We start from the raw sequence: 288,358 nt of genomic DNA on the forward strand, positions 1-288,358 counted from the left end.
AGCAATCAGAGGGTTAGGTTCTAAGTGGCAATTAAGAATATGGGAAAAGATTTTAAAAAAATCTTCTCTCCAGAATTTCTCTAGACTAGGACAAGCCCAGGACAAATGAATCAGAGAAACCCCACCCACTCATGCTCAATGGCTTAGTGATATGTCCGGTTTAGACCTTGAAAAGATTCATTATTCACTTCTCAATTCAGACATAAAGTTTCATAAAGTGTGAAGACCTTTTCTTGAATACTTTTAATAACTCTTTAGATTAAGTTTATTCTTCTTTGTACTATAATCCCTTACTTTCAGCTTTTTTCCCCATCAGTTTTACAGTTTTTTATGTGAATTACATTATAGTTTGTTAGTAGGCTTTATTTTTTTCTTTTATATATATATTTTGACAGCTCTGTGGGATCGAACGTTCTGATTAATTTTTCTTTTACACATTGGAACGGTTGGCCTGGAGTTTTGTAGTGGGAGGGTGGGGGAGGAGGCTAACTTTATACAATTTTGTTTTGGGTGCTTTTTCCTTATTATTATGAATTATATATTAGATGTTTGTTTTGCACTGTATAAATCTCCATTTTGTTGATTTTTTTTGTAGCTGTATTGTAGAAACTCAAAAAAATTAATAAAACTTCAAGCCACTCCAAAACATCATCACTCCAGACCATATCTTAAAGTGAACTCCAACTCAATGTCAGTGGTTATGAATTATAAATATATTTCCAACAATAATATTACCCTACAATAAAATGGATTTGGGTGGCCAGGATCTGCATAACAATATTTACTTGATGGTTAGCAGCAGACTGTCTCTCTCCGTGACTTCAATTCATACTGACCAACCTTAGAATTCTGTTAAATATAAAAATGTTACTGTTCTGGTTGCCATGGCTACTTCTTGGGGAGCCTGTCAGCTCTTTAAGTTAATGAAACACATCTCCACTTCAAAATGAGTAGTTGGTATCAGACAATTGTTAAAAAGGGGAGTCATTTAGCATTTACTGAAAACAATTTTGCAAAATTTATTCACAAGCATTTCCTTACAGGAAACTGATGCATAATTATTCACACCCAGGAAGCTAACAGTAATCAAACAATAAGCCATAATAGTGCATGTTTTTGTAAAAATTGAATTAAACAACCCTTTATGTCCACTTTATTTGTATTGTTCTGGCAGGGGTATAATTCTATACAACTGAGCTGGATCAGGGATTATACAAGCATTCAATAAGTGCTCAATAAATCATGGAAGAAATATATTTATAAAGATATTGAGAACATCAACCCAGTAAATTCAGTTCCTGAAGGCTCCACATTTACTAGCCCTTCCAATAACTTCTTTCAAGAGATCTCCATCCATTTGCCAAAACGCGTCAGTATTGGTCACAGCAGTCAAATGATTCACACAAAATTTGAAACAAAATTCTTCTAAATCCTACAAAGAAAGTAGAGGATTAAATGATGGTAGCATAGGAAACACTGGAAATATTTTGAGAGATCATTTCCTAGATTAAATATTGCACAACAGTTGTACTTTACAGATCTAGAGAGAGGCAAAGAACACGATGTAACAACTTGCATGTCTGTGGGATGTGGGAGGAATCAAGAGCAGAATCAAGACTGCACCAGATTCTGGACAGAGCTAAGGTTGCAGAAGCACTACCTCTTGTGCCTCTGTACTACCCAACGTCATCCAAGACTAGGCCGCCATCATCTAAACTTGCACCAGGCTATTGTCTTTGAGGTGTAACAGCTCCTGATTAAATAAATGTCTTTGGAGTTGTCAATTCTCCTGTTCTGTTAACTCCTCCATTTCTATAGATCTGATATACTCCATACTCCTTCAGTTCCAATAATAATCATGACCTCAAGTCCCAAATCTTTAAACTCTAACTTCCTTCTCCAAATCACTTTATTTCCTCTTTGAAAAAAAAAATCTGAGCATTTTTTATTTCGTAGCCTTCATATCTATAATTAAATTGTGAGCAGTTTTGGCTCCTTATCTAAGAAAGGATGTGCTGGCATTACAGAAGGTCCAGAGGATGTTCCTAAGAATGATTCCAAGAATGAAAGGCTTAAGGTATGAGGAACATTTGATGTCTCTGGGCTTCTAATGCAGGAGTTTAGAAGAGTGATTGGCGGGGGTGACCTCATTGAAACCTAGTCAGCATGGCTTTGTCAAAGGCAGGTCGTGCCTTACAAAGAAAACCTGCAGCACAATGCAGGCCCTTCAGTCGACAAAGCTGTGCCAAACACGTCCCTACCTTAGAACTATCTAGGCTTTACCCATAGCCCTCTATTTTTCTAAGTTCCATGTAGCTACCCAGGATAGCCAACCTATTGTTTCTGCCTTCACCACCACCGCCGGCAGCCCATTCCACGCACCCATCACTCTCTGCATAAAAACTAACCCGACATCTCCTCAGTACCTACTTCCAAGCACCTTAAAACTACGCCCTCTTGTGCTAGCCATTTCAACCATGAGGAAAAGCCCAACTATCCACATGATCAATGCCTCTCATTATATTGAACACCTCTATTAAGTCACCTCTCATCTGTTGTTGCTCGAAGGAGAAAAGGCTGAGTTCACTCAGCCTATTCTCATAAGGCAAGCTCCCCAATCCAGGCAACATCCTTGTAAATCTCCTCTGCACCCTTTCTGTGGTTTCCACATCCTTCCTGTAGTGAGGCGACCAGAACTGAGCACAGTACTCCAAGTGGGGTCTGACCAGGGTCCTATATAGCTGCAACATTAACTCTCAGTTCCTAAACTCAATCCCACAATTGATGAAGACCAATGCACCATATGCCTTCTTAACCACAGAGCCTGATTGAATTTTTTGAGGATGTGACTAAACACATTAATGAAGGTAAAGCTGTAGATGTATATGGATTTCAGCAAGGCAATTTATAAGGTACCCCATGCAAGGCTTACTTAGAAAGTAAGGAGGTATGGGATCCAAAAGGACATTGCTTCGTGGATCCAGAACTGGCTTGTCCACAGAAGGCAAAGAGTGGTTGTAGATGGGTCATGTACTGCATGGAGGTCGGTGACCAGTGGTGTGCCTCAGGGATCTGTTCTGGGACCCCTACTCTTTGTGATTTTTATAAATGACCTGGATGAGAAAGTGGAGGGATGGGTTAGTAAGTTTGCTGATGACACAAAATTTGGGAGTGTTGTGGATAGTGTGGAGGGCTATCAGAGGTTACAGTGGGACATTGATAGGATGCAAAACTGGGCTGAGAAGTGGCAGATGGAGTTCAACCCAGATAAGTGTGAGATGGTTCATTTTGGTAGGTCAAATATGATGGCAGAATATAGTATTAATGGTAAGACTCTTGGCAGTGTGGAGGATCAGAGGAATCTTAGGGTCTGAGTCCAGGTATCTCATCATTTGGAATGGTGTAAAATCTTGTTTGGGAATGTTCTATACAGCACAGGGGTAGTTTTATTGCATTAAAACCCCTACAGAAACATAATGCTTCTGTTCAAAGGTAGGTTAGAACCCATCCCTACTGATCTAAGTCATCAAACTGAAACTCTGACCCTGTTTCTCACCCCTGCAGAACAGCATGCTGCTTGATCCAGGGTACTGAAAACATTGTTTACTTTACTGATTTCCAGCATCTGCAGAATTTTGTTTTGAACATTTCATGAACTCACCTTAGCGTCATATCGTACAGCTGCCGAGAGCAACAAAAATGCGTTCTCCACACTAATGTCCCTCTTGATGATCTCCTGGCACAGCTTCTTCACTCTTTTTTCACAGTAAGATGTAGCCAGATCCAGAAGGCCTATGAACAACAAGCTCAGTCAGTACTGTAAAACAATCTGTGTCAAATTCAGCTGGTGCCAATCCAAGCCATAAACTCGGAGCTAGGAAATCGAGGTTGTACAAGACGAAATCCTTGTCTCTGAGAAGTTACAAATCATGTACTCCACAGCAGGCTACACTGAAGGCTACATTTTGACAAAAGTTAGATCTGTACTAAGTGCAAAAAGAAACATAAACAGAAGATATTACCAAGCACTGAGAGAAGGGATATTATACATCACCCACTATATTACAATGATATGCCCCATAATACTGCAAAATTACATTTAAGCGTTGGAGTGGATGCAAAAAGAATTTGCAGAAAAGTTCAACACATGCAGTGCACAGATAAGAGATGACAAGGAAATGAGAGGTGTATATTTAGACTGTAATAGCAGAAGACAGGAACAGAATTAGGCCATTTGCCCTGTGGAGGCTGCTTCCATCATGGCTCTCATCTTGTTAGGCAGGCCATGAATTTGTCAAAGGCCTTCTGAAAAGCTAATTCAACAACATACAATCACTCTCCTTTGTCTATTTTGCCGGTTATTTCCTAAAGGAATTCCAATAAATTTGTTAGGCAAGATTTCCCTTTAAGGAAATCATGCTGACTTCAGCCTTTTAAAAAATCATGTGCCTCCAAGTATTCCAAAACCTCATCCTTAATAATGAACTCCAAAATCTTCCAAATCACTGAAGTCAGGCCAACTGGTCTATAAATTCCTTTCTTTTGCTTCCCTCCCTTCTTAAAGATTGGAATGAAAATGCAATTTTCCAGTCTTCTAGACCCATTCCAGAAACTAGTGACTCTTGAAAGATCACTACTAATGCCTCCACAATCTCTTCAGATACTTTTCTTCCCCAGATAATTCTCTCCTTTACAATAGCATTGGAGAGAGATAGGTACAGACAAATTAGAAAAGTATTTAATTAGAGTAAGGGGAATTATGAGGCTATCGGGCAGGAACTTGCAAGCTTAAATTGGGAACAGATGTTCTCAGGGAAAAGTACGGAAGAAATGTGGCAAATGTTCAGTAGATACTTGTGTTGAGTACTGCAACAGTACATTCGAATGAGACAGAAAGGATGGTAGGGTACAGGAACCATGGTGTACAAAGTCTGTAGTAAATCTAGTCAAGAAGAAAAGCTTAAGAAGCTTAAGAAAGGTACAGAGCTAGGTGATGTTAGAGATCTAGAAAATTATAAGGCTAACAGAAAGGAGCTTAAGGAAATTAGGAGAGCCAGAAGGGGCCATGAGATTGCCCTGGTGAGCAGGATTAAGGAAAACCCCAAGGCATTCTACAAATATGTGAAGAGCAAGAGGATAAGACGTGAAAAAATAGGACCTATCAAGTGTGACAGTGGGAAAGTGTGTATGGAACTGGAGAAAGTGGCAGAGGTACTTAATGAATACTTTACTTCAGTATTCACTATGGAAAAGGATCTTGTTGATTGTAGTGATGACTTGCAGCAGACTGAAAAGCTTGAGCGTGTAGATGTTAAGAAAGAGGGTGCGCTGGAGCTTTTGGAAAGCATCAAGTTGGATAGGTCATCGGGATCAGATGAGATATACCCCAGGCTACTATGGGAGGTGATTGCTGAGCCTCTGGCGATGATCTTTGCATCAATGGGGACGGGAGAGGTTCTGGAGGATTGCGGATGTTGTTTCCTTATTCAGGAAGGGAGTAGAGATAGCCCAAGAAATTATAGACCAGTGAGTCTTACTTCAGTGGTTGGTAAGTTGATGGAGAAGATCCTGAAAGGCAGGATTTATGAACATTTGGAGAGGTATAATATGATTAGGAGTAGTCAGCATGGTTTTGTCAAGGGCAGGTCGTGCCTTACAAGCCTGATTGAATTTTTTGAGGATGTGACAAAACACATTGATGAAGGAAGAGTAGCAGATATAGTGTATATGGATTTCAGCAAGGCATTTGATAAAGTACACCATGCAAGGCTTATTGAGAAAGTAAGGAGACATGGGATCCAAGGGGACATTGCTTTGTGGATCCAGAACTGGCTTGCCCACAGAAGGCAAAGAATGGTTGTAGACGGGTCATATTCTGCATGGGACCAGTGACCAGTGGTGTGCCTCAGAGATCTGTTCTGGGACCCCTACTCTTATGTGATTTTATAAATGACCTGGATGAGGAAGTGGAGGGATAGGTTAGTAAATTTGCCGATGACACAAAGGTTGGGGGTGTTGTGGATAGTGTGGAGGGCTGTCAGAGGTTACAGCGGGACATTGATAGGATGCAAAACTGGGCTGAGAAGTGGCAGATAGTGTTCAACCAAGATAAGTGTGAAGTGGTTCATTTTGGTAGGTCAAATATGATGGCAGAATATAGTATGAATGGTAAGACTCTTGGCAGTGTGGAGGATCAGAGGGATCTTGGGGTCCAAGTCCATAGGACGCTCAAAGCAGCTGCGCAGGTTGACTCAGTGGTTAAGAAAGTGTATGGTGTATTGGCCTTCATCAACTGTGGAATTGAATTTAGGAGCTGAAAGGTAATTTTGCAGTTATATAGGATCCTGGTTAGACCCCACTTGGAGTACTGTACTCAGTTCTGGTCGCTTCAGTACAGGAAGGATGTGGAAGCCATAGAAAGGGTGCAGAGGAGATTTACAAGGATGTTGCCTGGATTGGGGAGCATGCCTTATGAAAAGAGGTTGAGTGAACTGTGCCTTTTCTCCTTGGAGCGACGGAGGATAAGAGGTGACCTGATAGAGGTGTATAAGATAATCGTGTGGATAGTCAGAGGCTTTTTCCTAGGGCTGAAATGGCTGCCACAAGAAGGCACAGGTGTAAGGTGCTTGGGAGTAGGTACAGAGGAGATGTCAGGGGCAAGTTGTTTGTTTTTCTTAAAAAATGCAGAGAGTGGGGAGTATGTGGAATGAGCTGCCGGCAACAGTGGTGGAGGCGGATACACTAGGGTCTTTTAAAGACACTTTTGGATAGGTACATGGAGCTTAGAAAAATAGAGTGCTTGGATAACCCTAGTAATTTCTAAGGCAGGGACATGTTCAGCATAACTTTGTGGGCCGAAGGGCTTGTATTATGCTGTTGTTTTTTGTTTTTTTAACCCTGGGGTGTAATCCATCTGGTCCAGTTGACTTATCTACCTTTAGATCTTTCAGCTTTCCAAACATCTTTTCCTTAATAAGAGCAATTACACTCACTCTGTTTTCTGACAATCTTGAATTTCTGGCATACTTCAGGTGTTTTCCACAGTGAAGACCAATGGGAAAAGACTTATTGACTTTGCCATTTCTTTCTCCCCCATTACTACACCTCTCCAGTATCGTTTTCCAGCAGCATGATATCCACTCTCATCTCTCCTTTACTCTTTATACCTGAAGAAACTGTTGGTAAACTTTGTAAGAAAATGTTTAGAAAACAGGTAGTTTTAGGTGTCTAAGTAGTCCAGATCTTTAGGGCCACGAAATATAAATTTACAACAACCTTCTGGGCACCAGTGCACATGTGACACACTTTTCCATTATGTTGCTGGTCAAATTGAACATAGAAGAGAAACACTGGGGCTTAGTGGGAGGAGATGACTATCGGAAGGGCTCCAGAGGCCGTGAAAAGCCACTGCAGATGATCTTCTGAATGAGGGAGAGAGGCCACATTCAGCTGGAGGAGACCAGTTTCACTCCCTTCGCACAAACGTGATTGGAATATTTGAATATAGAGCTGTGAGAAAGGTGGATGTGGATTTGGGAGGAGAAGCCACCTGGAAAGGAGGGGGAAATTGGAGAAAGATCAGTAGTTTATTGGAAATTCTTTCAATAGGTAATAAATGCCTCCAATTGTACCAAAACAGAAAAGTGATTATTAATACAGCTAAGTAACAATGTGACAGAATAGAGATATGGAGGATCAGTTTGCTTCTGTTGTCCATACTCTTTCCTCTCAAACAGTGGGTTATTAGTTCAAGCCTCACACCATGATTTGATGATTCATTAAACTTCTGGGAAAAAAAAACATTCATAATTGATGTTCATAAGACAGAGCAGAATTAGGCTTTGTGGCCCATTGAGTCTGCTCTGCTATGCAATGGTGACAGGAACTTGCAAGGTTGATTAGGAGACATTGTGAGTAGGTAAAGGGATATCTAGAAAGACTTTCAAAAGGGAGATGGGGAAGTTCAGGGATGGCACATTTCTGTTAGAGTAAAGGGCAACACTGGAAGAATTAGGAACTCTGGCTAATGAGGCATACTGAGGTCAGGAAAGGGGAGCGGGTACATCAAGTATAGATGACTAGGATTAAGTGTGTCCCTTGAGCAGTATAAAGGATGAAAGAATACAAATAAGAACATTAGGAAGTCAGTTAGGGGATATAAAAGGATCAAACTCTAGCTGTGACTAGTGCCCTGGTTAAGATTTTTACTGCCATGCTATAAGTACTTCATTTAGCAGTTCTGTAAGAGCAGTCTGCTCTGCTTTCAGCATGTTTGGATTTGAGTTGAGATAAGGGGCCTTGTTGTTCAACTTGGGAATGTGGTCTCAGCCAATCAGGATGGTGGAATTGGGAGAATGCTGGGCAGAGAGGTTATTGTGACAGACACTGGTGTGGGTTGAGGTGTTTTTAGCGGTAGCTCGGAGAGGATGGGAGGGAAGACAATGCCAACCCTGTTGCACAAGGAGCTTTGTGCAGATGAATGGCTTCAAGGGGGAAGAATGGGACAACCCATTTGTTCGAAATGGATTTCGAACGACATTCGGAAGGTGGTGTATTATTTGACGCAGACTAAGGGTGAATTGAAGCCAACTCCAAGATGAGCTCCAACTTATGTGTACTTTTAACAGTTTAATTACGATGGGCCCTTTTGTTTTTTTTTAAACTTTCTTTTCTTTAATAACTGTTTGGTTAAGTTAACATTCTTAAATACACTTCCGTTATAATTCTATGCAGTGTACGACAACTGGCGACTGCATGGGAGCAGCAAGTTACACAGCATTCGCACGAATTGGAGTTCCGGTGGGCGTCTCATCCCAACCTCACGGATTTGGGGGGGGAGGGGGGGGGGGAGACACAGGTCATATCCACTTTAGACATTAACAAAAAGTGGTTTCCTCACAGCTGAGCCAGTGGCTGTTAGCAAGGGGCTAACGAGCCACCTCTCCAGAGATGCCCAATAAAAAGGGTTTCGCTTTCCCATGCCACCTCAAGCAGCATTCCTCTGGTGAAACATCAGCAAACTAATACTGATTCCCATAGCTCTAACTTCAACGGCAATCATTGAGCAGTCACACTCATTGTACCTACTGCATCCTCAGGAGGTAGGTTAACGGAGTCCGTGTAAAGGTATTCGAGAAAGGCACGGTAAACTGGATAGCTAAAGTGGTCGATTTCAATCACTTCTTTTTCATTCTCACTCCAGTAGGACTGAAACATAGTCCGGAAATGTTCACACCTGGAGTTAAACAGAACGAACATTTGCAAATTTTTAAAAAAAATTTTTTAATATAAAAACACACCTTAAATTCCAAAGTTAAAAAAAGACACTGGATGAATTTTCAAAGCAGTACCTAATTTTTAGAATAGCTTTATGAACATGGATGAATTTTCCTTCCACACAGAACTTTAAATCTGACGTTTTCAAACTGTCAAACTCCTTGAGCAGAGACTGGGCGACTGTCAGGTGATCATCATCTTCTATAGAGAATGACATGAAATGATACAGTTCAGTGCTCCACAACAAAATAAATTAGAGAAATACCTTAACAAACTAAGTCTGCCTTCAACAAATTTGTCTGGGGAAAGCTTTCCAAATGTACTGAAAACTCATCTAAATAAAGCTCAACGGAAAACAAACAGGAAAAATTAAGGCACAGTAATCTAATTATTCATAATGCAATAATAAAAGATAAAATATTAACTAGAGGAAATAAATTCAAATCGGAAATGCAAAAGAGAAATGAGGCTTTAAAAAAAATGTAACAAGAGGGAGAACATCTGAACTTCATGCAGACAGCACCCATGATGTGATTGAGCCTGGATTTCTAACAATATCTGTTATCTGTACAATCACGTTAACCAACAATGCTACTAATTACTTTTGGTAACAATTGGTTACTGGACCAAAATATTTAACAAGTTCAAGATAAATGCTATGTAATTTATAACTCAAATGTTAAATATTTCAGATTTTGAGGGTGTGCCTTCCTCTAATTCATCATGAGCTTACCAACGTGGAGGAAACGCCACATAACTGCTGGGGTCGCAAAGCAAGCAAACACATCATCTGTGCAGGAGAAATGCGTGAGGTGCGGGACAATCACCGACTGCCCACGACATAGACCCCACATGTACACTTGACCACTCTGGGTCTTTGCAGCTGAAGTATTAGTGAGATGGCAAGCTGCAATCTCTACAATCCTACCAAAAGAAAATAAAGAAAGTAACTGATAGGAAAGCAACAAAGCACAACATATTTCAGGCATTTTTCTATTGAGTTAATTCTTATAACTGGGTTTCCATATCCCTCACACATGCAGCTCAATGTGCCCAAGTATCTGCAAATTGCTCAAATATTTACATTGTTGTATTTGCTTCAACTTTCAGTATCACCTTTCATAATATGCTCATTTGGTGGTCAGTCAAGAGGTGAAGAGCATTCCATAAAGACTGCAGAGAAGCTCGGAGAGAAATTACAAGAAAGACTGATAAATTCACCTGACCAAGAAATTGGCTCAGCTTTAGTGAAAGGGGTTAAAGAACAGTCTTCCTTTTTTTTGGGGTGGAGAGGAACGATGAAGGCATTAAAACATGTAAACAAGGTGGGGGAAGAAAACAAGAATTTTGAACAAATCACTATCATATCAAAGATGATTGTGCATGGGCAACTATCCGTCAATGAAACTATCCACTTAATTTGTACTGACAACTGTATTTAAGTTGGTCTTAAATTTTGCTTACAAAGCATGAACTTTACAAGGCAGAATTCATTTCCTGAAACATGCCCAAATTGATATTTTTCTGCTTATAATCACTAATAACAAATCCTCAAGAACAAATTTAAATGAGATAAGAGCAGACTTTACAATCCAGTTCACTACACGAAGACAACTTTCGTGGCCTATTAATTTCAGCAGAAAAATTGTCTTGGTGCTGTTTGCTGCCATTTCAAGCTGTACAAATTTGAGCTGAATATTTAAAACTCTTGCATATTGATGCTTTTTTCCCCCATTCAAAAGAGCATCAGCATTACAAATGTGCAATTACATAGCTGAATTGTTAGGCATTTAATGTCATTTCCATTGATGCATTTTCAATGTCACATTCACAATACTTAGAATGTCTACAGCAATTTATTGGCAATCTCCGAGGTCAGAGATCACAAATCCAGCACATAAATAGCTGGATTGTCCAACCTGTTGCCCAGTGGTTACTCCAGTAACCACCAGGACTTGTCTTCATTTCCAATTGGAAAATGACCAGATTAGACCACACTTGCAGTGTGTGCAGTTCTGGTCTCTAAGCTATAGGTAGGGTGTTTTTGGGCTGAAGGAGATCCACCAAGATGTTGCCTGGAGCAAAGGAGGCAGAGGATTGTCTTGATAAAGATGTGTGGATAGGGCAAATTGTCAAAAACTTTCTCCCAAGGTAGGGGTATCAAAATGAAGAATGTAGGCTTAAGATGAGAGGAAAGAGTTTTTGAAAAGAAGAGGACCAGAGGGGCACGGATTTTGTTTTGTTTTGGTTGATATCTGGAATGCACTGTGAGAGGTGGTGGTGGAATCAGACACAATCACTACATGTGAGAGGGATTGAGAAAGAGTTAAATAGGCAAAACACAGAAGGTTTTGGGCTTAATGTGGGTAAAAGGGACTGGCATGGACGACATGAATGTGTTGACTGTTTCAGTACTGTGTGATTCCAGATGCTATGAATCTATGAGTAGAGTAGCTTGTCAGTTTCCCAGCTGGCTATTTTCTGATTGCCCAAAATGTCGACTGTACTTTTTTCCCCCCGTAGATGCTGCCTGGCCTGCTGAGTTCCTCCAGCACTTTGTGTGTGTTGCTCGGATTTCCAGCAAATGCAGATTTTCTCTTGCTTCAGTTAAATGATCATTTCTGTGCCACTGGGAAATTGAATCAGCAGCCCTTCCCCCACCATTCAGCAATCAGCCCTGCTGGGATATCATGGTGTTACTCCAAGAGGGAGGCCAGCTGATCGAGTCTGGGCTTCAGTGGGGAGGGGGGAGGTGTGAGGTGTGAATTTGGTGAGTACCATTCACGTAAAGGTCTGTCTAAAATACCAGCTAATAAGGCACAGGTGTATTTTATCCAACTAAAAGCATAAACTGACCAGTTCTTTTTTATATATAAAAGAAGTCTTCACATTTATGCTTTGCTTCAGATGAATGTCATGGAAAGTGCAATTTCTCATGTATCCTTTCCTGAGGTGGAGGAGGGTATAATGCTGCTTCCTATCCCCACAAAGGGCTCAGCTAAAAGATGCAATCGAAGATCTCCATGACAACCACCTGTGGATGACCACAGAGAGCACCAGAACAAGGGTGGCTCTCAAAAGTGCTGTAGGGTTAGCCTAGGAAATTTAGTCAGAAGCTTGCTGAGCGGCAAAAGTTGCAGCTACAACTTATAGGTGGATTATTCTGCTCAACACAGATTCCAGGCTGATGTTCCACAGCAACATTGAGCAAAAGGTAAACTGTCAAAGGAGAACTCCATTGGGCAAGACATTAAACTCAGATGGCCAAACCTTCCCACAGTGCTACTAAGTTTCTTTTTAAACCCTAGGACTTGCAATACCATCCCATTGCACAATTCCAGGAACTTACTGCTTCATTCTAAATGTACTACACACACTTTACCATACTCTTTATTTTCTATCATTTAACCTCAGAACTAAGGTCAATAATGTCTTCAGTATGCACCCAGATTTCTGAAACCAGGAATGATGGTCAATTTTTAATTTTATTAGAATTTTTAAAAAATTGGCAAACATTCCTGGTTTTAGAAAAGCAAATTCTCTTCCCATAGCTCTTTCTGTAATATCCTGTAAAATTTTTGTTTTTCACTATTTATCCAGTTCCCTTTGGAAAGTTACTGCTGAATCTGTTTCCATCATATCCTGCAGTGCATTCCAGATCAAAACAACTCTCAATACAATATTTTAATCATTTCCACACTTGATGCAACTAGAAATGAGACTAATAGAGTCCTGTTACAAACTGAATTAAATGTTCAGCTTTTACAAAAAGTATTGTTACCTTTCTTTCTCCAAAGCAATTAGCACCGGGACCATCTGGTTCAGCCTATTTCCAGAACCCAGCTGCCCCACTGCATTAGCACCCCAGGCATAAAGCAAGCCGTCATCTGTTAGTGCGAGTGTGTGAGCATAACCACAGGCAACCTGTAATCAAAATAACCTTCAATAAAACCCAAGAACACATTCTACAAAATAGACCCGAGATTAAATACATGGTACTGAGATGCACCTAGGAACCAACAGAAAGCATGAAATTTTGAAAACACTCAGTTGTCAAGCTGATTTGTATAATTTAAGATCACCTCAGATTTCACATATTATTATCAGAGAATACAGAAGGAGGATGAGAAATTACGAGGCATTTAGTGAATGGAATGAATGGATGGAAGATAAGTGAAGGCTTTGGTCTAGCACAGACCAAGAGTAAATAACCTTTTTATTTCTTCCATTATTAGATGCAAGTGCATTGTAAAAAATATTTTAGCTGAATGCTTCACAGAACAGACAGCAGGTATTTTAAGGCACCATCTCCCAAAAGCTACAGACTGGGTCCCAGTCACCATGACCATCTGTTGAATCAAACCCCCAGCCTGGATTTGCAGCTCTTTCAAGGTTGGACAAAGTCTGAAAGCAAAATGGCCTCACACAATCTCAGAAAGCCAAGCAAAATTCAAGGCGGCAAGTTAATTTTAACACAGGTTTCAACATAACTCCCCATACGAGGCAGTAATTGCTCACTATAAAATGGAAGACTGGATTCAAGAGCAGGAAACACTACGGAAACATTTGCAAAGTGATCTGGACCAGCTGGGACAATGAGTTGAAAAATGGCAGATGGAATTTAATGCAAACAAGTGTGAGATGTTGTCCCTTAGGAGGACAAACCAGGCTATGGTTTACAATATGAATAGCAAGGAACTGAGGAGTGTGGTAAAACAGAGACCTGAGAACACAGATCCATAAATCCCTGAAAGTGGTATCACAGGTCGATAGGGTCATATAGAAAGCTTTTGGCTTTCATGAATCAAAGTACTGAATACAGTTGGCCCTCCTTATCTGCGGGTTCCGCTTGCGCAGATTCAACCAACCACAGATCAGGAAAACTCGGAATTTCTTTCTCCAGCACTTCTTGTTTAGGCACGTACAGACTTTTCGCTTGTCATTATTCCCTAAGCAATACAGTATAACAAATATTTACATAACATTTACATTGTATTAGGTATTACAAGTAATCTAGAGGTGATTTAAAGTATATGGGAGGATGTGCATAGGTTACCGCGGATTGGGAATTGAAAAAAATGGAAGTTCTCCAAGTCTGAACAGGTACACTTGGCATTATTTAGCGTCAGTTAATCAAATGTTTGTCTTGGTATATTTTACCTTTCTATGCATATAAAACCTTTAAGAAACGTATGTATTTCAATAATTAAACCACTGCATTGCTTAGTAATAATTGTAGCTTTAATCGGGGCAGGGCCTTCACATGCTCCATTATTTTCACTTTATCCTTTAAAATTGTTCTGATTGTTTACTGACTGTAGCCTAACGGCTTTCCAATGACTGATGGTGTTTCACCTCTTTCCAATCGTTTTATTATTCCTTTATTTTCCAGTTGTGATCATTTTCCAGAACAGAAACACTTTGGCAGCGGGTCCCTAGTTGCGCCGGGTCCTAAAGTCCACCAACTTGAGCATCCGTTGAAGGGCTTGTATCTGTGCTGTAGTGCACTATGACTCCATATTTGATTTAAGGGCATTCAGAGGCAGAGAGCTTCAAAACCCTGAGATATCTACATTAAACGGTACTACATAATTTAGTCTCAACTGTCTTCCAATTCTGCAAAGTTATTTAATAGCACATAACAAAGAAAATATTATTCCAACAATTTATGCTTCACACAATAATTTTGAAGTCATTAGTAACCACAGCAGTAAGGTTTGTTGAATCGTATTCCAACTTTTCATATAACTATGCCCAGTGGCAAATTCAACTTAATATTTTTTCAAATAGTGTAACAATGGATTTAGTCACTCAAGCAAACACAGCTTAAGGTTGAAATTAACACTGATCGGGACTATAAGACACATAATGGATGCAAAAAGACACAAGGATGGTGTGCTGCCTGTCATGTGCTTGGGTCCAGGATATATCAGTGTGGCTGCAGGATATTCTTAATGGGGAGGTGGAGCAGCCAGAGGTCGTGGTGCATATTGGAACCAGTGACATGGGCAGAAAGGGGGAAGAGGTCCTATGCATTGAGTAGAGTTTCGGGAAGAGGCTGATGAGAAGGACCTCCAAGGTAGTAATCTCTGGATTATTTCCTGCACCACAGTTAGTGATTGTAGGAATGGAGTTATAGTACAGATGAATGAGTGGCTGAGGAGATGGTGCAGAGGACAGGGCTTCAAGTTCTTGAATCATTGGAATTTTTCTGGGGAAGGGGTGACCTGTACAAGAGGGACGGGTTACAGGTGAACTGGAAGGGGACCAATAACCTGGCCGGGAGGTTTGCTGATGCTACTCGAAAGAGTGTCAACAGTTTTACAGGGTGCTGCAAACCAGAACTCCAGGTCAGTATGGGAGGGATCTGACCAGAAGGGAGATGTTAGGAGAAGTACTGAAACGCAGGAATGATGGGTCACATAGTTTTTAAGTGTTTATAGTTTAATGCTAGGAGTATTATGGATAAGGGCAATGAGCTTAGATCATTGATCAGTATATGGAATTATGATGCTGTGGCCATTACTGAAACTTGGTTGAGAGAGGGGCACGAATGGATGATTAATGTACCAGAATTTTGAAGTTTTAGAAAAGATAGAGGAGGAGATAAAAGGGGAGGGGGTTGGGGTGCACTACTAATCAGGACAACTGCACTCGGGGGAGACATAATGGACGGGTCAGGGACGGAGTCCATTTCGTTGGAAATCAGGAATAGGAAGGGTGCAATCACACTGTCAGAACTGTACTGTAGTCCGCTCCCTCCAATAGGCAATGGGAAACTGAGAAACAGATATGCAATCAGATTAAGGAAATGTGTAAAAATAATAATATTCTTGTCATGGGGAATTTCAATTTCCCTAATATAAACTGAGACCTTCTTAGAGCAAGGAGTTTAGATGGGGCAGAATTTGTTAAGGATATCGAGGAAAGTTTCTTATATCAATATGTGAACAGTCCAACAAGAGGAGGGGGTTGTGCTGGACCTGGTGTTGGGTAATGAGCCTGGCCAAGTGACTGACCTTTCAGTGGGTGAACAGTTAGGGAAAGGTGACCACAACTCCTAACTTTCAGGATAGGTATGGTCCTTGTGGGAGAGTTTTAAATTGGAGTAGGGCAAATTAGAAGGGCATTAGGAAGTAACTAAGAGTTAACTGGGAGCAAGTCCACAGAGACATGTGGAGGGTGTTTAAAGATCAATTCCACTGAGTACAGCAAAGGTATTTTCCTGTAAGAAGGGCAGGGAAGGGCATGGATGAATTTAGTGAGGAGAAAGGAAAAGTATGTAAAACTTTGGAAGTTAGGATCAAATGAAGCACATGAGGATTATAAAGAAGCCAAAAAAGAACTAAAGAGGGGAATTAGGAAAGCCCGGAGGGGCCATGAAAAGTCCTTTGCAAGTAGGATTAAGGTGAATCCCAAGGCATTCCATACATACATCAAGAACAAGAGGGTAACTAGGGAGAGGGTGGGAGCACTTAAGGATAAAGGGGGGAACATTTGCTTGGATGCAGGGAATGTGAGTGAGGTATTTAATGAGTACTTTAAGTACTTACCAAGGAAAAGGATATGGAGGACCAGGAGATCAGTGCTGATTGTATAAATACATTAGGGCATTTTGAGGTCAAGAGGAGGAAGTGTTGGCCTTCCTAATAGGTATTAAGGTGGATAAGTCCCTAGAGCCTGATGGAATTTACCCCAGATTATTGATGGAGGAAAGAGACAGGATTACTGGGTCCTTAACTAGTGTCTTCTTAGCCCCCTCTATCCACAGGTGAGATCCCAGAGGACTGGTGATGTTGTACCTCTAATTAAGAAGGAAACAAGGGAAAATCCTGGGAACTATATACCGGTGAGTTTCACAACAGTTGTAGGAAAATTGCTGGAGAAAATTCTTAGGGATAGGATATATCAACAGTTGGCTTAATTAAGGAGAGCCAGCATTACTTTGTGTAAGACAGGTTGTGTCTTACCAGCTGGACTGAGTTTTTTTAATAAAGTGATGAGAGAGCTTGATGAGAGTAGGGCAGTGGATATTGTCTCCATGGATTTTAGCAGTGTGCTTGACCAAGTCCCTCATGAGAGGCTAATCCACAACATTAAGATGCATACGGCCAGCACAGAATTGGCTGTTTGGATTCAGAATTGGCTTGTGCATAGAAAACCGATAGTAGTGATTGAAGTGACTTACTTGAGCTGGAGGTCTGTAATTAGTGGTGTTCTAAACATAGATGGGTAGGTTACTAAGTTAACAGATGATACCAAGACTGGTGGAGTCATGGATCGTGTAGAAGACTTGCAAAGAATATAGCATAATATAGATCAGTTGCAAATATGAACAGAGAAATGACATGTGGAGTTTAACCCAGATACATTTGCCCTTAAGTAGGGCAAATGTAAAGAGACAGTACACTGTTAAGGGCAAGATCCTTATCAGTGTTGCTGAGCAGAGAGATCTTGGGATCCAAGTTCATTGCTCCTTGAAAATGGCTACACAGATCGATAAAGTGGTTAAGGCGGCTTATGGAATGCTTGCTTTTATTAGTTCAAAAGTCAAGAGTTTATGTTGCAACTTTATAAAACTCTGGTTCGGCCACGTCTGGAGTATTGTGTACAGTTCTGGTTGCCCCACTATAGGAAGGGTGTTGCGGCTTTGGAGAGGGTGCAGAAGAGGTTCACCAGGATTCCACCTAGTTTAGAGGATACGTGCTATCACGTGAGACTGAATAAACTTCAGTTGCTCTTTCTGTAGCGGTGAAGGCTGAGGGGAGATCTGATAGAGGTTTTTAAGATTATTAGAGGAATAGATAGAGTAGACAGGGAATTGGTTTCCCAGGGTTGAAATGTCTAATACCATAGGGTGTACATTGAAGGTGAGGGCAGAGCAGGCTCAAGGGGGATGTGAGGGATAAGTTTTGTACTCAGAGAGTGATGGACGCCTGGAATGGTGGTAGAGTCAAATACATTAAAGGCTCTTAATGGATATTTGGATGGGCACACGAATGTGAGGAAGATGGAGGGACATGGACATGATGTAGGTAGAAGGGATTCGTGTTTGGATGTTTTAGATTTGTTTTATAGCTGGTTCAGTACAACACTGTGGGCCAAATGGCCTGTTGCTGTGCTGTGCTGTGCTGTACAGTTCTGTGTTCTATGCCAATTACTACCAATCTAGTTGGAGCTCTATACTACAGGAAGAGTTGGATAAGTTTTATTTAGCTCTTTTAGATCTTCAAATGTGAAAGAGGCAAAGCACCTCAATTTTGAAACATTTTATCACTATGATTCCAGCTGTTAATGAAACATTATACTTGCACATAATGAAACAAAAATTACATGAACAATACCTCATATTTCACTTGGGCGGTCTCCAACCTGGTGGGATAAACACCAAGTTCTCAAACTCCAGTTAATGCTGTTCTCTGTGCCTTTTTTCCAATTTTCCCTTTCTTCCCCCCCCCCCTTCTCATGATCCAACTGGCCACCACCACCCAGTGTCTTTCCCCTCCTTATCCCTATCATGCACATGTTAATCTCACTAGTGTCCCTCCCCCCCCCCCGATTCTATGCTCCATTGTCCTTTATCATATGCCATCAACTTTAGCCTTTTTAGTCACTTCCACCTATCACCTCCCAGCTTTTGACATCATTCCTCCCATCATGTGCATCACCAGCTCCATCCCTGCTCCACCTCTTTCTATTGGCTACATCCGCTTTCTTTCCCAGTTCAAATGAAGGGTCTCAGCCCAAAAAGTCGATTCTCGATTCCCCTCCTTAGATACTGCCTGACCTGTTGAGTTCCTCGAGTGTCCTTGTGCTGCTGCATAATGAAACGCTTACCTACTGGATGTTAAGACTAACCATGTTACCTATGGAGGTAGTGTAAACAACTGTGAAGAAAAGTGCCTTGAAATATATTGTTTCATTAAATTACAATAATTAAGTAGTTTATTTCACTACCAGATTGTATTGTAATGAAATGGAAAAAAATAACTGTACATTTAATATGCATTCTAAAGTTCAAAGTAAATTTTATTGAAATACATATATACCATCATATACAGTTGCAAGGAAAAGTTTGCGAACCCTTTGCATTTACCTGGTTTTCTGCATTAATTACTCAGGGTTCACAAACTTTTTCTTGTGTCTGTAGAACTCCTGAGATTCATTTTCCTGCACGCATACTCAGCAAATCTATAGAATGGTAACTATAAAAGGATCAATGAAAGATCAACCAAAGTGCAGAAGACAACAAATACACCCTATCCTCGTCATATGCATCTTCAGACAATGCAGGTTCAGTTATGCGAGGAACCTATTTCTACCAACTTCTCCTTATATGTATCCAAAACTCAGTTATGCGAGGAGTACCACTTACCCGCCAATACAAGTCACGTGCGCACGCCTATCACAAGTATAAACCAATTCCTCTGCACAGTGAATACAAGGGATTACAGAGGTATTGATGAACTCCAATCATACCATCAACTTTGGACGATGGAAGTCATCAATGGCCTAATGAAGTCATCAATGGTCATCAATGACCTCACTGGGAGCTAAGGGCCGAAGAAGGTGGTTCTTGCTGGAATGCAGGAGGCTGAGAGATGACTTTACAAAGTTTTATAAAACTGTGAGGGCCATAGACAGGGCAAATAGACAGAATCTTTCTTATAGGATGGGGGATTCTGAAACTAGATCAGTGCTGATCAAAAAGCTTTAAAACCTGGACTTCTGTAACTCTCTCCGCAACTGGGAGACCACAGTCAGTAACAATTGGTAAATAACATCTCCCCCTTGCTGACAATCAACACTAGTGCACCTCAAGGATGAGTGCTTAGTCCACTGCCTTACTCTCCCATAGGTGTCACTGTGTGGCTAGGCACAGCTCAATTACCATCCATAAATTCGCCGATGACACGATTATTGTTGGCAGAATCTCAGATAGTGGCAAAGATGCGTACAGGAGTGAGGTATATCAGCTGGTTGAGTGGTGTCAATATCAGCCAGATGATGGAATTGATTGTGGACTTCAGGGAGGGAGAATATACACCAGTCTTCATTGAGAGATTAGCAGTGGAAGCACATTCCTAGCTGTGTTAGTTGTTAACGCTAACGATATATTTCACTATGTTTTGATATGCAGGTGATAAATAAATCTGAAACAGTATCTGGAAAGTGCGCAGCTTCAAGTTCCTCGGCACCAACATCACAGAGGATCTATCCCGGGCCCAATGCAGTGATGCAATCACAAAGAGGTCATGCCAGAGGCTCTACTTCAGTAGAATTTTGAGGAGATTTGGTATATCACCAAAGATTCCAGCAAATTTCAATAGATGTATGGTTGGAAAAGGAAAGCATTCTGACTGTTTGCATCACTGCCTGGTACTCTAATCAGCAGGATTGAAAGCGGCCTCAGGGCTCTGGGTCATGCCATCAGGGAGGAGATACAAGATCCTGAGGACCCCCCCCCCACATGTTAAAAACAGCTTCCCTCCCTTTGCCATCAGATTTCAGAATAGTTCATGAACTTATGAACATTGCTTCGCTATTCCTCTTTGGCACTATTTATTGGAATTTTGTAACTTATTGTAATGTCTTGCACTGTACTGCTACCATAAAGCAACAAATTTCATGACATACTGCCAACAATAACAAACTGGATTCTGAGAAATTCAGAGAATATTGCAAAGTTGCTTATCAATCTTTAGGTAAAGAAGTGAAAACAATAAAAATGACTATCATTGTTATTTTAAAAGAACAGTATCTGTGCATTTTTAAAGAATCTGAAGAGTCAGATGTATTCAACAATGCATTTTAGCAAAATTGCAGTTAGAGTACCAGTGGGTAGCTAAAATAACATCCCATGAAGAGTACAAAAATAACAATTACAGTTTAACATCACTGGCTATAAACAAAGGAAAATCCACCTAAAGGTGGAAACATATTGAACAAAAAGTATAATAATGAATATCAGCATGAATTTCAAAGGTTAGATTGTACTTAACCAATTTTAATAACCTTTTGAAGCATCCATACAGGATAGACAATACTAATGCTGTAGATAAACCAATTTGCAAATGTCTAGAGTATAAACAGAATAATGATTTAAGATTGGACAATGCAGATTCAGAAGACAGGCAGCAGAATGGGTTAGTTGCTGACTTCAGTACGAAAATCAGAAACGGTGAGTAAAAATAATGTACTTCACAATGGAGTACAGTTGTGGTTACTGCTGTGCATGATTTACAACAACCAATTTAGGTTTTGGAACCAAAAACACAGATTCTGAACTTGTGATGTTGCCAATTTATTCAGTGAGGTTGGTTGGTTTAGAATAGATCAGCTCAGAGAACTACAAAATGAACGAATACATGCATTTGCAGAGTAGGCATATGCCCAGGTAGTATATTTTCATAGGGGTCAGATTACTTGGAAAATGCACATCTAGATGGGGTAGAGAAACAAAAGGAGCTCAGAGTACAAATATACACCAAACATAAGAAATTATATTCCAGGTTAGTGTGGCATTCAGAAGAAAGTGATGTACAGTAAGTTACTGAAAATATGGAACTGGTCATCACAGGCAGTGGTTGAACAGTTCTATAGAGCTGTTAGAGAAGGCCAGGTGGTTAGATTTAGATGAGAAAAGAAAATTCATGCAGAACCCTGGCATAGACTGGTTGGGCTGAATGAGTTCTTTATATGTCAAACATCCTAAATAACAGCACAAAACACTTAAAAATACTTGGATATAATTACAACATAACTGCAAGAAATTTATTAGAACATGTAGCAGCCATAAAAAGCACAATAAAAATAATTACTTAATATCCAAGTTACTCATTTCAAAACATTTTATACAGTTCACATTTAAATTTAGCTAATGACACCTCAACTTGTTCCCATAATGCTGCTGTTGAAAAAACAATTAGCCTAATTAAAAAAAATTAACTAATATTTAAGTCAGGGAAATTAAAAAAAAGACAAAACATACATTAGAGATCATTTTGTCAGATGCAAGTAAAAACAAAATACTTCTAACCTATGGCACCATTTAAGCATAATAAAACCAAGCTGCATAGATTGATTGCACCAAAGTTGCTGGATTGGAAAACGATGTGTAAAGCAAGGTTGAATGGATCATAAATGTTCTTTAAAAACTGCCAAATAATTTTGAAACCTTTTTTACTTCATGCAACTAATCATTCAAATTAGTTTATGATTTAACAGGGCAACTTAAAATTCAGGTTGCACATTAGAGAAAAAGTTAATGTACATTCTCTAAATGAATAAAATAGTTTATAAGACCATAAGCTATACAAGCAGAATTCGGCCATTTGGCCCAACTTATTTGCTCTGACATTTCATCATGGCTTATCCTATTTTCCCCTCAACCCCAATCTCCTGCCTTCCCCTGTATCCTTTCATGCCCTGACCAATCAAGAATCTATCAACCTCTGCCTTAAATTAAGACATGGCCTCCACAGCCGCCTGTGGTGAAGAATTCTGCAGATTCACCACTCTCTGGCTAAAGAAATTCTTCATCTCCATTCTAAAAGTTCACCCCTCTATTCCGAGGCTGTGTCCTCCAGTCTTAGACTCTCCCACCATAGAAAACATCCTCTCCATGCCCACTCTATGAAGGTTGTTCACCATTTGATAGGTTTCAATGAGGTCTTTCTTCTGAATTCTAGAGAATACAGGCCTAGAGCCATGAAATGCTCTTCATATCACAAGCCATTCAAACCTGGAATCATTTTCATGAACCTTCTTTAAACCACTTCCAGTTTCAGCACACCTTTTCTAAGATAGAGGCTCAAATCTGTTCAAGTGAGCCTTCACCAGTGCTTTATAAAGTTTCAACATTACATCCTTGCTTTTATATTCTAGTTTTCTTGAGATGAATGCTAACATCACATTTGCCCTCCTCACATCACACTCAACCGGCAAGTTATCCTTTAGGGAGCCCTGCACAAGGACTCCCAAGTCCCTTTGCACCTCAGTTTTTTTTGCATTTTCTCTCCATTTAGAAAACAGCCAACCCTGTCATTTCTTCTACCAGAGTCCATGACCATACACTTCCCAACCCTGTATTCTGTCATTTCTTTGCCCATTCTCCTAATCTGTTTAAGTCCTTCTATAGCCTCTCTACTTCCTCCAAACTATCTGCCCCTCCACCTATCTTTGTATTATCTGCAAGCTTTGCAACAAAGCCATCAATTCCATCATCCAAATCACTGACGTATGATGTAGAAAGAATCAGTCCCAACAGACCCCTGTGGAACACCACTAACAACCAGCAGCCAGCAAGAAAAGGCTCCCTTCATTCCCACTGCGTTATTCATGCTGGAATCTTCCCTGTAATACCATGAGCTCATAGTTTGTTAAGCAGCCTCACGTCAGAGGCCTTCTGAAAATCCATTTACACAACATCAAGCAATTCTCCCTTGTCTATCCTGCTTGTTATTTCGTCAAAGAATTCCAACAGATCTGTTAGGCAAGATTTTCCCTTGAGGAAACGATGCCTACTTTATCATGTGCCTCCAAGTACCCTGAGGCCACATCCTTAATAATCCAACATCTTCCTAACCACTGAGATCAGACTAAATGGCTTATAATTTCCTTTCTTCTGCCTCTCTCCCTTCTTGAAAATGGGTATCTATTGTATCTTCTTGATCTCTATCGTATGTTTGTTCTTTTACTCAATTTCCCTGTGACTTTAAATGTTATGAGTTAATTTTTAAAAAAGCCAAAATAGACTAATTGCTCTTTCAATGGTGGCATTATGGGAACTCATTTTATGTTCAAATATTGAACACCTGTACTCACCTGTAGGACACAAATACCTTGCAAAGCATTCAACCTCCAAGGAATAAAGTGGTTTCCACTGATCCCTGATCCAATCTGGCCATTGCCATTGCTGCCCCAACCAAACACCTGTAAAGTGAGGAGGGAAATGCTCAGAATGAATGCAGACCTGGAAGGAGGCTATTGAGCCCAACATGCATGTGTTAGCTCTGAAGCAGTTTCACCACCCTGTCGTTTTACTTCAACATTGCGTTCCACCTTGTCCCTAAATATTTATCCAGTTCCTTTTTGAAAGTCAGGACTGAACTGCATCCACCGTGCTTCCAGACAAGGTAATGTGAATTACTGCATTAAAGGAAGTCTCGCTGGCTCCTAACTTTGCACCATGCCTGATACCTACTTCAAACCTTTGTACATCTTCTCTGTGGATTGTCACCTTCTCGTGGTGGTGAAGCTTGTGTGGTCCTGAGATCCCAAGAGCGATGCCATCTGCAGCCATGCTCCTGGTAGGGTCACCCATGGCATTAAGGTCGAGGGCAAGGTCCCTGACAAAGAACTATCCAACCAAGACCTCAATGGTGGAACATATGGACGAAGTTACTTTGAACTCAATGGCTGTGAAGGCGGACGAAGGCTGCAACAAATCCATCAACTTCAATCGTCGTGGTTTCCATGCCAAAGGAATCAGTTGGTTGATTTGTGAAGTATCGTGTGCTTCTTGGAGTGCAACATCAAGTACATGTTAAACAAATACACGCACAAGCATCTTCGCTCTGTGGAAACGGAATGTAGACCATCATCCTCGACCTCAAGGGATAGCCATGATGATCTTTGTACATACATTTAGTTTTATATTACTGGGAGTGTTGATAACAATGCCTCAGAGCCCTCTTCTGTGATATTCCTTTTTAGCATGAGGTGAATTGCATAGAAACATAGATCACATCCTTACCTTGGAACTATCTAGGCTGACCCATAGCCCTCTATTTTTCTAAGCTCTATGTACCCAGCCAGGGATCTCTTAAAAGACCGTATCATTTTCACCTTCACCACTGCCACCTGCAGGACATTCCACGCACTCACCACTCTCTGCGTAAAAAAAACAACTTACTTCTGACTTCTCCTCTGTACCTACTTCCAAGCACCTTCAAACTATGCTCTCTCATGCTAGCCATTTCAGCCCTGGGAAAAAGCCACTGACTACCCACATAATCAATGCCTCTCACCATCTTGCACACTTTTATCAGGTCACGTCTCATCCTCCAACGCTCTAAGGAGAAAAGGCTGTGTTCGCTCAACCTATAAGGCATGCTTCCCAATCCAGGCAACATATTTGTAAATCTTCTCTGCACCCTTTCTATGGTTTCCACGTCCTTCCTGTAGTGAGGCGAGCAGAACTGAGCACAGTACTCCAAGTGGGGTCTGACCAGGGTCCTATATAGCTGTAACATTACCTCTCAGCTCTTAAACTCAATCCCACAATTGATGAAGGCCAGTGCACCATATGCCTTCTTCACCACAGAGTCAACCTGCACAACAGCTTTAGTGTTGTATGGCTCGGACCCCAAGATCTTTCTGATCCTCCACACTGCCAAGAGTCTTACCATTAACACTATATTCTGCCATCATATTTGACCTACCAAAATGAATCACCTCACACTTATCTGGGTTGAACTCCATCTGCTACTTCTCAGCCCAGTTTTGCATCCTATTAATGTCACGCTGTAACCTCTGACAGCCCTCCACACTATCCACAACATCTCCAACCTTTGTGTCATCAGCAAACTTATGAACCCATCCCTCCACGTCCTCATCCAGGTCATTTATAAAAATCAGAGTAGGGGTACGAGAACAGATCCCTGAGGCACACCACTGGTCACCGGCCTCCATGCAGAATATGACCCATCTACAACCATTCTTTGCTTTGTGATCCAGAACTGGCTTGCCCACAGAAGGCAATGTCTCCTTGGATCCCATGTCTCCTTACTTTCTCAATAAGCCTTGCATAGGGTATCTTATCAAATGCTTGCTAAACCTTGCTAAAATCCATATACACTACATCTACGACTCTACCTTCATCAATGTGTTTAGTCACATCCTCAAAAGAATTCAATCAGGCTCATAAGGCACGACCTGCCTTTGAAAAGCCATGCTGACTATTCCTAATCATATTATGCCTTTCCAAATCTTGCCTCTCAGAATCTTCTCCATCAACTTACCAACCACTGAGGTATAGCACACTGGTTTATAATTTCCTGGGCTATCCCTACCCCCTTTCTTGAATAAGGAAACAACATCCACAACCCTCCAATCCTCCGGAACCTCTCCCGACCTCATTGATGATGCAAAGATCATCGCCAGAGGCTCAGCAATCTCCTCCCTTGCTTTCCACAGTAGCCTGGGGTACATCCCATCCAGTCCCGGTGACTTATCCAACTTTATGCTTTCCAAAAACTCCAGCACATCCTGTTCCTTAATATCTACATGCTCAAGCTTTTCAGTCCACTGTAAGTCATCTCTACAATCACCAAGATCCTTTTCCATAGTGAATACTGAAGCAAAGTATTCATTAAGTACCTCCTCTATCTCCTCCGGTTCCATACACACTTTCCCACTGTCACACTTGATTGGTCCTATTCTCTTGTGTCTTATCCTCTTGCTCTTCACATACTTGTAGAATGCCTTGGGGTTTTTCCTTAATCCTGTTCGCCAAGGCCTTCTCATGACCCCTTCTGGCTCTCCTAATTTCATTCCTAAGCTCCTTCCTGCTCGTCTTATAATCTTCTCGATCTCTATCATTACCTAGTTTTTTTTTAACCTTTCGTAAGCTCTTTTCACATTGACTAGATTTACAACAGCTTTTGTACACCACGGTTCCTGTACTTTACCATCTTTTCCATGTCTCATTGGAACGTACCTATGCAGAACCCCATGCAAATATCCCTGAACTTTTGCCACAATTCTTCCATACGTTTCTCTGAGAACATCTGTTTCCAACTTCCTGCCTGATACCCTTACTCCAATTAAACACTTTCCTAACTTGTCTGTTCCTATCCCTCTCCAATGAGATAGAATTGTGATCACTATCTCCAAAATGCTCTCCCACTGAGAGACCTGACACCTGACCAGGTTCATTTCCCAATACCAGATCAAGTACAGCCTCTCCCCTTGTAGGCTTATCTACATACTGTGTCAAGAAACCTTCCTGAACACACCTAACAAACTCCACCCCATCTGAACCCCTCACTCAAGGGAGATGCCAATCAATACTTGGGAAATTAAAATCTCCCGCCACAACAACCTTGTTATTATTACTCCTTTCCAGAATCTGTCTCCCCATCTTCACCTCGATGTCCCTGTTACCATCGGGTGGTCTACAAAATATACCTAGTAGAGTTACTGACCCCTTCCAATTCCTAACTTCGAACCACAGACACTCCGCAGACAATCCCTCCATGACTTCCTCCTTTTCTGCAGCCGTGACACTATCTCTGACCAACAGTGCCACACTCCCACCTATTTTGCCTCCATCCTTGTCCTTTCTGAAACATCTAAAGCCTGGCACTTGAAGAAGCCATTACTACCCCTGCACCATCCAAGTCTCTGTATGTAATGGCCACAACATCATAGGTCCAAGTGCTGATCCCCACTCTAAGCTCATCCACTTTGCTCATAATATCCCTTGTGTTAAAACAGACACATCTCAAACCTTCGGTCTGAGCATGTCCCTTCTCTATCACCTGCTTATCCTTCCTCTTGCACTGTCTACAAGCTTTCTCTATTTGTGAGCCAACATCGCTTTCCTCCGTCACTTCAATTACATTTGACATCTTGCGCAAGAAATGAAATATCAACTGTGGGTGTGTGGCCAGAAGATTTGGAACCTGGGAGTCTGAGGCTGTGGCTGGGGCTGTAGCAGGAGCACTGTACTTATAAGTTTCAGCTGGTTTTAGTAAGTTTAAACACAGAAACCAAATCTTGCACAAAAATTCTTGTGTTATGGAGCAAGAGTACGCTACCTCATTTTAGCCTTGGAATCATTGCCAGTAGCCTTAGAGCCTCACTTTTCCTTGTTACCTGTGGGAAATCTGTGCCTCACAGTAAATACTGGATGAACTCAGCAGGTCAGACAGCAGCTATGAAAATCTGTGCTGCTATCCTTTCTGAATAACAAGGACTAATTTTACATTAAATGTGCCCTCTGTTAATTGAATTTCCTGGCCGTGTAAATGATTTCTCTCTACCTACATTATTGCATCTAATTTTTTTTCTGTTCTATGAACAAAACTTTATTTTGTTCAAATCACACACAACCATAACTAACTGTTCAAGTCCCCCTCAATAAAATTAAGTGGAAGACAGAATTCCCTACTGCTCTCACAGGGCTCATTGACAGTGACGTTGCTGTTGGAACTGAAATGTTTACAAGACTAATGCAAGGTTCTGACCACAATTCAACAAATGATAGACAAACTGACTTCTATAAAGAGTGAAAGCATCTTTCATATCTCTGAGGGGTGCTTTTAAAATGCAACTACTGTTGGATTTGTAGGCAAGGATAACGGTCAGAGAAAGGAAATTAGCCAAATGGCCAGTTCATCTGTTTGGCAGTGCTGACTCAAAGATAAATGGTAGGCAGGATGCTGAAGAATTTCCTGTAAGTGTTGCACCAAAGCATCATCATCTATATATACACTGGATTGAAGTCTGAGATAAGATTTGATCCCATATCTCTCAAACTCCATTAGTCAACACACACAGGGTCCAATGAATGGCCAAAAAATAAAATTATTTTAAATGGTACAACTCTGAACAAACCTTAGCAGCAAAGGAACTCAATGTATTTACACAGCCAGTTTATGAAATAGATAGCAGTAGTGTTTTAACGTAGAGAGCATACACCAAGGATGGGTTTTACAACCATGGAAGTGCTTTAAGTATAGTCACAATTATAAAGTAGGAATAGCAACAAGCAACGCGCACAACACCAGCAATTAAAACAGTGATGAGATGTTCTATCCGAGTCATACAGCACAGTGTCATATAGCAACTAAGAGCACAGTGACCACCAAATACCTACAATGCTATCGCCACACCCCCCCCAACAACTGCTCCTCAGACTCAACCACAAACTCACAAAAGGAGCAATTTACAGTGACGTCATCCTACCACGTGGTAGGGAAACTGGAGCCCCTGAAGTAACAGTCACAGGGCAGACAGCACCCATGGTTAGGATTAAACATGGACCACTGAACCATTGAGCTTTTAGTTTCATGCTCCTTGCTGAACATTAACATGAAAACCAGGATTGAAGGAATAAATGTTTATATCACTGGAATCACTTTATCCTCATGATCTTTCCAGGAAGTGAATAATGAACACCTGCTAGTGTGCTGGGTCACAAAACAAAAATTACCTCTCCGTTGTCTGTTACAGCCATGGAGAACTGCTGACCACAAGCAATAGTGACAACCTTTCTGTTCTCCAGACCATGCACGACTCTTCGAGGTGTTGCCTGGGTTGCAGTTGATCCAAATCCAGACCCTGATCCAACTTGTCCAGAACTGTTGGAACCCCATGAATAAACCTGCCAGCAAAGCAAGTGAAAAATCATGAACACGTTAAAATATGCAAAGCAGCTGCATTCCACAGTAAGTACAAAACCTAAATAAAACTATGTCTGCCTTGGACCAGGCATTGTCACATGGGAAACTACTGATGATTCAGAGGCTCTAGCTTCCATAGAAAGAATAGCCCAATTTATGGAAAATTACTTACAGAATCAGTACAGCATAGAGAAAGGACATTCAGCCAATTCAGTCTATTCTGGCCCTTTGTAAGAGGAGCCGCTTGATCTCTTCCGCATTGAAGTTTAAATAGTTTTTAAAAAATTCTAACAGCTTTTTGAACACATTTGAGACTGCCTCTACAACTATCTCTGGCTATCATTCCAGACACCTGTTAGTTGCTTGTGTTACTTTTAGCTCTTTTGTCAATCACCTTCATTAAATGTTCCCTGATTTTTCACCCATCTGGCAATGGGAACAATCTTTCTCCATCCACTCAGTCAATACTCTTCATAACTTAAATACTGTAAGTCTGTCTATCAGATCTCTTCTCAACCATGCTTCCATGCTCCATCTTCATTCCTGTCAGATTCCATCATCTACTGCCTTTTGTTGCCTCTATCACTTCCCCACCCATGTCATTATTTCCACCCTTCCCTCCCTACTCTGAACTCCATCTGCCAATCACCCATTCTCACTTGGATTCACCTGTCCCTTCCCAACTCTTATCCCATCCCTTCCCCTCATCTCTTTATATTGGCCCTCTTCTATCAACTCTTAGTTTAGATCAGGGACTCCCAAACTTAGGTCCATGGACCCTTCGGTTAATAGTAGTGGTCAATAGCATAAAAAGGTTGGTCTAAATGAAAGGTCTCAAACCAAAACATCAACTGTCCATTTCCCTCTCTTGCATCTCCTTTTAGTTTCTGGTTTAAGAAGGCACTACCAAAGGCATACACCAGCTTATTGGCAGTTTGAAAACAAAGGAATTTGATTAAAAACATTACGAATAATTGTGGTGAACTATCTCCACAGTGAAGAGATAAGCAAAGGCAAAGCGAATTCGCGAGATCTGCCCTGCAGAATCAACACACGGAGTTTAAGCCCTGCTGGTTGGAGTGGATGATTTGAAGGGGAGAAGATGAGGGCTAGAGCAGTTCCAATGTCTGTCCAGATGGCCTGGGCACGAGGGTGGATCGCTTTAAGTGCCGAGTTGATTTGGAGAGGTTGAGAAAGACTTCTTTGACAGCAAAATCCAAGTCCAAAGCGAAATGCTGGGGGGTATGTTCTAGGCCCGGTGTGATTCACCACAGTGAGGCCGAGGTCCCAATGTGAGCTACAATCCACTTTTGACAATCTAAACGCAGCCCATATAGACTGGATGGGCAGGGTGTTGAGAGCTGGCCGAAGTTGGATCGCTGTGGGTGCCAAGTCAATTTCAAGTGGTTGAGAACAGCTTCTTCAGCAGCAACATCTAGGCCTGGAGTGATTCGCCGTGGCAGGGCCCAGGTCCTACTGAGAGGTACGATCCACTAGTCACACAAATGTTGGCCCAGATAGACTGGGGACTCCTCTCTCCATGACACTAAGTCCTGGCTGCTGCACTTCATATCTGCAAACGTTGTGGCGATTTGCCCCACCAATATGATGCACTGAATACTGAGGTTTTGGGCCTACTCTGGGGATTTGGATCTAAGGACTCAATTTAGTTTAGGATGCTGTTGGTGTTGCTTGCTTCTATTTGTATGATTTGAGTCTTTTTCTTCTTTCTCTGTCCACGCTGGAGAAAGGTCCTTATTTTTTTTAAACGTTATTTTGGGTTTCTTGCTTTGTAAACAATCTCAAGGTTGTATAACTTAAAAATTATTTGATAATACATGTACATTGAATACTTATAATTTCCCCTTTTCAGAGGAGATCAACCCCAACTTCGACAATAAATCCAGATAACTGACACCCCTTGTTGTAGGAGAGAGAGTTGCGAGGGCAGGTAACTACTAAATAGGGATGTGGATTGTGCTAATGTGGTAACTGGGAATCACAGACAAAACATAACTAGACATATGGAATGCAGCAGTGATGATGTCCAAGTTACAGGAATTTTACTGATTATGTTGCACCGTGCATCCATTGTTGAAATAGAAAATTAGATTTACTGTAGATTTCTGGCCAATAATTTTTCTCTGTAATCAGGACCTAGTCCATTACTTAAGTCTTCCTACAGCCACCATTCTGTTAACAAAATGAGGTTTAATGGTATTCTCATCAACTGAGAATGTAAAAGCTCTACCAAATTCTTGCTCAGGGAGATCATCTTTCACTGGTCTCCTGGTTTGCACCAAGTTTTTAATAAACTGCCTGTTATTTTGAACACCAACTCTGATCTTTCAGTTTTCTCCAACATCCCTCATCCCTGAAATTATTTTCGCAAACCTCTTCTGCACCTCTTTAGTATTTTTGCAGTTCTCCCAAGAGCAGCACCAGAACTGAATACCGTAACTGTGGCCAAACCATTTAAGTGCTCTTACCTTTCCTTACAATCTTGGGAGCATAGAATACTATTATATCTACTGTTACATAAATCAGAAGTGTGTCAGCTGGTGAGTAAACTTTGGAACAAGATGATGGATTTGAGTTACAAACCACTGTTACACTTCCATTTTATTCCACACTAAACAGATAGCTACCCTGAATCAGGTAGGTTTCCAGCAGACATATTAGTTAAAAATTGCCTCCAATCACACAGAACTCCAAGTCTATCTGAAAAGTCATTTATTGTCTTCCTGTCTTCACAATAGTAATAGCCATTTTATCCTGTGATATTTGTTTTTTTAGATATCAGAAATATGCTGCCCACCCACAATGCTCTGTCTTGTTAAGTGTGGCCGTTCACTTGTGGCCTCTCCTTCAGCTAAGCCGTTCTTCCGTGGTGAGCCCGCCAATCCCAGGCAAGAGAAGGACGCACACGAGCCCCACCGGCTGTCGCTATTAAACGCTGTCACGGGATTTCTAGCGTTTCTCCTGGTGCGTCTAAAAGGGTTGTTCCCCAGACCCTCTTTTATCCTTACTCACGGGGTCTCAGATGTCAATCAGGTTGGGATGATGCAATCCCTCAACCAGCCCACTCTGGTCGTCCCGAGGGCTTCAATGAATAGTACAGTACTCAATATACAATTCCGTTTCCATGAGACAATAGCCGTTATCAGGGGTTTTTGTTTCGCTGAGGCCAGGACACATTCCAAACCTTGAGGATTCTGCATGTCTCTCTCTCATTTCCTGGACCCCAGACCCGAATTAATAGCGATCTTGCAATTCTCGAAAAGGAGGGGGCGACTTTGTACCCTTCGGCCTCTCAACGTTGTGGCACATTCATAACACCCCCTTCCTTCAAAGATTTTTACCATTGGTAAAAATGAATTAATACAGAGTCTTACAGGATTTTAGAATCTAACACAATACAAGAGTTTTTTTTTCCACTACAGAGTAATACAGTTATACATTCAATTCAGCATCTAAACAGTTAGCGATTACATTGTCACTTCCTTTAATATCTTAACATCTTGTACCTTAATAAATTCTTGTAGCATCAGACTCCTACCTATTTTTATTCCTTTTCTTCAGCAAACAAAAACTAAAGAGTTGTGATCTTAGCTTACGTGCATACTACAAAAGTTCATGCAAATACTAATCTTTATGTTACTTCCAAACTTAACAGTCAATCTTCTATGGGGGTTGTCTTTATTATTCACATGCTTTGTCGAAGTCCCTTAAAACCGAATCCTGTTATTTAAAATGGCATCCCGTCAACCCTCGCCCCTTTTCCAGTTAACTCCCACGTGGTTAACTTGTATACCAGTATGGAATAAGCTTTTGCATGCTCCTTTCATAGGAGTTATTTTATCAACAATGTGTTCCAAACTTAGACCATTTTCCGAATTTCCACACAATTCTTTAATTTTAAGCTCGTCATTAATTTTATCTTCAGGACCCTTCATGCTATTAGTTTTCAATTTAAAATCTGCAAGCGATCTCTCTTTGTTCAAACAGCATTTCAAATTCTGCCTCGTCATAGCACTCTCTTGAATAACAATAGCGTGTGGGGCACCTTTACATTCCAAATCAACCTGTAATTGATTCGCAGGCACCGTGTTACCAAGCCATCGTCTCTGCAGCCTGGTTGCTGCTTCTGACACCAATCCAGACTTTAAATTTTCTTCAATTTAGGAACTACACTTTTCCCTTTTCCTTCAATAATAATATTCACCTCACCACCTTTTATCTCCTCACTAACTTTTAACACACCTTCGAACACAAACAACTGGGAATTCTTACTTCCCACCATTACCAAGGTTAACCCTTTCTTCACTGAACCAAGTCCATCTGACCCACAAGGACTGCATTCCTTTTCAACTGAATCAAGTACCTCGGACTTTTTCTGAGCTCCATTACTAGGTTTAGTATCACGTGCATCCACACCTTGAACACACTCAAATGGGACATTTGCCTCTTCCAGGCTTTCGATACCCGTACCCTTTTCAAATTCTAAATTCCCCTGATCCTCCCAGTTACTCTCTGGGCAACTCCCTTCCAGAGTAAACTCAACCCCGTGGCCTGAAACAACCTCATCTGCCAACCCAGCAGACTTCTTCAAGGTAATGGCATCCTTTTCATCTTGGACTGCCCTCATTTCATTATTGGGAACACCCTTAGAATTTTCAACTTCTTCAAACAGTTCTGCCAAACCAGACAGATCATCCATGTCCAACCCTGGACCTCTTAACAGCCTTATCTGTTTCTCATCTTTACTCTGTGCCTCTATAAATTTCCTCCTGGCTAAGGGCAGGACTACCTCCTCTCCCTTACTCTCTTTCACTTTCCTATTCTCTGTTTTACCACCCTCTAAACCCTCTTGGTACAGGGTCGGTAAAAACGTCTTGGCCAAATCATTACTGGCCGGATTTAAACTGGTCTCGTTCTCAGCTGCCTTTCGACATGCTGCACGTGGTCGCGCATGCGGGATAGATCTTTGAATCTAGGGGCGGGTCCGTAACACTTACAGGCTGGCTTGGCAGCTCCATGGCCGACCAAATGCCACCACCAGCTAAATCGTTACCCAGAAGGAGGTCTATGTCAGTTCTCGGGAATTCGGATCACACCCCTATTTCAACTGGTCCAGATACCAGCTCACAATTTATAATGATCCTATGCAAGTGCACCGCTTCTGTCCCTTTTCCTATGCTTCTCAAAGCCACCTCTCCAGTCTTGCGACCAAAATCCAGTACCTTACTGCTAATCAATGACAGCTTAGCTCCCGTGTCTCTCCAGATCTGCACTGGAACTGGTGTGTCTCCCTCTCTCACAGACATGGTTCCTTCTGAAATACATTTCTCAGACCCTTCTCGTACTCTGTCTACCTGGGGCTCTCTTGTTGATTTACTGATCACCACAACACATCCTGTAGGGACTGCTGCTTTCCATTTTCCTGTTTCCTTCCTTGGAGCAAGGCACTTGGATGCAATATGACCCGCCTTTCCACAATTTAAACAGGTCAAGCCAGGACCTCTCCTGCCGTCTTGCCTTTCCTCCTCCTTAATTTTACCACTAGCTCCCGGCAGGATCTCTGCCTCAGCCGGCGGGCTTTCTCTACCGTTCCCACGGTCTCTCTAGTAACTTTTATTCGAGGAAAACTTTGTCTTGTGGGTTAGGGTATATTCATCTGCGAACCTAGCAAATTCTGAGATGGACTTATTCGGCTTCTCATTCAAATACATCCGGATATCACCCGAAACACAACCTTCTTTTTTATTAGTTTTTTTTATACATTTCTACATAACTACAGATAAAAAAAACCCAGATCAAAATGAAGAACATTGATACAGTGCAAAAATGAACATACAATAACATGATACAAAGAAAGATAATTGAGAAAGCACCCAAATTGAAGACATGTAAAATTAGTATCCTCCCCAAGCCCCGCAACAAAAAAAAACTCCAGACCAACCACAACACAATATAGAGAATATAAATCAGGACAATCAAACCCCCAAAACTGTAAGTACACTTAGCAACAGAAGATATTGATGTCTACTACAAAAAAAAAAGGAGCTGAAAGCAAGGGACCGAAAAAAAAAACCTTAGTTAAGAGGAAGGTTATTAAAGTACTCAATAAAAGGTCCCCAGACCTTATGGAACTTTAAATCCGAATTAAGAACTGAATAATGAATTTTTTCAAGGTCTAAGCAAGCCATAATATCGTTAAGCGATTGAGCATGTGTGGGCGGGGCAACATCTCTCCATCTAAGGAGGATTAAACGTCTAGCCAGGAGAGAGGCAAAAGGTAATATTCGACACTTAGTCAAACTCAGACGTAAATCTGTCTCATCCCAGAAACCGAACAAAGCAATTAAAGGGTTAGGTTCTAGGTGGTGATTCAAAATATATGATAACGTTATGAAGACATCTTTCCAAAATTTCTCCAAGCTAGGACAAAACCAGTACATATAAATGAGAGAGGCCTCGCCCCTTTTGCATTTATCACAAAGCGGACTAATGTTAGGGTAAAATCGAGATAATTTAGATTTAGACATATGGGCTCTACGAACAATCTTAAACTGTAAAAGGCAATGGCAAGCACAAAGAGAGGTTGAATTAACCAATTTGAGAATCGAGTCCCAAGTCTCATCAGATAAGGAGGTATTTAAATCCTGCTCCCATGCCATTTTAATTTTATCCACAGGGGCACGTCGTAAGGCTGCTAATTTATCTCGAATAAATGATATTAAACCTTTACCTAGTGGATTAATGGGAAGAAATAAGTCCATAACATTTTTCTCAGGCATTTCAGGGAAGTTAGGAATTAAAGGAATAATAAAGTGTCTAATTTGGAGATATCTAAAAAAATGAGCATTGGGCAGATTGAACTTAGCAGAGAGCTGTTGAAAAGAAGCGAAGCAATTATCAATAAAAAGATCTTCAAAATGTCTAATGTCCCTCCTATACCAACCTTCCTTCCTGAACACACTTAAACTCCACCCCATCTCAACCCCTTACTCGAGGGAGATGTGAGTCAATATTGGGGAAATTAATATCTCCCATCACGACAACCCTGTTATTATTGCATCTTTCCAGTACCTGTCTCCCTATCTGCTCCTCGATGTCCCTGTTACTATTGGGTGGTCTACAAAAAAAAACACTCAGTAGAGTTATTGACCCCTTCCTGTTCCTCACTTCCACTCAGAGACTCCGCAGACAATCCCTCCATGTTTTCCTTGTTTTCTATGGCCATGACACTATCTCTGATCAACAGTGCCATGTTTCCACCTCTTTTGCCTCCCTCCCTGTCCTTTCTGAAACATCTAAAGCCTGGCACTCAAAGTAACCATTGCTGCCCCTGAGCCATCCAAGTCTCTGTAATGACCACAACATCATAGCTCCAAGTGCTGATCCCGCTCTAAGCTTATCCACTTTGCTCATAATACTCGTTGCATTAAAACAGACACATCTCAAACCATCGGTCTGAGCCCGTCCCTTCCCTATAACTTGTCTAACCTACCTCTCACACTTTCAACAAGCTTTCTCAATTGGTGAGTCAACTGCCCCTTCCTCTGTCTCTTCAGTTCGGTTCCCACCCCCTAGTAATTTTAGTTTAAACTCTCCCCAACAGTCTTAGCAAAGCTCCCTGCCAAGATATTGGTCCCCCTCGGATACAAGTGCAACCTGTCCTTTTTGCCCCAAAAGAGGTCCCAATGATCCAGAAATCTGAATCACTGCCCCGCTACAATACCTCAGCCACACATTTATCCTCCACTTCACCCTATTCCTATACTCACTGTCGCGTGGCACAGGCAGTAATCCCAAGATTACTACCTTTAAGGTCCGACTTCCCAACTTCCTTCCTAACTCCCTGTAGTCTGTTTTCAGGACCTCCTCCCTTTTCCAACCCACGTTGTTGGCACCAATATGTACCATGACCTCTGGCTGTTCACATTCCCACTTCAGGATATCATGGATGCAATCTAAAAAAAATCCCAGACCATAGCACCTGGGAGGCAAACTACCATCCGTGTTTCTTTCCCAGTGTCCACAGAATCACCTGTCTGACTCCCTAACTATACAGTCCCCTATCACAGCTACCCTTTCACTACCCTTCTGATCCACAAGGCTAGACTCTGTGCCAGAGGCACAGCCATTGCTGCTTCCCCCAGTTAGGTTTCCCCCCTCTGAACAGTAATCAAACAGGAGTACTTATTGTTAAGGAGGACACCCACAGGGGTACTCTCTAGTATCGACTCTTGCCCTTCGCTCTCCTTACTGTTACCCACTTATCTGCCTCCCGAGGCCCCAATGTGACTACTTGCCTATAGCTCCTCTCTATCCCTGGCCAGGAGGTGGTCATTGAATTGTATCTCCAGTTCCCTAATGCGGTTCGGAAGGAGCTGCAGCTCGACGCACCTAGCGCAGATGTGGCCGTCTGGGGGGCAGGGAGTCTCCGGACATCCTATATCCAGTACAGAACACCGGCCTTGGAGACATACTTCCTATTCTTCACAAGTAATTTAGCTCTTCTCGACCCATTATCGCCGTAGCCCTGTTCAGCCAAAGCCCTCCTACTCTGACCTCGACAGCCAACTCTACAAATCTGTCTTTTTACCGCTCTATAAAGCTGCCTTCTTTTTAAATTTCTTCCCGCTGGTTTAACTCGCTGAAGTCCATACACCTGCGCAGTCATGCCTCGATCAAACCCTTATGTTCTCAATATTTATTGCTTATTTCATTTTTATTGTTTTTTTTTCTAGTTTCTTTTTGCATTTGCACATTGGTCATTGTCCGTCCTACTGACTGTATTGTCTCTCTTGTATTTACTGTGAATAACCACAAGACAATGAAACTTGGTTGTATATGGTGACGTATATGTACTTTAAATTTACTTTACTTTGAACTGTGGTATACTTAAAGACAGTCCTTTCAAAGAGCAAGTACTAGCACAATAAGCTGAATGACCTCTCCAAGTTGCATTTGAGTTTATGAGAAGTATTGATAAGGAAACCAGATTAAAGCTGTTTTTCATTTCAACCTCTATGGTTGATTTTTATAATGCTCAAGTGTTTCACCATGTAGATGAAGTTGTATTATGAAACAATCAATGTTGTCACACTACATCAAGAAAATCACCTCTCACCTCTCCATCTGTTGTCAGAACCATAGAATGATTGGAGCCACAAGCCACCTTCACTACTCTCTTATTAGAGAACATGCTGGAAACAAGAAAAGGCAATGAGGCCGGACCACTCGTTCCATTTCCCAGCTGGTAGCTGTTGTTGAGGCCCCAGGAATAGGTCTCTCCATCTGCAAAGGGTACCAGGATTTATGACAAAGTAACTAATTTGCTCCAAAAACTATTCACAGATAAAATCTACAAGATCCTCAACCTGACTGAAAATCCAGATCTTTCATATTCCAAATAATCAATAGCTAAGTCAGTTTTTCAAAATCACATTTAATATCAGCAGCATTTGTTGTGAAATTTGTAGTCTTTGCAGCAGCAGAATAATGCAATTCACAATAGAAAAAATCAATTAAGTATATATGTTAAATAGTTACATTAACTAAGTAGTGCAAAAATAGAAATAAAAAAGTAATGAGGTAGTGTTTTTGAGTTCATTGAGTATGTACCTTCAGGCTTCTGTACCTCCTCCTGATGGTAGCAATGAGAACAAGGCCTAAACTGGGTTGTTCTTAATGATGAACGTCATTCAGAACATGACAATGTTCTTCATCATGGGGTCCTAAATGATGGTTGCTGCTTTTTTGAGGCGTCACTACTTGAAGATGTCCTGGATACTATGGAGGCTAGTGCCCATGATGGAGCTGATTAAGCTTACAACTCTCTGCGGCTTATTTTGATCCTGTGCAGTAGCCATCTCCCCTCCCTCCACCCACACCACACAGTGAGGCAGCCAGTCAGAATGCTTTCCACAGCACATCTGTAGAAATGTACGAGTGTCTTTGGTGACCTACTCCTCACACTCCTGATGAAATGTAGCTGCTGTCGTGCCTTCGTTGAAGCTGTATTAATATGTTGAGTCCAGAATAGATCCTTGGAGACATTGACAACCAGGAGCTTGAAATTGTTCACTCTTCCCACTTCTCTTATGAGGACTGGTGTCCCTTATCTTACCCTTTCTGAAGTCCACAATCAGTTCTTTGGTCTTACTGACACTGAGTGCAAGGTTGTTGCTGCGACACTACTCAATTAGCTAATTTTTCTTGCTCCTGTACACCCTCTCATCATCATCTAAAATTCTGCCAGCAATAGTTGTAAGGCCAGCAAATTTATATAAGGCTTTTGGGCTGTGCCTAGCCACACAATCATGGGTGTGAAGACAGAAGAACTGTCCATGAGGTGCGCCAGTGTTGACCGTCAGCAAAATGGAGATGACTATCCAATTAGATAGTCGAGGACCTAGTTGCTGAGGGAGGTTCTGGAGCTTTTCAAACAGAACTGCAGAAATGATTGTGCTTTTGGAGAGAGGGATCTTTTGTCAGGTTGAGCCCAAGGGTAAAATTGCATTTGATTGGTCCTGAGCTAAAATGGAGATTGCTCATCCGGTCAGGTGGTATCGGGGGGTGGGGGGGTGCTTTAGATCGACTGGGTTTTGCCTTTAAATAATTGGTGTTGTATGGGCATTCCTCCCCCCCACAACATTTTATAAAAACAAGATCAGATCTAGTACAGCAATGAACTGCTGTGCTTGTTCCAGAGAACACAAAATATTTTGTTAAATGCACTTGGAATTGTGGCTCCAGTAGTGGGTCCAGTTTGAGTGGTCATGGGGGATTCCCAGGATATGATTCTCTGTGCATGCAGTACATCTCTGAAGCTTCTCCTTTTCTGTCCAGTAATTTCTTCCCAAGACTGGCATCAGAACACAGGGACTCCGTGTTACAAACTACAGAAATCCAACTCTACACAAATTCTCCCATAAATTTTTCAAGATAGTAACAATAATAAAATGGTACATGGTATTCATCAATGGCTAGACATAATATTTGGTGGCGAGCATTTGGTCCATAACAACAGACGAGAAAGCTTGTTAAAGTCAACAACCATTTTATTGTGATAAACACCGAAACGGACCAGGTGCCATGACCCAGAGAGAGAACCCAACCAGGCTCATGCAGACACATCCAGCGGGTTAGTGGTGGCCAAGGGCCAACATGGTGCCAGTCGGTTCCGGTGCAGCACGACTGCCTTCTGCTGCTCAGACAACTGCACCCGATATACCACATCAGAGATGTGTTCAAGCATGTCTCCTGGCCCCTTCCAGTGGCTTCCCAGCCTGGGGGATAGTCCTTTGTTCTGGGAGAGGCAGTAGACTCATACCGGGGCCCTCACCATGTACTGGTGCCCTAGACTGGTGACCCAGCCCCATGCGTTACAGCAGTGCACGAACATTTCTACACCCTGCCTGCGCTCAGACCAGAAGCATTCGCACAGCTTGCCCAATGTCTTTGCAATTCCAGATGTCCGGCCCCCACCAGACCGCAGTGCGAGCCCCCAGGGTACCATCAGCTGCAAGAGATGGCTGTCACTGTCGGACTACTGCCACCACAGGAACAGCAAGTCGGTGCGCACCTCCAGCGTCCCCACGAGTATAGAGCTTTGGTCAGGGTCCAGGGCAGAGACCTCTGCCCACTCCGGCCGACGTCCCATGCTCAGCTATCCCTTTACCCGGGCCAATGATGTGACCTGGTCAAATTAGCCATCTAAGTTTACTATTGGCCTTATATAGAAGACAACATCAACAAGAGAAAGGTCCTCTTCAACCTTGCCCTCACTGTTTCGCAGGGCCCTCTCATTTAAAAAAAAAGTTTTGCTGGGAGACTCTGGAAAATGTGGGCCTTATCCCACATCTTGATGGAATAAGACATTGATGATGAAATTCAACGTACCAGTACAACCCTTGGTCCAGTCTGACAGACCATTTGAATCAAGATCTTAGAGCTGACACAATTTGCATGATCAGCAGTGCCTCTTCACTTGAACTGGAAATTAAACAACTATCTCAAACACTCTCATGTTCACAAATATTACTGAGAAAAATCGTCCTTATCCAGTCCTTCCCATATGTGACTCTTAAGACCAACAGCAACTTTGTTTATATTAAACTGTTCTCTGAAATGCTGCTGCAAGCTCTTCCATCTTATGAACAAACTGTTTTACTTTGAATCATTACATTTTGAGTAAACACGACACCTTCAAGGATGCCCCAGCTGAACTGATTGATATCCAAGCGATCACCTAGAAGTATTCATTCCCTGGACCACTGGTATATTACGACAACAGAAGCAGCATCTCTGAGCTGCTCTGTAGCAGGAGTACCCAAGCTGGGGTCCAGGGACCCCTTGGTTAATGAGAGAGGTCCATGGCATAAAGAAGGTTGGAAAACCTTGCTCTGTAGTAACTTACCAAGATTTCTTTTAATACCTCCGAAACCTAGTATTTCTACGAGTTAAAATGACAAATAACAGGACAATGAGATTAGCATTGCACACAAGCTTCCCACCAATATTCATCTGGACTGAGAGAAGTACTGCTGTTTCATTATCGTTACAGGATTCAAATCCTAGAGCTCTGTATTCACCAACATTGTGGAAGTGCCCACGGTACCCACCTAATAGCTGACAACCACCTTCTGAAGCATAGTTACGGACAGACAGTAAACTGGCTCTACCAAAGATGTTCTCATCAAAACAAAGAAGAGCTACAACTTAAGTTTACCTTCAGTAGCAAGTAAAATATGTGGTCCACTTCCATAACTGAGAGATATTATTTTCTTCCCACACAGAGCATCTATTTTCTTTGGTATTGTTATACTTTGACCATCTCCAACTCCTAAGCAGCTACTGCAATTCACTCCAAGAATAAATACCTGGAAGAGACAGGTTATATACAGTTAACAATGTGAGTTGGCAAACTAATTGTAAGTACACACCATTCGTGTCACAGAACACTTTCACCTTCTCCAAGCAGTCTGGCTAAACACCTCTTTCTCCAGCAAATGCAAATTTTCCACATTAATAAATCAATCAAAAATAGTGAGGAGAAAACCCAGATGTGATCAGCGGAAAATGGACGTATTAAAAATAAATATGTAAAAAAATTTATTAGAAAATAAATCTAGGAAAATTGTAGCTGAATTCTTAAATGTGAAAAGAAAAAAGATTAGTCCAATTTACTGCAGACTGATCAGTTTGATAAGAGTATTAGAAAATATTATGAATTATTAGTTGAAGAGTTAATAATAATTCCAAAGGGGAAGTTTACATCTGATCAATCATATTGAAATCTTTGAAAAGTTAACAATTAAGAGAATGAAATATGCACAGTATATTTAGAATCTAAAAAAATCTTCAAGATGTTGTATAGTACTCAAAATCTTGCATTTTATCCTAGTTCAGATGATGCACGTTTTGGTTGGGAGCTTATGTGTGTTTCCGGTAGAACTGCAGTCAGAACATAAGGCGTATGGGAATGTCATCAAATAGATAGGAACATGAATACCTTTACTCCAAGGATTTGAGATGGAAAAGGCTTAGGTTTCGAAAGTAAACTGGATGAGTGGGTGTATTTTAGAATTCAGGAAATTATGATCAAGAAATTGACAATTAAAGAAAAGACAGGATACAAGAGACTAGACTGTAAGGACTTTGATAGGTAGCATAGAGAAGACTAGTAAGGGAAAATGGGTGTACTTCACAGCCTGAGATTGGAAAATTTATAATGGGGACAAGGACAAATCCTGATGACTTAGTGATGTAACTTCCACAGTTTTAAACTGTGGCTATAGAAATAATATTCTGGATCCTACTTTCCAAAATTCAACACGTTCAGAAATGATTTCTGCAGTTTGGACGATAGCAAACATAACCACACTATTTAACAACAGATAGTGAAACTGGAAGTTACCAACATAGTATCAATAGTTGGTAAAATGAAGGAATCTACGTAGAACAGTTAACATAGAACAGGGGTGGGCAAACTTTTTGACTTGTGGGCCACAAAGGGTTCTAAAATTTGACAGGGGGGGCCGGACCAGGAGCAGATGGATGGAGTGTTTTGGTAATACACCTCATAAGAGAAAATAAAATATCATGGGATATGTAGAAAACATGTGCTTTAATTTCAATTGAAAATGAACAAATGCATTACAACAAAATATCTGTCTTTGAAGTCCCATGGTATTTAGCTATTTATTGAAATGACTTTTAAAACACTGAAAATTAAATGAATAAAATACAGCTTTTTTTTTAATAGTAACAGTTATTATTTTAAAGCACTGAAAATTCTGTTATCCTTCAAGATATTATCATCATCACTCTCCTCCTGTCTTTATTTCAAAAACGGTAGGAGATGCAGGTCTACTTGTCCTGCTCCTTCTTATTCAATTGTCCCGTGCCAAAACTCAACAACGACCAGCACAAGGACAGAACAGTGACAGCGCGCCAGTATGCGGAGCACGTTATTTGATCTGGAGTGCATTTTTTATTTTGAGAACTTACGTGCACCTGCGCACTACTCATGTCCATCACTTAACAGAAATGATATGTAACATGTAAGGCTTATTGAAAAAAATATTTTCAAATGCATTTTTTACATAACACAACAAAGAAACTTATTTTTAATTTCAGTGGGAACAGTGTTGTTGGTCTCCCTTTTTAGCCAGCACATCAAAGTCTGGATTTAGTTTTGTTGTGGCGATTCTCAGGATGGATCTGAGGTGTTGGTCAGTTAACTTGGATCTGTGGCTGGCTTTGTTGATGTTCATGACGCTGAACGCCTGTTCACACAAATAGGTCGAGCCGAACAAAGAGTAAAGCGCAAATGTGGAGTAATACGCTGCACCTCAACAAAGGTCAATGTATATAGAGTGTGTCATCTACTGGGAAAACGCCAGAATTGCGGGGAAAAAACGTTAACAAGGTTTATTAATATAATTTTATCAAGTTCTGCGGGCCGGATTAAAAAGCTTAACGGGCCGCATATGGCCCCCGGGCCGTGGTTTGCCCATGCCTAACATAGAATGATAAAAAGGAAATAAAGCTCTACAGCTTCTGATAGAGTAGATAAGAGGGAAACCAGCAGATGAAACTAGATTTATAAAAGGGTTTTGTTCATGTATCACAAAGAAGATTATTGAATAAAGTTAGAGCATGTGAATTTGGAGACATGGACTAATGCGGACCTTCAGCTGGTTAACAGATGGAAAATAGTTGGATAACAGACCCTTCTTCAATTGGGAGAATGTGACTACTGGGCACTTCAGTAATCAGTGCTTAGACTCCAATTATACTCAATCTATATAACTAATTTATTGTTGCTAACTTTCTTGATTACTTGCAGATAAGTGGGAATGCGAGTAGCAATAAAGAGGCTTCAAGGGGTTATGGAAAAGCTAAGTTACTGGGCAACAACAATGGAGGATATTTTTAAATTGGTGAGAGAATGGAAAATATTGACATCAGAGGAATTTAGGCATGCTTGTACATGAAAGTTACGAGAATGTGGTGTAGCAACAATTACAAAGACAGATGAAATGTTGGCCATTACTGCAAGAGGATTTGAGTACAGTTCCTCCCTCAGTTATGAACACCCAGCTTATGGATACCTATACAGTACAAACAAGCACTCATAAATATTACTAAATTTAAAAAGTCTTTAGTACATACGTACATTGTTTCCTGCAAACAGTAGAATTGTTTTTTTCTCTGTCCCCACTTTTAGTAATTGTTCTTTCTTTATCGGTCTAAATTTTACAAAATGGGATTGCATTGAGGTTTTGCCACTTTTTAGGGATTATTATTAATTATGGGACATTATGTGTTAATTCAAACTAGAATTCACAATAAAACTTTTTTTTACATGCAACTCCCCATAGTAATCACACAGCTTTGATTCTTCCAGTTTCACAGTGGGAGGCCACTTAAGAGACTTGCTTTGGAAGCTGACAAAGTCATCACTCATATTGATCATGTACAAAGATGTGCTAAAAAGCGCCCAGAGAAAACTTACACAATCATGGGGAGAATGTGCAAATTCCTTACAGACAGTGGCAGGAATTGAGCCCTGGTCGCTGGTACTGTAAAGCGTTGTGCTAACCACTAGGCTACCGTGCTGCTGATGGGGTGCAAAGGCAAAACTTTGATAGGTCAGTTATAATCTTGGCCAACAGTGCAGCTGGCTCAAAAGGGCTGGTAGGCGGGGGGGGGGGGGGGGGGGGGAAACGCCACATGATGACGTAGGATCGAAACGTGGAAATCCAGCTCTCCCGTAAAAAACTAGTAAAATAATGTTTAAGTGAAGAAAAGTTAGTAAATACTTTTTAAAAATTACTTATAAACTACTCAGGATTGTCTTAAGATATGCCTCCTAAACAGAAGCAGAAGAAAACTACTACTTTGAAGACAACACAAGTTGGAAAAGAATCAAGGCCGGCAGCCATGAAAGAGCCTCGGGCTCAAGTGCATTTTACCTCTGGCGATACAGAACAGGAAACTGCGGCAACATCAACCGTTTCCAAAAAAAAAGAGCAACAGGAATTGCGCATGCGTGAAGGAAGGGGCATGCGCAAACACGAGCAACCCAAACTACAAATCCCAGCTATGATCGGAACTGAAAGTGAAAGTGAATATCAGGTGGAATAAGATTCTCTGGATAAATCAGACGAAGATGAAGAGACAAACAAAGAAGAGCAACAGGAAGAGGTTGGTGGTGATATTGGAGACATAAAAAAATATTTGGTGCAAATAATGCATGAATTAAAAAACATTAAAAGTAATAAAAAGATATTAAAAATGAAATTATGTTTGATAAAATGATGAAAAGACAGGACAAAATAGACAAGAAAATTAAAAACTTGGAAGAAATAACGGGAGACACCATTGATAGAGTGAATAAAATGGAAGATAATATTTCTGCCTGGACATCAGAAAGAAAACGGTTGTTGGAAAAAGTGGATGTACTTGAAAATTTTAACAGATGAAATAATATTAAGATTGTTGGACTTAAAGAAGGTATAGAGGGAGAGGATCCAAAAATTTTTTTCCAAAAATAGATGCTGGAAATTTTGGAAGTGGAAGAAGGAACCCAGATAATTGAAATTGAAAGGGCTCACAGAGCTTTAAGATCAAGACCTCAAGTTGATCAAAACCCACGATCAATCTTGATAAAATGTTTAAGATATCAAGATAAAGAAAAGATCCTGAAGGCGGCTGCCGAACGCACCAGAAAGAAACGGGCCATTGATGATGGAAGGGAGAACAGTTCTTTTCTATCCTGATACAAGTTATGACCTTTTGAAGAGAAAGAAGGAATTTAACCCAGCAAAAAAAAGTTTTATGGGAAAAGGGTTATAAATTTATATTGTGCCACCTGGCAACCCTGATAATTTTTTTGGACGACGGAAAAAGAAGATCTTTTACTGATTATCGGGATGCGGAAGAATTTGCACAAGAACTCCCGAATATTCACTAACCACAGCCAAAGATTTAAAAGTGAAACGGATTAAAGATGAAGACAGGGACAGTGAATGGAGTTGATGGATGTTTAAGGACAGAAGAATATTTAAATATATTCTTAATTATATGATACAGGGGGAGAAAGGTAAAAATTTGAGAAATATTAATTAAGAGCAGTGACATTTTTTCTTCTTCTCATATATACATTTTTATGTAATGGGGCAGCTGAGGGAACTTCGGATTGATTGCTACGGGATTCACGTGTGTAATCATGGCAATTGCAATGACCCACACAACGGAGGGGGGTAATGTTGTGTTTTTTCTTTATTCACAACATTTGTAGGGGGGTATTTTGTCTTTTTTTTCTTTATAATCTATTTTTCTTTAATTTTTCTTTCTTTGCCTGGACAATCGGGGGGGGGGTAGAGATTCCCCAAGGTACTACGAAAGTTGAAAAGTTAGGTATTACTATAGACTGGAGTAACCCTGTTAAAAATAATGACTAATTTACTGTATTTTTAAAGTTTTAATGTTAATGGGCTTAATGGACCTGTGAAAAGAAAAAGAATTTTAACATACATTAAGAAAATGAAAACAGATATAGCTTTTAGCTGCATTCCATTTGAAAAAATTACTTATAATTTAACAGATAAATACGAAATATTTCTGAAAATTTGGCGCCCTTATTTACAAAAGATAGGATTAAACATATAGATGCTCCAAAGATAAAATTATTGGTTATTTGGGGAAAGAAATAAATATATATACTAAAGCTATTATGAACTCCGTGGAGCATGTGGGGATCTTCCGATATCCAGGTATTCTTTCTCTTTTTTTTTCTCTTTCTACAGGGATATGTTAGGGGGGAGGGGAAAGAGTTGATAATTTTTTTTCCCTTCTGTAGCCATTTGAAAATTCAATTTAAAGATTTTATAAATTAAAAAAAAAGGGGCTGGATGGCCAAGACCTGCTCCTGCTCCTTACAAACAAAAAAATGTAAATAAACTTTAGCACTCAGGATTGAAAGTTTAACAATTTCCAACATTTGCAGTGCTCTTATTTACACCTAAACTACATCCACGTGTTGTTCCTTTATGGTGCCATCCTGCATCATTCAGCCTTATATCACACAAGTGCTTCCTTTTCATCTTTCCTTTCCCTGCTGCTCAGAACCAATCACTTCTCTAACTTGTCCAGGTTCTGATGAAACGTGGCTTCTCTCTAGTCTAGCCTGAAACATTAATTATTTCAGAAATGCTGCTTGATACTTTTCTAGCATTTTCTCCTTCTCAAGAGGATGCAAATGGTATCAACTTCACGTGATCATAAACATCAGCGAGACACGGTGAGGTGAATGGTCTGTTTCTGAGTTGCATGTCCTTTTGAAAAACTCGATAGGAAAGATAATAATTAGCCTAGAAATAAAGGCTGTGCTGTCTTTACGACAGTTATTTAGTTTATAATATTTTCGCTTAGTAATTCATTCAATAGTATTTTCTAGTTAGAATTAGAAGTGTTTAAAGTGTATTCATTGCATGTAAAATATATCGGCATGCGATGACGTCACATCCGGTTTCGCCGCGTCTTGTGGGAAAACACCGGTTTGAAATCAGCGCGAGGGTGGGGGCTTTCCACGAGGCTCACCTGAGCACAAGCAGTTTTGCAGGCATGAGAAATCACAGTGAGAGCAACGCTGTAAGTTAATAGATAATCGATATATTGAACTAAGATGTTAATGCTGATCCTGTTACAGGTAACGACGGTAGATAATGTTTATGCTTTCGTTAGTTAAAGAGTCGCGGATAGTTTGCATGGAAGTGTATTTAAAGTAGTGAATGGAGCAGGTAAACTCTCCCTGTATACTGCACCTTAGTGTAATGCAGTTATAGTCACCTTTGCAAGTATTTACACTTGAAATGTGATATTAAGGAAGGAACAAATACTGTATCAATCTTGTATTGTTTTATCAACAGTTTTCACCATATGTTAATGTGAAGAGTGAACAGTAAATGGTTAATCTTACTGCGATCTGGTTTGCATTGGCTGTGGTTTATCCGGACGTTAAATTCGGCGTTTCGTTACACCCGAAGGAGAACGTTACAGTGAAAAAGCGGCATTATCAGGTGTTTCAAGTGCTGCAATGTCAGCTCAATCCAGCATCAAGTCGACGCCGCCCAGCGACAAGGGCAGTAAACCGACATCAAGTAAGCCCACCCGGGCGTTATCAGGTGTTCCAAGTGCTGCAATGTCAGCTCGATCCGGGATCAAGTCGATGGCGCCCAGCGACAAGGGCAGTAGAAATACATCAAGTAAGTCCGCACAGGCAAGAGCCAAGGCAGAAGCCGCCAAGGTGCGACTGCATTACGCCAAACAAGAGGCAGTTTTGAAAATGAAACTGGCCACCAAAGAAGCCGAAAGGGCCGCCAGACAAAGAGAAGAGGCTGCCAGAGAAGCCGAAATCCAGAAAGAAAGGGCCGCCAGAGAAGCCGAAGAGGCTGCCAGACAAAGAGAAGAGGCCGCCAGAGAAGCCGAAACCCAGTTGGAAATGACAAAAATATCGACAGAGTTGCATGTGCTGCAGCTAGAAGGAGAAGGAGAAGCTGCCAGGGTGGAAGCAGAGTACATAGAAGAAGCTGAAGGGTCGCGTGATCTGACCGAAACAAGTTCTGCTTTGGAAAGGACCAGACTGGAACGCACGAGCGACTATGTACAATATCAAGCAGACAGGCAGGCTCGTCTCCCCTCTCCATACCTATTCGATAACTTCCCCAGCTACGAGGAAGAGAATTTACCCTCGCGGCCCCGCGATGAAGTCAAGAATGAAAGAGCTGACAACCGATATACTTTGACACCAAAGTTACAAAGTTCGATGCGAAGAGACGCGGAGGTTGAATCCAGGATGGCAAATTCCATGAGAAACGTGCGTTCTCAGTCATATGGGCGCCAACGTACTTCTCCAGCCCGCATGCCGCTTGCAGCCGATCCCACGCTGCAGTATTTAGCACGACGGGATCTCGTCACTTCGGGACTGTACCAGTTTGACGATAAACCCGAAAATTACCGTGCTTGGCTCTCCACATTCACCAACGTGATTGACGGGGTCCAGCTCAGTGCAACCCAAAGGTTGGACCTAATGGCGAAATGGCTGGGGAAAGAATCACGCGACCAGGTGAGACGCATGCGTTCAGTGTACATCAACAAACCTGAGCTAGCCTTAAGCGAAGCGTGGGAGAGACTTTGGGAGAGATATGGGTCCCCCGACATTATTGAAGGGGCGCTATATCGACGTCTGGAAAACTTTCCTAAGGTGTCAGCCAAAGATCACTTTAAGTTAAGAGAATTCGGAGATTTACTCATGGAGATCCAAGGCGCCAAAGAAGATGGCTATTCAGCTGGTCTAGTATTCCTAGATACTCCATCCGGGATTAGACCAATTGTGGACAAACTTCCATTTGGGCTGCAGGACAAGTGGCTGACTGTTGCCTCAGAGTACAAGGAAGACCACGATGGTCGATTTCCTCCCTTTGAGCTCCTCACTAGGTTTGTGTGCAAGGAGGCGAAGAGGCGAAACGACCCTAGCCTTGTAGGTCCAGGAAGCAGTTCGATTTACACCAAGCCAGGCAGATCCGTTTCGAATGTTTTCAACATTGATAAACCCGTGTCAGTGCTCAAGACCGAAGCCCTTACGACTAACAACGACCCTGGCAAGTATTGTCCATTGCATAACAAACCTCACCCCCTGAAAGCATGCAGAATGTTTAGGGAAAAAACCCTTGAAGAGAGGACGGCTCTTCTCAAGGAGAAAAGAATATGTTTTAGATGCTGTTCCTCAACCTCTCACCTCGCCAGAGAGTGTACGATCGCCGTGAAGTGTCCGGAATGTGGCAGCCCAGATCACGTCGAGGCCATGCATCCCGACCTGTCACCACAAACCTAGAGCGCTCCTTCACCCCCACAACAGGACGGCGGGGAGGGAGAGGCTCACTCTAGGTCAATAGCTGTCAGCACGAACTGTACAGAAGTTTGCGGTCAAGCTCAGTCAAGTCGTTCTTGTTCCAAGATCTGCCTCACTAAGGTGTACCCTAAAGGAACCAAAGACAAGGCCATCAAAGCCTATGTGATTCTGGATGATCAGAGCAATCGTTCACTAGTCAGTCCAGAGTTCTTTAAATTGTTCAACATTGAGAGTGAGCGGTTCCCATACTACCTCAAAACTTGCTCAGGCAACATGGAAACCCAAGGAAGGAAGGCAGAAGGCATCCAGATCGAGTCCCTGGATGGTAAAGTCGTCATCTGTCTCCCTCCGCTCTTAGAGTGCAATGAAATCATGAATAACCGCGCTGGGATCCCGACACCAAGTGCGGTGCTACACCAGCCGCATCTCCACCACATCGCCAAACACATCCCAGAACTGGATCCGAAAGCGGAAATACTCCTGCTATTAGGAAGAGATGTTATCCAGGTACACAAGGTTAGGCAGCAGATCAATGGACCACTCAACGCCCCCTTCGCGCAACGTCTGGATCTGGGCTGGGTGGTGATAGGAGAGGTGTGTCTCGGTGACGTACACAAACCGATGGTTAACACACTCAAGACCAATGTGCTAGAGAGTGGCCGCCATTCAATCTTTCAACCCTGCCCGAGTGTCCCGTGCATCAAGGAAGCACAACAAGGCGTTAACAAGCGCGAGGCAAGCGACGAGTCGCTGGGCCAGTCAGTCTTCGCTCTAACGAAGTATGACATCAAACTTGCACAATCAGCTCAAGATACCATTTCTTTAAAAACCAAAGACACCAAGGTCTTCAGAGATGAAGCAAATAATGGGGTTGCCCCATTGCCAATCAGAGAACCACGCCAGCGCTCACCAGATAACAAAGAGCAGGCAGTCAAACGGTTCACGTCCTTACGGAAAACCTGGAAAAGGAAACCTGAGATACAGCAACGCACCCGATTGGCCCACGAGGTACTGTGCACCCTAATGGCAGAGGTCACAGCCATTATAAACGCACAATCATTCCTACCTGTGTCTTCTGACCCAGAAAACCCCTTTATACTTTCGCCATCAATGCTCCTTACACAGAAGGCAGGAGCACCTCCTCCACCAGGAGACTTCTCAGACAAGGATTTGTACACAAAGCAATGGAGACAAGTCCAGGCTCTGGCAAATCAGTTCTGGCCTCGCTGGAGACAAAAATATCTACCTTTGTTGCAACAGAGACAAAAGTGGACAGAACCCCACAGGAATCTGGCCAACGGCCAGAATCACTGTTACATTCCCTAGCGGGGATGGACATGTCAGGAAGATCGAATTGAAGACTACCGACCAAGGCGATGTGAAAATTTACCAAGGGCCAGTTACAGAAGTTATTCTACTTCTACCCAATGACTGATTAAGAGACTAAGTTTTGTACTCTGCTCATTGTGACCTTACGAAGGTCAAGCGGGGAGTGTGCTGTCTTTACGACAGTTATTTAGTTTATAATATTTTCGCTTAGTAATTCATTCAATAGTATTTTCTAGTTAGAATTAGAAGTGTTTAAAGTGTATTCATTGCATGTAAAATATATCGGCATGCGATGACGTCACATCCGGTTTCGCCGCGTCTTGTGGGAAAACACCGGTTTGAAATCAGCGCGAGGGTGGGGGCTTTCCACGAGGCTCACCTGAGCACAAGCAGTTTTGCAGGCATGAGAAATCACAGTGAGAGCAACGCTGTAAGTTAATAGATAATCGATATATTGAACTAAGATGTTAATGCTGATCCTGTTACAGGTAACGACGGTAGATAATGTTTATGCTTTCGTTAGTTAAAGAGTCGCGGATAGTTTGCATGGAAGTGTATTTAAAGTAGTGAATGGAGCAGGTAAACTCTCCCTGTATACTGCACCTTAGTGTAATGTAGTTATAGTCACCTTTGCAAGTATTTACACTTGAAATGTGATATTAAGGAAGGAACAAATACTGTATCAATCTTGTATTGTTTTATCAACAGTTTTCACCATATGTTAATGTGAAGAGTGAACAGTAAATGGTTAATCTTACTGCGATCTGGTTTGCATTGGCTGTGGTTTATCCGGACGTTAAATTCGGCGTTTCGTTACACCCGAAGGAGAACGTTACAAAGGCATAAACAGAATGGAAGACACAAAGACAATTGAGATTTGCAATTCAAACTGAACTGAGTAATTCAAAGAAACATTGGGCTGAATCTTCCACTAAATATCTGCCGGATCCATATGTCACTTACCTGTGCAACCATGAGGAAGTTTAGGAGTCTCTTGGGAACACATCCAAATGCTGTTGACCCACAAAGTTTACTGACACTGAAAGAACTACCACACTCTGACTCTGCACCCCTCATTACATCCAACTGTGCAGCATGAACTCTAGAGGTTTTCCAACATATGTCCATAGGTATTATTAATTATGGAACATCTTCAGGTGTTAATTCAAACAAGTAGTCGTCAAACAAGTACTGCGTCTGCAACAGTTAGAACTGCAGGCCTAAGCACTTGAGTGGAGAGGAATCCTGCAAGGGAGAGGAGTTATACAAGTTCTCCCCAGATTATGGCAGGTTTCCATTTCTGTAAACAATTCATAACCTGAACAGTTTGAAATGCAACCGTGCACCAAGTTTCTGCATGGTAGAAGATCTGCCTGCAGCCCCATAGCAAATCCATCCCGTTGGTCTCCCAAACACACATTCTTAAGTCCAGTCTCCAGATAAAGTCAGGCATTTGCAATTTGGGTAGGCTCAGCATTCGATTATTAGCACTTTTGATTTCATTGTTCTAATTTAGATGCATTTCATTTTAAATTTTACCAATTTTAAAAACTTTTATAGGATGACTGACTTTCTGTTTGTGGTTTTCAGATGTTCATATTAAAGCTTTTTGACAGTTGGTTCAACTTCGGGTATGGCTTCACCAAGTGAATGCATTTCAGTGAGGGTTCCAACCATACCTGCTCAGAACAGATTCAGTAAACACAAACAGCAAGGCAATTGAAATTGCTTAGGCCATTATGGATCCGTATATTAACAACTGAGATAGCATTTACATGAAATTAAAGGAACAGGACAAGGTTAAAGAGAAAGTAAATGAGAAAGATACTGAAAAAGGAGAAGAAGTAAATGTCCTCCCAAAGTTAGAACACCTGACTTATAGACACCATGTTACCATGTTCATACATGCAACCAGCAGAATGGATCTGTGGATTTACCTGCTATTACAGAAATCTACTGCCAGGCAGAAGATAAGGCATTTCAACAGGCTTTCTCTCCCCCACCCTCATACAAAGAGCCATGACAAACGGGGGCTGGGTTGAACCAAGCAAAGCTGGGAGCACCGAGCAGGTTCACTCGCTCGCTCACTCACAGAGTCAGCAAGGTCAGCTGGCAGTCCCTCTTCCTGCACCTGATCGCTCTCCCGTCACAGCTGCTTCTGCGAGCCTCTCCCACACATTGACGTGAACAGGCTCTGTGGAGTGGAAGCCTGTTGTAATACAAGGACTGTCTGTAATAATCAAAAATTACTGTGTTTATAGCTTTCAAAAATCTGGAACAAAAAGCTGATGAGACTGAATAATGGAACCACAAATGTATCCAGGCATTAGTCCTGCAGGTTAAGTTAGATTTTGGCTATCTCCCACAAAATTGTTTAAGAGGTCTGATGCCTGACAAGTGACTGAGAAATTCTGAAATGAGTCAAGGCAGGAGCACAGGTGGAGAGCCAGTTACCTTAATATCCTACACTAAAATACCACCATTTCATGACTTACATTGTTATCTTTTGTTACATAAACAGCCTCGGTAGCTGTGACGCCAAAGACGCAGGCTTGGTAAATCGATCTGCGCTCTTGTGGGGCAAGTAGACTGAAGACTGGCCACTTTCTAACATCCACCATGACTAGATTCCTAAGCAGACCAGATTAACATGATCCTCCGTGATACGATACAGTACCTGGAAGAGGGGGAGAAATTAATTCTGATCAGCGATGCTTAAAACATTGAGAAAAAAATTTACAATCAGAATAAACCTGACCCTGCAGAACCCAGTTAATCAAAGAAAATTTTAAGACTGCAGCATAACAAAAGTATTATTATTTCAATAGAAATAGCTTTCAAATGCTGCAAAAGTTCTTGTGAAATACTTTTTATTATTAAATTAAACGATGCTACAAAAATCCAAGTTTTTACTGCTCTAAATTATAAAAATGTGTGGTCGAGCTGAGATAGCATTTAACAAGACTACAAAAACAAATGTAGAAAGTAGAGCATTTGAAATATCCTAGGGCACTCCAGTAGGGTAAACACAAGTTGGTTCCAGCAGAAAGACATGTTAAATTATTTATAATAAAAATCAGTAGCACTTCTGCATGTACCAAAGATTATTGTGTAATCAGTGCTGTTGACAGGTTTAGTCTCAAAACCTCTGAGAATGGAGCCAAGTACAGATAAGCTACAACATGTTTGCGAAATTTAATGTTCTCCTGTTAAAATAATTTTCATTTAAAGCTTTAGGTCTTTTCCTCAGAGCAGTTGCAGAGCCTTGAGGACATTGATTCAGTGTGAGAAGTGTAAACACAGTAAAATTCTTCCAAAATACTGTAAATACATCACAAACTATATTACTGAAAATTCCACACGGGGGAGATGCAATACACAATGGTGAAGTGAGGCAAACAAACTGGAGAGTCAAAACAAATGGCAACATAAACTTTACCAGTATTAAATTCTAAATGCTCAAATAACAGATAAAATCATTATATTTGAACAAGAATATAGTGGGAAATGTTGGAACAAAGGATGATATAGCAACACACAAAATGCTGGAGGAACTCAGAAGGTAAGGCAGCACCTATGGAAAGGAATAAAGAGTTGACTTTTCGGACCGATATTTCATCAAGACTGGAAAAAAAAGTGGGAAGAAACCAGAATAAGGTTGGGGGGGGGGGGGGAAGAAGAGGAAAGAGGACAAACTGGCGGGTAATAGGTAAAGCCAGGAAGGGGGAAGTGGGTGGGTGGGGTATAGCATATGAATGTCTCTTCCACCACAGTTTGCAATGATTACCTACAGCAAGCAACCCTCACTAACCATGCCATCTTAAAATGAGATCTTCATAGGTCTTGGAATCAGCAGTCAGATTCAGTATTTCAGGCCTGGCATACTGAGTGCAATGACCTAACTCTACCTCTGTGCGTCTTGGCACTAGGACCTTTATAGTGGACATGTCACCAACACAAAAGCAACGAGTACACAGCAACTGCAGATGCACCATTTCAGACTGATTTAACTTTCCCCACTCTCAGTCAACAACATTGCAGGAAGACATAGCCCACCACTACCATCATCTCAAGGGCTAATCAGGGATGAGCAAAAAACACCAGCCTCAGCAATGAAACCCACATCCCAAAAGTGTGGTAACACACACACAAAATACTGGTGGAACACAGCAGGCCAGGCAGCATTTACAGGGAGAAGTGCTGCCGACGTTTCAGGCCGAGACCCTTCGTCAGGACTAACTGAAAGATACTACGAGATTTTGAAAGTAGGAGGGGGAGGGGGAAATCTGAAATGATTGAAGACTGGAGGAGGAGGGATGAAGCTGAGAGCCGGACAGGTGATTGGTAAAAGGGATACTGAGCTAGAGAAGGGAAAGGATCATGGGACAGGAGGCCGAGGGAGAAAGGAGCACCAGAGGGAGGTGATCAGGCACAGTGATGGGCAGAGAGAGAGAAAAAAAAACTAAATATATCAGGGATGGGGTAAGAAGGGGAGGGGCATTAACAGAAGTTAGAGAAGTCAATGTTCATGCCATCAGGTTAGAGGCTACCCAGCCGGTATATAAAGTTTTGTTCCTCCAACCCGAGTGTGGCTTCATCTTGACAGTAGAGGAGGCCATGGATAGGCATATCGGAATGGGAATGGGACATGGAATTAAAACGTGTGGCCACTGGGAGATCCTGCTTTCTCTGGCAGACAGAGTGTAGGTGTTCAGCGAAACGGTCTCCCAGTCTGTGTCGGGTCTCGCCAATATATAAAAGGCCACACCGGGAGCACTGGATGCAGTATACCACACCAGTCGACTCACAGGTGAAGTGTCGCCTCACCTGGAAGGACTGTCTGGGGCCCTGAATGGTGGTGAGGGAGGAAGTGTAAGGGCAGGTGTAGCACTTGTTCCACTGACAAGGTTAAGTGCCAGGAGGGAGATCGGTGGGAAGGGATGGGAGGATGAGTGGACAAGGGAGTCGTGTAGGGAGCGATCCCTGTGGAAAGCAGAAGGTGGGGGGAGGGAAAGGTGCTTGGTAGTGGGATCCCGTTGGAGGTGGCGGAAGTTACAGAGAATTATACGTTGGATCCGGAGGCTGGTGGGGTGGTAGGTAATAGGTGGTAGATGGTAGCCCAAAAATGTGGGTTGAGTGCGGCTGGATTACACACTGGGCTGGAGCTGGCTCCTCCCATTGTTGCTGCCCTCTGGTGCTCACTCAGTGGAAGAACAAGCTAGACCAGGACAACTCAGGGATCTGGGGTATACATATATTCTTTTCTGTTTGTGACTTTTCATAACCCTATCTGCAATTTGTGCTCTGTGCAGTGAGCTGTCGGTAACACGTTTTGCACCTTGGTCCCAGAACACTGTTTTGTTTGGCTGTATTCATGCATGGTTGAATGATAATTAAACTCAAACTTGAAAAATGAGTAGAAGACATCTTGCATCTCCTCATTTACATGAATGGCCATCATTATTTCACAAAGGAAACTCATTAGGTTGCATCCAAACACACAACACCTTTGTAAATGAGGGCATGCAAGATACCCTCAAAAAGAGTTATCTTTCAGATATACAAGCTTCCAAACAAGGATTTGGACCTAGTAATGATAAAGGAATGGCAATTTATTTCCAAGTGAGGAAGACTTACATCTTTAAGCTCTGCAGGTGGTGGGCTTGAGAGCTGTTGTTGCATTCACCCAGGAAAGAACAGAATAGAGGCAAAAGCCATATTGTAGTAGCTCTAGTAACACAAATTCACCACTACAGAAATCATACATGATTACCATAAAATCAGATATGTGAAACAAAAATTCACTCACAAAATTTATATATTGTAAACAAAAAATATATTTTACCCCTCAATTCTCACTTCTTGACACACACACAATGAGACTTCATGTCATGGAAAACCATAATATGGACTATTATCTATAAAAGCAAGCTCCCTGTAACATGGGAATTATTTGCATTCCTGGCTTGCGCCTTGAAGAAAATAAAGAGGCATTCTTGAATCATTCATGCAGCTCACCCAACCTCTGACCTACTCTTTAAGAGTTTCCATGCTGTGTAGCTGGCTCAAATGAGCCTCTGGACAACAGTGGCCACATCAACCCCATCCCACTCCCTGTCAGTGATTATGGGTGTCTCACAGTGGTGTCACAAAACATCAAAAATAGGTTGTCTAAATCTGTCTTGTAGCACATTGCCTGGAAAGTCCATGGTGCAAAAGTTACTTGCTATTTCCATCCCTATGGACTCAACACTTGGATACAAATTTGGTTTGGTGGAGTGGAGGGTTATTTTTCGGATTGGAGGCCCAGTCCCATAACCAGAGGTGGATTACAGGAATTGCAGTGCACTGCTGGGGTGAGTCATCTGTTTTTTTTTGTCAAATATATTAATGGTTCATATGAAATGGTAGCTGATATCATTGGCAAGTCTGTGGATGGCATCAAAATTAGTGGTGCAATGGATGGTGAAGGCTAGTCAAGGTTACAAAGAATCTAGGTCAACTGGGAAAGCAAGCAAAGAAATGGCGGATGGAATTTAAACTAAACAAATGTAAAGTGTTGCATTTGGGTTAGTTAAACTAGGGCAGGAATTACATAGTAAATATCAAGACCCTGGGGAGTGCTGCAGAACAGAAACCTAGTGGTACAAGTACAAACTAGTGATGCAGGTAAACCAGGTGATGAGGGAATAGGTGTTGGCACGTTTGGCTGCAGAAGATGGAACACTGAGTACAAACACTTGCACAAGACATCAGATGGATGCTCTACTGTTGGAAGGCTGCAATTAAACTGGAAAGGATATAAGGATGGTTTGGGATTGGAGAACTCAAGGAGAGAGTGGATAGCTGGGACTGTTTTCCCTGGAACAACAGAAGCTGAGGGTGGTCTTAAAGTCTAAAACTAGAGGGCATAGAGTTAGGATGAGGGTGTAAAGATTTAGAGGGCCCGGGGTATGTTATCTGGGAATGGATTCTAATGTCGGTTTCTTTACCAGACCAAATACTTACAGTATGCAACAATATCACGAAGCACTCTCCATTCGATTGATCAATAAGTGCGATATTCTAGATCTGAAAGACTGTCACAGCCGATTTCAATAAAAAATAGAACAGTGTAAACCAGTATTCAGATACAACCTACCGCAGTAAAACTAACAAGAGTATAACTGTGAAGTTAATTTAACACGAAAGAGCTATCTGGATCATCGGGGAAGGTGCGACCCGACTCGGGAGATGGGCTCAGTCCCTGCTTCCTTCAATGGTTCCTATTGTGACGTTCTCCACAAAACAAGGGCTGGAGTTGAAAGGTCATCGCAAAACAATTACTCCTGCAAACGGTCGACATTACCATCCTTTCTAACTTTATGCTTTGCTGCGCTTCCTGGACAAAGAGGCCGCACCGCTCCTGGTACTGTACCTCCTCTCTCGAGCAGCAGTCCTCCAGGGGGGAGCTGGTTCGCCGACTCCGGCTCACGTCGATCGATCCATCGCTCGGCCCTCACCGCCGCCTGTTTCCGGGTAGAGGAGTCCCGTGGGCCGTTGCTAGGGAGTCGGGGGATCTACCCGGATCCGTGCGATTCGCCCCCGTTGTGTCAGAAGCATTGGCCAGTTGCTTTACTCACCTCTTTCCTTACCATGGAAGCACCAAAGACTGCAAATGGAGGAACTCAGGGAGTCGAGAAGTGTGTGTGAGAGAGAGACTGATGGCCTAGGTCAGAACCCTGTGTACGACTTACGGCCCAGGCAACTAGAGAAGACAAGATTATAACAGGTGTACTGCTCAGAGATTTGTTTATATGCTAATGACATTCTCGTAACGCTTACCAGTCCCAGTGCAGGCTTGCCTAAATTATTATCCCTGCTGAAAGAATTCGGCTCCTACTCTGGCTATAAATTAAATTTACATCAAACCCAAACTTTAAATTTCAATTACGAATCACATGAAAACATTTTCAGAATGAGTAAATTCAAACGGAAAGGTAATATTAATTACCTAGGAGTGTAAATACCTGAAGACTTGTCTACTATCTACGAACATAATTATATTCCCATAAGGCAGACTTAAATAGATGGTCATTGCTGCCAATGAATATGTATAATCGAATAGAAGCCATAAAGATGAATGTATTACCTAGATTGTTCTTTCTTTTTCAATCATTGCCTGTTGAAGTACCTTTTAAGCAATTTAATGAATGGAAAAGAATGGTTTCAACATTTACTTGGGGAAAACAGAAACCAAGAATTAGATTTCAGACATTACAGCTGCCCAAGGATAAAGGTGGAGTTGCTGTGCCTTGCTTTGAAGACTGCACAGTCTGGTCTGTTGGTGTGACCCTAATTGTGAGGCAAAGTGGAAGGATTTAGAACAAAGTCTAATAAATATCCCTCTCCAATCTTTACTAGGGGATAAAACACTCCCAGAGAAGTATTTAAATAAACTCAGTGGACAACAGTCCCTCTAAACATCTGGTATAAAGAATTTAAAGACCCAAAATTTTAAAGAAATGTAAGAATACGTTGGGTGGCACATGACACCGAATTCCTTCCAGTACAATTGGATGATAGATCTACAAATCGGACAAGTAAGGGAATCACCTCATATGGTACAATATCCCCTATTAAGGGTTTGGAGTCCTTTCAACAACTCACAAAAACGTATCACTTACAGAAACAGGACTTCCTTAGATATCTTCAACTAAGACAATATTTCAACAATAATATTAAAAATATTGGAGAGAAAGGGTTAAGTCTGATTAATATATTCATTTATGTGTATAAAGGTAATATTAAAAAGAAACTCTATGGAAAAGAGTACAGTCGACGCTTCGGGCCGAGACCCTACATCAGGACGGGAAAACAAGATGAGCTGGGAAGTTGATTAGTGAAAGAAATGCAGGGCTGGAGAAGGGGGAATCTGATCGGAGGGGACAGGAGGCCTCTTGAAGAAAGAAAAGGGGGAGGTGTAGCATTTGTTCCGCTTGGAGAGAGATCAGTGGGGAGGGACGAATGGATAAGGGAACCGCAAGAGGATGATGCCTGCGGAAAGTAGAAAGTGGGGGCAGATAAAAAATGACGACCTGGTACCGACTACCCTATCCCTACTCGTAATACGTAATTTCACACACCTCCATCGGGTCATTCCAACCTTTCAGATCTGTACCCATGACTACAGACGTCCAATCCTGGCAACATCCTGGTTCATCACCTTTGCACTCTCCCCAACATGACCGCATTCACGTGTCTCCGTTTCCGCACACATTCCCGTTTAGTAGGTTCGTAAACACGGGAAAATCTGCAGATGCGGGAGGTCCAAGGCAGAAGGCACGGAAATGCTGGAGGAACTCAGCGCGCCGGGCGGCTTGAACAAACAGCCGAGACCCTTCAGCACCGAGAAAGAGGAGTCACAAGAAGAAGTGTGGGGAGGGGGATACAGGATGGATGAAACGGGGAGAGGTTAAGTGGGAAACTGATAGGTGAAAGAGTTCCAGGGCTGGAGAAGAATCTGATAGGAGAGGGTGGAAGGCCATGGAAGAAAGAGAAGGGGGAAGGAGCATCAGAAGAGGTGGTGGGCAGCTAAGGAGATGAGGCGAGAGAGGGAAACAGAAATGGGGAATGGTGGGGGGGGGGGGGGAAATGACTGGATCTAACCAGACTATGAGGAGTTTTTCCTCCAACCTGAATGTGGCCTCATCACGTCAGTAGGGGAGGCCATGGACTGACATATGGGAATGGGAAGTGAATCAAAATGGATGGCCACTGGGGGAGATCTCTTTTTCTGGTGCTCGGCCAAACACCAGTCTATGTCAGGTCTCACCGATATACAGGAGGCCGCACCGGACACAGTAGATGTCCCCAACAGACTCACAGGTGAAGTGCCGCCTCATCTTTAGCAACTGTTTGGGGCCCTGAATGGTGGTAAGGGAGGAGGTGTAGCACTTGTTTCCTTTGCAAGGTTAAATACCACAGGAGAGATCAGTAGGGAGTGACGAGCAGACAAGGGATTCATGTAGAGAGTGATCCCTGCGGAAAGTGGGGAGGGAGTTAAATCAACAGATGAGAACTAAATCAAGCTGGTAAAGGTAACCACGGAGACTCCTAGATTGTTGTATGCTGGACACTTAAGAACTTCAAGTACTGCAGGTCTACACCCATCAATGGGTTACTGGTTGGTGGAGGAGCTGGACTTGGTGCTGTCTGCTATAGAAAGGTGTGGGAGTTGGTGCGCGAAGGTGGCGTGCAGTCTTAACAGCAAGTGATCGTCTTGGGTCTCTTTTACTTGTGATCACATGATCCTGTTGGACACCGGTGATGTGGGGTGTTCCACGTCTGGTCCACAGGTCCAACGGCAAGGAAGGGCCTTGGTTGTAGTGTGGGCTCACCTGTTAGCAGTCACTGAGGAGGGAGGCGTTGGAGTCAGTGTGGCATGGTGTCCATGCTGCCCGCCTGTATTCACTTAAAAGACAAGCTGGATTGCGGTCATCAGCAGACTGCCGCGGGCTTGCTCTGGACTGGGACACTTGGGGTGTACTATTGTTGGTGCGACTGTATGACTAATGCTATGTGCCTTGGTACTGTGTTTTGCACCTTTGTCCCTGAGGAACACTTACATTTAGCTGTATTTATGGGTGCCCATGAATGTTTGAATAACTATTAAACTTGAACTGTAAGAATATACTTTGTCCTTTTGTTACATATGACTCCAGACCCACAAAAATGGTTGAACTTTAATTCTTCCTCAGTTCGTGTACAAACAGAGATGGGCTGCACAGTAAGTGCCAGGATAGCCCAGGCTTGTGACCAAATTTAAGAGAAAACTTTGAATGTAGATTCTTGCATTCAAACAAGCCAAGTCAAACTGAAAACAGCTGAACACTATTTATGTGCTAAATTTTAAAAGTACCTGTATTATTACATGCAGTAAATCTGAGATAATACTTCTAAGCTTCACCGAACAAATCTGCAACGATAATATAAAAAGACAATTCTTACACTATAGTTGCTGTTACATGCCAATGGGTTGGGCTCCCCTGGATGCCTATACATCACATTAATCAGCAAAACATTTAAATGGATGGGGAAAACATTAAGCTGTGATAAATCTTCATACCAGTACACAGGTGGGGCAATTCCAATAGTAATTCAGAAACTCATGGATTTAAACATTCTAGGAGATGGAATGAAGACCCAAGAAGTTGAATAGTAATAGTATATATCTGAAACTTGGTAACATCAACAGGTGACATACAGTTTAGTGTAAGTGAGAAGGTTATGGTACCCTCTAAATTGGATCAGCAAGAAAGCTTTAAATATGTAATGAAAAGTTTTATACTTTAAACTTCATCAGAGATCAAAGAACAGCATGAATGTTCAAATATCTTTAAAGAATTGACAATATTAAGCAGAATTGTTTAATTTTTTAAACAAACCAAATAAAGCTTCTTTCTAAAATCTAAAAAAAAAGATGTTTTAGGACAAACACCTGTTATTTTTGACATTAAAAAAGGGAAACTACATAGTCAACCCTGCAGTTAACTAATGTTGAAGCAGAAATATTGTTACAATATAGTAGAGATTAAAATAAAATAGAAAGTAAAAATACAACAGTGTGGAAAGATTAAGAGAACTCCAATACTTGCTACTTGGCAGAATGGTCTTCATCACTACTTGAACTGATGGTCACTGCCCATCAAATCTGAAGCCATTGTTGCCTACAGCACATCCTGACAGCTCGATTAAACAATTAGAGTGCAACTAATGCCAATTAGCTGCTACATTTCACAAGAAACCATTCTTCAGAAGTACTTTGTTGGCTGTAAACAGCTTTGAGATATTCATGGGCAGCAGGAGGCCCATATGAATTCAAGTCCATTCTCAGCAATTGACAACAACTTCATGATTTCTCAGGACACAGTTCATGCTTATATAATTAAAAAGAGGAAATATTGCTTATGAATGGTGAAATAGAACTGCATTGAACGTAACTGATTTTATGATAAGTGTAAATCAAATGTAAAATGAATCCATTATTTTGATGGAAATCTGTGAACTTTTCTTCCAACATAAACTTCTAGAGGGTTTATTTTCTCCTGGCCGTATTGGCAGAACTATTTAATTTAATTTTTTCTCTGCACTGATTTTCTTGTGGTGCATTTCCTTGAGACTGAGCCAAGACTGCCACAGCAATAGCCCTGGAACAACCAGCCACACCCCGTTGAAGAAAACCAGGTAGACCCAGAGATAAAGCCAGTTGCTGGAATTGAGGTTTGGGCTTCCCATGAGCCACTCCGGGCAGAAGGTCATCCAGCCACCATACAGTTCACAAACACACAGTGTGATCTGCACAAAGTGCCTGAAATGAGAGAACAGAAAGCAATGCTTGTTACTTAGCAACGTATGAGGAAAGCAAGGTGCGGTGAAAAACAGAAACCAGGAAACATCAGGCGTATCTGTGGAGACAGATCTAACAACTCAAGAAGAGAAGTGGTACAGGGCAAGGAAAAGAAAGGAAGGTGAAGTTTGAGTTATCACAGACTTTCCTGCTGCTTTCTTCCCTGGCTGGGAATTTGCATCATATCTGTTCATCTTCCAGTCATGGTGAAAAAGTAATCAGCCTTAAATGTTGTCTCTGATTCTCCTCTCTCTCTATACCCCCACCCCCAACACCTTGCAGTGAGTGCTTCAGGCATTTCAACTTGAAGACTTCGGTAATCTTACGTTTCCAGAAAGCACCAGTTTTAGTTTATCCTAGTTGGCAACTGGCACCAACTAGACATGTTCCAAAAATAGCTAAAATATTATCTATCAATCTGAAACTTAATGAGACAAATGCTGGAGTATGATATGTGCCCACCTTTCTAACTTTTCATTGCATTTAAAAAAAATCTGATTATACTTAAGGATAATTGAAGTTGTACATATCATCTGGAAATGATGTGCTTTTATTATGTAACAGAGAGTCAGCTCCAGTGTCAGAACTTCTAATGATGCAGTGGTTGGATCTGACTAAGGACACACCTTGCAGCTGCTTTTCCATACTCTGTCCTAGACTGTAGACCCAGGCAGTGGAACCCATCCCTGGGATTATACCTGCTTCACCCTCTTAGTGGGTAGATGACACATTCACTGTTTGTGAAACATGACAAGGAGTTACTGGAAAGGAAACTATTATAATCAATGCTTAACCAGAGGCAAAAGGTCTGCACACTTTTTTACTATTTCAATAATAATCTTTTAATTATTGGAAGACCTGATATCTGCTCCTATGTTCTGATGTGAGCCATTCACAAACAGAGTGATTACGTTCATGTAGTTTCCAGTAAGGGCAGAGGAATGTTGTTTTATCTTACTATGGAGGATGAAAGGAACGATGCATAGTTGGGAATGTGGTCTCACTGGTTTAGCAGGTAAAAATACTTCTCAATGAATATTGAGAAAGGTTGGTCCAGGCCCCAGAGTGTATTGAAGTGATTGAACCCAATGTTTGGATGATGATTTAAACGCCGGGCCAAGTCAGAAAGTTGGGTACAGGCCAAACTGAGGTGCGGGGTCCAGGTGCCAGAGTGTATCAAAGTGACTGAACCTGAGGTGGGGGATTATTCCAGTTAAGATGGTGCCTGTGTACAATGCTCCTTTGGTCAACATCTTCTGGATAGATCATGAAATCATATACTTTTAAGTCTTCTACATTTGCTTTTTTTTTTGTCTTGGATGTGATTCTGGAACTATTGGAGCCTGTGACTTGCTGTTTGGAGATTGAAGATTCCAGGAGGCAGAGACAGCATGTGAGAACATCATGGTGGGCAGGTCATAAGACAGGGTGAAAGCCAAAGTTGGACTCCATTTCACTGATTAAAGCGACAAGGGAGATTGAATCAGAGGCGAAGGCAGAAGTTTGGAGACTGTTTAGGTGTTTCAGGACATTGCAGTGTCTGAGGGGATCTGGGAGGTAGAGGCAGCATGCACAAACCTCATGGTGGGCAGGGTGATGTTTGACTCCATTTCACCGATTAAAGGTTACATTGTTTACCCACTGAAGCAACGAGGGAGATTGAAACATCAAGGCAAATGTGCAAGGTGAGCACTGGCTGCCTGCCCCTGCGCCTGGAGAATGTTGCCCAGGTTTTTTGCGTTTTGGATGTGGACTTGGACTGCAGACTTTCTTTGGTCTTACAGTTTTTTTTTGTGTTGTGTTTTGGCCTGATCTTTCTCTTTTTTTTGTGTGGGAGGAGGGATTTGGGGATTGATGTGCCTGTTCCATTTTTTTACAGAGGGTTTTGGATGTTGATGACTGTGCTTCCTCTTCTTTCTTAGTTTCATGGTTACCCAGAGAAGACAAATTTCAGAGTTTTATACTTAGATAATAAATGAACCTTTGAACCTTCAGTTTGCTGCTCTGAACTAAGGGTCTATGGCCAGGACTGACTTTGTGAACTTCAGTTCAGAACACTATTTGTTCATAAGATTTGTTTTTTTTACTCCTGCACATTGGGAGGTTGAGCTTTTTAAAAAATGCTTTTTCCTTTGTGTTTCTTTGTTTCATGGCTGCTTGTTAGGAGGTGAACCCCAATGTATACATACTTCGATAATAAATGTACCTTGAATGTTATTATTGAACTATAAATATTCTGGTCACTGAATTATACGAAAGATATCAACAAAATAGAGAGAGTAAGGGGAAGATTTACTAGAATGTTAGCTGGGTTTCAGCACCTAAGTTACAGGGAAAGGCTGAACAAGTTAGGTCTTTATTATTTAGAGTGTAGAAGGTTGAGGGGAGACTTGATAGAGGTATTTAAAATAATGAGGGGGATAGATTGAGTTGACATGGATAGGCTTTTTCCATTGAGAGTAGGGAAGATTCAAACAAGAGGACATGAGATGAGAGTTAGGGCTACCATTTCTTCAATTTGGAATATTGATTTACAACCTCATTTTATCACTGCAATTTTTGGTATACCAAATGAAGATGATAGTCGATTCTCCCCTTCAATTAGACGAATGATTGCCTTTGTAACATTAATGGCCAGGAGATCTATATTACAAAATTGAAAAGTAAATCCTCCTACCACATTTCAGTGGTTCTCTCAAACTATTTCTTGTTTAAGTTTAGAAAAAATTAGAAGTACTATTTTTGATTCATCAATTAAATTTGAAGAAACTTGGGGACCGTTCATTCGACACTTTCATATGAATTAATTTGACTTATTCCACACCTTTACTCTTATTATTCTTGTTCTGGTATGGAGTTCCGGAGTTTTTGACACTATCATGTACATATAAACTATTATTACTGCCCATGTTAGTTTAGGTTTATTTTTTTTATTATTTCCTTAAATATACATTTTTTCTTATATTTTATATATTTTTTTCTTTTGATGATTATTCTTAATCTTTTCATGTATAATCAATATAGATTAGATTGATTATTGTATGATCCTTTTTCACTGATAGTTTAATAAGATATTGTTATCTTGTTACTAATTTAATTTCAAATCTATTGTATTCATAACCTATTTAATATAATATTATGTTATGGTTTTTTTTAAAAACTAATAAAAAGATTGAAAAAGAGATGAGAGTTAGGGGGAAAAAGTTTAAGGGTAACACGAGGGGGGAATTTCTTTACTCAGAGAGTAGCAGCTGTGTGGAATGAGCTTCCAGTAGAAGTGGTAGAGGCAGGTTCGGTATTGTCATTTAAAGTAAAATTGGATAGGTATATGGACAAAAAAGAAATGAAGAGTTATGGGCTGAGTGCGGGCCAGTGGGACTAGGTGAGAGTAAGCGTTCAGCACGGACTAGAAGGGCTGAGATGGCCTGTTCCCGTGCTGTAATTGTTAAATTGTTATATAAATACCCGGACAGCCTTTGGCTGGATCCGTACTGCTATCCATTAAGTGTCCATTAAGTATCCTTTGGTGCTTTCATTCAACATTGTTTTTCACCTCCCACTGAGGTATATTTGCTAACGCATGGGTGTGGACTTCCCTGTTTTCAGCCTTTTACGAGACCAAAGAGCAGTAAATGTACAAAATACAAGAGGAGCCAGTACCCTCAGCACCACAGCCCTAAGGAGAGTCATATGGCACACAAGCATGCCCATTGGCCAGCTCATCAACGTGCTGCCGAGCGAGCTGGTCCCATTTGTCTGCATTTGGCCCACAGCTCTCTAAACCTCCCCCATCCATGTACACATCTCGGTGGCTTTTAAACAGGTTGCTGCTGTCACAAAGATAAAGGAACAGAACCAAAGGCAATCTGTGAGAGACAGAACTCAACATCTTAAAAATGGATTTGTCAATAATAGACACTTTTCTAACAAGAAAAAGCAAATTAATGTGAATTTTGGTGAGTTATTCAACAAAGATGTTACAACTTTGACATTTTGTATAATATGGCAATCTTCTTACCTATAATATTTATCCTTCACAATTGCATAGATAAGAACCAGTGCTAAAAACCCGTCCAGCACCACTGTCAGGATTTCTAATGAAACAATGGTAGGATCAGAGTAAAGCCATCTTGCATCTGCTTTTCCATATTCTTGCCCTGGAAGCACACAGACATTAAACCCAATATCCCCTGGGGTTACACCTAGACATGCAGACACACCAATGACACTTTCGGCAAAACATAACAAGGCATTACTGGAAGGATCACACATTTTAATATACAGTCGGCCCACCTTATCTGCGGATTCCGCATGCGCAAATTCAACCAACCGTGAATCGCGAAAACCCGGAAGTGCTCTTCCAACACTTGTTGTTTGAGCATGTGCAGACTTTTTTTTCTTGTCATTATTCCCCGAACAATGCAATATAACAACCATTTTACATAGTATCTACATTGTATTAGGTATTACAAGTAATCTAGAGATGATTTAAAGTATATGGGAGGATTGCGTGGGTTATCTTGGATCAGGATCGAAAAAAATCTGAAGTTCTCTTACTAAGTAAGTCGGAACAGGTACATCCGGTATTATTTAGCGTCAGTTAGTCAAACATTTGTCTTAGTATATAGTATATATTTTACCTTTCTATGCATATAAAACATTTAAGAATGAATGTTTCAGCGCCGGGCTTGGGAACGGAAGTTCCTGGGACTCGAGACAGACCACTCCCTAGCGTGCTCTCCACTGTGCCGGGTTGATGTGGAGGATCAAAAACACAAATCCCAAAAATTAAACCACTGCGTTGCTTAGTAATAATTGTTGCTTTCATCGGGGCAGGGCCTTTCTCACTTTATCCATTAAAATTATTCCGATCATTGACCGACTGTAGCCTAATGCTTTTCCAATGACCGATAGAGTTTCACCTCTTTCCAATCGCTTTATTATTTCCACTTTATTTTCAATCGTGATCATGATTATTTTCATGAACAGAAACACTGCACATTCAGAACTCTGGCGCCGGTTCCTAATGTCCACCGTACTGATACAAGTTAAATAAGGTCTGGGGTTCTGCTGGGTCCTAAGGTCCACCGATTGAGACAGTTTGAATAAGGGACTTGAGCATCCGCGAGGGGCCGACGGTACAGGTGGGAAAGGCTGGAGGCAGCATTCAGATTAGCCTGTGAGTGTAAACCGGTGATGCATTGTTGTGCGCACTGCTTTGCTGGTAGCTCTACTTTTCCATTGCATTGTAGAAGCAGTTCAGAAGATGCTCATAGGGGAGTTGCATTAGGTCTGTGCTTGATACGGTGTCGCAGAATGGAAACCATCACAGCAGATTAGATGCAGAAAAGAGGACGACTCTGGAAGTTCAAAAGGGGCTCGCAGGGAAGAGCAGGTGGTATTGCAAAAGGTGATAGTCAAGTCTGTATAAGGAGTTAGAGTAAGAGCTGGGATGCAAGTCAGGATGAAACTAAGGCAGAGGTATGGGAAAACAAGAGAGTGCAGACACGGGAAATCTGGAACCCGCACACCAAGAGCTGAAGAACCCAGCATGTCAGGCAGTATCCATGGAGGGAACTGGAGAGAACGATATTTAGTCCAGATGAAGGGTCTTGACTCAAAACAGTGACCGTCCATTTTCCACTACAGATACTACCTGACCCACTGAGTTCCTCCAGTCCTCTGAGTGTTACATGGAGATAGAAAGCTGATCCACAAGCATCACCAGCATCTGGAGATGAAGAGTTCTGTGAACACACACACACACACAGATCAAATTGGTTGAATTTCCAGTGATATACTGATATAGGTAGTGAATTGATTGTAATGTATCAGTAAAAGCTTGATTATACCACTTTATTATCTTTCCAGACAAAATATGTGTAACTGTTCATAAAAACAGAGCATCCCACATGGGGATGTCTGATACATTGTTGTATTGAGCAATAACATTTGGTGAGTTACAGGTTTGCAATAAAAGGTCTTCTGTTGGAGGCTCTGCACTGTCACCTCTCCTTGTAAAATACAAAAGAGCCTACAGATTCCATTATGGTGGTGAGGTCACCTTTATTTCTGACCAGTGATTTCCAAAGTTTTCTCTCGGATTCAAAGTTTTGAGAACTTACACAGAAAAGCAAGAAAGTGACTGGATTGATCCACAGTCCCCACCAAGGACATGTAAACAAATGGCCCTTCCTGCAAGGCAATACAAAAGCAAGGTCAATTGTTTGCCATGTGATTTTGAGATATTTCAATAATTTTACGTCACTCCGTTCTTCGCAAAAAGTCAATTGACAAGAGCCTTCAGACAGCATCTTCTACTAGTTCCCGGGGAATTAATGATCTGATGACTGCATCGATCGCCCAAGAGGATCGCAACTTATTTGTGATTTGGAGGCTTGCCTGCCTCAATGACCCAGAGAATTATGTCGGCTGGAGTCAGGGTTTATGATTTGGCTCTTTGTAGAGAGGTTCTGGGGTTCAGCTCAGGGCTAACAAACCCGACTGGCAAAACAAAATTGTTTCAGAAACAGCAATGAAAAATCCTTCTATATCTGAGTGTGAGGATATTCCTGAGTTTCCACCAGGGACTTGCATGACCGACAGTAGTGAAAACAGAGTGAAATGATGATGGTATTTTCCACTCCACACGGAAGGATATGGTCATTGTGTAAGCAGAGAGATTAGTTGGACTGTTGATTGATCTGGCACCACATCACGGGGCAAAGGGCCTGTACCTGTGATGTACTGCTCTATATATCAACTGTAATTAACACGTGCACTTTGGATAGCCCTCTTTAAATTATCTTAAGAATATCATTTCATATTTGTCATTAAAGGGTCACATTTTAGTGATCTTGTCAATTTCAGTCTATACAGGTAATTCCTTTTCAGTAAGTATGTGACTGGCTTTGCTTACTAACGTCCAAGTATGGCATTAGGGTTAGTGTACTGGCATGGACTGAAAACTGGTTGACAGACAGAAGACAAACAACAACAAACAGGGATAAGCAAGTGTTCTTATACAAGCAGGAACCCAGACACTCAGAGTATACACCAATGGACAAGGGAGTAATGGATGTATACATGTCCAACTTTTGAATTTAATACTATTACGGAGAGCTCTTTTGTACCTAGTGAGTGTCTGCAAGTTTGGTCTTTGGAATCAGGAGCTAGCCTGTTACAAATTTCCTGAGGAAATTAGAATGCTTGGGATTTAAAGTTATGAGGAGAATGTAAAAAGTCTTCACAAGTTAGATGAGAGGGCAGTCACCATACTCAAAGATCCCATTTATCCCGGACATCCTCTCTTCCTCCCTCTCCCGTTGGGCAGAAGATACAAAAGCACATATTACCAGGCTCAAGGACAGCTTCTATCCCGCGGTCATAGACTACTGAATGGTCACCTGATCTCACAATCTATCTTGTTATAATCTGCCCGCACTTTCTCTTCAAGTTCCTTCTGCACTGTTAGTATTTGTCCTTGTACTACCTCAACGCACAGCCTGTAGGAGGGCACGGAAAACAAAGTTTTTGCACTGTACCTCGGTGCATAGGACAAATATAATCAATTGACCAATTTAGCCTTTTCTCTGAGGGCGAGCTGATTCCGGGATGGCCCCACAACGGTAACTTGGGCGCAGCAGGGTGGCCAGTGGCACAGTGTGATAGCAAGCCCTGCCACCCTGAGTGTGGCCCGGTTTTGGAACAGTCTGTGTCCAGCCCAGTCTTTATCCTTGGCACAAGAGGAGTGGGAATTAAAATGGTTGGCCACCGGGAATTGCCGCTTGTGGCGGATGGAGCAGAGGTCCTCAATGAAGCGACCCCCCCCCCCCCATTTTAAATCTATGAATTCTGGTCACATCTTTGCTGCCTTTTAACAGTACATGCATATCAAATTACTTCATTTGTTCCGAATTCGACTCAGGATCGAAAAAAAATGCGGAGGGTTGTAGACCTAGACCTCCATCATGGCTCACCCCTTCAAGAAGGACGCCTTCAAAACGAAGCTGCAAAAGAAGGTGCCCATCATTAAGGGCCCTCAGTACCCAGGGCATACCCTATCAGGAAGGAGGACAAGAACCTGAGGAAACACACTCAACATTATAGGAACAACTTCGTCCCCTCCATCCGAACAGTCGGTGAATGCGTGAACAATGCTCACTATTCTACTCTTTTTGCAATACTTATTTATGATATATTTCTTATTGTAATTTTCCGTACTGCCGCTGCAAAACCGCACATTTCACGACACATTCCCAAGGCTACAAAACTACCTTCGTAACCGCGGGACTTTGTAATATGCCAGCTGCATAGGTGAAAAAAAATCAGTTTCTCCAGATTGTTTTCAACCCATCTTTCGCCGAGCAACCTGACAGGGAAGCTTAGCCATCTGACAACTCACCAAGGTGAAGTGCACGATGCAGTCATAGAAGAGCCAGGCCAGGAGCGCTCGGTCCAGCGGAGCACGCCGCCGGCCGAAGGACAGCGACAGACCGTAAGCCAGGGGCACCTGAGCGAAACACAGCAGCAGCGACCACACAGCCCCCCGGCTCAGCAGCAGCTCCCCCTCGCCCTCGCCCATTCCTGCGCCTCACCACAAGACGCGGAACAGCTCGGACCTCGCAGCAAACGTTTGCATTCAGTCACCGTCTTTTCCTCCTCACAGGTTCTGTTCCTTCCTCCCGGGGAATCGGAAGTGAGCGTTGTTTATCGCGGCTATCAGCACATCTTCTGAGGTTTTATAGCGGTTGCTTGAAGAGGTTCTCCCTGCCCTGTGCTCAATGCTCAGCCAATTACACAGTGCGGTTGCTCTCCGCCCTCTTCCCCGCGACACACGCCGCCATGTGGCGAGACACGCAATTGCAGCTGCCAGTGGTCTGGCCGCTCTCCCTTGGCCCCGGGACCCCGGCGCCTGCTGCCCTCTGCTGGCAGCCGCCGTTATCGCAGGGGCGAGTTGTCGCCGCCTGCTGGCAGCCGCCGGTAGCTCCGCTTGTGGAACATTCTCTCATTTCCTGGGTGGCGGGAGGAGCAGAGCAGCGCGATGGCCGACAGTAGCGCCGCCGAGAACCACCGCATCAAAAGCTTCAAGAACAAGGGCCGCGATGTCGAGGTGAGCAGTCCCGGGCCGGGATGAAACCGGGACCCGCGGCCCGCGGAGTTGGGTGGGCCGGCGAGGCCTGAGGCCTGCGGCCTGCAGTGGGCTGGGCGCTGCCGCTGGCCGCAGCGATCCAGGGAATGTTGTCGGCGGCGCCGGGCAAGCCGAAGCACATGAGCCCGACAGCTCCCGGGATGACCGCTTTCAGTGCGGCTATCCGCAGCCGGAGACGCACCCGGCTGTAGGCCCCGTCCCTGCCCGGGACGAACGACGCTCCTGGAGCGGGGACTACGGCCGCTCCAGGTCCCGGGCGAGGTGAGGGTGCGAGTCACAAACACCAGACACCCCGTGGCCGCTGCACACCCCATCGTCACTCCACGCACACCCCACCCCTCCACGTTCAGCCCTCCCTACTCACTCACCACCTCCTCATCTACTTCCACTCCCTCACCATACCCCAGCACCCACCCGGCTCCCCCAACACTCACCACGACACCCACCCTACACCCCGCTCCGCCTCTCTCCCCCGACACCCACCCCGCTCCCCCTCACCCCGACACCCACCTTACCCCCCTCAACCCGGCACCCACCCCGTTTCCCCCCCTCAACCCGGCACCCACCCGTTTCCCCCCCTCAACCCGGCACCCACCCGTTTTCCCCCCTCAACCCGGCACACACCCTGTTTTCCCCCCCTCAACCCGGCACACACCCCGTTTTCCCCCCTCAACCCGGCACCCACCCCGTTTCCCCCTCTCCCCTGGGCACCCCCTCTCCCTGTCCCCGACACCCACTTCCACCTCTCCGTCCTGTCACCCACTTCCACCTCTCCCCCTCCCCTGACACCCACCTCCACCTCCCCCTGCCCCCGACACCCACTCCCCCCCAACACCCACCTCCCCCTCTTCCCCGACACCCAGTTCGCACCGCTCCACCTCTGCCCCCAGTTCACCATGCCACTCTTGCAGAGGCTCCCATTGCCCTACCCTCCCCCTTCCCCAATCCCTTGCTCCCCTCCCTGAACCCCTCAACCTCCCCTTTGCTCCTTCGTCAGCCGCTTCCTATCTCCATCCTGCATTTCCACCCAAAGTGGCCATCATCCCAGAAACTCCCATTCTTCCCCCTCCTGCGCCGTGCATCACAGCCAGCAATCACTAAAGGCCCCAATCCTTGGACCCCTGCCACTGTCTGCCCCTCAGTCCCTGCTGTTCCTCCTCCGTCCCCATCCCTGCCCATCACCCCATGAACCCCCATCTTTCTCTACCCCTTCACCCATCATACTGATGTCTCGTTTCCCCGTTACTAATTCCCCCATCCCATTCGAACCCTGCACCGCTCCCCATCACAGACCCACTAATTGCAGGTATCCTTAGCTGCTGATCATGCCTCCTACCTGTATCTTCATCCCCCATAACACATTCCCTTTCTCTCCTCCTCATCTCCTCTCTTCCGGACACCATTCCCCTGTCCTCCCTCTCCCACCCCCACAGTTGCTTTGTGCACCTGTTCTCTTGCCCTTTCCCCTTCTACGGGTCCGCAAACACACTCTACCATTGCTCTTCTGTGCAGCTATATGTCTGACCTCAGCGTAAGAAGCGGGTGAGAAATAAACTGAGGGATGCTGCGGAAAAATAGGATCATTTCTGCTGCATTATGTGGTTTCTTGCAATCCGTAGTCCCCTGTCCAGGAGACAGTATTCTATACCATGTTTGGATTGTAAAATATTTTCTGTATGTGCTAGTAATGGAATTGAAATTTGTTGCTCAAAGCTTTTGTTGTGTTAGCTTAATGTTGAATTAAGTGTAGAGTGCAGTTTCCACCTGTGACACGATAAGATATTAGGGAGCGTGGAAACTCTTCACACAAAATAACGAGGTCAGGTTGCCTGATTAAGCTGACCTCACCAGCTCAACAATGAACTATTTTCTCATTTTGTTAGTACTCTATATGAACTGAATGTTTATTCTGAATACAATTACAGTACACACAGTACTGACTGACTGTTAGGCCACTGGCGATTAGGGCAGAAGTGAAGGTCCTCCATCACTTTGACCAGTCAAGGTTGTTAACCCTGAGCTGAAATTGGTGGACCAGTGGTCTATTCTTAGTCTGGCCTCTACCCTTTGACCTATTTGGTATGGGTGACCCTACCTAGAGCTGAAGCACAAGGCCCTGACTGCAGCCAACATAGCTCTCTGGGTCATTGAGTTACACAAGCCTCCAAACCACAACAAGGTTGTGGTCCTCTTAGAGGAATTACAGTTCATACTTTATTCTTAATTCTGTAAGAGGTCAGATTTATCATGGCTATCATTGTAGTATATGCCTCAATAAACTTGTGATTCAGCCTCCTCATTCCACTACTCCCCCTCGTAACTCTCTCCACCTTATCTCCCCACTTATCCCTAAAGACGCAAGCAAAAGAAACTTAATTAAAAAGTTGCTCACTATGTGCTTCTGGCCTGGCTCCAGCATGCGGACTGCTTTCTGGTCTATGTTTTCCTAACCAGACAAGAGCGTGTTTGCTTTGCAGAGTTCAGGAGACAAATCTTGCTTGGTAGAGCAATCCCACCTACATGACGGGGATAAAGACAAGTATAGAGCAGAAAATGATTCCCACTGGAGGGTGGGTTCCGAGCAGGAGGGTACAAGCTCACAAGTGGTTGAGAGAATTTACAGGAAGCATTTAACACAGAATAAAGTGGAAGTTTGAAACTCATCATTCCAAAAAATACTTGTTAACTTGGAAGTTTTATAATTGTTTTTTATTAAAGGTTGTGGAATGGTTGGCGCAGTGGCACAGCCAGTAAAGCTGCTACTTCTTGGCTCTATTGACCCTAATTCAGTCTTTACTCTCAATGTGAAGTTTGTGTATTGTCCTATTGAGCACATGGGTTCCCGCCCCGCCCCCTGTGTCTGGTTTCCTTCAATATCCTGAAGATGTGCGTTTGGTTGGTTAATTAATTAGCCATTAAATTGGCTCCTAGTGTGTAGGTAAGTGGATCTGGGAAAGGTGAGGGGAATGTAGGAAGAATTAAAATGGGATTACTGTAGGATTAGTGCCAATGATCAGCATGTTCTCGATGGGTAGAAAGGCCTCTGTCCATGTAGGTTAATATTAGTCTAAATGGTAGAACTGTGTACGTGTATTTCAACATGGGCAATATTTAACAGCCTGATATTAAATTGACTTGTTAGAAGTACCACTGAACATTCACTACTTTATAGCATGTTAACACCACAGAAATTTGTTGAGAAAGTTGATTAATTCTGGGTGATTGTTATTCTGTTACAGACGATGAGAAGGCACCGAAATGAAGTTACCGTGGAACTAAGAAAGGTAATAGCATTTTAATGGAGCTTTGTAATTTGTTCTTTTAATATGTAACCAGCTGACACAAATTACTTGTTGGGTGATGTACTTCTAATGATGCGGATTGTGGAGCCTCTAGTCTGTCCTGTTGCCACGTTGATTTGACAACGTATTTTGCCACATGTCAGCTCTCCAAGAACTTTGACAGAGCTAATCAGTTAATTCCAGTCCATGGATTTTACTTACCTTTGTTACATTATTATCGTATATACAACTATATTTTGGAAGTTCGTACGTCCATAAGTTATCGACTTGTTGCATTGATAATTTAACTTTTTAAAGTTGGTTTTCCTCTTGGCTGCCTGGTGATGGAAAGTTTTGCAAATATTCTAGAAATGTTTTAACTCCAATGTCACTAGTAAGAGGGAACTAGTGAACCCCTTACGTAAGATGTCTCCATTGTAAGTGTTGCACTGGTGCATGGAAATGTTTGGATCTGAAAAGCATCATGGAGATAACTAAATTAGATATTGACCTAACTGGCCAGCATACATTTTAATATCTAAGGCAGTAACGTCATTGCTTCGAGGTAAGATTTCAGATTGGTAAGATTCCATTGTTTTGAGGTTGGCGGTTTTGTGAACAGTCATCACCAGTAGCTAAGATTTTCGAGGATCCCTACGGTGCTGAATTATCGGAGTTTTACCATATTCATTTTTAGCATTTAAGCTTTGCTGGTTTGGTAATTGCAGGTAATGATGGCGGGTCACCTACTTGAACTGCTGTAGATACACTCACATTACTGTTTGGCATGGACCTTCAGGATTTAATCAGCATGGTTTCAAGAGAAAATTTTGCCTGACAAATCTGTTGGAATTCTTTGAAGAAGTAACAAGCAGGCTAGACAAAGAGTTGGTTGATGTTGTGTACTTGGATTTTCAGAAGGCCTTTGACAAGGTACCACACATGAAGCTGCTTAACATGTTAAAAGCAGATGTCCCTCCACCTATCTTTGCGAACTTTGCAACGAACTCAAATAGGCAGGAGGCAAAGAGGTTGCCAATGACTAGTGGTCTTGTGTTTGGACTGCTTTTTACGCTAAATGTCAGTAATTTGGATAATGGAATTGATGGCTTTGTTGCAAAGTTTGCGGGTGAGACTGATATATAGGTGGAGGGACAGGTAGTTTTGAGAAAGTGAAGCTACAGATGGACTTAAACAGATTAGGGGAATGGGAAAAGTGGCAGGTGGAATACAGTGTCAGGAAATATATGGTCATGCACTTTGGTAGAAGAAATAAAAATGTAGAGTTTTCTGAATGGAGAGAAAATTCAAAAATCTGAGATGCAAAGGGACTTGGGAGTCCTTGTGCAGGATTCCTTAAATGCAAGATGTAACGTTGAGGTTTTTTGTAGCACTGGTGAGGACTCACTTGGAATATTGCAAACAGTTTTGGGCCCTACTTCGGAAGGATGTGCTGAAACTAGAGAGGGTTCAAAGGAGGTTCACGGAAATGAAGAACATTTGACGGCTCTGGGCCTGAATTCAGTAGAATGCTGAAGAATGAGGGTGAAATCTCATTGAAACCACTCGAATGGTGAAAGGCCTCAATAAAGTGGAAGTGAAGAGGATGTTTCCTATCGTGGGAGCGTGTAGGATCAGAGGACACAGCCTCAGAATAGAGCAACGTCCTTTTAGTGGTGAATCTGTGGAATTTTTTGCCACAGGCAGTTGTGGAGGTCAAGACTTTGTGTATATTTAAGTTAGAGGTTGATAAATCTGTGATTGGTCAGGGCACGAAGGGATACAGGGAGAAGGCAGAAGACTGGGGCTGATGAAATGGCAGAAGACTTAATTAGCCAAATAACCTTATTCTGTCCCTGTGTCTTTTGGTCTTGCATCCAATGGTGATGAAAGATGGGTGATGTACTGTATTTTGAAATCAACATAGCATGTCCCGTGTGTCAGTGGTGGAGGGAATGAATGTTTAAGGTAGCTTATGGGGTGCCAGTCAGCTTCTTTGTCCAGGGTGATATTGAGCTTCTTGTGAGTTATTGGCATTGCATACCTCCAGGCAAGTGGAAAGTATTCTGTCGTACTCCTGGTTTGTGTCCTGTGGAAGCCTTGGGTAGAAATTCATTTGCTTCTGATCTGCTCTTGTAGGCATAAGGTATTTATATGGCTGTCCCAGTCGAATTTGTGGTCACACCCCTGCCCGAATAACAATAGTGATGGTGGTGGGGTGGACTTTAGTAATGGTGATGCCATTAAATGTCAAGTGTAGGTGATTAGACTTTTTTCTTGTTGAAGATGATCAATGCCTTACCCTTTTGAGGTGTGAATGTTACTTACCCAGCCCGACTGTTTTGCTGTGTGCAGGCACCAGCAGATTCATTAGCTGAGGAATGATGTTGGATTTGAACTGAACAGTCATCAGTGATGAACTAGTGATCTTATGCTAGAGGCTGCTGAATACGTTTAGAAAATAGTCTACACTTTTATTTCTTCTACCAAAATGCATGCTTCAATGAGTTTCTGTAGTGATGCTCCAGGGCAGGGGTTCCAAACATTTCTTATTTCATGGGCCCCAACCATTAGCCAAGGGGACCGTTGACCCCAGGTTGCGAACCCCTATTCTAGAGAGATGATAGACTCCAACCACAGCCATCTTCCTTTGTGTGATCTATGACTCCTGCCATTTGAGTGTTTTCCTTTCAATACTCATTAATATCTGTTTTACCAGGCACCTTGGTGCCACACTTGGTCAACTGCTGCCTTGATCTCAAGGACAAGTCATCCACATCTCTAGAATTCAACTCTTGGGTCCAAAACTGATGTGATCTGAGCTGAGTGGAGTCTTTGAGAAGGTCCAGAGGAGGTTCATGAGAATGATTATGGGAATGAAAGGGTTAATGCATGTGTGTTTGATAGCTCTGGGCCTGTACTTGCTGGAGTTTAGATATTGAAAAGCCGAGAGAGAGAGAGGATGTGGGGAGGATGTTTCTTATAGTGAGTGGGTCGAGGACCAGAAGGCACAGCCTCAGAATAGAGGGACATCCATTTAGAACAGAGATGAGAAGGAATTTCTGTTGCCAGAGGGTGGTGGATCTGTGGATTTCATTGCTATGGATGGCTGTAGAAGCCAAGTTATTGAGTATATTTAAAGCTGAGGTCGATTGGTTCTTTGATTAGTCAAGGTGTCAAAGGTTACGGGGTGAAGGCAGGAAGATGGGATAAATCAGCCATGATGGAATGGTAGAGCAATTCTGCTCCTATGCCTTATGGTGCCTTATGGTGAAATCCAAGTTATACTTTAGTGATAGGTTATTGGTGAATAAGTGTCTCTTGGTAGTCCTGTCAACTGAGACTTCCATCATGTTGCTGACGGTTGAGAATAGGCTGCTTATTTAGCAATAACACCTGTAAATGTCGATGGTGTATGTGATTTTTTGTTGGTAGCAAGCCAACAAGTGGTGTAATAAGTCCTTTAACAGATCTAGTAGCTTATTTGTCTGCATGAAGCTTTAACAGATTATATGTGAGTTTTTTCCCCATCTTTCTACTCCTGATTGGATACCTGCGTCATTTTGAGTTGACTTTTGGAGTCTCAGCATGTGAATTTGGTTTAATGCAGTGTTTTTAGCCTTCAAACCTTCATCCATAGTTGCATTACTTCTAGATTTGACTATTCCAATGTTGTTCTGATTTGTCTTTATCTTTTAAATCATGATAAACTTCAGATGCCTCAGCATTCTGCTGTCTGTCTTCCAACTCACACACTTCACCTTTGTCTCACGGATTTATACTGAATTATGTTAAACCATGGCTTAATTTCAACCATTTGTTTCTAGATGCTTTCATATCTTTGTGTCTTTCTGACTGGTTAATGTAAAAATATTTTCCATGTACAGTTGTCTTATAAAAAATACATGGTTATTAAATAAGATATGCTATTTGTCATGCACAATTTGCATTAATTAGCCTGCAGATTATAGTCACACACATTTAAACTCAAATTCTGATATGTGAGTACATTGTTGATACGGTTTTCTGGAGATGCCAATGTGACAGTGTAGTAATCGCCCTTTCATTGCGCATCTGCATCTAAAACGGATTTACACTCAACTGAAGAGCAAGTTCGACAGGGTGAGGACTGACATGTTTCCCAAAAATGATGTTGGCTCAGTACTTGGATACGATAAAATGAAGTTTAAGTGACTATTTTAATAACCTATTGGATGAGGATGTACTGGCCTGTAGTTGGCCAGTGGTTACAGTTTTGGAGTCCAGATCACAGTATTTCTGTTAGAATCAGATTAGAGATGAGGATGCTTGACTCTTGGCTGTTTCTGGGCCAGTTTTATGATGCTATTTTGCAGATTTTTTAATTATCAAAATATACTTTATTCACAAAATTATTTACAATAAACTGTTTAATAACTAAATTATTTACAGACATTACTATTACCTTCTATACATTTAAAAAAAACTTCATCCACTCTCGTGACACTCTGCTGGTTCATATTGTACAATACAACCATAGTTGAGGGGTATACTCCCTGCCACCCAATCCATCCCACTCCTGCAGGAGAAGAAACCTAAACTGTGGTCCTTCTGCACCGGGCCCTTGTACCAAGTTCCAATGCATCCCTTACTTAGCATGTACTCCTGCAGCCGAGAATGTGCCAGTCGGTAGCATTCCCCCATTGACATTTGATGAGCTGGTAGTACTATTTTGCAGATAAACTTAACTTCTGGCTCAATAAAAAGATTTATACTCTTTCTCCAATGATGGGATGGCACTAGACTTTACAGAACCAATGACCTGGGTTCAATTCCTGCCACTGCCTGTGAGAAATTTGTATGTTCTCCCCGTGTGCATGTGTGTTTTCTCTAGGTGCTCTGGTTTCCTCCCCTAGTCCAAACATTTACTAGTTGGTAGGTTAATTAGTCACTGTATTGTCCTGAGATTAGGCTAGGATTGCTGGATAGCATGGGTCGAAGTGCCTAAAGGGCTTATTCAATAAATAAGCTAATCAGAAGCATTGTTCCACCCACTGTTGTGCAGTAGCAAAGGAAGTGATTAGTTTGTTAGAACCCTAGGGCCTTTGGTAAAGCGCTGAATAGACAGATGAAAGAATTAAAGATTGGAAATGTTTATCTATGAGGCTCATTGACATGAAGAACTTTGAATGACAAGTGTCTGGTAGCGGAGTTTTTGAGGAGATTTAAACAGTTAATTTACTAAGTTTATTGATCAAGGTTTCTTTTTTATTGTGTATTAACTGGAAGCTTGTCCCCTGAAACCTTTTTGACTTGCTCTCTCTGCAGAATTTACCATAACCACAACCTGTGCAGAGGGTTCTGAAGTGACAGCAAGAAAGTACCTGCTGAATGGTAGCAACTAGATCTGAGTGCTTTTGGCAATTGAAGTGTGGCTCCTGGTATCTGTTTACAAGACTGTTAAATTTAGCTGACAGTAATTATCATGTCTTCAGCTTCTGCATCCTGCAAGGTGCTCAGTAGGGGATGGGGGTTGAACAGCATTCACACAGCACATCCTGTCTCCTCAAATTGCATCTGTGGCAGACTTACAGACTGATCTGCAGACTGATTCATGATATTTGTGCGAGAATGCTATGGTTAACAGTCTAAGTAAGTGTTTTGGTGACCCAAGGTGCTGGGTAGAGATTAAGATAGCATGCAAAAGTTTGGACACCCCTGGTCAATATTTCTGTAACTGGATAGCTAAGTGAGTAAAAGCTGACCTGATTTCCAAAAGGCATAAAGTTAAAGATGACTCATTTCTTTAATGTTTTAAGCAAGATTACTTTTTTATTTCCATCTTTTACAGTTTCAAAATAACAAAAAAGGAAAGTGGCCTGAAGCAAAAGTTTGGGCACCCTGCATGGTCAGTACTTAGTAACATCTCCTTTGGCAAGTATCACAGCTTGTAAATGCTTTTTGTAGCCAGCTAAGAGTCTTTCAACTCTTGTTTGGGGGATTTTCACCCATTCTTCCTTGCAAAAGGCTTCTAGTTCTGTGAAATTCTTGGGCTGTCTTGCACTGCTCTTTTGAGGTCTATCGAAAGATTTTCGATGATGTTTAGGTCGGGGGACTGTGAGGGCCATGGCAAAACCTTCAGCTTGCGCTTCTTGAGGTAGTCAATTGTGGATTTTGAGGTGTGTTTAGGATCCTTATCCTGTTGTAGAAGTCATCCTCTGTTCATCTTCAACTTTTTTTTTTTACAGACGACGTGACGTTTGCTTCCACAATTTGCTGGAATTGAATTCGTTCTTCCCTCTACCAGTGAAATGTTCCCCATGCCATTGACTGCAACACAAGCCCAAAGCATAATTGATCCACCCCCGTGCCAAAAAGTTCTATTTTAACTTCTTCAGTTCGCAGGACTTGTTTCCAAGATGCATCAGGCTTGTTTAGATGCTCCTTTGCAAACTTCTGACGCTGAATTTTGGCCACAGTGAGCAAAGGTATGTTTGGAGAAACAAGGGTGCTGAACTTCATGAAAAGAACACCTCTCCAACTGTTAGGCATAGGGGTGGATCGATCATGTTTTGGGCTTGTGTTGCAGCCAGTGGCACAGAGAACATTCCTCTGGTAGAGGGAAGAATGAATTCAATTAAGTACCAGCAAATTCTGGAAGCAAACATCGCATCGTCTGTAAAAAAAAAAGTTGAAGATGAAAAAAGGATGGCTTCTACAACAGGATAAGGATCCTAAACACACCTCAAAATCCACAGTGGACTACCTCAAGAGGCACAAACTGAAGGTTTTGCCATGGCCCTCACGTCTAAACATCATCGAAAACCTGTGGATAGACCTTAAAAGAGCAGTGCATGCAAGACGGCCCAAGAATCTCACAGAACTAGAAGCCTTTTACAAGGAAGAATGGGTGAAAATCCCCCAAACAAGGATTGATAGACTCTTAGCTGGCTCCATAAAGTGTTTACAAGCTGTGATACTTGCCAAAGGGGATGTTACTAAAGGCTGATTTATACTTGTGCAGCACATTTATGCTGTAGTTGTTGCGTACCCTATGCTGTACCCTACACAGTCTGTGTCTCTCACAAAGAAACTCAGTGGCATAGAAACCCCACTGCCAACTAACATTCTGGCGCACACCAACACATGCTCGCTATGGTGTAGAGCAACACAGAAGTGAAAACCAGGGCTACAGCGTAGGCTGCGGTGTACCCCATATGCACAGTATAAATAAGTCTTAAGTACTGACCATGCAGGGTGCCCAAACTTTTGCTTCGGGCCCTTTTCCTTTTTTGTTATTTTGAAACTGTAAAAGATGGAAACAAAAAAAGTAATCTTTCTTAAAACATTAAAGAAATGTGTCACCTTTAACTTTATGCCTTTTGGAAATCAGGTCATCTTTTACTTAGCAATTCACAGTAACAGAAATTTTGACCAGGGGTGCCCAAACTTTTGCATGCCACTGTACAGCTGGAGACAAAGAAACATCTGTTAGTTACTGCATTATATACTCTAATCAAGGCTTCTCCACCTTGGGTTGCGCAAGGTAGTGCAGTTGGTTTGGTACTTTACAAGGCCAGTGATTTCTGTTGCGGTCTGTGAATTCTTGAAGCATGGCAACATTTGCAGGCTGCCTCCAGCACATCCTCAAGCTGTGTTGGTTATTGACACAAGCAACACATGTCATTGTATGTGTTGATGTACATGTGACAAATAAAACTTTCTTATCACAAACGTGAGAAAATCTGGAAATGCTGGATGTCTAGGTCGGTCTGATGGGGTTCAACCAAATAGGAAAGTTGGGATGTGCCAGTGAATGGAACCTCGATTTGAGAGAATGTTGTGTAAATACAGCCCATAAACAATTATTAGTTGGCAAGAAATAGCACCGCATGAAATTATAAAGGAAGTATATTTGTCAATTTCAGCTTACAGTTAATAGGGAAAAGAAAAGGACTGTTAACAGTTAAACCAGTCCAATGTGCACATAAGTGTTGGTGCTTATACTAGAATAAGCGGGGTGTATCCCTTACTCACATGCTGGGCCCACAGTCTGAGTGAAAGCACCCACTACATTCCAAACTTCCCTCGGAGTCCATCTCGATCTAACTGACTCTCTCTCAGGAGTATTGGCCCTTCCTCCTTGGAGCCATTCATCTGCAAAAAACACTTCTTGCAACAGGGACTCCTTCCAGTGGCATTCTGTGGAATCTGCCCTTCTGTTCTGCTCCGCAACTCCCACCAAAAGACCCCAAACTAAACAACTGTCCTTCAGAGAACCCTTCCCCACAGCTCTCTAGACTTCTTTCCCATCCCACGATCCTGATTGGCTGACACACATTCCTAAATTGGACAACATGTCTCCTTAGCTGAAGTCAAAGCCTACTTCCCAGCATGGCATACTGCCTTCACAGAAAACTACTGATATAAACCATCTCACAGCTTAGCAGTGGAAATCTTAACCAGGGCATTACACAGTAAATTTTGTTAAAGCCTATCAGGACAAATATTATGACTCGTAATGTTGAGTAATCCCAGTTTCCTAGACTTAATTGAATCTAGTCAAAGAAATCCCATCCATCGGATTGACCTATTTTACCTACTGCTTGATAAATGTGATCAGCCAAATCAGTTACTTTTAATCTGTCTGTATATTCCGTGCAACATCATAAAATGGGAATTAAATCAATGCAAAATGAGCTACTTTTCAAATTTCTCGTTTAGTTTCAGACTCGGGAAGTAAAGTCTGTGTGGAAGAGAGGTGTATGCCTCATTTTCACACGTAAAGTACATATTGTTCCATGAATTTAGACCACTTCTTAATACTTAACAGGAACCTTGTTGAACTGCAATATTTTTCTTCTGTATATTGTCAACAAAAATTTCAGTCATTATCCCCTTTAGTTAAAATATAAAGTGTAACTGCATGAGCTATGCCCAACCGTAACTCAAACAAAAGGTAGTTTTTATAGTGAACACATGAAAAGATCCAATAACTTTATCATGAACCTTAGATGTAGTATAGAGATATCCTAGGAAAAACATGAGTAGGGTCAGATATGATGTGATTCCTTATATCATGCTGATTATATTTACATAAATGATCTAGTTCAAGATGACAATGCGGGGGCCATGATCATTGCATATTTATGTCTCCCTTGAGAATAATGAATTATAGGCATAATGGATTGTGATAATGAATTTCGCTTACAGAAGTTCATTCTGTATCTGCAGGAATGTCTAGCATTGAACATTTTAGAGTGTATATGAAATGTTCAAAGCCTCTGTTAGTCTCGATAGACCATGGATTTGCACCTTGAAAAGTTTCCAGGGCACTAGCCTGGGCAAGGTTTTTTTTAATGGAAGGCCGGCAGTTTCCCAAGCTGCAAATCTCCCCTCTCCACGCCACCAATGTTGTCCAAGGGAAGGACATTAGAGAGTATATATTGACATACCCAATTACTAGAGGCATTAATGGCATCAGTAAATTCATGTGATACTCACAACTATGTATTACAAATCATCTCAATTGGCACATTGTGAGTAGGAAAAATTGGCAAAAATATAACAGTAGCAAATAATAGAATAAACTTCATAATTTCCAGTAACTGTCGACTGTAGTCTTCTGGCTGATTAGTGATTTGCTCACTGAAGCCCAGTAGCATAGAGCTTACTAGCACATTAACCATGGCACTTCTTGTCCTCGTCAAATTCCACTTTAGCTCACTTCCAGTGACTGGCATGTATCCATTTATTTTACCTTCTAATTGAGCTTCTAGTGGCTGGTTATGAGATTTTTAATCAGGAATCACTCACCAGAAATCAAGATGTGTCCACCTTCTGTTGGATCACCCCAAGTCACAGAAGCCTATTGAGAAGCAGACTGGACAGCTTGGGTTAATTTGGGTTGATGCGTATATCAGCCTCTCTGAGATTGAGGGCTCCCAGCAGTAACATATTTCCCTGTTACTATCCTGAATGGCCAGTTTAATTTTCTTGTTTGGGGTTGCTCTGAAACAACTTAAGAACCATAGGAAGAGCTGTAGGCCATGGTGCCTTCTTCATGATACTTAGTTGTTGTTTTATGATTTCATTCATTCGACCTGTTCTAATGATTGGGAGTTGTGGACAATGAAAAGACCATTCAATTTTCAGCAGGCAGCATAATTCCTGACAAACACTCCCAGTGAAAATTGTTCTTTGGTCAGAGTCAGTGTGATACGGCAATCCCTGTCTTGGAATGTAGTCAATGATCAGACTTTTTGCTGTAAGTGTGACGGTAGTATTCCTTGCTGGAATAGCTACCACCTGTCTTGAAAACTTGTCCACTATCATCAGTACATCCACGTATCCTTGACATTTGGCAAAGTAAAAGTAAAAATGGATCAGATGGGACATGAGCACTTAATTGTGGTAGCTTTTCTGTTGCTCCAGGATTTGTTTTCAGGCATGTCATGCATCCTTCAAAAGTTTGTCAAGCTTGTACCTTGAACTTTGGATTCCATCATCATTATTTCCACTCTAGTGTGTCCTAGGGAGTGCCAGGTAAGAGAGCAATATAGTTAGAGCTACTAGTCTATGACTAGTGCCATATCTCCATGCTCCATCATTGTTTAATTTCCCACCATTCTCCATACAGAACAACTTTTCCCAGTTAGAACAATGAGCTTGCAACTCTTGAGCATCTTGTCCAGCTTCATTTCCATAATTTCAGTTATTGCATTCACTGTCCTCTGTACTTACATTAATTCTTTGACTTTTTAAAAAACTTTTATTTCCTTCACTTTTTTCTGTTCTGCTCTGTTTACATGTTCATCCGTGAATACATTTCCACAGCTTTCTGTTGTATCATTTTGGAGCAGCTTTTACATTTTAATAAAACAACTTCAAATGGCAATTGTATGGCATCCATTAGTTCTTGCACCAGTTGACAATTCTTGTTTGGAGTTTATATAGCTGTGAGAAAACCTCCTTGTCTCCAAAGTTTCCAAAATAATGAACTACTCCAAAAGCATCTCGAGAATCAGTGTAGCTGATCTTCCTTCTGCCACCTTAAAGGCTTCAATTAGAGCTTTCATTCTGCCTGTTGTGTAGAGGTATCAGGAGCCATTTTTCCTGATGCCAGCACTTCTGTGTTGGAAAGAACAGTCCATCCAGCCATTCGGATTCTTCCCTCAATTGTTGAGGAGTCATCAGTGTACAGAAGCAGATCTTTGACAGGATAATAACTCTGGACACCACGGTAGCACAGCAGTCAGCGTGATGCTATAACATTTCAGGGCATTGGCATGTAGAGTTCAATTTCAATGTCATCTGTAGGAAGCTTGTGCGTCCTCCCCGTGGAATGTACAGGTTTTGCCCGGGTGCTCCAGATTCCTCCCACAGTCCAAAGATGTACCAAGTAGATTGATTGGTCACTGTAAATTGTTGCATGGTTCGACTGGCATTAAATCAGGGTGGGGGGTGCAGCTCAAAGGACCAGAGAGTTAATTCCATGCTATGTTGCTAGCTAAATAAATAAATAACCAACTTGACGCTGTCAGTCACACACACAAAAGAAAATCTGCAGATGCTGGAAATCCAGAGCAACACACACAATGCTGGAGTAACTCAGCAGGCCAGGCAGCATCTATGGAAAAAAACTAAACAGTTGTTGTTTCAGGACGAGACCCTTCATCAGGGAAAGGAGGCAGACTAAGGAGGATGTGATAATGGAGGAATCAGTACAAAGTGCACGTGTTAGTTGACACCAGGAGAGGGGGAGGGATTAAGTAAAGAGCTAGGAAGTTGATTGGTAAAAGAGATAAATGGCTGGAGAAGGGGGAATCTGATAGGAGCTGACAGAAGACTATGGAAGAAAGGGAAGGGGGAGGAGCACCAAAGGGAGGTAATAACAGCTGAGGAGAGAAGGTGAGAGAGTGAAATGGGATTGGAGAATGGTGGGGTGGGGGGAGCAATTACCAGAAGTTTGAGAAATCAGTGCTCATGCCATCGGGTTGTAGGCTACCCAGACAGTATACAAGGTATTGCTCCTTCTTACTGAGTGTGGCTCATCATGGCAGTAGAGGAGACCAAGGACTGACATGTTGGAATAGGAATGGGAAGTAGAATTGTAGGATGGCCACCAGGAAATCCTGCTTTTTGTGGCGGATGGAGCTAAAGGTGCTTGACAAGTGGTCTCGTGATTTACATTGGGTCTCACTGATTTACAGGTGTATATCCTGTATTGGATACAGTAGATCAGTGGTCCCCAACAGACTTGCAGGTGAAGTGTAGCTTCACCTGCAAGAACTGTTTGGGGCCTAAATCATAGTGAGGAAGGTGATGTAGGGGCAGGTGTGGCACTTGTTCTGCTTGCAAGGATAGGAGATCAGTGGGTGGGACGAGTGGGCAAGAGAATTGTGTTATGAGTGATCCTTATGGAAAGTGTGGGGATTGGGTGACAATGTGCTTGGTGATGGCTTCCCATTGGAGGTGGCAGAGGTTATGGAGAATTATGTGCTGGGTGTGAAGGCTTATGGGTTTCGTAGGTTGTCGGTCTCCATGTTCTTGAGTTAAGAATGCCATCATGTTATTTGATGTTGACATATAGGGTAAATGTATCAGGGATTCCTAATGCAGGTGCAGAACACAATATCACCTTTAAGGTTTGTAAAGCTTTCAGTTTTTCATTAGGAATCATAGGGTCGTTTAGGCGCTTACTCAGTGTGTATTGTTGAGTAGTTGGACAATTTCAGCATATGAATTGATCCATGCTCTGTTGTAGTTATGCAAACCCAGAAATGATCAGAGTTGCTGGACTGTTGTAGGTGGCTTTGCCGATTTAATGGCTTTTGTACGATCCTCAGTGGTTTCCTCATTACCTTGAGAAATTTTCTGTCTCAAGTCAATTACTTGTTGCAATTGTGCCTTGTCTAGATTTGCTTGGAGGATTGATAATTGAGCAAATAAAGCACATCATGTTCATGCTGGTTGTGCAGCATTGGATGAAATCAGGACATCATCCACTACATATTGTATAATAGTCAAATTAATGGCTAGCAAGTCCCTGAGGTGTTGCCACAAGATCATGTGATGGACAGTGGGACTATTGTGGAGCCTCGTCCACTGGTATTGGTGACCATCATCTTGAAAGCCAATCAGTTGGCATTCAGATGCCAGTGGCACAGAGCAGGATCCATTGGCCATATCAATAAATGTAAACCAATTGTGTGATGGTTTCAGATCACTGAAAATAGTTGATGAATCAGCCACTAGAGAGGTTAGTTTGTCCACACATTGTCTATCAACCTGGTGATCCACGGCAGTCTCCTTTCATAGGTTCCATCTTCAGTCCTGTGTGCGTTCACTCCCTTCTCTATTGGAGTCAGCCTTGCATGACTGCCAACCTATTGTTTCATCACTGTCATCCTCTCCTGAGTTCACCAGAGAACGCTGTAAAGTCCATGTTCTATCCATCCTGTACTTCCTCGGAGTGACGCTGTCTCAGAGGACTGACCAGCAAAGGGGGTGTTTCCCAAGAAGTGTCAATGGCAGGACTAGAGGTCCTTGCTGTGCTTTCTCATACTGTTTCAGTTTGCTTCTTCACTCTGTTCAATGACCTTCAATTCAATTTCACTTGTTTTCCTCTTGTTCATTATGCAGCTGGCATTTAGGGCAGTAAGGAAGGTCCTCCATCTCTTTCCCCGTCATGTCAGCAGCCTCCTCTTGATTTTCACCACTGGCAGTCTTGCAAGTTCCGAGTGGAGAGCCAGGAACAGCGTTGCACCCGGATGTAGTAAGAGTTTTGTTTGACTAGTCAGGGTTGTTGGTGCTGAACTGAACCACTGAATCTGGAGGACCAGTGGACCACTCTTTTGTCTGGCCTCTACGCTTTGACCTGTTTGGCAAAGGTGACTCTAGCAGGAGCCAAAGCTCATTCACACATTCGACCAAGTTGTCCACGTGCTTGTATCTTTAACTCACACCTTCCAGTCTGTTCCTATATCCCTCAGGCATTCTCTGGATCTTATCACATGCCTTTTTAATAAATTTAATGTTGGTTGTATTTTTCTGGATTTTTTTCATTAATCTTATCAAACTGAGGTTTTATTCAGGTAAGCACTCAAACCCTCAGTCAACATGTAACTGTAGATTCTGTAATAGGTTTCACCACTTAAGCCAATGTCTTAATTCAATCTCATGTAACATTTAATTTGTATATACTTTGTATCACTAGTACTGTGATCTGAAGTATTATTGGCTTGAAATATTGCAACTAAAGTTTTGTAGGATTGCTTCAAAATCTTTATAGGACTGCAGTCTAAATCTTATTAGGTTGCAACCAAAATTTTAGTTTTGCAGTTAATATTTTAGAAATAAAAGCAAAATGAAATTTTGTAGACTTACAATAGATATTTTATATTTGAGCACAATATTAATCTTAATGCTTTTTTGTTAACAGATCTATATTTTTCCCAGAAGAGCATAGTAGTTTCCGCACTCTTAAACCTCTACTAGATGGCATATTAAGGAAAACTAAGCAGTTTTCTCAGACAAATTGGAATTTATGGAGGAAGCTCTTGCCCCCTTTTAAGTTTACTTTGGGATTCTTTGAGTCCTAAGATCTTTGCAACCATCCTTGCTGACTATGCCAAATTGTTGGATTCTACAAGTTTTTGATCTGAAATTCTTCTGGAAGTCAAGAATGAGACATAAAACTGGTTGCTTCAAGAGAGTCGCGACAAGAGGTGATGATGAGGAAGGAGAACATAGAGAAGAAAAAAAAGATGACTCCTATGTTGTGATGGAAAATAACTGGTTCTTTGAGTCTCAACAGTAGAGGTCTGGACACACACAGTTTTAATAATAAGGAATTTATTTACAAGGGGAAGTCGGCTCAACACAAGCAACTACAATACACAGAAAGCGGTGTGGGGACAGGGTACGGTTACACAAACAAAGAACAAGGGAAAAGCACTACGACAGCTATCCCCCTTGACCTTGGATAGCTGCGGCTCCCTTAACAGGACAAACGATAGACCTTCCCAAGCATAAATCAATGCACTTACCTCCAATGTGATGGTCTGTAAGAGAGGGCTAGCCAAGGGCAAGTCTCAACTTTTAAAGCATGGGGCTGGGCGAGTTAATCCAATTAGGGTGACCAATAATTTAGGTGTGCATTGATTGGTTGGGAGGGACCAAATGTTGATTGGCATGTGGTGTGTCCTCCGACCAACCAGCAGTGCATCTGTCACATGGCCGGTATCCCTGGATACACTCCACCCCTCGGAAGACGCACCACGTAGCCAACACACATAAGATGGTGGAACAAAATCACATATACCAGAAATAACCAATTTTGAGCAGCTAAGTAAATGCAGAGACACACTTAAATCAGCTGGCATGCGCAACATAGTATAGAAGTGGCTATGAGTGCGATGGACCAGTGAATGACAGTTGCCCACCACCCCCCTAGGGACCCAGAAGGCCACCTTTTTTTTTGGAGCTGGTCCCTTGATTTTTGAATTTTAGCCACCGAGTCCCGAATGTGAGCGGCCAAGTGAGTGATGTTGCTGGACTCATCAGGGATAAAGGTACAGCATTCCTTACTGCACACGTTCCACCATCAGCAGCGAGTAGGTAGTCCAGTGCCATTCGCTTCTGCAGGGCGACCATCCTGACAGCTGTCAGTTCTGCCGCCGTTCGGGTGAGGGCATCTTCCGTGTGTTGCAGTGCCACTGCCGTCTCGTTGGCCAGAGTCTCGAGCACACTGGTCATCTGGATCACCTCCCGGGACAGGCTATCATCCAGAACCTCTGCCTCTGTAATGGCCCTCTTGTCCCGGTGGCTGCTGTACGATGCTCCCCAAGGTCGTTCAGGGGGTGGATGAAGGGCACCACATATGCTGGAAAGCAGCAGCCGTACCAGCTCATGGGGAGCCACGGGTAGGCGCGGTGGCCGCAGATCCAGTGGGTCCTGTTTAGAGTCCAGGGAGCTCCCAGCTTAGCGGCATCGTCGGCAGTTGTCACTGGGGCATCTGGGTACCAGTTTCGCTGACAGTTGCTGTGACCAACGGAAAAGTTAGAAGTGTGCGCATTGCGGAGTCTGCACCAGCATTCGTTGGGTATACTCAGTGGCTGTGGAATAACTCTGAGGGTGGGGACTCGGGTGGAGGTCAAATTGTAGGGAGGGAAATACCAGTTCCTGAAGCACCCACCCCATCGGGGGGTCAAGGGACGAGATGTTGTGTAGTGGGAGGCGAGTTGTGGGGGACTGCCAGCAGGGCCCCCCAAACAGATATACCAAAACCAGCAGGGGCAAACAGTCTGTGTAAACTGTTCATCTCATTGTCATCCAGCGGGGTCGGCGTGTGCTGGGGCCCACAAGCAGATGTGTTGCTGGCAAACTTGTAAGCAATCCCAAGGAAGGTGTTGGCAGCTGTCACGGAGCCGAACATCGCAGTGACCAGGAGGGATGACTGGAGTCGCACCATTGTCCTGTAGAGGGGGGCGGGGGTAGGTGTAGGAGGATACTCATTCCCGTCTGGTTAAATGCCAGGTATGTCTACAGGACAAATCAGATTTGCCCAGAATGGCAACCCAGTGGGTGTCCCCTGGACTACGCACGACAATTTCTCCCTTTCTGGGGAGGCTCTGCAGCTGTCGGATCCATACTCTGCCCGAGTCCTCGGCCTCGGGGGGTTCGGTGGATTTCCAGTCGGGAGATGGGGACTGTGCCGGGTGGCGGGTCAGTGGGGATCCCCCCTTGGCAAGTGGGCCGTGTGCTTAACTGGTCGACGGCCTGCTGAAGGACACTTAGCCACCCCTGCAGCATGCGAGAGGGTGTCAGAGTGCGGATTTTGTCCTTGAGCAGGCCGTTCATTCTTTCAATTAAGCCCGATGCCTGGGGGTGGTGGGGTATATGGAACTGCCACGAGATCCCCGCCTCAGCCGCCCAGGTCTGGGCTTTGGTCCCAGCAAAGTGTGAGCCCTGATTGGATTGTACCTCCTATGGGACCCCATAGAGAGAGGAGAGGTGCTGTAATCCTCTAATGGTGCCGTTCTGGTCGGCCCTCTCACAGGGCACTGCCACCAGGACACCCGAGTATGTGTCCACCTTTGTGAGGACATACTGCTGCTTATTCTGTCGCGGGAGCGGTCCAATATAGTCCATTTGCCATACCTGACCCGCTCCCGTGCCGCGATGAATGTGGCTCGGTGGCCCTATCGGCCAGTCCCGTGGCTTGACTTGCTGGCAGATGGGGCAGTTAGCTACAGATGTTTTACATTGATCGAGTGTCAAGGCGACACTGAATTGTTCAGCCCAGCACCGCGTGCCATCAGCCCCTAAGTGACCACCTTTGCGGTGTGCCCACGCAGCTAGTGCACTGGGGTCTGTGTCGGGTGGAAGTGGTGGCAGATGATATTTGGGCAGCCTGGTCCACAGCAGTGTTAAACGTTGCCTCTTCATTATCTTTCCGGGTATGGGCATCCATATGGTGGACAGAAATTTTTCTGTGGGTAGCGTGGTCCCAAATGAAACGCTAGTGGTGCTGTCCCCAGAGGGGGCGTCCGTGTATTTCCCACCCCATGTCTTGCCACTGGGTCATCCACACCGCAATGCCGTTAGCTACTGCCCAGGAGTCAGTATAGATGTGGACTGGTCCAGTAGTGTTTTGGAGGGTGAGGGCTACTGCTGCCAGCTCGGCAAGTTGACTGGAACCCCCCTCCCCCTCGGTGGTTAAAATTCTACCCGTGGTAGGATGAAGTGCTGCCGCTTTCCAAAATTGTTTACCCCCTTTCCAGCAGCTGGAGCCGTCTGTGAACCGGGCGCGCAGTTTGCTGCTGGGGTCGAGGGAATCGAAGGGTTGACCCCAACATGCTGGGGAAGGTTGTCCCTCAGGGATATCCGGGGCGGGGTCCTGGGACTGGGGGAAAGCCATGACTTGTTCATGGAGGCGGCTGACCCCTTCAGGACTGGGCTCAGCCCGGTCCACAATGTACCACTTCCACTTGACAATGGAGGACCTCTGGGCACGGCCCTCCTTGTAGGTAGAATCGGGGGACTTGACCCATCGCATTATGGGGAGATGGGGGCGAAGGACGACAGGGTCGGTGCCTGTTTGGTGTTCTGTGGCGAGGAGCGCCAGGTAGCAGGCTAGCAGCTGGCCCTCGCAGGGGCTGTAGCGCACTGCTGCTTCAGGTAAGGACTTAGTCCAGAAATCGAGGGGGACTCTACTCCCTGGGGTCTTCTGCTAGAGGCTCCACTCAGCGACCGTCTCGCTCGCTGAGACCTGTAACTCAAAAGGCAGACCCGCCTGGTGGGAAGAAAGTGGCATGGCTTGTTCCACCGCTAGTTTCGCCGTATCAAAGGCAGCTTGTTCCGCTGGCTCCCAGAGAAATGTGGATTTTTTCCTGGAGATCCTATAGAGCGGCCGGAGAAGCATGGTCAAGTGGGGTATATGCTGCCGCCAATAGCCCAGGAGCCCCATGAATCTCTGTGTGTCAGTTTTATTTGAGGGGACAGCAAAATTTAAAATTTTATTTTTGGCGGCATCGGGCATACTTCTGTGCCCGGAGTTCCATTGTACTCCAAGGAAAATGACACCCTGGCTGGGGCCCTGTATTTTTTCCATATTAATGGCCCAGCCCTGTCCCCTGAGGGATTCGATTAGCATGTGAAGGGCCTTTGACACAATGGTCTCAGAAGGGCCTTGGAGAAGGATATCGTCTATATAATGGGCAATCGAAATGGGAATTAGACGTTGTGTAAATCGTGGGAGACAAGGCCATGGCAGATTGTGGGGCTATGAATATAGCCTTGGGGCAGCTGATTAAATGTGTATTGTCTGCTATCCCAAGTAAAGACAAACTGGTCTTGGCTATCTGAGTGCAGGGGAATCGACAAAAATGCATTCGCTAAATTGACAACAGCGTACCAGGGTTTATGGGTACGGCCTGTGATGTCTTCAATAAGGGTGACAATGTCAGGTACAGCGGCAGCGAGGGGTGGGGGGTGCAGCCTTGTTCAATTGCCTATAATCAACGGTCATCTGCCAGGAGGCATTCCTCTTACGGACGGGCCAAATGGGGCTATTGAAAGGCGAAGCAGCAGTTCTAATAATTCCCTCCCGTAACAGGGCTTGAATGGAGTCTGCGATTTCTTGGCCCCCCCCCTCCCCCCGGCACTCTGTACTGACTGTTACAGATGATCTTGGAGGGAGGGGGAATAACAATTGGCACCCACTTAGCCACCCCAATGACAGTAGTGGCTCGCGCGATGCCAAAGGTGAACTTGCCCCTGTTTGTTTTAAGTGATTGTCCCTTTAAAACATTGATCCCGAGGATACATTCCGGGGAGGAGGCAATAAGGACTTGTACACATCTGGGGGAATGATTGCCTATGGCTAGGCGAAGTGGGACCTCCCTGACGGGTAAGAGGGAGCCCCTCCAATCCCTCTATCTGCATGTCCGTACCCCTCCATAAGGCAGGATTGCCTGGGATAATCGTGTGCTGGGCGCCTGTGTCGACAAGTGCCATCCACCTCTGTGTTTCCCTTTCCTCACTGTACTGTGACGGGTATATGTGGCCTCAGGTCCACCTCTGTGTTTCCCTTTCCTCACTGTACTGTGACGGGTATATGTGGCCTCAGGTCCCCCGGGCGGGAAAGGGCGAGAGAGCAAATGTGCCGGGGGTCCTGGCCTTCATCCTATGGGGGGGGGGGGGGAAGAGGGCTGCCACGCCGTGGGTGAGGCACTTTGCTGGTGGAGGTGGGACATTTCCTGCCTGACGAGCTTCGAGGGCCTTTGAGACAGTTTCGGGCAGGGAAGGCGTGGAGGGTGGCTCGGTGTGGGTGGTCATTTTGTAAGTAGTCTTCCACCTGCAATACTCCTTCCACAGGGCATATAGGTTGGGGGTGGGGATGGCATCTATCTGGTTACGATCCACCCCTGCACGCAGCAGGTCCGTGTACAGCTGCCTGCGCATATATCTGAGAGGGATAGTGTCTAGGGCCCTTGTCTTCGTCTTGCGGACCTGCGTAGGTGCCCCCCTCTGCATATACTCTAATCCCTCCAGGAGGGTGATGGCATCCCATACGGTCCTACCACTGGCTGGTGCCATGAGGGGCAGGATTACTGACTTCAGATCGGGGCGTGCAATAGTGACCAAGTATCCCGCGAGGGCACCGGTCACTCGTGCGTTTTCAAGGAAGTTACGGTCGCAGGCACCTTGATAGATGCCGTTGACCAGTGCCCATTCCCTGATAACCCGGGTCCCCTCACTGACCGTACCCCATTGCGGGCACCCGTGTAGATCCCACTCCAGAAGTGTGGGATAGCGAGCTCGTACCGCGGTCACTACCCAATCCCACAGGGTTGTGCCGTCGCGGATTTCTGCTTGTGGCACCCGCGGCACATTGTTTAATCTCTGCTGGTCAGAGAGGCTTCCCAGGGCGCTTGCCTCCTGATGGGAGAGGCTGAGGTTGGGCCCCCTTTCGTCCCACAACCAGAGCAGCCAGGCCGCGAGGTGCTCGCCTGGTCGTTGGCGGTACCGATCCGCCAACTCGGTCAGCTCCTTGGGGGAGAAGTCCCGGGTCTCCGTGGTCTCAGAGAGACTAGGGGAAGATCCGGCTGTCTCCCCCCGTTCCCTTCCTCCCTGCGGTGAACCTGGGACCGCGTGGTGACGGGTCAGGCATGTTGGAGCTCAGGTGAGAAGGGGGAAGGGTGGTTGTGGGACCTTGGTTCCTCGGGCACCCCCTCGTCATCACTATCCAGCTGGATGTCCCCATCCCCCAGCCATGCGTCCAGCTTGTCACCACACTGGACTGAGGCTCGAATCTTTAATGGGTCCGGCTGCCAGCCAGACCGACGGGCTGCCCTGGCCTGCTGAAGTTTTATGAGGCGACAGGCAAGTTCAGTTCCCCTAACTTCAAGGTCATCGGCTCGGGCCTGGGCAGCCTGTGCTGCTTCCTTCAGTGTGCAACAACGCTGACTGAGATCTTCAATTTCCCTGTCCTTCTGACCACACAAGTGCTGCAGGTGATCAGTAATTCTAACCTGGCATCTCAGCAGGGACACAAACAACCAGAAGGCACCCCTTTGACTCCCCTTGGCTTTGGGGAACCCTGATTCCTTCAGGAGGGAGACCACATGATGGCCCAGCTTCTCTCCACAGGGCTCTAACTGCTCAGACCAGTCCACTGGTTTTCCGTGGTCTGCCAGCATGCTGGCCAGACTCTTGAATCCCTCCCTTTCATCAGCCCATTCGGGGATCTTATCCTGGGTGCCCGCACTGGCTTTCTTCCCCTTATTCCAGAACATTATCCCCTGTGCTTGTGTCCAGCCAAAACCTATGAGACCGTGCTCGCAGCGCCAAATGTTGTGATGGAAAATAACTGGTTCCTTGAGTCTCAACAGTAGAGGCCTGGACACACACAGTTTTAATAACAAGGTATTTATTTAGAAGGGGAAGTCGGGTCAACGCAAGCAACTACAATACACAGGAAGCGGTGTGGGGACAGGGTACGGTTACACAAACAAAGAACAAGGGAAAAGCACTACAACAGCTATCCCCCTTGGCCTTGGATAGCTGCGGCTCCCTTGCCAGGGCAAACAATAGACCTTCCCAAGCATAAATTAATGCACTTACCTCCAATGTGATGGTCTGTAAGAGAGACCGAGCCAGGGACAAGTCTCACCTTTTAAAGCATGGGGCTGGGCGAGATAATCCAATTAAGGTGACCACTGATTTAGGTGTGCATTGATTAGTTGGGAGGGACCAAATGTTGATTGGCATGTGGTGTGTCCTCCGACAGCCAGGTGGCAGTGCATCTGTCACGTGGCCGATATCTCTGGATACACCCTAACACGCTCTGCTCTTCTTGTACCATAGAAAACACATTCCATTGACATTTGTAGGTAAGCATTAACCAATCAGATAGCCCCTATTCAAATGAGATACCAAAGAAGCTTGCAAAATAAGACAAAGAACTGTCACCACTAGGAGATGCACTGAACAATTGCTGTATACATTGGTAATTATATGAAAATACAAGCAGGATTGAAAAAGTTAAAACTACAAAGAAAGTAACAATAATGCAGTCTAATCCAACAGAGTGGATTTATGTAACAACACTCACAGAGAAATTAAGCAACTTAAACCTTTATTGATTACAGTCACTGTTTTAACTTATGGAAACATTGCAATCTGCTTATGAGCAGTGAGGTCTTGAACAACAATGAATAAAGAATCTGATTATCTGTTTCTGATTGAGGATAAATGTTGCCAGGTCATAGAAGTCCATCTTTTTTTTTGTCATCCAGTGCATGGACTGTATTGTTACGAACCCCGTAACTGGGTCACTTACCAGCAAAGATAGAGAGGTCTGTTGAAGTCTGATGATACTATTTTTAACAGTATTTATTAGTAAAAATACACAAAAATACTATCAATGTAAATATACAGATAATATACGTCATCAATACTAAATCTAAAAGTGTGGGTATAATACTAATCAATAAGAAATACGCTCTATTGTTGTCTAGGGGATAATGTAATGTCCGATGGAAATATAAAGTTCACTCAGTTCATGCAGGCTGCAGCCTTTGGGGACCGCTGGGTTTGCAATGGTTGGAGAGAGAGAGAGAGAGAGTTTTGGGAGAAAAACTTGCCAACTCCTTTTATGATTTCGATCTTTCGGAGTCTCGTTAGTGTGGCCGTTCACTTGTGGCCTCTTCTTTAGCTAAGCCGTTCTTCCGTGGTGAGCCCGCCAATCCCAGGCAAGAGAAGGACGCACACGAGCCCCCACCGTCTGTCGCTATTAAACGCTGTCACGGGATTTCTAGCGTTTCTTCTGGTGCGTCTAAAGGGGTTGTTCTCCAGACCCTCTTTTATCCTTACTCACGGGGTTTCAGATGTCAATCAGGTTGGGATGATGCAATCCCTCAACCAGCCCACTCTGGTCGTCCCCTGAGGGGCTTCAATGAATAGTACAGTATTCAATACACAATTCCGTTTCCAAGAGACAATAGCCGTTATCAATGGTTTTGTTTCGCTGAGGCCAGGACACATTCTAAACCTTGTGGATTCTCTCTCATTTCCTGGGTCCCAGACCCGAATTAATAGCAATCTTGCGATTCTCAAAAAGGAGGGGGCGACTTTGTACCCTTCAGCCCCTCAGAGTTGCGGCACATTCGTAACAGTGTAATTTCACTTGGATATCCATGTAATAGCTAATTCAACAGATCATAACACTTCCTTGGAAGAGTCAATGTATAAACTCCAAGTTTAACTTTTAGAGGTTAACTTTGTCTTTTGGTGTGACGTTATAGATCTTCAATCTTAAATTCTTGATTGCTTGAAAAATTAGATTCAAAGGAGCTTTTCTCAGATCATTGATGTCTGTTAATTCTTGGCAAATTTTGGATATTGTTAAGCTTTCAAAACTCATGGTAGAAATAATAAAATAATTGAAGGTTTGAAATTGTAGGTCCATCCCACCAATGTAAAGTGTTGTTGACATATTATAGGGAAGATGTATTTCTTTTGCTTAGTTTGAGAGAAGAGGGATTAACTTGAATTATAAGTTAATGCCTGAAAGGGGAGAGAGGAGGAAATTAAAGATGATTGATTTCATCCATGGTTAATAGCATTGCTCAGCTATCTGCCACCAAGAAGATCAAGGAGATCAGCCACATGAAAACTCCACCATCTGTAAGGACCCTTGAGATGCTGACTTGAATGTACTTTGAATTCTTTTCAGTGCTGTTGCACCAGCATCCTAGAACGCACTACCTGAGAGCATCGCGGAAGTGCTTTTAACATGGTGGCTCCAGTAGTTCACATCAACATCTCCTGTAGTATGGTTAGGGAAGGGCTCTTACTGGCCCTTAGTAACTTCCACACCTCAAATATGAAATAAAGAAACAATGATCTCTGAGCCCAAAGGCTTGTGATGTTTACTGGTACAAGGAAATTCCCATGTACTTTTTACAGTCCCGTTTTTCCAACACAGCTAAGAGGACATGGAAGAATCTCCCATATTTCTATCCTACAAGAATGAATGAACTGGCTTCTACAAACAGTATTTTATAATCTGTCAATTGCTTTAGAGACAATGCAGAAATTTTTTTCAAGTTATTGATACATAGGAAACTTGATTGCTAATTTTGTACTGGACATATCCCCTCAAAAAGTAGTGTGACAGTAAAATCTGGTTTTCTCTCTATGCCTTTTCTCAGCCTTCAACATCAGACTATCAAACAATAAAAAAAATCCATCAACAAGATCATTTTGGGTTTGACTTAATGTGTCATCCAAAAATTTAACAACTTTGACAGCACACAACACTCCTTCAGTTTTGCACTTGAATGCCAATTTTTATTTTGAACTTGGGTTTCAGAAGTGGCATTTGAACTTCCAATATTTAATTCTGATCGGTGTCCTTCTGCAGAACACCAGGAAGTTACATGGCCCTGGACGCTGCTATTTAATATTCTGATCTAGGCCTTGGCTCCACTTTACTGCCTGTCATTTATATACTTGGATTCACAAAATAACTGTCTCAATCTTGAATTTGAATCAGTCTTTTATTGATGTAGCCACACAGCTCTGAGGTAGAGAATTGCCTCTGCGTAAAGAAATTCCTCTTTGTTGTCTCTTGCTTTAAGTGGGATCCCTTTATGCTGAAACTTTGCCTTCTTCGGGAGAGGAAATAATCCTCTTTGCATTTCCCTTTCAAGCCCCCTTAAACTTTGTGTGTTTCATGAAGATCATAGATAGTGTGTTTTAATCACATTATAAGAATGACTGGGAAATATTCTTATCAGGTAGTGTTGAGGAAGCAGGGAGTACTTCGACAGATTAGGAGAATGGGCAAAGGAGTGCCAGATGAAATACAGTGTAGGGAAGTGTGGGATCTTGCAATTTTTTAGAAAGAATAAAGGTGTAGATTACTTTCTAAACAGGGAAAACATTCAAAAGTCCAAGGTGCAGAGGGACTTGGGAGTCTTCATGTAGGATTCCCTAAAGGTTAACTTGCAGGTTGAGTCATTGGTAAGGAGGCAAATGCAATGTTAGCATCCATTTAAGAGAACTAGAATACAAAAGCAAGCATGTAATGTTAAGGCTTTGTGAGGCATTGGTCAATCCGCATTTGGAGTACTGTGAGCAGTTTTGGACTGCTTATCTATGAATAGATATGTTGGCATTGAAGAGAGTCCAGAGGAGGTTCACAAGAATTACCTTGGAAGTGCAAGGGTTAATGTTTGCTGGTTCTGGACCTGTACTCGCTGGAGGTTAGAAGAATGGGCAGGGGGAGATCTCTTTGCAAAGTATCGAATATTGAAAGGCCTGGATAGAGTGGATGTGGTGAGGATGTTTCCTATAGTGGGGTAGTATAGGACCAGAGGGCACAATGTCAGAATAGAGTGACGTCCCTTTGGAACAGAGATGAAGAATTTCTTTAGCCAGAAAGTGGTGAATTTGTAGGATTCATTACCACTACAGCTATGGAGGTCACATCATTGGGAATATTTGAAGTGGAGGTTGATAGGTTCTTGAATAGTAAGGATGTCAAAGATCATGGGGAGAAGGCAGGGGAATGGGGTAAAGAGGGAAAATAAGTCAACCATGGTAGAATAGCAGAACAGACTTGAAGGCCCAAATGGCTAATTCTGCTCCTATGTCATATGTTCTATGAATGTTGCTTTTTGATACTCAGCTTTAGCCAAGATCTGCTGTGCCTTTTCTCAGTCAATGCCAGCACTCATCACAGACTGCTGATTTGTGCAGAAATGCAAGGGTGCAAGTACAGTGGATTCTGGTTAATTGGGACCATCACATTTTGGCCCATTTAAGTGGTTGTCGCAATTAGCTGAAGTTTCATGGAAATAGTTTAAAAAGTTTTTAAGAAAGTCAAACTGAGTAACAAATTATCATTTAAATGAAATATAGAACAAGTTAGAACATTGCCACCAATCCTACAGTACTATAAATCCCTGTCTTAGCTGCCATGCTTGACTGTAAATGAACAAAATCAGCGTAGACACCTAGTACAGATAATGGACTGACTGCATGCAATGCTGTCAACAATTGCACCTTCCAAATCTTCATTTTCATTGAAATAATCAAAATGATTGTTGATACCTTTAAGCTTGAATGTTTGAAATTGCAGTGAGCAAAACAGTTCTGAATTATTTTACTGCTTATTACTTGCTAACTATGGGTGACAAAAATTACTGCTTATTGAACACAAATGCATGCAATTGATGTTACTTAAAAACTGTTTGCACTAATCAGTGTAGCATAGTGGTCGCCAACCCGTCAACTGGTCGATCTTAGAGACTTTTAAAAACATTGGTGCCTGATGTTTTTTACATACACTGTGTCATCCACCGCCAGCATTAGGTTGCAAAAAAATTGGGACAATGTTTGCGCAACACCCTTGCTTTTGGAATAATGTCTGTAAACTTCAAGTCAAATACACTTCAAGGTGGTCTTTTTCAACAAGTGTGTGAGGAAAAGTAAGATTTTGAATGGCCACTAATGCATACAGAGGTTCAGTGGTTATCAGAAAGCAATTATCTTCATCACTTTGTTACGCTTTTGGATAACGGTCTTGATGTTGTGAAAAGAAGCGGTCTTTGATTATCCTTAACCAAGTTGCAATCAGTTATTCAAAAGCTTGCTGGTTGGAAGAATGTTAAATAGTACCTGTAAAAAATATTCACTCCCCCGGGGGCCCATTAGAGGTTTTCTTTTTTATTTGTTTTTCAGCATTGAACCATAGTGGATTTAATTTGGCTTTTTTGACACTGATCAACAGAAAAGACTCTTTTGAGTCAAAGTGAAAACAAATTTCTACAAATTAGTCTAAATTTATTACAATTATTAAACATAAAATAATTGATTGCATGATAACCGCTTTCAAGTCAGTATTTAGTGGATGCACCTTTGGCAGCATCTTTTATCTTCATGGTGTAGCTTTTGCCAGGATACTGACTCACCAGCAGTTGGACGTCCCGGATCCAGGTGTATTTTTACTACAACCAATTGAAACACCTTGACTGCACACAGGTGATCTCCATATGACTTCTAAAACCAGTTGGCTGCACCAGTGATGATTTGGTGTATCATATTAAGGAAGGGGGGTTAATTCCTTTTGCAATCAATTAGTTTATGTTTTATATTTGTAATTAATTCAGCTCACTTTGTAGAGATCTGTTTTCACTTTGATATAAGTCTTTTTCTGTTCATTTTCAAAAAAATGCCAAGTTAAATCAACTGTGATTCAATGTTGTAAAACAATAAAACATGAAAACTTCCAAGTGGGTGAATACTTTTTATAGGTACTGTATATACTATAAGTAAAGTATCCTATTCAGAGCTTTGAAATAGTTTTATTTTTTGCATACACCTGTAACATTTAATATGACAATAATATTTATAACCTGTTAAAATGTGAATATTGACTGTATGTTAGAATAATCAGTACAGTTGACTATAAAGACTTTAGCAACTAACGGTGGGGGCTGCAGAGGTAAATAAAAGGCACAAGTGGGCCGTGAGCAAAATGGTTTGAGAGCCACTGTCATAGAGAATAGAGAATGTTAGTGACATTGAAAGGGCATATTATCTTTCTCTAATTGTTGTGATGTTGTAATATATACAAATCATGCTTGATTTCTGGAGGAAAAAAAATTACTGAAGTGCACAATCAGTTTCTATCCTAGCACGTTTAAGACAAAGTAGTAGCACCAATTTTATTAGATAATAAAATTGAGCTTATAAGCCTACAATATCTTGCCTTAAATGTGAATGTACATGTATGTAATATATATAAATGGGGAGGTTTCTCCTATTTTTGAGTTTACAAGATTCATTACATTGAGGAAGAAAAAGTCTTTGTTTAGGTGTGCAAGCAGGGGCTGGGGAAAAGTATCTTACAGTTATTGATTATAGTCTTTGCTGTAAGAGGTATTGTTAGTTTGTTTTTTGTGGTGATAGTGGGACAGCTTTCACAGTTACTTATGGCATTGTCCATAGAACAGTACAGCTCAAGAACAGGCCTTTTAACCCACAATGTTACGCAGATCCAATTAAATTAATAATTAGATGGCCAGCTAAACTAATCCCTTCTGCATGCTCAGTGTCCATATCCCTCCACTTCCCTTACATTCATGTGCTTATACAAACGTCTCTTAAAAGTTCCTAATGTTAACACCCCAGGCACCCACTACTCTCTGTGTATAAATAAATCTTATCTCTTACATCTCCTTTGAACTTGCCCCCTCTCTCCCTAAATTCAAGCCCTCTGATATGAGATATTTCAACCCTAGGAAAAAGTTGCTGACTTTCCATTCTATGTCTATCATTATCTTTATAAACCACTATCAGATCTCAGCTGTTCCAGAGAAAACAAACCAAGTTTGGGCTAATCCAGGCAGCATCCTGGTAAATCTCTTCTCCCTCTCCAAAACTGGACATCCTCTCTGTAATGGGGTGAATGCAATACTCCAGGTGCACCTAACTAAAATTTTATAAAGCTGCAGCATGCTGACTTTTGAACTCCATGCCTCGACTAATAAAGGTTAAGCGTACCCTGTCTTAGCCACTCTATCAACCTGTGTAGCCACTTTCAAGGAGCTATGAACTTGACCTCAAGATCCCTCTGCTCATCAACACTGTTAAGGGTCTTGCTCTTAACAATGTACTGTCTCTTTACAATTGGCCTATCAAGGTGCAACACTTTAGCCGGTTTAAGCTCAAACTGCCACTTGCCTGCCCATATCTGCAACTGTTCTATATCTTGTGTTCTTTTCCAGTCTTCTATGCCATCCACAACACAACCAATCATCATATCATCTGCAGACTTACTAATCTACCCACCTACTTTTTCATCCAGGTCATTTATATACAGTTGTGGTAGAGTTTGTGAACCCTTTAGAATTTTCAGTATTTCTGCATAAATATGACCTAAAAGGTGACCAGATCTTCACACAACTCCCAAACCTAGATAAAGGGAACACAATTAAATAACACAAAAACCATTATACTTGTTCATTTATTTATTGAGAAAAATTATCCAGTATCACATGTACTTGTTGGAAAAAGTATGTGAACTTTTGCTTTCAGTAACTAGTGTGACCCCTTTGTACAGACCTAACTTCAGCCAAACATTCCTGGTAACTGTTAATCAGTCCTGCATGTTGGCTTGGAGGAATTTTAGGCCATTCCACCTTAAGAAACAGCTTCAACTCTGGGATGTTGGTGGGCTTCCTTGCATGAACTGCTTGCTTCAGGTCCTTTCACAACATTTCTGTAGGATTAAGGGCAGGATTTGACTCAGTCATTCCAAAGAGTGAAATTTCTTCTGCTTTAACTATTCTGCCTTGTGTGTTTAGGGTTGTTGTCTTGCTGCATGACCCACTTTCTCTTGAGCTTCAGTTCATGGATGGTTGCCCTGACATTTTCCTGTAGAACTTGCTGATACAAATCTGAGTTCATAGTTCCATCAATGATGGCAAGACATCCTGGTCCTGAGGCAGCAAAACAGGCCCAAACCATGACAGTGCCATCACCATATTTCACAGATGGGAAGCAGTTCTTATGCTAGAATGCAGTGTTTGCTTTTTGCCAAATATCATACTTCTCATTTAAATCAAAAAGTTCTATTTTGGACTCATCCGTCCATAGAAAATTCTTCCAGTCGCCTTCTTGCTTATCCACGGGGTCTTTACCAAACTTTAGATGGACAGCAATGTTCTTCACGAAGAGTGACTTTTTCCTGGCAGTCCTGCCATATACCCCATTGTCGTTCAGTGTTTGCCTGACGGTTGACTTATAAAAAGTGACATTAACCAATGCAAGAGAGGTCTGTAGCTCCTTGGATTTTACCCTAGGGTTCTTTGTGACTTCCTGGAATATTACATGCCTTGTTTTTGGAGTGATTTTTGTTGGTCAACCACTTTTGAGGAGAGTAACAATGGTGTTGAATTTCCTCAAGTTGTACATCATCTGCCTGCCTCTGAATTGGTGGAGCCCAAATTCTTTAGAAATGGTTTGTATCCTTTTCCAACCTGGGGAGCATCAACATTTTTTTTCCTGAGGTCCTTGGAAATCTCCTTTGATTGAGGCATGGACCACTTCTAAAAACCTGCGTGGTGAAGTCAGACTTTGATAGTGAAGACCCAGGTTTGTGATCTTTAAATGGGCTTCCCACTCTCACATCAGATTGTCATCCCATTGATTGAAACACCTGACTCTAGTTTCCCCTTTAAACGAACTGATAATCCAAGAGGTGCGCATATTTTTTCCAACAAATACATGTAATATTGGATCATTTTTCTCAAATATAAGAACAAGTGTAGTGTTTTTGTGTTATTTATTTATTTGTGTTCTGTTTATCTATTTTTAGGACTTGCATGAAGATCTGATCACATTTCACGTCATTTATTCAGAAATAGAGAAGATTCAAAAGGGTTCACATACTTTCTGGCATCATGGTATATCATAAACAGCGGAAGTCCCAGTACAAACCCCTGTGGAACACCATAATCTCAGACCTCCAAGTAGAATAAGTCCCTCTGTCTTCTGTAGGCAAGCCAGGTTTGAATCAAAGTGGCCAATCCACCATGGATCCCATGCCACCAGATCTCTTCTGCTGGATGCATCCCCATGAGGGACCTTGTCAAATAATTTATTAAATCCATGTAAACAACATCCTCAGCTCTATGTTCACTAATCACTCTCATCACCGCTTCAAATAACTCAATCAAGTTAGTAATTTACGGCTTTCCCTGAACAAAGTCATGCTGGCTCTCTCTAATTAGGCCATGGTGTTCCAAATTATCATAAATCCTATTCCTAAGAATTCTCTCCAGTAACGTCCATGCCACTCACATGAGACTCACTGATCTATAGTTTTCAGAATTATTTCTGGTACACCATGGATTCCCAGAGCTTTTTTGTTGTGTTTGTTTTTCCTGGTGGACCACATGACTTTAGAATCAGGATAACTAGGATGTTATAAATTCCCACACTCAACCTAAGAGGAATGAACTAGATAATCCAGTGAGGAGGAGACCCATTCTATTTCTGTTTTTTTTTCCCTCCTACTAAATTGGGAACATCATAGTTAGGTGGTATGTTGTGACAAAAATGGAACAATTTGATGTTGTATTGAAAGTTGGCTATTGGCAATGTGTAAAGTTCTGATGTGTAAGCACTTAAAAAGTATTGTTATAAAGAAGAGAAATTCTGCAGATGCTGGAAATCCAAGCAACACACACAAAATCCTGGAAGAACTCAACAGGCCAGCCAGCATCAATGGGAAAAGAGTACATTTGAGGTTTCAGGTCAATACCCTTCAGTAGGACTGGTGAAAAAATGATGAGTAGATTTAAAAGGTATGGGGAAGGGAGGGAGAAACACAAGGTGATAGGTGAAACCAGGAGGGGAAAAGGGAAGTAAAGAGCTGATATACAGGGTGGAGAAGGGGAATCTAATAGGAGAGGACAGAAGATCATGGAAGAAAGAAAAGGGAGCACTGAAGGGGGGGGTGATGGGCAGGTAAGGAGCTAAGGTGAGAGGGAAAAGGGGTTGGGAATGGTGGTGGTGAGGGGGGCGGGGGTTGGCATTACTAGAAGTTTGAGAAATCAATGTTCATACGATCAGGTTGGAGGCTATGCAGACAGAGTATTAGGTGTTGTTCCTCCAACCTGAGTATGGCCTCATCACGACAGTAGAGGAGGCCGTGGATTGGCATATGTGAATGGGAAGTGGAATTGAAATGGGTGGCCACTGGAAGATAGTGCTTCTTGTGGACGGAGCGTAGGTGCTCGGCGAAGTGGTCTCCTAATCTATGTTGGGTCTTGCAGATATGCAAGAGGCCACACCAGGAACACTGGATGTAATATATAAACCCCACAGACTCACAGGTGAAGTATTCCCTGACATGGGAGGACTGTTGGGAGCCCTGAATGGTAGTGAAGGAGGAGGTGTGGGAGCAGGTGTAGCACTTGTTCAGCTTGCAAGGATAATTGCCAGGAGGGAGTTCAGTGGGGAGGGACAAATGACAAGGGAGTTGCGCAGAGAGTGATGCCTGCAGTAAGTAGAAAGTTGGGAGGGGGAGAGAGAAGATACGCTTGGTGTTTGGATCTATTTGGAGTTGGTGGAAGTTACGGAGAATTGTGCACTGGACGCAGAGGCTGTGGGGTGGTGGGTGAGGACAGCAACAACCCTATCTCTGGTAGAATGGTGGGCAGATGTGCATAAAATGGAAGCGATGCAGTTGAGGGCAGTGTTTTTGGTGGAGGAAGGGAAGCCTCCTTCTTTGAAGGAGGAGGACATCTCCTTTGTTCTGGAATGAAAAGCCTCAGCCTGAGAGCAGATGTGGTGGAGACAAATGAATTGAGAGACGGAGATGACGTTTTTACAAGTGACAGTGGGAAAAGATATAGTCCAAGTAACTGTTAGAGTCCCTGGATTTATAATATTTATCAGTAGATAAGCTGTCTCCAGCGATAGAGACAGGGAGATTGAGAAAGAGGAGGGAGGTGTCGGAAATGGACCAGGTAAATTTGGAGGCAAAGTTGATGAAGTCAATCAGGAAGCAGCACCAATTTAAAAAAGTTATGAAGTGAGGGTTCAGATTTCCAAATGCTTTCAGTTAGCAGAACAATACCACAATGAACTATCAACTTCTGACTACAAGTTATTGACCTGAAATGTTATTAACCATATTCTCTCTCCATATATCCTGCCTGACTGACTTGCTAAGTTTCTAGCTTTCTCTCTTGTTATTTCCAGTCATATTGGTGAAGGATTTAAGAGTATGTAGAATTTTCTTTATATAATAAGGTAGTATATCTGTACACCCATTTGAGAATGCATCACCTAAAAGCAAAGTGTTAACTGCTCACATTTTGATCAGCTATTTATCTGAGTATACTTATTTGCAAATATGTGCTGTCTGTATTACACTACTTGATAATGCCATCACTCAACATGCCTGCCAATGATCCATGCCACAATCTATACCTTCAGTAATCTTTGTCTTTACCCTCTTCCCATTTATAGTCACTTCATGTCTCATAAATGGAGCCATGGCAATCTGACTGGCATTCTTTTATAGTCTGTTTTGCAGGGCAGTCAAGATGTGATTTTAATTTTTAAAGCTTACCTTCATCTTAAGCGGTTTAATTAGAACTGTCTGAGTGATATTCCAATATTAGAATAATTAATCCTTGTGCAGGAAATATTGTGAGCACTGGAATGTGACAACATGCAGCCCTGCATTCAGAGGCCATGTATGTAGACCTTGCAGCATGCATTACCATGTAATTACTAATGGGATTTCTCTGCATACGGTTCTTCCCTCACTGACAACTATAATCCAGCTGAGACATTCATCTGGACTCTCAGCAGCAATCTTTCATTTGTTTTCTATTTCCATTGCCTACTGGACTGTTCGTATAAAACCTCTCAACTTATTCTTTTACATCTGACTTTCTTTTTTTGGTAGCATTCTGATAGACTCACACAAAGTAGGATTGTGCTGTTCCAGTGAGAATGTGCTAAAACATGAGTGCTGGTCTGTCACGATTTGCAGTAAACAAATATAAATTCAGTGTCACGAAACTTGTTCTTTGGTAGTTTTTTAAAATTTGGACTAAACTGATGTTTAACTATTTGGGTATGATGTGAAACCATGATTATTGAAACAAGAATGCTAACATAGATCATTCTATTCTGCTGTGTAAATGGTTCTAAACTAGTTTGATTACTTTCCTGCTAACTTGAGAGTAGCTGTTTAGTTGATTGGTCAATGGTCAGAGCCTGCTGCATTACTAGGGCTAGCTTGATTAAAAACCATCCCAGTTCCTGCAATATATGTAGAATTCATATCAATTTTACCTCAGGGAAAATTTATATGAATTCTACATATGATGTAGGAACTGGGAAGGTTTTTAATTGAGTTAGCCCTAATAATGTAATCAAATTGCTTTCTGGTTAAATTTTTTTTGTGGTTCAGTGACTAGTACTACAAGGTAACATGAGTATTTAGTTCAAGGAAATTTGTTTGGGCAACTAAGTAGGAAGTACAGTGCAGATCAATTGTATTCTTGCTTTAGTCTGAAACGATTGCTTGATTGGCTGTGCACAAAGTGGAATATAACTTGCTGAATGCTGGAGATAATCTTGCAGGACCTTTAGAGTCACTAAATAAAATTCTGGGATTGTGTTTGAGCTAGTCATTCATTTGAGAATCAGTTGCCATGTCATTATGAATTGAGCTAGTAGGATTGAATAAGTTACTTAAAATCAAAATTAGGTGTATTATCACTGACATATGGCATGAAATGTGTTGTTTTGCAGTAGTAGTACAGTGTGATAAAAATACTATAGCTTATGATAAGAAATAATAAAATAAACAATTAACACAATATTCTGCAGATGCTAGAAAACACACAAAGTGCTGGAGGGAAATAAACAGTCAATATTTCAGAGCAAGTTCCTTAATCGGAGCTGGAAGGGAAAGGGGAAGAAGCCAGAAGAAGATGATGCAGGAAGCGGGAATAAGTATAATAGATGGTTTGTGGGAATGAAGCAATAAGCTACGAGTTGATAGGTGAAAGAGGTAAAGGGCTGAAGAAGAAGGAATATGATAGGAGAGGACAGTGGATCATGGAAGGAGGAGGGCATCTGATGGACAGGTAAAGAGAAGGGTTGAGAAGGGAATGGAAAGAGAGAAGGGATGAGGAGAAATTACTGAAAGTAAGAGAAATAGATGTTCCTGATTTCAAGTTGGAGGCTACATAGGTGGAATGTGAGGCGGTGCTCCTCCAGTCTGAGTGTGGTCTCATCATGGCATTAGAGAAAGCCATGGACAGATATGGGATGGGAATGGGAATTCAAATTGAAATGAGTGCACATGTGGAAATCAATTACCTTTTTGTTGTTTACAGAACAAAAGAGATGAACATCTACTCAAAAAAAGAAATGTACCGCAGGAAGAAAGTTTAGAAGACTCTGATTTGGATGGAGATTTTAAAGCAGTAAGTGGTGGTTTTGATTTTAAGTATTTAAGGTCTGTATAAATGTTATTTTTATAACTATTTTCTAAGATTTTATATAAATTAAGGTATGTTTATGGTTGGAATAGACCTGCAATTAAATATTATACAGTAAACTTTTTAAAAGTTCTTGGAAACTTTAAAATAGCAGTTTATTTGGTAGCAAGATTCCAGTTGATTAAAGCATCTGCACTTGATTAGGGTGATACATAGTGCAGGGTAATCTTCCTCAGTATAATTCAACAAGTATTTCAAAGTGATGTATTAACAAAATATATTATTTTTCTGATTATTGTGGGAGGTAAAACACCAGCTTAGTATGTGATTCAAGCTGAATTGTAAGTTTAAGAACTAAAAATCTTGTCTTATACAAATAATTTTTATTCTGAGTTGTATGTAATGTCTATGATTGTATTTAATGCTTCCTTGTTAAATAACTGCAGGGGCAATCTTTTATAGTTAAATCACCGTGTAATTTTGACATTTACTGAAGTGGGAGATTTGAACCTATGAAATCATATCAATCACGAAGAATTGTACTGCTCTTGGATTTGATCTTTACAAAATCTTATGTCATCCTCTTATTGTGAAAGTATAACAGTTAAGGATGACCAGGCGTGAATTTAAAGTAAACAATTCACTTATTAACTTTGCATGTGACTAGTTTAATTCACAAATGTGGTCTGCTGGCTCTAAATCTAACCCTTGTCCTAAAAAAAATCAAAATATTTTTAAAGCATCCTTTATTTGAGGTGGTTTCAACTTTAGCATATACAGTGGATTCCGGATAATTGGGACACATCGCCAGTACATTCTGGCCCAATTAAGCAGCTGCCCCAATTAGCCAGTTTCATGGAAACAGTTAAAAGTGTATACAAAAAAAAGACAAGCTGCTGTTTAAGTGAGTAAAAAATAATGTGTACTTGCAAGAAAAGTGTACATGAACCCTTTGTGAAATCTCTGCAATTACTTGGTTTTCTGCATTATTTGCTCATAAAATGTGGTCTGATTTTCATCTAAGTCACAATAATAGACAAACACAATCTCCCTAAGCTAATAACAGACAAACAATTGTACTTTTCTTGGCTTCTTTTGAACGTTGTTTAATCATTCACGGTCCAGGTTGGAAAAAGTACATGAATGTTTGTATGTAATAACTGGTAAAATCCCCTTTAGCAGCAATAACCCCCACCAAACATTTCCTGTAGCTGCTGATCAGACTTGCACAATGGTGAGGAGGAATTTTAGACCATTCCTCCACACAAAACTGTTTCTGTTCATCAATATTTCTGGGATACCTTGCATGAACAGCCCTCTTCAGATCATACCACATAATTTCATTTAGTTTAAGGTCTGGACTGTGACTTGGCCATTCCAAAACACACATTTTCTTCTTCTTAAGCCATTGTCTTGATTTACTTTAACGTTTTGGATCATTGTCTTGCTGCAGCATCCAACTTCTATTGAGCTTCAGGTGACGGACCACTACTCTGACACTCCCCTGTAAGGTGTCCTGATACAATTTTGAATTAATTGTTCACTCAACGATTGCGAGCTGTCCAGGCCCTGAGGCAGCAAAGCAGCTGCAAACCATGGTGCTCCTTCCACAATCCTTCATGGTTGGAATGAAGTTTTGGTGTTGATGTGCAGCGCCCTTTTCCCTCCAAACATAATGGTGTGTATTTCTGCCAAAAAGTTAAACTTTTGTCTCATCTGTCCACAGAACATTGTCCCAGAAGCATTGCGGAATATTTAGGTGGTCTTTTACAAAATTGAGATGGGCACAGATTTTTTTGGAGAGCAGTGGTTTTCTCCATGATCCCTTTCCATGAATACCATTCTTGTTCAGTGTTTTTCTTATAGTGGACACATTGACAGATGAACTGAAACAGTTTCGTAGGGAGGAATGGTCTAAAATTCTTCCTCGTTGCTGTGCGAGTCTGATCAGCAGGTATAGGAAATGTTTGGTGGAGGTTATTGCTGCTCAAGGAGTTTCTACCACTTATTAGATACAAGGGTTCACATGCGTTTTTCCAGCCTGGATTGTGAATGATTCAACAATGTGTTCAATAAAGACACAAAAGGTGCAATTGTTTGTGTGTTATTAGTTTCAGCAGATAGTGTTTGTCTATTATTGTGACTTGGATAAAGAACAGACCACATTTAATGAGTAACTAATGCAGAAAACCAGGAAATTGCAAAGGGCTCAGAAACTTTTTCTTGCAACTATATTTAAATGAAATGCACAACAAATTAGAACACTAACAATACTACTACAATACTATAAAATCGCATTTCCTAATAGTTATCAACAGAGGAATTTATCCATGTACACTGCCATGTTCTTTTGATTGACTGTAAATGATCAAAATCAGTGTAGGTACCTAGTGCAGATAATGGATTGCTTTCATGCAGTGCTTTCGATGATTGCATCCTCCAAATCTTCATTTTCATTGTAATATTGAATATCATGTTGATTCCTTCAAATTCTTCATAGTTTCTAACTTGTTGAAGTAGTGAAATTGTTTTATTTTCGCTCCCAGCTCTTTCTGGCATGTCCATGCTTGAAACTGCAGTGAGCAAAACAGTTCTGAATTGTCTTGCTGCTTGTTTCTCATTGACTATCAGTGACTAAAATCACTGCTTTATGAACATAAACACACACAACTGATGCTATTTTAAAAACTGTTCATTTTAAATACGGTGTAGTATTTTCCAGCCACACGAGTGCACGCAAATGATGCTAGTTAGAAACTTCAGCAGCAGTCTTCTGTCCCAGTTAAGTGGCATAGTGTCCCATATAAATAAAGGAAATCCGGGCTATTTTCTCGATTAGATTTTGTTTTTTAAGCGTTGTCCCAAATAAGCAGCTGCTCTAATTAACCAATGGCCCAATTAACCAAAATTCACTATATTTTACAATTTAAGGAAAGAGCAACATTTTGACCAAATTTATTTTATTTGATTTTGTGACTTAGGATTTGTATTTTAAAGATGTTTGATAAATTGAAACAGATGAATTCAGCTGCAGATGATAACTGATTTTCTTTGGGGAATAAACTAAGACAAAAAGGAAAATTTTGCTTAATTAACTGCTTTGTTTGCCTTAATTTCAGGTAACATGGTTATTTATTACATTTCTTTTTCATTCTGCATTTATTAACGGTTCAGCCTAAGAAGTGAGGAAACATTTAACACTGTTTATGCATTGCAATAAATTTGATCATGTCTCCTAGAGCAGACATACCCAACTGTAGTGAGAAAGGTACTGTAGGGAAGTATTCTGACAATGCAATAAATAAGTAGATGAAATCCATAAATTGCTCAGATTTGCCATTAGCACATAGCAGGGTTTCTCAGTGGAGCAATTAGCTCTGCATGTAGACATGATATTTCCAGAGCTGCATGACAGATGTAATTTCTAGCGCAGTGAAATTTAACTTGATCTGTGCTAATGGCAATGACCTTATTCCAAAATATAAACTTTGTAACTCAACAATACCTTCTCTCACTTGTCTTGCCATTCTGCCACACGAAGGTGCAGTATGGGTGTTTATTTTGTCTCCCAAACATTGCTACTCAAACAGTAATTTCTTTTCCATGATTAACTACTCGACTGGGCTGGTGGAATTCATAAACAAGAGATTCTGCAAGTACTGGAAATCTTGGGAAACACACAAAAATGCTGGAGGAACTTAGTAGCATCACTACTGTAAATAATTCGTGCAAATGATATGGTTTGTGTTCTGATTAATCATTTGATATCTAATCAGCAATTTAAATCAGTGTTAGAGTTAATATTGATATGCTAAAATTGCTAAACTCGCCCTCATATGGGGCATTTACTGAAGAAAATTGACAGTTTTTCCTCAATCTTAATAAAGACAGTTTTGAGATAAGTGCTGGTAGAATGTTCAGTAGACTTGAATAACTTAGAGCTTTTACTTTGTGCAGCGTTTCCAGGTGTTCACACAAATCAATTCATCTTTAGTTGGCTTTGAACAGTTACAGGTATAACGTGAAAAATGATAATAATGAAATCAGCTTACAAAAGAAAGTGTATATTACAGCATCAGCATTAAGTTCATGTTATATGTCTACTGCTTTCAAACCATTTCACTACTTCACATATAGGATTTTTTAAATCAAAAGATATGTTTGATTATTAAATTGGTCAGTAAGATTCTTATGTCCTGAAAGGTCGTAAACAATCCTATATTTGTCTTTCCAGATGTTACATGACTTATTAAGTATTTAAAAAAAATTCTGTTCTTATAAGATTTCCAACATATTCAATTTTTTGCTGTTATTCTGGTGTGTTTTTTCATGCAGGATTGACTGAAATAATTTGACTTGTTGGATTGCTGGAGAATGATGAGGATTGTTTAATAATGTTACAAGTAGTTGGTATTTCAAGAATTATGAAACACTTTCTGCACAGTACATCAGCAGCTGGTAAATTTGCAAGGGGAAATACTTTAAGGAATACGTATTTGGGAACATCTGACATAGCTACAATATCATAAAATGTATGTGTAAATGCTGAATTCTGACATCTGATGCACAGGTTTAAAGCACTCTAAATAAAGTGCCATCTAATCTTGGTTTTAATTTTCTTTCTAGCAAAATATAACATTAGATGCCATCCTTCAGGTAAGCAAACTTAATTGATGTTTTTGATGAATTGTAATATAAGGAATTCTGTCATTTTACAAGGAAATTCCAACTTATTATTTCAGATTCAGAAGACTTGTATATGTTCTTATGCTAATATTGCACCATTTTTGCTTATTCTTTTAAAAGTGTAGATACAGGGTTTTCATTCCTTTAATTATTGGGTTTTTTAAAACTTTCCTTTCTTGTATTGCACATTTGCTACTCCTGCCCTAGGTTCATAAATTCAATTTATTGTCTAAGTATGCATGCAGAATACAACTCTGATATTCGTCTTCTCCAGATAGCCGTGAAATACAGAAAAAACATAGAAGTTGTTGAAATTTGAGTTGAAAGAAAAGGCATCAGCCACCCCCCACACAAAAAAGAAACAAAACTTGCAAACCCTCACTCCTCTCCCTCACACAAAAGAAGCTAACAGATTGCCCATGTGGAAAATGGCAGCTGGAACATCAGAAACCCTATACCCCCAACCCCCTCCCTCGCAGAAATGAACAGTGACAATAGCATCAAGCCCCCAATCCCCCTCTCTCACAAAACCTGACAGATCGTCCACACAGAAAAATGCCAACGAGAACATCAGACCCCAAATCCCCACATCCTCCCTCACACAAATCTATAGTGATTTCAACATGATATTCAGCCCAGTGGTCATATAATGAACAGTATAATATAGAGCATTACAACTTTGTGAAACACAGTAACCCAGAAACGTTTTAAGGTTTCCTGTTGCTTTTTACCAAATTAAAGCTGAATCATTAGCAAAAGAAATGGTTGTTAATTTTTGATCAGGTTGGGAGTTAACTTCTACTCTTTAAACTGCAGAATGCAACAAATGAAAATCCAGTTATTCAGCTGAGTGCTGTGCAAGCTGCAAGGTGAGTTGGTGTGTTGGTTCTGTGCAGGTGCTAAGTCTGTATGCCTGCACATGCTAGTTCAAATCTGCATAGAATCATTACCTTGTCACTCTGACTATTCTTCAATAGGCAGGTATTTTGTGATTGGGATTGGGATTGCTACATTGGATGAGTTAATGGCTAGTGGGTAAAATATGCATGTTACACTTAACAGCAAACTGACTTTTCTTTGTAACCTGTGACAGCAGCAGTTTTGCTGGTACATGGAAATTCATCATTGTGAAAAACTTATCAGTAAAAGATAACTTGCAGCTTTATGCTGCTAATAAATGACCTAAGATGCTTTACAAAGATTTATTCAAAAGTGAATGCAGGAACAAAGGAGATACTAGAAGACATGAAGTTGCACATGTTAAATGTCAAAGATTTGAGTGAAAATTCCAGTGCATTAGACCTGGAAAAGGTTGAATAGATTAGGACATTCCCCCCCCCCCTCCCCCCAGAGCATAGGAGAATGAAGGGAGATTGAATAGCAGTATTGAAAATTGTGAGGTGTATAAATAATATCAATGCAAGCAGGCTTTATACCTCTGAGAATGGGCACAACTAGAACTAAAGGTTATAGGTTAAGGGTGAAAGGTGAAATAGTTAAGGGGAACCTGAGGGGAAACTTCTTCACTGCATGTATGGAACTGGTGGATGTGGGTTAGGAGAAGTTTAGATAAGTAGATGGATAGGAGGGGTATGGAGGGCTATGGTCCAGATATGTGTCAGTGTTGGCATTAGCTGAACAATAGCTTGGCATGGACTAGATGAGCTAAAGGATTTTTTTCTGCTGAAGTGTTCCCTGATCCTATTGTTGTATCTTGCCAAGTGAAAGTGCAGGTTACAGTGACTGAGGAAGGACAAGCTCTTAGGAAATTTAAATATGATGGCAAAGGAACCAGTATCCAATGTACAGTACTGTGCGAAGGTCTTGGGCACATATACAATTGCAAGAAGAAGTTTGTAAACCTTTTGCAATTATCTGGTTTTCTGCATTAGTTATTCATAAAATGTGGTCTGATCTTCATCTAAATCACACTAATAGAAATTCGATCGGCCTAAACTAATAATTCGCAAAGAGTTGTACTTTTCTTCAGTCCTGAGTTTTTCATTTAAAACAATCGCAGTCTAGGTTCAAAAAAGTATGTGAACCTCTGGAGTAATGCCTTCTACAAAAGCTATTCAGAGTTAGGTATTCCAATCAATGAGATTGGAGTTGTGGGTTGTAGAGGTGCTCATCCCATATAAAAAAAGACACACAAAGTCAGGTTACTGACGGTCTGATCTTCTCAAGGAATATCTGGTTATATGCACCATGCCTTGATCAAAACAACTTCCAGCGGATCTTAGAAAAAGAATTGTAGAGATGCATGAAACTGGAAAAGAATACAAAGGCATTTCTAAAGGCCACTGCTCTCCAAAAAAGAACATCTGTACACGTCTCAAGTTTGCAAAAGGCCACCTGGATGTTCCACAACCTTTCTTGGGTCAATGTTCTGTCAACAGATGAGTTGGACTTTTTGCAGAAGTGCACATTGCTATGTTTGGAGGAAACGGGGCACTGCACATCAACAACAAAACCTCATCGCAACTGTGTAGCGTGTGGAAGGAGCATCAGGAAGCTGCTTCAGGGCTTGGACAGCTTGCCTGTCAATGAATTCAAAATTGTATCAGGACATTTTACAGGAGAATGTCAGGGTAGCGGTCCATTACCTGAAGCTTATTAGAAGTTGGATGATGCAACAAGACAATAATCTGAAACACAAGAGTAAATCAACAACAGAATGGTTTTAAAAAAGAGAATGAAAATTTGTGTTTTGGAATGGCCAAATCAGAGTCCAGAGTGGCATGACTTGAAGAGGGCTATTCATACAAGGTATCCCAGAAAAATTGAGAAACTGAAACAGTTTTGTATGGAAGAATAGTCTAAAGTTCCTCCTCACCCTTGTGTAGCTTGTTGGGTGTAGGTTATTGCTGCTAAAAGAGGTTCTACCAGTTATTACATACAAGGGTTCACATTTTTTCCAGCCTGGACTGTGAATAATTAAACAATGTGTTCAATAAAAACATGTAAAGTACCATTGTTTGTGTGTTATCAGTTTAGGCAGTTTGTGTTTGTCTAGATTTGTGACTCAGATGAAGATCAGACCACATTTTTTGAGTAGTTAATGCAGAAAACTAGGGGTTCATAAACTTTTTCTTGCAGCTCTATATAGCTAGGGTGCCTAAGACCTTTGCACAGTACTATAGTAACCTTTTTTATTGCACTGTACTGCTGTTGCAAAAAAAACAAATTTCATGAGATGTGAGTAATGATAAACCTGATTCTGATATGGGTCTCTATTGAGAGTGGGAAGGGGGCAGGGAGACGGGAATCATGGTTGGGAAAAGCGGAAGGGAGAATGGAGTAAGTGGGAAGCACCAGATAGACATTCCGTATGATCAATAAACCAGTTATTTGGAATTAATTGACCTTACCTGGTGTCTGAGGGCTAGGTATGTCTTCAACTCTTGGCCCACACCCCTCCCGTGGAGCTCTGCCCTCACCATTATCAACATCCTTTGCTCCCGCCTGATTTACAAACATGCTCTCCGCTCAATGTTGACGTATGCAGTACTGGGCAGAAGTCTTAGGTACTCAAGCTATATATATATGTGTGTGCAGTTTTGCACAATAGTGTACATTAGAGAGCATGTGGATAATAATTGGGGTTGGGTTAGTGGAGTTTTGAACGTTAAAGTTGTGGCAGTTGGGGCAATGGAAGATTGCCCAAGGGACTGTATTAATTACGTGGGGTAAACGAACAATTGGGAATGTAAAGTTGAGGCTTTATGAAGCACTCACTTGCAGTATTGTGAACAGTTTTGGACCCCTTTATCTTAGGAAGGGTGTGCTGGAACTGGGGAGTGTTCAAAGAAGGTTCATGAAAATGATTCCAGGATTGAATTGCTTGTCACATGAAAAACGTTTGACAGCTCTGGGCCTGTATTGATTAGAATTTAGAAGAATGAGGGAGGATCTCATTGAAACCTCTCTCATGTTGAAAGGCCTCAACAGAGTGGATGTGGAGAGGATGATTCCTATGGTGGGAAAGTGTAGGATCAGAGGATACAGTCTCAAAATAGAAGGGCGTCCTTTTAGAACAGAGATGAAGGAAAATTTCTTTAGTCAGGGAGTGGTGGATGTGGAGAGCTGTGGAGGCCAAGTCTTTATGTTGATAAGAGGTTGATAAGTCCTTGATTAGTCAAAACATGAAGGGATACGGGGAGAAGGCAGGAGATTCGGGCTGAAAAGAGCATTGTCTCAGCCATGGTGAAATTGTAGAGCAGACTCCATGGGCCAAATAGCTTAATTCTGCTCCTTTATCTTATAGTCTTATGGATTTCAGCAGTAAGCAGCTGAAGATAATTGATGTTAATGTAGTGCCATTTTAAAATGTCAGGATGAACTAGAGCACAAATGTTAATCTGTGTGGTTAGGTAGGGTGTTGTGATATATTCCTTGTATCTGTACTGACAGACTTACTGGAATTCACACTCCAAGGTTGTTATTTCCTTCGTTAAAAGCTGACATTCATCAAAGGTAATGGTAAAATGGATCAATTTCAGGGCTGCATACAAAAATCTTTGAAGGTAGTTCATGTAAACCATTGTAGTTGTTTCACTCCAAAACTACTTTTCCATTATTACTAATTTCTAAAGAATTAGCTTTATTATCTACTATACTGCAGCTGACTGTAATTCTGCTAAATAGTGTTTAAATTTATCTACCAAAGTTTATTACCCTAGCCTCTAAAGTTACACTTGAGTCACTCGAAGTAATGTTAACACAGTCATTTATTTCTTCAAACAAGCACTTTTCACATCCGGAAACAAGAAGTGCTTCCTTTTGCGACACATCAAAGCCACTCTATTTATATTGAAAAATCCCTTGCTCCATTGTAGAATCATTAATCTTCTAACACTTGTAACGTCTAACATGCCAAGCACTTTTTATTTCTTCTTTATCTTGTTATAATGTTGCATTTTGTTTACGCACTTGCATTTTATTTAATATGTGCTGAACTATTAACTCTGATTTGCCATCCTAAACTTTTAATGTAACGCGGTAGCCTATGTTAACTATCTTCACTACTTCTCAGTTTGATTCAGTGGAAAATGGCCATTTATCAAGGCTTATTTGCATAGAAAATTATCTTAGTTGATTATTTTGTCTGGCAGAATATCTGTTTGACTAGTAAAATAAGGAAAATCTGCTGTACCATTCCATATAACTAAGATATAGTGGATTTTCAAAATTTTGCAGATCTTCTTTAAATATCATCTGTCTTTTAATGTCCGTTGCTGTTTTACTTCCTGGGTACTTTAATTGATGAAAAAAGTTAAATCTGAATTTTTGGAATCCAAATTGTATGCAACTCTAATTCCAATTACTAATTGACAGATACCATTGCATGTTATTTAAAGTTAATGTCACAGTAGTCATAAACTAGTGCTTTGATAACAAATTTCACTCCGAGAGCCACAATTTTATGTTGTAGAGTCAACCCTCCTTATCCGAGGGGGATCAGTTCTGGGACCCCTTGCGGATACCAAAATTCGCAGATGCTTAAGTCCCTTATTTAACCTGTCTCAGTGCAGTGGACGTTAGGACCTGGCACCAGAGCTCTGAATGCGCAGTGTTTCTATTCATGAAAATAATCGCGATCATGGTTGAAAATAAAGTGGAAATCATAAAGCGATCGGAAGGTGAAATGCCATCGGTCATTGGAAAAGCGTTAAGCTATGTCGGTCAACAATCGGAAGAATTTTAAAGGATAAAATGAGAAAGTCTCTGCCCCGATGAAAGCTACAATTATTACTAAGCAACGCAGTGGTTTAATTATTGGGTTGTGGAGTTTTGGGTTTTTGATCCTCCACATCAACCCGGCACGGTGGAGAGCGCACTCCATAACGATCTGTCACTAGATTGAACTCGGGAACTTCCCTAGCCCAGCGCTAAAACATATGTTCTTAAGTGTTTTGTACGCATAGAAAGGTAAAATATATACTATATACTAAGACAATCGTTTGACTAACTGACGCTAAATAATACCGGATGTACCTGTTCCAACTTACTTAGTAAGAGAACTTCCGATTTTTTTCAATCCCGATGCACGATAACCCACGCACATCCTCCCTATAATTTAAATCATCTCTAGATTACTTATAATACCTAATACAGTGTAAATGCTGTGTAAAATGGTAGTTATACTGCATTGTTTAGGGAATAATGACAAGAAAAAAAAGGTCTGAACATGCTTGAACAACAAGTGATGGAAGAGCACTTCCAGGTTTTCACGATTCACGGTTGGTTGAATTCACACATGCGGAATCCGCGGATAAGGAGGACCGACTGTATTCTTGTCAGGTTATAATGTCCTAAGCTTGTTCTTTGGTGCATTCTTGAACATACTTGAATGCTGATTGTTCCTTGCACATTATGTGCGCACATCCTAGTTTATCAATCTCATATTGCACTTAGTACCGATGCAAGCCATACTTGTACCTTTAAATTGTCCACAGATTGAATTCTTTTCTGAAATATTCCTACATGAAAATTTCAGAAAAAAAGTTCAGTTCTTGGACAAAACTAATATGTCTCTGTCTCTCCTTTCTTTCTATAAATTTTAATAATATAAATTTTCAAAAGGTTCCATTTGACTGAGAAACCAATTATTTTCTCCCGTTTTCCAGACTGTAATTATTAGGTGTTAATTTAATCCGCAGCCAATACTGAATTATATTGAACCTTTGTAAACTTACTTTCTTTTGTCGTTCACAAAATGTATTGAAGAAGCATGAGAGACCGTATAATGCAGAAAATGTGGAAAAAATATTATTGATCTCTGTAATGAGACATCAACTCAATTTGGGTTGGTGTGGCCTTTCAGTTTTCTACATCTTTGAATTTTGGAATTCCTTATGAATTATTATTATTAAAAGCCATCATATTTAGACATAAAGGATATGATGTCTATTCATGTAAACGGTTGTACTTTTACTTCCTTCTGAAGAAATATTCCCTATTTAAGTGTTCCCAGTATCAGCTATTAGTTTGCCCTTAAAACTAAGGGATATTGCTATCTATATTCAACTTACTACTATATAAGACAAAACCTACTACTATATAAGACAAAACTACTATATAAGACAAGACAAAACTTACTACTGTATAAGACAAATCATTATTGCGTTATGTAATTGCTGTTGCAATTCCTTGCAAATGCAGTTTTCATGCAAGAAACATCATTTTCTAGTCAGAACAGTCAATTTATACTGAAAATCCTGTTGTTTCTTTTTTTTATATTAAACTTTTTTTATTGAGTTTTCAAATAATTACAGAAATAAAAGAAAATGTATGAGAAAAAAATATATTTATATACCCTACTCCCCTCCCCCCTAACATCTCTATATAAAAAAGAAAGAAAGAAAGAAAGGAAAAAAAAAGAAAGAAAGAGTGCCTGGATATCGGAAGATCTCCACATGCTCCATGGAGTTCGTAATAACTTTAGTATATATATTTATTTATTTCCCCAAATAACCAATTGTTTCATCTTCGGAGCACCTATATATTTAATCCTGTCTTTTATAAATAAGGGCAACAAATTTTCATAAATGTTTCATATTTATCTCTTAAATTGTAAGTATTTTTTTCAAGTGGAATACAGCCATAAATTTCCTTCTTCAAACAATCTATACTTAAGTATGTATCCGATTTCCAAGTAACTGCAATAGCCTTTTTGGCTACTGCCAATGCAATTTTTATAAATTCTTTCTGATATTTATTCAATTTGGGTTTCGGTTTTATCCCTTCAATATCGCCTAGTAAAAATAATATTGGATTATGTGGAAGTTGGGTTCCAATAATTTGTTCCAATAAAGCTCTTAAATTTGCCCAAAAAGGTTGAATTTTAGAACACGACCAAGTAGAATGTAAAAACGTACCAATGTCTTGTTTACATCGGAAACACTGATCGGATAAATTTGGGTTTAATTTATTTATTTTTTGTGGTGTAATATATAATCAATGTAAAAAATTATATTGCACTAATCTTAACCGGACATTTATTGTATTTGTCGTACTATCAAGACATAGTCTTGACCAATTTGTTTCTTCAATTTTAATATTCAAGTCACTTTCCCATTTTTGTCTTGACTTATGGACTCCTTGTTTAATTGCCTGTTTTTGAATCAAGTTATACATATAAGAAATAAATTTTTTAATCTTTCCTTTTTGAATTAAAGTTTCTATTTCATTAGATTTTGGCAATAACATTGTTTGACCTAATTTTTCTCTTAAATAAGCTCTTAGTTGGAAGTAACAAAGAAGAGTATTGTTTGATACTTTATATTTATTCTTTAATTGATCAAATGACATTAATATACCTCCTTCAAAACAATCTCCTATATATCTAATCCCTTTTTGAAACCAATTATATGAAAGTTGATTATCCATTGTAAAAGGAATAAGTCTATTTTGAATTAAAGATCTCTTTGCTAATAAAGATTTCTTTGTCTCATCCTCAACATTTATCTTATTCCATAAGTCAATCAAATGTTTTAATATAGGAGATTCTTTCTTTTCCCGTATCCATTTAGATTCCCATTTATATATAAAATCTTATGGCATATTTTCTCCTATTTTATCTAGTTCTATTCTAATCCATGCCGGTTTATCTTTCTCAAAAAAAGATGCAATAAATCTAAGTTGGTTTGCTTTATAATAATTCTTAAAATTTGGAAATTGTAACCCTCCTAGATCAAATTTCCATGTCAATTTTTCCAACGCTATTCTTGACATCTTACCTTTCCAAAGAAACTTCCTCACATATTTGTTTAACTCTTGAAAAAACTTCTGAGGTAGTTGTATTGGTAATGATGAAATAAGTATTGTAGTCTTGGGAATATATTCATTTTTATGGTATTTACTCTACCTACTAATGTTATTGGTAATACCATCCATTTATCAAGATCTTCTTGAATTTTTTTCAGTAATGGTAAGTAATTTAATTTATACAAGTTCTTTATATCATTATCAACTCTTATACTTAAATATTTTATACCATTTGTCGGCCATCTAAATTGAGTTATTAATCGACATTGACTATAATCTCCTTTAGTAAGAGGTAAAATTTCACTTTTATCCCAATTTATTTTATAACCTGATATTTTCCCATATTCTTCTAATCTAGAGGATAATTTACGCAACGAGTGCAATGGGTTTGTTAAATAAAGCAGAACATCATCAGCAAATAAGTTAATCTTATATTCTTCCTGATTAACTCTAAAACCCTTAATATCTGGGTCCATTCTAATTAATTGAGCTAATGGTTCTATCGCCAACACGAATAAAGCAGGTGATAATGGACAACCTTGCCTTGTTGACCTTGTTAGCTGAAATGGTGTTGAAATTTGACCATTTGTCACTACTTTAGCTTTGGGATTAATATTTTAATCCATTTTATAAAAGATACTCCTAATCCATATTTTTCTAATACTTCAAATAAAAAATCCCATTCCAATCTATCGAATGCTTTTTCTGCATCCAAGGCAACTGCCACACTCATTTCCTCCCTCTTTTGTGCCAAATGAATTATACTAAATAACCGAGTTATATTATCTGCGGATTGTCTGTTTTTAATAAATCCTGTTTGATCCATATGTACTAATTTTGTTAAGTATTTAGATAATCTGTTAGATAAGATTTTTGCTATTATTTTATAATCAGTGTTTAATAAAGAAATAGGTCTATATGATGCTGGCTTTAAAAGATCATCTTTTTTTGGCAATACTATTAAAATAGCTGTCGAAAAAGATTCTGGAAGTTTATGCGTTCTTTCCGCTTGATGTATTAACTCCATAAAAGGAGGAATTAATAAATCTTTCTTTTTATAAAATTCAGGCGGAAAACCATCTTCTCCTGGAGATTTATTACTTTGAAATGATCCTAGGGCTTCTTCGACCTCTTTCAATGTAAAAGGCATATCTAATCCCTTCTGTTCTTCTGTATTTAATTTTGGAAGAGTTATTTGTGATAAAAATCTTTATATCTTGACATTATCATTTTGTGATTCTGATTTATACAACTCAGAATAAAAATTCTTAAAAGTTTCATTAATTTTTAAAGGTTTATAATTAATTTTATTTACTTTTGTTCGAATTGCATTTATTGTTTTAGAAGTCTGGTCTGTTTTTAACTGCCATGCAAGGACCTTATGATCTTTCACCTAGTTCATAATACCTCTGTTTAGTTCTCATAATTGCTTTTTCTGTTCGCTATGTCTGGAGTGTATTATATTGTAACTTCTTTTTAATAAGTTGTCTTCGTTTTTCTTCTGTCATATTTCTTTGAGATTCTTTTTCTAATTTTGTAATCTCTTTTACCAATTGATCTATTTCTATCATATATTCCTTCTTAATTTTAGAAGTATAACTTATTATCTGACCTCTCAAGTATGCCTTCATTGTTTCCCACAATATGAATTTATCATCAACTGAATGTGAATTTGTATCTAAAAAGAACTGAATCTGCTTTTTCATAAAATCACAAAAATCTTAACGTTTTAGTAACGTTGAATTAAATCTCCATCTATAAATTGATTCCTTTTTATCTGTCATTATCATTGTCATTATCAAAGGAGAATGATCTGATAATATTCTCGCTTTATATTCCACATCTTTCACTCTATCTTGAATATTCATTGATAATAGGAAAAAACCTATCCTGGAATATGTTTTATGTCTATTTGAATAAAATGAGTAATCTCTTTCTTTTGGATTAATTCTTCTCCATATATCAATCAAGTTGAAATCTTTCATCAACGATAGAGTTAATTTTACTACTTTTGATTTTGTGACCACCTTTGTTGATCTATCTAAAACTGGATCTAGACAAACGTTAAAATCTCCACCTATTAATATTTTGTCATGTGCGTTAGCCAAATTCAAAAAGACCTCTTGTATAAATTTTACATCATTTTCATTTGGTGCATAAATATTCATAAGAGTCCATAATTCCAAAAAAAATTGATGATGTATAATTACATATCTCCCCGTAATCAATTAATACGTTTTGTATTTTAATTGGTAAATTTTTATTAACCAAAATTGCAATTCCTCTCGCCTTTGAATTAAATGAAGCTGCAATAACATTTCCAACCCAGTCTCTTTTTAATTTCTGATGTTCTTTGTCTGTTAAATGTGTTTCTTGTAAAAAAAAAAGCTATATCTGTTTTCATTTTTTTAATGTATGTTAGAATTCTTTTTCTTTTTACCGGTCCATTAAGCCTATTAACATTAAAACTTTAAAAATTCAGTAAATTAGTCATTATTTTTAATTATGTTACTCCAAGCTATAATAATACCTAATCTTTCAACTTTCGTGGTATCTTGGGAAATCTTTTAAAAATTCTCCATGTTGCTATGTGTGTCCCCACCAATCATCCAGGCAGAAAGATAGAAGAAAAATAGAGTATAAAGAAAAAAACAAAATACCCCTCTACTAATGTTGTGAAAAAAAAGGAACACAACATTACCCCCCTCTGTTGTACGGGTCATGGCAATCGCCATGATTACACACGTGTATCCCGCAGTAACCGATCCAAAGCTCCCCAGCCCCCCTGCAACATAAAAAAGTATATATATATATATATATATAAAAGAAGAAAAAAATACTATTCTCAATTATTATTTCTGAGATTTTGCTTTTCTCCCCTGTATCATCCTTAAATGTCCATCACTTCCATTCACTGTCTTTATCTTCATCTTTAATCCATCACGCTTGGAAGTCTCTATGTATAATTAGCGAATAGATGGAAGTTTTTGTGCGAACTCCTCTGCTTCTCGATAATCGTTAAAAAAATCTTCTTTTTCCCTCCTCCAAAAAAATTACCAGTGTTGCTGGGTGACGCATTATAAATTTATAACCCTTTTCCCATAAGACATTTTTCACTGGGTTAAATTCCTTCTTTCTCTTCAAAACGTTATAACTTATATCAGGAAAAAAAGAACTGCCTTCCCTGCTATTATCAATGGCCCGTTTCTCTTCTTGGCACTTTGGGCAGCCGCCTTCAGGATCTTTTCTTTTATCTTGGTATCTTAAGCATCTTATCAAAATTGATCGTGGATTTTGATCAGCTTGAGATCTTGGCCTTAAGGCTCTATGAGCCCTTTCGATCTCAATTAGAGTATCTTCTTCCATTTCCAATTTTTCAGGGATCCATTTTTGAAAAAAAATTATTGGATCTTCTCCTTCTACATCTTCTTTAAGTCCAACAATTTTAATATTGTTTTGTCTACTAAAATCTTCAAGCTTATCAATTTTTTCCATAAATTGTTTTCTTTCTGATGTCCAGGCAGTAGTATCATTTTCCATTTTATCCATTCTTTCAACTATGTCTTCTGTTGTAGTTTCCAAATCTATAATTCTCTTTTCCATTTTTTCCTGTCTTTTTGTCATTTTATCAAACATCATCTCCATATTTGCCATTTTTCTTTTGATTACTTTTAATGCGTTTAATGTTTCTAATTTACACATTATTTGCGTCAAAGTCTTTTCTATATTTCCAGAAAGACTTTTGCCTCTATCTTTGTCTGATTTTTCCAGAGAATCTGACTCTCTCTCAGATTCACTTTCACTTTCGGTTTCAGTCATAACTGGGATTTGTAGTTCTGGTTGCTCCCGTTTGCGCATGCTCCTTCCTTCATGCTTGCGCAGTTCTCGTTGATCTTTTCCTTTAGAAATGGACGATGTTGCTGCAGTTTCCTGTTCTGTATTGCCGGCGGTATCATGTACCTGAGCCCGCGGTTCTTTGGCAGAAGTGGGCCTTGATTCTGTTCCAACTTGCGTTGTCTTCATGGTAGTAGTTTTCTTCATCTTCTGTTTCTGAGGCATAACTTGAAACAATCTGGAGTAGTTTACAAGTAACTTTTAGAAAGTATTGACTAACTTTTCTTCATTTAGACATTAATTTATTGATGAGCTGGGTTCCAGCGTCTCAATCCTACGTCATCATGTGACGTCCCCCATCCTGTTGTTTCTTAATACAAAAACATCCCACTGTTAGTATTTTAAGATATATGGTGAGCAACTTTATGCACTTGCAGTTACAAATGTTTGTTATACTTTTCAGATAACATGTAATAAATTTAATTATAGAACACAGAACTGTACAGCAATTGGAAGGGAAAACTGGAGGCAGATGTCCATTCCACCCAAGCTGGATTGTATGGAGTTATAGAGTCATATCCCATAGGAACAGGCCCTTCTCCCACAATATCCATGTTGACCTTTTTGCCATCTACACTAATCCCATTTACCCACATTAGGACTGTATCATTTATTTCCTTGTCTATTCATGTGCCAGACCAAATACAGTAATTGTATCTGATTCTATGGCCACTTCTGACAGCACCATCCAGATTTCAACTGCTTTTTGTTTAGAAAAAATTTTCCCTTCAGATCACTTTTCAATATCCTCCTCTCACCTTAAGTCTGTTTCTCTTGTTTATGATATTCACATCATGATAAAAAGAATATGACTGTCTACCCTTTGAAATGCACATTTGTATCTCTCTATCAGATCTCCCCTCAGCCTCCTCCACTCTGGAGGAAAACAAGTCCAGTTATCCACTGTTTCCATATAACTGAAGTCCTCCAATCTAGGTACCATCCCGGTGAATCTTTTCACAATACCTCACCATGTTACGACTAGAACTGCACAGAATGTTATCAATGTTTGTGGAGCTGGAACATAACATTTCAATGTTTATATTTTGTGTTCAGCCTGCAAAGAAAGCATGCCACATGCCTTCTTCACAACTCTATTGCCACTTTTAGAGAACTGTGAATTTGTACCCCAAGGTCTATCAATTCCTCAATGTTTCCTAGTACCCTCCATTTATGATGTATGTTCTATCCTTATTTGAAGTCCCAAGTAAGCCACCTCACACTTGTCAGGTTTAAATTCCATCAACGACACTCTGTCCAATTTTCCATCTTACACGTATATTCTGATGTAGCCTTAAGCAACCTTCTTTGCTACCTACAGCCCAGCAATTTTTGTGTCAGTTCCAAACTTGTCAATGACATCGCCTACATTCACATGCAAGTCAAGCAACTAAAGAGTTAAAGATTAGCTGTATTTGTCACATGTACATCAAAGCATACAGCGGACTGCATCATTTGTGTTAAAGACCAGCACAGTCTGAGGATGTGTTGGCGGCAGCCCAGAAGTGTCACGATGCTTTTGGCATCAGCATAGTATGCCCACCACTTACAAGAATACATCTTTGGAATGTGGGAGGAAACTGGAGCACCTAGAAGAAAGCCACACATTTCTGGGCATAACGTCCAGCAAGCAGCAGTAATTGAACAGCAGTCATTGATTGCTGATGCTATAAAGTATTATGCTACCTGCTATGATACCATGCTACCTTTAATATACTGTGCCGTCAGTAAAATATATCACAAGTAACAAAGGTCCTAGCACAGATCTCTGTGTTGTGCATGTTTTGTTAAAATGCATTGTGAAAACAGGAGCAGTTAAGGAGCACAGTTTTTCATCGGGAATGATGGAGTTACATTGGACACAGCAGTGGATAGTTGCATTGATATAATTCAATAGAAGTGGAAGCTTCTTAAGTTAAAAAAAACTTAAGCAAAGTTATGCTAATTATATGTTAACCAGCTTTTAAACAGTAAATAAATTAGGATCAATAGTTTTGTCATATAGATTATTATTTTCAGGTAATGTAAAGTAAGATCATTATTTTCAGGTAATGTAATATTCACCTTTATTAGGAAGCACTTGGCCACTAATGTTTTTCACATCAAGATTTTAATTGAATATTTGGGCTGTTGATACTATTCTGAATGTCATTGTAAAGATGTGCTTCTTTAATTGCAGTTTATTTAAAATTAATTCTTTGTGTATGAGTGTCTACACCTATGTTATAATTAATATGCTTTATTTATTGTAGATGAAAATGGAGGATTTAATATGTATTTGTAATTTTGTTATTCCTTAAAATCTTGCAGGAAGTTACTATCGAGTGATAGAAATCCACCAATTGATGAATTAATAAACTCTGGTATCTTACCTGTGCTAGTCCAATGTCTTGAAAGAGATGACAAGTAAGTGTTGAAATATGGCAGTGTTCATTGATTGCTTTGCATTGACCTATTAATTATGAAAGATGTGGAAGGTACAGAAATAAGCCAGTCATCCCATACGTATTCCATTTATCGAGTCCTCTCCCATTTCTTTGTATGTTCCTATCAAAGTTAGTTATGTTTTGTTTATTGATGATAGGATTTTAAGCACTGCATTACAGTGAGACATACATTTGGAGTTAGTGCTTTGAAACATTAAGAATGGTGATGTTTACATATGTTATTTTTGTCGCACAGCTAAAGCAGGACTTGACTGGCAATGCGAGTAGATGTTTTATGCTATTATAATTGGCCTGATGCTGATCTATATTATGAGAGTTCAGAATTTTGGATATTTATGTTTACCAGTCATTGAACAAGAAATAGTTATTTTTTGTTGCATTGTGAGATGACCATTGCTGATGTTTGCTTCAATGAAGTGTATGCAGAAAGAACTCATCACTTTTTTTGATAGCATTATTTACATCAGAAGTTCTGGACCAATAGTAGAACAGGTTTTTTTTCTCTCTTTCTATTGGTCTAGAGTTTTTGGTTGTAGGTTATGAATATTACAATCATTATTCAATACATACTGTACTTTATGGAGGTTGAGCAGTTATTCACATGCTCAACAACTAATGAATACTGGTGATTAGATTTCAAGTTTTATTTCTGTGATCTTGGATCTGTAATTTGTACTCTGTGTTTTTCATTTCATAATGGAACCCAAAGTACTAATTGTTGAGAGAATTGTGTGCTAGATAAAGCTCTTATGTCTTCTAAAGTAGTACCATTTATTATTGGTAAGTATGAAATAGAAGTGCTTCATGTGGATTTACTTTGATCACATGCACATATTATTTAGATCAAAGCTGTCAGTGGCAAAAGTAGCCTCCAGATCAATAATTTCTGTGGGTCACAACAACATGAATTATTCTTTTCACAGCCAATGTCCACAATTAATATAAATCTTTATTACACAGTTTCTTAGCATTTTTAAGTATTGATGAGTTGATATTGAACATTTGATACCCTGTAGTCAATTTTTGGTGTTGAATACTGTATGTGTTCAACAAATAAAGCAGTGAGATACAGTGGAATTGATTTTATTGCTGAGATATTAATGCATGCAATGCCTTGGAAAACTATTCAGCCCCCACAACTATTGTCACATTTTACTGTCTTATTTTCTAAATTTAATATGTATTGGAAGTAGGATTTTTTGAACTAATCTACAAAACATTGCGTATCATATCAAATGAAGTGAAAAATTCCAAAACCTGTCAACAATGAACTAAGATTTGAAGACCAAAACTGAGGCTGAAGAAGTATCCATCCCCTTTGTAATTACTACGCTAACTTCCCTCAGGTGCAATGCTGTATATTACCATACAAACTCGCTCAAATTGTTGATGTAGACAATTGGATGGTCAGCTGAATTAATACTCCCTCTCTCTATAAGGTCCAACGGGATGGTAGATTTTTAACAGGCCAAACCAAAACAAAGGCAAAAGAACATTCAAAGCAAGTCAGGGAAATCTGAGGAAGGGTAGAAGATCATCTCAAAGGCACGTACCTCAGAGCTCAGTGCAGTCCATTGTGAAAAAATATGAAACCACAGCCACACTGTCTAGGTAACACCCTCTAAACTTAGTTGCCAGAGAATAGCCCTTTAGAAAGGGTACTGTGATACCAACAGTCACTCTGAGTGAGCTGCAGAGGTCAGTGGTTGCAACTGGAGATGAAGTTCATGGCTCCACAATCTCTTAAGGCCTTCACAAAAACAGTATTTTATGGAAGAGTGTTAAGGAAGATACCCTGGGAAAAAAAATAGCATATCTTTGTCCGTAAAGATTTCGCAAAGCTTAACTTTCTGGCGTCAACACTAAGCTGTACGTGTGGTATAAATCAGCCAAGTAACAGCATTCCTGCTGAAAGTATGGTGGAGGTAACATCATTTAGTATCTTTTCAGCAGCAGGGACTAGAAACCTGGTCAGGATTGATGGGAAATTGAATGCTGCTAAATACAGAGAGATTTTGGATTAAAAACCTGCCAGAAAGCTTAAACTGGGGAGGAAGTTAGTCATTCAGCAGGACAATGACCCAAAGCACACTGCCAGATAAACTACAGAATGGCTTCAAATGAAGAAAATTTATGTCCTTGAGTGGCCCAAAGTCCTGACAACCTGGCTGAACATCTCTGGCAAGATTTCAAGATTGCTGTCCACCGCCATTCCCCAGTTAACATGGCTTGACTAATTTTGCAAGGAGGAATGGGCAAATCTTGCTCCATCACATTGTGCAAAGCACATAGAGATTTATCCAAAAAGCCTACTGGCTGTAGTAGCTGCAAGAGGTGGTATAACTAAGTACTGAGTAAAGGGGGATTAATACTTTTGAATTGCCAATGTTTCAGTTTTTTATATTAATTTTTCATGCTTTACAAATGTTCTCTTTTTTTGGTGGACTCTACTGTGAGAAAAGGAGCATATGATTCACAAATAAAAATTCTCAGTTAAATTGATCAAAATCCATGGTTGCAATGCTCATTTGTGTGAATAAAGGTTTGGGGGATGAATATTTTTACAAGGCACTGTATCTCTGAAATCAGCCAAGTAGTATTATTTACTTAACCTTTTTTCGATTGTTGGATGAGGGAGACAGTATTTTGTTTTAAATTAATGAAGTTGGCTCCCTTTATTTAATAGTAAACAGATTCAACAGTATAACATATGGTACATTGAATAGTTGATTCCATGTTTCTAAAGACTTAATCCTGAAGTTGGTCAAAACTCAGTCTAAACCCAACTAGACCACATCCAAACTGAACCCAGATTAAGTATAACACACAGTTGGAACCTGTCAGTTTTGGATCAGATAGGCACTTGAGGAAAGGACTTCTGCTCAAGCTTGAGGCTCCTCCGGTTTGACAGCATTCTTTGAGATTTTCTGGATGACATTCGCCACTGGACCTTTTCCTTACCTGTCTTGCTGGGTCAAGCACATCTCTCAACCTTGGTTCCTTTTCATTTTCTCACATTCAAGTTTAATTGTCATTCAACCATACATATGAATACAAGCAAGCGAAACAGCATTTCTCTGAGGCCAAGGGGCAAAACATAGTGCCAACGGTCACACACAGCAAACAGCACATATAGCAGACAAACATATAGTCACAAAAATATATAGTTCAAGTCCCTGAGTGTGGTGGCTGTAGATTTATGGTGCACATGATGCTATCTTGGAGCCATGTTTCTGCAGGTATGAGCACGCAGCAGTCCTCATCATGCGCTGGTGCAGCTGCAAACAGGACCCAGCTTGTCTTCTACCAGGTGAACACTAGAGGGCAACACCGATGGGCGGGACCAGCCCCCAACTCTGCACTGATTCCAGCTCTCACTTACAATGCCTCGGGCATCTCCTCTCCTGAAATTGGAGTTTCCCGTTTTAGATGGCGCTGGTGAAGCAAACACAACTGTTAACTACTTTATTGCTAACACTTTTTCTTGAAAACGATCACTACAATCAATAGCCTGTAACTTCCCTTTTGGAGTTGAGCTTTGAACTGCCTGTACAACCTGGCATTTTTGCGATATGAAAGCCTTGAAGGTGGAGCACGGTTGCGGCCTGGTATGTATGGGCTGAATTGAGCCAGTGAGGAATGAGGCAATGTTTGACTGCTAGAGTGGACTCGGAGGTGATTTGAAGCAACACACCAGTGTGACAGACCTGCAGGACTTGATCTCAATATCCAGCAGTGTCTTGCGATCGCAAAAAATCTGCAAAGGACAAACAATCATACCTTTTGCTTAGAACCCGAGAAGTCGATGCAACCGCGCGAGTTGCCATCTCACTGGAAGACTTTTACCAAGCCAAAGGACATTTTTCCCCCCAAAACTGGCCAGAACTGAACCTAACACAATAGGGTTTTGTTGGGCTTCAATCATGTAGCCAAGCTGCTGGAGTAATATGTTAAATACCAACTAGAAACTTTAATTCTTTCTAGAATTCTAATCTTAATGTGGTCAAAGTGACAATAAAGACTGTACAATGCCTTTTGTAATTTTGATGTTTGTGACCTATCACGGTAGACTTATAAGTGCTTACTTATCTTGCAGTCCATCCCTTCAATTTGAAGCCGCTTGGGCATTGACTAATATAGCATCTGGGACTTCAGCACAAACTCAAGCAGTAGTTGAAGCAAGTAAGTGACAGAACCGATCCACTGAAGATGTCAACATATTGTCAATTTATTGTTTTGTATTGTTTGCTTGATTTATTGCTTATCTATTGATTAGAAAATAACGAGAAAGCGCAATGCACAAGCGGTGCTAGTTAAAGAATGTGTAGGAATACTTCACAAACATTTAGCTGTATTCGTCAACAGTTTCTTTAGTTCTACAATGTCAGGCTGCTGAATTTTCCTTGAGCAATGCCCAAGACACAATGGCAACTTACTCATGTAGTGCATCTTTATCATGCATCATTCCCTCGTTGACAGTCTTTCCTGGTGTATTGTAAATCAAAATTCTTGTGACTATTTAAAAACATATTATGGCTTTTGCAACTGCATTTCAGTAGCCTTCCCCAGCTCACACTGTTCACTCCTCTGATTTTGAAGGTTTTGCGTTTCTCAGTTGGTAGGAAAACTAAATACTGTTCTCACAAATCACTTCATCTTTTAAAGTAATTTTGAAGGCAAGGTTGGGCAGATTTACTAAATACTTTCCTCCCTCTATTTTCTATGCTGCTTATTTCATCTCTCAGTGAAGTATTCAGGGTGATATATTATTAATGGACTATATTGAGCAGTGATTTGTAAGTTTCTTCCCACAATAAACTCAATTTTTAAAATTATTTTGGCTGTCCCTTCTTCCAGCTTTTTGCACTACTATTCATGCAAGAAATTTTGATCATTTTGAATTTACTTTCTAGAATTCCCTCCAGTAGTCTTTCTGCATCTCCTTTCTCCATTATGAAAATATATAAGCTTATCTTTTAGGGTGAATTATCGCCAGTCACATTACAGATGCAGATAAATAATTAAAATATCAACAGGAGACGCTTGCGTTTAACTTGAATTTTTTCAAACCCAGGGGAACAGATGTTTGGAGGAATGACTGAAAACTTATCTAAAATAATGATTGAAGTTTTTATGGCTATAGAACAAGAGCAGAAAAGTCTGGAAGATGATGTAGTTGAAATGAAGGACACAGAGATGGTACTCTTATAGGTCAACAAGGATAAGGCCAAAGAGAAAGTGGAATATTATTTGTAATTTAGGTAGGAATTTGTCGAATAACAATGAAAACAATGGAGAAACTGAGTCTGATGTAAAACCAGAGATTTCACTGAAAGGTTGAAGTTGGTAGATTCAGTGAACAGACCATATAGGGTTCAGAGCTGAGTTGAAGGAAATAATGACAGAATTTAGGAGAGATAGAGATCAATTATTTTCAGCTGTTTTAAGTTTCATGAATTTTGACTTGTTTTTGCTTTAAAACCTGAGAGAGTACAAATCAAAATACTGCCAGATGTTGTGAAATGTGTTGTCTGTGTGACTGCAGTACGTAATATATAAAAATTGTGAATTACAGTAAGGATATGTATTCATATATGTCCATTCAGAAATCAATGGCGGGGGGAAGAAGCTGTTCCCGAATCATTGAGTGTGTGCCTTTGGCTTCAGATGGTAGCAATAAGACCAAGGCATGACCTGGGTAATGAGGCTCCTTAATGATGGGCGTTGGCTTTTTAAGGCATTGCTCCTTGAAGATTTCCTGAAAATGACAGAGGCCCTAGCCCATGATGGAGCTGATTAAGTTTACAACTCCCTACAGCTTATTTTGATTCTGTGTAGAAGTTCCCCCTCCCCCCCATACCAGAAGATTATGCAGCCAGTTAGAATGCTGTCCACGGTACATCAGTAGAAATTTGCGAGTGTCTTTAGTGACCTACCAAATCTCCTCAATGAAATATAGCTGCTGTCATACTTTCCTTGTAGCTGTATGGATATGTTGTGTTCAGGATAGTTCCTCATAGATATTGATACCCAGGACCTTGAAATTGCTCACTCTTTCCATTTCGGATCCCTCTGAGAACTGGTGTGTGTTCCCTCGTCTTACCCTTTCTGAAGTCCGCATTCATTTATTTGGTCTTAGTGATGTTGAGTCCAAGGTTGTTGCTGCAACACCAGTCAACTAGCTGATAAGCACACTCCTGTACGCCCTCTCGTCACCATCTGAAATTCTACTAGCAATAGTTGTGTTGTCAGCAAATTTATAGGTGACATTTGAGCTGTGCCTGCCCACACAGTCATGGCTGTACAGAGTAGAACAGTGGGTTAAGCACACATCCGTGAAATGTGCCAGTGTTGACTATTAGCAAGGCGAAGGTGTTATTTCTGATCTGCACAGATTGTGGTCTTATGGTTAGGAAGTGAAGGATCCAGTTACAGATAGCTTATAGATTTGACTTACTTAGCAGAGAATTGCTTTTTAAGTGAAATTGCATTTCATCTTAGATATTTGGTAAAGAGCTGGGCCGGTGAGTCTTAAGCAACTGCTTTTTTTATTCATTTTTGCAGAGATTACACAGCTGCTTGAGCGATTGTCAGCAGCAGGATTAAACTGTTTTCTTTCTCACTTTGTAACATAAGTGTCAGTAATCTACATGGAGAATTAAATGTAAAGCAAATAGATTTTGCTGCGCAATATAATTATTATGTGATGCTTTTAACTTACTATTCGTTCATCATCCTTTTGAGGTTGACACATAATTGGAAGATGAAACCTTTATACATAAACACACGTTGTTTTTCCCCATTTTGAAAGTAATGGGATATACTACAAAGCTTGTAATCTTATGTTTATATTACCAAAGCCTGAGAAATAGTGTGCTGAAATATTTATCTGCTGAGTTAAGAGAGTATGACAACTTTAACTAGAATGGCAAACGTTAAAGAAATGCTTTCTTGGCTTATTGAAGAAAATCCTCAAAGTGTAACTGCTAATTAATCTGCATCTTTAGTTTCTTTTTTCTCTATGTTTAGGAACCAATCAATTTGAAAAGATTGGAACTAACATTCTGTCTTTTGGTTCTAGATGCTGTACCTCTCTTTCTGCGATTACTTCACTCCCCTCATCAGAATGTTTGTGAACAAGCTGTCTGGGCTCTAGGAAACATCATAGGTTTGTAATATTGGAAAGCCGCCTTTGTGCATTATAAGCGTGTGGAGTTCCTGGTTTTGTTAAATAGAGGTATTAAATACAAAAGCAAAAAAGTAAAGTTATAAAACTTAATTTTAAATTTACATTTCTTCACACTGCACTTTTTTAAAGGAATTCTTCGTTTTGGAGAAGGAGCTGTGGAGATTTATCAGAGTTCAAGATATGATTAATATTCGAGATCTGACAAAAGTGGAAGTTTTATACAGAGTAGATGCAATTAGGAAATATTTAACCAAAATGCTCTTAATTTGGAGGAATATTGATTAGAGGAAATGAGAAACTTTTCCATTGTCAATATGTTTAATTAGAGTTTTGTCAAAAGCAATTGTGGAGAAATGTGTTCAAGTGAAGACTGCACTGTGTGGAAGTGTGGTGAAAGTAGAGTCAGCTGGGCCAAGAGCAGTCGAGTAGTACAAACTTGGTACATTCAGAGAGCAAGCGTAGATGTGCATGGCTTTCTTCTTTGGTATACAATTCTATTATTGACTGTGAACAGGTCACCAAAGTGTCACATTTTTATTTTTAACTGTTTTAATGAGTTGTTGCATTAACATTTTCATCAAACTGTTGTATATGCAACAGCCATAGCATTGCTCCTTTCATTTAACTTTCTAGGTTCTCATCTCTAATGCAAGCCCTTTCATTTCCACTTCTTTAGGTGATGGTCCTCGGTGTAGAGATTACGTCATCTCACTGGGAGTTGTTAAACCTCTTCTGTCCTTCATCAATCCCTCCATTCCCATCACTTTCCTTCGTAACGTCACATGGGTCATAGTTAACCTCTGCAGAAATAAGGATCCGCCACCACCAATGGATACTGTTCAGGAGGTAAAGAGATTGGACTGACTGTGGTTATTATGAGTGAAAATACATTATGCTTTTGACTGGCCCAAGCATATTTTAAAATGTAAATTTCTTTGTGCCATAATAAACTGATGAAATTTCAGTATCAGAGACCTGTAGAGTTGGCAAACTTGTAAATGTGAAAACATCCTTGTTGTAAAGAGTACACATAATTGAAGTGTGCCTGTAGTGTTTAGAGGTGTTGAGGTTAGCCTAGCACTGAGAATTAGTAGACAACAAAAGTTTTGTTTCTTGCATTCAAATGATTATGCTTAATAGAGCACACCAATTTAGAGGTTGTACGTATATGCAGATCTTCTTTACAGCTAAGAATCCTTGTTAAATATGATAAATTCAGGTGCATGCTAAGTATATGGAATTGTTATTGGTCCTGTTATTTTCAATGATGTAAGTATTCATATGAAACTTAATTAGAGCAGAAATGGTACCTTATTTTATAAAACTACAGTATGACAATATGCCATATGGTCAAAATAATCAGCAAGTGTGAATGCTTGCAAATATTTAATGCATTTATTGTTATAACATAAGTATACAGTAGTTAAGTTGCACATAGCTTCCTGCAGTAGTGATATGATGAAAAATACTAAATAATAATTTTCTGGTGCCACAAGTTAATGGATAAATAATGTTCAAACCAAAATGTCACCTATTCTTTGGAAAGTCAGGTGGATTTCTTTTGTGTCCATCCAGGATAGCGGTTCACAGCCTTACCATTAACCAAGGGGTCTGTGGACCCTAGGTTGGGAATCACTAATCTAGGAGGACTTGCAGTGTTACTTTAACATCTAAGCTGAAGTATAGTGCTTCTGACAGTGGAGACATCAAACTGCTTCTGACAGTGGAAACATCAACTGACATCATGTGTTCGGTCTCTGGACTGGGCTAGAAAAGACATTCTTTAGGTCTGGATGAACATGCTGTTAGTGACCTTTGTAGTGGGACTGATCAAGAGGCATGAAAAACCCTATGGATACTTGGCTCACAACAGAGAAACACATCACTTGGCTTTGTCCTGACCATCACTTCTGGTCAACAATGATTACTACTTATTCATTGAATGTGGGGTTTGCTGGCCACATAGCACTTACAGTTACGCATTGTGACACCAAAATGACATACCCACAGAACTCGGCAGAACACAGAACACAACAAGCAACTAAATAATAACAGCAAAACAAGCCCCTGTTTCCTCCCTCCCCACCCACACATACAGACAGTCCTCCAACTCTAAGACAGACCTCCAGTCTCTAGGCTTCGGCCATCGGGTTTCAACCCCACCAGACTAACGATCAACCTTCGGGTTCCAGTCTTTGGTATCAGCCCCTGGACTAGCTGGTGATAGGACCCTGAACTCCAGGCTCAAACTCTGTGCAAGCTGAACTGACCAGCCTTCATGCCTCCTGCTGCAATGCAGTCTTGATCGCTGGCCTTAGAGTGCGGAGTGGAGGTCCTCTGGACCTATCCACATCTCTGCCTTTTGAGTGCAGAACAGAAGCCTGGACCTACGAACTTAAAAACTCAATTAAATCTGAGCCACAATCTGGGCAGGGGCTGCAACTTGGATTCATCTTGAAAAGAAAAGAATGCCATTCAGTGATGTTACTTTGTCCTTGGTGGTGTTGAGGTTTTTGATTGTGAGATTTACATATTAGAGACAAATGAACTGCATTCAGTGACATTTCTGACTTTACCTTAAAGCAGTGCAAAGCCTTTATGCACAGCTTAAGGTGATCCACTTTTTGCAGAATGTCTAATCTGTGGCATATGCTTATACCCACAGTGGCTAGTCTAGTTTCTGGTCAGTGGTGACCACTGGTGTATTGATGGCAAGGAATTGCACAAGATAAGTCCACTTAATCGGCCAGTGGTGTAGTGGCATTGCACTGAACTTTGAGACAAGTGGTCTCAAGTACAAATCCAGCCAGCTCCTTGCATGCTTTCTATCTGTGCTGGGTTGAGTGTCGAGCTAGCAACTCGGCGTTGGAAAAAACAGACAAATACTAAAAAAATGGCTAGGTTGCCGCCCAATGTGCCACAAGTTGCGATGAGGAACGACAAGGCCACTTAATATTGATGGGAGGTCATTAGATTCTCTTGGAGTTAGACATTCCCTGATACTTGCATCTTGCAGATGGTGCAAACTACATTTTGGTCATTTTGGTTCAAATTTGAATATTGCCCTAAGTCTGGTCATGCAAGGTACTGTGCTTCTTCATTTGAGGAGTTGTGAATGAAATGGAATACTGAATATTTTCAGAGAACAATACTTCTGATCTTATTGGGGAGTGAAGCTTATTGATGAAGCATCTGAAGATGGTTGGACTTCGAATACTGCCTGATGGAGTCCCTGTACTGGTGTCCTATGGTTAAGGTGATTGACCTGCAGCAACTACAATCATCAGCTTGGTTGTCGCCAGGACTTATTAATTTGTAATGTCTTTGATTTTACTTGAGGTTTTCATGTCATATTTGGCTTGATGTCAAAGACACCAACGGTCATGTCACCCACTGGAACCTATCATAGAAAATTTACAGAAGTAGATCATTTGAACAGTCTAGTCTGAATCTCGTCTTGGCTGTAGGTTTGTGACTTTGCAGGTCATGGCTCTTCCAAGTACACCTAGATTTTACATGCCATTTCGGTCAAAGTTCCAGACATCTACCACCATTGAGATGAAAGCATTCTTTTATATTTTCTCCTCTAAAACGTCTGCCAGTTACTTTAAATTTAAGCCTTGTGGTTTTTCACCATTTTGCAAAAATCTGCTTCCTAATTTATCTAAGTCTCTCATGTTTTTCCACAATTGCTACCCCTCCCCCACCTCCCCATCCCCATCAGCCTTGGCTCAAAAGAAAGCAACATTAGCTTATCAGTTATTATTATTCTTTGCTTATAATTTATCAGATCTAGAAGCATCCTTGAACATCTTCGTGTACCTTCTCTAGTGCAGTCACTGGTTTCCTATAACCAACTCTTTACACTGCTTTAGTTGTGGTCTAACTGGTGTAATATATGCCTCAAAATATATAATTTCCTTCCTTCTACATTCTGTGGATTAACTAATAAGAGGATTTACACTTCAAGGTCCCTTGTTCCTCCACACTGTCCAGAATTCTCCCATTCATTGTACCTTCCCCCTTGCCTTGTTGCACTGTCTGTAATGTATTACTTGGTAGTACTCTAAATTTCATTTGACATGTTTCTGCCCAAGTAGTCAAACCATTGAGTTCCAACAGTGTCAGTATCAACTACATTGTTTGCAAATGCCTTTATTATCCCTGATTTATTTGTTTCATAAAAACCAGATTATAACGAACTGGTGACTAAGTGCTGCTTCAAGCATTGTTTGCCTTGTCAGTGTCAAAGACAATTTCCATCAATATATTGATTTGAAGCAGAGTAGCAATTCATCAGATTGGATTTATCCTGCTTTCTACGGACATGCCATGCCGAGATAATTATCCACGTTGTCAGGTAGATGTCAGTGCTTGCAGCTATGTAAGAAACAGACTGGTTAGAGGGGATGATTTTGGAGCATGAATCTTCAGCTGCAGCTGCAATCTGGTTACGACCCAAAGCCTTTGCTGTATGCAGCACACTGAGTAATTTCTTTATTGTCATGAGTAGTGATTCAAGCTAGCTGAAGACTTGCATCTCTCAGGAGGAAACTGAGATGAATTGATCCCTTGGCACATAATGTAAAGTGGAAAACAGAGGAGGCCTTTTGGCCCATTGTGCTCAAATTTACATCCAGTTCAACAGTGTCTTTTGCCTCATTGTAACTTTCCTGCACTTACAGTATATATCTTTTATTTCTTCAGTATTTAAGCATCTATCGGTTTGTTTGGAAGCAACTAAGCTTCCAAACCCTCTGAGCAGCAAATTATATAGATTTGCTGCCTGCTTGGTAAAGAATTTTGATTTCTCCATCTTGAATGGTTAAGACTGACTCCTGATTGTAGAATCCCTGGTTGAAGGATCATTATCGACTCATCTGACGAGCCATGTGTGTTTTGATGAGATCACCCTCATTCTTCTAAACCTGTGAGATACTTCAATTCTGCTTTATGACAACATGCCCCCACCCACCAAATCCCAGGAGTGTGCTGCACCCACTTTCCTCCCTTTGTAGGGAGATCAAACCCTGTTCCACTATTCCAGATGTGACCTCATCAGGGTGCCAAATAATTTTATCAAGATATTTCTGCTCTTGTACTCTTGTCTTCTTGCAGTAGAGGCTAACATACTGATTCAAGTTGCATTCTGTACCTGCATGTGAACTTAGCGATTTATCTCCTGGGACACTAGGAGCCCTTTGAGCACCAGCATCATTTGTTCCATCATCATTTTAAAAGATGCTCTGCATCTCTATTTTAGCTGTGGATGGTTGCTAGCATTTAATCTTTGCCTTTTGCCCTCATTGAGGATGGTGACGCTCATAGATCCTCCTCCTCATCTTTGCATAATTATTCACCACTTGTGATGACTGGGTGTGGCAGGACAGAAGAGCCTTTGGGGATTTCTTAGCTCTGATAATGGCATGCTACTTCTGTGTCTTATGTATGTTTTCTTGTAGTGTTCCTGGCACACTCTTCTACACTTTGATCCAGAGTTAACCCCTAGTTAATAGGTAATAATAATGAGGGACCCTGACATCCAATTGATGTCCTGGTTTGAATTGCTACTTCTCTCCTGCTATTGCATTTAGTTTGTGCCTGCCTCACATTTTTTTGCCTGTACCTCAAGCAATATAGTGGAGAATACCTCCACATGAACAGTATAGTGGGCACTCCTGGCAAAGGTGATGAACAAAGGTATTTGCAACTGGTAGATAGATCGGGATGAGGTCAGATAGGATTTTCCTCTGTAATATTCTTTTACAATCTATGGCAGAACTTGGCTAGCAGTCTTTATTAGTTGAAATACAATCCTTTTGTGAAACCCTTAATGTTTTACAGAATATTTGCTTGATATGTTTTTGTGTGATTTGTTATTTTGTTAATTATTTTACTGCGTAGTAAATTATTGTAGTGGATAATAAACAGTCTAATTCAGTTTTCTTTTTTAAGTGGAAATGATAGACTGATATAACTCTGTAGCTGTCGGGTGAGCTGCCATTGCCGCATCACCTTGCCACAGCCCCTGTCCTTTCAAAGCCCCTGATCCAGCTTCCTGGTCCCCACATTGATCAATGGCTTTAATCTTTATAACATCCAGCAACTCAAATCCTGCCTGAGGCCACCTAGTACTGAAGCTATCACCTTCAGTTATTCCTCTTTCATGACTTCCCATTTTCCACATTGGGCTATTTCAGGTCATTGTAAATTCCTAGCCAATGATCTCAAGAATCACCCAACCTACCCTCCCTCCTCAACCTCACCAATCTCTTCACCATGGCATTCACCACCTCAGATTTCAATTGCTAATACGTTTCCTAGCGTACTTGGATCCCCAAGTGTTCTCGCTCTCTCCTACTACATTCAACTTATAGCCTCCGTTCCCTTCTGCCTTCAGCTTAGATCTCCACATCCTTGAGACATTTCCCCCCCTCCTGCATTCTCAGGTTGTTGCCACTCTCCCAGTTGCCTATATCCTCAGGTCATTATCCCCCTCCAAACCCTGTCAGTTATCCATGTCCTTAATAGTTCCCTATCTCTCAAACTCCTCCCATTCCTTAGATCATCCCCCACCCCCTAACCTTTCTCAGATGCCACATCTTCAAATCTCTGCCAGTACCACACAACTGTCTACTCCCTCCCCAACCCATCAGGTTCATCCTTCCTTCTTTGCCCCTACCATCTCCTTTTGCCTTCAGGATGCCTTTCCACCCTTCTCCAATCCTCGGCTCACACACTTGTCAACTCTTCCCGCATTCTTTCACCTTTCTCTTTTCCCTATTTCAGCCTTTGTACAACCCCTCTGGAATGGATTAGTAATTTAAACTCCTCCCACCCACCATCTATATTTGCTGACAGGAGACTGCGGATGCCAGAATCTGGAACAACACACAAAAAACTCCAGAAACTTAAGAGGCTCATGCAGCTTCTGTGGAAGGAAATGGACTATTGACCTTTTAGTTTGATCACCTTCATCCACCTGAAGTGTCTAGACTTTGACGTAGTGACTGTCCACTTTCCTCTATTATTTGTGCCTTTTCATCTTTTGCTTTCCCATCTTAGTTAAATATATCATTATTGGCATTGTTCACAAATTATTCAGGTTATCTGTAGCACCTGCTTGTTCAATTAAAGTGTCAGCTGTGTGAAGAACATTCTATCATGTAAAATCTTAGGAAATACTTCCAAAAGAGGGGTAAAATAACTAATTGTCCTTATGCATGTTGTAACTATTGCCTAGCAGGTTTATTTCATGCTGTTTAATTTAGTCCAAGAACTTAAACATCTAATGTATTGCTTTCTTTTCCCACAGATTCTACCAGCCTTGTGTGTGTTGATATACCACACTGATATTAATGTAAGTGATACCAGACTTGCATTAGGGAAAATTATCAGTCTTTGGGGACTGTGTATTCTCCGATTTGATGAATTTTACTGCTAACAGGATTTCACGTGTAGACTTGCATTATGATTGAGGAAATTTGAGCACAGAACCTTAGGTCTGTGAAAGCGCAAGAGTTCCAGGATATATCCAGTGTACTGAACACCCACTGGCACAAGAAGTATCGTCAAATGGAGCTTAGACTTTTTAGAGTATCCCTTCAGTATCTATCAAGTTTTAGAACTTGTGCATCAGCTAATGTTGTTCATTCCATCTGTGACACTGAGTATTTTATTGTTGACACTATTCTCCCATCATTCAACAGCTGGTAGAGAGCAGATGTGTTGGTAGTTGAGAGGATAAAAGAGATCAGGCTGGAAATTCAGGGGAATCCTCAGGATATTGTGCTCCCTGGCTAGCATTCTGTTTTGAGCGCTGATGGAGAAAATAATTTTCCTGTTGAGTTCTGCCTGAGCTAAGACCATAGCACCAGAGATTGCTCAGCTGTGCAGAACAGAAGAAGAAAGTTCAGGAGGGAAATAGTTATAGGTGTTTCTGTAACTGGGCAAGAATCTATGGATTTGGAAGCAAGTCGAAGAGAGTATGGTCCTTTCCTGCTGCCAAGGTAAAGGGTAAACTAGAGAAAATTCTTAAGAGGAAAGGTGAACATCCAAATGTTATGATGCAAAATAAATGCAATGCAGGGGTAGAACATGGAAGGATTTGCTGCAGGCAGATTTTTAGGAAAGGAACTAAGAAATAGAACTTCAAATTGAGAACTTCATTATCGTTCTCAGTGACACATACTAGTAAGTACGGAAATAGGAGGATTATACAGATAAATTAATGGCTGGAACGATAATGCAGACTTCTGGGTCAGTGCAGTCATTCTCAGGGATTTGTGCCTTTATTGGCTGGTTTATTTATATCATTATGGCAGATTTAAACCAGTTTGGAAAGTGGATGGCTCTTTTTCTGGTAGCATGATGTAACGGGTTCTATAGGAATCGGTGCTGCGGCCTCAATTGTAGAAATGATTGTGTAAACACACTTTTAGTGTGCTAAATTTGCTGATGACAAAGCTGGGTAGGAAAGTTGTGAAGAAGACATTACAGAGGGTAACCTGCAGTTTAAGTCTATTGGCAAACATCTGCTAAATTGATAAAATCTACAGACAGTATGCAGCTAACTAGAGTAAACTTTTTATAGAAATGAAAAGGAAAATTAGAAAAACAGGGGACAAAAACTTGACAGGTAAAATCCAAGCAAGTACTCTGAGGTTAGTTAAACAGAAAAGTAGCAAATGTTATCAATGAAAGAGATATTTCAATTAGAGAGCTTCAACAAAGCAAGGGAATATATGATGACTGGTAGGACCTTGGTGTTCTTAAAGGTAGCAAAATAGATTAGCAAGGTGACTAAAAAGGTATACAGCATGCTCTCCTTTATTGGATGCTGAATTTTAGAGTAGCCAGGTTATACAGTGAATGTGTACAACAGTAGTTAGGTCACAGCTTGAGCATTATGTAATGCAATTGCACTGTGGAAGAGATTTGAGGACCATTACTGGAACAGTTAGTTATGAAGACAAATTGGATGGACAAACAAAGGAGGCTTAAAGGGACAGTTAATTGAGGTACAGGTAGTCCCCGAGTTACGAACGTCCGACTTACGGACAACTAGTACTTACGAACCAAGGAAGGAGAACGCCATCTGCCATTTTAAGCCATTGCCATTGACACTGTGTTGAGGGTTTAACTTTGTATTTGGCTTAAAATTTTCTTAGTAAAATTCACCATGACCCTGCCTGCCCCCACCCCCCCACCATTCTAGTCGGCTGGTGGAGCAGTGAGATCAGCGCCAGGCTTGAGAATGGAGGTTCCCGAGTTTGATCCAGTGCCAGACCGCTCCCGTGCCGGGTTGATGTCGATCCAGTGATTCCCGTACCACCCGTGCTGGGTTGATGTCGAGCTCGCAACTCAACCTTGTAAAAAAAAACCTGCCACCTCCAGTTTAAATTCCCACGAGGAATATTGTGGAGGATCAAATACCCAAACCCAGCACAGCCCCCACTTGTCCCATTTAGCCCATCTCAGTGCGTGGTCCTTAGGACCCAGCGGACCTCGGGAGCCGGCAGGGCTCGGGACCCGCCGCCAACAGTGTTTCTGTTCCATTGACGGGAAGCGATCGCGATTGAAAATAAAGTGGAAATAATAAAGTGTTTGGAAAGAGATGAAATGCCATCGGTCATTGGAAAAGCGTTAGGCTACAGTCTCAACGATCGGAACAATTTTAAAGGATAACAGATAAAGTGAGCATGTGAAGGCCCTGCCCTGATGAAAGCTACAATTATTACTAAGCAACGCAGTGGTTTAATTATTGGAATACATATGTTTCTTAAGTATTTTAAGAAAAAATATATTAAGGAAAAAAAGGTAAAATATATACTATATACTAAGACAAACGTTTGACGCTAAATAATACCGGATGTACTTGTTCCGACTTAAAGGCGGACTAAGGAACGGAACTCATACGTAACCCAGGGACTGCCTGTATTTAAAATTAGGACATATAGTAAATAGGAATTGCCCGTTTCCCTTGATAATAAGATTAAAAATTGAGGGTCTCTGATTTGAAGTAAATAGAAGGATTAGAGGCGAGGATATTTTTTGACCACCAGGATGGTGGGAATTGTATGGATTTCAGTCCCTCAAAGGATGGTAGAAATGGAAAACTGTACCACATTTTAAAAAGTGCCCGCCATATATTTGAAGGCATGGGACCTGCAGGGCTATGGTGCAAGTGCTGAAAGGTGGGATTATTAAATTTATGTGGGTATTTTCCATTTGATGTCTCAAGAAATTATTGGACTTTTAACTATTGAAAGCTGCAGGGATTGATGGAAACAAACAGGAACATTTCAACCAACCTGCAATTGGCTGAGCTTTTAGCCATTCCCCCTCTGCCAACCAGAAGTGAGGCCTTCTTTGTAGTAGAGTATTGAGTTATTTAACATCCACAGTCATTAATGTTCTGTCAAGTAGTTTATTTTGTAGAGATGAAATACACTAATGTTCCATCTTGCTACAGTCACATTGTACTTGTGGCCCAGAAATGGACCATTTACCTACCAGCTATTCTTGGTGACGCTCTGTGTGAGACCCTTCTTATTTATTATTTTCATTGTAAATATACCATTTTTTATCAATGTATGTACTTAACATCCTGTTAAATGCAGTCAATTCATTCATATCATGAGGTAGTACAGGTTACAACTTCATAACTGAATGAATTTTCCCTATTGGCAGTGTTAAGCTTTTGTTATTTTGATGAGATCTAATTATTTCTTTTAATATATTCAAGATACTTGTGGATACAGTCTGGGCTTTGTCCTACCTGACAGATGGAGGTAATGAACAAATACAGATGGTGATCGACTCGGGTGTGGTGCCTTTCCTTGTTCCACTTCTAAGTCACCAAGAGGTCAAAGTTCAGGTAAGAAAGCATGATAAAGATTACACTGTCCAAATGAACAGTAGAAGTGAAAAAAAATGAACAAACTATTTTTGACTACTATGAGTGCAGGTTATATTTTTCTGTAAAGACTTTCTCCCCTTCCTTATATTTTTCTTTTGTTATTACAGCCTTAGTGTAAGTACTTAATTTCTCATATTGGTTGAGTCTTAAATACTGTGGGTTAAATACAGTGACATAACAGGGTGTATTGTAGGAATTTTCCTTTTGTGGGCTGAGTGCACAGGGTGTGGATAATTCTTTTGTTCTCAGTGGTAATGCACTTTCTTCTACAGATTGTATTGATATGTAAAATGACCTTTATGTTTGAGATCAGTTACTAAGGGTGGAAGAGAGAGAAAACAGCACCTTGCTTCTTAATCACAGCTCAAGTTAATCTGCATAGGGGAATGTTGGGAAATGTGTGGTGGGAATAATAATGATGAAGTAACCGTAATAATTCAGAACAAGAATTGTTTTTAAAAATAGTTAAAATCAATAATTACAAAGCTTGTAATTTTATTGAGCAAGTTAAATAACTATGCATAAGATTAGTATGTCATTATCTGTTTTCCCTCTTGCATACAGACAGCTGCCTTGAGAGCAGTCGGCAACATAGTGACGGGTACAGATGAACAGACACAAGTTGTTCTGAACTGTGATGTACTATCACACTTTCCCAATCTCCTGACCCATCCTAAAGAGAAGATCAACAAGGTAAAAAGAGAACTGACATTTTGGCACTGCTGATGGCATCAGTCTTGTGACAGTGACAAGATGTAGTTAGTATACTGTTATGTTAGCATTAACAACATTTCATTTGGTGGATCTCAAATTGTTGCCACTTTCAGCAGTTGGAGATTTGGTCATTCTGACGGTCTCAGTTTGTTTCTTTTCTTTTGGCGAAGAAGGACCTCTTTTTCCTCTTGCAGTTCTTAACAGTTGTTGACATGGATAGATTTACTTATCCCTTCTCTCCAAAAAGTCTTTTCTCCCCCTCCCTTCCTGTAACATCGCTGACAGCATTTTAATATTCTCCTCTCAATTTCCCTTAATCTAAAGCCTGAGTTCACTTTGCCAAATTGAGCTGAGTGTAGTGCATGTTTATTAAATGCATTTGAAAAATGTGAGTCCATGAGGCTTAGTGAAATGTCAACATCATGAAATTGATCACCGCTATAATCCGTAACTTTATAGTCCTGCAAATGCATCACTATACCATTGCTGGATTTACACTGGTTCAGTGAAGAATGTGGAAGGACATGCAGCACCACGATTACCTAAAAGTAGGGTGAAGCTGCAGGACACCAGAAGTGGGCTGCAGTAGAAATTGTTAAACAATCACTGTACAGAAACTCTTTAGTCCTGCCACGTGTACTTGTGAACGGTAGCAAACAAACAGAATGTGGTTCCAGCGCTGAGTCTCAGGGCTGCATATGATGATATAAATGTACTTTGATAATAAATTTACTTTGACCACAAATATGGAAATGTTGTAGTTGAATATTCATACTTTCTGGACACATTGGATCTGCTAAGACTTTAACAACAGACCATACCTAATCATCCAACGTCCAAAACTAGTGTCTTTCTCACTACCCTGTATCTGCTGCACGTCCGTTGGTTGCTGCTTGGTTTCACATAGTGCTTCGTGTCTAGAACCTGTGTGAGAATAGCTGAGATCATTGGAGATCGAACTTTGGAAGCCCTTTGAATCTTATCATGCTAGTATGCATGTACCTAATCTGCAAGAAATTATTGGTTGATTGGTGAACGGAATCCATAGTTGATATTTTGTACAAATTGTTTTTGGCAGGAGGCAGTGTGGTTCCTCTCCAACATCACAGCAGGAAACCAGCTGCAAGTGCAAGCTGTGATAGATGCTGGTTTGATTCCCATGATTATTCATCAGCTGGCGAAGGTAAGCAAAAAGATGAGAACTTTGCATAGATTCGGTTTTAACTTGAAACTAAATAATGGGAATATTTTAATTAAATAAAATTAGTAAATTAATTTATTAATGTCATATTAGTGCACTGGGGTAGTACTAGAGAAAACAATAACAGAATGCAGAATAAAAAATTTAAAGTTACAGAGATGTTCAGTGCAGGCAGACAATAGGTTATAATGAGGTAGATTGTGAGGTGAAGAGTCCAGCATATCATATTAGAGACCACTCATTAGACTTATAACAGTGGGTTAGAAGCTATCTTCGAGCCTGATGGTACCTGCTTTCAGGCATCTGTGTCTTCTGCCCGGCAGGAGGGGTGAAAAGAGAATGCCTGTGGTGAGTGGGGTCTTTGATTATACTGGCTGCTTTGCCAAGTCAGCAAGAGATGTCTGCAGAGCCCATTGGAGGCTGGTTTCTCTGATGTTATGGTCACAGACAGAGCAGTTGACATACCAAGCCATTATGCATCCAGATAGAACGCTTTCTATGGTGCATCAGTGAAAATGGCTGAGGGTCAAAGGGGACGTGCCAAATTTCTTACAGCCCAAATCTGGAGTCTTCAGCATGCAGTCATCTTTTGTGGCCTGATCTAGAATGGCAGGATATTGTGCTCAAGTGGTTTGGGTGAAAGTGTTTCACAAATACACTTTATAATAGTGTTAAACTAAATGCAAATACTCACCATCTTTTATATATCCTGCAAAGATGAACGTAAATTTGGGAAACTGGTCATGTGAATTTGCCATCTGCAGAGCTGCAGGCATCTTCTACCATGTTGGAACTCAGTTCACAACCACATTTCTAACTAATGAGCTGTTCAGGTTACAAGCAGTTCACAGGAACTGGACCCTATCCTGCAGGTGATCTGTACTTGAATTTCTTTTTTGCAGTTTTAACTTATTTTACTTTGGGACTTAGTTCTGTTAGTATAATGTAAGAACCTGATGATATGAAGTGAAGTAAAAGTTTTCTTCATTGTAGACTGCATTTGCACAGCATTTTCATTTTCCACTTGACCATCAGTCTGTTTCTTTGTCGAAGCATTCATAAAATAGAACCCTTAATTAAACTCTAATTTATTTGAATGTTGAGAGTCAATAGTTTGAAATGGTTACTGAGGCTGCATTTTTGTTAATGGTGCAGTGAAAGTTGAGTTGCGCTTTGTTTCACTGCAGGGAGATTTTGGAACTCAAAAAGAAGCTGCGTGGGCGATCAGTAACTTGACAATTAGCGGCAAAAAGGAGCAAGTAAGTGAAAAATACTTCTGCAGTCAAAGAATCATGACTTTCACTCGTTTTTACCTTTTTGCCATTCCCTTTTTATTCATTCCCTTTTTTACAGATCCTAATTTTACATAGTATCACTAATTTGTGAGCTAACTCTAGCACAGAAGAAGTTCTCCTATCCTCTACCATTAATCTTTTGGTGGCAGTATTGTATTGTTGCTTTAGCTATTTTTCTGGGTTTTGCTTATCACAGGCACCAAAATCAGATATTTTAACTTCCCTTGTAAAGAAAGCCAAGTGTATGTGGGTCAAAGCTCAAGTGTCTCTTCCCAGGTGCATTGTAGTTAATCTATATTGCTCTGCTTCTGAAAATATAACACTGAAATCAGGTGTGATGCCTAATTAGATGTATGTATAATCATAGCATTATGTTTTTGCTTTTATGCTCAGTTCTCCTATTTAAAGATATCAGTCTGTAATTGGAGGTACATTACTTTCTGGTTCAACCACTAATAACAGTACAGCTTCTTGTCCATCCCTTGGAAAGGAATAAACAGTCGACATTCTAAGCTGAGAACTTCCATCAGTCCTGATGAAGGGTCTCAGCCTGAAAAGTTAACAGTTTATTCCTTTCCATAGATGCTGCCTAACCTACTGAGTTTCTCCAACATTTTGTGTGCGTTCCTCTGGATTTCCAACATTGGCAGATGTTTATTGTTACCCATTCTAGAACTTGACCAATCAGGAATTCAGCCTTTATCTTAAATACACACAATGCTTGGCCTCCACAACCATCTGTGCAATGAATTCCATAGATTCACAACTCTTTGGTAGAAAAGGTCCTTCTTTACTTCCGTTACAAATGGACTTCCCTTTATTCTGTGGCTGTGCCCTTGGATCCTCAACTCTTCTACTAATGGAACCTACCTCTCCATGTCCACTCTTTGCTTTTCAGTACCCACTAGGTTTAAATAAGAACTGGTCCCCACCCCCATCTTTCTGAACTCGCAGAGAGACCAAACACTTCTGATTGCATTAAGCCTTTCACTTCACCTGAACCTCCTATGGAACCTCTTCTGATTCCTCTGGAATTAATGAGGGTCAAGGGAAATAATTTGAAAGTGCCATTTATAAATGAGTTGGTCTAAAATATTAAACATAAATGTTTATCTTTTGTTCTAGGTTGAGTATCTTGTACAGCAAAATGTAATCCCGCCTTTCTGCAATTTACTGGGAGTGAAAGATACTCAGGTAGTGCAGGTTGTGCTTGATGGACTGAACAATATCCTAAAAATGGCTGGAGAAGAAGCAAGCACAATAGCAGAAGTGATAGAGGAATGTGGAGGTAATTTTCAGAGCTTGATTTTCTCATTCAGATCCATTTCAGTTTTAGCTGTGTTGTTCTTAATCATTTAACTGAAAATGTGTAAGTCTAGATTGTAGATGAATTGTTATGTAAGTTTGTGCTCCATTAGCAATCCAAAATTGGCTATAATCTTCACAATTGTTTCAATGACATCTAATTTTTCTTTCTCTAGGTCTGGAAAAAATAGAAGCTCTGCAACAGCATGAAAATGAAGAGATTTATAAACTAGCGTATGAAATAATTGATCAGTACTTCTCCGGTGACGATGTAAGTAGAAAATAATGTTCTTCCACAAAGTTGGTTTAGCTTGTAGGTAGTTTGATTTCAAGGGAAATGTGTTCTTCAACTGCATAAATGTGTATCTCACCTTCTAGCACTGAGATCAGAATTTGCGTGTTTTATACGTGTTGGGTCCTGGTTTTGCTTTGCTTATGACACAGACTAGTGAGGTTTTATGAAGTGAAATTTCTTATGGGGTTCTTAGTCTATGAAATTATTGTTTCTAGATAGTTGCATATGCTTCATTGTGGAGTATATTTGAGAGAGACAAAGAAGTTACTTAATAATAAGGGAATCAATTATGTAACGTTCTCCTTCGGGTGTAACGAAACGCCGAATTTAACGTCCGGATAAACCACAGTTAATAAGAACCAGATCGCAGTAAGATTAACCATTTACTGTTCACTCTTCACATTAACATATGGTGAAAACTGTTGATAAAACAATACAGGATTGATACAGTATTTGTTCCTTCCTTAATATCACATTTCAAGTGTAAATACTTGCAAAGGTGACTATAACTACATTACACTAAGGTGCAGTATACAGGGAGAGTTTACCTGCTCCATTCACTACTTTAAATACACTTCCATGCAAACTATCCGCGACTCTTTAACTAACGAAAGCATAAACATTATCTACCGTCGTTACCTCTAACAGGATCAGCATTAACATCTTAGTTCAATATATCGATTATCTATTAACTTACAGCGTTGCTCTCACTGTGATTTCTCATGCCTGCAAAACTGCTTGTGCTCAGGTGAGCCTCGTGGAAAGCCCCCACCCTCGCGCTGATTTCAAACCGGTGTTTTCCCACAAGACGCGGCGAAACCGGATGTGACGTCATCGCATGCCGATATATTTTACATGCAATGAATACACTTTAAACACTTCTAATTCTAACTAGAAAATACTATTGAATGAATTACTAAGCGAAAATATTATAAACTAAATAACTGTCGTAAAGACAGCACACTCCCCGCTTGACCTTCGTAAGGTCACAATGAGCAGAGTACAAAACTTAGTCTCTTAATCAGTCATTGGGTAGAAGTAGAATAACTTCTGTAACTGGCCTTTGGTAAATTTTCACATCGCCTTGGTCGGTAGTCTTCAATTCGATCTTCCTGACATGTCCATCCTCGCTAGGGAATGTAGCAGTGATTCTGGCCGTTGGCCAGCTGTTGCGGGTGGCTTGCTTGTCCCTGAGCAGGACTAAGTCTCCAACTTGAAGATTCCTACGGGGTTCTGTCCACTTTCGTCTCTGTTGCAACGAGGGTAGATATTTCTGTCTCCAGCGGGACCAGAACTGATTTGCCAGAGCCTGGACTTGTCTCCATTGCTTTGTGTACAAATCCTTGTCTGAGAAGTCTCCTGGTGGAGGAGGTGCTCCTGCCTTCTGCGTAAGGAGCGTTGATGGCGAAAGTATAAAGGGGTTTTCTGGGTCAGAAGACACAGGTAGGAATGATTGTGCATTTATAATGGCTGTGACCTCTGCCATTAGGGTGCACAGTACCTCGTGGGCCAATCGGGTGCGTTGCTGCATCTCAGGTTTCCTTTTCCGGGTTTTCCGTAAGGACGTGAACCGTTTGACTGCCTGCTCTTTGTTATCTGGTGAGCGCTGGCGTGGTTCTCTGATTGGCAATGGGGCAACCCCATTATTTGCTTCATCTCTGAAGACCTTGGTGTCTTTGATTTTTAAAGAAATGGTATCTTGAGCTGATTGTGCAAGTTTGTTGTCATACTTCGTTAGAGCGAAGACTGACTGGCCCAGCGACTCGTCGCTTGCCTCGCGCTTGTTAACGCCTTGTTGTGCTTCCTTGATGCACGGGACACTCGGGCAGGGTTGAAAGATTGAATGGCGGCCACTCTCTAGCACATTGGTCTTGAGTGTGTTAACCATCGGTTTGTGTACGTCACCGAGACACACCTCTCCTATCACCACCCAGCCCAGATCCAGACGTTGCGCGAAGGGGGCGTTGAGTGGTCCATTGATCTGCTGCCTAACCTTGTGTACCTGGATAACATCTTTTCCTAATAGCAGGAGTATTTCCGCTTTCGGATCCAGTTCTGGGATGTGTTTGGCGATGTGGTGGAGATGCGGCTGGTGTAGCACCGCACTTGGTGTCGGGATCCCAGCGCGGTTATTCATGATTTCATTGCACTCTAAGAGCGGAGGGAGACAGATGACGACTTTACCATCCAGGGACTCGATCTGGATGCCTTCTGCCTTCCTTCCTTGGGTTTCCATGTTGCCTGAGCAAGTTTTGAGGTAGTATGGGAACCGCTCACTCTCAATGTTGAACAATTTAAAGAACTCTGGACTGACTAGTGAACGATTGCTCTGATCATCCAGAATCACATAGGCTTTGATGGCCTTGTCTTTGGCTCCTTTAGGGTACACCTTAGTGAGGCAGATCTTGGAACAAGAACGACTTGACTGAGCTTGACCGCAAACTTCTGTACAGTTCGTGCTGACAGCTATTGACCTAGAGTGAGCCTCTCCCTCCCCGCCGTCCTGTTGTGGGGGTGAAGGAGCGCTCTCGGTTTGTGGTGACAGGTCGGGATGCATGGCCTCGACGTGATCTGGGCTGCCACATTCCGGACACTTCACGGCGATCGTACACTCTCTGGCGAGGTGAGAGGTTGAGGAACAGCATCTAAAACATATTCTTTTCTCCTTGAGAAGAGCCGTCCTCTCTTCAAGGGGTTTTTCCCTAAACATTCTGCATGCTTTCAGGGGGTGAGGTTTGTTATGCAATGGACAATACTTGCCAGGGTCGTTGTTAGTTGTAAGGGCTTCGGTCTTGAGCACTGACACGGGTTTATCAATGTTGAAAACATTCGAAACGGATCTGCCTGGCTTGGTGTAAATCGAACTGCTTCCTGGACCTACAAGGCTAGGGTCGTTTCGCCTCTTCGCCTCCTTGCACACAAACCTAGCGAGGAGCTCAAAGGGAGGAAATCGACCATCGTGGTCTTCCTTGTACTCTGAGGCAACAGTCAGCCACTTGTCCTGCAGCCCAAATGGAAGTTTGTCCACAATTGGTCTAATCCCGGATGGAGTATCTAGGAATACTAAACCAGCTGAATAGCCATCTTCTTTGGCGCCTTGGATCTCCATGAGTAAATCTCCGAATTCTCTTAACTTAAAGTGATCTTTGGCTGACACCTTAGGAAAGTTTCCCAGACGTCGATATAGCGCCGCTTCAATAATGTCGGGGGCCCCATATCTCTCCCAAAGTCTCTCCCACGCTTCGCTTAAGGCTAGCTCAGGTTTGTTGATGTACACTGAACGCATGCGTCTCACCTGGTCGCGTGATTCTTTCCCCAGCCATTTCGCCATAAGGTCCAACCTTTGGGTTGCACTGAGCTGGACCCCGTCAATCACGTTGGTGAATGTGGAGAGCCAAGCACGGTAATTTTCGGGTTTATCGTCAAACTGGTACAGTCCCGAAGTGACGAGATCCCGTCGTGCTAAATACTGCAGCGTGGGATCGGCTGCAAGCGGCATGCGGGCTGGAGAAGTACGTTGGCGCCCGTATGACTGAGAACGCACGTTTCTCATGGAATTTGCCATCCTGGATTCAACCTCCGCGTCTCTTCGCATCGAACTTTGTAACTTTGGTGTCAAAGTATATCGGTTGTCAGCTCTTTCATTCTTGACTTCATCGCGGGGCCGCGAGGGTAAATTCTCTTCCTCGTAGCTGGGGAAGTTATCGAATAGGTATGGAGAGGGGAGACGAGCCTGCCTGTCTGCTTGATATTGTACATAGTCGCTCGTGCGTTCCAGTCTGGTCCTTTCCAAAGCAGAACTTGTTTCGGTCAGATCACGCGACCCTTCAGCTTCTTCTATGTACTCTGCTTCCACCCTGGCAGCTTCTCCTTCTCCTTCTAGCTGCAGCACATGCAACTCTGTCGATATTTTTGTCATTTCCAACTGGGTTTCGGCTTCTCTGGCGGCCTCTTCTCTTTGGCAGCCTTTTCGGCTTCTTTGGTGGCCAGTTTCATTTTCAAAACTGCCTCTTGTTTGGCGTAATGCAGTCGCACCTTGGCGGCTTCTGCCTTGGCTCTTGCCTGTGTGGACTTACTTGATGTCGTTCTACTGCCCTTGTCGCTGGGCGCCATCGACTTGATCCCGGATCGAGCTGACATTGCAGCACTTGGAACACCTGATAACGCCTGGGTGGGCTTACTTGATGTCGGTTTACTGCCCTTGTCGCTGGGCGGCGTCGACTTGATGCTGGATTGAGCTGACATTGCAGCACTTGAAACACCTGATAATGCCGCTTTTTCACTGTAACGTTCTCCTTCGGGTGTAACGAAACGCCGAATTTAACGTCCGGATAAACCACAGTTAATAAGAACCAGATCGCAGTAAGATTAACCATTTACTGTTCACTCTTCACATTAACATATGGTGAAAACTGTTGATAAAACAATACAGGATTGATACAGTATTTGTTCCTTCCTTAATATCACATTTCAAGTGTAAATACTTGCAAAGGTGACTATAACTACATTACACTAAGGTGCAGTATACAGGGAGAGTTTACCTGCTCCATTCACTACTTTAAATACACTTCCATGCAAACTATCCGCGACTCTTTAACTAACGAAAGCATAAACATTATCTACCGTCGTTACCTCTAACAGGATCAGCATTAACATCTTAGTTCAATATATCGATTATCTATTAACTTACAGCGTTGCTCTCACTGTGATTTCTCATGCCTGCAAAACTGCTTGTGCTCAGGTGAGCCTCGTGGAAAGCCCCCACCCTCGCGCTGATTTCAAACCGGTGTTTTCCCACAAGACGCGGCGAAACCGGATGTGACGTCATCGCATGCCGATATATTTTACATGCAATGAATACACTTTAAACACTTCTAATTCTAACTAGAAAATACTATTGAATGAATTACTAAGCGAAAATATTATAAACTAAATAACTGTCGTAAAGACAGCACAAATTATTTATTTACCGGTGAAGCATTTATGGAAAGATATCTGGAACTTCAGTTACACTATTTGTTGGCATAATGCTTTTCTTTGTTTTTCTTGTTGCCCTGTTAGCAAGTCTGATTCTCTAGCACCGTCAATTAGACCTTTTTAATATGTGATTGCTGGCAGTTCTGTGTAACTGAGCCTAATTCAGAACATTAAATTTGGATCATGTATGTCTTCCACAGATGCACATGGCTGGGAACCCTGGCCATTTTAGCCCAACCCTAGGGACATCCGTGGCAGCTGTAGTATTCTTGCTGATGAGGTCACTAGCTTGCCTAATCTAGGGATCAAAGCAGGATGTTTCAGAATCCACTTTTCAGCAACTAAATAGGTGAACTCATTGAGAGCGTGTGCATGGAAAGGAGTAAGAAGGAATTTTTGCTTAATTCAGTTTTCTTTGTTTTTATCCCTGCATCATGATTGAATTGCACTGTGCTTTATGTTCTACTGGGTGCAGTAGACTGGATCCTTTTATGTTTACCTAATGAGGAGCTGAACAATCAGATTTGAAATTCTCTGTTTTCTTTTTCTCCCCCCTCAGTCTATGCTGAATGAGCTGACAGTCAAATAGTGCAGTCAGAGTTTGCAGGTTAACGTAACTCTGGAGTTATAAGTCCTGGTACATCTCATCTCAAAGTTTGTACAAACCCCATTTCCAGAAAAGTTGGGATATCTTCCAAAATGCAATGAAAACAAAAATCTGTGATATGTTAATTCACGTGAACCTTTATTTAACTGACAAAAGTACAAAGAAAAGATTTTCAATAGTTTTACTGACCAACTTAATTGTATTTTGTAAATATACACAAATTTAGAATTTGATGGCTGCAACACACTCAACAAAAGTTGGGACAGAGGCATGTTTACCATTCTGTTACATCACATTTCCTTTTAATAACACTTTTTAATCATTTTGGAACTGAGGATACTAATTGTAGTAGATTTGCAATTGGAAATTTTGTCCATCCTTGCTTGATATAAGACTTAAGCTGCTCAACAGTCTGTGGTCTCCGTTGTCTGATTCTCCTCTTCATGATGTGCCATACATTTTCAATAGGAGATAGGTCTGGACTGGCAGCAGGCCAGTCAAGCACACGCACTCTGTGTCTGCAAAGCCACGCTGTTGTAGCCCGTGCAGAATGTGGTCTGGCATTGTCCTGCTGAAATAAGCATGGATGTCCTGGGAAGAGACGTCGCCTTGATGGCAACATATGTCTCTAAAATCCTAATATACGCCTCATAGTCAATGGTACCTTCACATACATGCAACTCACCCATGCCGTGGGCTCTGATGCACCCCCATACCATCATAGATGCTGGCTTTTGCACCTTTCGCTGATAACAATCAGGATGGTCGTTTTCATCTTTGGCACGGAGAACTTGACGCCCGTTTTTTCCGAAAACTAGCTGAAATGTGGACTCATCTGACCACAGCACACAGTTCCACAGTCTTTCGGTCCATCTGAGATGAGCTCGGGCCCAGAGAACTCGCCGATGTTTCTGCATAGAGTTGATGTATGGCTTCCTCCTTGCGTAATACAGTGTCAAGTTGCATTTCTGGATGCAGCGACGGACTGTGTTAAGTGACAATGGTTTTCCGAAGTACTCCTGAGCCCAGGTGGCTATAATTGTCACAGTAGCATGACGGTTTCTTAGGCAGTGCCGCTTGAGGTCTTGAAGATCACGCGCATTCACAGTGGTTTCCGACCTTGCCCTTTACGCACTGAGATGTCTCTGAATTCTCTGAATCTTTTCACAATATTATGTACTGTAGATGTTGAGAGACCTAAATTCTCTGCAATCTTGCATTGGGAAATGTTCCTTTTGAACTGACTAACAATTCTCTCACGAATTTTGTCACAAAGGGGTGAGCCACGACCCATCCTTGCTTGGAAAGACTGAGCCTTTGATGGATGCTACTTTTATACCCAGTCATGATACCTCACCTGCTACCAATTAGCCTGCTTAATGTGGAGTCTTCCAAACCAGTGTTACTTGAATATTCTGTGTACTTTTCAATCTTATTTTAAATCTGTCCCAACTTTTGTTGAGTGTGTTGCAGCCATCAAATTCTAAATTTGTGTATATTTACAAAATACAATTAAGTTGGTCAGTAAAACTATTGAAAATCTTTTCTTTGTACTTTTGTCAGTTAAATAAAGGTTCACGTGAATTAACATATCACAGATTTTTGTTTTTATTGCATTTTGGAAAATATCCCAACTTTTCTGGAAATGGGGTTTGTAGATAGCATGTCTGGCACTAATGGTGAGATGTTAATCTTCCCAATAATGAAACTTGATTTTCTTATATATTTGACCTGGTCTTTCAAGCTATCTGGTTGCAAATGAATATTAACTTTTGCTCAGTATAGTAGTGTATTCACTCCTTTGGATATTACTTTTAATAACTGCTTAGATTTCTTGTTTCATAGTGGCTATTTGATTGCAATCAGTGTTCAGGTTAAATGCTGCTGCTTTAACTCAAAGTCATGGTTTGTAGCTGCCGATGGAGATCTTAATATTCCCAAGTATTAATGTTTCCTGTGAGTAAATGGAGTTAGATAGAAAGAAAGCATAATTTCTGTATTAAAGTTTGACATACTTAATTTAAGTTTCTTCTTCAGTTACTTTACTAATTTGCAAAGTATATTCTAGTGTTTGTTACATCTAATGCTCATTAATTCCATTTCTCAATAGATTGATGAAGATCCAAGTCTTCTTCCTGAAGCAACTCAAGCTGGAACTTTCAATTTCGATCCATCAGCGAACCTTCAAACGAAGGAGTTCAATTTCTAAGCTGAGAAGATGCTGTAGCTTCCCTGTCCCTTGCCTACCCAAAACAGCAAAAAAATTCACCAAGCAGGAGTGTGATGGAGGCTCGAGAGACATCTGCGCATCTCATTTGATGCTTTTTGAAAAGTCTAATTATCAATCACTCAGCAATTGCCAAAATCTGCTACCACACGGATTGTTGACACGTGTGCATGATTCTTGTGAGCCCATGAGTAACTATCATATCAGAAAACAAGAGTAATCCCAACATCGCCTGTGATTCTACCTTTTCCTCCTTGGTCCCCGAGTCCTGTGACAGTAATAGCAGTCTCACTTACAACGTTGCACATTAGACACACAAGATAGTTGCTCTCTACATAGAACAGGAAGATTTCTGAATGATTAGGTATTTATTAATGGGACTTGAAGCAAGAGTTGGCTTTGACATGTGAAGTAGGTTTTTTAGAAGACTTTACCTTGTGGCTTACAGTAGAAGGATTTGGAAATATTGTAGAAACACCATTGGTCAAAGTAGTCCTTGGATGAATTGAAATCAGGATTTTTATTTTTCTGGTGACTGCAAAAACGTCTTTTTACCACAAGGAGGTTAATATAAAAAAATCCTGCTTGCATCCATGTTAGATTGTTAAGCTTGCATTGCCTCTCAGACTAGGCTGGAAACTAAACTTAATGAATGGAGCCAAGTTTAATAATGACTTCTTAACAGTTTATGCAAATTCTATGAGGAAAAAACCCCTGCTGATTACTACAACCACTACTAGGAACCTGTGTTTCTTCTTCTCTACCCTGCTCTTTGGAAGTACTTAACAGATGCTGTTCATGGTGTTCTACCCACACTGCAGTTATTATTATCAATGTGACTTGAGCCTCTGCTTTAAGCTGAAAGCAAGATTCGCCCATATTTCATGTTCACATTTAGATTTTCATTCTGTTAGATAAATCCAAATCTGTGTACACAAAAGAGAAAAAAAACACTTAAAAATTAAGCATTTCATCTACTGAGAATCTTGCTTCCAACTGTTAGGTGAATCAGTATTTTCTTTAATTTCAGGTTAAGCCAATCTAGTAGAAAAAGTAAATTGCTGGACTTTTAGTGGGTTTAAACTGTGGAGCTTCCATGTTTGCAGTGATACACAGTCTTAGACAGTCTTGCATCACATATTGACCGTTCCTTACTGTGGATACTGCTGATGGCTGTGAATCAACAGCTGTTTTATTAAATCTGGTCATGGACTTGAGTGTTACTGACAAGGATCTAAAACCACACCTTTTTATCAGATGATTAGAACATTGATGAAATGTATAAAAAGGAATGTAAATCTTTATGGAGAATGTAACCTAAGCATTATATAAGCTGTAAAGAGGCTTTACAGTTCAGTATACATCTGGTCTGTTAACAACGAATGCTTTATTTACAATACTCAAGGTGCGTAGAGTGGGTTTTGCGGGTATCAGGCTAGGTGACTCCATTCAGGAATGGGGTTTGTTGCTATGATGACTGGATGTATCGGTCCCTTCCCTGCCTCTTCCACCCCAGAGTATTATTGTAAAGGGACAGCAGATTGCATTTGATTAATGTCATTATCAAGTGTGGGCAGTATCTACTGTAATTGAATTTGAAAAAATGCAATCAAAGCTCTGCTGATAAATTGTTTTTCATTGATGAACAAAATTGTGCAGGTTTATATCCATCATAATACCTTGCCACCAAGACTGAGCCACTTTAAAGATTACCATATCTTGTATCTTTAAGTGATACAAGTTCATATAAAACTGCAAGATTTTTACTTGCTAATAAAACTGTTTTAATGATACAAATAGTGTTTTGGCCTTGTTTATTTATATCCTTTTTATAAATTTTAAATTAAAATCTCTCTTTAAGGTGGCTCATTTCAGCTCTTCTGTCTGAAGAATGAGTTGGATTTCATTGTGCCTTTGTTTTTCCTATATATTTTTATGTTGTAAAATCTGCTACATATGGTAACTGCATAATATTCATTCGCACAATATAGAATTTAAAATGTTGTGTGTGTGATTTACTATGTGAAAAGATACATCATTATGCAAATTAACTATGGAATCTAAAACTAAAGCTTTTAAAAACTACCTCTTATTTTAAAGGTCTAAAAGACAAAACAATTCCACACCCCCTCCAACCACTCCCCACCCATCCACACTGTCACTTCAATTCATTTTCTGAGGTACTTGTTGATGTCCTGTTGGCAGCCCTGAAGCCACATAAGACATTTGGACTTTGCCTATCCAATCCTCCAAGCTGCTCAATTCAATCTTACTTGCAATTATCTGGAGATTTGAAAAGGGCTGTCTCTATGAGGAACTCATTTTTAGAAAATGCTTATCCAAATTATCAGGAACTTCCATTTAAACATTATTATTAGTCTGAAAGGCTCCATGGTATGTATTCAGTAGGACCATGAAGATTGAAGCATAGTAACCTCTGAGATGAAGGTCAGCAAATTTCAGAGAGAAAAGAGATCATGTATATTTTACTCACAGAGTGTAAGTGTAAGGTTCCTGTCGTGGACTTATTTACACGGGGAAATGCAGAGTGTTTGGGATGATGAGCTACATGCCAACTGGAAAGACTTGGGTTTTCCTTTACTACAGTACTTGGGCTTTTGTTTTCATTATATATATTTTGGAGGATAAATTTGACTGTGCTGCTTCCAGCTACCAGATGGACTGGAGTATGTTTGCTAGGGACGAACATATGTGCCACGTGCTTAATGTAGAGAATCCACACGTAGCTTTTTAGAGATTGTTGAGAAATGCCAGTGTTAGGCCTGACCTTTTTATTTTTGCATTTCTGAACATGCAAGGGTTTGTAAGTTATTTAAAGTCATTAAAATAATTGTACTAATTTCCTTAATTCCATTAGTGATTTTTTTTAAGCAGCAATTTTTTAAAATGAAGTTGCCATGTACAGAGAATGGACATATCATCAACTTTTCTTACTTACTTACTCCCCATTACATCACTGGCATTCAGGGCCTCAATGAAGGTCCTCCATCTCTGCTGATGTTCCGGGCTTCCTTCATCATGTCAGCAGCTCCCTCTCGGTTTGCGTTACTGTCCGTCGTACAAGTCCCGGGTGGAGACTCAGGAATACTGTCGCACTCAGATGTAGAAGGATTCTTCATTGCTGTTTCTATAACAATTTTGTTTTGCCTGTCAGGATTGTTAGCCCTGAGCAGAATCCCAGAAGCTGGAGGACCAGTGGCCCTCTTTTAGTTTGACCTGCTTGGCATGGGTGACCCTACCAAGAGCCAAAGCATAAAGTCCTGACTTAAGCCAACATAGCTCTCCGGGCCATTGAGGCATGTAAGCCTCCAAACCATGACAAGGTAGTGGCCCTCGTGGAGGATCAACTACTCATTCAAGTATAATTTGTGTAGAAATTATACTTTCAAATAAATATCCCTGTGGGACTTCATGGAAAATTAATGAACCTGAGGATATAGGATATAACATTTATTTATAACAGGTCGATACAGATAAAGCAGTGGTTGGCAAAACAAATGCTGGCAATCTGAAATAAAAACAGAAAATGCTGGAAACCTGAACATAATTACTATCCGATACATTAAACCTATCTTGTTTCAGTGAGGTTGAAAGATTTGTGTATTTATCATTTTCTGTTTTGTATTGCATATATCACAGTTAATTACAATATTATCTTTCATTATTTTCTTGTTCATTGTTGATTTCAACCCACAACATGATGACACAGTACATACTAATAAAGGTGATCCTGTTCAGCGTTTTAACATTTTCCAGGCCGAGGTTCATGTTCACACAAAATGTACAAAAATTATAAGTTGTAGCTGAAGATGATCACTGAAAAAGTTTTTATTTTCTCTTTGTAACATTTGAATAGAGATTCTTTATGTAAACCATTAATTTGAAAATTCAGTGTGTTGGTTAATCAATTTTTTTCTTCCTCTGGAATTGAAAACCTCTTGATCCCTGTTCTGTTTGATTAGCTGGTCCCAATTTAGCACAACAATAGAGCTTGACATCCTGGTCTCCTGGCTAGGAAAGGTGGGTCCGGGTAAATCCACCAGGGTGACCATGAGCACAACTAACCCTCGAGCAGATTATACAGCTGGGATTTAGTCAGGATTGATTTTGTTGTAGGTATTGCCATTGATAGAGCAGCTTGCACCTCTCACTGTTGTGTTTATGTAAAGACTGGTTACAGCATATCTTTGTTTAATAAAGTCTTTCTGAAGGTGGGTCACAGAATACCATGCTGTGCAGAGCTGGTCATGAAAAGGTGTAGGAGATTTTCTGAATTGCTACTTGTATTGTGCATTGTATTGTAAAGGTAAAAAACCAGACTTATTTTTTAAAGTCCGGACAAATATTTTTCCCCTATTAAGTGTCATTGCCCCCTGTTATCCAACCAGCCAGTGGAATGGTTCCTCATGTCCACTGGGCCCGTATCTGTACTGGTTGTGTGTAAAATCCAGCTTTCCCCTCTCCTTCCTCTCTGACACTGCTGGCCCTTACTGCAAATTGGCCTCAACCACTGCTCCTTGCAGGGCATTCCAAGCCTAACGACTGGGTATATTTAAAAATCCTTGCAGTTGTTTCCTAGTTCTTGATCCCTCTACCAATAGTTACCTGTAGTTCTCAATATACTCTCTTGAAACATTCCATTTTTACTACTGCCATATCTGCTTTTAGCCTATTTCAAGAACATTCCTAGTTTCTCAGTCTATCTGTATAATTAAAGCCCTTTAGACTCCGGAATCATTTTACCAAATCTTTTCTGCATCCTTTGAAAAGCATTTGTATTTTTCTCAAAGTGTGGTGCTGAGAACTATGGTATTCCAGTTGAAGCTGAACCAGTGTTTTGTAAATGACCTTTGCCTTTAGAGCCTCTCTTTTTATAAACCCCTATTCCTTTAACCACTTTCTTCACATGCCCTATCACTTTAAAAGAAACATAATGTATATATACCCCTAGGTCCTTGTTCTTGTGCTCTGTTGAAATTGTACCCTCCAATTGACTGAGCCTCCTATTCTTCCTACCAAAGTACTTCAGGTTTCTTAGCATTAACTTTCAGCTGCCACTTTCAACCAACTTACCAGCCTGTCTTTATCATCTTGGAGTCTGTTGCCATCATTCTGTATTCATTATTCCTCCAAGTTTTGTCATGAAAATTGTGGCCTGTATTCCTAAGTCCAAATCATGAACATAAATTAAGGAATGCAGAAAAAATTTATAATTTACAGGTTTGTTATGAAATCTGTTGAAAGTTATAACCTCCCAAGTGGTTTTCTCAATTACCTGCATTAACATTGGACCAATGTGATTAGTTTGGTGAGCAACACAGTTGCCATAGATGAATTGAGTCAAAGAGCCAGTGTCCATTCTGTATAGCTATATATTAGAAAAAGAGGCTGTGATTTAAAATGTAGCAGATTTTGAAGTTTCACCTTTTCAAATTCTACGTACTACTTATCACGTTAAAGTGTTTGTTTATGCTTTTATTGCCTTTTGTACTCTATAGCTTGTGAACTTCAACCTTTTACTCTCCAAGCCCTACCCATACATCACCCCAGTCCTCTTTGACCTACTTTAAAACCAGTTTACACTGTTTCATTCTATACTTAAGTTAAATCTCTGTAGCCCTGCAAATCTAAATTGCTCCTCAAATTTAGTGGGCAGTATATGTTCTCAGCTATCATCAACGGACCTTGTCTTCTTTTAGCACCCTGGGCAGCCGCCCTCAAAATCTTTTCTTTATCCTGGTATCTTCAAAAAGAAGAAAGATAAATTGACATTGGGCAACCTGGCATTTTATCCAAGGTCTGAGTTTCCATGTTATGGTTACTCATTGTGACAGATCTTTCAAATGGGAAGGCACACACTTTCGCCCTATTGCTTTGTTCATGCAGAGTGCCCATATCTACCAAAGGGATGCTCTGTTAAAATATGTAAATCAGACAATTAATTTGAAAATTAGAAACTTGCAACAGATGTTACACAAGTAAATGTGAGTGGTTTTCAAAATTGATGAGATCCCTATCCACTCTATAATTGTAGAAAATAGTTATAAACTTACCATAACTGGTATAAAATAACCTGGTTATTTATTTTCAGAATACTTATTGAGGACGTGTGAAAAAGAGAACTTTATTACTGCAAAATAAATTCAATAACTTTTCCAAAGAAGTCAAGATAAAAAGAACATAGCAGCTGTGATGTATATAATAAATTGTCTGATGTGCTTAGATGTATTTAGAGGTATTGTTAAACATGAATAAGCAGAAAGCATATCTTAATTGAATCAGGGATTGAAACATGTAAAGAGGTGATGTGGAGCTGAAGTATTTGAATTTATTGAAGAGATTTCAAATGGCAAGGACTGAAGACATTATTATTATTATACTTTATTGTCACCAAGCAATTGATACTAGAGCGTACAATCATCACAGTGATATTTGTTTCTGCGCTTCGCGCTATCTGAAGTACAAATCGAAGTAAATATAATAAAAAAATAAATTATAAATCATAATTAGAAAATAGAAAAGTGAAAGTAAGGTAGTGCAAGTCAGGTCCGGATATTTGGAAGGTACGGCCCAGATCCGGGTCAGGATCCGTTCGGCAGTCTTATCACAGTTGGAAAGAAGCTCTTTCCCAAATCTGGCCGTATGAATCTTCAAGCTCCCGAACCTTCTCCCGGAGGGAAGTGGGACAAGAAGTGTGTTGGCTGGGTGGGTCGTGTCCTTGATTATCCTGGCAGCACTGCTCCGACAGCGTGTGGTGTAAAGTGAGTCCAAGGATGGAAGATTGATTTGTGTGATGTGCTGGGCTATGTTCACGATATTCTGCAGCTTCTTCCGGTCTTGGACAGGACAACTTCCATACCAGGTTGTGATGCACCCTGGAAGAATGCTTTCTACGGTGCATCTATAAATAGTGAGGGTTTTAGGGGACTATACACTTCTGGAAGATATTAACATAAAATTAGACACGGAGCATGTGGATGGAATTGGTGTGGAATACTTTATAGGATGACAAGATGAAAGAAGTTAGTACTGTATTCTCACAAAGCTATTTATCAAAGTACATGAAATTGTGTACAAGTAAATGAAGCCTGAGCAGCAGGTTTGATAATTAGGTGTGTAGATTAAAATATCCTGGTTGTACTAGGGACGGTATAATTAGACTACAGTGGGGAATGTCAGTGTATAATTATAGATGGGCATTAACCAGTCTGTGCAGTAAGTTAGTTCTGGGGAAGGCAACTATTAGGAATCAAAAGCTATTGGAAACATTCAAGAGTTCAAACAGTATTTATGTTTCAAGTTGAAAGACCTTCCAAGTTTTGAAACATTAACTCCCAGCATTTTCTATCTTTGTTTTAGATTTCTGACATCTGCAGTTTTTTTAAAATTTTCATTTATTGTTGAGTGTGTTGGGATACTAAGGAAATTTCTGCTGGAGCTGCAGATGCCAAGAACTTTAAGAGGTTTTGAGAATCTCTGAGGAATTAAAAAGGTTAAAAAAATTGTTCCAATTAAGAAGTCAGTGAAAAGGAATTTTTAATCTGAAGTTGTCACCATGAAAGGAAAGGATAAGAAAAAGCTGGATCACTTTGCAATTTGAGGTGGACCTCTGATCTTCCATGGGATTGGAACAGATTATGGTAGGATTTGCTTGGATCCCTCTGGTAAAATCCTGGTACAGACATAATGGGATCATAATGGCCTGAATTTTGTGTTGTAATCTTTTATGAAAACAGTAATTCTGTGCAATAACAAGCATAGCTACCAGATTATGGATGCCTGGGGAGGCACCATCCTATATTTAGCATATTGGCAGATTATTAAACTCTGAGAAAGGCAGCATTTTAACTGATGGCTGTAATTTTTTTGTCCCTTTCTACGTAGATATTAGTAATAGTGCTTGTTGGTGATCATGTGGACATCCTTATTACTTCCTACACATCCATTTTTCTAGCAAGTTCAGTTCAAAGTGGGCTAATTGTTCAATCAGGTCTCACCTGGAATGCTGACTATACATTTCCCTCCATTGATGCTGCCTGACCTATTCAGTTCCTCCAGCAGTTTGTGTTTTTTATTTGCATCTTTGTGATATTTGTTTAGTTTTTACTAGCTGAGTTAAGTAGGGAGCTAGCCATAGGTCAAATCTTTTGGCTTTCTTTTCTGCTTATGGTTGTGGGTAGAAATCCATGAAGCAATTCTTTGTGCAAGTACATTTGATAGTGGCCCCCTATAAATCCCACAGCACAATTTAAGTTTTGTTTTGTGAAATGTTAACATGAATCAGTGTGAAACTAACCGGTTAGAATAGTTTTAAGAGCTTGTGTTAGTATTTTGAGTGAATCAAACAAGTTTTTCTGCATTTCATCTGTTATTACAAAGCAGCTTGAGAATGGAAGATAAACTGATGGTAAGTGAATTGTAAACTTAACCCATCAAAGAGCTATCAAGTTTTCCCAAAATAATTTATTGGTAAAAGTTATAACCAAAAATGAGCCATGATCATATAATGCCAGCTTCCTACTGGCTTCATTCGAACATAGGTTCCATGCCAATAATTGAGCTTGTCCTTTAAAACAAATGATCTAATGACCTCAGGAAGGCGAAAAAAAACCCATGAAAAGCATGCATGAAGGCTGAAATCAGAAATAGCCCAGACCCGATATTGATCTGTGTCAGGTTATCTGATTTTTATTATGGACTCAAGCAAGAAAACTGGTCAGCCCCCATCCTCTTTTACATCTTGGGAAATGACAATAACAATAAAATTTAATCTCCCTACCACCAGCATGCATCTTACTGGAAGTATTTACATTGTATGGTCTACTAATGTTTCAGTAAGCTTGGCTAAATATGATAAAATTGGATTAATTGGAGTTTATGAAAATAGATGCCACTTTCATCAAAAAGCAGAGAAAAATACTAATTATTGTCTGAATATTTATACCTGATACTGATAGTTTACCATTTTAGGCTAATCCTTTAATCAATTGTTTATTTCTTTCCCTGCTGAAGTGTCCTGGAAGTAAAGTTAGAAGATAGCTGGGAATACAAATCCTAAACTTTCAAATTATGCGCTTTCTCCTTTATCATTCCTGCAAGTAACTTTGTTTCTCAAGCAAGTCAGAATAGGTCATGGCAGAAGAGATTCTTGTGACGTTTAAGTATCTAGATGAATATTTGTCTCGCTAAGGAGTACAAGGCTATGGACCAAGTGAAGTACTTACACGTGGAATTAATATCGGCAGGAACATAAACACGAGATTCTGCAGATGCTGGAAATCCAGATCAATACTTACAAAGGAATAAACAGAAGATGTTTCAGGGTGCAATCTTTCATCAGGACCGGAAAGGAAGGGGAAGAAGCCAGAATAAGGAATGGGTGGGGAGAGAGGAAGGAGTACAAGCTAGACGGTAATAGGTGAAGTTGGGTTTTGGGGGGAGGTGATAGGTGGAAAAGGTGAAGGGTTGACAAAGGAATCTGATAGGAAAGGAGACTGGACCATGGGAGAAAAGGAAGGAGGGGTACCAGGGGGAGATGATGGGCAGGTGAGGAGAAGAGAAGAGGTGAGTGGACAACCAGTGGGGAATGGGGGGGGGGGGGTGGTAAATTACCAGAGATTAGAGAAATCAATGTTCATTAGTAAGGTCGGAGGGTACCTGGATGGGATATGAGTTGGTGTTCCTCCAACCTGAGAGCGGCAGTAGAGGAGGCCATGGACTTGCATGTCGGACTGGGAATGAGAAGTGGAATTCAAATGGTTGGCCGCTGGTAAACCCTGCTTGTTGTGGTTGGATCAATAAAGTGGTCCCCAATCATCATCGGGTCTCACCGATGCAGAGAAGGTCACAGCGGGAGCACCAGATACAGTAAATGATCTTAATAGACTTGTAGATGAAGTGTTGCCTCACCTGGAAGGACAATTTGGTGCCCTGATTGGAGGTATAATGGGCAGATAGAGCTTTTGCCACCTTCAACGGGATACTACCACCAGACACATCTTTATCTCCGGCCCTGGCTCTCTGTGCGATTCTCTTGTCCATTCATCCCTCCCCATCACTTTACTCTCCCTTCAGGCACTTATTCCTGCAAGCAGAAGAAGTGCTACAACTGCCTATTTTCAGGTTTCTAAAGTTGGAGTACTCTTTCAAAATGTTACTACAACTTCAATAATCCTCCAAAATCTTAAATATAATTTGCATTAACTCAAAAACGATTTTCTGTGTCATGAAAACACAGGCATTTGACAAGGTTCCACACGGTAGGCTCATTCAGAAAGTCAGAAGGCATGGGATCCAGGGAAGTTTGGCCAGGTGGATTCAGAATTGGCTTGCCTGCAGAAAGCAGAGGGTTGTGGTGGAGGGAGTACCTTCGGATTGGAGGGTTGAGACTAGTGGTGTCCCATAAGGATCAGTTCTGGGACCTCTACTTTTCGTGATTTTTATTAATGACCTGGATGTGGGGGTAGAAGGGTGGGTTGGCAAGTTTGCAGACGACACAAAGGTTGGTGGTGTTGAGGATTGTGAAGAGGATTCTCAAAGATTGCAGAGAGACATTGATAGGATGCAGAAGTGGGCTGAGAAGTGGCAGATGGAGTTCAACCCAGAGAAGTGTGAGGTGGTACACTTTGGAAGGACAAACTCCAAGGCAGAGTACAAAGTAAATGGCAGGATACTTGGGAGTGTGGAGGAGCAGAGGGATCTGGGGGTACATGTCCACAGATCCCTGAAAGTTGCCTCACAGGTTGATAGGGTAGTTAAGAAAGCTTATGGAGTGTTAGCTTTCATAAGTCGAGGGATAGAGTTTAAGAGTCGCGTGGTAATGATGCAGATCTATAAAACTCTGGTTAGGCCACACTTGGAATACTATGTCCAGTTTTGTTCGCTTCACTATAGGAAGTATGTGGAAGCATTGGAAAGGGTACAGAGGAGATTTACCAGGATGCTGCCTGGTTTAGAGAGTATGCATTATGATCAGAGATTAAGGGAGCTAGGGCTTTACTCTTTGGAGAGAAGGAGGATGAGAAGAGACATGATAGAGATGTACAAGATATTAAGAGGAATAGATAGAGTGGACAGCCAGCGCCTCTTCCCCAGAGCACCACTGCTCAGTACAAGAGGACATGGCTTTAAGGTAAGGGGAGGGAAGTTCAAGGGGGATATTAGAGGAAGGTTTTTCACTCAGAGAGTGGTTGGAGCGTGGAATGCACTGCCTGAGTCTGTGGTGGAGGCAGATACACTAGTGAAGTTTAAGAGACTACTAGACAGGCATATGGAGGAAGTTAAGGTGGGGGGCAGGGTTTAAGAGTTGGCACAACATTGTGGGCTGAAGGGCCTGTACTGTGCTGTATTATTCTATGTTCCAAAAATATAAAAGTCAAAACTGCACGTGTAAACACACAAGTAATAAGAAAATAAAAAAAAAGTAAAAGAGAATTAAGTCTTTCATTAGAAGTTTCACATATTTACAGGATCTGAAAAATTTCAGAATATTTCCCCCATTTTCTTGTTACAAATTTCTGAAACAGACGCCTATGATTGAAAACAAAGTGCAGATGATTATCTTGTTTAGAAAAAGACATAGAAATGGCTTACTACAATTTAGAGAAGAGTTTATTACAGATAAACTAAGCAATGTATGACATACAAAGAAGGGTTTAATTTTGCAGAAGAGTGCACTGTTCTTACATCTTTGGTATACTATGAGAATAAAAAGCTTAAGTATTCAGTTTATAAGCCTGGTAGGAACCTTAAGAATGTTTTCCAGAAAATTATGCTGTCAAATGCATGCAAATACCATCATAGTTCACTGCAGTTTAAATAAGGGAAACGTCATTTGGCTGTTGTTTGCTACCAGTTTAAAGATGCTTTAAAATTATAAACACAAAGTACACTGCAGGTGCTGGGGTCAAAGCAACATGCACAATACACTGGAGGAACTCAGCAGGGCAGGCTGCATCCATGGAAATAAGCAGTCAACGTTTCGGGCTGAGACCCTTCGTCAGGACTGAAGAGGCGGGGGCGGGGGCCCTATAAAGAAAGTGGGGGAGGGTGGGAAGGAGAAGGCGGGTAGGTGCCAGGTGAGAAACCAGTAAGGGGAAAGATCAAGGGGTGGGGGAGGGGATAGGCAGGAAAGGTAAAGAAGGAATGTAAGGGGAAAGCACTATGGGTAGTAGAAGGAGTCGGAACCACGAGGGAGGTGATAGACAGCTGGAGGAGGAGGCAGAGTGAAACTGGGATGGGGGAGGGAATTACTGGAAGTTGGAGAATTCAATGTTCATGCCAAGGGGCTGGAGACTACCCAGAGGGTATATGAGGTGTTGCTCCTCCCTCTCCCTTCCTCCATCCCACTTTCACTCTGCCTCCTCCACCAGCTGCCTGTCACCTCCCTCATGGTTCCGCCTCCTTCTACTACCCATAGTGCTTTCCCCTTCAACTTTCCTGCCTATCCCCTCCCCCACCCCTTGATCTTTCCTCTGATCGGTTTTTCACCTGGCACCTTCTTTATTAGGGCCCCTGGCCCCTCCCTCTTCAGTCCTGACGAAGGGTCTCGGCCTGAAACATTGACTGCTTGTTTCCACGGATGCTGCCTGACCTGCTGAGTTTCTCCAGCGTGTTTGTATGTGTCGCATTGAAATTATGTCTCAAGCGCATGTTAATATCTGGTTATGTGCTTTAGATGGTACGTGTGAGTAAACCTTGGAAGTAATTAGGATTGTAAATCCTTAAATTGTATTTATTTTCCTGTAAATGCCTGCAAGAAATTTAATCTCGCAGTACTATATGGCAACATATACATACTTTGATAATAAATTTACTTTGACTTTGAGATTGTCAATGTGGTTTGTTTATCTTATCTAGCGATACAGCGCAGAGTTGACCCTTCCGGCCCGGCAAGTCCTGACAAACCCAATTATCCTTACTCTAATCATGGAACAATTTACAATGACCAATTAACCCATCTGGTAGTCCTTTATATTATCGGAGGTAACCGAAGCACCCGGGGGAAATCTACGGTCTCTACAGGAGAATGCACAGACGACACCAGAATTGAACCCCGGAACGCTCCAGGCCGTGTAACCATTATGCTACCGTGGCGATCTTGCCGCCAACAAGTACTCATCACTGTCTGAGCTTTGGCTAGCCTTTGCCTCTTCCGTTAGCTGTGATGCCGCAGACAGTCTTGAGGCCAGTGCCCCCGCATTCCGTCCATCAAAGCCTATGAGCTTCTAATGTGTTGCGAGGGGGTTGCACAGTGGCTGTTGTTTCTGTTGCATTGCTTCCAAGTAACATGGGTCTTTCTGACACACTGGAAGTTAACAGTCAAGTTCTGGACATCATGGAACATTTCAGACTGGCTTAAATCAGTTTACTGAATTAGAGATAAAAACGGAGCCCTTTCAACCTGAGGTTCTGATTGGGTTAGTCATGACTGACCAATGACGTAACAATTTCTCTCAGTCTTGACATTTTTACAGAAGTGGTATCCCTGACTTGGTGCAGGAAGACGCCCTGATTTCCTCCACCGTTCGTGCCAAGATGCTTGCAAGGCCCCGATTCTGAAAATGTAGCTTTAATGTCAAGACCACCAGGCCCCCTCTGGAACTCTGCAAGCTAAGGAGGTAACTTTATCAAGTGTTTTCATCAATTTGATTATGTTATACCCTTGTGAAATTCAGCCCATTAAAGCTTAAAAGATGCAGCCAAACTTAAGAGCAAAAGGGGAGAAAGTTCAGATTTTTTTTTTGAAGTATTTGGGATAAAAGAGGCACGACTGCACAGGTGCGTGATCTCAGAGCGCAGAAGATTTAAAAAGAACACCGCCATATCTAGCGGGCAGCGGAGTGACTGGGTACAGAGTGATAGGGCTTTGGCTCAACGGGCTTAGGCAGAAATGGGAAGAGGATTTCTGTGACCATTGAGTCTTACAGTAAAGTGGTAGGTTACAGGTTTATTTATTTAGAGCTGACAGTAGCATTAGAGGTATGCATTTAGGATTAGTGTCGTGCCTGGAGTGCCAGATGTGGGGACCTTGGGAGACTCCCAGCCTCCCCCAGGATTACATCTGCTCCAGATGCAATGAGATGAAGCTCCTTAGGGATCATGTGAAGGATCTGGAGCAACAATTTGATGACCTTCAGCTTATTAGAGAAAGTGAGGAGGTGATCGATAGTACCTATAGAAAGATAGTGGACCGCACCTCTGTGACAGTCCCCCTCAGGAATCGATATATAGTTTTAGTTACTGTTGGAGAGGTTGACCAGACAGTGGAAGACCACAATGAACGGGACTCTGGCACTCTGCCCAGTGCCGTGATCAAGAGAACAAGGAGATAGGAGATTCCATCGTGAGGGGAACAGAGAAGAGATTCTGTGAGCCGGACCAGGATACCTGAATGGTGTGTTGCCTCCCTGGTGCCAGGGTACGAGATATCTCGGATCAGGTCCAGAGTATTCTGAGGAGAGAGGGCGAGCAACCAGAAGTCTTGGTACATGTTGGTACCAATGACATGGACAGAAAAAGAGAGGAGGTCTTGAAGGAAGATTACTGGGCGCTTGGAAGAAAATTGAAAAGCTGGAGCTCCAGAGTAATAATCTTGGGGTTGCTGCTTGAGCCGCATGCCAATGATGGTAAGAATAGCAGAATTAAACAGATGAATGTGTGGCTAAGTAACTGGTGCAGGGGGCAGGGCTTCAAATTCTTACATCACTGGGATCTATTTTGGGGAAGGCATGACTTATACAGAAACGATGGGTTACACCTGAACTCAAAGGGTACTAATATCCTGGCGGGATTATTTAATATAGCTGTTGGGAGGGGTTAAACTAAGTTGGACGGGGGAAGGAAACCAGGGTGTTAGGGTCAAGGAAGAACATAGAAATAATTCAAGGATACTGTGCAGCAAAGATGGCAAGAAAGACAAGCAGGTGAATAGAGAGGATAATTTGCTGTGCGATAGAAATATAGCAAAATTGGTAATGGATACTGATCTAAGTGTACTATACTTAAATGTCCGCAGCATTAGAAATAAAGTAGATGACCTTGTTGTATGACTACAGGTTAAAAGATATGACATAGTGGCCATCACTGAATCATGGCTAAATGATGGATGTGATTGGGAGCTGAATGTCCAAGGATACACTGAGTATAGGAAAGATGGGAAGGTAGGTAAAGGGGGCGGCGTGGCCCTGATGGTAAGCAACATTATCAAATCACTAGAAAGAAGGGACATGGGATCAGAAGAGGTAGAATCCCTATGGGTCGAGTTAAGAAATGGCAAGGGTAAAAAGACACTAATAGCAGTTATATACAGGCCTCCAAACAGCAGCCGGGATGTGGACTACAAGTTACAGCTGGAAATAGAAAAAGCAAGTCAGAAGGAAAATGTCAAGATAATTATGGGAGATTTTAATATGAAAGTGGATTGGGAAAGTCAGGAAGATACTGGATCTCAGGAGAGGGAGTTTGTAGAATGCCTATGGGATTGCTTTTTGGAGCAGCTTGTCCATAAGCCCACCAGGGGATCTGCTGTTTTGGATTGTGTGCTGTGTAATGAGCCTGAGGTGATTAGGGAGCCCCTTGGAAGTAGTGATCATAATATGATCGAGTTCAGTTTCAAATTTGAAAAGGAGAAGCTGGTATCAGGTGTATCAATATTTCAGTGGAACAAAGGAGATTACAGTGGTATGAGACAGGAACTGGTCCAAGTTGATTGGAAAAGTAAGCTAAATGGTGGGACAGTAGACCAGAATTGGCTGAAATTTCTACAAGAAATAAGGAAAGTGCAGGAAAAATATATTCCAAGAAAAAAGAAAATCATAAAAGGAAAAATGACACAAATGTGGCTAACGAGAGAAGTTAAGGCTAAAATAAAAGCAAAAGAGGCAGCGTACAAGAAAGCAAAAATTAGTGGGAAAACTGAGGACTGGATGAATTTTAAAAATTTACAGAAGGAAACTAAGAAAGTCATTAGGACAGAAAAGATGAATTATGAAAGGAAATTGGCAATTAACATAAAAAAGGACACTAAGTTTTTTTTAAATGTATGAAGAGTAAAAGAGTGACACGGGTAGCTATCGGACCTATTGAAAACGATGCTGGAGAAATTATAATGGGTAACAAAGAGATGGCAGAGGAACTAAGTGAGTATTTTGCATCAGTCTTCACTGTGGAAGACATTAGCAACATACCTGATAGCCAGAGGTCTCAGGGAATAGAATTAGGTACAGTCAAGATTACTAGAGAGAAAGTGCTTGAGAAGCTAAATGGACACCCCCTTTAGAAAAGCCATAAGGTTCGGCTAACAAAAAACTGTTGAGAAGCTAAACGGAAGCAAAAGTAGATGGTAATATACCTATCTCGAGAAATACTTATTATAATGTGGATTTTATATTACTTAGTTGTTATTCTTTATTTGCTCACTTACTCCTTTATTTCCACCAAAATGAGAATATATATGTGTGCATATATGCATATGTATGTTATATATGTGTGTGTGTGTGTGTGTGTGTGTGTATGTATATATAGGAGGAGTACACAGGGAAATCTTTTCTGTGTAATGGATTTGTTCACTGACTTTTATAAATACTGCAATGGGGCCCCTCAATTCATAAGTAGGAGGGGTTATCCCCCACAGCGAGACATTTCCTCTAGCTCAACGCAGGGTCATCTACCAGAGACCTCAGCCTTGGAATCACACGTTCATTGCCATTTTTGTTATTATTTGTGTTTCTTGGTTCTTATTTGTTCAGGGGGTAGATCGATTAAGTTTTATTCTAATTTCAATGATACATTGACAGATAAATACAGATGGCTAAGGACAAGGTAAAATTCATTTCCTTTAATGTCAATGGGCTATTAAATCCAATCAAACGTAAGAGAATTTTATCCAAAATGAAAAAAGAACAAGCCCATGTAGTATATTTACAGGAAACTCATTTAAGTGATAATGAGCATAAAAAACTAAAGAGAATGGGCTTCACTAATCTGTTTTTCTCCTCATATAAATCAGGGCATAGGAGAGGAATTGCTATTCTTATCTCAAGTAAGTTAAATTTTGAAAACGTATTCGAAATGGGAGATAAAGAGGGCAGATATATTCTGGTAAGGGGGAATATAGACGGAAATTCAGTTACTCTATTGAATATATATGCACCCCGGGAAGTGATATTGGTTTCTTTCAGAAAATTACTGATATTATGGTAACAGAAACAGAAGGTCTCCTGATATGTGGGGGAGACTTAAATTTACAATTACAACCAAATTTAGACTCTTCCAATAGAAAAACCTATGAAACAAAATCTTTACATAAGAAAGTTAATACACTTTTTGAGGATGTTGGTTTAATTGATATATGGAGGGACCTTTTCCCTGACAGAAGGGATTACACTCATTATTCTGTCCCCCATTCTGTATATACAAGAATAGACTATTTCATAACATTTGGAAAAGACAAAGACAAAATAAACACCTGTGGAATTGGGACAATAGATGTAAGTGACCATGCACCTATATATTTATCTGTTGATTTTGACCTACAATCAAAGAATACTATTTGGAAACTAAATTCAAGTCTACTCAATGATCCATACTTTAAGGAACAAACTAAAAAAGAAATTGGTCTCTACTTAGAATTTAATGATAATGGAGAGGTTTCACCTCCCATTTTATGGGATACTCTGAAGGCGGTCTTAAGAGGGAAAATTATAGCGATATCTTCATATAAGAAAAAAATAAGAAATAAAATAATAGAGGAATTACAAAATAAGCTGAAGGAACTAGAGAAAAAACACAAATTGAATTTGGCACAGGATACATGAGGGGAAATTAAAAGAATTAGGAATGAAATAAATAGTTTGGCTATGCAAGAAATCAGGAAAAACTTAATGTTTCTGAAACAGAGACATTATGAAAGTGGATCGAAATCTATGAAAATACTGGCGTGGAAACTGAAAAAACAAGATAGCAGAAAATACAATTCATAGAATTAGGGACCTAAGAATGAAAATGATAAAAAATAAGCTAAGTGAAATTCAAGAAGCTTTTGAAGTGTTTTACAAAACTCTATACTCCAAAGTTCCAGGGGGAAGCATAACCCAAATTGATACCTTCTTGAATTCTCTAGAGTTACCCACTTTAAGCGAAGAACAAAATAGAACGATGACTGCTGACATAACTGAAGTTGAATTAAAAGCTGCAATTAGTAGGCTTAAATTAAGCAAGTCACCAGGATCAGATGGGTATATGGCAGAATGGTACAAAGAATTTAAAAATGAGTTAATTCCTGTTTTACTCCCCACACTGAACTGGGCTCTAAAAAAGGCACAAATGCCACCCAGTTGGAAGGAAACGATAATCTCAGCTATACTGAAAGAAGGCAAGGATAAAATTGAATGTGAGTCATTTAGAACAATATCCGTTCTTAATGTAGATGATAGGTTATTTACCTCCATCATGGCCAAACGATTAAAAGAGTTTCTACCCATACTGATACATAATGATCAGACAGGTTTTATACAACAACGCCAGACTCAAGACAATATACGAAGGACACTTCATATTATGGATCATATACAAAAAAATAAAATTGAAGCAATGGTAATAAGCATGGACGCTGAAAAAGCATTTGATTTGGTTAATTTGAATTTTCTTTACAGAGTTTTAAGTAGAATTGGTTTCCAAGAGACAATTGTTAAAACTATACAGACACTATATGACAATCCTACTGCTAGGATTAAAATCAATGGATATTTATCAAATAGTCTTACCCTAGACAGGGACATGAAACAGGGTTGTACATGGTCACCACTACTCTTTGTGTTATATCTGGAACCATTAGCTCAATACATCAGACAAAATGAAGATATTAGGGGAATTACTATTAAAGGGACAGAGCATAAATTGGCTTGTTATGCGGATGACATTTTGATCTATCTAGGGTAACCAACATACTCTTTACCTAAATTGATGCAATCCTTTGAACAATATGGTCAATTATCAGGATACAAGATCAACATAGATAAAACCCAATTACTTTCATATTACTATAGCCCACCAAGAGAAATTGAAAGTAGATACCCTGGGCATGGCGCACAGAATCTTTCAAATATTTGGGCATCATTATGCCAAAAGATTTGACAAAATTATCCAGAATGTAATTATCAGCCTTTATATAAAAAAATTAAGGAAGATGTGGCAAGATGGAACCTGATTCCTTTTTTCAGTCTCAGTTCAAGGATTGAGTCTATTAAAATAAATATACTGCCCAGACTGTTATATCTCTTTCAGACCCTACCAATAGAGATTAATCAAAATCGATTCAATGGATGGAACAAGATGCTATCAAGGTATATTTGGCAGGGTAAAAGGCCTAGAGTTCATCTCAAAACTTTGCAATTAGCAAAGGAAAAGGGGGAAATGGGGCCTACCTTCTCTTAGAGATTATTATTTTGCAGCACAGTTGAGAGCTGTGATATGTTGGTGCAACCCATCATATGATGCTCAATGGAAAAACATTGAGGAGCGGGTACTTCCCATCCCCATACAAGCAATTCTGGCTGATAACAACCTGCAAAGTTACATAAATACTATTGATAACTCATGGGTGAAATTGACTCTTAAAATATGGAAAACTACTATAAAAGAATATAACCTAGAGGGAGATATTGCAATTCTTAAATGGTGTGCATATGACTCAGATTTTACACCAAATAAATTGGATGCTAGATTTAAGGACTGGACAGCTAAAGGAATAACAGTTCTTTGCAACATAATGAAAGAAGGAACACTGTTCAGTTTTGAAATGCTTAAAGAGAAACACTTATTAGAAAAACAAGATTTTATCGGTATTTACAGATGCGACAATATGTTAATAAGACGCTTAAAAATGTAACCAAAGCAAGTACATGCTTGATAGAGCTCTTTAGAAAAGCATATAATTCAGATAACGGTAGTAGACTCATTTCAAGCATGTATAAGGGGTTGTCAAATCTTAAAACACATTCGACTTCATACATTAAAACAAAATGGGAGAAGGAAGGAGGGATAATTATATCTGAGGAAGAATGGACAACAATATGGAGATATCAATGGAAGTGTACCAATTCACAGAAATGGAGGGAGTTTGAATGGAAAAACTTGATGAGATAATTTATTACACCCTCTCAGAAATCCCATTATGATAGTAACCTCCCTGTTTGCTGGAGAAATTGTGGAAATCAAAATGCAAATCATTATCTTATTTTTTGGGACTGCCCTGTTATCAAAGACTATTGGAGGGGGGATACACAATGCCCTACAAGACATGTTTAAATGTGAAATACCCTTAGAGGGTAAGACCATATATTTTGGATATATACCTCAAGAATGGTTGAAAAGAGATAAATATTTAATGAATATACTGTTGGTGGCTGATAAAAAGACTCTTACTGGGAAATGGTTATCACAGGAGAGCCCAACTTTAAATACATAGATGGAAATTACAATGGACATTTACAAAATGGAGAAGATAACAGCATCTGTTAATCATACGCTGGAACAATTTGATTCACACTGGGAAAAATGGTTTAACTACATAATGCCTCATAGGCCTGATTTTATTCTCACAAATCAATGAATCTGTTGTAAAAAAAAATCACTCCCTACTTGTACATAGTTCTTTCCTTTTGCTTGTTTTTTCTTTCCACTCTTTTCTATGTGTATACCTTAGATAAATACTTTGTGGAGATTTGTGATATATATGATTGTATGATATATATGTACAATGTCTGAAATAAATCTTATGGAAATGTTTGTTTGATGATGAACTTCAATAAAAAAATAAATTACAAAAAAGAGAAGCTAAATGGACTAAGGATAGATAAGTCTCCCGGACCAGATGAAGTGCATCCATGGGTTCTGAAGGAGGTGGCTTTGGAGATTGTGGAGGCATTGGAAATGATCTTCCAGGAATCTGCCATGGTTCCGGAGGACTGGAAGGTCGCAAATGTAGTTCTGTTGTTTAAGAAAGGGGGGAGGCAGCAAAAAGAAAATTACAGACCTATTAGTCTGACATCAGTAGTTGGAAAATTATTGGAGTCGATCCTCAAGAATGAGGTTATGAATTACCTTGAGGTGCATGACAAAATAGGCCCAAGCCAGCATGGTTTCATGAAGGGAAGATCCTGCCTCACCAACCTATTGGAATTTTTTGAGGTAATCTCAAATAAGATTGACAAGGGAGAGGCCGTGGATGTTGTGTACTTGGATTTTCAAAAGGCCTTTGATAAGGTGCCGCATAAGAGGCTGCTTAATAAGATGAGAGCCCATGGAATTACAGGAAAGATATTGGAATGGGTGGAGCATTGGCTGATAGGCAGAAAGCAAAGGGTGGGAATACAGGGATCCTATTCTGTTTGGTTGCCAGATATTAGCAGTGTTCCACAGGGGTCTGTGTTGGGGCCTCTTCTTTTTACAATGTTTATCGATGATTTAGATTACGGATTAAATGGTTTTGTGGCTAAGTTTGCAGATGACACCAAGATAGGTGGAGGAGCAGGAAGAGTTGAAGAAACAGAAATGTTGCAGAGAAACTTGGTCAGTTTAGGAGAGTGGGCAAAGAAATGGCAGGTGAGATACAATGCTGAGAAATGTACATTTTGGAAGAAGAAACAATTGGGCAGATTATTATTTAGATGGGGAGAAAATTCAAAAATCGGAAGTGCAAAGGGACTTGGGGGTCCTAGTGCAGGATACCCAAAAGGTTAACCACCAGGTTGAATCGACAGTAAGGAAAGTGACATTCATTTCGAGGGGAATAGTGTATAAGAGTAAGGAGGTGTTACTGAGGCTCTGTGGGGCACTGGTGAGACCCCATTTGGAATACTGTGTGCAGTTTGGGGCCCCCTATCTTAGAAAGGATGTTCTGATGTTGGAGAGAGTTCAGAGAAGATTCACTAGGATGATTCCTGGAATGCAGGGACTAACATATGAGGAGCGTTTGTCAGCTCTTGGATTGAATTCATTAGAGTATAGAAGAATGAGAGGGGATCTCATAGAAACATTTCAAATGTTGAAAGAGTTGGACAGAGTAGATGTGGAAAGGCTGTTTCCCTTGATGGGTGAGTCTAGGACAAGAGGTCACAGTCTTAGAATTAGAAGTTACCCATTTAAAACAGAGTTGAGGAAAAATTTTTTCAGCCAAAGGATCGTGGATTTATGGAATTCATTGCCACATACAGCTGTGGTGGCCCAATCATTGAGGGTTTTTAAGGAGGAGATTGAGGGGTCAGGATATCAAGGGATATGGGGAAAAAGCCGGAAATTGAAACTAGACAGGAGAATAGTTTCGCTCATGGAGGAGTGACAGAGCAGACTCGACGGGCCGAATGGCCTGCTTCTGCTCCTTTGTCTTGTGATCTTGTGAAATGACTTAACTGATGTGTATTGTGTTTTCGATAAAGGTGAATAGTAACAACCTCAATCAAATCCAATGAAACTTAACTGATGTCTGATGTCATGAACAGAATAACATCACAAACAAGGTAAGTTATTCCAACAATTGTTTTCTAATCTTCGCCAAAGGATCAAACTAACCTTTAAAATTTAACCAGTCTTAAGAAATTTGATGTTTACTAGCTTTGTATCCCATTGCTTCCTTTGTACATTCTCAAAAGCTTTTACTAAAGGCTTAGTATATTAAGGTGAAACTAAACCTCAAGCATATAGATTTGGAACTGGAGAGTTTGGGATTTTAATTACAGTTAAATATTCTTCTTCTTCTTGGACAACCCTTGAGATTGAAAATGACTTGTTTCCACCTGGTGCCTGTCTTCTCCCTGGAACCTTTGATACCTTTATTAATCAAGATCCAATTAATCTCTGCTTTGGATATGCCCACTGACTTGTCCTCCACAACTATCTGTGGCTAGGTATTCTACAGGTTCACCACCCATTGGCTGAAGAAATCTCTCCTTACCTCTTTTCTAAAGGGATGTCCTCTTATTCTGAGGCACTGCTTTGTGGTCCTAGACTCTCCCACTACTGGAAACATTTTCTCAATGTTCACTATCTAGCTCTTTCAACATTCAGTTAAAAAGGTGGATCTTGATGCCAGTGGGAGTTGCAGAAATGGACAAAGGGCAGCTGACTGGACCCGTGGGTAGTTTGTGAGGTGGGGAGTTTCTTCTGCTCCTTACACAGGGCACTTGTGTGGACTTGTGATTCTTAGTACAATTCCTAATACTACTCCACTTTGGCCATGGGCCAGAGTACTCAGGGGTCATTGGGAATGTTGCATTCATTCAGGGAAGCTTTGAGTGTATGTATATTTTCTCTCTGTACAAGCGGTAATCACTTCCCATGCCAGAACTCAGCATAAAGTGTTTGGGAGTCCACTGATGGGCATGTGACATGTGACATGGTCTACCCAGGGCAGTCAGCGGAGAGTAACTAGGGCTTCAATGCTGGGAATGTTGGTCTGGGAGAGAACACTGGCACTGGATTGTTAATCCTTCCAGTTAGTTTGGAATTTTATGGAGGCAGAGTTGGGCAGCATTACTTGAAATTCCTGTTGTTGGTTATCCAGATCTCAGAAACATATGGGAGAGCAGGAATCAGTAGACCATAAGTCTCAAGTCTTAATACCTTGAGTCTTGATCTTCAAACTTTATTTATCTTAGTCAGCTGAAGACTGCACTGGCATGTTGAAGGCGATGGCGAATCATCGTGGAGACCTGCCTTTTTCTGCGGCCTAATCAAATCAAGAGAGGAGGTTGTGCACAGGTTGGGGTGACAGATTTAAAAAGGAGAGTTTGCGGACTTTTTCCCTTTTCTGATAGCCCAGTAAAATCATGATTCATTAGCAAGGGCAAATAAAATAGGGTAGAGATGAATGGAGTGGCCAGTGTTGGAGTGGGGAGGCTTGGGTGTGACAAGTTTCTTCTTTATTCTTTACCTGTTTAGTACATAGTTAGTACAGTCAGAATGGCTCCAGGGGCTGTGTTATGTTCTTTGTACAAGATGAGGAGATCCAGCCTCCAGGATACTAATCTGCACCAGGGGCACTGAGCTGCAGTTCCTCAGAGAATGTCATAAGGATATATGAGCATTTAGAAGCCCATAGCCTAATTAGGGAGAACCGGCAAGGCTATGTACAGACCAGGTAATGTCTTACCAACTTGATTGAGTTTTTTCTGACAAGGTGACGAAAGAGATTGATGAGAGTAGGGCTATGGATGTTGTCTACATGGATTCTAGTAAAGGCGTTTGACAAAGTCCCTCATGGGAGGCTCATCCCAAAGATTAAGATGCATGGGGTCCGCAGTGAATTGGCTGTTTGGATTCAGAACTGACGTGCATAGAAGACAGGTTAGTGGTTGAAGGGAGTTATTGGAGCTGGAGGTCTGAAATTAGTGGAGTTCTGTGGGGATCTGTGCTGGGACCTCTGCTTTTTGTCATGTATATAAATTACCTGGATGAAAATGTAGATGGATGGGTTAGTAAATTTGCTGATGATACCAAGATTGGCAAAGTTGTGGATAGTGTACAAAGAGTACAGTGTGATATGGCTCAGTGGCAGATATGGGCAGAGAAATGGCAGATGGAGTTTAACCCAGATAAATGTGAGGTGTTGCACCTTGGTAGGGCAAATACAAGGAGACAGTACACTGTTAAGGGCAAGGTCTTCAACAGTGTTGCTGAGCAGAGAGATCTTGGGATCCAAGTTCATCGCTCCTTGAAAGAGGCTACACAGGTCAGTAAGGTGGTTAAGAAGGCTGATGGAATGCTTGCTTTCATTAGTTGAGGCAGAGTTCAAAAGTCAAGAGGTTATGTTGCAACTTCAGAAAACACTGGTTAGGCCACATCTGGAGAACTGTTTTGCGTACAGTTCTGGTTGCCCTGTTATGAGAAGGATGCCGAGGCTTTGGAGAGAGTGCAAAAGAGATTTACCAGGATGTTTCCTGGTTTAGAGGGCATGTGCTATCACGAGAGACTGGATAAAGTTGGGTTATTTTTTCTGGAGTTGGGGAGGCTAAGGGGATATTTGATAGAGATTATAAGATTATGGGGGGGTACAGATAGAGTAGACAGGGAGCATCTGTTTCCCAGAGTGGAAATGTCTAATACCAGAGGGCATGCAATGAAAATGAGAGGGGGTAGGTTCAAGGGGAATGTGAGGGGTAAATTTTTTACTCAGAGTGGGAGATGCTTGGAATGTGCTGCCTAGTATAAAGGTACAGCAAATTCATTAAGAGACTTTTGGATAGACACATGGATGTAAGGAGGGTGGAAGGATATGGAGATTGTGTAGGTAGGAGGGATTAGTGTCTGGGTATTTTTGATTTGCTTTTTAGCTGGTTCAGCACAACATTGTGGGCCGAATGGCCTGTTGCTGTGCCATACTCTTCTATTAAAACTGTACTGTTCTGAACTGGAGTTGCAAATCAATGACCTTCGGCTCGTACGGTAAACTGAAGAGGTGATAGATAGGAGCGCAGAGAGGTAGTCGCCCCTAAGTTGCAGCAGGCAGGCAGGCATCTAGGTGACTGTCAGGAGAGGAAAAGGAAATGGTGCAGAGGATCACAGTAGCCATTCCTCTCGATAAGTTTACCACTTTCGGTACTGTTGCAGGGTGAGGGGGGGATGCAGTGTAAAGTACCAAGTGGGAGTCGCAGTGACCAGGTCCCTGGCACTAAGGCTCAAAAGGGAAGGGTGGAGAAGGGGACTGCAATAGTGACAGGGGACTCCATAGTGAGGGGAGCAGACATGAGATTGATTCTGTGGATGTGAAAGAGACGCTGAGGTGGTATGTTGCCCTCTAGATGCCGGGTCAGGGGTATCTTGGATTAGGTCCACAGAATTCTAAGGGGAAAGGTGAGCAGCCGGAAGTCTTGGTACCCTTTGACACCAATGTCATGGGTAGGAAAAGGGAGGAGGTCCTGAAGAGAGAATTTAAGACAGAAAGCTGAAGAGCAGGACCTCCAGGATATTAATCTATTGATTGTTGCCTGTGCCATGTGCTAGTGGAGGTAAGAAAAGATGACTTACAGATGGATGTGTGGCTGAGGAGTTGGAGGAGGGGGCAGGGTTTCAGGTTTCTGCATCATTGGCATCTCTTCTGGGAAGGGTATGATGTATACAAAAGGGGCAGATAACATCTGAACCAGTATCCTTGCAGGTAGGTATGCTGGAGCTGTTGGAGAGGGTTTGAACTAATTTTGCAGAGGATTGGGAACCAGAGTGACAGCTGAAGATGGGGCAGTTGGTATACAACTAGTTGCAGTGTGCGGTGAGACTGTCAGAAAGGACAGGCTGATAGTCGGGCAAAATTGCAGCCAGTGGGGTGAGTTGCAGTGTAACATGGGGACAAAATCAAAAAGGCTGATGAATACAGGACTGAAGGTGTTATATTTGAATGCATGCAGTATACTGAATAAGGTAGACAATCTTATAGTGCAGTTAGTTTGGTAGGTGTGACATTGTGGGTATCACTGAGTCATGACTGGGAGAAGATCACATTTGGGAGCATAACATCCAAGGATATTCATCTTATTGAAAGGACCGGCAGGTAGGCAGAGGAGGTGGGGTGGCCCTATTGGTAAAAAATTGAAATCAAATCCTTGGAAAGAGGTGACATAGGATCAGAAAATGTAGAATCCTTTTGGGTAGAGTTAAGAAACTGCAAGGGTAATAAGACCCCGATAGGAATTATATACAAGCCTCCGAACAGGATCCAGGACGTGGGCTACAAATTACAACAGAAGATAGGAAAGTCATTGCAATAGTCATGCGGGATTTCAATGTGCAGGTAGATTGGGAAGATCAGGTTGGTGCTAGATCCTAATAGAGGGAGTTTGTAGAAATCCAATGAGATGGCTTTTTAGAGCAGCTCATGGTAGAGCCCACTAGGGGAAAGGCTATTCTGGATTGGGTGTTGTGTAATGAAACAGAATTGGTTAGGGAATCTTTAGGAAGCGGTGATCATAATATGATAGTCTTCAACTTGCGATTTGAGAGGAAGCTGAAGTAAGATGTATCAGTGGAGTAAGTGGAATTACAGAGGCATGAGAGAAGAGATAGCCGAAGTTGATTGATAAAGGGACACTAACATGGAGGATAGAAAAACAGCAGTGGCTGGAGTTTCTGGAAGAAATCCAGAAGACGTAGGATTGCTACATCCCAAAGTAGTATTCTGAAAGCAGGATGATGCAACCTTGGCTGACAAGGGAAGTCAAAACAACATAAAAGGAAAAGGGAGGACATATATTAGAGCAAAAATTAGTGGGAAATCAAAGAATTGGGAAACTTTTAAAAACTAACAGAGGGCAACTAAAAAGCTATAAGAAGGGAAAAGATGAATTATGAAGGTAAGCTAGACAATAATATCAAAGAGGACACAAAAAGATTTTTCAGATATATAAAGAGTAGAAAAGAGGCAAGAGTAGATATCCAATTACTGTAAAATGATCCTGGGGAGGTAGTAATGGGGAATAAGGAAGTGGCAGATGAATTAAATAAGTATTTTGCATCGGTCTTCACTGTGGAAGACACTAGCAGTATATTGGAGGTTCAGAAATGTGACAGGGCAGAAATAAGACCATAAGATATAGGAGCAGAATTGGGCCATTTGCCCCATTAAGTCTGCTCTGCCATTTCATCATGGCTGATCCATTTTTCCTCTCAGCCCCAATCTCCTGCCTTCCCTCCTGTATCCATTCATGCTCTGACCAATCAAGAATCTATCAACCTCTGCCTTAAATATACATAAAGACATGTTCTCCACAGCTGCCTGTGGCAAAAAATTCCACAGATTCATCATTCTGTGGCTAAAGAAATTCCTTCTCACCTCTTCTAAAAGTTCATCCCTCTATTCTGAAGCTGTGTCCTCTCTCTCACAACATATGAAACGTCCTCTCCACATCCACTCTATCAAGGCCTTTCACCACTCAATAGGTTTCAATTAGGTCACCCCTCATTCTTCTGAATTCTAGTGAATAGAGCTCATCAGACGCTCTTTATGTGACGAGCCATTCAATCCTGGAATCATTTTTGTGAGCCTCCTTCAAACTCTCTTCAGTTCAGCACATCCTTTCTAAGATGAGGGGCCCAAAACAACTCATAATACTCAAAGTGAGCCCTCACCAGTGATTTATTAAGTCTCAACAGTACATCTTTGTTTTTATATTCTAATCCTCTTGAAATGAATGCTAACATTGTATTTGCCTTCCTTACCACCGACTCAAACTACAAATTAACCTTTAGGGAATCCTGCACGAGGACTCCCAAGTCCCTTTGCACCTCTGATTTTTGTATTTTCTCTCCATTTAGAAAATAGTCAAACAGTCTGCAACTTCTTTGCCCATTATCCTAATCTGTCTATGTAAGTGCAATTGCTGTTTCTTGGGAGAAATTGCTTAGGAAGCTGAAAGGTCTGAAGGTAAATAAATCACCTGGATTACATGGACTACACCGCAAGGTTCTGAAAGAGGTAGCTGAAGGGATTGTGGAGACATTATTAACGATCTTTAAAGAATCACTAGATTCTGGCATGCTTCCACAGAACTGGAGAAGTTGCAAATATCAGTTCACTCTTCAAGGAAGGAGTGAGGCAGAACAAAGAAAATTATAGGCAGCGTGTCTGACTGCACTGGTTGGGAAGATGGAGTTGGATTGTTAAGGATGAGGTCTCAGGGTACTTGGAGTCACATGATAAAATAGGCCAAAATCAGCATTATTTTCTTAAGGGAATATCTTACCTGATAAATCTGTTGGACTTCTTTGAGGAAATAACAAGCAGGATAGACAAAGGAGAATCTGTGGATGTTGTGAACTTGTACTTTCAATGAGGCTGCTTAATAAGAGCCCATGGAATTACAGCAAAGATACTAACATGGATAGAATTTGGCTGATTGGAGGCAAGGAATGGGTATAAAGAGAGCCTTTTTCTGGTTGGCTGCAGGTAACTAGAGGTATGCCACAGGGGCTGGCATTGGGAATGCTTTTTATGTTATATGTCAATGATGTGGATGATGGAATTAATGGCTTTGTGGCCAAGTTTGTTGGCAACAGAAAGTTAGGTGGAGGGGCAGCTAGTATTGAGGAAACAGGGAGGCTGCAGAAGGACTTAAGACAGGTTAGGAGAATGGGCAGAGAAGTGGTATACAGTATCAGGAGGTGTATGGTCATGCACTTTGGCAGAAGGAATAAAAGTGTAGATGTAGACTGTTTTCTACACAGGGAGAAAATTCAAATATCCAAGGTGCAAAGGGACTTGGGAGACCTCCTGTAGGATTCCCTGCAGGTTAATTTGCAGGTCGAGTCAGTGGTGAGGAAGGCAAATTCAAATTTAGCATTAATTTCATTAGGACTAGAATACAAAAGCTGGGATCTAATGATGAGATTTATAAGGCACGGGTAAGGCCTCACTTGGAGTATTGTGAGCAGTGTCAGGCTCCTTGTCTAAGAAAGGATGTGCTGACATTGGAAAAGATTCAGAGGAATGATTCCTGGAATGAAAAGGTTATCGTAGGAGAAGCATTTGTTGGCTTTGGCCGTGTACTCGCTGGAATTTAGAAGAATGGGGGGGGGGGGGGTCTCATTGAATGCTGAAAAGCACAGAGTGGATATGGAGAGGATGTTTCCTCTGGTAGGGGAGTCTAGACCAGAGAGCTCAGCTTCAGAACAGAGGGGTGTCCATTTAGACTGGAGATAAAGAATTTCTTTAGCCAGAAGGTGGTGATTCTGTAGAATTCATTGCTGCAGGTGGCTGTGGAGGCCAGGCTGTTGGGTGTATAAGGCAGAGGGTGATAGGTTCTTGGTTATTCAGATTACAAGAGGGAAAATGGATGAAATGGCGCAGCAGACTCAGTGGGATGAATGGCCTAATTCTGCTTCTATCTGTTATGGCCTTCACTGATGTGGGAAAAAATCCACCTTTTTCAAGGTTTTACAAATAATCTTTATCATCAAGAGCAGTGTGGGGCAGTGAGTGCAGGTTGGCAGATGACTAGATCTTGCAGATGTTGAGTATTATGTCTATTTGCTCATATGCTTGGGTGAGTAATCTAATGGTATCTTGGAGCTCTGCATTTCAGTGTGTGCAAATACAAGCATTATCTGAATAGAGCAAATTGACTGCCAAGCTTCAGATGACCTTTGCTCTGGTATGTAGCTGCTGTAGATTGAACTGTTTCTTATTAGCTCTAAAGATTAGCTTCACTTTTATGGTTGATTTTTACTGCTCTATTGACTAAGTACTTTTTAATTAGATTATTGTCATCTCTGGATTTGAATGTAAGTTTTCTTATGTTTGGGTATAAAAGTAGCTGCTTTATGCTAGGTGTCATCAACTTTTAATAAAACGATTATTAGGCTGCAAGTTTTTGCTTCGTTCCTGTCTTCGAAATTCACTTTGGATTAAACACCAGACTTCAACAGTAGATAGTCTTTTTTCTCAGGGCTGGGAAGCATAGTTTAATGTGAGAGGGGAGAAATTTAAAGCAAGTTTGCTAAGTTTTTCCATACAGAGGGTGAATACCTGAAAAGATCTACCAAGGCAAGTGGTAGTGGCACAGACAATTAAATGACTTAAAGATATTTGGGCAAGTACTTGGATAGAAAAAGAGTAGAATGATATGGCAGTTGAGATTAGTTTAAATAGGCAGCAGTCAGCATGGAAAGGGCTATTGAGGGCCTGTCCCTATCCTATGTGATTCTATGATTTACTAGTATCAGGTGACACTTACTCAGACTGGTTGATGTTCCATCAGGACCTCTGTTCTCCAGCTGTCATTGTGGCCTTGGTCCAGACATAAACACAAGATACGGGTGGATTATAGTTGAAAGGTTGCAAACTCTCCACTGGCTTGAGTCATGTTTTGTACATAGGAATATACGACTGCAATTATTTGGAGGACATCTCAGGATACCACTACAGAAGTTCTTTCAGCGTCCTAAGTGTAACCAGATTTATCATATTGCATTGTATTGCCAGAATTGGGAACAATGATTGCAGAATTTTCAGTTTCAAGCTCTAATCAAACCTTTGCTATGAGGTCAAACAAGATCATTACTGGTGGCGCCATCTTCTTTATGCTGATTGTTTTAAAAGGCATGACAACACATGAACGGTGTGGCCAAACAGAAGAGCAGAGCAAAGCAGAAGCTTTAAAAACCTACTCAAGAGAATTTGAGTTGGATTTGGGGGAGGGACTGGGCGTCGTGATGGAGGGAAGGAATATTTTTTACAAAATGTCATTCAACTTGCATCCATCCAAATTTCTTTGTCACAACCATAATAATTTATAGGCAAAATAAGCCAATATTTATTTCATTGCAACAGTCACAATTTGACAACATATTTCAAGCAGTTACATTAACAATGTGCACTTTCCCAAATGGAGCATAGTATTTAATGTTAATCACATTCACTAAAACAGATTCCATCTCTTTGGCACATACTAGTTTTGCCACCATAATGAAAGAAATCAAAATAAATATACACATCTGATGTCTTTGTACACCTCATTTGTGCTCCTTTTTGAATTTAATATAAGATGAATTTATCATGAACACGTATATAGTAGGAGGAAAAACAATCTAACTAGTTGCAGTAACATAAAGCTAGGTTGTACTGAATTGTGAGGATGCCGAGGCTATTGCCAGACCAAATGAATGAACGAGCTCAGGACTGTTTATTGGTCACATTGGGACCAGTACAATTTGGCTCAATTAAGTGGCTGCCCTAATTAGCTGGTTTCATGCAAATAGTTAAGACAAACTACCATTTAACTGAGTAACAAATTATGTATTTAAATGAAATGCAGAACAAACTTGAACACTCAATAGAACTACAGTACCGTAAAACTGTATGAGCTCCTAATAGTTCATCCAGTGAACACTGTCACATTCTCTTTGACTGCAGATGAACAATATCAGTGCTTGGCATCTAGTGTAGATGATACATTGCAATGTTCAAGTTTATTGTCGATACCTTCAAATTCTTTGTAATTTGTTGAAGTGGTGAAATAGTTTCCCTTTTGGCTCCCAGCCGTTTCTGGCACCTCCAAGTCTGAATGCTTGAAACAGCAGAGAGCAAAACCGGTCTGAATTGCCTTACTGCTTATTTCTCATCAACTATCTATGAAAAATCACTGCTTTTTTGAGCACAAGTACTGACGCTATTTAAAAACTGCTTGTTCTAAACATGGCCACATGGTGCATGTGTCTGACGCTGCTTAGAAACTGTTCAGCAAGTCTCCTGCCCCAATTAAGTAGCCTAGTGTTCCAAATAAACACAGAGAATTGTGGCTATTTTCTTGATTAGTTTTTGTTAAGAGTTGTCCCAAATAAGTGTCTGCCCCAATTAACCGATAGCCCAGTTAGCTGGAATCCACTGTATATGGAAAAGTGCTGACAATTATGAAAACCTGCTTTGATACAATGCCCACCATTTTTTAGAATGGTGGACCACTGGGATGTTAAGAGCCCCGGATGTCCTTCTTCACTAATCGCATAAAGTTCATTAATGTTCAGTGAGCAAAGAGGAAGGCAAGCTGTATGAAGGTTGTTATTGCAAAAGGATCTGTGTATCCAGCTTGTGGGATCCAGCTCCAAATAAGTAGTTTGGTAATGCTGCAGTTAAATAATGCACAGGTCTGGTTTTCCTTCATAAAATGCACAGTTATGAGAAAGATTGATTCCTTGTATGCCAGGTTATTGTATGGGGTGAGAATAAGGACTGAAGCAAGGATATTGTTTCTGTTGCTTGGGTGTTTAGAACTAGACTGTAGAATCAGACTAAGGAGTTGGCCATTCAGGACTGAGATGAGAAGAAATTTCTTCACTCCGAGGGGTAACACTTGGAATTCTCAAGAGTTTTAAGGGCTCAGTCACTGGTTATATTCAGGACAGAGATTTTAGTGTTAAGGAAAATGAAGTTAACAAAGGCAAGCAGTGCTGAGGTAAAAGATCTAAGCCTAATAACCATAATGTTCAACTCTGAACTGAGCTTATCTTTGCCCAAATCCATCACCATTTAAGGGCATTAAAATACACAAACATTCAGAATTTTAATTACACAGCCTCACTAAAACAGAACCATCCTCACAATATAATTTCTAAGAAAATTAATTCAAATCCAGAAGGTATTAATCAACAAAACCGTATTTAAAAATGTTGCATTTATTTCACTGCATCACTGGGAAAAAAAAACTAGAACATAATTGGAATATTTAATCTTACTATACGAGGCACAATAGTTGACTTTGGGATATTGTTTTAATTATTCGGTAAATAAATATTACTGTCCTCTACACTGTGATGGACAGTCTGGTTACAACTTGCTTCTAAACCATCCTGAAGTAACACAAAGCTATTATTGATAACCTCAATTCAATTCTTTTGTATGGCTTTTCAGGATTTCTAAAACTAATAAGAACATAGGTCTGATTTTTGATTACAGTAACTACAATGTTTCCACTTTAGATTAATACTTTCAATACAAATAATTGCAGAAACAATAAAACCATGTTTTGTTTAACATCTTCCATCTTTTGAAAATATTAAGGAACACTGGAGATTCTACACCATCTACACAAAGAACTGTACACCGCTTCAAAATTTTTATATAAAAAATGATTTCACAGAAACTTTGTATACCGCATACTAGAATAGACCTTATCCACAACTCCAATCCTGTGATAAACATTCAAAAACACCACTTATTCTTAGTAACTTCCTGCTTCATTCTGAGCACACATTTGAATCTCAGTGGAAGATCAACAGGAGGTAAGAGATGACTAGTGACAAACTTGTGCTTTAAAGCCAAAAGACAATTCAACACGATTTATTTGATCACTTTCCATTCTGACATGTACCTGCCCTGCTCCTTTCCACCATCCCTATCTCAATACCTTAAAATATTTGTTAATGATGAACAAAGTGTTTCTCAATCCACAGATGTCACCTGACCTGCTTTAACCTCCTTCAGTTAACATTTTTGGCATCTCCAATACTTTCAAAACAGAAAATGCTGGAAATATTCAGCAGATTAGGTCACATTTGTGTGAAAAGGAACAGTTAACATTCCAGGTCACAGGCTCTTTGTCAGAACCAATACCTTGTTCTTGTGTCAGACATGTATCAATGGACCAATGAATTAAATAAATCACATTCATCTTACTCCTCATCCAATCATTTTCCCCTTTTCCTGGCACTTCTGCAGCTCTGAACTTGCTTAAATGTTGCCATGACTAAATCCTTCTAGTTGTGAATGCCATCAACTTGAAATGTTAACTCTTTCAACATATCTGATCAGCTGTTTCCAAAATTCTGTTTTAATTTCATATTTATGGCATTTTATTTGGGGACAGGGAAGAAACCTCACTTTTTTTTTCTGGGGAAGCCTAGCTAGATGCTAATGAATTGGGCCACTGGATCCTACAGATCTTAGTCAGACAAAAGTCATATTTTTCTGACTGATGGACGGCCTGGTCTTTGTATTGTGATTGATTTGTGCTTAAAGTAAAGCTGATTTTAACTAGTGATTTTGAAGATGCCTTACATCCAATAGTGTACTCATCTCAGCACCAAAATAAGTTCAAGAGGAAGCAAAACAGAAATGGTGAGATGATATTGAAAGGGCAAAGTCAAGTAAATCGATAACCATAGTGGCAAAATTTAACTGAGACTTAAGAGTACAAAATGTTGAGAGAAATACTGTAAGGACAGAAAATACCCTGATATCATTAGTACATACAAGTAGGTACAAAAATAAATGCTGGACAGAGTAAAGGGATTAAAAATACACGTAGAACTTAGCTCAATTATTTGTTTGGTACTTGTACCTAACTGAGTAAGTACAGTAATAATGAAGCTGCATGTTTCCCAGACAAGTGTTGTGAGTTCTAGTTTTTCTTGTTCTACGGTGCATAAGGTCTATTATTCATTGCACCTCACATTTATGCCAATGGTCATCTAAAAAATGTTTTTAAAAACGTTATTAGACAATGAAAGATGAAAGCGTGATAAACCTAAATTCTTTATGCTGCATTGTCATTCAAGGTACTGACAATTTAAGGAAACTGCACTCAAGCAACTTCCAACCAAACATCTAAGCAGGAGCAGGCAAGGTAACAGTGCTTGCAACATTTATAGAGTGCATATCAGAAGATTTGCTGTTCAAATAAAATCTTTTCAAATCCTGGAGGTGGAGGACTGTAAAATTCACTGAACTGACAATCCAAAATTGCACTGTCATCAACTGGAAAACAAAAAGAACAAAAATAAAATCAGGTAATTCTGAAAATGTCTGCTACTATTGGCTATAATTTAAAACTACAATGAAATGCGAAAAAATTTGTTTTGACTTTCACCACTCAATTCAATTTACATAGATGAAACAGCTACTACAAATCAGTCCCACTCATTTGCTTAATGCGACTTGCCATAATAAGGCATTGTATACCAATATCATCTAATATACCTTGTACATTGAATTTTCAATAGAGGGTATCTGTTGACACACTGTAGTGTATTTGAACTCTGATGGCGTGCCACAAAAAGTGATGGTGAAGAAGATAAGAGCTTAAGTATTAGGGGAAGTGTGTTAGCATGGATTGTGCGTTGAATGGATCAAACTAATGACATGCCTGAGGTGCCACTTCTTGACACTCATTATTTACAATTCATATTAACAACCAGGAGCAAGAGACAAAGTATAAGGTTGAGTTCTAAACACAATGCAGAGGTATAAAGCATGAACATCTGGATGCACTAACCATTGGTGCAACCTGGCTGAACCACAGTGACTAGTGGAAACTTTATAAAGATGTGTTACCTTCAATGGATTAACCAACTGGCCTGTCCAAACAAGGTGGACAAAATGACCACAAAGCAAATGCAAGAATGTAAAACATTTGGCAGAGTGACCAAAACGTTTTATTGTTTTAAGTCTACATGCATTCAGCACATGGAAAATGTTATTAGTAAATGTAATGTATGTTCATATGCTCTATGAACAGATTAATTGGTGTTTTTTGATGACTTGTGTTGTCTGTACACTCAGCTTCATTTTAATTTTTCTCAAGTTTACAAACATTACGTAACAACAAATAAACTGTTGCTGAAATCCCTTAATAGCATTTTCCATAGCATATGTACAGGTATTTATTTTGTTCACTAAAGAGCAACTCTCATGTGTTCCCTGCACTGATGAAACATAGGACAGACATCCTGTTTAACTTAACGTTCTTGTACCAAATAATCTGCAGCTTAGATCTGTACTTGTCTCCTTCTCTCACTCCTAGATTACTGGGCTCCACAAACTTTCAGCAATGGCAAAAACATGTTTAGTTGATAAAATTACCTACTATCTCAAAAAACTAGTGGCACACAATGGCATCCTCAGAGGTCATGTGAAGTTCTGATGGTGAATGCAGAACTTGGACTCACGGCAATGTGAAGTAACTTGTGTTTTGCCACACCTAGAGCTTGAGTTGTTCCAAAGTTCCCAATGGTGGACAATGCCCTAGAGCAGATTTTGCTCTATCCTGAATGTATTCAGCAAGGCACATTGATAGCGTGCGGTAGCTATACTATGAGAACTATTGTTTGGTGATGATACTGTAGCGATGTGCTACACACAGCGCTGAAATAACGACACGCAGTCGGTAAGTCGTTTTGAGACTAGTTTATTCAAACTTCGCGGTGCTGGCATTTAATCCCTAGCGCCCGCCCTCTCTGGGCGGAAATAGCATCAGAGGTGCATTACCAAAGTCTCCCCCTGCGCGCTGGCTATTTGTGAGCCGGTTTGCCTGCGCAGAAAGTGAGTCGCCACATACCCCCCCCCCCCCCCAACCCAAGAACCGGCGATACACCCCCCAATGTCCTCAGTCTGGATCACCCTCTGTTTGGGAGGTCTGCCTCTGCGCCGCAATGCCTGAACTTCGACCGGCTGCGCCAAGTCCACATGGGCTGGTTTGGGTTGGTCCACCGTGAAAACCTCCTCTCTCCCCCCAATGTCCAGAACGTACGTGGACCCGTTGTTGTTGATCACCTTGAACGGCCCCTCGTACGGCCGCTGTAGCGGTGCCCGGTGTCTGCCCCTTCGTACAAACACAAACTTACAGTTCTGCAGGTCTTTGGGTACATGGGTCGGGGTCCGTCCGTGCTGTGAAGTTGGTACGGAGGCCAGGTTGCCGAGCCTTTCGTGTAGCCTGTCCAGGACTGCTGTGGGTTCTTCATCTTGCTTCCTTGGGGCTGGTATGAACTCTCCCAGGACGACCAGGGGTGCGTTGTACACCAACTCCGCCGACAAGGCGTGCAGATCCTCTTTGGGTGCTGTGCGAATTCCAAGCAGGACCCAGGGAAGCTAGTCCACCCAGTTAGGTCCTCTCAGGCGGGCCATGAGAGCCAACTTCAAGTGACGGTGGAAGCGTTCCACTAGTCCGTTCGACTGTGGGTGGTAGGCAGTAGTGTGGTGTAGCTGCGTTCCCAACAGGCTGGCCATAGCTGACCACAGGCTGGAGGTGAACTGGGCACCTCTGTCGGAGGTAATGTGGGCCGGTACCCCGAAGCGTGCTACCCAGGTTGCGATCAGTGCTCGGGCGCAGGAATCGGCAGATGTGTCGGTGAGCGGGACCGCCTCTGGCCACCTTGTGAACTGGTCTACCATAGTTAGGAGGTACCACGCTCCTCGGGACACTGGTAGGGGGCCCACGATATCCACATGAATGTGGTCGAACCTCTGGTGGGTGGGTTCGAACTGCTGCAGCAGGGCTTTAGTGGCCACTGCACCTTGGCTGTTTGGCAGTGCATGCACATTCTGGCCCATTCACTGACCTGCTTGCAAAGTCCGTGCCACGCGAACTTCCTGGAGACCAGCCGGATGGTTGTCCTGATAGATGGGTGCGCCAAACCGTGTATGGAGTTGAAAACCCGCCGCCTCCAGGCTGCCGGGACAATGGGGCGAGATTGGCTGGTAGCTACGTCACACAGGAGGGTCCTCTCACCTGGGCCTATGAGAAAGTCCTGCAGCTGCAAACCCGAGACTGCGGTCCTGTAGCTGGGCATCTCGTCCTCTGCCTGCTGCGCCTCCGCCAGTGCTGCATAGTCCACCCCCAGGGACAGGGCCTGGACAGCTGGTCTGGAGAGTGCGTCCGCCATGACGCTGTCCTTTCCCGAGACATGCTGGATGTCCGTCGTGTACTCGGAGATGTAGGACAGATGTCGCTGCTGGCAAGCCAGCCAGGGATCGGACTCCTTTGTGAATGTGAAGGTCAACGGTTTGTGGTCCGTGAACGCGGTGAATGGCCTGCCTTCTAAGAAGTACCTGAAATGCCGGATTGCCAGATACAGTGCCAACAGCTCCCGGTCAAAAGCACTGTACTTGGGTTCGGGTGGTCGTAGGTACTTGCTGAAGAACGCCAGGGATTGCCAGCGCCCCTCGATGAGCTGCTCCAGCACCCCACCGACTGCTGTGTCAGATGCGTCCACCATGAGTGCGGTCAGAACGTTCGTTCTGGGGTGCACCAGCATCGTGGCATCTGCCAAGGCTTCCTTGGCTTTAACGAAAGCGGCTGTGGCCTCCTCGTCCCTTGCCTTTACCCGACATCAGGGTGTACAAAGGGCGCATGATACGGGCTGCTGAAGGGAGGAAACGGTGGTAGAAGTTCACCATACCAACGAACTCCTGTAGGCCTTTGACTGTGTTGGGCTGGGCAAAGTGGTGGATCGCATCTACCTTGGCGGGCAGAGGTGTTGCCCCGTCTTTGGTAATCCTGTGGCCCAGGAAGTCGATGGTATCGAGACCGAACTGGCATTTGGCCGGGTATATCGTGAGGCTGAAATCACTCAGGCTGGCGGAGGTGGGACAGATGCTCCTGGCAACTACTGCTGGCTATAAGGATGTTGTCCAAATAGATGAACGCAAAGTCCAGGTCACGTCCCACCGCATCCATTAGCCGCTGGAACATCTGTGCAGCATTCTTCAGGCTGAACGGCATTCGGAGGAACTCGAACAGGCCGAACGGGGTGATAAGTGCTGTTTTGGGGATGTCTTCAGGGTGCACCGGGATTTGATGGTATCCCCGGATGAGGTCTACTTTGGAAAATATTCTTGCCCCGTGCAGGTTTGCTGCAAAGTCCTGTACGTGCAGCACAGGGTAGCGGTCTGGAGTTGTAGCCTCGTTCAGTCTGTGGTAGTCGCCACATGGTCTCCAACCCCCAGCTGCTTTGGGCACCATGTGCAGGGGGGAGGCCCACGGGCTGTCGGACCTCCGTATGATCCCCAATTCCTCCATCCTCTTGAACTCCTCCTTCGCCAGGTGGAGCTTTTCCGGGGGGAGCCTTCGTGTGTGAGCGTGAAGGGTTGGTCCCTTGGTCGGGATGTGGTGCTGAACCCCATGTCTGGGCATGACTGCTGTGAATTGTGGTGCCAGATTCGATGGAAAGTCCGCCAGGATTCTGATGAATTCGTTGTCCGACAGCGTGATGGAGTCCAGGTGTGGGGCCGGCAACTTGGCTTCACCCAGGGAGAACATCTGGAAAGTCTCTGCACATACTAGTCTTTTCCCTTGCAAGTCGACCAGCAGGCTGTGAGCTCACAAAAAGTCTGCCCCCAGGAGCGGCTGGGCCACTGCGGCCAGTGTGAAGTCCCACGTGAACCGGCTGGCACCAAACTGCAGCTGCATTGTGTGGGTGCCGTAGGTCCGTATCGTGTTGCCGTTTGCAGCCCTCAGGGTGGGTCCTGGCTTCCTGTTGCAGGTGTTGTATCCCATCGGGGGCAAGATGCCGATCTCCGCTCCGGTGTCGACCAAGAAGTGGTGTCCCGACTGTTTGTCCCAGACGTACAAGAGGCTGTCCTGGTGGCCAGCCGCCATAGTCATTAGTGGCAGCTAGCCCTGGCCTTGGCAGGGCGGGCAACAACGGCCGGCTTTTGTGCCCCACCACTGGTGGTAGAAACACCACTGTTCACTGTCTTCCTCACTCCTGCCTCTGTGTTGTGTGCACCACTTTAGAAACTGTTGGGGAGGATGACCAAGCAGACAAAAAGTCACAGAAGTCAGGTCTCTGGCACTGAGTCTGGCTCTGTGGCTTAGAAAGGTAGGGGGGATAAGAGGCGAGCTCTGGTGAAGGTGGACTCGTTAGTTAGGGGAACAGAAAGGAAGGTTCTGTGGACGACAAAGGAATTCCCAGGTGGTATGTTGCCTCCTGGCTGCCAGGGTCTGGGACATCTCCAGCATGTTTTCAGCATTTCTAAGTGGGAAGGTGAGCAGCTAGAGGTCATGGTCCATATAGGTACCAATGACATAGACAGGATGAGATTCTGCAAAATGTCTTCAGGGAGTTAGATGCTAAGTTAAAGTACAAGACCTCCAGGATTGTGATCTCAGGACTACTCCTCATGCCATGTGCTAGTGAAGCCAGAAATAGGAAGATCGTACAGTTTAACACATGGCTATGTGGTTTGTGTATGAGGGAGGGCTTCAGATTTTTGGATCATTCAGCTTTCTTCCAGGGAAGGTGGGACCTGCACAGAAGAGACAGTTTGCACCTAAATTGGAGGGGACTAATATCCTAGTGGGAATGTTTGCTCATATTGCATGAGTAAAGGGGTGGGTTTAAATCTAGAGTTGCAGAGGATGGGAACCAGAGTTCAGAACAGATAGAGGAATGGTTATGGAGATGTGGTTAAGACCTCAGGCAAAGTCAGGAATCAAAAGATTGAGCATGGTGGGACTAATTTTCTGACTTGCCTACTTGCAAGTAGTACTTTAGGAAAGGCAGATGAGCTCAGGGCATGGATCAACACATGGAGTTATGATTTTGTAGCCGTTAATGAGACTTGGTTGCAGGAGGGGTGGAACTGTCAACATTCCAGGGTTCAGTTGTTTTAAACGTAATAGAGCAGGAGGGATGAAAGGAGAGGAGTGGAACTGAGTAATAAGAAAGGCATGACCAGGTTAATGGGGCTATATTAAGACTACCCAACAGGATTTAGACTCAAAAGAACAAATTTGTAGAGAGATCGCAGACAATAGCAAGAAACACAAGATTATGACAATAGGTGTTTTTAATTTTCTACATTTTAACTGGGATTCCCATACCATAAAAGGACTAAATGGGATAGAGCTTGTCAAACATATTCAGGAAAGTGTCCGTTATCAGTACACAGAAGTCACAATGAGAGAGGAGATCATGCAGTTGACAGAAGTTAGTGTAGGGAAACACTTTGCATCTAGTGATCACAATTCCATTAGTTCCAAGGTAATTATGGAAATGGATAAGCCTGGTCCTCAGGTTGAGATTCTAAATTGGAGAAAGGCCAATTTTACTGGTATCAGAAAGGATCTAGCAAATGTGGATTTGGACAGCTGATTTCTGGCAAAGGTGTACTTGGTAAGTGGGAGACCTTCAAAAGTGAAATTTTGAGAGTAGAAAGCTAGTCTGTCAGAATAAAAAGCAAGGTTGACATGCTTAGGGAACCTTGGTTTTTAACCAATATTGAGGCCATGGTTTAAAAAAAAAGAGGAACTGCATTGCAGGTATAGGCAGGTAGGGACAAATAAGTATAAGAAATGCAAGAGAGCACTTAGGAGGGCTAAAAGAAGGCATGAGATTGCTCTGGCAGACAAGGTGAAGGATAATCCTAAGGGATTATACAGGTATGTTAAGAACAAAAGTGCAACTGAACAAATTGGTCCCTTGGAAGATCAAAATGGTAATCCCTGCATGGAGCCGAAAGAGACTGCAGAGATCTTAAATTGATTTTTTACAACTGTATTTACTGAGGAAGTGGACACAGAGCCTACAGAAATGAGAGAAAGCAGCATCAACTATACAGATTACAGAGGAGGAGGTGTTCACTATCTTGAGGCAAATCAAGGTGGATAAATCCCTAGGCCTTAACAAGGTGTTCCCTCAGACTCTATGGCAAGCAAGAGCAGAAATTGCCAGGGCCCTAGCAGAGATACTGAAGTCATCCTCAGCAACCGATGAGCTGGTGAGCCTGACATTAGTAGTGGGAAAGTTATTGGAGGTACTTGAGGGACCAGATATATGAGTGTTTGGATAGACAGGGAATGATTAGGGATAGTTGGCTTGGCCTTCTATGTGGTAGGTCATGTCTAACCGATCTTATAGAGTTTTTGGAGTAAGTTACCAGGAAAATTGATGAAGGCAAGTCAGTGAATCTTGTCTACGTGGACTGTTGTTTGTCATCTATAGGAACGATCTGGATGACAATATGGCTAAACTGGATCAGCAAATTTGCAGATGATACCAAGATTGGGCGTGTAGTGAACAGCGAGGAAGACGATCAGAGCTTACAGCAGGATTTGGATCAGCTGGAAAAATGGGCAGAAAAATGGCAGATGGAATGTAATGCAGTCAAATGAGGTGTGGCACTTTGAGAAGACCAACCAGGTCACTGAGGAGTGCAACAGAACAAAGGGATCTGGGATTACTGATTCATAATTCATCATTCTTTATAGAAAGTGACATCACAGGTACAGAGGGCCATAAAGAAAGCATTTGGTACATAGTACTTCGATCTATGAAAGCAAGAGTACAGGTGTTGGGATGTTAGACATTGGTTAGGCCCATTTTAGAGTATTATGTGTAGTTTTAGTCACCTACCTACAGAAAAGATGTAAATAAGAATGAAAGAGTACAGAGAAAGGATGGTGCTGGGACTGGTGGACCAGATTATAAGGAAAGATTGAATAGGTTAGAACTTTATTCCCTAGAATGTAGAAAATTGAGGGGAGATTTGAAGGTATATAAAATTATGAGGGGTATAGATAGGGTAAATACAAGCAGGTTTTTTTCACTGAGGTTAGGTGAGACTCCAACTGGAGGTCATGGGTAAAGAGAGAAAGAAGAAATGTTTAAGGGGAACATGAGGGGAAACTCCTTTACTCAGAGGGTGGTGAGAGTGTGGAACAAGCTGTGGATACAATTACGATTTCAACATTTGAGAAGTTTGGATAGGTACAGTACATGGGTAGTAGGGGTATGGAGGCCTACGGTCCGGGTGCAAGTCGATAAGATTAGGCTGTTTAAATGGTTCAGCATGGACTAGATGGGCCAAAGGGCTTAATTCTGTGCTGTAGTTTTCCATGACTATGATCCTAGCAGGCTGTACATGCTTTATGACTCCTGAGGAAGTGAATTAACAAGAGAGCTTGAGCATGCTAGAATTCTATTTAGTGAAATGTATGAGAATGAGGGTTGATCTTACAGGTGTATAAAATCACGTGAGGCATATATAGGTAAATACATACAAGTGTTAGGGAATCAAGAACTAGAGGACACAGTTTGAGGTGAGAGTGGAGCAATTTAATAACTTTTTAAACTCAGTGTATATGGATGGAATGAGCTGCTAGAGACAGTAGCTGAGTTAGGTTCATTAAAATAGCACTCGAACAGATACATGGACTGGAAAGGTTTAGAAACTTACAGGCCAAACAAAGGCAAGTGCAACTAGCCTAGATGGGCAACTTGGTCAACACTGACCAGATGGGCTGAAAGGCCTGTTTTCCACCACTGTAAAATACAGCTAGTGATTCCTGTACAACAATGTCTAAATCTACTTACCATATACAACGGGATACACTGTACCCCTGATTCCAGATGCTGGACAATGCATATTTTTCCCATTCAAATAAACGTTCAATTCCACATGATCGTAAGTCAGTCCCTTAAAAAAAAGGTCAAATTTAATTAAGTCTGTACAATCACAAGTAACGTAAACATTTTAAAATAAAGATTCAGAATCTGTATGTATAGAATGAGGCCTAACCTTGTGGTACATTTTGGCTGCAGTGACTTGAAGAACATATTCAGAATAAAATAGCCCCATTAAAAGTAAAACTGCATTTTTCTTCTTGGGTAGTCCCTTGGGAAACACCAATGACGCACTTAGACTCCAGTTCTAAGTGACTGTAAAAGGCAATGTGGAAACTACAGCCTCTTTATCAGACAAGGGCAGATGGTGACTAATAAAGCAGGTCGATAGGCCAGTTTGTGAGGTGATCCACTCCTCCTTCCAGTAACCTGTGTACTCCTGATGCATATTCTTAAGTTTCTCAATACTGTCCCAAATGATCCTGCAGTCATGGGGTAGACATTCCCAGAAGTCAGTGAGTGGGAATGCTGAATTTCTTCAATGTGGAAAATCTCCTCTGTGTACCTGGTAATGCTCAGAGTAATATGTTTCAGGAGCCTGGTAGCACGCACACATGCTGTGGCCTGCATGGTATAGCTATCCAAGTGTAACTGGAGACTCAATACGAGGAACCTTGTCCTAGGAGAGGGCACAGATGTCTGTCCTTTTAATCAATTTGGAGGATTTTGCAGCAATAGTATTGGTGTATTTTTCCAGTGCCTGTTGTAGGTCCAGGTCTCAAAAGCATATAGGATGGCATGAGCAAAATAAATTTCTTAAACAGTCCTAGTGGATACTCACAAGTAGTAAATTGCTTCTTACATACCACAACATCTCCTTCTTGGGGAAGACTGTTAGCTGGTAGTCGGTTTCGCTCCTCATTATTGTGATAAATAGCTCCATCATGCCTAAGTACTAAACTTTGTGCATCTCGACCAAAGGGGATCTGGTTAAGATTAGCTTTTTGAGTAGCAACTCCAACCCCCCAAACTCCTGAAAAAAAGTAAGAGGGCATCACTGTTTAAACATACACTGGTTTCCTGAAATCTAAACCACAGGCAAAAATAAAAACAGAAAATTCTTTAAGCATTCAGCAATGCAGTCAGTATTTGTGGGAAGCGAAACAAGTTTCAGTTTATTTACCAATGCCTGAGAGATTCTAGCATTTTCTGATACTTTCATTTCTGATTTCAGGCATCTGCAGGTTTTTTCCCTTTTTTTTATAAATTGCTTTAATATTGTATATAAAATGTGTATATCTTAAAAGAACTCTGTACAATCTTGATTTTTTTTCCTCAGTACATTATAATCCAAATCACAATGTGAGTTTTGTCTACATTTCAAACAAAGTAATTCAAGTTGATCATCAATGATTCACGCATTTAATTCCTGAGATCAAGGGTTTGTCCTTTCAGGAAAGTGAGCTATAATTTCTGGACTTTAGGTTGATCTTATTGAAACATACAAGATTCAGACGGAGTTGCCGGCAGAATAAGTATAGTGAGGATATTTCTCCCATGGGAATGTCTAGAATATGGAGGAATAGCTATAGTAACCCCTCAGACGCACCAGAAGAAACGTTAAGCGACCACGTAACAGCAGGAAGTCATCTGAGGGAAGCCACGTGTGTTCGATTCTGTGGCTGGAATCGCTGGCTGGAACCACGGAAAACAGCTTTTAGCTAACAACGGGGAAGCCCGCTCCCCTGACTCAACAGATTGGCATCTTAAAAGACCTGGGGCAAGTTTAAACCGCATCACTTTTAAACCCAACAACGCTGCAGCTTAAACGAACTGATAGTGACTTATCTTTCCATCGGACAATACAGTAACCCCTAGATAACGATAGAGTTATTTCTTATCGGTTATTATTATACCCGCACTTAGATTTAGTATTGACGATGTATATCATCTGTATGTTTTCATTAATCTTCTTTTTGTGCCCTTAATCAATAAATACTTTTAAAAATAGTACCATCAGACTTCGACGGACCTCTCTATCTTTGCTGATAAGTGATCCAGTTACGGGAATTCATAACAGTAGACCAATACAATTAAGCAAGGGGTCTATTGACCACAGGTTGGGAACCACTGGTTTAGGGCCAGATTAATGGAATTAACAGAGTAGTCATCAGCCCGTTGGGGGAGAGGAGAGTGGGAGGATAGGGGAGGGAGGAGAAGAGGAAAAAGCAGAAAGTGAAAGGGGTAGGGGAGAGAGAAAAGAGAGAAGGGAGGGGGTGAGTGGGGGATAGGGGAGAAGGAGGAGATAGGGCAGGGGAGTGTGGGGTAAGGGAAGAGGTATAGGAGGTGGGTAGGGGAGGAAAGAGGGGGAAGAATGGGAGCAGGTGTCTGAGAAGGTATTAGGAGATCAGCAGAGAGGAAAATGGAAAGAGGGAGGAGGGAATGAGTGGAGCGGAGTGTGAAGAGAGAGGAGAGAGAAGAAGAAAATCGAAAGGGATGTGAATGAGATGAACAGACTGAAGAGGAAAAAGAATTGGAGGAGAGGGAACAAGAGGTGAAATAAAACAATAATGGGAATTAGGGAGGCCAGACATCCAGCTTTAGGCCAGACAGTCCGGCTTTTGAACACTCTGTCCTCCATCCGGTGCCACCTTGAGCCGGATGTTAATTTCTCCACCTTTTTTGGGTCTGACTAAAAAACTTCTATAAATTACCTCAGATATATTTAAAACAGTGGGAACTGAAAGCTATAACTGATGCACCATCAAAAATCTACTGGACTTTTTTAACACCGATCTACAGTCAGCCCTCCTTATCTGCGAATTTCACGTGTGAATTCAACCGTGAATCGAGAAAACCCTGAAGTGCTCTTCTAGCACTTGTTGTTTGAGCACGTACAGACTTATTTTTCTTGTCACTATTCCCCAAACAATGCAGTATAACAACTATTTACATAGCATTTACATTGTATTAGGTATATAAGCAATCTAGAGATGATTTAAAGTATATGGGAGGATGTGCATAGGTTATCGTGGATCAGGATAAAAAAAAAATCAGAAGTTCTCTTACCAAGTAAGTCAGAACAGGTACATCTGGTATTATTTAGCATCAGTTAGTCAAATGTTTGTCTTAGTATATAGTATATATTTTACCTTTCTATGAATATAAAACACATAAGAAGGTATGCTTCAGTGCTGAGCTCAGGAACGGAAGTTCCTGAGTTCAATTCAGTGACAGATCACTCCCAAGCGCACTCGCCATCCGTGCCTGGTTGATGTGGAGGATCAAAAACCCAAAAATTAAACCACTGTGTTGCTTAGTAATAATTGTAGCTTTCGTCGAGGCAGGGCCTTTCTCACTTTATTCTTTAAAATTGTTCCCTTTTGTTAACAAACTGTAGTCTAATGCTTTTCCAATGACCGATGGTGTTTCACCTCTTTCCAATTGCTTTATTATTTCCACTTTATTTTCAATCGTGATTATTTTCGTGATCAGAAACACTGCAGATTCGGAGCTCCACAGCTGGGTCCTAACGTCCACCGCACTGAGACAAGTTAAATAAGGTCTGCGGTTCCGCTGGGTCCTAAGGTCCACCGTATTGAGACAGGTTGAATGAGGGACTTGAACATCCATGTTTTTTGGTATCTGTGAGGGGTCCCGGAACCAATCCCTCGCGGATAAAGAGGGCCGACTGTGTAAGAAAAAGTTACTTCTTTCAGGAATCTGATTTTTTTGAAACCTCTATCACAGAGGATTGTGGACACTGAGATAGATATCTTGACCAAAGCAGAATCATAAATTATGGAGATCAAGTAGGAAAGAGGAGCCAACATCAAAGACTAGACCATCCATGATCATTTTGAATGATGGCACACCATTGGCACTATGCTTAAACCAAAATAGTGAATGAACTGATGTACCAACTACTTGTCAAAATGGTAAAGCACTTGATAATTTTCTACAGAGTTCATAACCTTGTGGTAGATTACTGAGAGGCAGAAAATAAAGACCAGCCGCTGTCAAACTACCGTGGAGGGAAATTTATCAGCTCACTTATTAGAAACTCTGGTTAGCAAAGAATATTAACTTATTGATTGCTACATGTTAAATAGTCATGATGTCATAAAACCCACTGGACCATCTGGTCAGTGCATAACTATTAATCTGCATATTCCCAACAACCTGCACCCAGACCATAGCCCTCCATACCACTCCCATCCATGTACCTACCCAAATTTCTCTTAACTGCCTCAACTCGTTCCACACTAAAGAATTGCCCCCTCATTTTCCCCTTAAACATTTCACCATTCACCCTTAATCCATCACCTCTAGTTCTAGCCTTACCCAAACTCAGTCGAAAAAGTCTGCTTGCATTTATTTATACTTGTCATAATTTTGTAGACCTCTATCAAATCTCCCCTCATTCTCCTAAACTCCAGGGAATAAAGCCCCTATAACTCATGTCCTCAAATCCTGGCAACATCCTTTACATTTTCTCTGCATTTTTTCAATCTTATTGACATCTTTCCTGTAGAAAGGTGACTGAAATGCACACAGTAATCCAAATTAGGCCTCACCAATGTCTTGTACAACTTCAACATAACGTCCCAACTCCTTTACTCAATACTGTGACTGATGAAGGCCAATGTGCCAAAAGCTCTCTTTATGACCCTAATCAAGGAATTATAAATGTTTCTCAGATCCCTCTGTTCTACTGCACTCCTCAGTGCCCTATCACTCAACATAGAAGACCTAACTTGGTTTGTCCTCACAAAGTGCAACACCTCAAGCTTGTCTGCAATAAATTCCATCTGCTATTTTTCAGCCCATCTTTTTCCAGCTGGTCCAGATCCCATTGCAAGCTTTGATAGTCTTCCTTGCTGTCCACTACATTCCAATCTTCGTATCACCTGCAAATTTGCTGATCCAGTGTACCACAATATCGTTCAGATCATTGATATTGATGACAAACAACAACAGATCCAGCACCAATCCCTGTTGCACACCACTAGTCAGAGAGACAACCATCTACTACTGCCTGCTGGCTACTACCGTGAAACCAATGTCTAATCCAATTTACTGTGTCATCTTGAATGCCAAGAGACAGAAACTTCTTGACAATCTCCCATACAGGAACTTGTCAAAGGCCTTGCTAAAGTCCATGTAGACAGCAGCCAATGCCTTCCTACATTAACTTCCTTGGGGTAAAAAAACTATAAAATTGGTTAGACATGACTTACAAAGTACAAAGCCTAATAGTTATCAAATAATATAAGTATCAATGCTCACCTCCTAAAGGAAGTGTATATTTCCTTTTCGTCTTGACCTTAACTTCAATATTTCTCATTAGTCAGATTACCTTTCATCCAAACAGGAACATTTTGTTCTTGGACACTTGCTGTTCCAGTTATAAATATTTCCCACTTGCCATTCATTCATTTTCTTTCATACCGTCTCTTCAAATCGACCTTGACTAGATCCGAATTCTACCAGCATGACCCTGCTCCACTCCCCACCCATGCAGCACGAGTAAGCAATTAGTACCCCTCCACATCAGGTGCAAACAGACCCGCCTGTACAGATCCCACCTTCTCTTGGAAAAAAGACCAAAAATCTGAAGACCTCCCTCCTGCACCATCTCACTAACAATGTGTATTATATTCCTATTTCTGGCCTCACTGGGACATGGCATGATCTGAGGTGCCCCTGACCCTGGCACCTGGGAGGCAATGTACCATCCAGGAATCTTAACCTTGTCCTCAAAACCTTCTGTCTGATCCCTTAATCATTAAGTCCGCTATCACTACAGTCTATTTCTTCTCCCTCTTCTGAGTCACAGAGCTAGACAGAATGCCAAAGACCTAACCCCTGTAGCTTTCCTCTGCTAGGCCATTTTCCCCCCAGCAGTATCCAAAGTAGTATATGTGTTATTGAGGGGAATAACAGCAGGGTGCCCTGCACTGGCTGCTTATCGTCTTTCCCCCTCCTGACCATGTCCCGCAGCTTAGGTGTATTACCTCCCTTATAAAGAGAGAATGCTACACTTTAAAACTGAGAGGGAAAAGAACAAAACCTTAATAGAAATCATGTTACTATTTTTAATTCATTGACATATGTGGTTGAAGTGGAGATCTATAATTAAGATGGCTTGACATTTGCATCTAAAAGTAAATTTCCCTCTAGCAGAAAAGTGCAGTAGATGCAGCTGGACAAAAGAGACCCTTGAATAAACTTAAAACAGTGAGTAAGAAATATTGGTTTGTCAGACCAGTAACAGCAAAGAAATTAGATAGCTGAGTTTGCACAGTGGTTTAAATTTAAGGAAGTCCAAGAAAATCTGTTGGGGAGATTTCACAAAGAACACTTAAGAATCTTTTAGTATCTTCCTGAGCAAATCATCAAAGAAGCTGTGGAGACTCAGAAATACCAAGATTGTTTCAAAATTCTCATTGTAAAATAATCTGAAAATTTTCACTCTGCTGTGAACAAAAGACCCTACAGATTCTGGAAATTTTGAGTAACACTTACAAAATACTGGAGGAACTTAACAACTCAGGCAGCATCTATGGAAGGGGAACATTTGATGTTTTGACCCGAGACCATTTAACAGTACTCAGCCTTCCTGATGAATGGTCTCGATCTGAAACTCTGACTGTTCATTTCCCTCCATAGGTGCCGCTTGACTTGCAGCATTTTGTGCTTTACACTCCCGAGTGAGATGTGAGTTAGCTTTCAGTAACATATTAAGTCTTCATAATTGGTTAACAAACTCTCGGGTTATTGGAGATAATTTAATGGATGCACATTGTCATTTCCTCATTGAACTTTTCAAAATGTAATTAATTTAAATGGAATCATTTCTTTTTTTTGGAAGGTTGGTTCAATATTTCATTTGTAACAATCTTGTCAAACAATGTTTCTGCCTTTTCAGAAGATAGTTATCAGACATCCACATTACTGTGATTTGGAGTGACAAATGGGCCAGGCCTGGACAACAGGTTTTCTTCCCTGTATAGTATCAGTGAACCAGGTGTTTTGTTTTACAAATTTAGTTAGTTTATTAACTTCCAGATTTATTTAATAAAATGCTTTTAAATATGGAATACAGTATAGCGAAGTGTAAGGTTATGCACTTTGGTAGAGAGAATAAAGGCACAGACTATTTTCTGAACAGGAAAACAAAGTGCAAAGTGACCTGGGAGTCCTCAAGCAGGATTCTCTAAAGGTTAACTTGCAGGTTGGATTGGTGGTAAGGAAGGTAAATGCAATATTCGCAGTCATTTCAAGAGGACTAGAATATACATTGATCAAACTGCACTTGGAGTTTATGAGCAGTTTTGGGCTCCTTACTTAAAAGATGTGCTGGCATTGGTGAGGGTCCAGAGGAGGTTCACGTGAATGATACTGGGAACAAAAGGGTTAACATACTTGGAGCGCTTGATGACTCTGGGCCTGTACTCACTGGTGTTTAGAAGAATGGGGGAGGATCGGATTGAAATCTATTGAATAATGAAAGAGCCAGATAGAGTGGATGTGGAGAGGATGTTTCCTATAGTGGGTGAGTCTAGGATCAGAGGACACATCCTCAGGATACAAGGATGTCCCTTTAGAACAGAGTGAGGAAGTATTTCTTTACCAGAGGATGGTGAAACTGTGGATTTCATTGCTATAGGCTGCTGTGGGGGCCAAGTTATTGGGTATATTTAAAGCAGTGGTTGAAAGGTCCTTAATTAGTAGGTGCATCAAAGATTATGGGGAGAAGACAGGAGAATGAGGTTAAGATGGATAATAAATCAGCCAGGATGGAATGATGGCGTATACTCGATGGGCCAAATGGCCTAATTCTGCTCTTATGTCTTATAGTCTAAAGATCTCAGCTTCCTTGATTGATTTAAATCAATGAGCTAGTCCTATAATTTAACCACTGTTACCTAATCTCTAATATTTTCTCGTACAATCTATAATATGGCTGGGGTTTAGGGTAACAAGGTGTGAACCTCAAACTAATTTCCTTTTATACAGATACTAGAGAAACTCTCACTTACATGGAGGTCACTTCAATCTGCTCAACAGTTCGACATGCCAAGGATGACGCTTAAGAGCTTAGCTCGTATTCAGGGGTCCGAGATCTCGAGGCTCTGGAGATGAGTGGATCGAGGTCAGTGCCCTGGCAGAAGATCGGTGTGTCGTGGGAGTCAGAAGTTCTATGGCTGTGTGCCCAGTGACCCGAGATCTTTGGGCACAGAGCTCAGAAAAAATGATGCAACAGACTTTTAACAATGTAAACCAGCGAGTTGTTTGTTATGTCTCCCCTCTTGCTGTGAAATGGAGACACTTCTTTTCCCCTTATTAGGGAGACAGAGCTTGTGATATGTAGAATACCGGGTGAACGAGTAGTCTTTGGGATACTGCAGGTCTGTGTCTTTGCTGTTGCTTTGCTGCATACTTAAGTGCTTGGCGGTGGGTGCCATTACTTTTTTTTTCGCTGATGGGGGGAGGAGGGATTGTTGTTTGCTGCTGCTTACATGCAGGAGGGGTGAGCTGGGGGGGAGAATCTCTGAGGTTCAAACATTTAACTGTCATTTATTCTTTGGGGGCACTCCTCTTGTTAATTATGGATGGTTGCAAAGAAAAAGCATTTCAGGATGTATATTGTATACATTTCTTTGACATTAAATGTACCTTTGAAATTTAAATCATATCATTGTCATTTGTGACCCTTTAGTTTTAATTGATGATAGATAAATGTGGTCAGAGTCAATTGTTTTTTTGTTGAAGAGTTTTGCATATTCCTTCTGTCTGTAGTGAAAAGACTGACTCTTAGATTTAGGTTAGATACCTTTAACTCAAAAGTTTAGATTTCCTAATCAATTGAATTTTCTTTCCGTCTATGTCACTTCTGAACCTCCTAAATTCCAAAGAACTCAACAGAAGTTTAATGCAATCTTTCCTTGTAATTTAATCTAGAAATCAGGTATCATCCTGGCAAATCTATGCTCAATTTGCTCTAAATTAATCAACAAAGGAATATAATTTTGGTAAAACTTCTACTTCCTTATATTTCAGTCCTTTATATATAAAGGACAGCATTCCAATGGCCTTTTAAATTAGTTTATCTACCCATCCATGACATTTTTATGACCTACATACATTCTAATCTTTCTGTGACTAAACTTATTTGACTTATTATTTCACATTTGTGTAGCTTATTAAATACTAAGTAGTCAGATACTTTTAGATTACAATGTCACCTATTGTTTTGTCATCGGCAAACTTATATGTCACTTTATGTTATTCATCAGATCACTTATAAAAATGAAGAATAACTGCAGCTCCGTGCAACTCCACTAGTGTTACTTTGCCACTCTGTGTAGCTATCCAGTATTCTAGCTCTGTCCCCTGCTGTTCAATCAATATCTCAAGGAAAAATGATTAGTCAAGTCGTGACTTTTATTGTCATTTCGACCATAACTGCTAGGTACAGTACATAGTAAAAATGAGATGTTTCCAGGACCATGGTGTTACATGACACAGTATTAGCCACACTGAACTGCATAGAAAAGCAATTACAATAAACGGCTACTAAATGTACTGTAGTTCAATAATTCTCCAATATATTCACCAACCTGTTGATTGGATTTTGAATTCAAAGTAACTTTTGTTCTGATGTAAAGGTGCATTGGCTAGGCAACCTCCTGTGCCACATATTCTCCTCCCATTTTTAACAATAACTACATCCGTTCCTATAAAGATAGAATAGCTGTTAATAGAATTAACATCATTATGGAAATATAAAATCATTTAAAAAGTTAAATGCAGTAATGTAACGAATTCAAACTATGCCAGAAGGAAAAATAACAAAAATGTGCTATTATATAATGTCAAGCATGGTCTAGAAATGTCCACAATACTTCAGAATTAATTATTTTTGTAAGGTAGAGTTACTTGTCATGTTACAGGAAATGGAAAAGGATAAACCAATGATGTAGTCTATTTTGTTATTGAGTAGATCTTTGATAAGGTGAAATACAAAGGATTAACAAATAAAATTATATTACACTGAAATGACATTGTATGTCCCAATCACTTTTAACACACATATACTATGGTCATTGTAGCTGACGTCAACCTGTCTCAGGATCAAACCCGCAAAAAGTGACTGGCCTAGATGACTTACCCAGCTCTGTTCTCAGATCAGCTAGTGGGAATATTTGCTGACATCTTTAACCTTTCCTCACTCCATTCTGAAATCTCCACCTACTTAATGACCACTTATATCCTGATGCCAAAGAAAAATAAGGTCACGTGTCTTAATAAATATCACCCAGTGGCTCTACTATCTTTAAGTGCATGGACAGGATGGTCATGGCACACATCAACTCCAGCCTCCCAAAAGTCAGACAAGTAGGCAGAGGAGGTGGAGTGGTCCTGTTGGTAAAAAAAATTAAATCAATTCCTTAAAAAGTGGTGACAGGGTCAGATGTAGAATTGTTGCTAGTAGAGTTAAGAAACTACAGGGTTAAAAAGACCCCGATGGGAGTTATATACAGGCCTCCAAACAATCAGCAGGATATGAGATGCAAATTACAACTGGAGATGGAAAACGTATGTAGAAATAACAATGTTGCGACAGTCGTGGGGGGATTTCAATATGCACATACATTTGGTGCTGCGGCCCAGGAGAAGGGATTTGTAGAGTGCCTATGAGATGGCTTTTTAGAGCTGTTTGTGGTTAAGCCCACTTGGGAAAAGGCAATTCTGGATTGGATATTGTGTAATGAACCAAATTTGAATAGTAAGCCTAAAGTAAAGGAATCCTTAGGAGGCAGTGATCATAATATGATAGAATTCACTCTGCAGTTTGAGAGGGAGAAGCTAAAATCAGATGTATCAGTATTACAGTGGAGTAAAGGGAATTACAGAGGCATGAGAGAGGTGTTGGCCAAAGTTGATTGAAAGGGGTTACTAGCAGGAATGATGGTAGAACAGCAATGGCTGGAGTGTCTGGGAGCAATTTGCAAAACGCAGAATACATCCCAAAGAAGAAGTTTTCTAATGGGAGGACGAGGAAACTGTGGCTGAAAAGTAAAGTCAAAGACAGCATAAAGCGGGGACTTCCGGTAAGATGGCGACTGCTGAGCTGCTCCGAACTTTTGTTCCGTTACTGTCGCTATCTTTGCACTAAATGTCTCCATTTTTTAAACCTTAGTCGGGAACTTTTTCGGTATCTCTTACTTGCCTGTGAACATCTCTAACTTACAATGTCTAGCAAGAGCTCTAAATCCGGGAGAAAGGAAGCTCCAGCTCTCTCAGACGAGACCCTGGCTGCACTCGGTCAGCTCCGAGATGAAATTTTAAAGGAATTCAAAACCGCTTTCAAACAGTTGGAGGTCAAGATTGATCAAATCAATGACAAGGTGGGCAAACATGCCCAACACTTATCTCACATCGATTCGACTTCTGAAGATTTAGAAAGTCGTGTTCGATACTTGGAGACTCTCTGTTCCAGCTTGGAGGAAAAGTGTAACAAACTCCTTTTCAAAATGGTGGATCTTGAAAATCGCAGCAGACGCTGCAATCTTAGAATTCTTGGATTGCCAGAGGCCACCGAACAGGGATCAACAGTGAAGTTTTTCGCCGAGTTTCTCTGTGAGATATTCGGGAAAGATTTGCTTCCAAACCTGCCTGAGCTCGAACGGGCACACCGGGTCCATGTTCCCGCCGGAATTCTGGGCAACCGCCCGCGACCAGTAATCTTGTGCTTCCATCAATACCAGGTAAAACACCTGATCATAGAGGCACGTCGCAGAGGTTCTTTTATTTTCCAGGATACAACCATTCGCTTTGTGGAAGATTTTGCACCCCAGACCTTAAAGATGTGCGCTGAGTTTAAAGGCACAATGAAAGTGCTTTTTGATCGTGGTTTTAAACCCTCTCTTCATTCCCCTGCTGATCTACGAATCAAACTTAACACAGGGAAATACAAATGGTTTAAGTCAGCCAAGGAAGCTGAAGCATTTGTGGCAAGTCTTCTGGCTATCCAGCCATCTTCGGAACCCGATCAGAACTCCTAAAATGGTGGATAAGTACTTCTCGTAGTAAAATTACTTTTTCTGGACTCAGACTTTACTTGAATCATTCAGACATTATTCATCGAAACTCTAAGGGCTGTTGACAATCTCTCCCTGGATTTGGTGTGTGTGTAATCTATCTTTTATTGTTGTACAACTTTATCTACAGAGTTCTACAACTGACTTTAACTTGTTTTGGAGGTTTGAAGTCTTCAGTGAAGGCCTTCCTGTTTGTTGGTTCACAGTTTAATTGCCGATCTATTTTTCCTTCTTTCTATATTTATTTATTTTATTATACTTTTTTCTTTTCTTCACCCCATTTTTCTAATTTCTGAATTTTTTTCTCTCTTCTCTGTAAATGGTTGATAAATACTCGAATTTATAATTTTCCCCTTCCTCTCCTTTTTTTAATCCCTTTTTTTCCCTTTCTCTTACTTTATTCTTCTATAATTTTTTCGCTGGCAGGTTAGCTTTGGTCCTCTTCCGATTTTCTCTGTATTAAGTTTTATATTCCTGCAGAAGGTGTTCTAATCTGTAGTTATGTTTTTTAGTGCATAAACTAGTTACTACTTATTATAGTATTTACACGGAACTGTTGTTAATGACACAGATCTGGAAGTTGTATTTGGGTTAATTTTTTTGGTAGAGCTAGCTACTTGTTTTGGTAGCCGTCTAGTTTTGGGTTGTATGGGTGGGGTGGGTTTTCTAGTTCCAACATCACTCACTGTATTTATTGTTTTTCTTTATTGCTCAGGACATGTATATGTTTTGATTTTACAAATCTATGTTTACATCTCTGCTCCCAGACTGCTATTGTACTGCTTGACTTTTTATATGCCTTCTGCCTTTTATGCATTAGTAATCGATAATGGCTAGTGCACTTAAATTTGTGAGCTGGAATGTAAAGGGATTGAATCACCCTGTTAAAAGGAGGAAGGTATTCTCACATATCAAACAACTCAAAGCTGACATTGCTTTCCTTCAAGAAACTCATATTCGTTGTTCTGATAACTCCCGGCTTTTGTCAAAGTGGGCAGGTCAGCATTTTCATTCATCCTTTCCCGCTAAAGCTAGGGGAGTCTCCATTCTTATTAACTCAAATATTCCTTTTGAACTCCATCATAAAATATCTGATATAAATGGCCGTTTTATTATTGTTTCTGGCAAACTATATAACACTAAAGTTGCACTAGCAAACCTGTATGCCCCCAACTTTGATGATGTTAATTTTTTTGAACGGTTTTTTTCCGCACTACCAGACTTAAACTCATACTCTCTTATACTGGGTGGTGACTTTAATTGTTGGTTAGATCCCAATTTGGATCGATCGTCCTCTGTTACTAGACCACCTACTAAATCTGCCTTAGCTATCTAATCATTTCTCTCTAATTATGGTATCTCTGATATATGGTGTTTCCTCCATCCTACGGAGAGAGATTATTCTTTTTTCTCACATGTTCACCATACATTCACTAGAATTGATTATTTCTTACTCGATAACCAACTTATTCCATTTGCCCACTCTTGTGACTACCAGAGTATACTGATCTCTGACCATGCCCCAATTACTCTCTCTCTGAATTTGCCTGGTCTCCCTCAGAGGAATAAACACTGGCGGTTTGATTCAACTTTACTATCAGATGATGATTTTTTTAAATTTATTAAGGATCAGATAACCTTTTATTTTAACACTAATACATCACCTGAAGTGCCATCCCAGATTGTCTGGGATGCCATGAAAGCATATCTGAGGGGGAAAATAATCTCTTACACAGCAAATCTCAACAGAAGATCCCGTGCAGATCGATTAGACCTCATTAACCAGATTAAAGAATTGGATCAAATATATGCCCAAACTAAGAACCCTGAATTATACAAGAAGTGTGTTGAACTCCAAACTAAATTTAACCTTCTGTCCACTCAACCTGTCGAACGCCAACTTCTCGAAAGCAAGAGTCGCTTTTACATTCATGGGGATAAGTCTGGTAAATTCCTAGCCAATCAGCTGAGGCGTTCCAAAGCCAAACAACATATTACAAAGATCCAGAAGGAGAACGGAGACTTTACATCGGTTCATTTAGAAATTAATGACGCATTTAAAAATTTTTATTCTTGGCTTTATTCCTCTGAATCTCTGAATGACAATATCTCTGTTGATCAATTTTTACAGAATCTGAATATCCCCTCACTTTCATCTGATTTCAAAGCCAAACTCAATGCGCCTATGTCATTAGAAGAAATACCTACTGCAATTTCTGCACTGTCCTCTGGGAAATTTCCTGGACCTGATGGGTTCCCTGTAGAATTTTATAAATCATTCTCTTCTCTTCTTTCTCCTCAGTTACTTTCAGTATTACCTGACTCGTTTAATTACAGCAAATTGCCACCCTCTTTCAGTGAGACATCTATTATTCTTCTTTTTAAAAAGGGCAAAGACCCAACAGAGTGTTCCTCGTATAGGCTGATCTCTCTGCACAATATTGATGTAAAGATCTTAGCTAAAGTTTTGGCTCATAGATTAGAAACCGTCATTCCCTCCATTATCTCTGATGACCAAACAGGGTTTATTAAAAACTGTTTCCCTTTTTTTAACATTCGGCGTTTATTTAATATCTTATACTCACCTCCAACTGGGATTCCTGAATGTGTTATTTCCCTCGATGCGGAGAAAGCATTTGATCGTATAGAGTGGAACTACCTTTTTGCAGTTTTAGAAAAATTTGACCTTGGCCAAAGTTTCATCTCTTGGATCCAATTGCTGTACCTGTGTCCTACTGCCTCTGTTTTAACCAATTTTCAGAAATCCCAAGTATTTAATCTCAAACGTGGCACCCACAGGGATGCCCCTTAAGTCCCTTTCTCTGGCTATAGCATTTCGAAACCGCCCTGAATTGACTGGGATTTGGAGAGGGGGTGTTGAGCATAAAGTTTCTCTCTATGCTGATGACTTATTACTCTTTCTCTCAAATCTGTCTATATCCTTACTTCTAATGTTTTCACTTCTTGACCAGTTTAGCCAGATCTCTGGCTATAAACTTAATTTACATAAGAGTGAACTTCTTCCAATTAATAAAGAAGCACAAGAGCTAACATTTCATGATCTCCCTTTTAAAGTAGTCCATAATCAATTTACTTATCTTGGAATTACAGTCACAAGGAAGTTTAAAGATCTCTTTCGTGAAAACTTTGCCAATCTTTCATATGCTATAAAACAGAGTCTGGTACAATGGTCACCTCTATCTATGTCTTTGGTAGGTCGTATTAATGTTGTTAAAATGTATGTTCTCCCCAAATTTTTATACCTATTTCAATCTATCCCAATTTTTATTCCTAAATCTTTTTTTGATTCCTTAGACTCTATTATTTTGTCATATCTGTGGCAGAATAAGCGCTCAAGAATTAATAAAATCCATCTCCAAAAATCTAAAAAAAGAGGGTGGCATGGCTTTACCTAACTTTCGTTTATATTATTGGGCAGCTAATATACATTGTGCTACCTTCTGGTCTTTTTTCCATGGCCAACCCGAGTGTCCTATCTGGGTGGCGATGGAGCTGAGCTCCACTAAAGAATTATCTATCTCTGCACTCCCTAGTAGTCTGCCCAGATCAATAGCTAATCCTCTTGTTAGACACACTTTGCGTATATGGGCTCAGATCAGGAAATGCTATGGTTTCCAGGGGTTTTCCGTTTCCAGCCCTATTGCTCATAATCACCTTTTTTTACCTACTACATACGATTCAGCATTCCAGGTTTGGTATAGGAAGGGCATTAGACATTTTGAAGATCTTTTCATTGATAATCGCTTCGCTTCTTTTCAGCAGCTCTCTGTTAAGTTCAATCTGCCCAATGCTCATTTTTTCAGATATCTCCAAATCCGACACTTTATTGCTCCTTTAATTCCTAACTTTCCTGAAATGCCTGCGAAAAATGCTATGGACCTATTTCTTTCCATGAATCCACTAGGTAAAGGCTTACTATCAATCATCCGAGATAAACTAGCAGCCTTACGACGGGCCCCCATGGATAAAATCAAAATGGCCTGGGAGCAGGATTTAAATATCTCCTTATCTGAGGAGAGCTGGGATTCAGTTCTCAAATCGGTTAACTCAACCTCTCTTTGTGCTTGCCACTGCCTTTTACAGTTTAAGATTGTTCATAGAGCCCATTTGTCTAAATCTAAACTATCTCGATTCTACCCTAGTGTTAGTCCGCTCTGTGATAAATGCAAGAGGGGCGTGGCCTCTCTCATCCATATGTACTGGTTCTGTCCTAGCTTGGAGAAATTCTGGAAAGATGTCTTCACTACGTTATCGTGTATTCTGAATCAGCACCTAGAACCAAACCCCTTAATTGCTCTGTTCGGTTTTTGGGGCGAGACAGATTTATGTCTGGGTCCGACCAAATGCCAAATATTATCCTTTGCCTCTCTCCTGGCTAGACGCTTGATCCTCCTCAGATGGAGAGATGTCACCCCGCCCACTCATGCTCAATGGCTTAACGACATAATGGCCTGTTTGGACCTCGAAAAAATTCATTATTCAGTTCTCAATTCGGATCTAAAGTTCCATAAGGTCTGGGGACCTTTTATCGAGTACTTTCATAATCTTCCTCTTGACTAGGGTTTTTTTTTCTTTTCGGTCCCTTGCTTTCAGCTCCTTTTTTTTTCTGGTGGAAGGCATTATTACCCTCTGTTGCTGAGTGTATTCACAGTCTGGGAGTTTGATTGTCCTGACTTATACTCTCTATATTGTGTTGTGGTTGGTCTGGAGTTGCTGTTGTTTTTTCTTGTGTTGTGGGGCTTGGGGAGGACACTAGGCTTACTTGTCTTTAATTTAGGTGCTTTTTTGTTGGCTAAATTCTCTTCCTTTGTAGCATATTGTTATTGTACACTTAACTTTGCACTGTTTTAATGTTCCTCATTGGGACTTGGGGTTTTTAATTTGTAAAGTGTTTTGAAAAACTAATAAAAAATTTTTTTAAAAAGACAGCATAAAGCAAAAGAGAGGATTTATAATATAGCAAAAGTTAGTAGGAAGTTCAAGGACTGGGAAGCCTTTAAAAACAGCAGAAGACAACCAAAGAAGCAATAAGAAAAGATAAAATAAAGGTAAGCTAACCAATATTTTGAAAGAGGATACCAAAAGATTTTTCAGATATATAAAGAGTAAAAGAGAGTCAAGAGTGGATTTTGGATTGCTGGAAAATAACGGTGGAGAGATAGTAATGGGGGACAAAGAAATGGTGGACAAACTTAAATTTTTAGCATCAGTCTTCACTGTAGAAGATGCTATAAGTATGCCACAAATTCAAGTGTGTCGGGGGACTGAAATGAGTGTAGCTGCTATTACTAAGGAGGTGGTGCCTGGGAAGCTGAAAGGTCTTAAAGTAAATAAGTCACCTTGGCCAGATAGACCTAGGGTTCTGAAAGAAGCAGCTGAAAAGATTGTGGAAACATTAACAGTGATCTTTCAAGTATCAATAGATTCTGGAATTGTTCCGGAGGACAGTGACAAATCACTGAGTGGGAGCACAAGGAGACAGCTCCCTTTTCATAGAAACACAGCAAACCTACAGCACAATACAGGCCCTTTGGCCCACAAAGTTGCGCCGAATGTGTCCCTACCTTAGAAATTATTCACTTAAGATCGCACTGAAGATTAAGAAGTCAGAACTTTGAAGCAGATTTTTTTGGAGCGAACAGCGACCAATCACTGAGCGGGATTCATTAGAAAGAGCAATAAATAAGGCAGGTGCAAGCAGAACGACCACTTCTGTAAGTGGTCCAGAGTTGAAGTGGCCAGGCCTGGGCAATAAGTATATAGTAAGTTTCTCTTTTCCTTCTTTAATCTAATTCCTTGTCTGTAAGAGCATAGTTAAAGCAGTGAGAATGGCTCCAGGGCAGTGTTTTGTTCTGTGGGCGAGATGTGGGAATTCTGGGAGACCTCCAGCCTCCCAGATAAACACACCTGCATCAGGTGCACCAAGCTGCAACTGCTCAGAAAACATATTAAGGAATTAGAACTGCAGCTCGACGACCTCTGGCTCATACTGGAGGATGAGAAAGTGATAAGTAGGAGCTGCAATGAGGTAGTCACTCTTAGGCTGCAGGAGGCAGATAACCAGGAGACTGTTAGAAAGAAGAGAAATAGACATCCAGTGCAGAGTACCCCTGTGGCTGTTCTCCTCAACAATAAGGATACCACTTTGGATATAATTGAGGGGGACAACCTACCAGGGCTTGGGGGGGGGGGGGGCAGGTGGCGGGAGTAAGGTGATGTGACTGGGTCTCTGGCACGGATTCCAGTGCTGTGGCTCAGAAGAGAAGAGAGCTGAAAAGGACTGCAGTAGTGATAGGTTCCATAGAGGAATAAAAACAAGTCTCTGTGGGCGCAATCGAGACATCCAGATGGTATGTCACATCAGTACTTTGCAGCAGTCTTCACTGTGGAAGGCACTAGCTATACGCCGGAGGTTCGAGAATGACAGGGGCCAGAAGTGTGTGAAGTTGCTATTACTAGGGAGAAGGTTCTTGTGAAACTGAAAGGTCTGAAGCTAGGTAAGTCACCGGGACTAAATGGTATACACCTTGGGTTCTGAAAGAGGCGGCTGAATAGATTGTAGAGGCATTAGTAACGATCTTTCAAAAAATAATTGATTCTGGCATGGTTCCGGAAGAACGGAGAATTGAAAATATCACTCCACTCTTCAAAGGGAGAAAGGCAAAAGAAAGGAAATTACAGGCCAGTTAGTCTGACCTCAGTGGCTGGGAAGATGTTGGAGTCAATTGTTAAGGATGTAATTTCTGGGTACTTGGATGCACATGATAAATTTGTTGGAATTCTTTGAAGACATTACAAGCAGTACAGAGAAAGGAGAATCAATGGATGTTGTGAATTTGGACTTTCAGAAGGCCTTTGACAAAGTGCCACACATGAAACTGCTTAAAAAGTTAAGAACCCATGGTATGACAGGGAAGATACTATCATGGATAAGCAGTGGCTGATTGGCAGGAGACAAAGAATGGGAATAAAGGGAGTGCTTTTTGGTTGGCTGCCAGTGACTTGTGGTGATCCACTGGGGTCTGTGTTTGGACCGTTTCTTTATATGTTATATATCAATGACTTGGATGATGGAATTGATGGCTTTGTTGTGGATGATATGAAGCTAGATGGAGGGCCAGGTAGTTTTGAATAAGTATAGAGGATACAGAAGGACAAATTAAGAGAATGGGCAAAGTGGCAGATGGAATACATTGTCTGAAAGTATATGGTTATGCACTTTGGTAAACAACTATTTTCTAAATGGAGAGAAAATTCAAAGATCCTGGGTGCAAATGGAGTTGGGAGTTCTCATGCAGGATTTCCTGAAGGTTAACTTGCAGGCTGAGTTGGTGGTGAAGATGATAAATGCTATGTTACCATTCATTTCAAGAGGATTCGTATACAAAAGCAAGGATGTAATATTGATACCTCACTTGGAGTACTGTGAGCAGTTTTGGGCCCCTTATCTAAGAAAGGATGTGCTGACATTGGAGACGGTTCAAAGGAGGTTTACAGAAATGATTCTGGGATTGAAAGGGTAGCCACATGACAAGTGTTTGATGGCTTTGGGCCTGTACTCACTGGAATTTAGAAGAGTGAGTGGTGATCTCATTGAAATCTATCAAATGTTGAAAGGCCTCGACAGAGTGGATGTGGAGAGGACATTTCCTATGGTGGGGTAGTCAAAGACCATAAGACACAGCCTCAGAGTAAATAAGTGTCCTTTCAGGACAGAGATGAGGAGAAATTTCTTTAGCCAGAGAGTGGTGAATCTGTGGAATTCGTTGGCACAAGTGGCTGTGTTAGCCAAGTCACTTGATATATTTAAAGCAGAGGTTGATAGATTCTTCATTTGTCAGGGCATGAAGGGATACAGGGAGAAGGCAGGAGATTGGGGCTGAAAGGAAAAATTAATCAGCCATGATGAAATGGCAGAGCAGACTCAATGGACCAAATGGCCTGGTTCTGCTCCTAAATTTTATGTTCTTACGGACTGGAAAACTGCAAATGTCACTTCACTCTTTTAGAAGGGAGAGAGGCGGAAGAAAGGAAATCAGTTAGGCTGACTTCAGTGGTTGGGAAGATGTTGGAATCCATTATTAAGGGTGAGGTTTTGGGGCAATGTACACTCTATGTAACAACAACACAAAGTTCTGCATTAGTTTTGTTTCTATCACCTTGATGTAAAATGTATGGATGATCAGTCTGAATAGCAAGCAGAACAAACTTCTCCATGTAAGGTTCTTCCATGTGACAATAATAAGCCCATTGCAGAGACCCACACTTCAAATATTATGTACATGTCCATGTTTCCTATCTCAGAAAGGATACACTTGTAATAAAGGGAATGCAGTGAAGGCTCCTTCAGATTGACTTCCAATGAATTGGAATGTTGGGGATGGGAACTGTCCTATGAGAAAATGATAAGACAAACTGGGCAGATAGTCTCTTGACTTTAAAAGATTGAGAGCTGATCTCACTTAATAAGATTGTAAGATTTGTGATGTACAAAATTATTATGGGGCTGTAGAGGCTTCAGTTGCACAGATTTCAAGGGAATCTAGCAATGTGGGATTAGTTCAGGAAAGAGGTGCTGAGGTAGAAAATTACCTCACTGACACTGAATGGAAGGGCAAGCATTAAGGGGTAGTAGTCTATTCTTATTAAAACCACATCAAACTATATTACAATATTGCAGAGAGAAATAATTTTAGTGACATTTGTTGGAGGAATAAATATCGACTGAGGCACTACAAAGAATTCCCCTTCTCTCTTTGTAATTGTGTTGCAAAAGGTTTTGTGCCTCCCAAGTGGGACAATCATCTAGCTTGGATTGAGTCCTCATGTGGAACCCACCAGGCCAAAGCAGACATCTAGCAAACTGATTATTAATCACTTAGTTATAGTAACCTTTATAAATTGTACTCATTTAATCACACATGGTGTACTGTCTGTTTTTGGGCGAGGCGGGGACATCACACAGCATCCACACCAGCTGATTACCCAGTTTGGCGGGGCCGAAGGCTGCTCCCCTAGACGAGAACGAGCTGCGCAAGCCTGAGGCAACCCAGGGGGTTACATTGTGGGGGCTTATCCGGGATTGATTTCTGTGGAAGCTGTGTGATCACCCTCTTTAAATTATGTCTGTGGCGAAGAGCTGGTGTGCCTTTGTGGGTGTGCGATTGCTGGTTCGACTGGAAGTCAAATGCCGCAGCTGGGGGGCTTATCATATCCATGGCAGGAGATTGGTGGAAAGTTTTTATCCCTTTTGGCTAGGGGGGGCAGATAAATTGCTCGCGGTGCCAAGGGGATCTGTTGTTCCATTGATCCAAGAGGTGTTGGGAAACTTAGAGGAGGCCCGGTGGGGGAACGGCTTGGGGTCTCTGGGGGAGCATGTTCCCAGCAATGTACCAAGGAACTCCCGAAAGGAGCAGACCCTATTCCTGAAGGCTTAGAGGGACCACGCGCACAAGTGTTGTTACGGATGGATGAAAGTCAAGTTAAAGCCATCCTCGGCACCGGGGCGCCAGTTAAGTTGCTGTACAGTTTGTTTTATAACCGTTATTGGAAGCATTTACCCTTGACAACATCGAGGACACTGGAGATTTGGGGTACCAGTGCCGGTGATTATCCAGACGACCGTTGTTGGTCAGTGAAAATGGAGTTCTTAGAGGCAAATGTGGAGCTGACTGAGGTTCATGAATCGTTAATGCTGATGTGTCCGGACACTGTTGAGACGGGCAGCGTTTCGGTTCTGGAGAGAACCAATATCCTGCTGGTGCGCTTGGGGGCCTGCCCAGAGGAGGCGGGTGAGCGCTGTTTGGAGGCATTGTCGATGCACCCAGAGTTTCGAGCTGCTTGTGCGGACGTGTGTAGCAGCATTGGGCCGATACTGAATTCAAACAAGAGCTGGTGGTGGTACGGCCTGGGGGAAGTATCAGAGGGTGAGACCCTCTTAGTGGACGCTGCGAAATACCACAAGGGAGGGGAGTTGACCGCTGAAGACACCTCGGAGAGAGAGCGGTTGTGGCGACTGGCCCCTGAAGCCGTGGAAGACATAGGCAGCGTGTATGTGGATTATAGTGCGCTGAAGAGGCGCACTGTCAGTGACCAGAATATGGCCTTGAGGGCCGAAGAGGCGATGGCCTGTCTTAAGGTGCTGGATCTGAGGAGTGGATGTTGCCAGATCCCGATGAGTGGGGCCGACAAGCAGAAGACGGCCGTTATAAGTACCAAAGGAGTCTTCCGGTCCGAAAAGATGCCACAGGGCATATCTGGAGCCCTTGCAACCTTTCTGCGGGGCAGGTGGAAGACCATAGGGGATGTGGAGGCGTTTGGAGTTTTGGTGTATGTGGATGATCTCTTGGTATTTGGATTTGCCTCAGGAGAATATGAAGTGAAGTCGTTGCAGGAGCGGCTGAGAACTACAGAGTTAAAGTGTTTTCTGGACACATGCCAGGGCTGGCGAAGGTCGCAGCTCGTGAGTGACTATCTCTACAGAATCAAGTTTGAAATGAAGACGGAGAGACTGGAGAAAGTTGGTCTGGAAAAAGTCATGAGGAAGAAAAAGCTGGAGAAAAGTGCCGTGAACACTGAACAGGAGGCTGAAGAGACTGCAGGAGCAGTGCAGGCCACGTGTTTCCGTTTGGAGAAGATCAAACAGCAGCTACCGATCGCAGAAATGAGGAAGAATACAGATTCGATGGATAATGTGCTGGATGTGTGGTACATGCTGCCTTTTGCTGACTTTCCCTCAATTGAGGAAGAGACCTTTGGCTCTTCTCCCACTGAGTCAGGTGTAGTGGGGAGGGTTAGCTGTGTGCAGTGGGGGGCATGAGTGAGAGGTTGAGAGAGGAGTTGATAGTGGGCCCTAGGTATCCCCAGTTGTGTCCTAGCCTGAAGGGTTTAGGTGAGGGGGTACGGAGGTCTCAGAAGGGTTAGGGAACTCCCAGATAGTTGGCCTATGTAGCGCCTGAGGAACAGGGTGTGAGGTTTACTGTGTGGGGAGGAGATGTCATTGCTTGTGCTTGGGTTATGGTGTGTTGGCAGGAAAGGTGGCGAGTTATTTAATAGTCATGAGGACATAACTTTTATTTGGTGGGGGGGAGAGTATAAAGGGGGTTTCTTCTTTTTTCTTTGTTACTGTGTATGTAATCAAAATGGCTTCTTTGTTTTGCTAAAAGCAGGAATGCTTCTTTGTCGCAAGAGAGTGCTGGAAGCTTGTTTGGGTTAAAATTTACTGATAACGAGAATTGTATTCCTTTGTAAACCAATTGGGATTAATGTTGTTCTTTCTTCTGAGTCTGTAAGCTATTGTTGGTGGGCTTTTGGGGAGATCGGCGCGAGGGGGTGAGAGAGAGAGGACGCGATGCGGTAAGCTGGGCAAGGAACGGACCCCAAGCGGGGGTCCGAGGCCAGGAGGTACTCCGAGGAGAAGAGATGAAGCTAGATGTGCTTGGTTGACCACTTCGGACGGTCCTAAGCTGTGAGTCGAGGAGTTTGGAGGGGATCGAATGGTGGCCAGAAGACTTCAGTAATTGAGCTCCAACGGTTGTGCACGAAGTGGTTTGGACTTGGATAAGTTTGGTGCCTTCTCTTTATTTTTTTCTTCATATATACTGTATCGTTATTAATCACTTAGTTATAGTTACCTTTATAAATTGTACTCATTTAATCGCACATGGTGTACTGTCTGTTTTTGGGCGAAGTGGGGACATCACACAGCATCCACACCAGCTGATTACCCAGTCTGGCGGGGCCGAAGGCTGCTCCCCCTAGACGAGAATGAGCTGAGCGAGCCTGAGGCGACCCAGGGGGTTACATTAAAAAGTTTTTTTTTCCCCCTGAATTTAACTTGGTAAAGTTTAGTTAAGAGTCTTGGCACATCATAAAAACTATTTTCACAAACACAAGAATGTTCCAACTCATTTTATTGCTGAAATCAGCAGTGCCTGTTGACCAAGGGAGGAGCCTAGCCTTTGAATTCAAATGGAAACATCTGGCATGATTTGTTCAAATATATTTTTGATTGGCAGCTGCTTTCAAATGTAAACAGTTATTTAAATTCGCTGAAACCCTGTGAATTTTTGACAGCATTTTCTGTTAAGATTTTGAAAAAAATAGATTTTTTAGGTAGTGCATTACTAATAATCATTTACAACATTCTAACTGATGCTGTAACAGACCCAGTGTAGATTGGGAGACTACTTCGCTGAGTACCTACACACCATCCACCAGAAATTTCACCCACTAGCCTCCACGTCCAGCACATAATTCTCCATAATTTCTGCCATCTCTAATGGGATCCCACCACCAAGCATATTCCCCCCTCCCACTTTCTGCTTTCCACAGGAATCGCTCCCTACGCAACTCCTTTGTCCAGTTGCCCGTTCCCCACTGATCTCCCTCCTGGCTCTTATCCTTGCTGGACCAAGTGCTACACCTGCGCCTATAACTCCTCCTCCCTCACTACCATTCAGGGCCACAAACAGTCCGTCCAGGTGAGGTCACACCTCAAGTGAGGCAACATTTCACCTGCGAGCCTGTTGGGGTCATCTAATGTATCCAGGGCTCCTCGTGTGGCCTCCTGTATATTGATGAGACCCGTTGTAGATGGGAGATCACTTCACCAAACACCTACACTCTGTCTGCCAGAAAAAGCGGATCTCCCATTTTAACTCCAATTCCCATTCTGACATGTCAGTCCACAGCCTTGTCGGCTGTTGCAATGAGACTACACTCAGGTTGGAAGACCAAAACCTTGTATTCCATCTGGGTAGCCTCCAATCTGATGGCACAAACATCAATTTCTTGAACTTACAGCAATGCCCCCCCACCTTCACCATTCCTATTTCACTCTCATTTTATCTCCATACCTGCCCATCACCTCCCTCTGGTGTTCCTCCCCTTTCCCTTTACACTGTGGCCTCTGTCCTCTCCTATCAGATTCCCCCTTCTCCAACCCTTTATCTCTTTCAGCAATTGACTTCCCAGCTTTTTACTTCATCCCTCCCCTTCTTCCCGGTTTCACCTATCACTACTACCTTGTATTTCTTTCTCCCCCTCCCCCCAGCTTCTTACTCTGACTTCTCCTTTCTTTCTCCAGTCCTGATGAAGGATCTCGACCTGAAACATCAATGGTTTACTCTTTTCCATAAATGCTGCCTGGCCTGCTGAGCTCCTCCAGCATTTTGTGTGTATTGCTTGGATTTCTAGCATCAGCAGATTTTCTCTTGTCTGTAACATATTGGTAGTTTTGCTAGCACTGTTGCTGTTCAGTAAATTTGTTTGAGATAATGACCAAACTCAGTGTCATTCAGCTACCCTCCAAACATGGGAGACAGGAAAGAATTAGTAACTGAATTTAGCCCTGGAAATGAAGGGAGCTGAGATTCTACACAATTATCGTCTGAAGTTATACAATATTACATTGAATTCCACATTTATTCTGCAGTTTTAACAGTCTGCTTTCACATTTTACAGCACACCACAATGTGATTTGGCTTGGCTTCAAGGGCAAAGAGACAATTTTGAATGAGGTTGGCAGTGACATAAGATGTACGATAACTCAAGCAGGTTTTGCAAGTCATTACTTCCTACAAAGCAAAACTCAATAGCATGAATGGCAGTGATGCTTCACTACCAGATGAAATCATCGCCTTCTACACCCACTTTGAAGGGGAGAATATAACTACAGCTGTGAAGATCCCTGCTGCACCTGGTGACCCCGTGATCTCTGAATTGGAGGCTGATGTTAGGCTGTCTTTAAAGACAGCAAAAAGGGGGAAGGCCCCAACGGAGTACCTGGCGAGGCTCTGAAAACTTGTGACAACCAACTAGTGGGAGTATTCAAGGACATTTTCAACCACTCATTCCTACAGGTGGAAGTTCCCACTTGCTTCAAAAAGGCAACAATTATACCAATGCCTAAGAAGAATAACGTGAGCTGCCTTAATGACTATCACCCAATAGCACTCACATCTACAGTGATGAAATGCTTTGAGAGGTTGGTCATGACTAGACTGAACTCCTGCCTCAGCAAGGACCTGGACCCATTGCAGTTTGCCTATCGCCACAATAGGTTAACGGCAGATGCAATCTCAGTGGCTCTCCACATGGCTTTAGACCAGATGGACAACACAAACACCTATGTCAGGATGCTGTTCATCAACTACAGCTCAGCATTTAATACCGTCATTCCCACAATCCCGATTGAGAAGTTACAGAACCTGGGCCTCCATACCTCCTTCTGCAATTGAATCCTTGACCTCTTAACTGGAAGACCACAATCTGTATGGATTGGGTATAATATCACCTCCTCGCTGGCGATCAACACTAGTGCACCTCAGGGATGCATGCTTAGCCCACTGCTCTACTCTCTATATAACCATGACTGTGGCCAGGCATAGCTCAAATACCATCTATAAATTTGCTGATGATACAACCACTGTTGGTAGAATCTCAGATGGAGACGAGAGGACGTACAGGAGCGAGATAGACCAACTAGTGGAGTGATGTCACAGCAACAACCTTGCACTCAATGTCAGGAAGATGAAAGAGCTGACTGTGGACTTCAGGAAGGAAAAGATGAAGGAACATACACCAGTCCTCATAGAGGAATCAGAAGTGGAGAGAGTGAGCAGTTTCAAGATTTCTGAGGACCTAACCTGGTCCCAACATATCGACACAGCTATAAAGAAGACAAGACAGCGACTATACTTCATTAGAAGTTTGGAGAGATTTGGAAAGTCAACAAATACACTTAAAAACTTCTATAGATGTACTGTGGAGAGCATTTTGACAGGCTGCACCACTGTCTGGTATGGGAGGGCTACTGCACCGGACCAAAAGAAGCTGCAGAGGGTTGTAAATTTAGTCGGCTCCATCTTGGGTACTAGCCTGCAAAGTGCTCAGGACATCTTCACGGAGCAGTGTCTCAGAAAGGCAGCGTACATTAAGGACACTCCAGCACCCTTTTCTAATGCGAGGTAGGATGTACAGAAGCCTGAAGGCACACACTCAGCCATTCAGGAACACTTCTTCCCCTCTGCCATCCGATTCCTAAATGGACAGTGAACACCTGGACACTACCTCACTTTTTAATATATTTCTGTTTTTGCACAATTTTAAAAATCTATTCAATATACATATAATGCAATTAATTAATTCTATTTTATGTATTGCAGTGAACTACTGCTGCTAAGTTAACAAATTTCACGACACACGCCAGTCATAATAAACCTGATTCTGATATTTCAGATGCTGGAATCTGGATCAACAATCGACTGGAAGAACTCATTGGGGAAAAGTAAGGGTCCATATTTTGAGTTGAAACACTGCATTTTTGTGATGATGGGTGTAGTGCATACATTCCTGTTTATATCAGGTGTTGAGGTGGAGATGGTTGAGAGCTTTGAGTTCCCAGGTGTCAACATCACCAATAGCTGTCCTAATCCAAGTACAGAGATATCATGGCTAAGAAAGTGAAATAACACCCCTAAGTTCCTCAGGAGGCTAAGAAATGTTGACACATTCCTTTGACTCTCACCAATTTTTATAGATGCGCCATCGAAAGCATCCTGTCTGGATGCACTATGGCTTGTTATAACAAAAGCTCTGCCCAAAACCACAAAGCTACAGAGTGTTGTGGATACAACTCAATACATCATTAAAACCTCCAGTAACTCTCTATACTTCTTGTTGCTCAATTAAGCAGCCAACTCAATGAAAGACACCTCCCACCCCAGACACCTCTCCTTCCCCTTTCCCAACAGGAAGTTAGAGAAGCCTGAAAGCATGTGTCACCAGGCTCAAGAACAGCTTCTATCCTGCTGTACAATGAAATGGACTCCTGATTTCAGTGTACATTATCATGGCCACGCACCTTATTGTCTGCCTGCACTTCTTTCCTCCATCTGTAACACTTTATTCTGCATCCTGTTATTGTTTTTCTCTTGTATTACATGCCTCAAAGTACTGAAATGATGAAATAATCTGTATGGATAGCATGCAGTTTTTCACGGTACCTCGGTACATTGATAACAATAATTATAACAAAGAGTTTTGACCCAAAATGAAGACAATATCCCCACATTAATATTGCACAATCCACTGAATTCCTTCAGCAGACTTTATGTCCTTTCACATATTATCTTTTAGCTTAAAATATGATTCAGTCTTCTGTTTGAGCATATATTGATTTGCCTTCAGTTGCATCAGAAGCAGAAGCTGTCAGTTCTCTATCACTACAGATTACATTGTAGCAATTTTTACCTCAGTAAACATCAAGTAAATGTTCTACTGCCAATAACACGGTTTGAAAAAATGTTGCCTGAAAAATCATTTTTCAATTTTTACTAGGCAGAAGTATATTCAAAATGTTAGAAATACACTTTACATTTCTTATATCAACAACCAATTTATTATCTGTCTAGTAAGCAACTAGAACACACATTAATTTGTTATCTGTGACAGTACGATTACAATTCTTAAAAAAATCAATGGGAAACATATGATGCAGTGAACTGGACAATTCTGAAATAAATCTTAACCTCCAATAAATGTACTATGTGACAATACCAGCTGAGTTTTAATCCTACTGTAATAAATCCAAGACACTGTTAATCATAAAGAGGGACAGAATGCCTGAGAGTAGTGACTTTCATCAGATAAGCTAGCCTAGAACATAAGAGCGTAATGCTGTGCTGACCATTAACCCACTTGAGAAACTGCCTAGAATTACCCTACCGCTCAGCCCTCTATTTGTCTAAGCTTCATGTACCTATCCAAGAGTCCCTTAAAAAAACACTATTGCATCCGCCTCCACCACGGTCGCCGGCAGTGCCTTCCACACACCCACCACTCTCTGTGTTAAGAACTTACCCAACATCACCTCTGTACTTCTTCCAAGCAGCTTAAAACTAAGCCCCCTGGGGACTTCCGGTAAGATGGCGATTGTTTAGTTGCTCCGAACTTTTGCTCCATTATTCTTCTTACCTTTGCACTACATGTCTCCCTTCTTAAACCCTAGTTAGGTATTTTATTAGTTCTCTTTTACCTGCCTGTGTACACATCTATCTTATAATGGCTACCAAAAGTACTAAAACCGGGAAAAAGGAAACTTCTACGTCTTCGTCGGCTGACATTCTCGCTGTTCTGGAACAACATCGACAAGATATTTTAATGGATTTTAGAACTGAATTTAGAACTTCCTTCAACCAGCTGAATGTCAAATTGGATCAGATTAATGCTAGAGTGGATGTACATGCTGAACATTTATCTCGCATTGATGTAACTTCTGAAGATTTAAAACGCCGTGTTCAATATCTTGAAACTCTCTGCTCCAGCCTAGAGGAGAAGTAAAGTAAACTTTTTTCCAAAATGGTGGATCTTGAAAATCGGAGCAGACGTTGCAATCTACGAATTCTTGGTTTGCCAGAGGCCACCGAAAAGGGCTCTCCCGTTGAATTTTTTCCTAAGTTTCTCTGTGAGATCTTCGGGAAAGAATTCCTTCCGACTCCACCTGAGCTTGAAAGGGCACACAGGATCTATGTTCCTCGAGCAATTCTGGGTTCCCGCCCACGGCCGATAATTTTATGCTTTCATCAATACCAGGTGAAAAACCGTTTGATGATGGAGGCATGCCGCAGAGGTACTTTTGCTTTTCAAAATACGGTTATTCGTTTTGTGGAGGATTTTGCCCCCCAGGTTCTGAAGATGCATGCTGAGTTTAAAGGTGTAATGAAAGTGCTTTTTGATCGCGGATTCAGACCTTCTCTCCGAAATCCAGCTGATCTTCGAATTACGCTTACTACTGGAGATTATAAGTGGTTTAAATCAGTGGAGGAGGCTGAGGCATTTGTTGGAAGTCTTCCAGCCACCTCGTCTTCTTCGGAACCGGCTTGACCTTCTAAAATGGTTGATAAGTACTTCCCGGAGTAAAACTATTTTTTCCGAAATCAGACTTTATTTGAACAATTCAGTCATTATCTATTGAAACTCTAAGGGCTGTAGTCAATCTCTCCCTGGACTTGGTGCGTTTTTTTCTAAATAGATATTTAAGCTTAATGTTTCCCTGCGAACTTTTAGATTTTACCTGTGTAATCTATTTTATTTTTGTATAACCTTATCTATAAAGAACTACAATTGTCTTCAACTTGTTTTGGGGGTTTAGAGTTTTTATTGAAGGCCTCCCTGTTGGTTGATTCATAGCTTAAGTTTTGTTTTTTTTTCTGTGGACTCTCTTTGAATTTTATAATTTCCCCCTTTTCTCCCTCCCTTTTTTTTTCTCTTTTAATCTTTTATAATTTTTCGCGGGTAGGTTAGTTTTAGTTTCCTTCTGATTTTCTTTGTATTAAGTTTTATACTTCTGTTGAAGTTGTTCCTATTTGTAATTCTGTTTTCTAGGGCATAAATTAGCTATTATTTGCTATATTATTTATATGGAACTTTTGTTAATGACACAGAACTTGAAGTCATACTTGGGTTAATTTTTTTGGTAGAGCTAGCTGCTTTTTTAGGTAGCCGTCTAATTTTGGGTTTGCGGGGGGGTTGGGTTCTCCAGTTCCAACACTACTCACTGTTTCTTTTGTTTTCCTTTGTTATTCAGGACACGTCTCTGTTTTGATTCTACGGATCTATGTTTACATTTTTGCTCCCAGACTGTTATTGTACTGCTTGATTTTTTGTATGCCTGCTACCTTATATGCACTAACAATTGATAATGGTTAATTCACTTAAATTTCTTTTCTTTTTCAATCTTTTTATTGAATTTCATATAAAAAAACATATCGTAATATTGAATAGGTTATGGGTACATTAGACTTAAAGTTGAATTAGTAATAAAATAACAATATCTTATTAAAATATCAGCAAAAAAAGTACATTAATCAATCTAACCTATATTGATTATACATAAAAAAGAATAAGAATGATCATAAAAAGAAGAAAAAAAATTTAAAAAAAAACAAGAAAAAAGAATAGATATTGAAAAAAAATTAAACCTAAACTAAACTAACATGGGCAATAATAACAGTTTATATGTATATGATAGTGTCAAAAACTCCGGAACTCCATACCAGAACAAGAATAAAAAGAGAAAAGGTCTGGAAGAGACCAAATTAATTCATATGAAAATGTCGAAGTTTCTTCAAATTTAATTGATGAGTCAAAAATAGTGCTTCTAATTTTTTCTAAGCTCAAATAAGAAATAGTTTGAGAGAACCACTGAAACGTGGTAGGAGGATTTACTTCTTTCCAATTTTGTAATATAGACCTTCTGGCCATTAATGTTACAAAGGCGATCATTCGTCTAATTGAAGGGGAAAACCGGTTATCATCCTCATTTGGTATACCAAAAATTGCAGTAATAAAATGAGGTTGTAAATCAATATTCCAAATTGAGGAAATAATAGCAAATATGTCCTTCCAATAGTCATGTAAAGTGGGACATGACCAAAACATGTGGGTCAATGAGGCCACATCTAAATGACATCTGTCACATTGAGGGTTAATATGAGAATAGAATCGAGCAAGTTTATCTTTAGACATATGGGCTCTATGTACAACCTTAAATTGTATTAAAGCATGTTTAGCACATATAGAAGAAGAATTAACCATTTGTAGAATTTTTTCCCATTTTTCTGTTGATATATTGAAGTTCTTTTTCCCATTCTTGTTTAATTCTACCTGATATTTCTGGTTGTATCTTCATAATTATATTATAAATAAGAGCCACTAATCCCTTCTGACAAGGATTCAAGGTAAAAATCATATCTGAAAAATCTATCAAAGTTGAATTGGGGAAGGATGGTAAAACTTTATGTAAAAAATTTCTGATTTGTAAGTATCTAAAAAAATTAGATTTAGGTAACTTAAATTTGTTGGAAAGTTGGTCAAAAGACATCAAACTACCTTCAAAAAAAAATCTCGAAAACATAGTATACCTTTCCTTTTCCATATGCTAAAAGCTTGATCTGTCAAAGAAGGTTTAAACAAAAAGTTAAGTAAGATAGGGCTATCTAGAACAAAGTTTTTCAGAGTAAAAATCTTACGAAATTGAAACCAAATTCGTAATGTGTGTTTGACAATAGGGTTAGATAACTGTTTATTGAGTTTAACTAAATTAGTAGGAAGAGAAGAACCAAGAACAGAGAATAGAGAATATCCTTGTGCATCTGTGCATCATTGCATTCTAAATTTACCCACTGTGGGCACAATGGTGAATCCAAATCTAATTTCCAATACATTAAGTTTCGAATATTATTCGCCCAATAATAAAATCTAAAGTTAGGTAAAGCTAAACCACCATCTTTTTTAGATTTTTGTAACTGCCTTTTACTTAACCTGGGGTTTTTATGTTGCCACACAAATGAGGAAATTTTTGAATCAATGTTATCAAAAAAAGATTTAGGAATAAAAATTGGTAAGGCTTGAAATAAATATAAAAATTTCGGTAAAATCATCATTTTAATAGCATTAATCCGGCCAACTAATGATAAGGATAAAGGAGACCATCTTGTAGTAAGTTGTTGAATCTGATGAAGCATAGGTAAAAAAAATTCAATCTGAATAAATCTTTATATTTCTTGGTAATTTTTATACCTAAATAAATAGTTATCAGTAACAACTTTAAATGGTATCCTGTCATTCAATAAAGTTTGCGCATTTAAAAGGATTAATTCACTCTTATCCAAGTTTAGTTTATAACCAGAAAAACTACCAAATTGAACCAACAAGGATAAAATAGCGGGAATAGACCTGTCAGGATCAGAAATATATAACAACAAGTCATCAGCAAAAGTGATAACTTGTATAACTTCTCATTACGAGTAATACCAAAAATATTAGGGGATTCACGAATAGCAATGGCTAAAGGTTCTAATGCTATATTAAATAATAAAGGACTTAAGGGACAACCTTGTCTTGTACCACAAGATAATTGGAAAAAAAGGGGATCTGTAATTATTTGTAAGAACAGAGGCAACAGGTTTATAATATATTAATTTAATCCATGATATAAAATTAGGACTAAAATTAAAATTTCTCAAGGCATTAAATAAATATGTCCATTCAACTCTATCAAAAGCTTTTTCAGCATCTAATGAAATAACACATTCTGAGGTTGTGGGTGAAGAAGTGTAAATTATATTAATCAATTTTCTAACATTAAAAAAGGAATACCGGTTCCTAATAAAAACAGTTTGGTCTTCTGAAATAATTTGTGATAGTAACTTTTCTAATCTAATAGCTAAAATTTTTGTAAGAATCTTACAGTCTACATTTAATAGCGATATAGGGTGATAAGATGCACATAGAGTAGGATCCTTATCTTTTTTAAGAATTAGAGAGATAGTAGCTTCATAAAAAGACTGGGATAGTCTCTTCTTAATAAATGCATCATTAAAGATTTCACATAACCAAGGGGAAAGCAAAGAAGAAAAAGTTTTAAAAAATTCTATAATATAACCATCAGGACCAGGAGCTTTCCCTGAATTCATTGATGAGATAGCCTCTCCTATTTCAGCCATAGAAATAAAAGCATCGAACAATCTCCGATCTTCATCTGTCAGTTTAGGAATATTCAAATTGTTAAAAAAATTATCCATCATGGATAGATCGCCATCAAATTCTGATTGATATAAAGATTTATAAAAATCTTGGAAAGTATTATTAATTTCTTTATGATCAGTAGTCAGATTACCGTCTTGTTTATGAATTTTAATAATTTGTCATTTAGTCGAAATAGCTTTTAATTGGTTAGCTAACAATTTACCAGTTCGATCACTATGAATATGAAATTGAGCTCCAGTCTTATTTGATTCTCAATTGAAGAAGATAATAATAAACTATGTTCCATTTGAAGCTCAACTCTCTTCTTATAGAGTTCTTTGGTAGGAGTCACGGAATAAATCTTATCAATTTCTTTAATTTTATCCACTAATAAAGCAATATCTAAATATCTTTGTTTTCTTTTACCGACGGAATATGAGATAATTTGTCCACGGATAAAAGCCTTAAAAGAGTCCCAAAGTATTCCTTTGTCAATCTCTTTGGTATAGTTTGTTGAAAAAAACAAGTCAATTTGCTGTTTAATGAAGGTGATAAATTCTGGATCTTGAAGCAAAGTAGCGTTAAGTCTCCAAGATCTAGTATTATTGGAAGAGTCCGAAATCTTGATAGGTAACTTCAAAGGTGCATGATCCGAAATGGCAATAGAGTCATATTTACAATCAGTAACATCTGTTAATAAACGATGATCAATAAGGAAATAATCAATTCTAGAATAACTATGATAAACGTGAAAAAAAAATGAAAATTCTTTATCTTTAGGGTTCAAAAACCGCCATATTTCAGTAATTCCCGAATCAACCATAAAGGAATTAATAAGTAAGGCTGATGTATTCGGAAGAATTCGAATAGGTTTAGATCTATCCATCCAAGGATTTAGACAACAGTTGAAATCTCCACCCATTATCAGCATATATTCATTTAGATTAGGGAGGGAAGTAAATAAACGTTTAAAAAAATCAGGGCAGTCAAAGTTTGGAGCATAAATATTAACTAGAGCCACTTTTCGATTAAAAAGTGAGCCAGTTATCAACAAAAATCTGCCCTGTGGATCAGAAATAATTTCATGATGTGTAAACGAAATTGAGGGGTCTATAAAAATAGACACACCCCTAATTTTGGCGGTGCAATTCGAGTGAAATTGTTGACCCTTTCAGAACCTAAAAAAGCGTTGATTATCCTCCCTCCTAATATGGGTCTCCTGTACAAAAAATTAGCATTTAGTCTATGGAATACTTCAAATATTTTTTTACGTTTAATCCGATGATTTAAACCATTAGTATTCCAAGAGATAAAATTAATAGACTTATCCATCATGCCAATACTAACTGTATATATCATAAAAGGTTAAAAAAATACATAACCCATAATTCAGGAAGAAGGAAAAATGATTCAGGAGCAACCGGAGAACATGACACTTCAACAATATTAATAATCTAAAGTTGGCCCATAAACTAAAAGCAAAAGGGTGAAAAAAGATCCCTACCCCCTCCCCCAACCCCATGAAAAAAAGCCAAGCGGCTGGCGTGCAAACTAATACTAATATTACCCCCATTTCAAGATGGCAACTTCATGAAAAGAAAGAAAAGAGACTATATAACACCCAGATATAAATACAGGGTTGTAAAAAAAAAGAATATATCAATCAAAATGAAAAAATAATATAATAAAGCAAAAGAACAATAGTAAAAAAGGATAAACATTAAAGTTTAAAATAGTGTAATATGCCTTTAAAAAAAGATTCCATTTTCAGATACATGAAAATGACGTTTCAAAAACAGAGACTTATGGGAAGAAGAAACGACATTTTGAAAAAACCATATTACAGAATATAAGTGTAAATTCACCAATCTATTAAAAAAAGATCATCAAAAAAGTATTAAGAAAGGATTCAATAATCACTACAATGTATAAAAAAGGTCCAAAAATCCAAAACATTCGTCCCATTTTCAAGTACAAGCAAATAAATGCTTACAGAAAGCAAAGTCTTATGGGAAGAAGAAACGGCATCTTAAAAAATAAATCATTATTACAGAGTATTAACATGTATATCCAATTCAGAAGAAAAAAATTTAAAAAAACATTATAGTAAAATTAGAAGAGCTTCTATAAACCTTGATAATAAAGAAAGACCAGGTCTACAGACCAAAGTAAAAAGCTATACCGCAGCTTCATAAGTTAAAGCCCAAAACGAAATGGTATCTTCTCTCCAAAAATTCTTCAACATAACACATAATTCAACTTGAAGACCGATATTCTTCGACGAATTTCTTCGCTTCTTCCGGAGTATTAAAGAAGCGCTGACTGTTGTCACTCAACGTAATTCTGAGATTCGCTGGGTATCTTAAAGCTTGTTTAAGTCCAATCGAATGAATCTCTGCCATCACTGGTTTAAAAGCGATTCTCGCCTTCATCACATCAAATGAATAATCAACAATTCGAAAGTTGTTATTTCTATAAGAAATCATACCTTTCTGACGAGCTAATCGGATTAAAAGCTCTTTCTCCCGAGGATAATGGAGGCGAACAATCACAGCTCGTGGCTTATCTCTCCAGATCGAAAATCTCGAAACTCTGTGGGCACGATCAATAGTAGGTTTAGCCCGCAAAGCATCCTCACCGAAAATTTCCCACAATAAGTTAGAGAAATATTCAGTTAAGTCACCAGACTCAACATTTTCAGGAAATCCGATAATTCGCAAGTTTTGACTGCGAGATCGGTTTTCAAGATCGGTGATTTTAAACTTACTCTGCTCCACTATTTTAACGGTCGACAGTAACTTCTCCTCCAAAGTTTCAATAGTACGTATTTTTTCACAAATTAACTTGTCAAGAGCCGCAAACTTTTCTTCATGCCGTTCAATATCTGCTGCCTGCGATTGAAGCTTGGTATCAAACAATCTAACGACTTCTTCAAGCTCAGACGTTTTCGCAGTAAGCTTATTTTCCAGACTTGCAAATTTAGTATCCAGAAGACTGGAGATTGCCTCAAGAGATGGAGGGTCTTTAGATGATTTCTTAGATACAGACATTTTAAGTTTGAAAAGATTAAATCAAGTATTATTTTAAAAAAGAAGTAAATCGTGAGTATCAACCCATGTAATTAAGTATGAAAAGATTTAATTAAAGGGTGATTATAGTTTAAAAAATGAAGAGCGCCCGAAGGCAGATGTCTACGTCACCATCATGAAAACCTCACTTAAATTTGTGAGCTGGAATGTAAAGGGATTGAATCATCCTGTTAAAAGAAGGAAGGTCTTCTCGCATATTAAACAACTCAAAGCTGACATTGCTTTCCTTCAAGAAACCCATATTCGTAGTTTTGATAATTCTCGGCTTCTGTCAAAGTGGGCGGGTCAGCATTTTCATTCATCCTTTGCTGCCAAAGCTGGGGGGGGGGGGGGGGGGGGTCTCCATCCTTATTAATTCAAATATACCTTTTGAACTCCATAATAAGATATCTGATACAAATGGCCGTTTTATTATTGTTTCGGGTAAATTATATAATACTAAAGTTGTACTAGCAAACCTGTATGCTCCCAATTTTGATGATGTTAATTTTTTTGAACGTTTTTTCTCCTCACTACCAGATTTAAACTCATACTCTCTTATACTGGGTGGTGATTTCAATTGTTGGTTAGATCCTAATTTGGATCGATCGTCCTCTGTTACTAGACTACCTACTAAATCTGCCTTAGCTATTCACTCTTTTCTCTCTAATTATGGTATCTCTGATATATGGCGTTTCCTTCATCCTACTGAGACAGACTATTCTTTTTTTCACATGTTCACCATACCTTTACTAGAATTGACTACCTTTTACTCGATAATCAACTTATTCCATTTGTCTATTCTTGTGACTATCAGAGTATACTGATTTCTGACCATGCCCCAATTACTTTCTCTTTAAATTTTCCTGGTCTCCCTCAGAGGAATAAACACTGGCGTTTTGACTCGACGTTACTATCGGATGATGATTTTCTAAAATTTATTAAAGATCAGATAACCTTTTATTTTAACACCAATACATCATCTGAAATGTCATCGCAGATTGTCTGGGATGCCATGAAAGCATATTTGAGGGGTCAAATAATCTCCTATACAGCAAATCTTAATAGAAAGTCCTGTGCAGATCGATTAGACCTCATTAATCAGATTAAAGAATTGGATCAACTGTATGCTCAAACTAAGAATCCTGAATTATACAAGAAGCATGTAAAACTTCAAACTAAATTTAATCTGTCTACTCAACCTGTTCAATGCGAACTTCTTGAAAGTAAGAGTCGCTTCTATATTCATGGTGACAAATCTGGTAAATTTCTAGCCAATCAGCTGAGGCATTCCAAAGCCAAACAACATATTACAAAGATCCGGAAGGAGAATGGAGACTTTACATCGGATCACTTAGAAATCAATGACGCATTTAAAAATTTCTATTCTCGACTTTATTCCTCTGAATCTTTGAATGACAGTATCTCTGTTGATCATTTTTTAAATAATCACGCTTTCATCTGATTTTAAAGCCAAACTTAACGCGCCTATATCATCAGAAGAAATATCTTTTGCAATTTCTGCATTGTCTTCAGGGAAATCTCCTGGACCTGATGGGTTCCCCATAGAATTTTATAAATCATTCTCTTCAGTTCTTTCTCCTCAGTTATTCTCAGTATTGTCTGACTCGTTTAATTACGGTAAATTGCCACCCTCTTTTAATGAGGCATCTATTATTCTTTTACTAAAAAAGGGTAAAGACCCAACAGAGTGTTCCTCGTATAGGCCGATTTCTTTGCTTAATGTTTATGTTAAAATCTTGGCCAAAGCTTTGGCTTATAGATTAGAAACTGTTATTCCCTCTATTATTTCTGATGATCAAACTGGTTTTATTAAAAACCGTCTTCCTTTTTTTAACATTCGGCGTTTATTTAACATTTTATATTCATCTCCAGCTGGGATTTCTGAATGTGTTATTTCCCTCGATGTGGAGAAAGCATTTGATCATATAGAGTAGAACTACCTTTTTGCAGTTTTAGAAAAATTTGACTTCGGTCAGAGTTTTATCTCTTGGATCAAATTGCTGTATTTGTGTCCTACTGCCACTGTTTTGACTAATTTTCAGAAATCCCAGTTATTTAACCTCAAACATGGCACCCGTCAGGGATGCCCTTTAAGTCCCTTTCTCTTTGATTTGGCTATAGAACCTTTGGCGATAGCATTTCAAAATTGTCCTGAATTGACCGGGATTTGGAGAGGGGGTGTTGAGCATAAAGCTTCTCTTTATGCTGATGACTTACTAATTTTTCTTTCAAATCCGTCTACATCCTTACCTCCAATGTTTTCACTTCTTGATCAGTTTAGCCAGTTCTCTGGCTATAAACTTAATTTACATAAGAGCGAACTTTTCCCAATTAATAAAGAAGCACGAGAATTAACATTTCGTGATCTCCCTTTTAAAGTAGTTCATAATCAATTTACTTATCTTGGGATTACAGTCACAAGGAAGTTTAAAGATCTCTTTCATGAAAATTTTGCCAATCTTTCATATACTATAAAACAGAGTCTGTTACAATGGACACCTCTATCTATGTCTTTGGTAGGTCGTATTAATATTGTTAAAATGTACGTTCTCCCTAAACTTTTATACTTATTTCAATCAATCCCAATTTTTATTCCTAAATCTTTTTTTGATTCCTTAGACTCTATTATTTTGTCATATCTGTGGAAGAATAAGCACTCTAGAATTAATACAGTCTATCTCCAAAAATCTAAAAAAGAGGGTGGCATGGCTTTACCTAACTTTCGTTTATATTATTGGGCAGCCAATGTACGTTGTGCTACCTTTTGGTCTTTTTTCCATGGCCAACCCGAGTGCCCTAATTGGGTGGCAATGGAGTTGAGTTCCACTAAAGATTTATCTATCTCTGCACTTCTTGGCTCTGTACTCCCTAGTAGCTTGTCCAGATTAATTGTTAATCCTCTTGTTAGACACACTTTGCGTATATGGGCTCAGTTTAGGAAATTTTATGGTTTCCATGGTTTTTCCTTTTTTAGCCCTATCTTACATAATCACCTTTTTTTACCTACTTCGTATGATTCAGCATTCCATGATTGGTATAGGAAGGGCATTAGACATTTTGAAGATCTTTTTATTGACAATTGCTTCGCATCTTTTCAACAGCTCTCTGCTAAGTTCAATCTGCCCAATGCTCATTTTTTTAGATATCTCCAAATTAGACACTTTATTAATCCTTTATTTCCTAACTTCCCTGAAATGCCTGAGAAAAATGTTATGGATTTATTTCTTTCTATTAATCCACTAGGTAAAGGTTTAATATCATTTATTCGTGATAAATTAGCATCCTTACGGCGTGCCCCTGTGGATAAAATTAGAATGGCTTGGGAGCATGATTTAAATATCTCCTTATCTGATGAGACTAGAGACTCGATTCTCAAATCGGTTAATTCAACCTCTCTTTGTGCTCGCCATTGCCTTTTACAGTTTAAGATTGTTCATACAGCCCATATGTCTAAATCTAAACTTTCTAATATTAGTCCTCTTTGTGATAAATGCAAAAGGGGCGAGGCCTCTCTTATTCATATGTACTGGTTTTTTCCTAGCTTGGAGAAATTTTGGAAAGATGTCTTCACAACGTTATCTTATATTCTGAATCACCACCTAGAACCTAACCCTTTAATTGCTTTGTTCGGTTTTTTGGGTGAGACAGATTTACGTCTGAGTTCGACCAAGTGTCGAATATTATCTTTTGCTTCTCTCCTGGCTAGACTAATCCTCCTTAGATGGAGAGATGTTGCCCCGCCCATGCATGCTCAATGGCTTAATGATATTATGTCCTGCTTAGACCTTGAAAAAATTCATTATTCAGTTCTTAATTTGGATACAAAGTTCCATAAGGTCTGGGGACCTTTTATTGAGTACTTTCATAACCTTCCTCTTAACTAAGGTTTTCTTTTTCAGTCCCTTGCTTTCAGCAACTTTTTTTTTGGTAGTAGGCATCAATATCTTCTGTTGCTAAGTGTATTTACAGTTTTGGGGGTTTGAATGTCCTGATTTATATTCTCTATATTGTGTTGTGGTTGGTCTGGAGTATTTTTTTTGTTGCGGGGCTTGGGGAGGATACTAATTTTACATATCTTCAATTTGGGTGCTTTCTCTATTATCTTCTTTTGTATTATATTATTATTGTATGTTGATTTTTGCACTGTATTAATGCTCTTCATTTCGATCTGAGGTTTTTTATCTGTAGCGATGTAGAAAATGTATAAAAAAACTAATAAAAAAAAACTAAGCCCCCTTATGTTAGCCATTTCTGCCTTGCGAAAAAGCCTTTGGCTATCCACATGATCAATGCCTCTCATATGCCTTCTTAACAACACTGTCAACCTGTGCAGCAGCTTTGAGTGTCCTATGGACACACTCCCCAACATCTTGCTGATCCTCCACACAGAATATAATATTATATTCTGTCTCCAAATTTGATCTACCAAAATGAACCACTTCATACCAACAGTGGCATGCAAGTTTGGGCACCCCTGGTCAAAATTTCTGTTAATGTGAATAGTTAAGTGAGTAGAAGATGAACTGATCTCCAAAAGTCATAAAGTTAAAGATGAAACACTCTTTTCAACAATTTTAAGCAAGATTAGTGTATTATTTTTGTTTTGTATAATTTTAGAGTGTGAAAAAAAGGAAAGGAGCATTATGCAAAAGTTTGAGCACCCGAAGAGATTTGAGCTCTCTGATAACTTTTACCAAGGTCTCAGACCTTAATTAGCTTGTTAGGGCTATGGCTTGTTCACAGTCATCGTTAGGAAAGGCCAGGTGATGCAAATTTCAAAGCTTTATACCCTGACTCCTCAAACCTTATCCCAACAATCAGCAGCTATGGGCTCCTTTAAGCAGCTGTCTAGCACTCTGAAAATTAATTGATGCCCACAAAGCAGGAGAAGGCTATAAGAAAATAGCAAAGTGTTCTCAGATAGCCGTTTCCTCAGTTCGTATTGTAATTAAGAAATGGCAGTTAACAGGAATGGTGGAGATCAAGTTGAGGTCTGGAAGACCAAGAAAACTTTCTGAGAGAACTGTTCGTAGGATTGCTAGAAAGGCAAATCAAAACCCCTGTTTGACTGCAAAAGACCTTCAGGAAGATTTAGCAGACTCTGGAGTGGTGGTGCACTGTTCTACTATTGATCAGTCCTGCACATCAGCTTGAAGGAATTTTAGGCCATTTCTCCATACAAACTGCTTCAACATGGATGGGCTTCCTTGCATGAACGGCCTGCTTCAGGTCCTTCCACAATTTTTCTATAAGATTTTGACTTGACCATTCTAAAAACACAAATTTTCTTCTTTTTCAACCATTCTGTTGTTGATTTACTTCGTCTTTTGGATCATTGTCTTGTTGTGTCATACAATTTTTATTGAGCTTCAGGTAACGGACTGCTACCCTGACATTTTCCTACAAAATGTCTTAATACAATTTTGAATTCATTGTTCACTTAACAATTGCAAGCTGTCCAGGCCCCGAGGCAGCAAAGCAGCCCCAAACCATGATGCTTCTTCCACCGTGGTTCACAGTTGGGATGAGGTTGGTGTGCAGTGCCCTTTTTCCTCCAAACATTGTAGTGTGCATTTATGACAAAAAAGTTCAACTTCTGATTCACATGTCCACAGAACAGCATCTCAGAAGCATTGTAGAACATTGTAGAACTTGAAAGCTGCAGCAATGTGGAGAGCAGTGGTTTCCTCCGTTTCCTGTTTCTAAAAACCTGAGTGTATCAAGACTGGTTTGATGAAAACCATGAGACCATTTCAGCAGCCCTTCAGGCCAAGAACAAGGCCTATGTAGACTGGCAGAATGACCCGTCATCTGTCTCAAAGAAAAACGAGTTTAAACACCTGCAGTCCAATGTACAGGCAGAACTGCAAGAAATGCAGGACGCATGCTGGCAGACATGCATGCCACTAGAAAGTTCCTCAGCACCATAAAGTCAGTTTATGGTCCTTCTAAATCAAGATGCTTCCCCTTGCTGTCATCTGATGGGTCAAGCCTGATCAAAGACCAGGAAGGACTGAAAAACCATTAGGCAGAACAGTTTTCCAACCTACTCAATAGGCTGTCCACAGTTGATTCTGAAGATCCACACCTAATGTTTTAGTAACAGTTTCTTCCCTTCCACCATCACATTTCTGAATGTTCCATGAATACTACCTCATTTTTCCTATTTTGCACTAATATATTTATATTTGTAGCTTACAGTATTTTTAAGTATTCTGCTGTTCCAAAACAACAAATTTCATGACTTGTATCAGTGATAATAAACCTGATTCTTATTCTGTGGTGTCTGGTAGCACTCTGGTGTCAGACAGTGGCACTTGAGATCATGATATTTGACTTTCGTCACCGGGGGTTAAAACTCATGTTGCACTTTCCAGTGACTGCATATGATATTGAAGTCATGTTGTATAGTGTCAGAAGATTGTATGGAGTTTGTAACATGACAAACTATCATTGGGAATCACAAACATGAGAAATCTCAGTTTCTACCTCCTTCCCAAGATCCATAAACCTGCCAGTTCAGGTAGACCCAATGTTTCTGCTTGTTCCTGTCCCAATCAACTTATATTTTGCTTATCTCTAATCTCTTTTATTCCCCCCTGGTTCAGTCCTTTTCCACCTACATCCATGACACTTCACATGCTGTTGATCCTTTCAATGACTTTAAGTTTCCTGGCCCCGATTATTCATTTTCACTGTGGATGTCTGTTCCCTATATGTCTCTATTCCATATGAGGGCCCTAAAGCTCTCAGCTTCTTTCTGGACAACAGGCCCAACCAGTTCCCCTCTACCACCACTCTTCCCTGTCTTGGTCCTTGCCCTCAATAATTTCTGCTTCAACTCCTTCCTCTTCCTTCAAACCAAAGGTGTAGCCAAGGGAACTCACATGGGTCCCAGCTTTGTCTACTATTTTGTCAGCTATGTGAAACAGTCCATGTTCCAAGCCTACACAGGCACTGCTCCCCAACTCTTCCTGTGCTACATTGACGACTGCATTGGTGTTGCTTCCTGCACCCATGCTGAGCTCATCAACTTCGTCAACTTTGCCTCCAACTTACATCCTGCCTTCAACTACCTGGTCCATTTCAGAGATAGAGACAGTTATCTACTGATATCTTTTCTAAAACCTCTGATTCACACAGCTACCCGGACTTTACCTCTTCCTATCCTGTCAATGGTAAAAATGCCATCCCCTTTCTCTCAGTCCCCCATCTCCATCACACCTACTTTCACAATAAGGATTCTCATTCCAGAACTGCTAAGATGTCATCCTCCTTCAAAGAAAAGAGCATCCCTGCCTTAACCATTAACACGGCGCTCACCCACATCTCTTTCATTTTGCATATATCTGCCTTCACCTCACCCACCCGCATCCACACTAGGGATAGGGTGTCTCTTGTCCTCACCTACCACCCCACTAGCCTCCACATCCAGCACATAATTCTCTGTAACTTCTGCCATCTCCAGTGGGATTCCACAGCCAAGCACAAATCACTCCCCATGTGACTCCCTTGTCCAGTCATCCCTCCCCACTGATCTCCCTCTCTACCATTCAGGGCCCCAAACAGTCCTTCCAGGTGAGGCAACACTTCACCTGTGAGTCTTCACTCAGCAATCTACTGTATCTTGTGCTCCTGGTGTGGCCTCCTGTATATCAAGAGCCCCAATGTAGATTGGGAAACGACTTTGCCAAGCACCTTTGCTTGGAACACCAGAATAAGTGGGATCTCCGGGTGGCCATCCATTTCAATTCTATCTCCCATTCCGACCTGTCAGTCCATGGCCTCTACTGCCACGAGGCCACACTCAGGTTGAAGGAGCAACACCTTCTATTCCATCTGGGTTGCCTCCAAACTGATGATATGAACATTGATTTCTCGAACTTCCAGTAATTGTTCTTCTCCCCACACCCATCATTCACCATTCCAGTGTCCCTGTCTCACCTCATCTCCTTGCCCGCCCATCACCTCCCTCTGGTGCTCTTCCCACTTCACTTTTTTTCCAAGGCCTTCTTTCCTCTGCTATCAGATTTCCCCTTCTCCAGCCCTTTATCTCTTTCACCAACTTCCCAGCTCTTTACTTCACTACATCCCTCTCCCTGTTTCACCTATCACCTACTATCTTCCTCCTCTTCCCCCCCACCAAGCTTCTTACGCTGACTTTCCTCTTTTTTTCCAGTTTCAATGAAGGGTCTCGGCCCGAAACAACAACTGTTTACTCTTCCATGGATGCTGCTTGGCCTGCAGAGTTCCTCCAGCATCTTGTGTGTGTGTGGCTATCACTGGGAAAGATGCTGACAGATGGTGTTAAGGACTGTGACTTTAGACATTTAATAGGGATTTTAATGCATGCTTTATCATCTCCTAGGATTGTGGCAATAATCATTTGATTAAGTGAGGTAAATGGGTAATGTGATAGTGTCAGTGGGAATGTGACATAGGTAGCATCAGTGGATTATGTGATGGGGCATGTCCTTTTGATGTTTTGGAACAGCAGAATACATAAAAATACTATAAATTATAAATATAATTATATTAATGCAAAATAGGAAAATGAGGTAGTGTTCATGGAACATTCAGAAATCTGATGGTGGAAGGGAAGAAACTGTTACTAAAACGTTAGGTGTGGATCTTCAGGCCCCTGTACCTCCTCTCTGATGGTAGTAATGAGAAGAGGATGGAGCTGGCTTAACGTACAATCATTTGCAGCCTCTTTCGATGCTGGGCATTGGTGCCTCTACACCAGGCAGTGATGGAGCCAGTCTGAATGCTCTCCACCATGCATCTGTAGACATTTGAAACTCTTAATGAATTAAAGCTGCTGCCCTGCCTTCTTCATGATTGCATTTTTGTGTTGGGTCCAGGATAGATCCTCTGAGACGTTGACACCCAGGAATTTGAAACTGCTCACCCTTTCCACTACTGACCCTAAATGAGGGCTGGTGTGTATTCTCCCAGCTTCACCTTCCTGAACTCCACAACCAATTCTTTGGTTGTTCTGATATTGAATGCAAGGTTGTTGCCTCAACACCACTCAGCCAACAGATCTAGCTCACTCCTGTACACCCAGCACACGACGACAACAAAATCACCCAATGGTCACTGACACTGCAGCTGGTTTTGCCGCACCTGCTCATGGCAACGGATTATTTAGGCTTGGGGATTAACATTACAGGGCCTATGATTCCAAATGATTGTGTAGAAGTTGGTGGTCTAAATTGGCATTGCCATTACAGTTGCGGATTGATGTTCAGTTCAGAAATAGTCAATGACAGGAACATGAAGGAATGAGGAAGAATTTCTTTAGCCAGGAAATGGTGAATCTGTGGAATTCATTACTCTAGGCCAAGTCTTTATGTATATTCAAGGCAAAGGTTGATAGATTCTTGATTGGTCAGAGCATGAAGGGATATGGGGAGAAGGCAGGAGATTGGGGATGAGGGGGAAAAATGGATCAGCCATGATGAAATGGCAGAGCAGACTCAATGGGCCAAATGGCCTTAATTCTGCTCCTATATCTTATGACTATATTATTAACTCTTACCAGTTAAATGTACCAATGATTAATTACTAGTACGTCTGTTGTGAACAGTAAAATCAATCTGGGGCCGCCATCATATGTCATACCTACGTCAGAGACAAATCAACACGACCTAGGGACGCGGATTTGGGTTAATTTTAAGGGGACTACAGATTCTAATACAAAGCAAAGTTGTTGGGTTACTGTGTTCCAGTAACAAGCATCTTCATAATCCACCCGACAACATTTTAAAACTACAGTAAATTAAATGGAATGAGATGGCTGATTGATTTTCCTGTTAATACTAACTCGCTGACTCACCCATATGCTGCGTGTCTAACTGCACGGCAGGCATTTCCTTGAGCTGAATGTGTCCGGAACCTCCATTTCCACACCACCTCAAGCAGCACAACACCGACAACGCCATATTCCCAACTTTACCTGCCGACGTCACGCCGCTTCTGCCCGCGCGCGTACAGTCACGCACGCGGCAGCGGGAACGCGCATGGCTATTGCCGGCGCCGCGGAATGTCACGTGCCGCGCCCTCTCTGACCGGCTGCCCATGCGCTGGAGCGCGTTGCAGCCTTTGACTTAGTCAATGCCGGAGGGTTGCAATCCTTAAAAATATATTCTAATCGTTTTATCTACTTTTAACAACCTATTATTCAACGGACATTTGCAAGGGAACTCAATCTTCATCGAATAGGTCCTGACATGGTCATAAAACAATATAGCACGGAGACAAGGCGTTTCTGCCAAATGGGTCCATATTAGCCACCGAATACCAATCTCTACTAATCTTATTTTCCAACATCAGGCCCGTCACGGTTTCAAATGCTTATCTAAATTCTGAGAGAGTTCCACATTCCAACCGCTCCCTGTGTGTTAGGCTCCATTCAAAAGATACGACCTCTGATAATTCTCTTGTGCACGTTCCTGTCTGGATAGTCGCAAATCTTGGGTGATTTTAAATGTTGGAGCAACGGAGAAATTTACTGGATGAGAATGTGGTAATTTTGTTTAATTTTAAGTAAGCTTGTCATTTACTTGCATGTCAGTTAACGAGCTTGAAGGGATTTGACCTCAATTCCAATCATACCTTGTACTTAGCTATATTTCATAGAACATAGCATAGCGCAGGCCCTACAGCCCACAATATCCTGCTGACCTTTTAACCTACTCTAAGGTCAATCTAATCCTTCCTCCCATATAGCCCTTCATTTTTCTTTCATCTGTGTGCCTACTCAAGAGTTTCTTAATTGTCCCTAATGTATCTGCCTCTCCCACCATCCCTGGCAGGACGCTTCATGCACCCACCACTGTAAAAAAAAATCACTGATATCACCCCTATACTTTCCTCCAATCACCTTAAAATTATGCCCTCTTACATTTAGCCATTTCTGTTCTGAGGAAAAGTACAGGGCTGCCCACTGTACATCTGCCTCTTATCATCTTATACATCCCCTAAGCTCATTCTCCTTCATTCCAAAGAGAAAAGCCCTAGCTTGCTCAAACTATCCTCATAATAACATGTTCTCTAATCCAGGCAGTATCCTATATCTCCTCTGCACCCTCAAATCTTCCATATCCTTCCTATAAAGAGGTGATCAAAACTAAACATAATACTGTACTCAAAGTGTGGTCTAACCAGAGTTTATAGAGCTGCATGTTTCCCAATTTACACTCCTTGCCCGATAGTATTGTAATTCACCTCCCCCAATTAAATACTTTCCCATGCCATCTGCTCTTAACCCTTCCCAAAGCTGTGGTAAAGGTCAAGGAGTTGTGCTCACTGTCTCCGAAATGCTCACCAATTGAGATCTGTCACCTGATTGGGTTCATTGCCCAGCATGGCCTCTCTAGTTGGCCTGTCCGCATATTGTGTGAGGAATCCTTCCTGGACACACCGAACAAATACTTTCCCTTTGAAATCTTTTGCACTAGGCAGGTGCCAATCAATATTAGGGAAGTTGAAGTTGCCCATGGCAAACAACCCTGTTTATTTGCACCTTTTGAAAACCTGCTTCCTGATCTGCTCTGTCGTGTCTCTGTTGCTACTGGTGAGTGTATAGAACACTTCCCATAGAATAATTGCTTCCTTCCTGTTTCTGACTTCTACCCACACCAACTCAGTAGACAATTCCTCCACGTCCTCCCTTTCTGTAGCTGTAATACTATCCCTGATTAGCAATGCCACTCCTCCATTTTTTTAACCTTCCTCTGTCATCTAAACCCCAGAACATCCAGAAGCCATTCCTACCTTTGTGACAGCCAAGTCTCTGTAATGGCCACAATGTCCATGGTTCCATGGTCTAAGTAGATTGATCAATGCCCTTAAGGTTCCTTTGGCATTGTTAAAAATGCTCATGGTGCAGGTGGGTGGGGCATTAATATTAACTTCTAAGATGATGATACTCAATACTCGAATTTACTTAAGTATTTGAGGTATCTCAAATACCTTATGATTTTGTGGGAAGAGAAACAATAAGTAACAATAATAACATTTCAGATCAAAAAACTTATCAGTTGTTCAAGGCTTTTTGTCCTGTACCTCTTTCCACAGATACTGCCCAACCTGCAAAGAATTTTCAGCATTTTCTATTTTCAGATTTCCAGCAGCTGTAGTATTTTTGTTTTCAATTCCTTTTACCCAGGTCATCACAGATTCTATTTTTGATGGCCAAAAATTATGCCAAATACTTGAGTTGCCAGGATTTGTAACAAATCCCATTAAACACCCAAGAAACTCCATAAATCAGATAAGCTAATTAGTCAATGAGAAATTTTAAGCAAATTCAAATCAATCCTCTAATCCTTTGCAAGATGTTTCTTAATAATAGCAAATAATTCTTGTACTTTTAAGATCAGCCGAAAACATTATGTTGGTCTGTAAACACAAGGAAGTCTGCAGATGTTGGAAATTCAAACAACACACACAAAATACTGGTGGAACACAGCAGGCCAGGCAACATCTATAAGGAGAAGCAATGTCGACATTTCGGGCCGAGACCCTTCATCAGGACTAACTGAAGGGAAAGATAGTAAGAGATTTGAAAGTAGTGAGGGGAGGGGGAAATGCGAAATGATAGGAGAAGACCGGAGGGGGTGGGGTGAAGCTAAGAGCTGGAAAGGTGATTGGCGAAAGTGATACAGAGCTGGAGAAAGGAAAGGATCATGGGACGGGAGGCCTAGGGAGAAAGAAAGGGGGAAGGGGGAGGCTCCAGAAGGAGATGGAGGACAGGCAGAGTGATGGGCAGAGAGAGAGAAAAAACAAACTGAATATGTCAGGGATGGGGTAAGAAGGGGAGGAGGGGCATTAACGGAAGTTAGAGAAGTCAATGTTCATGTATAAGGCGTTGTTCCTTCAACCTGAGTTTGGATTCATTTTGACAGTAGAGGAGGCAATGGATAGACATATCAAAATGGGAATGGGACGTGGAATTAAAATGTGTGGCCACTGGGAGATCTTGCTTTCTCTGGCGGACTGAGCGTAGGTGTTCAGCGAAACGGTCTCCCATATAAAAGACCACACCAGGAGTACCGGACGCAGTATACCACACCAGCCGACTCACGGGTGAAGTGTCGCCTCACCTGGAAGGACTGTCTGGGGCCCTGAATGGTGGTGAGGGAGGAAGTGTAAGGGCAGGTGTAGCACTTGTTCCGCTTACAAGGATAAGTGCCAGGAGGGAGATCGGTGGGAAGGGATGGGGGGGACGAGTGGACAAGGGAGTCGCGTAGGGAGTGATCCCTGCGGAAAGCAGAAAGGGAGGGAGAGAAAGATGTGCTTGGCAGTGGGATCCCGTTGGAGGTGGTGGAAGTTATGGAGAATTACATGTTGGACCTGGAGGCTGGTGGGGTGGTAGGTGAGGACAAGGGGATCCCTATCCCGAGAGGGGTGGTGGGCGGATGGGGTGAGGGCAGATGTGTGGGAAATGGGAGAGATGCGTTTGAGAGCAGAGTTGATGGTGGAAGAAGGGAAGCCCCTTTGTCTAAAAAAGGAAGACACCTCCTTCGTCCTGGAATGAAAAGACTCATCCTGAGAGCAGATGCAGCAGAGACGGAGGAATTGTGAGAAGGGGATAGCATTCTTGCAAGAGACAGGGTGGGAAGAGGAATAGTCTAGCTGTGAGAGTCTGTAGGCTTATTGTAGATATCAGCCATCTCCAGAGATGGAGACAGAAAGGGGCGGGAGGTGTCGGAAATGGACCAGGTAATTTGAGGGCAGGGTGAAGGTTGGAGGCAAAGTTAATGAAGTCAACGAGCTCAGCATGTGTGCAGGAGGCAGCACCAATGCAGCCGTTGATGTAGTGAAGGAAAAGAGGGGGACGGATACCCGTATAGACTTGGAACATGGACTGTTCCACAAAGCCAACAAAAAGGCAGGCATAACTGGGACCCATGCAGGTTCCCATGGCTACACCCTTGGGTTGGAGGAAGTGGGAGGAGCCAAAGGAGAAATTATTGAGAGTAAGAACTAATTCTGCTAGATGGAGGAGAGTGGTGGTAGAGGGGAATTGGTTAGGTCTGGAATCCAAAAAGAAGTGAAGAGCTTTGAGACCATCCTGGTGGGGGATAGAAGTATGTAGGGACTAGATGTCCATGATGAAAATAAGGCGGTGGGGGCCAGGGAACTTAAAATCATTGAAAAAATTCAAAGCGTGAGAAGTGTCACGAACATAGATGGGAAGAGATTGAACAAGGGGGGATAAAACAGTGTCCAGGTATGCAGAAATGAGTTCTGTGGGGCAGGAGCAAGCTGAGACAATAGGTCTACCTGGACAGGCAGGTTTGTGGATCTTGGGTATGAGGTAGAAACATGAAGTGTGGGGTGTGGGAACTATGAGGTTGGTGGCAGTGAATGGGAGATCCCCAGAGCTGACAAGGTTGGTGATGGTATAGGAGACAATGGCCTAGTGCTCCTTAGTGGGGTCATGATCAAGGGATAAATAAGAGGAGGTATCAGAGAGTTGTCGCTGTGCCTTGGCCAGTTAGAGGTCAGTACGCCAGACAACAACAGCTCCCCCCTTATCAGTGGGTTTTATAGTGAGGTTGGGATTGGTGCAGAGGGAGTGGAGAGCAGAGCGTTTGGGAGGTGTGAGGTTGGAATTGGAACAGGGTGTGGTGAAGGTTGATGTCCTGTCGGCAATTAGCAATAAAGAGATCCAGAGCAGGCAGAAGACCAGAACAGGGTGTCCATGAAGAGAAGGAGGGTTGAAGACGGGAGAAGAGGTCATCAGTGGGGTTAGGAGAGTCCTTGTCAAAGAAGTAAGCTCGGAGACGGAGCCGGCGGAAGAAGAATTCAGTGTCATGGAATATGCGGAACTAGCTGAGGTGTGGGCGAAGGGGGACAAAGCTGAGGCCCGTACTGAGGACAGAGCGTTCTGCCTCAGAGAGTTGAAGGTCGGAGGGAATTGTAAAGACCTGGCACAGATAAGAGATGGGATCAGTGAGGGGAGGGAGGCTGGTAGTGTCAGTGGAGAGGGAAGGGTTGGGGTGAGAGGAAGATGGAGCCTCTGAGGGCCCAGGTTGGTCTGTAATATAAGATTATGCTGTAGAACACAAAGCAAACTTTCTTATAATGCTGTTTGATCAGCTCTTGTTATTCAAGTGTCTGGTCACTGTCTCTGATCTATTCCACATCTTGCTTCCTCCTCAAACAATGGAGGAGTTTTTGTACTTTTCAGATTATGAACCTTTAAACTGTAACATTTGGAGAATTATGTCCAGCACATCTATTTCTTTTATTAATCTGGGGGGGGGGGGGAGAAACATCAGATCTGGGGATTTATCTATCAAGGTTTGATTGACTTTTTATTTTTTTTAATTAAAAAGCCTACTGTTCTCTTGTACTGCCATTCTGTGTTTTTACTCCATTATGAAACAACACTTGGTTAAAGTCATCATTGTCCTCTCTAGTTTTTAACTATTTAATTGTATTCAACTATTAGATTTAGCTTATGCTGATACTATTGGGGAAAAAGTAAAAATACACTCCAATATTCTGTAGTATTTGCTTGTTTGGACAAAGGTATACAAAATGTACATTTTACTAGCCAGAAGTTGGATGTGATAGTACCTTCATAAGTTACCTCTTCTCTCTGAATGTTGCTGCAGAAGACATGAACAGGCATCATATTATTTCAAAGCTGCAGACCACACCTCTCGCACTGGTCTCAAGTAGCATGGGAGATTGTTTTGAACCCCATAAAAACAAATTCATGCACTGTTTACAATACCAAATGCACTCTGGGAATGCAGGCCAACTTGCTGGATGCTTAAAGAATGAAGGAAGTAATATTTCAAAACTACTTGAGGCAGTGCAGAGTAAAGGTTAGCTAAGGCCCATATGTCTTCCATAGAAAAAGAAACTCTAAAATCCAAATATGTAAGCTTGGGAAATGGATTTAGTACAAATGTGGAGTAATATGCAAAGTCTGTAGGATAGGGTTAAAAAGGAAGCTTTGCTGGAAACAAAAAGCTATGTAGAAGTACAGATGTTCCATTAGAAAAACAATGTGGGAACGCAAGACAGCACGTTAGAAGCAATGAGCATTTCTTAGTTTGGTGTTATTCTTTCAGTTTATTGTGGGAGACTACAGGGAAAAGGAATGATAGACTGAGTGTTGAGGAGAAAGTCTTCATTTCACATTGTATGGAGAAGTTTAGGGTGGGGTATCACTGATGTATTGAAAAAGAACATAGAGGAGTACAGCACAGGAACAGGCCATTCAGCCCACAATGTTGTGCTGAACTAGCCAAAAAGCAAACCAAAATCATTCAAACACTAATCATTCCTATCCCACCATGTCCATATCCCTCTGTCTTCCTTATATCTATGTGTTTATCCAAACGTCTCTTAAAAGCGTCTAATATACTTCCCTCTACCACCATACCAGGCAACACATTCCAGGCGTCCACCACTCTCTGAATATAAAAAAAAATACCCCTCACATCCCCCTTGAACCTACCCCCTCTCATCTACATGCATGTCCTCTGGTATTAGACATTTCAACTCTGGGAATCAGATACTCCCTGTCCACCATATGCCTCTCATAATTTTGTAAACTTCTATGAGATCTTCCCTCATCCTCTGCCGCTGCAGAGAAAACAACCCAAGTTTACCCAGCCTCTCATGATAGCACTTGCCCTCTAAACTAGGCAATATCCTGGTAAACCTCTTCTGCACCCTCTACAAAGCCTCAACACCCTTCCTATAGTGGGATGACCAGAATTCTACATAATACTCCAGATGTGGCCTAACCAGAGTTTTATAAAGTTGCAACATAACCTCCTGACATTTGAACTCACTGCCTCAACTAATAAGAACAAGCATTCTGTAAGCTTTCTTAACCACCTGATTAACCTGTGTAGCCACTTTCAAGGAGCGATGAACTTGGATCCCAAGATCTCTCTGCTCAGCAACACTGTTGAGGATCTTGCCTTGAACAGTGTACTGTCTCCTTGTATTTGCACCTACTGAGGTGCAGCACCTTACATTCATCTGGGTTAAACTCCATCTGCCATTTCTCAATGCATATCTCCAACTGATCTAAGTATTCACACCCCTTGGAAGTTTTCATGTTTTTTGTTTTACAACATTGAATCTCAGTGAATTCAATTTGGCTTTTTTGACACTGATCAATGGAAAAAGACTCTTTTGTGTCAAAGTGAAAACAGATCTCTACAGAGTGATCTAAACCAATTACAAATATAAAACACAAAATAATTGATGGCATAAGTATTCACCCCCTTCAAGTCAGTATTTAGTAGATGCACCTTTGGCAGCAATTACAGCCTTGAGTCTGTGTGGATGGGTCTCTATCAGCTTTGCACATCTGGACACTACAATTTTTCTCCATTCTTCTTTACAAAACTGCTCAAGCTCTGTCAGATTGCATGGGATCATGGGAGAACAGCCTATTTCAAGTCCAGCCACAAATTCTCAATTGGATTGAGGTCTGAGGTCTGGAGTCTGACTTGGCCACTTCAGAACATTAACTTTGTTGTTTTTAAGCCATTCCTGTGTAGCTTTGGCTTTATGCTTGGGTTCATTGTCTTGCTGGAAAACAAATCTTCTCCCAAGTTGCAGTTTTCTTGCAGACAGCATCAGGTTTTCCTCCCAGGATTTCCCTGGATTTTGCTGCATTCATTTCACCCTCTACCTTCACAAGCCTTCCAGGGCCTGCTGCATTGAATCATTCCCACAGCATGATGCAGCCACCACCAATTTGATGGTGCGTTTTTGATGATATGTGGTGTTTGACTTATGGCTAGCAGCATTTAGTCTGATGGCTAAAAAGCTCAATTTTGGATTAACCAGACCATAGAACTTTTTTTCCAGCTGACTTCAGAGTCTCCCATATGCCTTTTGGCAAACTCTAGCTGAGATTTCATGAGAGTTTTTTTCAATGGTGCTTTCACTTTGCCACTCTCCCATAAAGCTGTGTCTGGTGAAGCACTCGGGCAACAGTTGTTGTATGCACAGTCTCTCCCATCTCAGCCACTAAATCTTGTAACTCCTCCAGAGTTGTCACAGGTCTCTTGATGGCCTCCCTCATTAGTCCCCTTCTTGCCCAGACACTCAGTTTTTGAGGACGGCCTGCTCTAGGCAGATTTACAGCTGATCCATATTCTTTCTATTTGTTGATGATTGACTTAACTGTACTCCAAGGGATATTTAGTGTCTTGGAAATTTTCTTGTATCCATCTCCTGACTTGAGCTTTTCAATAACTTTTTTGCAGGGTTGCTTGGAGTGTTCTTTTGTCTTCATGTATGGTTTTTGCCAGGATACTGACTCACCAGCAGTCAGACCTTCCAGATACAGGTGTTTGAGCAGTTTTGTAAAGAAGGGGGAAAAATTGTAGTGCCCAGTGTGTAAAGCTGATAGAGACCTATCCAGACTGTAATTGCTGCCAAAGGTGCATCCACTAAATACTGACTTGAAGGGGGTGAATACTTATGCAATCAATTATTTTATGTTTTACACTTGTAATTAATTTAGATCATTTTATAGAAATCTGTTTTCACTTTGACATGAAAGTATTTTTTTGTTGATCAGTGTCAAAAAATAGCCAAATGAATTCCACTGTGATTCAATGTTGTAAAACAATAACACATGAAAACTTCCAAGGGAGGTAACTAATTCTATAGGCTGTATATTGTGCTGTATTCCTTGCCAGTCTTTTACACTATCCACAACTCCACCAATCTTGGTATCATCCGCAAACTTGCTAGCCCACCAATCCGTATTTTCATCCAGGTCACTTGTATATGCTACAAACATCAGAGGTTCCAGAACAGACCCCTACAGAACTCCATGAATTACAGACCTCCAGCCCGAACAGGTCCCTTCAGCCACCACCCTCTGTCTTCTATGTGCAAGCCAGTTCTGAATCCAAACATCCAATTTGCCACGGACACCATGCAACTTAATCTTCTGGATTAATCTCCGAAGAGGGACTTTATCAAAAGTTTTACTAAAATCCATGTAGGCAACATCCATTGCACTGCCTTCATCAATCTCTCTCGTTGTCTTGTCTAAAAACTCAATCAAGTTGGCAAGGCATGATGTGCCACACACAAAGCTATGCTGGCTTTCCCTAATTAGATCACGAGTTTCCAAATGCTCATATATCCTATCCCTAAGAATTTTCTCCAGCAATTTCACTACAACTGACATGAGACACTCCAGTCCATAGTTCTCAGGGTTTTCCCTTGATCCCTTCTTAAATAGAGGTACAGCATTAGTCACTTGTCAGTCCTCTGGGACCTCATCTATGACCTCATCTAGGACACAAAGATACTGGTCAAGGGCCCATAAATAGTGTCTCTTCCCTCCTTCAATAACCTGGGAATTTATCCACCTTGATACTCATTAGGAGGCCAACACTTTCTCCTCATTGCCCTCTAAACACAATTTATACACTTAACACTGATCTCCTGGTCCTCCATGTCCTTTTCCTTGGTAAATACTGAAGCAAAGTACTCATTAATTATCTCACTCGCATTCCCTCCATCCAAGCGAATGTTCTCCCTTTTTTCCTTGAGAGGTCCCACCCTCTCCTTAGTTATCCTCTTGCTCTTGATGTGTGTATAAAATGCCTTGGGATTCACCTTAATCCTACTTGCCAAGGACTTTTCGCGGCCCCACTTGGCTTTCCTAATTTCCTTCTTTAGTTCTTTTCTGGCTCCTTTATACTCCTCATGTGCTTTGTTTGATCCCAAATTCCTAAGCTTTACATACTTTTCCTTTTTCCTCTTGACTAAATTCATCACTTCTCTGGACATCCAAGGTTCTCTTATTCTTTCCATCCTTGTCCTTCCTTGCAACAGGAAAATACTTTTCCTGTACTCTGTGGAATTGGTCTTTAAACACCCTCCACACGTCTCTGATGTGGACTTGCCGAAGAAAAGGCGTTCCCAAATAACGTTTCTTAGGACCTGCCTAATGCCCTCATAATTTGCCCTACGCCAATTTAAAATTCTCCCACAAGGATCATACCTATCCTTATGTTTAGCTACCCTGCAAGTTATAGAGTTGTGGTACCTGATCTCTAACTGTCACCTTTTGGAAGGTCAGTCACCTGGCCAGGCCCATTAACCAACACCAGATCCAGTACAGCCCCTCCTCTTTTTGGATTGTTCACATATTGATTTAAGAAACCTTCCCCAATATACTTAACAAATTCTGCCCCATCTAAACCCCTTACACCAAGAAAGTCCCAGTTTATATTAGAGAAGTTGTCATGAACGCCTATTATTTTTACACATTTCCTTAATCTGTTTACATATCTTTTCCTCAACATCCTGGTGGCTACTGGGGGGGAGGGGGTCTGTAGTACAATCCCATTATTGTGATTGCCCCCTTCCTATTCCTGAGTTCCACCCAAATAGACTCAGTGTCTGACCCCTCCATTTTGTCTCCCCTAATTGCAGCTGTGATATTGTCCCTGTTTGGTAGTGTAACCCCCATCCCACACACAATTTTATCTCCTCCTCTATCTTTTCTATAACTTCTAAAACCTGGTACCTAATCAGCCATTCCTGCCCCTGTCCCAACCAAGTTTCAGTAATGACTACAACACTGAGTATGAATCCATGCTCTGAGTTCATCGTCCTTAACTCCAATTCTCCTGGCATTAAAATATACAGACTTCAAACTATCCTACCCATCATACCTGTTATTTCGATTTTCCCTGTAATACTTCCCGTGACATCTACCTTCTGGTCTGATCCTTCCCTTACTGACCTGGGACTTCTGTTTCCCGGCCCCCTGCAAAGCGAGTTTAACCTCTCCTGTGTAGCAAAAACAAACCTCCCGGCCAGGATGTTGGATCTCCTCCAGTTCACCTGTAACCCGTCCCTCTTGTACAGGTCACCCCTTCCCCAGAAAATGTCACAATGATCCAAGAACTTGAAACCCTGTTCCCTACACCATCTCCTCAACCACTCATTCATCTGTGGTATCACTCCATTCCTACCCACGTGAGCACATGACCCCCGGGAGTGATCCAGAGATTACAACCTTGGAGGGCCTTCTTTTCAGCCTCTTCTCTAATTCTATATACCAACTGCGAAGGACATCTTCTCCTTTTCTGTCTATGTTATTTGTGCCAATATGCACCACAGCCTCTGGCTGTTTCCCCCTCTCGAGAATATCCTGCAGCCGTTCCAATACATCATGGAGCCTGGCACCCAGAAGGCAATTCACCATCCTGTTGTCTCTTTTTTGGCCACAGAATCTCTTCTCTGTTCCCCTAATGATCGAGCCCCCTATAACTACTGCACTGCCTGATTGCCTGAAGGAGAATATTTGAGACTTTCTCTTTCAAAGTAGCAGGAGTGAGTCAGTACTTATTAATGAGAGGCTTAATTACCATAAAACATTGTTACAGGTGTGGTTTCAAAGGAATGGAAGATTGTTAATGTTTAAAAAAATGAATGACTAACTGCAGAGCACCCCCATTGCAGGCAGGCAGTAAATGCTGGTAATTCAGAGGGCCAGCATATTAGCATTTATTTAGTTAGAGATCAAAGGACAGCCAGTCATAGTGAGGACTTGTCTGATAAACCATGCTGAATCTGATCAGGAAGTTTCCAGGAAGGATGGAGGGTTCTGAAAGGAATTTTTAATGTATATTGGCATATTGCACCTGGAAGGCTTGCATTCCACATGGATCAGTACCAGGTGTCTTTTTCTTTGAAATATTAAAAAAGAATGTGGACTTGCACATATAGCCCAGGAATATCAGAGTTGGCAGTGAGGAAGACATTTCCGTTTTGCTAGAGCACTTCAATGGTTAGATTAAATGATTCCAAAAATGTAAACACAACTTCAGTCCAGAGGAGTTTAAGATACCCATTGGGGAGGACATACAAACAAAGTTAATATATGGATGGTAGAAACCTGTGCAGAGAAATACTAGGATCTTTCTCTGCACATATACAGTCAGCTGGAGTTTATAAAGTTGATAGAGTAGGCATAAAGGGAACCAGATATTTGCCTTTGTTGGCTATTGCACAGAATACACCAGTATAAGCTGTGGGTTATGTTGAAATTGAGTGAAACCCTTCTTATAATCTCTGCTCAAATAAAGTGCAGAGTTCTTTTTAAGTACAGGAAGTATGTGACAACTGTGGAGAAGGTGCAAAGATTATTCAGGATGACTCATTTGACTGAGAGGTTACAGTTATAAGAGGAGGTTTTTTGACACCAAACTGATGGATGATTATAATTGAGCTATTTGGAATAAGGAGTTCTTATTATCGGAGTAGAATGGATGCAATTCAGGATGTTAATCAGCTGACATTTAAAATTAATTGGAGAATTGAGAAAAAACTCCCTTCATCCACAGAGTAGTAGGGCTCTGCTATCTTCAGCCTGAAAGGTGAGGATTGGAAAGATGACAGGTGCCCTCAATGTACTTAAAGGCAAGAAGTGAAGAAATGGACAAAAATGCACTTAATTTTGTTTTCAGCAATCTGTTTATGGCAGAAGTACTTGCAGCATGACAACAATGGGGGTGACTGACAGTATGTAGTATGGAGACAAATTTCCATCTTCTCACCAACAATATAGCAAATAGGATGGATCCAGAACATTCTGGCATCAGAGATTGACATTCATTAAACACTGTGGACCAACAGCAGCTTCAGAATTGTACTCTGCAAAATCTGTTCTATTTCACTCACTCCGTGATTACCATCAAACCAACCATTGAGGATTGTGCAATGACTTACAGTGCCAAGTGCAACCTAAAATGAGATGCCGATCCAGTGAAGCTTCTTCAAAGGGCCAAAAAAGTGGAAAGCAGCATGTTATAGACAAATGTGAGTCATCCCACAACCAACGGACTCTATCAAAGCTCCTCTCATTTCCGACTCTATATTATGTTGGACAAGAAACAGCTAATGGAAGGAGGAGGCTTGAAAAGCCTCCCTGCACAAGTTCAAAATTCAAAGCAAACTTATTATCAGAGTACATATATGTCACCACATAAAACTCTTGAGATTCTTTTCCCTGTGGGCATACTCAGCAAATTTATAGAATAGTAACTACAGCAGGATCAATGAAAGATCATGTAGCACATAGAAGACAACAAAACTGTGCAAATATAAATAAATGGTAATAAATACTGAGAGCATGAAATAGCAAGATAAAGAGTCCTCAGAATGAGGTAATCTCAATAGAGGGGTGTAGTTATCCTCTTTTGTTCAGGAGCCCGACGGTTGAGGAGTAGTAACTGTTCTGGAACCTGGTGGTGCAGATCTTGAGGCTCTTGTACCTTCTACCTGATGGCAGCAGTGAGAAAAGATAGCTTGGGCATTGAGGATCTTTGATGATGGACGCTGCTTTCCCATGACAGCATTTCATGTAGATGTGCTCAATGGTCAGGAGGGATGTACTGGGCCAAATCCACCACCTTTTGTAGGATTTTCTGTTCAAAGGCATTGGTGTTCCTATACCAGACCATAATACGGACAGTCAATACACTCTCCACTACACATCTAGAGAAGCTTGTCAGGTTTTTGCTGTCATGCCGAATCCTTGCAGACTCCTGAGGAAGCAGAGGCGCTGTCATGCCTTCTTTGCAATTACATTTATCACAATCACAAATATAAAGTTTAGCATTTGAAAATCAATAAAGTGCAGATGATGTTAATCTGAAACAAAACCAGAAAATAGACCATAAGACCATAAAACACAGGAGCAGAAGCAGGCCATTCAGCCCATCGAGTCTGCTCCACCATTCTGTCATGGCTGATTTATTATCCCTCTCAACCCCATTCTTCTGCTTTCTCCCGGTAACCTTTGGTATCCTGACTAACCCAGAAGAAGATTACTGTTGTTTGTTACATGTATATTGAAACATACAGTGAAGTGCTTCTGGTGCTAACATAGCATGCCCACAACTCAGTAACCCTAACAGTACGTTTTTGGAGTGTGGGAGAAAGCCATGCCATCATGAGAGAACATACAAACCCCTTACAGACAGCAGCAGAATCAGAAATTCTGCCATGTACTGAATACTCCCTTCTGTATCATCCCATCAGATCTTGATAGGTATACTGCCTTCTAAATCTTCCTCCTTTATTGCTGAATCTAGTTATATATTCCTCCCTGCCTTCCTAATGTTTTCCACTTCTTTTCGAAGACATTTAAATATACTCAGTGACTTGGGCTCTGCAGCAGTCCTTGGCAATGAATTCCACAGATTCTTCACCCTCGAGTCTGCTCTGTCATTTCATCATGGCTGATCCATTATGCTCCTCAGCCCCAATCTCCTGCCTTCTCCCTGTACCCCTTCATGCCTTGATCAATCAAGAATCTACGCCTTAAATATTTGTAAAGACCTGGCCTCCACAGCTACCCAGGGCTACGAATTCCACAGATTTGCCACTCTCTAGCTAAAGAAATTCCTCCTCATTTCTGTCCTAAGGATGCCACTCTATTCTGATGCTGTGTTCCCCAGCACTAGACTCTCCCACCATAGGAAACATTCTCTTCACATCCACTCAATCAAAACGCTTCACCATTCGATAGGTTTCATATAGGCACCCCTCATTCTTCTGAATTCTAGTGAATATAGGCCCAGAGCCATCAAACTGTCTTCATTGACAAGCTGTTCAATTCTGGAATCATTTTCATGAACCTCCATTTAACCCTCTCCAGTATCAGCACATCCGTTCTGAGACAAGGACCCAAAAGCTGCTCACAGTACTCCAAGTGAGGCCTCAACATTACATCCTTGCTTTTATATTTGATTCCTGACGACATGAATGCTAACATTGCATTTGCCTTTCTCACCACGGCTCAACCTGCAAATTAACCTTTAGAAAATCTTGCACAAGGACTCCCAAGTCCCTTTGTACCTCAGATTTTTGAATGTTCTCTTCATTCAAAAAACAGCCTACCCTTTTTCTTCTAACAAAGTGCATGACGATACACTTTCTGACACTATATACCATCTGCCACTTCTTTGCCCATTCTCCTAATCTGTCTAAGTCCTTCTGTAGCCTCTCTTCTTCCTCAAAATTACCTGCCCCTCCACCTATCTTGTATTATCTATAAACTTTGCAACAAAGCCATCAACTTGATCATCCAAGTCATTCACATTTAATGTATAAAGAAGTGGTCCCAACACAGAACGCTGTGGAACACCACTAGTCACCGGCAGCCAACCTAAAAAAGCCCCCTTTATTCCCACACTTTGCCTCCTGCCAATCAGCCACTGCTTTATCCATGCTAGTGTTCTTCCTGTGATACCATGGGCTCTTAACTTGCCTCTTGTGTGGCACCTTGTCAAAGGCTTTCTGAAAATCCAAGTACTCAACATCCTTTGTCTAACCTGCTTGTTATTTCTTCAAAGAATTCTATCAGATTTGTCAGGCAAGATTTTTCCTTGTGGAAACCATGCTATTTTATCATGTGCCTCCCAGTACCCTGAAATCACATCCTGAACAATTGATTCCAATATCTTTCCAAACACAGAGGTCAAGTTAACTGGCCTATAATTTCCTTTCTTCTGCCTCTCTCCCTTCTAGAAGAGTGGAATGACATTTCCAATTTTCCAGTCTTCTGGAACCATTTCAGAATCTAGTGATTCTTGAAAGATCATTACTGATGCCTCCATAATCTCTTCAGCCATTTCTTTCAGAACCCTGGGGTGATTTATCTACCTTCAGACCTTTCAGTTTCTCAAGAACTTTCTCCCTAGTAACGGCAACTTCACCCACTTCTGACCTCTGATACTCTGGAACTTCCACCATACTGCTAGTGTCTTTCACAGTGAAGACTGATTCCATCTTTCCTTCCTTTGTTTTAGTTGCCTTCTGTTGGTTTTTAAAAAGTTTCCCAATCCTCTAACTTCTCACAAAAATTCTTGCTCCATCATATGTCCACTCTTTGGCTTTTAAGTTAGCTTTGACTTCTCTTGTTAGCCACAGTTGTCCCTTCTTGCCTTCAGAATACTACTTCCTCTTTGGGATGTATATATCCTGCACCTTTTGAATTGCTTCCAGATATTTTGGCCATTGCTGCTCTGACATCATCCCTGCCAGTTTCTTTTCCAATCAATTTTGTCCAACACCTCTCTCATGCCTCAGCAATTCCATTTACTGCACTGTAATACTGATACATCTGACTTCAGCTTCTCCTCAAATTTCAGGGTGAATTCAATTATATTATGATCACTTGCTCACTAAGGGTTCTTTTATCTGAAGCTCTTTAATCAATTCTGGTTCATTGCAAAACATGCAATCCAGAATAGCTGATCCCCTAGTGGACTCAACCACAAGCTGCTCCAAAAAGCCATCTCATGGGCACTCTAGAAATTCTCCTTCCTGGAATCCAGCACTGGCCTGATTTTCCCAATCTACCTGCATATCAAAGTCCCACATGACTATTGTAATATTGCCCTTTTGGCATACATTTTCTATTTCCTATTGTAATTTGTAGACCACATCCTTACTACTTTTTGGGGATCTGTATGGTGTCTTAAAAAGTATTCAAACCCTGGAATTTTTCATGTTTTATTGTTTTACAACATTGAATCAGAGTGGATTTAATTTGGCTTTTTTGACACTGATCAACAGAAAAAGACCCTTTCGTGTCAAAGTGAAAACTTATCTCTACAAAGAGATCTAAATTAGTTACAAATATAGAACACAAAACAATTGATTACAGAAGTATTCACCCCCTTTAATATGACACACCAAATCATCACTGGTGCAGCCAATTGGTTTTAGAAGTCACATAATTAGTTAGATGGAGATCTGTTTGCAGTCAAGGTGTTTCAATTAATTGTAGTAAAAATACACCTGTGTCTGGAAGATCCAGCTGCTGGTGAATCAGTATCCTGGCAAAAACTACGCCATGAACACAAAAGAACACTCAAAGCAAATTTGCAATAAAGTTACTGAAAAGCACAAGTCAGGAGATGGATACCAGAAAATTTCCAAGTCACTGAATATCCCTAGCAGTACAGGAAAGTCAATCATCAAAAAATGGAAAGAATATGGCACAGTTGTAAATCTGTGTAGAGCAAGCTGTCCTCAAAAAAATGAGTGACCTTGCTAGAAGTGGCTAGTCAGGGAGGCTACCAAGAGACCTACGACAGCTCTGTGGAGTTACAAGCTTCAATGGGGGAGATAGGAGAGAATATGCATACAACTATTGCCCGGGTGTTTCACCAGTCGTAGCTTTATGGGAAAATGGAAAAGAGAAAGCTACTGTTGTAAAAATCTCTCATGAAATCGCTGTTAGAGTTTGCCAGAAGGCATGTCAGAGGCTCTGAAGTCAGCTGGAAAAAGGTTCTATGGTCTGATGAAACCAAAATTGAGTTTTAAAGCCAGCAGACTAAATGCTATGTTTGGTGTAAGTCAAGCACCGCACATCATCAAAAACACACATTTCTACCGAGAAGCATGGTGGTGGCTGCATCATGCTGTGGGGATGCTTCACTGCAGCAAGCCCTGGAAGGCTTGTGAAGGTAGAGGGTAAAATTAATGCAGCAAAATACAGGGAAATTCTGGAGGAAACCCTGATGCAGTCTGCAAGAGAATGGACTTGGGAGAAGATTTGTTTTCCAGCAAGACAATGACCCTGAGCATAAAGCCTAAGCTACACAGGAATGGCTTAAAAACAAAGTTAATGTCCTAGAGTGGCCAAATCAGAGCCCAGAACTCAATCCAATTGAGAATTTGTGGCTGGACTTGAAAAGTGCTGTTTACTCCTGATCCCCATGCAATCTGATAGAGCTTTATCAGGTTTGTAAAGAATGGGGAAGAATTGTAGTGCCCAGTGTGCAAAGCTGATAGAGACTTATCCAGACTGTCATTGCTGCCAAAGGTGCATCCACTAAATACTGACTTGAAGGGGGTGAATACTTATGCAATCAATTATTTTATGTTTTATATTTGTAATTAATTTAGATCACTTAGTAGAGGTCTGTTTACACTTTGACACGGAAGAGTCTTTTTCTATTGATCAGTGTCAAAAAAGCCAAATTAAATCCAGTGATTCAATGTTGTAAAACAACAAAACATGAAAACTTCTGGGCGGAGGGTTGGGTAAATACTATTTATAGGCATTATATATAACTCTTGCTGTTTCTTAGCTCTACCCACAATGATTCAACACTTTCTGACCTTATGTCACCTCTTTCTAATGACTTGAATTAAATTTTTTTACCAACAGCGCCACACCACCCCTCTGGTCTACCTGCCTGTCTTTTTGATACAATGTGTATGCTTGAATGTAAAGCTCTCAGTTATAATCTTCTTTCAGCCATGATTCTGTGATGCCTACAACATCATACATGCCAATCTGTAACTGTGCTACAAGTTCATCTACCTTATTCAGTATACTGCGTGCATTCAAATATAACACCTTCATTCCTGTATTCACTCTTTTCGATTTTGTCTGTCTTTTACACTGCAACTCACCTGTTAACTGCAATTTTGCCCTGTCGTCAATCTCTCTTTGCTTGGAGTTTCATTACAGATTGCCTTTGTTTATAATCCAAGTACTGCATCCTCAGCACTATCACACCGGTTCCTATCACCTTGCCATATTAGTTTAAACCCTCACAAACAACTGCAGCAAATCGGCCCTCAAGGATACTGGTCCCCCTTGGGTTCAGAGGGACTAGTATAGGTCATTACTTCTCCAGAAGAGATCCTGATAATCCATAAATCTGAATGCCTGCTCTTGCAAGTTCCTCCTCATCTCTCTTTATAAATGGATGGCCCTCTATTCTGAAGCAGTTCCCTCTGGTCCTAGACTCGTCCACTGTAGGAAACATCCTCTCCACCTCCAGGCCTTTCAATATTTGATAGGTTTCAATAGGTCCCCCCTTCATTCTTTTAAAACCCAGAGAGTACAGGCCCAGAGCCATCAAGCAGTCCTCATACATTAACCCTTTCATTCCTGTAATCACTCTTGTGATCTCTTCTGGACCCTCTCCAATGCCAGCACATCTTTTCTTAGCTAAAGGGTCCAAAACTGTTCATTATACTCCAAGAGAACCTCAGCATCACATATTCTAGTCCTCTCGAAATGAATGCTAAAACATTGGAAACATTCAGTCTGTTGGGTCCCATCTATGAGAAGAGAACTTTAATCAGTTTGGACATCTTTCATTGGAACTGAAAGGGAGACCAAAGAAGCTTGTAGGGCTGCAGGGAGGGTGAGGTATCTCTGACAGGTTGAAATGGAGGTGACCATGGGGTTTGCTGTAGACAAGGTTATTTGGTCATTCAGTAAATGGGAGTAGTTAGTTAAAACATAAATAAACAAAGACAAAAGAATGTTGGAAAAACAGAGGACATGCTTAGCAGGAGGTAAGATTGGGCATATCCTGTACTCCCAGCAGGGAAAAAAACTGAAAGAATATCACAGACAGATGACTGATACAAAAGATAAAAGGATTCTCGACAGGGTAGATATTGGGATGCTCTCACTAATGTGAAAACCTTGAAAAAGGAGACTTAAGTACTGTACAAAATAAGGGGCCCATCAAGTGATGTATATAGAAAAATCTTCTTTCAAAGGTGGTGAATATCTAGAATTATTTTTTGGAAGCTGAAACATTAGAAGTGGAAGTAGATGAATATTTCATAGATTGAGGAATAGAAGTATATAGAGAATTGGTGCAGAAGAGGAATAGAGGCCAGCTAAGAATAGCCAAGGTCATATTAAATGGTAGGGCGGGCTTAAAGGGGTTTGCAAGCCCAGTACTGTTCAAATTATCTTGAGTTCTTGTGAATCAAATGACCTGAAGTTGGTGAATTCATTATGGAGTCCTTGAATGCTAAAGACATCATTGAATCATGACAATCAACTTCAGAATGTACCATTACAGCAACTACTTTACATCTCCTTCATTCATTCTCCACGACATACATAAATTGTTATATTTCTATACTGAGAATGACTGCTCTTCACAAAATTTGACTAGTGCTGATATTCAGGAACTTTGATAAAACTAAAGTTAATGGAATAAAGAAGAAAATTGTCCTCTGGGTGAAATCATTCATCATAGAAAGGGGAATGTTTTTACTTTTGAGAGGTGATTTATCTCACTGTCAGCATATTTATGCAGGATTTCCTCAGGGCAATGTCCAAGCATCTTCAACTACTTCATTAATAACCTTTCCATTATCAAGAGGTTAAAAGTTGGGGATGTTTGTTGATCATTTCACAATGCTTAATTTGCAGCCCTGTAGAAAAGGAACCAGAGTATATCTGCATGTAGAGCACAGACAATTATCAGGTATGGTTGCCAAATAGCAAGTTATATTCGTGTCATATAAGTTGGAGATTATTGCCTGGCATTAAAAAGGCAGTACATTACTGATTGCCCTGCATTAAGCCCATGTAGTCACTATTAACCAAAAATTGCACTAGCCACATAAATAGTGCATCTACTTGAGCAGATACCCTTTTGTAAGTTGCCCGGCTCCTGACTCCCCCCAAAGCCATTCCACAATCAAGAAATTAATGGCAAAGTCTTCATTTGGCTGGGTTGAGTCCAACTCTAACAGTCAAAAAAACTTTTACACAATGCAGAGGAAACATCCTGCATGACTGTACTCCTATCAGCACTCTGTCTATTTCAGTAGTGGAATAGCATGACCACAGCGTGTACCATTTAGAAAATGTACTACAGTTTTATATCTTCCAACAATTATCAACAGAATCTCCCAAACTCATGTTTAAGGTGGCACTGGTAAAGCACCTTACTGGCAGCAAACAAAACTACTACGGAAAAGGATCTTGGTGATTGTAGGGATGACTCATAGCGGACTGAAAAGCTTGAGCATGTAGATATTAAGGAAGAGGATGTGCTGGAGCTTTCGGAAAGCATCAAGTTGGATAAGTCACCAGGATCGGACGGGATGTACCCCAGGCTACTGTGGGAAGCGAGGGGGGAGATTGCTGAGCCTCTGGCAATGATCTTTGCATCACCAGTGGGGATGGGAGAGGTTCCAGAGGATTGGAGGGTTGCGGATGTTGTTCCCTTATTCAAGAAAGGGAGTAGAGATAGCCCAGGAAATTATAGACCAGTGAGTCTTACTTCAGTGGTTGGTAAGTTGATGGAGAAGATCCTGAGAGGCAGGATTTATGAACATTTGGAGAAGCATAATATAATTAGGAATGGTCAGCATGGCTTTGTCAAAGGCAGGTCATGCCTTACGAGCCTGATTGAATTTTTTGAGGATGTGCCTAAACACATTGATGAGGGTAGAGCCGTAGATGTAGTGTATATGCATTTTAGCAAAGCTTTTGATAAGGTACCCCATGCAAGGTTTATTGAGAAGGTTTATTGAATGGGATCTAAGGGGACATTGCCTTGTGGATCCAGAAATGGCTTGCCCACAGAAGGCAGAGTGGTTATAGATGGGTCATATTCTGTATGGAGGTCAGTGACCAGTGGTGTCCCTCAGGGATCTGTTCTGGGACCCCTACTTTTTGTGATTTTTATAAATAACCTGGATGAGGAAGTGTAAGGATGGGTTAGTAAATTTGCTGATGACACAAAGGTTGGAGGTGTTGTAGATAGTGTGGAGGGCTGTCAAAGGTTACAGCGTGACATTGATGGGATGTAAAACTGGGCTGAGAAGTGGCAGATGGAGTTCAACCCAGATAAGTGTGAAGTGGTTAATTTTGGTAGGTCAAATACGATGGCAAAATATAATATTAATGGTAAAACTCTTGGCAGCGTGGAGGATCAGCGAGATCTTGGGATCCGAGTCCATAGGACACTCAAAGCTGCTGTGCAGGTTGACTCTGCGGTTAAGAAGGCATACAGAGCATTGGCCTTCGTCAATCGTAGGTTTGAGTTTAGGAGCCAAGAGGTAATGTTATAATTATATAGTACTCTGGTCAGACCTCACTTGGAGGACTGTGCTCAGTTCTGGTCGCCTCACAACAGGAAGGATGTGGAAGCCATAGAAAGGGTGCAGGGAAGATTTACAAGGATGTTGCCTGGATTGGGGAGCATGCCTTATGAGAATAAGTTAAGTGAAATTGGCCTTTTCTCCTTGGAGCGACAGAGAATGAGAGGAGACATGATTGAGGTGTACAAGATAATGAGAGGCATTGATCATGTAGTCAGAGGCTTTTCCCCAGGGCTGAAATGACTAGCATGAGAGGGCAAAGTTTTAAGGTGCTTGGAAGTAGGTACAGAGGAGATGTCAGGGTTAAGTTTTTTATACAGAGAGTGGTGAGTGCGTGGAATGGGCTGCCGAAGGTGGTAGCGGAAACAATAGGGCCTTTTAAGAGACTCCTGGATGGATACATGGAGCTTAGAAAAATAGAGGGCTATGGGTAAGCCTAGGTAGTTCTAAGGTAAGGAGATGTTCAGCACAGCTTTGTGGGCTGGAAGGCCTGTATTGTGCTGTAGGTTTTCTATGTTTCTACTTACTACTCTATTAATCCACTATTAATCACACTTTTTCTGAACCCCAATCACTGCAATCTATAGTCTGTAACTTCCCTTCCAGTGTTGAACTGCCTGGCTGACCAGGCATTTTTGTGGTGTGAACTGAATTCTCAAAGGTGCAGAATGGTCACGGCATAGCATATATGGGCTGAATTGAGGCGGCAGGGCCCAGGCCCAAGAGAGGAACAAGCCAATATTTGGCCATTGCTGAAGCAGATGGAGCTGATTCGAAGCAGCAGATCGAAGTTCAGCCGGTGGGGACCAGGCCCAGGAGTGAGGAACAAGCTGATGTTTGACTGAATTAAACACTGAGCTAGATTGAAAAGGCCAGGGGGACAGGCTAGTGTTCTGCTCACAGCTCGATGAGGTTTACTCTTCTGTGCGCTGAACTGAGGATGTGGCCTGCAACTACCAGGCTCCTGGACCGGTGAGGACTGGCTTTGCATATGTGAACTTTATTCTGAATGTTATTTGCTTACTTTTTATTGTTTGCATGAATTGTTCTTTTTTTTGCACATTGAGTGTTTGACGGTCTTCTTTCTTATGGGTTCTATTGGGTTTCTTTGTTTCGTGGCTGCCCTTAAGGGGCTGAATCTCAATGTTGTATATAGTATATATACTTTGATAATAAATGTACTTTGAACCTCCACAATTCAGGACAATGGGAGCAGACCTATGGTAATACTATCACCTCCAAATTCTCTCTAAGCTGCACATTACTCCACTGAAAATATGCCACCATTTGTTCATGACTGTTCTGCAACTAAACAGCATGAAGGGAGTCACTTCACCAAACATAATGCTGCACCTTCCTGATACCAAGTCACCACCACCTCCTCAAAGTCAACCTGGAATGGGTACTAAACTTAGGCCTTTACCATAAAGTCCATAAGTGGAATCAAATATTAAAAGCAAAATCTTCTATTTCTTCACTTCCCTGTGGTATCAGTTTCAGCCAACACCTCTAAGCCAGTCGTCAACCAGAAATACAACTCTTGAATTCCTGCAAAAGAAACTGATGGTTGCTCCAAAGAAATACAGAAATAGAGGTAGAAAAGCTGCTTTTGTTTAGACCCACCTGATCAAACGTACTTGGATTTGCCAGTAGTTATTACTCTGCTGTAATATTATGCGGAATTCAAAGGAAAACATTATAAATTGTAGCTCACGATGCCCTCTGCTGGAAAGTTGTTGAAAGAAAAAACCTCACATAGAAATAAAGTTCAAAAGTTCAAGTAAATTTATTATATAAAAAAGATAATATGCCACCATATACCATCTGGTGGTGTAGTGGCATCCACACTGGACTTCGAGGTGAATGGTCCCGGGGTTGAATCCAGCTGGCTCCTTCCATACTTTCCATCTGTGCTGGGTTGCGCATTGAATGTCAAATTAGCAACTCAGCCCTGTAAAAATCAGACAAATGCTAAGGAAGCAGAAAAAATGCTGTCCAATGCGCCTCAAGGCGCAGACTGGAACAACAATATACAACACAGAATCATTTTCTTGCGGATTGGATCCTCAATTTCCTCACTTGCAGATCGCAGTCAGTTCAGATTGGCAGCAACATCTCCTCTACAATCTCCATTTGGGCCGGGGATTGTGAGTTCACCCTCTTGAAGGATGCTCTCACCTCGACCTCAGAGACTGAAATCACATGGCTATTGGAGGATGCGGGAGTTTGTGAAAGTGCCTCCAGATTTTGAGGGTCTAAGCAAATATAAAAAGGCATTGAGCTCATCTGGGAGCAAAACCTTGTTATCACCTGTTTCACTTTGTAGGAGGTGATAGCAGTCAAGTACTGCAACAGCTGTTGAGGATACTTCAGTGATTCAAGTTTGGTCCACTTTGCAAAAGAGATGGATTTCCGGAGATTGTACTGTCCACCAGAGAAAGCAGGATCTCCCAGTGGCCACTGATATGTTTATCCATGGCCTCCTCTACTGTCAAGATGAAGCCACTCTCAGGCTGGAGGAACAACACCTTATATACCGGCTGGGTAGCCTCCAACCTGATGGCATGAACATTGACTTCTCTAACTTCTGTTAATGCTCCTCCTCCCCTTCTTACCCCATCCTTGATATATTTAGTTTTTTTTCCCCCTCCTCTTTTTTTTCTCTCTGCCCATCACTCTGCCTGTTCTCCATCTCCCTCTGGTGTTCCCCTCCCCCTTTCTTTCTCCCTAGGCCTCCCATCCCATGACCCTTTCCCTACTCCAGCTCTGTATCCCTTTCGCCAATCACCTTTCTGGCTCTCAGCTTCACCCCACCCCCTCCGGTCTTCTCCTATCATTTCACATTTTCCCCTCCCCATTTTCAAATCTCTTACTATCTTTCCTTTCAGTTAGTTCTGACGAAGGGTTTCAGTCCAAAAAGTTGACAGCGCTTCTCCCTATAGATGCTGCTGGGCCTGCTGTGATGCACCATCAATAACTCTAGGAGACTGGAAGTGTCTCCAATCGCCTTTATACAGGGGTCTGTGGGAGGAGCCACAGGAGCAATCAGCAGAGAGGCATGTCCAGAGAGGTATACATAGTTCACCACATTCACCCCTCCTTTGTTTTAAAAGAGAGTCCCCACAGGGATAAGTTTCTGACAAGTATATTTACAGGTCAAGTCTATCAGGCAGTCGAGTCTGTCGCTGCAATCTACCAGTAGGACCAGTGGTGATTGCACCGGTGACAGTGGTTGTGCTGGCTCCTGCCTGACTTGAGGTGCCAGCCCATTAGACATCAGTAACCCCTCATACGTGGGCGTGGTGCCCGTTATGGGAGTGTTGTGAGGAGTCTGTGTAGGGCTTGGCGTGCGTGGTGTCTCGTGGGTATATACATTGGTGGGTACGGGGTCATAGGCACCGTGGAGTGTTCGGGGTAGGGGTCTGGAGCTCCTGTGGGTGCCAAGTCGCAGATGGAGACCATGTCCTCCCGCCCATCAGGTAAGACCACGTAGGCATACTGGGGGTTCGCATGAAGTAGGTGAACCCTCTCAACCATTGGGGAGTATTTATTGCTCCTCGCATGTTTCCAGAGCAGCACTGGCCCTGGGGATGTCAGCCAAGCCGGTGGCTGACTTCCTGGGAAAAGAAAAGAGTCGCTCATGAGGGGTGGCATTGGTGGACGTGCATAACAGGGAGCGGATGGAGTAGAGTGCCTCTGGGAGGACCTCCTGCCAGCGAGAAACGGGTAGTCCCTTTGACCTAAGGGCTAAGAGTGTGGCCTTCCACACTGTGGCATTCTCCCTCTCCACCTGTCCATTCCCCCAGGGATTATAGCTCGTGGTCCTACTAGTAGCAATACCCCTAGCCAGCAGGTACTGGTGCAGCTCGTCACTCATAAACGAGGACCCTCTGTCACTGTGGATATAGCAGGGATATCCGAACAGAGTGGAGAGTTGGCGCAGGGCCTTTATGACGGACATGGCAGTGGTATCGGGGCAGGGGATGGCAAAGGGGAACCGCGAGTACTCGTTGATTATGTTAAGAAAGTACACATTGCGGTCGGTGGAGGGAAGAGGGCCCTTAAAGTCGACACTCAGTTGCTCAAAGGGGCGGGTGGCCTTGATAAGTTGTGCCTTTTCAGGACGGTAGAAGTGCGGTTTGCACTCAGCACAGACTTGGCAGTCCCTGGTCATCGTCCTGATTTCCTCAAGGGAGTAAGGCAGGTGCCGGGCTTTCACGAAATGGAAAAGCGGGTGACCCCTGGGTGGCAAAGATCTGCATGGAGGGCGTATAGCTGGTCAAGCTGGGCGCTGGCACAAGCTCCCCATGATAGGGCATCAGGGGGCTCATTGAGCCTTCCAGGCTGGTACAGGATGTCATAGTTGTAGGTCGAGAGTTCAATTCTCCACCTCAAAATTTTATCATTTTTGATTTTGCCCCGCTGTTGGTTGCTAAACATGAACGCAACTGAGCACTGGTCAGTCAGCAAGGTGAACTTTTTGCCGGTGAGATAGTGCCTCCAGTGTTTAATAGCTTCCACTATGGCCTGGGCCTCTTTCTCCACCGCGGAGTGCCGAATTTCAGGGCCTTGAAGGGTACAAGAGAAGAATGCTACCGGCCTTCCTGCCTGATTGAGGGTAGCAGCCAGCACAAAGTTGGAGGCGTCACTCTCTACTTGGAAGGGAATGGTCTCGTCCACAGCTTTGCTGGTTTGGCAATGTCCCCTTTAATGCGGCTGAAGGCTGCGCGGGCCTTGGCTGAGAGGGCAAATGTGGTGGACTTGACCGGGGGCAGGCCTTGTCTGCGTAGTGAGGGACCCATTGGACGTAATAGGAAAAGAAGCCCAGGCACCGTTTGAGGGCCCTGAAGATGTTGGGAAGAGGGAGTTCCAACAGGGGGCGCAAATGGTCGGGGTCAGGGCTAATTACTCTGTTTTCCACGACATACCCAAGGATAGCAAGTCGGGTGGTTCCGAACACACACTTGTCCCTGTTATAGGTGAGGTTAAGAGCTTTGGCCGCTTGGCAAAATTGTTGGAGGTTGGTGTCGTGACCCTGCCAGTCGTGACCGCAGATGGTGATGTTATCCAAATATGAGAATGTGGCCTTCAGTTGGCACTGGTCCACCACCCAGTCCATTTACCTCTGGAAGACAGAGACACCATTCGTGACGCCGAAGGGGACGCGCAGGAAGTGAAAAAGCCTGCCGCCCGCCTCGAAGGCAGTGTAGGAGCGGTCCTCCGGGTGGATGGGGAGCTGATGGTAAGTGGATTTTAGGTCTATGGTTGAGTACACCTTGTACTGAGCTATCCGATTGACCATATACATGATGCAGGGTAGGGGGTACATGTCAAGCTGCGTGAACCTATTGATGGTCCATGACCATCCTATTTTTCTGCCCGTTCCAAACAATGACCACCTAGGCCCTCCAAGGACTTGTGCTTGGCTCAATGATCCCCTCCCTGAGCAACCGCTGCACCTCCGACTGAATGAAGGCCCTGTCCCCCGTGCTGTACCTCCTGCTTTTAGTTGCCACAGGTTTACAGTCAGGGGTCAGGTTGGCACTCAGCGGTGGGGGAGGGATCTTGAGGGTGGAGAGGCTGCAAGTGGTGTCAGTAGCGCGGCTGTTGGCATGGTGCTGGGTGGGATGTACAGGTCGGTGTGTGTGTGTGGTCAGTAGTGGGGTATGTGACGAATTCCCACAGAACTGGGGATTTCTGACAGTGATTGGTGGGAGGGACCCGTCATACTCCATTGTCACACTTTTCAGGTGGCTCTGGAAGTCGAGCCCCAATAGCACAGGGGCACACAGCTGAGGCATGACCAGTAACGCAAAGTCCCGGTATTCTGTGCCCTGCACCAGTAGTGTGGCTGCACAACCCTCTCAGATGTCTGTGGAATGCGATCCAGAAGCCATGGTGACTCTCTGGCTTACCGGCCGTGTCATGAGTCCGCAGCATTGCACTGTGTCCGGGTGAATAAAACTCTCAGTGCTGCCCATGTCAAACGGGCAGCTAGTCCTGTGCCCCTCCACCAGGATGTCCATTATTGACCTTGTGAGCTGGTGTGGAGCGCTTGGGTCGAGGGTCACGGAGGCCAGAGTTGAATCGCCGTCTTGGTCCGGTGCGGTGGGGTGCCTGGTAAGCACCCGTGGGTTGGAGGCAGCGTGAGGAGGCACCGACCAAGATGGCCACCCCAATGCCTTGCACGCGACGGGCAGGCTAGATGGCGGTGACCAAGATTGCGACTCCCATGCCTCGCACGCGGTGCAGCTTGACCCCGCTCACGGTTTGGACTTACGGGCCCTGGCGAAGTGGCCCTTCTTTCCACAGCTGGAGCAGGTAGCTTCTCGGGCCAGGCAGTGTTTCGGGGGTGCTTCTTGAGTCCGCAGAAGTAACACTTTGCGGACTTGCAACTGACAGCAGCCGTGGTCGATTCGCCAGCGGGTTGCAGGGACTTCACAGACTCGCGACTGGCAGCAGCCGTGGTCGATTCGCCGGCAGGTTGCGGGGTCTGCGGTGTCCACAAGGCCGGAGGGACATGGCGCACCTGGAGAGCATCAGCATTGTGCAGAGTGGCCTCTAGCGTGTCGTCCAGCTCAATCGCAGAACGTAAAGTAAGATCGGCGTGTTCCAGCAGCCGCTGGTGCACGTACACTGACCTGATCCCCGTGACAAAGGCGTCTCTTACTAGGAGCTCCGCATGCTGTTCCACCACAGCCCGCTGCAATCACAGGCCCACACGAGTGTCTGTAGGGCCTGGACAAACTTAGTGCTCGTCTCTCCTGCCCGACACTGCCGTGTCGCTAAGTGATGCCTAAGTGACGGTGTTCACCGGCTGCAGGTACTGTCGTTTGAGGGCATCCATCGCACCCTGGTAGCTTGGTTGATCCCTGATCATGGAGTAGACCCGTGGACTGACCCTAGAGAGGAGACCTCTGCGCATCGTGGCAGGCTCGGTCATGTGAATCTCCACCAGGTACGATTCGAAGTATGCTAGTCAGAGTTCAAAAGCATTGCCAGCTTCCTGGGATCGAGGGTTGAGATCCAATCTGTCGGGTCGTAAAATGCTCTCCATGTTTTAAAATTGCTGTTGATAAAACTGATGCACCATCAATAACTCTAGGAGACTGGAAGTGAATGATAGGCTTTTATTAACAGCAAAAGGGAGCACAACATGTCGAAGACTGAGGGGGGAGCAGTGCCCCAATTACCTTTATACAGGGGTCTGTGGGGGGAGTCACAGGAGCAGTCAGCAGAATGGCGTATCCAGACAGATATACATAGTTTACCACATGCTGCGTTCCACCAGCATTTTGTGTGTGTTGCTTGAATTTCCAGCATCTGCAGAATTCCTCGTGTTTGCCTTCTTGTATTTTACTTGGTCACCAGACCTGAATGCCGCTTACCTGGCCCTCAACAGATTCATCCAGGGCTTCTAGTTGGGGAAGACTCTGAATGACTTTGTGGGAAATACCTGACAATTTCCTGCTGAAAGTCGCAGCAAGAGCCAGAGAGGGAAGTGGTAAAAGAAGCTCGGAGAGAAGCTTTTTTTTTAACTGATCGTGGCAAAGAGGCTAGACTGCACAGGCGCATGAAAGTCAGCCTCTGAGATCTGCGGGGAAATTTAAGAAGTGAGCAGAGGCTGGGTACGAGCTTCACTCCAGGTGAGGTAAGGCCGGGTAAGCTCCTTTAATTAATCTAATTACCGTAAATTCTGGACTATAAGCCGCTACTTTTTTTCCCACGCTTTGAACACTGCAGCAACACTGCGGCCTATACTACGGTGCGGCTAATGCATGTTTTTTTTTCATGTCACCAAAAACATTTTGCCTCGTAACAGTAGACTGTTATGAATCCTGTAACTGGATAACTTACCAGCAAAGATAGAGAGGTCCGTTGAAGTCTGATGCCACTATTTTCAAACGTTTTATTTATAAAGGGACACAAAAGTGGGGTTAATACATACATTCAGATAGTGCACATCGTCAACACTCAATCTAAAGCGCGGGTATAGTAATAATCATCATTAAGAAGTGAGCTCTGCTGTTGTCTAGGGGTTAATAGATTGTCCGTTGGAAATATAAAAGTCACTCAGAAAGTCTGCAGGTCTCAGCCCTTTGAAAATCGCTGGGTTTCACGTGGGGCGACCGAGAGAGAGAGATTGGGGGAGAAGAGAAAGAACTTGCCGAGTCTTGAATCTTCCGTGAAATCGGGAGAGCGTTGGTTTCCTCGCCCCGATGTTAGTTAAAAGCGGTTTTCTGTGATTCCAGCCACAAATTCCAATCCCGGAATCTAACGCACGTGGCTTCCTTCAGAATGGCTTCCCGCTGCTGCGGGAACACTCTCATGTCTTCTTGGTGCATCTGAGGGGGCTGTCCCCCTGAGACTCTCCTTTATACTTCCTCACGGGGTCGCAGGAGTCAATCAGGTTGGGATGATGCAATCTCTCTCTCAACCAGCCCACCTTGCCCGAGGGCTTTTCACGTGGTCTCCATGAGACAATAGTCGTCATCTTATTCTGTATCCCGGGTGGGACGTGCAATTTGGCACGTTTCTCTCTCTCTCTCCTACTGGGTCTACTGACCCCCCCCCCCCCCCCCTCAACGGGTGCTCTTGCGATTCTCACAAAGGAGGGGCTGGGATCATAGCAAGACCAATAAAATTGATGAGTAGTTCACAGAGGGCCAATGAAATTGTACGATAAATCAAGCGCACTTTCACAATTAAATTATTGTAAATCAGTCATTTGTACTCACCCTCATCAACATGGAAAACACTCGAAGAAAAGCATATGATGCAGCTTTTAAGTTAAAGGTGATCAATCTGGCGGTTGAAGAAGGAAATCGAGCTGCTGCACATAATCTTGGCATAAATGAATCGATGGTGAGACGGTGGAGACGCCAGCGTGAAGAACTGAGTCAATGCAAAAAGACGACAAAAGCTTTCAGAGGTAATCATAGCAGATGGCCTGAACTTGAAAACTTTCTTGAAGACTGGGTTAACACACAGAGAGCAGGCGGCCGCGATGTTTCCACCGTGCAGATCAGACTGAAGGCTAAAGCAATCGCCACCAAAATGAAAATCGAAGATTTTAGAGGTGGGCCATCGTGGTGTTTTAGATTTATGAGACGAAAAGGCCTGTCCGTCAGGGTACGCACGACTCTGTGTCAGCAGCTCCCTCCCGACCACGAGGAAAAATTTGCCAACTTCCGCACATTCACTCAAACAAAGATAGCGGAGAATTCCATCGGGCCAGATGATATCATAAATATGGATGAAGTACCTTTGACGTTTGACCTGCCTCTCACTTGGACTGTTAATAAAAAAGGTGACTCGTCCATCACACTGAAAACAAGTGGCCACGAGAGAACGCATTTTACTTGTGTTCTGAGCTGCACAGCATCCGGACTAAAGCTTCCACCGATGGTGATTTTTAAGCGGCTGACAATGCCAAAGGAAAAATTCCCAAAAGAAATCATGGTGAAAGTCAATAAGAAAGGTTGGATGATGGAGAGTCCAATGAAGGATTGGCTGAGAGAGTGCTACGCCAAGCGACCGGGGGATTTTTTCACAGAAAAAAAGCATTGCTCGTTATGGACAGCATGAGGGCCCATATAACAGATTCAGTGAAAGCTGCCATCAAGAGTACAAACTCAATTCCAGCTGTGATTCCTGGGGGCACCACAAAGTATTTGCAGCCACTGGACATCAGCGTGAACCGGGCAGTTAAAGTGGCGCTGCGCGTTGAGTGGGAGGCTTGGATGACGAGCGGCGAGAAATCCTTTACCAAAACAGGCCGCATGCGAAGAGCATCTTTAACTCGAGTCTGCCAGTGGATCCTAAATGCGTGGAGCCGTGTCACAACATCCACCATCACCAACGGGTTTCGAAAGGCTGGACTGCTGCGTGATGAAGAGGACCGTGTGCGCTCAAGTGAGAGCGACAACGAAGAGACTGAAGTGAGTGACGAGATCCTGAGGTTGTTCAATTCGAACACTGAAGAAGAGGATTTTGATGGTTTTAGTGCGCAAGAGGAAGATGAAGAAGGCGATCAATAACTTTTCCTGGTAGGCTGCAGTATATATATATTTTTTACCAGTCATTAGGAGATATTGGAATGTTGTTCGTGCACTGTTCAGTAAAAAAGTATACGCAACGTAATTTGTGTGTTACCGATACGTATGTATATTTAAAAGTAGCTGTGTTACAGGCACCGTTCAAAAAAAAGCATTTGCAATATGTATTTGTTTATGTTACCATACGGATTTAATTAAAAGTTAAAAAATCCTCACGTGTAATATCTTTCTGTGTAAATATCTCATATTACAATGTGGGACACCTGCGGCTTAAAATCCGGTGCAGCCTGTACAAGTACAAAATTGATTTTCTTTCTAAAATTAGAGCGTGCGGCTTTTAATCAGGTGCGCTCTGTAGTCCAGAATCTAATTAGATTAGGAGTAGGTAATGAAGGCAGCAGTTAGGGCAGTTGAGTGCTCCATTTGCAGTACGTGGGAAGTCAGGGCGAGCACTGTTGTTCCTGATGACTACACCTGCAAAAGGTGCATCCAGCTGCAGCTCCTGACAAACCGTGTTAGGGAACTGGAGCTGGAGCTGGATGAACTTCGGATCATTCGGGAGGCAGAGGCAGAAATAGACAGGAGTTTCAGGGAGATAGTCACCCCTAGGAGTCAGGAGACAGATAGTTGGGTGACTGTCAGGAGAGGGAAGGGGAATAGACAGGAAGAGCAGAGCACCCCTGTGGCCATTCCCATCAACAATAAGTATACCATTTTGGATACTGCTGGTGGGGACAACCTACCAGGGACAAGTTGCAGTAGTTGCGTCTCTGGCACCGAAACTGGATCCTCAGCTCTGAAGGGAAGGAGGGAAAAGAGGAGAGCAGTAGTGATAGGGGATTCAATAGTTGGGGGGACAGATAGGAGGTTCTGTGGAAGAGATTGAGAATCCCGGATGATACTAATAATCAAAGATCTCCCTTTTTTCGCTTATTTCGGGGCACTAGACAAGGATGTCCTCTTAGCCCATTACTATTTAACATTGCTTTAGAACCTTTGGCAATTGCCATCAGAGAATCATAGGATATTTTGGGTATTAATCGCGGGACAGATATTCATAAGTTATCTTTGTATGCAGATGATTTATTATTATTCATTTCTAACCCTGAGAAATCTATTCCAGCAGATCTATCATTGTTGGCTCAATTTAGTGAGTTTTCTGGGTATAAGTTAAATCTTAATAAGAGTGAATTGTTTCCTTTGAATAGACAGGTCCCAATATATGGAAATTTACCTTTTAAATTAGTTAATGACTCTTATTTATTTAGGGATCAAAATCACAAAAAACCATAAAGATTTATTTAGGTTTAATTTTTTACCCTTAATTGATAAGATTAAAGGCTTGTTTACTAAGTGGTCACCATTATCTCTATCTCTAATAGGCAGGATTAATGCTATTAAGATGGTTATTTTACCTAAGTTTTTATATATTTTTCAAGCGGTACCAATTTTTATTCCGAAATCTTTTTTTTACTAATGTTGATTCAAAAATTTCCTCATATACATGGCAGAATAAAAATCCCAGGTTAGGTAAAATATATTTACAGAAGACAAAGAAGGAAGGTGGGTTAGCATTACCTAATTTCAGATTTTATTATTGGGCAGTTAATATTAGATATTTGTTATGTTGGTTGAAAGACTGGGGTGGATCTTTTGGCCCTCATTGGGTGAATTTAGAAATTAAATCGGTACCAGGTTATGCTCTGGGTTCTATTTTAGGGACTTCTCTCCCTTTTGCTCTTTCTAAATTGCTGAAACGAATTGACAACCCGATAGTTAAACATACTTTACGTATATGGTTGCAATTTCGGAAAATTTTCGGGTTGACTCAATTCATTTTAAATAGTCCTATTGCATCTAATTGCTTTTCCACCCTTCCATTATAGATCAAGCTTATTTGGCTTGGAAAACTAAGGGATTATTAAGATTTTCTGATTTATTTTTGGACAATTGTTTTATGTCTTTTGAGCAATTATCTAATAAATATAATTTGCCTAGATTTCATTTTTTTAGATATTTACAGATTAGGCATTTTTTAAGTACTGTACTTCCTACATTTCCAAATTTTGTGCTTTCATATATTTTGGAGAGTTTGTTTGAATTAAATCCTTTGCAAAAAGGGCTTATATCAAAACTTTATAATATAATTATGAAGATACGTTCAGAGCCCCTTTATAAGACCAAAAATGAGTGGGAAAGAGAGCTTAATATTATTCCTATTGAGAATTGGGATAGAATTCTTCAATTAGTTAATACATCTTTGATATGTGCCAAACATTCATTAATACAATTTAAGGTCGTACATAGGGCCCATATGTCCAAGGATAAATTAGCTCATTTTTACTCTTATATAAATCCTATTTGTGATAGATGTCAATTTGAAATCGCGTCTTTAACTCATATGTTTTGGTCATGTCCACTTTTGAAAAAATATTGGAAAGATATTTTTGATATTATCTCTGCGGTTTTGAATATCGATTTACAACCTCATACTATTACTGCAATTTTTGGTTTACCAATGATGGACTCACTGCATTTATCTTCTTCCGCCTTTCGAATGATTGCATTTCTAACTCTGATGGCTAGAAGATCTATATTGTTGAATTGGAAGGAAATTAATCCTCCCACTGTATTTAATTGGTTCTCTCAAACTATGTTATGTTCAAATTTAGAAAAAATTAGAAGTGGTGTATTCGATACTTCTATTAAATTTGAAAAGATATGGAGACCATTTATTCAATATTTTCATATGATGTAATATGACCCCGTTCCAAGTTCATTTGACTTTCCAGCTTTTAGCTTATGTATGTTGAGAGGACCAGAGTTGACGACATTGATGATTATGTATTCTTGTGAGATATTATAAACAGCCCCTTTTTTTCTCTTCTAGTTTTTCTTTTTTTTCTTTCTTTTTTTGCTTCTTTTTTCTTCTTTATTAGTTATTAGATTAGTAGGTTAGTTAATTTTGCATTATATTTTTTTTTCTTTTTTCTGTTTTTTTTAATATATATTACGAAATATCTAGACTTACCATGTTCATACATATACTGTATGGTTCATGTTTTGGTAAACTCATTTATACTGTAACCATTGCTTATGTATTTTTTCACCTGTAATGGGAATTGGTATGTTTGTAATTTCTTTATTAATGTATCATTTGTATTTTGTTCA

General features: G+C 41.2%; 5 protein-coding genes across 15 annotated transcripts; 2 read left to right on the top strand and 3 right to left on the bottom strand.

Moving 5' to 3' along the window:
• Positions 1 to 788: 788 nt before the first annotated feature.
• On the bottom strand, positions 789 to 73,375 carry LOC132393096 (RCC1 and BTB domain-containing protein 1-like). Of its 10 annotated transcripts, none has more exons than XM_059967897.1 (13): positions 61,575 to 61,596; positions 60,072 to 60,196; positions 54,945 to 55,126; positions 42,430 to 42,580; positions 38,827 to 38,993; positions 29,498 to 29,668; positions 24,103 to 24,210; positions 13,058 to 13,200; positions 10,010 to 10,200; positions 9,351 to 9,477; positions 9,084 to 9,235; positions 3,662 to 3,792; positions 976 to 1,432 (listed from the first exon to the last, which is right to left on the bottom strand). In XM_059967897.1, exons 3-13 carry the CDS (start codon positions 55,068 to 55,070, stop codon positions 1,292 to 1,294), a joined length of 1,608 nt encoding a protein of 535 aa, XP_059823880.1. In that variant the 5' UTR covers positions 55,071 to 55,126; positions 60,072 to 60,196; positions 61,575 to 61,596; the 3' UTR covers positions 976 to 1,291. The 10 variants fall into 10 exon arrangements, 9 of the variants coding, with proteins under 9 accessions (XP_059823883.1, XP_059823880.1, XP_059823875.1 ...); XM_059967892.1 differs by lacking the exon at positions 61,575 to 61,596 and adding an exon at positions 60,581 to 61,496; XM_059967899.1 differs by lacking the exons at positions 60,072 to 60,196; positions 61,575 to 61,596 and adding an exon at positions 73,242 to 73,375.
• LOC132392326 (uncharacterized) lies at positions 48,597 to 53,510 on the top strand. Of its 2 annotated transcripts, XR_009511489.1 has the most exons (3): positions 48,597 to 48,860; positions 49,139 to 52,879; positions 53,158 to 53,510. XR_009511489.1 is itself a non-coding variant. In XM_059966146.1 (2 exons), exon 2 carries the CDS (start codon positions 49,306 to 49,308, stop codon positions 51,100 to 51,102), a length of 1,797 nt encoding a protein of 598 aa, XP_059822129.1. In that variant the 5' UTR covers positions 48,597 to 48,860; positions 49,139 to 49,305; the 3' UTR covers positions 51,103 to 53,510. The 2 variants fall into 2 exon arrangements, 1 of the variants encoding a protein (XP_059822129.1); XM_059966146.1 differs by having other exon boundaries at positions 49,139 to 53,510.
• ebpl (EBP like) lies at positions 63,162 to 73,624 on the bottom strand. Its single transcript, XM_059967916.1, has 4 exons — positions 73,242 to 73,624; positions 70,963 to 71,032; positions 68,856 to 68,994; positions 63,162 to 64,798 (listed from the first exon to the last, which is right to left on the bottom strand). The coding sequence occupies exons 1-4, from the start codon at positions 73,419 to 73,421 to the stop codon at positions 64,558 to 64,560; spliced, it is 630 nt and encodes a 209-aa protein (XP_059823899.1). The 5' UTR covers positions 73,422 to 73,624; the 3' UTR covers positions 63,162 to 64,557.
• A 132-nt stretch (positions 73,625 to 73,756) lies between these two features.
• On the top strand, positions 73,757 to 166,514 carry kpna3 (karyopherin alpha 3 (importin alpha 4)). Its single transcript, XM_059967901.1, has 17 exons — positions 73,757 to 73,949; positions 77,228 to 77,272; positions 112,198 to 112,287; positions 116,929 to 116,958; positions 117,805 to 117,857; positions 131,962 to 132,057; positions 136,195 to 136,280; positions 139,180 to 139,266; positions 139,964 to 140,133; positions 146,603 to 146,647; positions 150,035 to 150,166; positions 150,773 to 150,901; positions 152,001 to 152,105; positions 153,311 to 153,382; positions 154,544 to 154,706; positions 154,900 to 154,994; positions 162,713 to 166,514. The coding sequence occupies exons 1-17, from the start codon at positions 73,881 to 73,883 to the stop codon at positions 162,809 to 162,811; spliced, it is 1,566 nt and encodes a 521-aa protein (XP_059823884.1). The 5' UTR covers positions 73,757 to 73,880; the 3' UTR covers positions 162,812 to 166,514.
• A 27,607-nt stretch (positions 166,515 to 194,121) lies between these two features.
• Positions 194,122 to 253,204, bottom strand: LOC132393105 (SPRY domain-containing protein 7). The gene is made up of 5 exons (XM_059967917.1): positions 253,048 to 253,204; positions 216,079 to 216,195; positions 207,319 to 207,485; positions 206,423 to 206,525; positions 194,122 to 198,086 (listed from the first exon to the last, which is right to left on the bottom strand). Exons 1-5 carry the CDS (start codon positions 253,151 to 253,153, stop codon positions 197,989 to 197,991), a joined length of 591 nt encoding a protein of 196 aa, XP_059823900.1. The 5' UTR covers positions 253,154 to 253,204; the 3' UTR covers positions 194,122 to 197,988.
• Positions 253,205 to 288,358: the final 35,154 nt, after the last annotated feature.

This window comes from Hypanus sabinus, chromosome 4 (genome assembly GCF_030144855.1).
Source record: "Hypanus sabinus isolate sHypSab1 chromosome 4, sHypSab1.hap1, whole genome shotgun sequence".
Classification (NCBI taxonomy): domain Eukaryota; kingdom Metazoa; phylum Chordata; class Chondrichthyes; order Myliobatiformes; family Dasyatidae; genus Hypanus; species Hypanus sabinus.

Bases quoted from the DNA above. Each gene is read 5' to 3' on its own strand.
- LOC132392326 (XM_059966146.1), top strand. From the start codon at position 49,306: ATGTCAGCTCAATCCAGCATCAAGTCGACGCCGCCCAGCGACAAGGGC.
- LOC132393096 (XM_059967899.1), bottom strand. From the start codon at position 55,070: ATGGTGGATGTTAGAAAGTGGCCAGTCTTCAGTCTACTTGCCCCACAA. The intron at 24,211-29,497 runs GTAATTTTTGTT...CTCACTTTACAG, and splicing joins CTGTAACAGACAACGGAGAG to GTGTTTGGTTGGGGCAGCAA. The intron at 13,201-24,102 runs GTGAGTACAGGT...TTTTGATTACAG, and splicing joins AAGGTATTTGTGTCCTACAG to GTTGCCTGTGGTTATGCTCA.
- ebpl (XM_059967916.1), bottom strand. From the start codon at position 73,421: ATGGGCGAGGGCGAGGGGGAGCTGCTGCTGAGCCGGGGGGCTGTGTGG. The intron at 71,033-73,241 runs GTGAGTTGTCAG...ATTGCCTTGCAG, and splicing joins GCATCGTGCACTTCACCTTG to GAAGGGCCATTTGTTTACAT. The intron at 64,799-68,855 runs GTAAGAAGATTG...CTCTCATTTCAG, and splicing joins GTGAAGGATAAATATTATAG to GCACTTTGTGCAGATCACAC.
- kpna3 (XM_059967901.1), top strand. From the start codon at position 73,881: ATGGCCGACAGTAGCGCCGCCGAGAACCACCGCATCAAAAGCTTCAAG. The intron at 112,288-116,928 runs GTAAGTGGTGGT...TTTTCTTTCTAG, and splicing joins TGGATGGAGATTTTAAAGCA to CAAAATATAACATTAGATGC. The intron at 116,959-117,804 runs GTAAGCAAACTT...TTTAAACTGCAG, and splicing joins CATTAGATGCCATCCTTCAG to AATGCAACAAATGAAAATCC.
- LOC132393105 (XM_059967917.1), bottom strand. From the start codon at position 253,153: ATGGCGTTGTCGGTGTTGTGCTGCTTGAGGTGGTGTGGAAATGGAGGT. The intron at 216,196-253,047 runs GTGAGTCAGCGA...CTATCTTTATAG, and splicing joins GTTAGACACGCAGCATATGG to GAACGGATGTAGTTATTGTT. The intron at 198,087-206,422 runs GTAAGTAGATTT...TTTGTTTTCCAG, and splicing joins AGTGTATCCCGTTGTATATG to TTGATGACAGTGCAATTTTG.